The 203,935-nt window shown below is 56.5% G+C and overlaps 6 protein-coding genes and 2 non-coding genes across 10 annotated transcripts; 5 read left to right on the forward strand and 3 right to left on the reverse strand.

Moving 5' to 3' along the window:
• Positions 1–21,723: 21,723 nt before the first annotated feature.
• On the forward strand, positions 21,724–21,830 carry LOC111763290 (U6 spliceosomal RNA). The gene has a single exon (XR_002796179.1). It is a non-coding gene; the product is annotated as a U6 spliceosomal RNA (small nuclear RNA).
• Positions 21,831–36,363: 14,533 nt separating this feature from the next.
• ACOT7 (acyl-CoA thioesterase 7) lies at positions 36,364–140,597 on the forward strand. Its single transcript, XM_058304551.2, is given in 10 exon segments — positions 36,364–37,060; positions 67,623–67,740; positions 73,871–74,027; positions 78,315–78,406; positions 84,052–84,166; positions 92,331–92,417; positions 109,673–109,789; positions 121,950–122,134; positions 140,211–140,276; positions 140,278–140,597. Coding segments are annotated over 10 exon segments (1,203 nt in total). The 5' UTR covers positions 36,364–36,926; the 3' UTR covers positions 140,410–140,597.
• LOC111763291 (small nucleolar RNA U13) lies at positions 53,636–53,739 on the reverse strand. The gene has a single exon (XR_002796180.1). It is a non-coding gene; the product is annotated as a small nucleolar RNA U13 (small nucleolar RNA).
• A 2,638-nt stretch (positions 140,598–143,235) lies between the features above and the next one.
• GPR153 (G protein-coupled receptor 153) lies at positions 143,236–153,286 on the forward strand. 2 transcript variants are annotated; one of them, XM_058304552.2, is made up of 6 exons: positions 143,236–143,374; positions 147,070–147,510; positions 147,788–148,217; positions 149,553–149,745; positions 150,280–150,464; positions 150,851–153,286. In XM_058304552.2, exons 2-6 carry the CDS (start codon positions 147,155–147,157, stop codon positions 151,541–151,543), a joined length of 1,857 nt encoding a protein of 618 aa, XP_058160535.1. In that variant the 5' UTR covers positions 143,236–143,374; positions 147,070–147,154; the 3' UTR covers positions 151,544–153,286. The 2 variants fall into 2 exon arrangements, with proteins under 2 accessions (XP_058160535.1, XP_058160536.1); XM_058304553.2 differs by lacking the exon at positions 143,236–143,374 and having other exon boundaries at positions 146,992–147,510.
• Positions 153,287–155,187: 1,901 nt separating this feature from the next.
• On the reverse strand, positions 155,188–156,182 carry HES3 (hes family bHLH transcription factor 3). The gene is made up of 3 exons (XM_004454852.3): positions 156,093–156,182; positions 155,910–155,991; positions 155,188–155,573 (listed from the first exon to the last, which is right to left on the reverse strand). The coding sequence occupies exons 1-3, from the start codon at positions 156,171–156,173 to the stop codon at positions 155,188–155,190; spliced, it is 549 nt and encodes a 182-aa protein (XP_004454909.1). The 5' UTR covers positions 156,174–156,182.
• Positions 156,183–163,111: 6,929 nt separating this feature from the next.
• Positions 163,112–171,666, forward strand: ICMT (isoprenylcysteine carboxyl methyltransferase). Its single transcript, XM_058304554.1, has 5 exons — positions 163,112–163,410; positions 164,177–164,265; positions 165,154–165,323; positions 166,310–166,527; positions 168,321–171,666. Exons 1-5 carry the CDS (start codon positions 163,216–163,218, stop codon positions 168,501–168,503), a joined length of 855 nt encoding a protein of 284 aa, XP_058160537.1. The 5' UTR covers positions 163,112–163,215; the 3' UTR covers positions 168,504–171,666.
• Positions 171,667–172,142: 476 nt separating this feature from the next.
• RNF207 (ring finger protein 207) lies at positions 172,143–185,333 on the reverse strand. The gene is made up of 17 exons (XM_058304555.1): positions 184,874–185,333; positions 184,152–184,284; positions 182,597–182,741; positions 182,434–182,515; positions 182,281–182,356; positions 182,079–182,204; positions 181,700–181,746; positions 181,363–181,435; positions 181,214–181,282; positions 180,769–180,837; positions 180,581–180,684; positions 179,618–179,804; positions 179,349–179,534; positions 179,093–179,144; positions 178,736–178,853; positions 173,988–174,068; positions 172,143–173,140 (listed from the first exon to the last, which is right to left on the reverse strand). Exons 1-17 carry the CDS (start codon positions 185,062–185,064, stop codon positions 172,963–172,965), a joined length of 1,917 nt encoding a protein of 638 aa, XP_058160538.1. The 5' UTR covers positions 185,065–185,333; the 3' UTR covers positions 172,143–172,962.
• Positions 185,334–190,816: 5,483 nt separating this feature from the next.
• Positions 190,817–201,861, forward strand: RPL22 (ribosomal protein L22). 2 transcript variants are annotated; one of them, XM_058304556.2, is made up of 5 exons: positions 190,882–190,985; positions 192,717–192,821; positions 197,720–197,844; positions 200,825–200,875; positions 201,661–201,861. In XM_058304556.2, exons 1-5 carry the CDS (start codon positions 190,974–190,976, stop codon positions 201,803–201,805), a joined length of 438 nt encoding a protein of 145 aa, XP_058160539.1. In that variant the 5' UTR covers positions 190,882–190,973; the 3' UTR covers positions 201,806–201,861. The 2 variants fall into 2 exon arrangements, with proteins under 2 accessions (XP_004454912.1, XP_058160539.1); XM_004454855.5 differs by lacking the exon at positions 200,825–200,875 and having other exon boundaries at positions 190,817–190,985.
• Positions 201,862–203,935: the final 2,074 nt, after the last annotated feature.

The raw sequence follows: 203,935 nt of genomic DNA on the forward strand, positions 1-203,935 counted from the left end.
CTGCAGGAGCTGCCCGCGTCCCCCTGGCCCGCGCCCAGTGAGTGAGCCCGGCCGCCCCGCGCCGCGCCCCCCGGGTCCCCGCGCGCGACTCATGCCACTCCCCGCCCGCAGCGCCCTCCGACGGCTTCGGCGAGGGCCACGGCGCCTGCCTGGCGTGCGTGGCGCGTGCGTGCCCGAGCCCGCCGTGAGCGCGCCTGCGGGAGCACCTGCGGCGCGGGCAGCCTCGACTGAGGGCGCAACGCGTCCTCACCGGCCCCGCCGCCCGCACCTCCCCGCGGCCCCGGCCTCTGGCGGCCGTGGTAGCCCGCAGGCCTTGCTGACTGCGAGGGACCCAGAGCGCTGGACAGTCTAAGGACACGCTAGGGGTGACTCATGGTCCCCCATGACGGCCCAGCCCAGCACCCAACACCCAGGTCGGACTGTAGATGATTGTGACTCGCGTGGCAGGCTGAAGGCTGTGTGAGGACTCAGCTCCAAGGAAATAAGGGGGTGGGGGAGCCCTATCTGTGCCCCCCCACCTTGGGGGGTGTCTGGGCCTCAAGATAAGGGGTAGGGGCTACAGGTAGAGGTGATTCAGGACCTGGGCCAGCCACAGCTGTCCCCGCAGCCAACACACCTGGGCCAGGTGCAGCCACCTGCTCTACCTGGTCACTGCCTGCATCCTTGCCAGCTCAGCTTGGGACCATCTGGGCACACAGCAGCAATGGCCCCTAGGGCGTCTGTCTGCCCTCTGCCGGGGCAGTGCAAAAGGACTGGGGAGGGCCGGGAAGCCATCTTCCAGCACCCCCTCCACCCCTGGGCTCTCCTGCCCCACGCCCCCACTGACTGGGGCAGGGGCAGCCAGGGCTCTGTGCTGCTGGTGTGGGGAGGACTGCTGGGTGGAGGTGTTCCGTGGAAGGATTTAACTCCCCGAGCGTAAGTCAACCTCTCTGCATCACACACTGGGCCAGGTGGTCTTAGGGTGTGAGGAGGGGGTGGGACAAGAGCAAAGGAAGCTGGTGGCTGAGTCCAGAGACGGTGCCAGTGGGCAGCAGGGAGTCAGGGGCCGACAGCTGGTTAGAAACAGGAAACACCTTTCCTGGGTTTCCCTGCTACTCATCCGGGCAGGTTGCTGGAAACTGCTTGTCCTTGGGACTTCTCCACGGCAGCCAGGAGGGCTGGAAAGGGGCCTGCGGATCCCAGGAGAGGGTGCCCGAGAGAAGGCGGGAGCACCTGGGGCCATCTCCAACCCTGGCCATGCCATTCCGCGTGGGGGTTGGGTTGGGAGTTCTCCCTCTGTACCAGCTAACGGTCTGTGCTGGGGACAAGGACACTGTGGGCAAGGAGGTGGACCTGCCGGGAGGCGGGGCGGGTGGCGGCAGTAAGTCGGACTCTGCCACGCGGCCCGAGATGGCCTGGGTTTGCACTTGGGTGGTGGGTCTTATTGAGTTCGCACGAAGGAGCAAGGCTGTCCCAGCACCTCTCTGGGCCCCGCTGGCTAGACTGTAAGCTCTTGGAGGGCAGGGCTGGGCCTGAGCGAGGCATTCATGTGCAGTGGGTACTCAGTAAACCTTATAGACCAAATGAACGGGTGACAGGAGTGGACTGCCTGGGCATGCTGACCTGGTGTGGCCTGACTCCCACGCCCCGGCCCCCGGGGTCCGCTGTGACCATCTGCAGTGACTCCACAGGGGCTGTGCTCCCAGGAGGAGCCCTCTGAATGGGGAGGGGTCTCGTGTGCAGAAAGCAGGTGGCGGGGCGTCTCCTCTGACTTCCACCCAGACTTTCGCAGTCTACACCTGCTGGGGATTGCTTTCCTGAGCTGCTGGGAGCAAGTAAGAACGAGGACTAGGGAACCCCCAGGCTCACATCCACCTGGAGTTCACGGTTCCTCCTTGGGTCATGGGTTTGGCATCAGGCACACACCGGGCAGGCGGGGCCTGCTACTCCTTGGTTCTTGTGGCTCGTCTTAGCCCCAGTTCCCCGACTCATGTTGACCGGACCCCAGTCGTGCTGGGGTGCAAGCTACTGGGGAGGGGTGTGTGTGACGGCCAGCGACTCATAGGGTCAGGCACCCAGGGAACCGAGCGGGGCGGCCGAGGCGGGGAGCCGAGGCCAGCCCAGGAGGGTGAGGTCGTGGACCCAAGGCAAGAAGCCAGCGCTCCAGGGGGATGTGCCCACAGGTCTCAGCCGGGCTTGGGGCTGTGCTTGCAAAACAGGGACACCAGCCCCCTCCTCCTCCAGGCATGGCAGGCACCTCCTCCTGGACCCCCCCCTCCTTGGGTATTCCCAGAGCCCTGGCTGGTGGCCAGAGGAGAGCGACAGAGACACGGGCTTTTTTTTTTTGGCCTGGGGTGGGGCTGCCTGAACCGGAAGGGCATTTTCTGCTCCTAAACAAGTGCCACGGGCGCCCAGCTCTTGGGATGCCTTCTCCGAGACTGGCTCATGACAGCCTGAAGCGCTCTGTTGGAGAAAAATCTCGACCATGTCTCTGTAATCAAGCCAGTGAGTGAAAGGATTCAGTGGCCCGAAGGCAGCCACAGCGCCGAGCCGCCTGGGAGTGAGTCGGGCCCGGGACGGGTCTCCGCCTGTTCCCCGGCCCTGGCTAATGAGGACAGGCCCCATCGAGTGCCCGAGATGGACACACAGGAGAGCGAGGATGAAGACCAGGCTGCCGAGGGAGGCACCCCACAGAACCCTGCGCCCCCGAGGGTCCCAGGCTACACCAGCTTATCTGGAACAGGACTTGGGTGCACAAAGCCGTGGGGGGCGCGTCTGGGGGAACCTGCGACCCTGCAGAGGTGGCCCACCCACCCCCTGCTTTGGGGAGCCCCCCCTCTGGAGTTGGTGGCAGGATAGAGGGGCCACCTCCTGCCATGTACGTTCTCTGTTTCGGGGAACTGGGCGCTCCCGTCCAGCCACACACATACTCTCAATATCAAGGCCGTGTTTATTTGATTGTTTCTTTAATTAACTGGTTTATTAATCATGCCAGGATGGTAATCCCAGAGAAGAGCTAGCCCCGCCCCTGGGGTTATCTTCTCCGACTTCGGCTTTATTTCTTACTTTAAGTAGATGGTCTTGGGGCTCCCTTTGGCCGGGCTCCCCCCGCTTCTCCGCGCCTGCGGGCGGGGTACTGGCCTGGCCATGTCTCCAGGGGGCTCTGTGCGGCCGCGGCTGCCCTCCAGATGGGTGCCCCCCAGACGGCTGCCCCGGCATGTGGCGTGGGGGAGAGGCTTCCCAGGGAGTAACCAGTTTCGCTCAGAGGCCCTGGCGGAGCCCCGGGCGCCCAAAGCAGCTGTAATAAAACCTGGACTAATGGTTTCGGAGGCGTGAGAAAGCTGCCAGCGGCACCCTCCGCACGCACACGTGCTGTCTTGTCTTGTCAGCCGCCATCCACTGGGGGGCAGCAGGGAGCAGGGGCCCGGGCGGGAGTAAGGACCCCCTGCCCCTGGAATGAGCGGTTCCCTGGCCTGGGAGTGAGGGGCCAAGGAAGAAGTTTCCAGGCTGCGTTCCGGCCACTGGCTCTGCTGTGGACGGGGCGTTTGGTCTGTCCAAAACTCAGGGAGCCGAGGACGAAGTGCTTTAAAGAACAAAGAACAATTCTGGACCCCAGGTCAGGCAGACCCAGGTTTAGTGGGAACTGAATTTTGAGGTCCTCTTTAAGAAAAGTAACAAAGTCGTGAGCACAAACTTAAGTCTGGAAATGGATATTTATTTAGAGTGAAAAAGTAAGCGTCCTCTACCTACTGATGCCTGGCTTGGAGATTCTGCCTCTTCTTTTTGATCACTTCCTCCCTCCCTCCTTCCCTTTCTCCATCTTTTGCCCTTCAAAAATTATTTCATAATTGAGATTTTTTATCAATTGTTTTGAGGGTCAGCACACAAAGATGATGAACTATTTCTACACAATTCTTAATGCGTGCACCAAAATCCTGAAAAGCAACTTTCCAGCTTAAAATTTGGAGGCCCAGGGAAGTGGGTGTGGTGCAAGTGATTGAGCTCCCCCTTCCACAGGGGAGGTCCCTAGTTCAGTTCCTGGTACTTCCTAAAGAACTGGCATGAGGGGCAAGCATGGCAAGCTGTCGCAACAAGAGACACACGAGAAAAAAAAACAATGAGAGGCACAACAGCAGGAGTGGAGGCTCTGCCTCCTACAGAAGAGCAAGACAGTGAGCTGACTCAACAGGCAGTTGCGGCAGGCTGATGCCACAAGATAACACAACAAAAGACACAGAAAGAAAAACAATGAGAAACCCAATAAAACAGGTAGCAGGTGACTCAAGCGATTAGGTGCCTCCCTCCCTCTTTGGAGATCATGGATTCAGTTTCCCATGCCTCCTAAAGAAACAAGGAAGACAAAGAGATGTACCAAGTGTGAACAATGAGGGGGTGGGGAGAAATAAATAAAAATAAATTTTAAAAAAATTGAAGGTCTGTTTTCCTTAAGAGGATGTCAATCCCAGTATCTCTAAATGTCAAAGTGATACACGTAAGTCCCACCGGTTCACAATTTAATGTCACCCGCGGTACCTGCCCACATTTCTAACCTTTCACAGCACAGAACAAAGTGGGTAGGAACGGTGGACTGCCACTACCAAGGATGGTTCAGAGAGCGCTGTCCTGACGGGAGAGCCAAGGCCAGGGGTGGTTTTCTTTCCTTTCCTTTTTTCATTAGAGAAGTTGTAGGTCTACAGAAAAATCCTGCATAAAATACAGAGCTCCCATAGAGTACCTGTTGTTCATTCCTTGCATTAGTGTGTACATTTGTTAGAAATGATGAAAGGGGCGGCGGACTTGGGCCAGTGGTTAGGGCGTCCGTCTGCCACATGGGAGGTCCGTGGTTCGAACCCCGGGCCTCCTTGACCCGTGGGGAGCTGGCCCATGCGCAGTGCTGATGCACGCAAGGAGTACCCTGCCATGCAGGGGCATCCCCTGAGTAGGAGTAAGGAGTGCGCCCTGTAAGGAGAGCCACCCAGCGCGAAGAAGGGTTCAGCCTGCCCAGGAATCACACCGCACGCGGAGAGCTGACATAACAAGATGACGCAACAACAACAAAAAGAAACATAGATTCCCATGCCTCTGACAACAACAGAAGCGGACAAAGAGAGGACGACGCAGCGAGTGGACACAGAGAACAGATAACCGGGGTGGGGAGGGAAGGGGAGAGAAATAAATAAAGAAATAAATCTTAAAAAAAAAAGGAAATGATGAAAGGACGTTTTAATCATTGTACTAGTAACTATGGCCCATGGTTTAAACTAGGGGTCACTGTTTTTTATGGTAGCATATATGCAGCCTAGAACTTTCCCTTTTAGCCACATTCAAAAACATAAATCATTGCTTTTCATTATGTTCACAATGTTGTGCTACCATCACCACCATCCATTACTAAAACTTTTCAGTCACCCCAAACAGAAATTCTGTACAATTTAAGCATTAAATCCCCATGGGGACAGGAAGCAGATGTGGCTCAAGCACTTGGGCTCCTGTCTACCACATAAGAGGTCCAGGGTTCAATGCCCAGGGCCTCCTGGTGAGGGCAAGCTGGCCTGTGTGGTGAGCTGGCCCACGTGGAGTGCTGCCCCACACAGGAGTGCTGGCCCACATGGAGAGCTGGCGCAGCAAGATGACGCAACAAAAAGAGACACAGAGGAGAGATAATAAGAGACGCAGCAGATCAGGGAGCGGAGGTGGTGCAAGAGAATGATCACCTTTCTCCCACCCCAGAAGGTCCCAGGATCGGTTCTTGGAGCTGCCCAATGAGATGCAACCAGACACCCAAGAACGCAGTGAATGGACACAGAGAGCAGACAATGGAGGGAGGGGGGAGAAATGAATAAATAAAGTCTTAAAAAAAAAAAGCCCCATGGGGAGAGGTGAGGAAACAATTCTGCTAAAAAATAACATGTTGGGGGGAGGTGTGGATGTAGCTCAGCTGGTTGAACATCTGCTTTCCATGTTCGAGGTCCCAGGTTCATTCTGGCACCTCCTAAAAAAAACCCATGGTGACAGAAGTAATTGGAAATGTTTGACACATTAAATGAATGGCTATGACTCCAAATCTTCATTTAGTGTGTGTTGTTTTACAGCCTCTAAAAACTGCCTCCCCCACCCAGGGAATGTTAACTTGACATCCAAGACAAAGTCTCCCATAATTCAACATCCCACTATTTCCTGGTTGCACCAAAAAAATGAACAACCAGCAAATTATTTTACCTTAAAAAAAAAAGTTACACTTAATAAATGGGATGAGATGGGATTCCAGTCTCCTTCTTCAAAATGTTTTTTCTAGACCTTCTAAAAAAACGTGTGTTCGCAACATAGTTGATAAAAATATTCCTCTGGATTTTATGGAAGGGAGACCCAGGAAGCCCCGATACGACTGGGGTAGGATTTTCATCAGACTCGGCTGTTTCTCCCCTGCTTCACCTGAGCGGGGCCTCATTTTCAGCGTTTCCACTTTCTGCGGGTGACTCTTGGCTGGTCTTGCCTCTTGCCCTTTGCTGCCCTTTCCCCTTTGGCTGCACATTTTCGTCTAAAGATTAAGCCTTCCTGCTGCCTCTCTTGACTTGGTTTCCACTTTGGCAGCAGGTTTAGCCAACAACCTCGCCAATCTCCTCTGGACTTCCCTGACCCTTTGGCTGAGCTGACCGTCCTCTTGGCATCTTGGCAGCAGGGAAGACGCATGCTGGGCGCTGCACCGAGAGCCTTCACGAAGCTGGGCTGCTGGCCGTGACTGTACAGCTGTACAGATGCCTTTTTAAGCAATTTGCCAAACATGATTCCATAGAAATGCTCCTTAACGACAAACTTGGCCCCCCCTCTGCTTCTAGAATGTTCTATTACCCCAATACTCTCAGCATCCAGGCATGTGAACATCCCCGAAGTTTAAGCCTCATGAGCTTCACGGTAAACCCATCTCTCCCCAGAAGTGACCGTATCTGCACATGTGAGAATACCAAGGTAAATACCTTCCGTGTATAATCAGTTTATTTGCACAGACATCTATACCATTTTCACATATGCTTTTTCCTGTCCCCTTCACATCTGTCTGGAAAGCTCAGGAAATGCAGATTTCCAGGTCACGCTTCCTCCAGAATGCTGATTCCCAGAGCCCGAGTCCTTGGACCCCGACCAGGCACCTCACCTGCCATCAGGGCCATACTTGATTGAGTTTGCCGCAGTCCCCGGGACCCATTTGGTTTGCGAAGGAACCGGACTGGCCAATTAAATGAAGATATGATGTCCCACCCTTGATGTCTTTTAAAAATGGTGGTAATTTTTGCCACGCCCCTCCTGGGGTTCCTGATTGCTTTGATGTACCAGCTGGGGGGGCAGGCAGTTTAGTGGCTCCCATGTGCCCGCCCCCACTGTGATGACTCTCCCCCCACAGGCCCAAGAATGCAGCTGGGGCTGCGCCGAGTGCCAAGTAGGCCGTCTCCATATTCCAGGTATACCCTTGGGGAGCAGAGAGATGACCTTGGCAACCAGGGGCCCAGTGCCGCTGTGCGCTGGCCAGGGGCTCCGTCGTGCCCCACCTGAAGAGGGACACACGAGGCCATTTGGGCCGTCCAAGGACAAGGGAGCCCAGGCCCTGTGTCCAAGCATCCCCGAAATGTTCTCTCTGCCCATCTTCCCAGTCAACCCATAAATGCTGGAGGTTCCTCTGGGGAAGGCCTGGGGAAATCCCCACCCGACTCACTTCCGGGGACCCGGCTTTCCTTCCGCCAGTGGGTTCTGGATCTGAAAATGGTCTCAGGTGTGGAATCCAGGCAGAGTGTCGTGGCGTTTTGGGGGAACATGCTGCAGTCTCCTCATCCCCTGCGGCAGTTTGATATTATTTATAAATTCCAAAAAGAGATACTTGACTATGTTTGTAACTGGTCTGGGCATGATAGCCCTTTGATTGTATTAGATTCAGCTGAGATGCCTTTGATTAACTTATGTGACGATTAGGGCTTTGATTTGACCATGTCATTAGGCCAACTCAGTTTGAGTCCTTGTCCCCTTGGTGGGCTGTATAAGTGGACACTCGATCAAGAACAGGGAAGCAGGCGGTGGACTTGGCCCAGTGGTTAGGGCGTCCGTCTACCACATGGGAGGTCCACGGTTCAAACCCCGGGCCTCCTTGACCCGTGTGGAGCTGGCCCACGCACAGTGCTGATGAGCGCAAGGAGTGCCGTGCCACACAGGGGTGTCCCCCGCGTAGGGGAGCCCCATGAGCAAGGAGTGCGCCCCGTAAGGAGAGCGCCCAGCGTGAAAGAAAGTGCAGCCTGCCCAGAAATGGCACCACACACACGGAGGGGTGACACAACAAGATGACACAACAAAAAGAGACACAGATTCCGGTGCCTCTGACAACAACAGAAGCGGACAAAGAAGAAACAGCAAATAGACACAGAGAACAGACAACCGGGGTGGGGGGGAAGGGGAGAGAAATAAATAAATAAACAAAATCTTAAAAAAAAAAAAAAGAACAGGGAAGCAGATATGCAAGAAAAGAGACAGCGCCACGGCAGAGGTCATTTGCTTGGTAGCTTACAGCTGACCTTGTAAAGAGAGCAGAGCAGCTGAGCCCAGAAAGAAACAGACCGGGAAGAGGGACTAGCCCTATGCCAGCCCACAGCTAAGAGAAGGAGAAGCTGGACCCACGGAGTCTTAAGAGGGAGAGGAAGGCTGAGCCCTCGCAGACATCGCCCGCCATCTTGCTTCAGCACGTGGCAACAGTTTGGTGAGGAAGTAACCCTGAGGTGGACTCTAGGTTCTCGGACTCTATTTAGGTCCATAGAACCCGGGGGAAGCTGGGTCTGTTGACCGTCTCCCTCTCTCTCTGTGGGTCAGCCTCCCTGGCCGCCACGCCCACGCTGCCACTCATCACCCAGTGGTGACTGGCTTCTGGCATCGGGCAGGGCCATGGGCCCTCGACGGGGTTGGAGCCCATCGGCCCCGAAGACGGTGCTCCCGGCCCTTCTGAGGGAAGCTGGAGAGCCTCCCTGGTGCCTTCCTCTGTGCGCCGGGAAATGTGGCCCTGTGGGTCTCCCAAGGCCCAGAGCCAGTGGGTGGGGTTTCGGCCCGGCTCAGCCTCTCCAGCGGAGCACGCCCCCTTCTTGGAACCTTTTGTCCCCTCCGGCCCGTCGGCCTGGCTCAGTGTGGACCGTCCCGGAGCCCGGGCTTCCCGGAGCTGTCCTAGCGGCCTGTCTGTGCTACCTGCGTGCGAGGGTGTGGAATGCAGCATCGGGGAGGGTGCCCCCAAGACACGCGCCGCCCCCCAGCACCGTGACTTTCCAGCCTGGTTGGCTCAGCACCTCCGGCAGCCGCTCAACTGTCCCCCTGCCTTGGGGTTGGTCCCTGTCCTTCCTGACCAGCTCTAGCGTGTCCCTGACTGGGTTAGCCCTGATCTTGGCCTGGCGCCTGCGAGGGGAGGCGGGGCAGATGGTGGGGGGAGCACCTGCTGTCCTGCAGTGGGGGCGGCGGGCGCTAGTTTCTAATAAGGAGGTGAAGAAGGTTCAGGGAAATCGGGGGATTTAAGATGTGCCCACCTCCAGGTATCAGGGTCCAGCTCTTTCCCAACCAGGAGACTGGTCTTGGCGTGGCAGGCCTGGTTAGGCTGAAAGCTGAAGCACCTTTGGAACTCCGCTGTTCTTTTTTTATTCCTTCTTCTTCTCGGTCCCTGCTATTCTCAGGCTTAACTCCTAGGCTAGTTCTTCCGCTTTCTCTGCCTTCCTGTTAGAGGAGAGAAGCCCTCCTGATGTGCAAGTGCGCTAATGGCTTTTTTTTTTCAGGAGGTACTAGATACTAGGACTGAACCCAGGACCTATGAGGGCAAGCAGGGCTCAACCACTGAGCTACACCTGCTCCCGGTCCAGTGGCTCTTACACTTAGCTTTTAACTGCGGGTTAATCCCACTCAGCTTTTTTTGCTCTCTTTTTTCCCAAGCTGCAATTGTGTTGAGCAGCTACTACTCAATGCCACTCAATGCACAGTATCTATTTCTTAACTTCCTGTCATAACACGCTCCTCAGGGCATGCCTTTCCCCTCACATACCAGGTGTGGTCGCTTGGAACGATGTACCCCAGAGAAACATGTCCTTAAAGTTAACTCATTCCTGTGGGCGAGAACCCATTGTCAGGAGGTCTTTTTGATGAGGTTACTTCAGTTAAGGTGAGGGCCTAGAGGGTCTTAATCCTGTTACTGAAGGCCTTATAAAGAGTGGGGGGAAAAAACCTGCAGAGAACAGACAGACCTGGAAGTCAGTGATGCTGAGAAACCAGGAGAGGCCGCCATGTGCACTGACATGTGACGGAAAAGCCAAAGGACCAAGCATGCTGCAGCCAGCCCCAAAGCGCCACAGTCTTGTGGGAGAAAGCCCTGCCTTGATGACACCTTGGTTTGGGACTTTTAGCCTCAAAGCTGCGAGTCAACACATTCCCAGTGTTTAAGCCAATCCATTGCATAGTATTTGTTCTGGAAGCAGGAAAGTAAAGCACCAGGTAATCAGTACTGAAAAAGAGTTTAATCTACTTTATGTGGATTATAGCTGTTGGTATTTTGATATTTACTATTATGTTGGAAATTAAAACAGAAATTAACAAAAAAATATGTAATTATTAATTCACTAAAATTTAACAATGTGAGAGTTAACTTGTGCAGAATTGGTATAAAAGGATGTGTGTCAATCTTTGTAAATCAATAGAAAAGGTGAAAGCATAACGTAATTTTGTAACTAGCAGTACTGTTATATGGGTATGATAGTGGTTCAAAGGGAAAGCCTAAGGCAGTGATTCCCAACCTTTTTTGTTCCACGGACCCCTTTGCCAATCAGGTAAAAACCATGGACCCTTTATTAAGTCCACACTATACTGTGTATTATGTAATAAATTTATCTCACCCACAAAAAACAAACAAAATAAAAGCATTATATGTTAACATAAATCACCTATTTTTTTAAAAAAAATAACTATATTTTCCAAAGTAAAAATATTTGGTGGAAAGAGCAGCATTGTTTTACAGCTTTGCAAATCTCTTTATTGTCTACCTTAATGGAAACAGCTTTAATGGAAACAAAATTCTCGTATTTGTTTCTGCATTCAGTGTGTTGGAATATGTTGTTTTGGTTGTATATGAAGCCTTGAACTGACTGGATGGGACCTCTCTCACTGCTGAAGACACTCTCCTTTGCTGATTGACCTGTGTACTTTTTGTGTTCTGATGCATTAAGCTCCATGGATCCACCTTGCACTTTGAGTGGGTCTTTCACTTACACTGGGTTACGTAACATCTTGCATTGATCACCTGGAGAACACTGGTTCACCAAGTTTTGCAGATTCCCCACATGGGGACTCATTTCATCACAAAATATCATCAAATGTCACATGGCTTCTGGAAAACCACTGTGTACACTTATGAGAGGAGGAGAATGAAAAAGGCAAATAACATTTTAGTATAATTGAAACTGCTGATAGAAACATCTTTCTCAAAGCTCCATAAAAAAACAATTAAAGGGTCACAGTAACAGAGCGAGCACCAAATCAAGAAAAAGGCAACCTAAAAAAATGGTAGTGTTAGAAAAAAAGCTGCACCTGTAACAAAACAAAAGTGCACCCAATTGTGGAGGAGAGAATAATTTTATTAACGATCTTGCAAGAATGTGTGCTCGACCTGGACAAAAAGCCTGGCACTCCAAACAAGGAACAGTGATATTTATAACCTAAACCTAACACGCAGGTCCCTTCCCTGTTCCCCACTGATTGGGTACTTCAAAGGTTGCATGCTATCAGAGAGGTCTAACTAACTTGCCCCGTTCCCGCTCTGAATACCGCCTCCTGCGTTGCCTACACTCCCGCTGGCTCGGTGGGCTCAGCACCGCTCTCACCCCCGCCCCCCACAGGCTTCTCAAATTTGGTGCCGCTTCCACTACTGGCCCCGCCCCCAGCACTCCCCATTGGCCCTCTCGCTTTGGCCCCACCCCCAGCACTCACAGCTGGCCCTCTCGCTTTGGCCCCGCCCCCAGCACTCCCCATTGGCCCTCTCGCTTTGGCCCCGCCCCCAGCACTCACAGCTGGCCCTCCCTTGGTTGGGAGCCACTTTTCAAATTCTGGGCATAACTGGTAGAACCCCTACTCTTCCTGCTTGAACAGCAGAGCCGGCTCCGGCTGGCCCTTTTTTTTTTCAAGACTTTTTAAAAAATTTTTCTTTCTCTCCCCTTCCCCTCCCCCCAGTTGTCAACTGTGTTTCTAGTTATTGCGTCATCTTGCTGTGTCAGCTCTCCGTGTGTGCGGCGCCATTCCTGGGCAGGCTGCACTTTCTCTCGCGCTGGACAGCTCTCCTTACGGGGCGCACTCCTTGCGCGTGGGGCTCCCCTACGCGGGGGACACCCCTGTGTGGCACAGCACTCCTTGCGCGCCTCAGCACTGCGCATGGGCCAACTGCACACGGGTCAAGGAGGCCCGGGGTTTGAACTGCGGACCTCTCATGTGGTAGATGGACACCCTATCCATTGGGCCAAGTTCACTTCCCTCCGGCTGGCCCTTTGTGAAAATTAAACTCAACCCTTTCCCACAGAAGGGAGTGGATGTGGCTCAAGCAGTTGAGCGCCTGCTTCCCACATGGGAGGTCCCGGGTTTGTTCCCTGGTGCCTCCTAAAAAGACAAAAACAAAAACGACAAGCAAACAAATGGAAAAGCCAACTCAGGGGAGCTGATGTGGCTCAGTGATTGGGTGCCAGCTTCCCAAATACGGGGCCCCAGGTTCAATCCCTGGCCCCAGTAACTCAAGAAAAAAAATTGTAGGCTCTTGTGGCACCCTTGCTGGCCCCTCCCCCACCCCTCCGCAGCTGGTTGTGGAGCCCACCCAGGTTCTCAGAGCAGGTTCCCGTCCTGGTTGTGGAGAGAGCAGAGCAATCCTCGTGCACACACTGCTAACGTGTACATCTGTATCAATCTGTCCTATGGCAGCCCAAAGGACTGGAGCGGGGCATTCGTCACACGCTTGCCGTAGGAGACTTGCCCTGCGTGCAGAGGAAGCGCCCAGAGCTCTCCTCCAGGACGCTGCAGGAAGACAGTCGACCCGCAGCTGCCGGGGCAAAGGAGACCCAGCTGCAGAACATAGCGCAGTGCCTGGGACTGTGAGAAACCCCGTTTCCCAGGGGGATAAGGACTTTTGGAGGCAAGTAAAAGGGGGAATTCCTAGGACCACATGCCATAGCCCAGGAAAAGAAGCATGCATAGAAAAGAAAAGTCTGGAAAGTCCCTATGCTTTCACCTGGGCTATTTTCTAAACTCACTCTATGGTTAAGCTCTGCAGGAGAGAGCTTGCACAGGCCAATCTGCAAAGGAGGCTGCCTTTAGCAATGAGAGCAGTCATATCCAATCTGTTGAAGGCCTTAAATGGAGAACTAATGATTTTAGAAGTCAGAAAAAACAAAGAATTTCAATCTCTCCTTCAACCACCAGCTTCTCCTGGGGAATTCACTAATGCCACCATTGGAGTTCCCAACTTATGACCTGCCTTTGGAATTCAGACTTGACAATCCCCATTATTTAACCTCTATAATAAATTTCTTAGTTTTTACATATATGTGTATATCTTGTTGTTTCTGTTTCTATGCTGAGCCCTGAAAAACACAGACCCGCATCAAGTATACCGACATATGCATTGTGGAAATCCTAGAGGAAAAGATAGAAAGGGGCAGGGAGAATATTTGAAGAAATAATGGCTGAAGACTTCCCAAATTTAATGACATACATGGATATACATATCCAAGATGCTCAATGAACTCCAAACAAGATTAAACCCAAACAGAAACATACTGTCACATATTATAATCAAACTATCAAATGCCAAAGATAAAGAGAGAATTCCAAAAGCCACAAGAGAAGCAAAGGTTTACATACAAGGGAGCCTCAATATGATTAATTACCATTTCCTCATCTGGAACTATCAAAGTAAGAAGGCAGAGGGAGAACATATTAAAAGTTGATGCAGGGAAGCGGAGTTGGCCCAATGGATAGGGCATCTGCCTACCACATGGGAAGTCCAAGGTTCAAACCCAGGGTCTCCTGACCCGTGTGATGAGCTAGCCCACGCTCAGTGCTGATGTCAGGCAGGAGTGCTGTGTCAGGCAGGGGTGTCCCCTGCATAGGGGAACCCCACGCGCAAGGAATGTGCCCCATAAGGAGAGCCGCCCAGCACGAAAAAAGTGTAGCCTGCCCAGGAATGGCGCTGCACACACATGGAGAGCTGGCGCAGCAAGATGATGCAACAAAAACACAACAGATTTCCAGGTGCCTCTGATAAGAATACAGGTGAACACAGAAGAACACCCAGCAAATGGACACAGAGAACCAACAACTGGGGTGGGAAGGGAGGGGAAGGAGAGAGAAATTAAAAAAAAAAAAAAGTGATGCAGGGAACAGATGTGGCTTAAGCAGTTGGGTGCCCACCTCCCATATGGGAGGTTCCCAGTGCCACCTAAAAAAGACAAGCAGACACTGCAACAAGCAGGCACTGCAACCAACAGATGCCACAACCACCACAATGAGCAGATGCCACAACGAGATGTCACAAGGAGCAGATGCCACCAGCAGACGCTGCAACCATTGCAACAAGAAAAAGGTGCAACCAGCAGGTGCCACAACCAGAAGACACCGCAACCAGCAGGCCTTGGATGTGGCACTCACCTCCCACATGGGAGGTCCTGGGTTAGGTTCCCAGTGCCTCCTAAAGAAGACAAGCAGACAGATGAGGGAGCCATCCTGGGGCGGGGGGGGGGGGAGTGTATAAAAATAAAAACATGAAAAAAAAAGTGATGCAGGGGAGCAGATGTAGCTCAAGTGGTTGAGTGACTGCTTCCCAGGTACAAGGTCCTGGGTTTGCTCCCCAGTACATTCTAAAAACAAAACAGACAATGAAAAAACCAGCATTCATTGGGGAATGGATATAGCTCAAAGGATGAGCACCTGCTTCTCGTGTATGAGGTCCTGGGTTCAATCCCCAGTACCTCCTAAAAAAAAGTGATGTAAAAAACTGCCACCAAGAACTCTCTATTCAGAACTGTATCTCTCGTGAGAAAGGACGGCTCCCAGGGCATTAGATTGGCAGGCGTTGTGGGCCCTAAGGGGAGGGGAAAGTGGACGTGCAATGGATGGAACAAAGGTAAATAAGGGGGCAAAAGAGGAGTTATGTGAGAGTACACGAGGATGAATATAAAACAGCTAATATTACACCAAAAACATATAGGGGACGACAGACTAATAATGAAAACCATAAGACAAAACATAGGATAACTAAAAAATTTAGAAAACTGTACAACCTAAAGTATGGACCACATAGTAAGCACAAATGTTACCTTGTTTGAAAACTATAGTTTCGGAATCTGTACATCAGTTTCAGGAAATATGATATGAATAAGTTAAAAGATTATTGCTGTGGAAGGGAAAAGGTTTTATGGTGGATCTGGGGAAATACTGTATATTGTATATATGAATTTTGGTGATCTAAGACTCTTCTGAAGCTGACATTATGTTGGGATTCACTTTACGGGAAGTTTTGGATCACAGAGTGGTTCAACAATGGCAGCGGAGGAATACTGATATGGGATGTTATTGACAGGATATATATGGTTGACAGGGAGTTATACAGGGCATATGCCCAGGGTATATAGTAATGTCTATATATACTCATAGTGGAAACAATTAAAAACAACAGCTGGGGGGGTACTGGGCTCCTGGCCGGGGGGTCACTGTTGTGGGCCCTGGGAGAGCAGCGGCAATCCTCCAGGTGCAACGGCAAGAACCAGGAAGGAAGGAGGGCCCAACAGTGGGCTCTTGATACTAATGGCTACACTTTTGAGCCTATGCACCTGCAATAAGAACAAGGCCTAGAGTAGCATTGTGCCTGGGGGTTTCCTCCTGACAGCCTTCATGTTACTCAAATGTGACCACTCTCACAGCCAAACTCAGCGTGTAGATGTGATGCATTCCCCCCAGCGTGGGACACGACACCCGGGGATGAGCCTCCCTGGCACCGAGGGATCACTACCACATACCAGCTGAAGAAGCAACTAGAAAATGACCTTGAATTAAAGATTCAATGCGGAACAGCAGAATATACCTGTCTACATATAATAACATGACTTCGGGAAGCGGTTTGACCTAATGTAAGGGGGAAATGGAAAGGAGAAATGAGATTATAAGGCTGTGAGTCTCTAAAAAAGAGTCTGGAGGTTGTCAGAAGGAATACCCCTATGTACAACTGAACAGAGTCTAAGAGACAGATAAGGTAGATACAACCCCAGGTATTGGTTCTTTTGAGGGATAAAGAGAACCACGGGTTCTATGGTCATGGCAGAAGGGGTTCACTGCCATGACAGATGGCCCTTCTTTGGAGCTGGTGTTTCTGCATGATGGAAATGGACTCAGAGGGGATCTCTTTTCACAAGACTTGCATGCTACTTTATTGGAATTGTAGTTGGTGCTGGGTTTAAGATATATGTAGGGGATTTGAATCTCTGGACTGATAATATGACACCCAGGCCCAGAGCCTCAACAGACTTCAGCTCCTATACTTTGACTTATTGGACTTACTTCACTCAGCTAACATGGAGTTGAAGAAGGTCAACCACCACAACATGGAGCCTAGAGTGTCTACAACTAGAAGTGGGAAGAGTGCATCCAGTACCCATGTGCAATCTAAGCCCTCACTTGACATAGGTGTGCAATGGACACAACCAATCCAATGTCCACAGAGAAAATGTGGAATGGGTGTGGGAACGGTAGCCATGGGGGCTGCTGGGTGTGGGGAACGGGAGGAAGAGATGAGATGTGGAGGCGTTTTCGGGACGTGGAGTTGTCCTGGATAGTGCTTCACGGACAATTACGGGACACTGTAGATCCCCCCAGGGCCCACTGGATGGAACGTGAGAGAGTCTGGGCTATGATGTGGACCATTGACTATGGGGTGCAGTGATGCTCAGAGATGAACTTACCAGGTGCAATGGATGTATCACGATGATGGGAGAGAGTGTTGCTGTGGGGGGAGTGGGGGGCGGGGGTGGTGGGGTTGAATGGGACCTCATATATTTTTTTTAATGTAATTTAAAAAAATAAATAAATAAATATTAAAAAAAAAAATAAACATAATCCAAAACCTAAAAAAAAAAAAAAAAAGAACTCTCTATTCAGCAAGCTGTCTTTTAAAAATGAGAGAGAGATTAAGACATTCTTGGATTAAAAAAAAAGAAAAACTTGAGGCAGTTCACACAACTAGACCAGCCCTACAAGAAATTGCAATGGGATTTCCGCAGGTTTATAGAAGGGACACTAGACGATTGAAGTTGCATAAAGCATAAAGATCGCCAGTAAAGGTAGTGACATAGTACATATATATGGCAGCACTATTCTATATTTGGTTTCTAACACCACTTTTTACTTCCTGCAGGATCTGAAAGGCAAAGGCATAAAGAGTAATGATTAATCAATGGTTTTAGACTCAGGTATAAGTACGTCATTTATGATGTAACTACATAAAAGCCAGGGGAAAGAGGGGTATAGGAACATAGTGTATGTATGTTATTGAAGTTCAGTTGGCATCAAACCAAATGAGACTGACATATATTTAGGATGTAAAATTTAAGCCCAAAGGGGATTGAGTGAGGCTGGCAGAGTAGGAAGCCCCAGGAATCAGTCCCTCCCCCAAGTCGGCTATTGAACTGGGCAGAACTGTCGGACTCAACTATGGAAACCTGGTTGTCTAGGGGAAGAGCGGGCAGCACCCAGGAGGAGTGGAGGAAGGGGCTGGCAAACGCAGGGAACAGTGGTGGCGCAGCTACCATCCCCCACGCCCTCATCACGCGGCAGGCAGAGGAGGGGCTGAAGTCCAGGCTCCTGGAGGAGCTGACTTACGTCAGGGTGGGCTGAAAGGACCTAGCCCTCCGCAGTCCAGGGCTTGGTGGTCTGGGAGCTGACCACTGCTTTTGACCAGCTGCGTCAGGGGCTGGGGAGCTGTGTCTGAGGGAGGTATTGACCCCACCGCCTCAGGCAAAAGCAGCAGAGGAGTCTTGACCAGCAGTACCTTTTCTCCCGCTTTCTTTTCTCTTTCCATTTTCTGTTTGGGAGCAAAAAGAGTTTGGAAAAATCACAAAATGATGGCTCCAGTCCCCAACAACAACAGCAACAAGAAAAATAACTAGCAGTCCCAGAGAAGTGGGAGAGCCAGATGCCCAGCATCACGACACCATTGTAAGAAAATTCTCTGGGCCAGAGTCGGAATCAGGCTTTATTGGAGGAAACCCTGCCGGGCGGTACTCTCAGGTAAGGAGAGGAGCGCGCGCTTTTCAGGCAGTGGGGAGTTTTTTACAGGGCAGGTAGGCTTAGCTGGCGTGGCTTGATAAGGTTCATGTAAGCGGGCTTATGCAGAAGCAGAAGTTTGCGGTTATCATGCGAGCCAGGAGGCTTCCTTTTATCTGGCTTGGCAGGCCTGTGGTTGTGGGGGAGGAGGGGAGGGGGTAGGGTGAGAGTTATACAACCATGACATTCAGAACATCCAGATTCCTACAAAACAATTACGAAGCAAAGAAGGAACAGGAAAGTGGGGCTTATTCATCGAGGAAGCTCATATATCGGAACTATTAGTCAAGAACTTTAAATCAACCATCTTAAATATAGTCAATGTGCTAAGGAATGCATTTACACAGAACTCAAGGAAATTAGGAAAACATTGTCTGGACAGAATGAGATGGAAATTATGAAGAGGAATCAAACTGGTATTTTGGAACTTCTAAGTACAATAATTGAAATGAAAAAGAAAACCCAAAACATTATTTAGATTCAACAGCAGATTTGAACAGGCAGAATTAAGGATCCACAAACTTGAAGGCAAGGCAATTGAAATTACCAGTGTCAGGAGGGGAAAGAAAATATAATAAAAAAGAACAGAGCATGAAGGATAGTGGGACACTATCAAACGTGCCAACATATGATTCATTGGAATTCCAGAAGAACAAGAAAGAGAGAAGGGGGCAGAAAAAGTATTCAAAGAAATGATGATTGAAAACACACCCCATTTGATAAAAGGCATGAAGCTCAATGAACTCCAGGCAGTACAGACTCTTAAGAGATGTACACCAAGTCACCTTATAGAGAAATTGTCGAAATCCAAAAAACAAAGAGGAGGTGAAAGCAAATTGTCACATATAAGGGATCCCAATAAGTTTAACAGCAGATTTCTCATCACAAATCATGGGGAGCAGAAGGTGGGGGATGGCATATTTAAAGTCCTTAAAGAAAAAAACTGTCAACCAAGAATTCTGTATCTAGCAAAATTATTTTTCAAAAATAAGGAGAAATTAAGGCATTCACAAATAAACAAAAGCAGGAAGAGTTCTTTACCAGAAGACCTGCCCTTCAAGAAATGATAAAGGGATACCTTCAGACTGAATAAAAGGACATTAGAGAGTTACTTGAAGTCATAAGAAAAAGGAAGGAGCATTGGTCTCAGACTCTGAAATCTAATGAAGCACGCCTGCAGGTTTACCAAACTGTAGGGGACCAGTGACTCATGTTTCCCTCCCAATTTCTCCTTATGGTAATGCAAATGTTTATTCTTTGTCTCTCCCTTTGTGTTTTGGAAGCAGATAAATTGTAAGTTTCTAAGGTCTACAGCCAGACAGGACCTTACCTCAAGACAAGCTCTATTTCTATAAACTGATTGCGATGTGATTTTGAATTTAGCATTGTTACTGAAGTAAGGTTTTTTTTAATATTATAATGTCTTTTTGGAATTCAGACTGTGGAGTGTGGCAGTTTGATATTATTTATGAATTCCAAAAAGGATATTTGATTATGCTTGTAAACTGGCCTGTTTCTCTGGCATGATACCCTTTGATTGCATAAATTCAGAGATTTCACTTCTACTTGACTAAATTAAGATTAGGGTTTTAATTCAGTAGGACACTGAGTCCCCACCTCCTTGGTGGGCAGACACTCACACAGAACACGGCAGGCACAGCCGGCTGAGGAGAGAGCTGAGTTTTGATGCTGGAGCCCTGGGGACAGAGCCGAGCTGTTCACCTGCTAGATTACAGCTGGCCTTGTGGAGAGAGCAGAGCAGCTGAGCCCAGAAAGAGAGAAGCCCTGGGAAGAGAAAGGAGGCTTGCACCAACCTACAGCTGAGATTGGAAGAAGCTGGGACCGTGGAGCCTTGAGAGGAAGAGGAAGGCTGAGCCCTCACAGAGACCAGCAGCCATCTTGCTCCAACATGTGGCAACAGACTTTGGTGAAGGAAATAACTTACTCTTTAGGGCCTTGTGACTGTAAGCTTCTGCCCCAAATAAATACCCTTTATAAAAGCCAACAGGTTTCTGGTACTTAGCATCAGCACCCCTTTGACTGACTAATACTGGTAGTAATGGAGTAATTGATGAGTAAAAAACATGCAAGACATACATAAAACAAATAGCTGAATGGCAGCAGTAAATTCTTTCTTGTAAGTTATTAACCTAAATGTCAATGAATTAAACTTTCTGATTAGAATCTAGAGATTGGCAGATTGAATGCAAAAGCATGATCAATGTATATACTGTCTACAATAAATTCAATTTAGGTACAATGACACATAAGGTTGAATGGAAAAAGGTATTCCACACAAACAGTCATCAAAATAGAGCTGGAATGGCTATATAGTATTGTCAGACTAAAGACTTGAAGTCAAAAAAGATTACAAGAGACAAAGAAGGATATCATATATTGATAAAAGTTTCCATCCGGATAACGATTTTTAAACATAAGGGAGAAATTGTTCTACAGTAATAGTTGGAGACTTCAATACAACACTTTCAATAACTGCTGATATATCTGAACAGAAGATCAATAAGGAAGTAGAGAACTTAAACAACACTATTGATCAGTCACCTAATGGGAATATATAGAACACTCTGCTCAACAGCAGCATCATATACATTTTCCCCAAGTGCACATGGATCATTTTCCATGATAAACCACATATTAGGCTACAAATCAAATCTAAATACATTTAAAAATACTTAAATCATACAAAGTGTCTTCTCAGACCACAATGGAATAAAGCTAGAAATCAATAAAGGAAGGAAATCTGGAAAATTTACTAATATCTGGAAATATATAACACCATCAAACAAATCAATGGATGAAAGGAGAAATCACAAGGGAGATTAGGAAATATCTTGAGACAAATTAAAACAAAAGCACAACATATCAAACCTTATGGGATACAGCGAAGGCATGCTCAGAGGGAAGTTTACCACTTTAAATACTGACATTAAAAAAGAAGAAAGATCACCAATCTATAACCTAACATCACACAACAAACTACAACAAGAAGAGCGAACTAAACCCAAAGTAAGTAGAAGGAAGTAAACAGTAAAGATTAGAGCGGAGATAAATGAAGTAGAGAATAGAGAAACAATAGAGGGAATCAACAAAACCAAAAGATGTTTTTTGAAAAGATGAATAAAATCAACAAGCCTTTAGCCATACTGGCAAAGCAAGAGTAGATACAAATAACTAAATCAGGAATGAAAGTGGGGACATTACTACCGACTTTACAGAAATAAAAAGGATTATAAGAGGGTACTATGAACAGTTATACACCAACAAATTATATAACCGCGATGAAATGGTCAAATTCCTAAAAACATGCAAGTTACCTAATCTGACACAAGAAGAAATAGAAGATCTCAACAGACTGTTAAAAAAGTAAAAAGATTTGTGCTCGCTTCGGCAGCACATATACTAAAATTGGAACGATACAGAGAAGATTAGCATGGCCCCTGCGCAAGGATGACACGCAAATTCGTGTAGCGTTCCATATTTTTGAAAAAAAAAAAAAAAAAAGGTAAAGAGATTGAATCAGTAATAAAAAAACCATTCCAGAAAAGTCCAGGACCAGATAGTGTCATTGCTGAATTCACCAAACATTTAAAGGAAATTAACATCAATCCTCAAACTCTTCCAAAAATTGAAAAGGAGGGATTACTTCCTAAGCCATTCTATGAGCCCAGCATTACTCTGGTACTTAAATCAGCTACACAGAACAAGAGGAGTAAATAAAGAGTAAATATAGGTGCAAAAATCCTTAACAAATTACTGGCAAACCAAATCTAACAGTATATTAAAAGAATTATACGCTATGACCAAGGGGGTTTTATTCCAGGGATGCAGGGATAGTTCGACATAAGAAAATCAATCAATGCAATTCACACACTAATAGAATGAAGGGGGAAAAATGATCATCTCACTTGATATAGAAAAGGCATTGAAAAAAACCAACATCCTTTATCCACAACCATCTTAAAAAAGAAGAATAAAGTTGGAGGACTCTAACTTCCTGATTTCAAAACTCACTACCGAGCTACAGTAATTAGCACAGTATGGTACTGGCATAAGGATAAACATATAGACCAATGAAATAAAATTGAAAATCCAGAGATAAATCCACATATCTTTAGCCAGTTGATTTTTGACAAGAGTGCCAAATCCATTCAATGAAGCAAGAATAGTCTCTTTAACAAATGGTGCTGGGACAACTGGAAATCTACATACAAAAGAATGTATATGAATCCCTACCTCTCACCATAAACAAAAAGTAATTCAGGGAAGCGGATTTGGCTCAACTGATAGAGCATCTGCCTACCACATGGGAGGTCCTGGGTTCAAACCCAGGGCCTTCTGACCTGTGTGGTGAGCTGGCCCATGCGCAGTGCTGATGTGCACAAGGAATGCTGTGCCACACAGGGTGTGCCCCGTGTAGGGGAGCCCCATGCACGAGGAGTGCACCCCATAAGGAGAACCGTACCACATGAAAAAAGCCTAGCCTGCCCAGGAGTGGCACTGCACACACAGAGAGCTGACACAGAAAGATGATGCGACAAAAAGAGACACAGATTCCCAGTGCTGCTAACAAGAATGCAAGCAGACACAGAAGAACACAAGGCGGATGGACACAGAGAACAGACAACAGTGGGGGGGAAGGAGAGAGAAATTAAAAAATAAATAATTTTTAAAAAAAAGTAATTAAAAATGTATCAATGACTTAAATATATGAGATAAAGCCATAAAACTCTTAGAAGCATCAGGTCCTATAAAACTCTTACGAAAAAACTTAGAGAAATATCTTCAGGAGTTGGAGTAGGCAATGGATGTTTACACTTTACGCCAAAAGCACATGCAACAAAAGAAAAAAAAAGCAGGTAAAACAGACTTTGTCAAAATGAAAAACTTTTTTTTAAATGAAAAACTGTTTTACATCAAAGGACATTATAAAGAGAGTAAAAAGAAAACCTACAGAATGGGAGAAAATAATTGTGAGTCAGCTATCTGATAAGGGTTTAATATCCAGAACATGTAAAGAACTCCTACAACTCAATAACAAGAAGACACACGACCCAATTAAGAAATGTGTGTGCGGCGCTGTTCCTGGGCAGGCTGCACTTTCTTTCGTGTTGGGCGGCTCTCCTTACAGGGCGCACTCCTTGCACGTGGGGCTCCCCTACACAGGGGACACCCCTGCATGGCAGGGCACTCCTTGCGCGCATCAGCACTGCGCATAGGCCAGCTCCACACGGGTCAAGGAGGCCCGGGGTTTGAACCGCGGACCTCCCACGTGGTAGACGGACGCCCTAACCACTGGGCCAAGTCCGCTTGCCTGAACAAGCTTTCATATTGACTACCTCACTGGAGTTTTAGGTGTCTTGCAGCAGTTTCTGGGCTGGTCTTAAACACTACTGCTGATTCTCCCAGATGTGAACAGGTGGGGGCCATTTTCAAAACCATAGATTCCAAGAAGAGAGTACCATATTTCTCAAAAGAATGCCTTCCATGTCAGAAAACTGCCTGCTTGTTTTGTAGAGTCGGCACAGTATAGGTTATGTAGGCCTGTAATTCATCAAAATGTAAAAAAGTTCACAGGAAAAAGTTCTGTATTTTAGAATAAGATATGCAAGTGTGTTGTGAATGTTTACCGCAGCTGATGCCCTCATGGGTGAGTCGAGGACGGTGGTCTGGGGTTGGAGGTGGCTTGCATCTAGAGGAATTCTCTTCCTGACCCCAGTGACTTGAGCCCTGTAGGCCAATGATACTTGAGTTACCAGATGGTTTCATTTTTCAGTTGTGGTCCAAAGAGAGGGTTGAATTTGGGTCAGAATTGCCATCAGCCAAAGGAGATGGCAGGAAACTGAAGAGGTCACCCACATGGTGGAGATAACTCCGTGGGACGAACCAGGGCACCGAGAGGCCAGCGAAGCCCCAGAGCATGCGCGTCACAACGGGAGGTGCTGTGAGGCCACCGCTGCTGCCAGAGCTGTGGGCCCCTGCCCTGCCACCTCACTTTGGTCCCACCTAGAAGTCTAAAATGATTTTTATGTTATATACATTTTACCACAATTGAAAATAAATGAAAATTAAAAATTGGAATATAGACTAAACCTTTTATCAATGTTAAATTTCTTGAGTTTGGGCTGCACTTCAGATGGTTGCATAAGGGAATATCCTTGTTCTTAAGAAGTGCACCTGCTGCGATCCGTGGTGGGGGCGGCGGGGGGGCACCGTTTAATGTCTTCTCTGGTCCTGGACCAGCACAGAGACACTGAGAATAGATTTTAAGTGCAGACTCTTTTGACATCATTTTCGAGGCAAGGGACATTTGAAGAGGAAATGGGTATTGAATAACATCAAGAAATTATTATTAGGGAAGTAGACTTGGCCCAGTGGTTAGGGCGTCCGTCTACCATGTGGGAGGTCCGCGGTTCAAACCCCGGGCCTCCTTGACCCGTGTGGGAGCTGGCCCATGCGCAGTGCTGATGCGCGCAGGGAGTGCCTAGCCACGCAGGGGTGTCCCCCGCGTAGGGGAGCCCCACACGCAAGGAGTGCGCCCTGTAAGGAGAGCCGCCCAGCGTGAAAGAAAGTGCAGCCTGCCCAGGAATGGCGCCGCCCACACTTCCCATGCCGCTGACGACAACAGAAGCGGACAAAGAAATAAGACGCAGCAAATAGACACAGAGAACAGACAACGGGGGGGGGGGGGGGGGGGGTTTAAATAAATAAATAAATAAATTTTTTTTAAAAAAGAAGTATTATGCATTCAAGGAACATGATATATACAACCTACTCTCAAATATTCAGAAATAGTCAGATATAGATAAAGTGATAAATGAATAGATAGGTAGAATGATACAGCAAATGTGTCAAAATGTTAAAATTGGTGGCTCTGGATATCTGAGGGGGCAGAGGCATGTTGGTGTTCTCTGTACGGGGTTTATATTATTTTTGCAACTGTCATGTAAGTTTGAAATTATTTCAAAGCAAGAAATTTTAAAAATAGCAAATAATAGATTTAAAATCAAGCGCAATGATAATTTCATTAGATGTAAGTGTATACGTTTTCCAATTAAAAGGCAAAGATTGTCACACTGCATATAAAGGCCGGATTCTACTACTAAATGCAGTTATACAAGAAAAGAAAAGAAAAAAACACTTGAAATATAGACACAATTGGTTAAAAGTAAAAAAATGGAAAAAGATGTAACATATTGACATGAATCAAAAGGAAGCTGAAGGTGCCACATTAATAGCAGACAAAATAGGCTTCAGGACATGAAATATTTTCAGCAATCAAGTGGAACATTTCATAATGATAAAAGGGTAACTTCAAGAAGGTATAAAAATTCTAAATATGGCTGCACTTAATAAAGGGACTTCAAAAGACATGAAGCAGAAACTGACCACTGAAAGGAAACATAGTCAAATCCACAACTATGACTAGAGAGGTTATTTCTCTCAGAGTAACTGGTAAAACAAATAGACAGGAAATCAAAAAGAGCAGAGAATATTTGAACAACACTTCACAGCATAATTTTCAAGTGCACATAGAGCAGTCTCTAAAGTAGGCTATAAGCAGGGATATAAAACAAGTTCAGAACATTTAAAAGGTTTGAAATCATACAGAATATGTTCAAATACAATATCAACAGAAAGACATCTAGAAAATCTACCAATACTTGGAAATTAAGCAACACACTTCTAAAAAAGCCATGAGTCAAAGACAAAACCACAAGGAAATCTGGAAAATGTTTTAAACTCAATGGAAATGAAAATACAATACATCAAAATGTGTGGGATACATCTTAAATAGTGCTCAGAGGTAAATTTATACTGTTAAAGGAGCACATTAGAAAAGTAAGGTCTAAAGTCAATTATCCATACTTAAGGAGCTAGAAAAAGATGAACAAGTTAAACCCAAAGCATGTAAAAGGAAGGAAACAATAAAGGTAAGAATGGAAATCAAAAAAAGCCAGACATGAAAGAGTACATCACTATATGATTTGATTTATATGAAATTTTAGAACAGGCAAAACTATTCTATAGTGACAGAAGGTCAGTCGGCGTCACCTAGGCTGGCGGTGGTGGGTATTGACTGCAAAGGTCCACGGGGTAACTTTTTTTTTTTAAGATTTATTTATTTATTTCTCTCCCCTTCCCTGTCTTCTCCCCACCCCGTAGTCCGCTCTCTGTGTCCATTTGCTGTGTGTTCTTCTGTGTCTGCTTATATTCAGTGACACTGGGAATCTGTGTCTCTCTTTGTTGCGTCATCTTGCTGCATCAGCTCTCCGTGTGTGTGGTGCCACTCCTGGACAGCTGCACTTTCTTTTGCGCTGAGCAGCTCTCCTTACGGGGCACACTCCTTGTGTGTGGGGTTCCCCTATGCAGGGGACACCCCTGCGTGGCACAGCACTCCTTGAGTGCATCAGCACTGCACATGGGCCAGCTCCACACAGGTCAGGAGGCTCTGGGTTTGAACCCTGGACCTCCCATGTGGTAGGCGGGTGCTCTATTAGTTGAGTCAAATCCGCTTCCCAGGGTAACTTTTTTGAACGACAGAAATATTCTGTATCTTTGTTGGGGTGATGGTTACATGGGTGTATATGTTTGTCAAAATTCATTGAAATATATATGTAAAATAGGTTATTTTATTGTATGTAAATTACACCTCAAAAAAGTTGAAGTTTTTTTTAAAACATGAAAATGATGAATTAGACTAGATCAGAATTCTAGAACCTCTGTTCATCAAATGAACATCAAATATTCATCAAGAGGGTGAAAATGCAGGATGGGACAGGGAGAAGGCATTTGCAATGCACATACCTGATAAAGGACTAATTTCTAACGTGCATTAGTTTCATGCAGAATTTCAGCTCAATGAGAAAAAGGCAAACAACACAACCAAAACTGGGCATCTCGGCCTCTGTCCCCAGCACTCTCTCTCTCCCCTGCCTTCTACTTCTCTGTCCAAATTCCTTTTTTCCTAAGAACTTCAGCCACATTGGATGAAGACCCACCTCATTCTGCTTGGGTGCACCTTAACTAATAACATCTTCAAAATCCTCATTTCAAATGGGCTCACACCCACCGGACCGGGAGTTAGGGCTGGAACGTGCCCTTGTGGGGAACATGATCCAGTCCCCAGCAGGGATGACTGGAAAGATTGACTGTGGCCTCTGAGTGGGTGAAGAGGGAAGAGGAGGGAGAAAACGGCCAGTGGAGCAAAGGTGGGAGGAGCTGAAAGCTGGTTGGAGACGGGCAGTGGGAGAGGGGGTGGGAGGTGGACTTGGAGAGTGCAATGTTTGACAGTGAGAACTTGGAGGGAAGTGAATGACAGGGTCAAGGTGTGATCATGGAAATGAGCGGCTGAGCAGGGTAGAGGAGGGTTGGTTTTTGGAGGAGGGGAGGTCAAGGAGAGAAGCAGGGTAGTGAGAGGACCATCTGTGTGGAGCTTGAAATACCATGAAAGATGAGAGGAGAAGGATGAGAGTGACCGGGGCACGGCCCGTGGGTAGGAAGTGATTGCCCCGAGGAGGGATAACAGATGGTATGCTCCAGTGCCATGAGAGTCAAAGCTGGGGGCTTCTAGGGAGAAGGGAGGGAAAGTGGTCTAGAAACGTGAATGAGGGGCAGTAACACTACTTTTGAGAAACTCTGGGCCAGGGATTTAAGTGAGAATCCTTCCATTCACTCAATGGAATACTATACAGCAATAAAAATGAATGAATGATTGTTCGTGGCCCAGCAGTACTGGTGTGGGTACTTTGAAGTAGCCTGGGTTTCTCCATCTCCCTGGTGGTTTCAATGGGTGCCTTTATCTTTGGATTAGTGATTGGGCTGTACAATTCTCCTTTGTGCACTTCCCTGCAGCCAGGTTTTACTTACAGACATCAAGATGGTTCCTGTGTTGTGTGGTGTCATAGGTAAGAGCTGGTGCCCAGGGCCTGGCACATACAGGTGCTCAATAAATACTTGTTGAGTGAACGAAACGAGAATGACAACCATTCACCAGCTCTAGCACCAGCTCCATATATTACGCTCTTATCCGCACCAGACACTATTCTCAAGGATCCTAGCAGCCCTCTGAGGCGGGCACTATTATTATCCTCACTCCGTAGCTGAGAAAACTGAGGCACGGAGGTTTCAAATAACTTATCTAAGGTCGTGCACCCAGGAGGTGGCTGGACGTGGGTTCAGGCTGCAGGGCTCTCAATCCTCTGGTCTTCACCTTTTCACCAAACTAGTTAGTCTCCCACTACCAGTTAGGAACCCCTTTAGGGGTGGGTTCCGACTGTGCCACTGCACTGTTGAGGAAGAAAACGTAGTTCTGCTCTCCGAGTGATCCTGGGCGTGTAAACGCACATTTGGGGGTCCCTCACCCTGGGGGCGCTCTCTCCTGGGAGAGGGCGTTACCCTCTGAGCTCCGGCCTCTGCCCCGGGGGCCCTGGCAGTCTGGGAGAAGCTCCCGGGGCGTGGGGGTCCTTCCCGAACCCCACTCTCGTGCAGCGCTCGCTTTAGGTATCGCTTGCAAATAAGAGCCCTTTAGCTCTTCAGACGGTAATTATGTGATGCGCGAAACCAACATCATTTTTCTCCAGGGCCTTGAGAAGCGTATAATTATGTCCCGGCTTTTTATTATCCGATGCCATGTGTGGGAGAAAGAGACACCTTGGCTCCGTGTGGTTTTGTTGCAATCACGGGTTCCCAGGTATACGTTTGAGTCGGGGAGAGCTTATTTGGATTTGCAGCAGGACGTCGGGGCCGGAAGGGGGCTGGGCCGGCCCGGTGGGGAGGAGGGGGCGCGGCGCCCAAGCCACGCGGCCTCTAGGTGGCGCCCCGGCCCCTGCCCCGGCGACCGGGGGAAGGCAGCGGAGGTTCCCCGGGCCAGGGGCCGGGCGGATGCCCTCTCGCCAGCCCCGTTAATGTGCAGGCACCCGGGCAGGACTGTAACCCCAGGTTTAAAGTTTGACCTACCTCAAGTAGGAGAGGTGGCTTCTAAATGCTTCTGAGTTCTCTGTCCCTTCTAAACTCTTGGGTGTTTTTCTTCTCTGTTCAATGACCCATTTATTCTTGGCTTTCCCTCTTGGGTTAAGGGTCCTTCCTCCAAGTGGGGCATCTGTTAGGCTTAGGGTTTCTGTGGAATGGTTCAAGCACCAGGGCCTGACTTTCATCGTGGAGGAGCGGGGCATGGTCGGGTCTCTGGGCCATTCTGCCAGCAGCCTCCTCCTAGGCGTGTGCGTCGTACCTCGGCGAATGGAGGACTGTGCTTCAGTATTTACCTGCGTCTCCTGCTGCCAACACATCAGAGGCTCGTCCCCTCGATTCAGGGGGCATGGGGCAAAATCACGAAGGGCCCAGCATCTCTTGAGAGGAAAAACACAGCAGTTAAACGCTACGACAGTAAAACAGCCAGCTCTGAATGGTATACTTGACAGTGGTGAAAATGGGGAATTTTGTGTTGGATGTGTGTACCCCCATAAACATTTTTAAAAAGTAGCCGAGGTGGGAAGCAGCTGTGGCTCAATCAGCTGGGCTCCCGCCTACCATACGGGAGGCCCTGGGTTCGCGTCCTGGGGCCTCCTTGGGAAGGCAGGCTCGCCCACACGCAGCAGAGAGCCGCAGGCCCGCAAATGCGGTGGAGCGATGACTCAGCAAGGTGATGCAACAAAAAGGGAGACGAGTAAAAACACAGAAGAGCACACAGCAAACAGACACAGGGAGCAGACAGCAAGCAAGGCGCAAGGGGTGTGGGGGGGACTAAATAAAAACCAAAAAATACAGACACAGAAGAATGCATAGCGAGTGGGCACAGGAGCAGACAGCGCGCAAAAAGCCGCAAGGGGGCGGGATAAAATTTTAAAAAAGTAGCCAATGAGTGAGCCGAGGGTCTAGGTCTGCCTCTCTCCCGGCTGCACCCAGGGCCTGAGGCCCAGGAGGCCCCCGCCCCACAGCATCTTTCCCTGGGATGAGCCCCAGCTCGAGCCGCTGGAGTCTTCCTCCCCGCCGGGTGAGAGTGCTCCGGGCCAAGGCCACCAGGGCCCCAGCTGGTGGAACCCTTCGTGCAGCCCCCCCGGGGCCTCAGGCACCTTGGCCTGCAGTCGAGGTCACCCAGCGCCAAGCCCACACAGCAGGGCCCAGCCCTGTGCCGAGGGCTGTGCACATCAACTTGACCGCTCCGGGGAAGCGCCGTCCGCGGGAGGGACGGTGGTCGCCCGTGTTTCCGGATGCGGGAGCTGAAGCGCAGATGGCGGGAACTCCTCTGAGGTCACGCGCCCCGGAGTGGGTTCCTGCAGGAGGGCTTGCCCCGACCCTACACTGCGCCACCTCTCTGACTGGTGCCCCTCACCCGCCCACAGCCAGGCTCCGTCTCAGCCCCGGGATGGCCACCGACTCGGCCAGCGTGTCAAGGCTCCCCATGGCGGTGGCCCTCCTGGGACTTTTGGACACAGGCTGCTAACTCCAAGCCCTGCTCTCCCACAGGAAAGCCGGAGCAGGAAGCAAAAGCCACAAAACCTGGCGCTTTGAGCACCCTTCCCGGGAGCCCTTCTTTCCTGCCTCACGCCATGCCCAGCGCCCACCTACATGCCCAGGCAGGTCTGGTGATACAGTCCCAGTGTTCATTCATTAGATCTCTTCCTCCCCGCCTCCGAGATGGCTCCCTCATCTGTCGTTTCCGCTCGTTGTCTGCTCATCTTCTTTAGGAAGCACCAGGAACCAAACCCAGGACTTCCCATGTGGGAGGCGGGAGCCCACTTGCTTGAGCCATGTCCACTTCCCATCAGATGTCCTTTGATCACAGCTCTGAGTTACAAGTTCAAGCTTACACAAAAACCAACACTTCAATTAAACTTAAAAAAAAATGTTTAATAGTTACACACACTGAGTCAATATTTTAGCATGGTGAACTGCTTTTTGTCCCTTATTTAATGTTCCCACACTGTGATAACATTACTGACAACAGATGAAGATCAATTAGTCTCCCTGCCTGCCCAGGCTCATAGTGCCTCATAGTTGGGAAGCTCTGGCTTGAATCCAGGAGTCAAACTAGAGAGGCCAAGCCCTTAACCACTGGGTTTGCTTCTTCCCTAAAAACAAAGGAAAAGAAAAAAATGGCCTATAATCCCACTTCCCAGGTACACTGTTAATTCTTTAAAATGGTGATATAAAACAGAAGAGTGCATAAAACTTATATGTAGCATATAATAATTAATTATAAATCTGTACCTCATCGCCAGGTCAACAGAGTAACCCTCCCCCCAGCCCCCCACTCCAAATAAGCCCTCCCATGACAGTCTTCTCCCTCCCAGTGAGAGGCCCCCACTCTCCTGACTTTAGTGATAAACATTTCCTTGTTCTTCTTTATAGCTTTACCACTGACCGTTGTTTCCCCAACAAACAGACTCTGAGAACTTCGTGTGAGTGGCGTGATAATGCTTGTCTCTTTTATGATCCTTCTCTGTGGCATGTTCATTGGTTTCCATGGCCATTGGTGTAATCCACTGAGAAATATACTACAATTTACTGATCCGGTCTTCCGTTGATGGACACGTGGGTTGTTTCCAGTTTGGAGTTATTTTAAACAGTGCTGTTATGAACCCTCTTTTGTGCTTTTCTTTTTTATTGGACTGTTTGCAAGTTTACAAAAAGATCATGCAGAAAGTACATCGTTCCCATGTACACGCCCCCTCCACATGTTAATATAGTTTTCCCTATCATTAACATTTTGCATTAGTGTGGTAATTTTGTTACTATTGATAAACCAATATTATTGGAATTATATTAACTAAACTCGATAGTTTACCTTAGGGCTCACTCTGTGTTGACAGGTCTATGGATTTTTGTTTGTTGTTTTTATTTATTCTGGTAACATATATACATGAACCCTCTCTTAAGCATGTCCTGGTGCACTTATGCTTTAAATATAGGATCTATAGCTCCAGAGTGGGATTGCTGGGTTCAAGGGGATGGCTACTTTCAACTTTAGTAAATTACTTTTATCTGTTTCTCAGAGAGGTTTAAACCAATTTATATTTTCACCACTGGTGTATAAGAGTTTCTGTTGCCTCATATCCATTACCGCACGTTAACATGAAAAAAGATAAAATAGATTGGCAGTCAGAAGATGGGAACAGTATAAAAAAGAAAAATAAAACAAAGAGTAAAATCCGCACTCATTAGACCTTCTCCCCAAAGTTTACCACTATCAACAGTTACTTAATGGGAAGAGGACGTGCCTCAGGTGCTTAGGCTCCTGTCTACCACATAGAAGGTCCAGGGTTCGATTCGCTGGGCCTCCTGGTGAGGGCAAGCTGGCCCGCGCAGGAGCACTGGCCTGTGCGGAAAGCTGGTGGAGCAAGATGATGCAATAAAAAGAGACACAGAGGAAAGACAGTAAGAGACGCAGGAGACAGGGAGCTGAGGTGGCGCAAGAGATTGAGCGCCCCTCTTCCACTCTGGAAGGTCCCAGGATCAGTTCCCAGTGCTGCCTAAAGAGAAGACAAAGCAGACAGAGAAGAACACACAGTGAATGGACACAGACTCAGAGAATGAGCCCAAAACAATGGGGGGGGGGAGAGAAATAAATCTTTAAAATAAATTTAAATAGTATAAAGCTGTTTTTCCCTAAAATTGACAGTTTGTGGATCATATTTCTAATTCAGTGAAAAAGTATGCAAAGTATAATGAGTTAAATATCTGCTGTTGGTGATTCAATCACCTCTATTGATTGAGTCTTTCAAAAATATTTACTAACTACCTATTATATCTTAGACCCTCTTCTAGAAGTTTGGGCTCCAGCAGTGAACAAGACAGCCCCCAAATTCTGCCATCAGGGAACACATTCTAGTTGGGGGAGACAGACAACAAATGAATGAGTAAATGTAAGTCCAATGGTGGTAAGTGCTAAGGAGCAAAGCGAGGCAGGAGGTGGGGTGGGGGGGGGGGGGGTTGTGCGTGGAGGGGGGGGATGGTCTTGGTTTGCCAAAAGGCTGCTGATGCCAAGTACCAGAAATGGTTGGCTTTAACAAAGGGTGTATATTTGGGGTAAAAGCTCACAGTTCCCGGCCATGAAAAGCCCAACTCAAAGCCCCCTAAGAGGCGCTTCCTCACCCAAGTCAGCTAACGGTGACCCTGGACCTACTGCCACCTGGGGAGGCGAGATGGCCGCCCACCCCTGCGGAGGCCTCTGCCTTCCCCTCGCCACCCACCGTCCTTGGAGCCCAGCTGGGAGCAAGCAGGCCCAGGACGTGTCCCCTTCCGGGCCTCCTAGGTCAGTGTCGGCTGTTCCGCTCCCTTCCCAAGGTCAGCTGTGAGCTCTCAGGCATCCCACAGGGCCAGCCTCCTGAGCTGCTCCGTGGGCCCAGCCTCGGGGGCTTCGTGCTGCAGCGGCCCTCTCCCCCTCATGGCAGGATCAAAGACCCGGCCCCTTGCTCCTCTGAGTCTGTGTCTCCCTTTATGTCAGACCCAGCAAGAGGGCGGACCCAACCTGAATCTGCCCCCCTGATTAATCCAGTCAAATGGGTCTCAGCCCCCAGGAATGGGTTAGCTCAAAACATAGTACCTATCCTGCTTTAACCCACTGAATGGACTGGGGGAGAGTGCGAACTACAGGGTCAGCTATTATCCGTGTAGGCAGCAGTGCCCCAGAGTGTGTTTACCCACCCAGACCTGCCCGGGCATGAGTGTGCCACAATGATGCGGGAGGCTGTTCGGGTGGGAGGAGTGCCGTGTGGAGGGGTGCACGGTATACAGGAGCCTCTTATATTTTTTAATGTAACATTTTTTTGTGTGATGTATATATCTTCAAAAAAATACAGTTTACAAACATGATGTGGTAGGGGGTGGGGAGTGGGGTATATGGGAACCTCTTATGTTTCTTGTTTTTTTTATGTTTTTTAAGTAACATTCCTTGTGATCTATTAACTTTAATTAAAAACAAACAAAAAAACATATAATATTTCTCTTTTTGGGATTCATAAAACGATTTCAAACTCCCATAGTGAGGAAACAGATTTTAGCTAAGGTGGTCAGGGTGCTCTTTGAGTAAAGAGCTGAGGGAAGTGAGGGGATGCACCCTGCGGGTGCTGGGGGAGGAGCTGCCCCAGCCCAGGGGAGGAGCCCCAGCAAAGGCCCTGAGGCATGGCTAGCAAATTCAAGAACTCTCAGGGAGGCTAGAGCCGCTCCAGCTAAGGGAGAGAGGGAGAGAGTGATAGATGACATCAGGGGTGGCCAGGGCCCTGGCGGGCCGGAGTCTCGAAGGTCCTGGTGAGAAGCCATCAGCGTCTAGATTTAGGCTGATGGCTGGGATGAGGGGCGTGAGAGAAAGAGGGCAAGCCTGACTCCTAGGCTCCTAGCTTCAACAACCGGAAGGGAGACGGTTGTGGGGCAGGATGGGCCCAGGTGAGTGGGAGGCGCCCATTACATAAGCAGAGTGAGATTGTGAGATTGTAAGAGGCATAAATGTGGTGGTGCAGAGCCCGGCCAGCATGAGGCCTTGCCAGGCCAGTCGTTGCTCGGGGCTTCTTCAAAGACGGGAGGAGAAAGTGAGCTGGTGGCAGCAGAGCCAGCTGAGAGTGGCCAGCGAGGAGGCAGGGCTAGGTGCTTCAAGAGGGGACACAAATATGCCACATGCTGTTGAGAGGTCAAGTAAGATGACTTCTGACAACGGATTATCAGATTTAGCAACGTGGAAGGACCCTGACAAGTGGAGCGGTACAGACAAAACCCAGAATGGAATGGGCACCAAAGAGAACAGAAGGAAAGAGGAGAGGGTGAATGTAGAGATGGCCCTTTTGAGGTCCCATGAAATGGCCTAGAAGCTTGAGATAAAGTAGAAAAAAATAAAATAAAATGGGGAGGCGAGAGTCTGCAGATAGATCAGTATAAGCCCATCAGCACTACAGCAAACATAACTCATCATATTTCCGTCAAGGGTGTGCACCTCCCAGTGCTAGAGCTGAAAGCAGAGCAACATCATAAACAATCTGTGCTCTTGGGCGACTGATTACTCCCGAGCCAGCCCCGGGCATCACAATATTCCAGGGTGGGCTGTTATCCTCCCTGGGTCCCTCTGACACCTGTAGACGGGGATGTGGCCAACAGGTAGCCACATTCCTTTCCAAAGGTACAAGCGTTGTTCCAGCTCGCCTTATTTTTCCCTGGGTGGATTCTGGAACCCATTCCTCCAGTCTAGAATTTCTCCAGTCCCTGTGGGGTCTGAGCTGGGCTTTTTGTGACCCTGATCGATCGCCCAGTCAGATTTTGAGCTTTTTGGAGAATGAAATGTTTCCACTGCTCCTGGGGAGGCTGACACCTGTGCACACAGGGCCTTCGGCAAAGTTTGCTCCCTCGCTCTGGGAAGGGCTGTTCAGACAAATGCGTGGCTAGAGTAGGAAACTGAGGACAAGGAGGGAGGACCTCACTTACTAGCGAGGTAGCTCTGGACGTTTTTCTTGCCCTCACGGAATCCTCACAGAGGCCGGGGAGGAGGCTCATCCCCCTGTTTAACGGTGAGGAACTGTCCCACAGCCGGTCAGCAGAAACGCAACCCCGTCAGGGCCCAGACTGGGAAGAGACCCGTCAGATGGCCTGGGGCTCTTGGCTTCCCTGGTGTAATGACCTTGGACGCATGGAGAGCCCTGAAGGTCAGCGCTGCCCCAAGGTCCAGCAAGGCCGGAAGGGCCAGGATGGGCCCAGGGCCACAGCGCCTTCAGGGACACCTAGCTTAGTACAAACGGGGGTTCCAATTGCTCTAGAGAACCCGACATTTTTTTTTTCCTTTTAATCTGCGCACAAAAGCAATTAATGTTCACCGTAGACTATTCGGAAGGTGCCAAAGTGGACACGAAGGGAACAGCTCTCTGTCCTCCCGGCAGGCGGGGTGCCCGCCTTCCCCCTCTTTTTCTGGTGTTTTGGTGGATTTCGCGGCCGCGGGTGGCCGAGGCTCCGCTCCGGGGCACGCCTTGCGCAATGCCTGACACGCCTCTTCGGGCACCTCACGGCGGCCCTTTGACCCTGGCCAGCACAGGCCCTCCCAGGAAGTCTCCGCGGAGGCGCCTGGGCCGCCGCAGCGCCTTCCTCCTGCAAACCCGCCGCGCCCCGGGCTCCGCAGCACCCACGCTCCCGGGCACCGCCTTCCGTGCTCCAGGCCGACTGCCAGCGGGGGCTCATGCCCGCGGGCCGCGCGGCGCCCTCCCGGGGGGCTGGAAGCCTCGGGGCCACGCAGCGGCCTCCGGCGGGCCCCCTCCGAAGTCCTCCGCCCGCGCCGGGCGCCTGACGCGGCGGGTGACACCGCCCCCAGGCGAGGGGGCTCCCGGCGGCCCCCCGTGCCGCCGACCGCGCGCGTCCGGGCCGCCAGAGCTTCGGCCGCAGCCTCCAGGCCTGCCCCGCGCCGGCGCGCCAACCGCCGCCGAACCTTCTGGAAGCGGCGACCCGCCGCCGGAACGGACCGCCGCGCCCAGCGAGCCGCGGCCCTGGCGGGCCGGGGGGCGGGGCCCGCGCGGGGGCGGGGCCCACAAGGAGAGGACGCGTTCGATTCGCCCCCGGCGCGCAGGCCCCGCCTCGCCGGCGCCCTGGCCCCGCCCCCTCCCCCCCCCTCCATGGCGCCGCCCGGGCTCATTCATTCCGCTCCGGGCCTGCCAGCCACCTGCGCGCTCCTCCAGCCGCCCGCCGCCGCCGCCGCCAGCATGTCGGGCCCCGCCGCCGAGACCCCGGCCGCCATCCAGATCTGCCGGTAAGGGAGGCGGCCCGCGAGGCCCGGCGCGGCGGCGGGAGGGCGGACTCGCCGTCCCCGGCCTGCCCGCCCAGCGCTCCCGCCCCCTCCGGCCCGGCCCGGCCCTCGGGTCCCCCGGGCCCCCGCCCCGCCGAGCCCATCCGCGGCCCGGCCTCGAGTTGTTCCCCACTCACTGCGCTCTCCTCCCGGCGCCCGCCTCCAGCCCCAGGCGCAACGGGGGAGGGGGGCCGCGCTGCAGGGGCGAGGCCGGGCGGGGCCGCCCGCCCGCCCCCGCGCCCCCTCCCCTCCGGTCCCCGCGCGCCCGGGATGCGCCTCCGCCATCCGCTGCGCCCGTCGGCCCCCGGCTGTATCCCGAGCGCGGCGGGCCGGGCCGCCGTGGCCACGCAGGCCGCCTGGGCGAGGAATCGGAGCAGGGACCCCCGCCGGCAGCGCGGCCTGGCGCCGGCGCCCCAGCGGGGGATCGGAGACACCATCCCTCCCGCCCCTGCAAACCCCGCCCCGTCAGCCCTGAGCGCGTCCGACTTCATCTCAGGTGTCCCCTGTCCTCTTGAGTCGGGGTCGTTATGTCGGCGCTTAGGCAAAGCTAACCAAACCCAATGATTTGTGGAGGGCAGGTGCCGAGCGCTTAGGGCGGCGCCGCGGGAAACCGGGTGCCTCCTGGGTTCCCTTCGTGGGCACGCTGGGTACAAGGGGGCTGCAGACCTCCAGCCCCCTCTCGGTGCTCTGCCTCACTTTTTTTTTATTTTAGGAGAGCAGGATGTTTATTTTTTAAAAACTCTTTTAGGATTTTTATTGTATGTATTTTTCTTTGTTCCTTTTTCTTTTTTGTTTATTTCTTAGAGCAGGATGTTCAAAGGAAGAACAAATAATATTCTTCCCTCAGGCAGTCGATTGCCAAGGGGAGGGAACGGGCCATTTAGGCTTGGAAGCATCTTACACAATAGGGGCACAGGGTTGACCTTCCCAGCGCCCCCTTTCTCCTCCAGGTCAGTTGATCAAGGCCCCCAGAGGAAGACGGAGATCGGAGTTTGTTTTCGCAAAGCGGGTGGGGAGGGCAACCTCAAGGTTACCCCTCAGTTCTGGGGCCGAGTGGGAAGCAGAGGCAAGCCTGGCATTCGGGTTACTCGCCTTCTGGCCTCTGAGCGTGGGCAGCAGGGCCCCTCCCAGTGAGTGCTGTCCCTTGTTTTGACATCTGGAATCCCTGACCTTGGGCCCAAAGCAGCTGAGGCAAGTCAGTTACCTGGGGCTCTCAGCCTCTCCAAGGAAGAGTCCCCAGCAAAGGTGGCTCCTCGAGTAAATGCTTGATAACGAGGCTCCCTGCCTTGTCCCCTCTTCTGGCCTGGCCTGTGTCCTCTCCTGACCTCAAGGTCACTTTTGCCTCGAGAGATGGGGAATCTTTGGGGAAGCCCAGCTCTGTGCACTGGCTTGCAGACACTCCAGAGTCTCTGGGCAAAGATAATACATCACATTTGGGGACAGACAGGTCTGAAATCAGGTTCCAGTCAGGTTCTGCCTGACCTCATTTGCAAAGTGCTTCCGCATCTTTGTTCTCATTTCTACTTCCTTGGGAGGTAGGCACACCAGTTGTGCTGTGTGAGGAGGGGGAAACTGAGGTCCTGGAAGGCTGAGCCACGCTCAGCTCTTTCAGCTCCTAAGGGCTTGGAGGCTAAGTCTCCAGCCTCGGTCTGCTGACTCCAGATCCAGGGTTCTTTCCACCACTCTCGCCAAAGACATCAAATATTGATTTGAATCTACCCATGTAAGGCTGGGCTTTTACAAACTTCGTCAGGGCGAGTCTATTGTCTTTTGAAACCCGGCTCCTAAGATTTCTAGAACTTTGTGTAGCTTTAGATATTTCCACATATGCACGAGCGAGTTCTTATTCCATTGCCCAGACAGAGCTGTCCCAGCTTCACAATTGGATATTGACTCTAAGTGGCCACTTGGCCAGGGAACACATGAGGCAGGATGCCTGGGTGGAGAGAGCATCAGGTGCTAGCCAGCCTGCCAGAGGAGTCGAGGAGGGGAGGGTGAGGAGGCAGGGCTCAGCAGGTCTGGCCAGAGAAGCCCTAGGCCACTGGAGAGGGTTACAACAGGGCAGGAGCCCTTTAAGGCCATCTGAGCTGATACCCCGCACTGAAAGAGGAGCTGGCCTAGGGCAGCCAAACCCACAAATTTAACAAGGCTGCACTGGACATCTCCAAGGAGCAAAGCCCCTGAGAAGGAAACTGGCAGGACACCTTCAGTCCCTGCCTTGTGGGATCTGCAGTGTAGCAGGGAGAGGGTGCTACAACTGCCACCACCACCTACAGTTAAGAGTGACCACATGCTCTCTGCTGAGGAGTTGTTGAAGACTTAGGGGGTTTAAAGGCAGGGCAGGGTGGTGAGGATGGCACCTGGGTGTGAATTCTGCTCCGATGCTTGTTAGCTGTGTCACCTGAAGGGTGCTCTTTCACCTTTCTTTGCTTCCATTTTATCATGGATTGTTTGGAGGGTCCAATAAAAGAAGGTGTGCTTCCATTTTATCATGGGTCATTCGCAGGGTCCAATAAAATAAGGCATATATCATGCTCGGCATAAGGACTGGCACATTGCAAGTAAATGGTGGCTCTTTCGTCTGAGAAGTGGGATGTGGGTTCAGGGGTCCTACCATCAGGGCTCGAACCGCAGCTCTGCCTCTTGCAGGTGTGTGGCTCCCGGCAGGTTACTTACCTTCGTCCTGCTCATTTTCCTCACCTGCACCTTGTTGATGGTAACAGGGATATTGGCACAGTGGCAGGCTCTGTAAAGATGAGCTCTCTGGGGCAACTGTTTACCTCCAGGGCCTGGACTTGGAACAGCCAGGCCGCTGGGGGGCGCTGTCTGCTCCAGTTTGCTCCAGCTCAGGAGATGCAGGTTCTGGGACAGCACTCTGGTTTCTCTTGAGTAAAGCTAGTTCATGTTTCCTTAGTGGAGGGAGCTTTAGAGTCCCAGAGCCCAGCTCTGTCATTTTACAAATGGGGGAAATGAGGGTCTCTGAGGTGACCGCACTTGTCCGAGGTGGGCCTTGACCTTGACTGGCAGAGGTCGCGGAAGTCAACCTGCGACTCTCCCTGCCCTGTGCTCCCGTCATGGCCGTGGCTCCTTCCCCTGCTCACCCTAGCTTGGCGCTTTGTTGGGTCGTGGGGCTTCCAGATGGCGCTGGCGTGGGCCCTGGGGAGGCGCGCTGGGAACCCTCCATTTAAAGCTGGGCCTCCTGCGCAGGCGACTGTCGGGGAGGAGGTGACGTCGCAGAGCAGTCCTGCGTGTGGCAGCCACGGGGCCATTGGGTACTTGAAATGTGGCGGTGGAGGAACTGGGGTTTTGATTTCAGTGAAGTTTAATTTAACTGGAAATAGCCATGGGTGGCTCCTTTATGGGACAGTGCAGTACGTAGAGGGATTTAAAAATCAGAATTCACTGGCCGCCCTTTAACGGAGGAGCTATTTCCTACAAGAAGCTTGAGCTGCCTGGAGACAGCAGCCAGCTTTAACCTGCCATCCTAATGGAGGTGACACTGGCGTGGAGGTGACCCAGCAGATAACCTCACAATCCTTTATTTTTTGTGGGGACATGTGTGAGAGCTCCAAGTCTTTTTTTTTTTGTCCCATGATTGTAGATGCAAATCTGCTAGAAAATTCCATGCAGCCAGGCATTGCTTTGTTCATTGCTGTACTACAAAGGCCCAGGAAAGCAGCTGGCATCTAGGAAATATGCGTCAAACATTAGCTGAGTGGATGCGAATTTTAAACTGTCACAGGGTTGACATTTTCCCGCTTGTGGCTCTGTCTTCAGTTTTACACTGAAATCATTGAGCACATAGAATCTGATTTACAGGAATCACACCTGGAACTCATATTCCCAAACAATCCAGGAAAGTTTGGCCAGAGCTGGCTCCCTTCCTCTCGGTGTGGGCCCTGGGGACTGCACAACCTTGGCAGCCCAGAAGAGCCCACCCCACTGCCCCGTCTCTCCCTGTAAGTGGGACAGGCAGCCTGACATTGTCCTGACTTGGCAGCACACCTGGCCGGCTCCCCGGTCTCAGTCTCCTGGGTCCCATAGCCCCGTGGTTGGCTGAGTTCTTGGGGCGGGGCTTCTCTGGTGGGACCACACGTGTCTTCACCTCCTGGCCATTGGCATCTTCTTTCACTTTTGGAGGGGCATAAATTATGCAGCCACCCTGTGTATGGACCACCTGCATCTCAGTAACTGGGAAAGCTTGTCACAAAAAGTTACGTTTTCCTCATGTTTATTATACTTCAGTTGAAAGTTAAAAAAAAATTGAGATTTTAAAACATTTATGAGATAATTAGGGAAGCTTGAACGGTCACTTGATATTTAATGATATGAAGGAATTACTACTTTTTTTTCTGGGCTAATTGTGTAGTCGTTGTGCTTTTTAAAAACACCTTTACTGAGGTATCAGTACATACAATAAAATGCACCTATTTTAAGTGTGCAAACCAGTGAGTTTTGACCTATGTCATGACTGCCAGCATTGTGACATAGAATGTTTCCAGCACCCCGAAAGTCCCCTCCTGCCCTTTTGCAGTCAGACCCCTCTCCCACCCTCAGGCCCTGGCAAATAGGTCCGCTTTGTAGCACTACTGCCTTTCCTAGAATTTCATCTATTCTTGCTCACATACCTAGCACACTGCTTTTGAGCCTCACCCATGTCTTGTGTGTTTTAGTACTTTCCTCTGTATTGCCGGGGAATGTTCTGTTTTATGGACCTAGCACAGTTTGTCTGTTCACCGTTGTGGAACATTTGGGTTCTTTCCAGCTTTTGGCAATTTTTAATAAAATTCACACGTGCAGATTTCAAAACATTTCAGGCATAAGCGAGACAACTTGAACACTCACTTGATATTTAATGATATGAAGGAATTCTTATTATACTTTAGGTGGGATAATTGTTTAAAGAGTCTTTTTCTTTTTGGGAGACATGCTGAAATATTTACAGATGCCAAGCTGTTGTAGATGAGATTTGCTTCAAAATAATCTGGAGTGGGATGAGTGGGTAGGAGCAGAGATGAAACCAGATTAGCTCCGAGTTGATGGTTTTCAAGTTGCTTGATGGGGATTCTTTTCACCCTTCTGTCTACTTTTGTGTTTGGTATTTTCCACAATAAAGAATAAAAAAGAAAAATAGGCCTCATTGCTCCCACTGCGGACCTACTGCCTCTGAATCTCTTGGAAGGTGGGGTGATGCCTGTGAGAAAGAAAGCTGCACCTGTAAGAAAACAAAAGCTCACCCGCTTGTGGAGGAGAAAAGAATTCTCTTAATGATGTTGCGAGAACGGGCGCTCCACCTAGATAAAATGGCCCCTGTGCCAAATAACAAGAAACAGTGATATTTATTTCTTAAACCTAACACGCAAGTCCCGCCCCTCTTCCCCGCTGATTGAGTATCTCAGGGGTTACAGCCTATCCGAGAGGTCTAACTTTTGCAGTTCTGCTTTCCATTTCCGCTCCAGTGTTCCCTACATTCTAGCCGGTGGGGCGGGCTCGGCGCAGCTTTCACTCCTGGTGCTCTTTTCAAATTTGGCACTGCTTTCACTATTGGCCCCGCCCCCCACTCGCCATTGGCCCTCCTCGCTTTGGCCCCGCCCCCGCTTCTCGCCATTGGCCCTCCCTTGTTTCGGTGCCACTTTTCAGATTCTTGGCGCCAAAGCCACTAGACCCCCCCTTTCCCGCCCTCCTACAACAGCAGAGGCTCCAGCTGCCCCTTTGTGTGCAAATTAAACTTAACTCTTTCTTAAGGTGTCCAGAAAGCAGCTTTAAATTTTTAAACATTTTATTTTGAAATACCTCAATTTATAGGGCAGTTACAAAAATAATACAAATCTCATACAGAAAACTCCAGAATTTTCTTTAGATACCATGATCCACCAATAACCTTTTACCACATTTGGTGTATCATTTTATCTGTCTATCCATTTATCTATCCATCTGTCTGTCTATCAATGCTTTTTCTGCCCAGTTGAATGTAGGCTGTACACAGCATGCTCCTTGAACACCTAATACGGCCAGGTATATTTTCTATTACCAAGGATATTCACTTATATAACCACCTTAAGTACCGTTATTAAGAAATGTAACAATGATATAAAGTCCTCAGTCTATAATCCAATTTTTCAGAGGTCCGTGTAATGTCCCCTTGAGCCTTTTCTCTTCCCTTGTTATATCTCATCCAGGATCAGGTATTGCCTTTCATTGTCATTGTCTCTAGTTTTTGTTTTGTTTTGTTTTTTCCTTTATATTTTTGTTGTGGGAATATACAACGTCCACTGTCCCATCTCAGCCCCTCCCAAGCATACCGTTTGGTGGGATTCATCACCTCTGCCATGCTGCAGTTCCCTCCTCACTTCCGTTACTAAACCTTTCCCACCTCCCCAAACGGAAACCCTCTACCTCCCACAGCCCCTGGCAACCTGTGCTCGGCTTTCCGTCTGCCTGAGCTGGCATATTCGCCAATATTTTCTTTGTAGTTAAATATGGAGCGTAAATTTAACACCCTAAATCTCTTAACAGGCAGGTTTGCTTTGATGCCAACTTAACTTCAATAGTATTCACAAAATTTGCACCTAAACCAATCTGTCCCCCTCCTTTTTGTGGTTCTTGTCACATCTACATGTTTATACATTAGGAGTCCCAAACCATGATTTCTCATTGCACTTTATGCATTTGCATTTTAGATTCCAAAGGAAGCAAAAAGTGGAGTTACCAATACTACATTAGTCCTGGCATTTATTAACACCCATGTCATTACCTTTACCAGAGATCTGTATTTCTTCATGTGGCTTTGATTTATTGTTTATGGTCCTTTGCTTTCAACTTTTAGCATCTCTTGTAGGGCTGGTCTAGTGGTGACAAACTCCCTCTGCTTTTGTCTATCTTGGAATGTCTTAATCTCGCTCTCATTTTTGAAAGACATTTTTCCCAGATATAGATTTTTTTAGGTAGTGTGGCAGTTTGATATTATTGGTGAATTCCAAAAAGAAATATTGATTATGTTTGTAAACTGGTCTGTTCCTCTGGGCATGATACCCTTTGATTGTATTAAAGTCAGAGGTCTACTTCATTAAATTAAGATTAGGGCTTTGATTTGGCCACGTCAGTAGGATGTTGAGTCCCTGCCCCTTTGGTGGGTGGACACACACACAGAACGACATGGCAGGAGAGAGCTGAGTTTTGATGCTGGAGCCCTGGGGACAGAGCCAAGTTGTTCACCTGATAGGTTACCGCTGGCCTTGTGGAGAGACCAGAGCAGCTGAGCCCAGAAAAAGATGGGTCCAGGGAAGAGAGGAAAGCCTTATGCCAATCTCCAGCTGAGGTCAGAAGAAGCTGGGACCACGGAGCCCTAAGGGAACAGGAAGGCTGAGCCCTCACAGAGACTGGCAGCCATCTTGCTCCAACATGTGGCAACAGACTGGGGAGGGAAATAACTTACTCTTTCTTTAGGGCCTTGTGACCGTCAGCTTCTACCTGAAATAAATACCCTTCATAAAAGCCAACAGATTTCTGGAACTTTGCATCAGCACCCCTTTGGCTGACTAATATAATACAAGTGGTAATTGTTTGCTTTCATCCCACTGCCTCCTTGCCTCCGTGGTTTCTGGTGAGAAATCGGGACTTAATCTTACTGCGGTGCCCTTGTACTTGACATGTCACTTCTCTCTTGTGGCTTTCAGACTTCATTTTTTGTCTTTGGCATTCAACAGCTTGATTATAATATGCCACACTGTGGGTCTATTTGGGCTGATCGCATTTGGAGTTTGTTGTGCATCTTGGATGTGTATGTTCATGTCTTTTGATAAATTTGGGAAGTTTTCAGATATTATTATTTTTTTAAAGTTGCTCTGCCTCTTTTTCTCTTTCTTCTCCTTCTGGGGCTCCCACAACATGTATATGGTACCCTTGATGGTGGCACACAGGTTCCTCAGGCTCTGCTTACTTTTGTTTTTACTTTCTGCTCCTCAAACTGGATAATTTCAATAGTTCTATCTTCAAATTCACTGATTCTTTCTTTTGCCAGCTTCTATCTTCTGTTGAAGCCCTCTAAAGAGGATTTTTTTGGTTTGTTTGTTTTTTATTTCCTCCCCTGCCCCCTATTGTTTGCACTGTCTGCTCGCTGTGTGCTCTCTGTGTCTGCTCACCTTTTTTAGAGGCACCAGGAACTAAATTCAGGACTTCTCATGGGAGGGAGGTGCCCAATGGCTTGAGCCACCTCTGCTCCCTGCTTGTGTCCCTCATTGTGTTTCCTTGTGTCTCCTCATTGCATCAGCTCACCGTCTTCCTTAGGGGGCACTGGGAACTGAACCCAGGACCTCCCATGTGATAGGCAGGTGCCCAACTGCTTGAGCCACATCCACTTTCTTCTAGGGAGTTTTAAATTTCTGATACTGTGTTCTTCAGCTCTGTTTAGTTCCTTTTAATAATTTCCATCTCTTTATTGATATTCTCTTTGTGGTCATCTATTATTTTCCTGATTTACTTTAGTTCTTTGTCCACATTTTCCTTTTGCTCTTTGAGCATATTTAGGAACATTTTAAAAAGTCTTTGATATGTTCCAGGTATGATCTTCCTCATTGATGGTTTATTACTTTTTAATTTTTTATTCTTTTTTTTCTATTTGGTTGTTTTTCTCCCTTTTTTTGTTTTTGTTTTTGTTCATGTGTTGTTTTTTTTTAAGATTTATTTTTATTTATTTCTCTCCTCCTCCCCCCCAACCCCAGTTGTCTGTTCTCTGTGTCCATTCACTGTGTGTTCTTCTGCGTCTGTTTGTATTCTTGTCAGCGGCACCAGGAATCTGTATCTCTTTTTGTTGTGTCATCTTGCTGCGTCAGCTCTCCATGTGTGCTGCACCACTCCTGGCAGGGCTGAACTTTCTTTTGCTCTGGGCAGCTCTCTTTACGGGGTGCACTCCTTTGCGTGTGGGGCTCCCCTACGTAGGGGACACACTTGTATGGCATGGCACTCCCTGCGTGTATCAGCACTGCACGTGGGCCAGCTGCACACGGGTCAAGGAGGCCCTGGGTTTGAACCCTGGACCTCCCATGTGGTAGGCGGATGCTCTATCCCTTGAGCCAAGTCCGCTTCCCTTCATGATGTTTTTTTTTTTTTTTTTTTTTTTTTAAAAAGATTTATTTATTTATTTAATTTCCCCCCCTCCCCTGGTTGTCTGTTCTTGGTGTCTATTTGCTGCGTCTTGTTTCTTTGTCCGCTTCTGTTGTCGTCAGCGGCACGGGAAGTGTGGGCGGCGCCATTCCTGGGCAGGCTGCTCTTTCTTTTCACGCTGGGCGGCTTTCCTCACGGGCGCACTCCTTGCGCGTGGGACTCCCCCATGCGGGGGACACCCTTGCGTGGCACGGCACTCCTTGCGCGCATGAGCGCTGCGCATGGCCAGCTCCACACGGGTCAAGGAGGCCCGGGGCCTGAACCGCGGACCTCCCATATGGTAGACGGACGCCCTAACCACTGGGCCAAAGTCCGTTTCCCCTCCTTCATGATGTTTTAATCTCCTTTGCCTGGTCATGGCCTCCTGTTTTTTTGTATGTTTTCTAATCTTTTGTTGGAACCTGGACCTTTGGATAACTTAAGGATAAATTGGCTGGAATTTAGAGGTGTCTTTTCCTTAAGCTTGTATTCAGCTAGTGTTATGACTGAAGCTTTCCACGAATGCCAGGAGCTAAAAACAAACAAAAACACCTTTCCCAGTCTTTGCTGACTGCCCCGAGAGTGCCCTCCTTCAGGGCTGATACATACGATGAGTTAGGGAATGGCTCAAGGCAGGGGCCTCCCTGAGCCTTTCTGCCCATGGGGTTTGTCTTGGGCAGGCACTAGTGGCCCTAGGGGATACAAATATCCCCTTTTTCTAGGAAACAGTTTTCTTATGGCTCCAGGCACTGGATTGTCTGTCCTGCAGCCAGCGGTCCCTCGCCCCAGGTAGTGCACTTGACCGCTCTCCCACAGCCTTCTGCAGGAGAGCCCTGGGAGCTGCCTGCAGAGCAAATTCTAGGACAGTGAGCCTGAGTGCATGTTCCGTTTCAGTCCCTCACCAGACAGACTGGGCCTGAAATACATGCTCCCAGTATGTGCACAAGCGGGATTCCCTGTTCCTTCCAGAACAGGGACCGGAGACCACCACTAGAATAGCCTGGCCCCATGCCAAGCAAGAGAGAGACGGGGAGGGGCCAGCAAGGACCCACGAGACCCTCCAGTCCTCATGTTGTCTTCTCTTTACTTGGCGCTTTGCCCTGCTTCTGCCAGTCTGCTGCTTTCCAGAGCTTCCGAGTGGGGGTGGGGGCAGGCTCGGAGCCCTGAAGCTTCTCACTGTCATCTAGGTTTTGCTTTGTTTTGTTTTTTCTTTATTTTTATAGGAATTTTAGGGTACATAAATGTTACATTGAAAATATAGGGGCTTCTCATACGCCCCACCCCTTCCCCTCCCCCACTCTCTCTCTCTCTCTCTCTCACCGTCATCTTGTCATCTTGAATTCTTTCCGGGCCAGAATTCTGCATTTTCCTCTGCTCCCCACTGCAACTGGAGAGCCAGGATCTGCTGTAGGTTCCTGACCCGCAACTGGAGCTGGCCTCTCACCGTTCTGTGGCCTCCTGCCCTTGACCATCTGTGGCCTCTGTGCTGCAGTGAGATCCACTCACCCGCGGGCAGCCTGCCAGCCACTCCGGGCTCCCGGCACGTTCCGTGTGCCAGGGACATTTCAGCATGCTGGGATCCGTGCCCCGGCCCGCTGAGGTCCCCACGGGCACACCCTGCCCTCCTGTTCCTGCAGTCAGCCTGGTCCTGTCCTCGGCTCCCTCCCTTGTCTCCTGGGGCGCCTTCTGGCTGGCGAGTTCAGGCTGACTCGTGATTTCCTTGCGTCACGGGGCTGGCAGAGGCACCATAGGAGCTCCGGAAGCAGACAGCCAGCTTGCTGTGGCTGGCAGGAAGAGAGGCACACCCTGAGGAGCCCTGTGGGACACCGGTGGCCTGGGCCAGGCAGCCAGCCTTCCTTCCTGCAGGGCCTGGTGGGAGGAGGCTGCGCATCACGAAGCTCCCCTGGAGCTCGGCCTTGCCCCGGGGCCCGGGTGGGCAGCTAGGCAGAGGTGCCGCGCCATGGCGCTGCTTGCCAGGGCCCCCGGCCTCTGCAGTCTTGCCAGGCACATCACCTCCCACCTGCCGGTCACTGCCCTGGAGGGTTCGGGGCCTGGAGGAAGATGCTCGGCCTCCGTCCGGGCCGTTGGGACCACATCGGACCTGCAATCTCGGCGCTGTGTCGCCGCAAGGTAGGCCGATGCGGAACAGCTCTGTGCCCCGGCAGAAGCCGTTTCCACTCCCGGCGTCCGGCTCATCATGGGCCTCCGGGGCGAGTCATCGGGAATCATCTGGAGTGGACACTGGCTGCGGGATGTGCAGCCGGACTAAGCGGAAGCACTTTGGCGTGTTTCCCTGGGCACCGGTCTCGAGGGGCTGGGCACCCAGGCCTGGCCAGCGCCGGCGGGGAGCGCACATGCTCTTTGAGGGCACCAGACGGGCGTGGAGGTGAAAGCTCCCCCTCCTGCCAGCAGCCGTGTGGGCAGCGCGCCAGCCACACGCTGCCAAGCAGCCGGGGAGCCGTGTGCTCCCACGTGGGCCCTGGCCTCCCACCCCCAGGCTGGCACTGGCGCTGTGATTTTCACCCAAAAGGCTCGTCCTCAGCCCCTGCCATGGGCAGAGTGCCGTGCTGCTTAGGAAGGGCTGTTGTTTGTTTTACTTCTAAACTTTGCAGAAACTTTGTGGGTGGGCACACACGCCTGCCTTTTTTTTTTTTTAACAGTTGTATTGAGATGTAATTCACATACTCTACAATTTACCCATTTAAAGTGTACAAACCACAGTATAGTCACAGGGTTCTGCTGTCCTCACTACCAATATTAGAAACTTTTCATCACCCTGTAGCTGTCACTCCCCTTCCCCCCCAGTCCTAGCAACCACTTTTTTATTTTATTTTTATTTATTTCTCTCCCCTTCTCTGCCCCACCCCCCACTTGTCTGCTCTGTGTCCATTCACTGTGTGTTCTTGTGTCCGCTTGTATTCTTGTCAGCGGCATGGGGAATCCGTGTCTCTTTCTGTTGTGTCATCTTGCTGTGTCAGCTCTCCATGTGTGCAGCGCCACTCCTGGGCAGGCTGCAATTTTTTTGTGCTGGGCAGCTCTCCTTACGGGGCGCACTCCTTGCTCGTGGGGCTCCCCTACATGGGGGACACCCCTGCATGGCATGGCACTCCTTGCGTGCATCAGCGCCGCGCGTGGGCCAGCTCATCACACGGGTCAGGAGGCCCTGGGTTTGAACCCTGGACCTCCCATGTGGTAGTCAGATGCTCTATCCGTTGAGCCAAACCAGCTTCCCAGCAACCACTTTTGACTATATTTTTGCCTCTTCTGGACAAGTTATATGCCTCGGGTTCATAGACATGGAATCACACGATGTGGTCTTTTCTGTCTGGCCTCTTTAACGTAGCATGTTTTCAAGGTTCATCCAAGTGGTAACGTGTGTCAATTTGTCATTTTCTTTTTTTTTTTTTTTAAAGATTTATTTATTTATTTAATTTCCCCCCCTTCCCCTGGTTGTCTGTTCTTGGTGTCTGTTTGCTGCGTCTTGTTTCTTTGTCCGCTTCTGTTGTCGTCAGCGGCACGGGAAGTGTGGGCAGCGCCATTCCTGGGCAGGCTGCACTTTCTTTTCACGCTGGGCGGCTTTCCTCACGGGTGCACTCCTTGCCCCCACGCGGGGGACACCCCTGCGTGGCACGGCACTCCTTGCGCGCATCAGCACTGCGCATGGCCAGCTCCACACGGGTCAAGGAGGCCCGGGGTTTGAACCGCGGACCTCCCATATGGTAGACGGATGCCCTAACCACTGGGCCAAAGTCCGTTTCCCATGTCATTTTCTTTATGGCTGAATATTGCTCCATTGCAGGCATAAGCCACATTTTATCTGCCCATTCATCAGTTGATGAAATTTGTGTTTCCAGTTTTTGGAAACGCTGCAGTGAACATTCCTGCACAAGTATGGACTGTGTTTTTAGCTGTCTTGGGTATATATACTCAGGAGTGGAATTACCCAGTCACCTGATAACTCTGTGTTTAGCCCTTTGAGGATCCAGCAGACTGCCTTCCACAGTGATTGCGCTCCTTTTACCTCCCACCAGCAGTGCGTGAGCGTTCTGATTTCCCCACATCCTCGCCAACACTTGCTATTGTCTGTCTTTTAACTGAGCTGTTCTAATGTGTGTGAAGTGGGCTCTTACCGTGGTTTTGGTTTGCATTTCCCTGATGCCTCGTGATGTTGAACATCTTTTCATTTGCTTATTGGCTAATTGTATCCCTTCTTTGGGCACGTGGCTGTTCAGAGTCTTGCCCATATTCAAATTGGGTTATTTGTCATTTTAGCATTGGGTTGTCAGAGTTCCTTATGTATTCCAGATACAAGTTCTTATGAGGAATATGATTTGCAAATATTTTCTCCCGTTCATTGGGTTATCTTTTCACATTTTTCATGGTGTCCTTGAAGGAAAAAAGTTTTTAATTTTGATGAAGTTCAATTTGTCTTTTTGTTATTGTCTTTGCTTCTGCTTTTGGTGTCACCACTAAGAAAGGATTGCCAAATCCAAGGTCATGGAGGTTTACCCGAATGTTTTCTTCTAAGACAGGGGTTCTTAACTTTTTTTGTTCCACAGACCCCTTTGCCAGTCAGGTGAAAACCACAGACCCCTCACTAAGTCCACACTACACTGTGTATTATTTAATAAATATATCTACCCACACCAACACGTCCCCACAGGAGTAATGTTTTTTTTGAATTTCAGTTCAAGCTCACATACTCCTGTCAAGAGCCTCTGTTCTAAGAGTTTTATAGTTTTAGCTCCTATATTTAGGTCTTTGATCCTTTTTTTTTTGTTTAAGATTTTTTTTTCTTTCCCCTTCCCTCCCTGCCACCCTGTTGTCTGCTCATTGTGTCCATTCTCTGTGTGTTCTTCTGTGTCCACTTGCGTTCTTGTAGTGGCACTGGGAGTCTGTGTCTCTTTTTGTTGTATCACCTTCCTGCATCAGCTCTCTGTGTGGCCCCACTCCTGGGCAGGCTGCACTTTTCTCAAATGGGGCGGCTCTCCTTACAGGCACTCCTTGTGCATGGGGCTCCTCTACACAGGGGACACCCCTGCATGGCATGGCACTCCTTGCGTGCATCAGCGCTCCACGTGGGCCAGCTCATCACATGGGTCAGGAGGCCCTGAGTCTGAACCCTGGACCCTCCATATGGTAGGCAGATGCCTTATCCATTGAGCCAAACCAGCTTCCATGATCATTTTTGAGTTATTATTTACAGTGTGAGGTGGGGGTCCAATTTCATTCTTGTGCATACAGACATGTCCCTCTTTATAGACAAAGAAACCGAGACTCCAAGAGGCCAGGTCATTTGTTCCAGGTCACAGAGCTCCCAAGTGGAGCCATCAACTGCCTGTCCCTTCACTCATGGGGTTCTCCCCACTTGTCCCAGCCATGGCTCCACTCTCACTGACCTCTCCTTTCTGAGGGTCATTTGCCTCTGACCTGAGAACAGGCACCAAATCGGTCCATAAGGCATGAGAAGAACCATGCCTTACAGAACGCAGGTGCTTATCACACACATCAGTCTTTGTTTGAAGTCCAACAAACCGGAGAGAGAGTAGGTGTTGCAAGTCTACTGAGGCTCAGGGCCCAGCTGGCCCATGGACATTCCAGAGATTCAAGTCTCCTGAGCATACACCAACCCCAGTGCCAACCACAGGTTCAGTAAAAGTGACAGAAGAGGCATGTGTGGAGAGGTCACATCTGAGTCCAACTCCATCACACTCAGGAGCACAAATTCCCAAGTAGGGCCCACTGCTACACAGCATGGATTATAGTTTACATTGTAGTTTACACTCTCCCCAAGTATATTCAGTGGGTAATGGCAGGATATATAATGTCCAGCATCTGTCCCTGCAATATAATTCAGGACAACTCCATGTCCCGAAAATGCCCCCACATCACACCACTTTTTCCCTCTCCCTGCCTTCAGCAACTCCTGTGGCCGCTGTCTCCACATCAGGGATACAATTTCTTCCATTGCTAGAGTCAATTATATAGTAGAATACCAGTAAGTCCACTCTAATCCTTATTTCATTCCTCCATCCTGAGGACCCTGGGTTGGTGATGTCCACTCCACCTCTAAATCGAGAGGGGGCCACCCCTTGGCTGATGGATGGGATTCTCCTACTTGCAGCTGTAGACTCTCGGTTCCCTGGTGTGGTGGTTGACCATCCTCACCTCCCTTTTTGCTGACCTGTGGCCATGACAGATGGCTCTGGAGATCAGTGCCTTTTCCTTGTAGGAGCTTGCAGATACCAGGCTATAAAGCATGAGTTACTTCCCTCACCAGAGTCTATATGGAGTAAGATGGCTGCCAACGGCTGCGAGGGCTCAGGCTTCCTGGGTTCCTACGTTCCTGGGGCTTGCTTGTCTCTGGGCTCAAGGTTCCTCTCTTCCTGGGGCTGGCTTCTCTTGCCTCCCTGTGCTGACTTCCCAGGGCTACAGCTTAAGTCTTCAGCATCAAACTCCAACGTCAAAACTCCAACGTCAGAAACCTCTGTTCTTCGCCAAGCCCTCTATCTGTGAGTCCCCGCCCATCAAAGGGTGGGATTAGATGCAACGCCCTCATCATAACTCAGTCATGCCCAGGTACAAATCAGATTACAAGCATAATCCAATATTTCTTTTTGGAATTCATCGATTATATCAAACTGCTACACCGTCTAACGACGTCTAACGCCTCGGTGGCGGTAGGTTGGTGCCTGGCGGTCCTGCCCTGAGCTTGCCCCTCGGCCCCACAGGGATGGGCATGCGATTGGGTATCTGAAATGTTAGGCTGGATTTTAATCCAAATTGAGGAGAGGCTCTCAGGTTTGGAGTTGAATTATCTAGAGAACTAATTGGTTTTGTAAAACTAATCCCCCATTGATGAGTCGTCACATGTTTATATTACTTTTTTTTTTTTAGATTTATTTTTCTCCCCTTCCCACTTACCCTTGCCCCGATTGTTTGTTATCTGTGTCTATTTGCTGCGTCATCGTCTTTATCCACTTCTGTTGTTGTCAGCTGCACAGGAATCTGTGTTTCTTTTTGTTACGTCATCTTGTTGTGTCAGCTCTCCGTGTGCGGCGCCATTCCTGGGCAGGCTGCACTTTCTTTCGCGCTGGGTGGCTCTCCTTACAGGGCGCACTCCTTGCATGTGGGGCTCCCTTATGGGGGGGACACCCTTATGGGGGGGACACCCCTCTGTGGCAGGGCGCTCCTTGTGTGCATCAGCACTGTGCGTGGGCCAGCTCCACACAGGTCAAGGAGGCCCGGGGTTTGAACTGTGGACCTCCCATGTGGTAGACAGACGCCTTAACCACTGGGCCAAGTCCAACTCCTATATTACATTTTATATTACAAATTGCATGTTTATACATTATGAGTCCAAAAGTACGCACTGATTTATCATTACATTTTTTTTCATGTCAGATGGGTAATGTGCCAACGTCGTCACAGGGTTGGAGGGAGGCACACCTCACACAAGTGCGTGAACACACATTCATCATGCTTGTGAACCACAAAAGGAGCTATCATTACATTTTATGCATTTGCATTTTAGATCCTTTAGGAAGTAAAAAGTGGAGTTACAAACCAAACATACAACAGTACTAGATATTCAGCCATGTCGTTACCTTTACTGGAGATCTTTTTTTCTTCATGACTTTGATCTATTTCCAAGGTCCTTTGATTTCAATTTGCAGAAATCTCTTTAGCATCTCTAAGGGCCAGTCTAAGGGTGACAAACTCCCTTAGCTTTTATTTATCTGGAATGGTTTTAGTCTCTTTGTCATATTTGAAAGACAGGTTTGCTGAATATAGAATTCTTGGGTAGTAGCCTTTTGCTTTTAGCACTTTATTATTTTTATTTATTTATAAAGATTTATTATATTTATTTCTCTCCCCTTCCCCTCCGTTGTATGCCCTCTGTGTCCATTTGCTGTGTGTTCTGCATCCGCTTGCATTAGCCAGCAGCACTGGGAAGCTGTGTCTCTTTTTTGTTATGTCATCTTGCTGCGTCAGCTCTCTGTGTGTGCGGCGCCACTCCTGGGCAGGCTGTGCTTTTTTCACACAGGGTGGCTCTCCTTACGGTGCACACTCCTTGCACTTGGGGCACCCCTAAATGGAGGCACCCCTGCGTGGCACGGCACTCTTTGCGTGCAGCAGCACTGCACATGGGCCAACTTACCACACGGGTCAGGAGGTCCTGGGGTTCAAACCCTGTACCCTCCACATGGTAGTCAGACGCTCTTATCATTGAGCCATGTCCGCTTCCCATCAGAGCTTTAAATACATCATCCCACCGCCTTCTGGCCTCCATGGTTTCTGATGAGAAATCAGTGGTTAGTCCCTGGTATGTGACATATTTCTTCTCTCTTGCAGCGTTCAGAATTCTCCTTTTTTTTTTTTTTTTTTTTTTGAGGTATTGGGGCTGTGGATTTAACCTGGGACCTCATATGTGGGAAGCCGGTGTTCAACCACTGAGCCACATTGACTCCCCAGAATTCTCTCCTTATCTTTGGCATTTGGCTGTGTGATTACTGTTTAAAACGGGTCATTTGTTTTCTCATTGTTGAGCTTTGAGAGTGCATTGTATCTCCTACCATAAATCTGTGCCGCTTCCAGCTTCTTCTGGCATGATGGGGTGCCCTTCTGTGGGAGGAAAGCAGCCTCCCACAGGGCTCCCCTCACTGGCTCTCTGCTGAGCCCCCCTGAGCAGTTAGGGTGATGGTTCTTGGGAGTCCTAGGTGCCGGTCCTTCTCACTTCCTCCCTTCTTTCTACTTGGCTTAAGTCCTTGGCTACTCGCAAGTGGCCCCCAATCATGGGAGGGATGTGAGAAGAGAAGCTGCCAACCTTTTTCAGCTTCCAGATGCCTTTGAAAGTTGAAGAAAGTGGTGGTCCATATCCCTAGAAAAATGTGCACCAACTCGACCTGGTGTGTTTTTAGGGTGTTCCCAGCCCCCTGAAGCTTTCTCTTTGGCCACCATGGTTGTGTAGGTCTCTGGCTGCTGGGTTGGGAGACAGCCAAATCTCTCTGCCTGAATTGCTTCATCTTTAAAATAGGGTACCTCATCTCCTGGGGCAGTTGGGCGAAATTAAGTGGGGCAGGGTGGGCAGAGAGACTCAGCACTCAGCAAATGCCTGGCACAGGGTGTGCTCAATAAAAGACATCCATCGTCATCCCCATCGTCCCAGCCATCACCACCATCGTTGTCACTATCACCACCACCACCGTTATCCCCATCATCACCATCATCATCTCCATCATCACCGTCATCTCACCACCATCGTCATCCCCATCATCCCCATCACCCTGGTCTTCACCGTCTCATCACCATCATCAACACCAGTGTCCTCATCATCATCACCATCACCTCACCACCATCCTGTCCCTACTCCTCGGGGATTCAGGATATGGCAGGGCAGCTATAGGGAAAGTAACACTTGTACTTCTGCCAAGAAAAGCTTATGATGGTAGGCCACCATGTTCCTATATTTTATAAACAGTGCTTTTAAAAAAAGCAGATTAAATGTAGATTCAACTTTATAGAAGAATACAGAAAAAAACCTTTGCTTAATACAGTAGCCTTTTATATCTGAAGTGCACACAGGGTGTTTACATAGTTGTAACCAATATACATGGACAATTTTTTCACTGAAATTTTCTACAAGACCTTCATTTATTTTGCTGTGTCAATAGTACTCTTGTTGCTCTGCATCTGAGCCACTTCTAGTTTATCTGTTTGTGAAGAATTAAAAATATGCCTGCCCTAGGGCTCCATATCTGGATATGTTTTTATTTGTTTATTTTTTTTTTACTTTTTTTTTTCCCTTGGGAAAAAACCCCCAGGGATTGAACCTTGGACGTTGTACACAAGAAGCTGGTGCTCAACCACTGAGCCACATCGGCTCCCCTGAGTTGGTTTTTTCATTCGTTTTGCTTGTTATTTGTTTTAGATTTTTTAGGAGGCACTGGGAACTGAACCCGGGTCCTCCCATGTGAGCGGCAGGTGCTCAATGTTGAGCTACATCAGCTCCCTACGTTTTTCTTTAGGCCAAATTTTGGGTGTGCTTTCCTGGGGGTAAGGGTGAGAGTGTTTTGAGGGGCTCCCTTTGGGTGTTGGCCTGTACCTGTTTTCCCAACAGCTTCCAGACATCTAGTTGTTTTTGTTTTTAATAACTTTATTGAGATATAGTTCACATACCATAAAGTTCATCTTTTTAGAGCAAACAATTCAGATTTTTAGTATTTTTCACAAGGTTGTGCAGCCATCAGTGGTGCTTAATTTCAGAACATTTTCATCACCCCCCAAAGAAGCCCAGCCCTCATTAGCATTCACACATGCCCCCTTTCTCCCCTCTGCCCCTGACAACCATGATCTCTGTGCCTCATCGAGCTACCTATTGTGGGCATCTCACCTGCTTGGATCATGCAGTGTGTGTCTGTCTGTGTCTGGCTCCTTTCGCTTAGTAGGATGTGCTCGAGGCTCCTCCACGTTGTAGCATCCTCCAGAGCGTCATTCCTTTTCAGGGCTGAGTGATATTCCGCTGTGTGCATAGACCACATCTACTTTACCCATTCTTCCATTAACAGGTATTTGGGTTGTTTACATTTTTTGGCTAGTGTGGATAATGCGGTGGATATTTCCAGGAATCTAGTTATACCATATAAAATGTGTTTTGTTTTGTTTTTTTAGTTTTAGTAAATATGAAATAGCACTTCATGATTGTCTAAATTTGAACTTATTTACTCATCAGGCTCAACTCTGACACACATTTTCCTACTTGTGGCTTGAGGCAACATTGCTGCAGAGGCTTGCTATGTGCTTTGGGATTTGATTGAGCTCTGAGTAGAGCATCGGATATTTAACATAACTGTCATTTGTTGAAGATTCCCCCATTCAGGGTCTTTGATTTTTTAACTTAGTTTCACTGTTTTGGAGTGTATATTTTTCTCCCAGTTTTAAATAACTTGCCCAGCCTATCATTTAATGTATAATTCTAAATCTAAGGAAGTCTTCCTGCTAATGGTCAAGACAAGAAGATAACTTTTATTTTGATCTTAACTTTTATAGTTTTTTTTAAAAACTTTTCTCTAGATTAGTATTTTGTCAGTCCTGGATTTCATTGCCAAGTTGCTATTCATTGTAGTTTATTTTTCTGCATATTAATACCTGTATCAGCATCATAGAGATGATGGTTGATTTCTCATTTAAAAAATTCTTATCCATTTGAGGTAAGTTTCTGGATTCTCCATTTTGCCCCAGTGAGAACTGTTTAAACTTTAAGCCTGTCTGTACTATTTCAGTGATCTTTTAATAACTTAAAAAAACAAAACAAAACTTGCAGTGTAAATGGTCCTTTGGTTTTCTTTGATATTTTTGTTTGAATGCGAGTCATTTTAATCAGGTTTGGTGCCCCCTGGTGGTTGGCATTTTGATTGCCATGACAGGAAGTCCTCAGAGCCTGCAGGAGGGCCCTGTCTGTCCATGTGGCCTTCCTTCCTGGGACACACTGACCTGCTGTGGCTGCCTGCCTTTCTGGCTAACCGATGTGGGCCTGGGTAGGCTTCCGTGCCTGGCTTCCTCGTGGGGAGAGAGGGGCTTGGGCCAGGTAGTTTCCAAAACCTCCTCCAACTCTAGTTTCGTGCTCTCTTAGGGGTTTTAAAAAGGCCACGGGAAAAGCCACTTTGGAGAGTCCCTGCCTCTGGGTGGTGATGCACCCAGCACTCGCAGGGTGCGAGAGGAGGAGAAACCAGGTTTTGCTGAGGGAGGAGGCAGTGCCTGCCTGGAAAGATGGAGCCAGGTCCAAAGGGCCCCGTTCCCCAAGTCCCACTTGGCTGCAGCTTTTGGGGGGGAGCTGGCAAGACCTGGGGAGGCCATGCTCCTGCTTCGTCAAGGCCGGGCCCTGCAAGCTCTAAGGAAGTGGATGAGCCTGGCCTAGGGAGAGGGCCAAGCAGTGAGGTGAAGTGCACGGGGGCTGCAGGGTGGCTGGCGGGGCGTGGGGGTGACACTGGTCCTGTGCGCCTGGGCAGGAGGCGCTGTGGCTTCCAGCGCTCTTGGCTCTTGGGTGCTGCTATGGCGGGAACAGTGGGCCCATGGCTCTGGGGCCCCTTTCTCTGACCTGAAGTTCAGAGGTGGCATTGAGAGCCTCTTGGGGGACCAGCGTCCACTGCGGTGGCCCCTGTCTGGGCTGGCCTCTGGGAGCAGCCCTTTGGCCTCTTGGCCCAGGGGAGGGGACCCGGGGAATTGGTTCCTCCCAGGAATGAGGGAAGGAGGGGCCAGCTGCTGCCCCAAGGCAGGAGGATACCCGGCCCCAAGCCCACCTGACGGGAGCCCGACCTCGGCTGGGACCCTAGGCACAGCGTTTGGCAGTGGGCACAGGAGCCTGTGGGAGCTGGGATTGGGCATTCGCGGCAGGTAGGGGTGTGGGGGTGGGAGGGGTGATGGGGGCTGGAAGGGGGCACTGGGGCTGGGAGGAGGCAGGAGGGGCAGGTGGGGTGTGGGGGTGGGCGAGGGCCAGCGGGGGTGAGTGAGGCAAGTGGGGCTCTTTGCCCGCTCGGCCTCCACGCATTCCCTAACTCCCTCACCTTTTTTGGGTGCTTTCCTTGCTTTCCCTCGCAGGAACGGCCCTGTGGGGCTGCCCAGCAAAACCGAGGTGTGGGGGCCACAGCCGTCGTGGGCGAGGACCGTGAGCTGCGCAGGGGGAAGGCCCCGTGGAACCTCTGAGCAGCCTTGGCTCCGGTCAGGTCAGCCCTGGCCTGGCGCCTTCCCCCGCTGCGGCTGGGTGGTCTGAGCAGCCATTCTGCGTGGGGTGGAGGCGCCCTGGGGACACCTTGCCCTCCCGGGCACCCAGCGCCTCGGGGCTGGCCGGCCGCTGCCTGCTCTGGATGGGCAGAGCTGGGCTTTGGGTTGGCAGCCACACCTCCCTGTGGTCCAGTGGTCTAGAAGCTTCTCTCTCTCTCTCCTTAAGGTGAGAGAACTTGCGGCAGGGGCGCTGTGTCTTCAGTAATAATTTACTTAAATTACTTTTGCCAGAATTGCTCTTCGAGTTAAAAGGAAGGCCTCAGGACCGCAGGGAGTTGGCGTGGCGGAAGCTGCTGGGCTTCGGAAGGGAAGAGGCGCGGTCTGCGTGGGCAGGAGGGGCTGGGCTCGCCTAAGCCTAATCAGTGCTTCCTGTCCTTTTCTTTCACTTTGGACAACAAAGCACGTGAAAGGTGCCCAAGGAGCAGGCACGGAAGGAAGCTTCCAGAAGGCTGCCCTGGGTGGGTTCGTCCTGAGCGCTCACTGGGGCTCTGGTTTCAGCGGCCTGCAGGGCTCCCAGGAGAGCAGCCTACATGGGGGGCAGCGGGGATCCCCCTCCACGCCCCTCCAAGGTGCTTATACCCGGTTGAAGAGGAGGCTGAGGGAGCCCCTGCTGGGGGCAGCTGGAGGGGCACCCAGATGGCGGGGGCAGAGGAAGGGCAGTGGGATTGCTCAGCCCGAGCCCAGCAGACCGTCCCCCAAGGCCGGGTCAGCGTGACGCCGTGGTCCCCTCCCCGCGGCCCCCGCGCGGTGGCCGGGCCCCCGAGCCGGCGGCAGGCAGCCTGGCTGCTTCGGCTCCTTTCCATGCCCTGCAGGCCCCTGGGGGCCCGACCCTCCTCCCGCCTGGGCTCAGGAGGCTCCGCGGGGGGCTGGCCCCGGGCCCACAGGCTCGCAGACCCTCAGCTGAGACCCCTGGGAAGGCTGAGGAAATGCAGAACCTCCCGGAGGGGCCGGGGCGGGCGATGGCCCACAGGCCTCCAGAAAAGGCCCCTCTGATTTGATCTCACATCCGGCAGTTGGGACGGGCGCACAGAGTTATTTCTCTTTTTGCTGTAATTATTTATAAAACGAGGTTTCTATGACAACTGGCTTTTGGTAGACTCTTTGGATTGGCCGGTGGCCTCCTCATGGTTAGACAGGAAGCCAGGATGCCCCCCCCCCCGCCCCAAGACCCTGCGTGCCTGGGTCCTGGGGCCTCTTTGCCTCCCGCTGACCTCGTGGGCTGGGGACGGATGACCGACTCGGCGGAGCTGGCCGCCGCGCAGCCCATCCCTGCGCTCTGATGCCGGCTGGTCCCAGCAGCCATGGCTTCCCAGCTGAGCAGGCAGGTACCGCTGCCCCGGCGCCCCGCCCGGCGGCATGGGGGCTGCTGCGGGCAGGCTGTCTGTCTGGGGGGCACGTTCACGGTGGCTGGCTCGGTGGGCCCAGCTCGAACACCTGAGCCTGTCCGGACCGGCCTCCCCGCGAGCGCCTCTGGCCCCGGCTCGGTGGCCAAGGACAGTAGATGGTTAACTGGAGCCAGGAAGTAAGTCCTGCTGCGGGGGGCCTGCGTGGGCTGGCAGGAGCCGGCTTTGTGGGTGCTGGGAGGAGGCAGCCAGGCCCCCCGGGGTGGTAGCATCTGTTCTTTTCCATCTCGTACCTCCTCATGCATCCCCTTCCTCGTGCCAGCTGGGGCTGTCTGAGGGTCCCGCCTGCCCCAGCCCCCACGCCCCTGTGCCCTGGGTCCCTGGGCTGAGCAGGGGCTGGTCAATGGGCTGCTTGCAGGCCCTTCTGGTTCACGCCCTGCTCCCCACCAGAGAGCAAGGCGGGAGTCCAGGGTGACAGCAGCCTTCGAGGTCCTGCATCGGCCTGGCACCTGCTCATCCCCTGCCCAGTGGCCCCTTCCCCTCCCCTGGTTCTCTGGGCCTGGCCCCTGGTAGCTCTTGGTGGCTCTTGGGCCTCCCCTGGCCTGTTTTCTGGCTGCTCTCCCTCTGACCCGCCCCCTTGGCTGAGCTCCTAAGGCCTCTCGGACCCCTCTGCTGCCCCCAGACCGCCATGCTGCAGCTCCTGGGGGGCGGCTGTCCCAGCACTCACTCTGTCTGCTCCACTGTGGTGGGGTCGGAACACGAGTATCTGGGCGGGTGCCCGCGGGGCCTGACACTGGTGCTCTGGCTTGAGGCCGTGCTCGGAAGGGAGCATTCAGGGAGCTGTAGACCTGACAGCCGGCAGGTGGGCTCTGTCTCCCATCTGTGTTGGGCACAGGTGGGCACCTCGAGAGGACGTCACCTGTACCTGCTGCTGCCACCTTCTGCTTGTGTTATTTCGCTTTCACTGTGGTGTAGAGGAGGTGAGCCCAGGCCGAGTTTTAATTTTTGCACTGACGTTTCCCTGTCACAGTCGGAGATCCTGGCTGCACTCCTGGCTGGCCGCGGGCCGCAGGGCCGTGGCGGGTGCCCAGGGGGGTCTGGCCGCCACTGCCTCCCCAGCCCGGCCCTCGGGCCTTGCTGCACCAGGGCCACCCCTGCCTTGGGAGGCTGAGGCTCGGGCCGGGCGGCGGCTGACACTCATCTAGGCCAGGCCAGCAGGTGCTGCCGCCTGTGTGTGGGGCCCGCCCCGGGCTCAGCCTCGACCTCGGGGGCCCGAGGAGCAAGAGGACATGGCCGGCCCCCACGCTGGCCACTGGGCCCCCAGCCTTGAGGCCCTCCCGGCCTGTGCGGCGCCCTCGCCCTTGGCATCGTACCCTGCCCCGCTGGCTCGGGGCTGCCCCTCCAGTAATGGATCGTAGCCTTCCCAGACCCAGAGAGCAGGGTCAGCTCTGGTGACAAGTGCTGACCCGTTCCAGGGACAGGGCCGTGATTTGACGAGGCCGTCTCGGAGGCTGCGCTGAAGAGCGGTGCCCCAAGAGGAACATTGGAGGACTTTCAAGTGAGCTTTAGAGGAGTTGTCGGTTTTTAGAAAAATTGCAGGAAGTACAGAGTTCTAATAGGTACCTCCATAGAGTTTGCCCTGTCAATATTATTTTGTATTAGTGTAGTGCATTAATTGATGAGCCAATATATTTATTGTTATGCTAACTAAAGTCCGTAGCTTACATTAGGATTCACTCTTTGTGTTATATGGTACTACGGGATTGAAAATATTTTTTATAGTGGTCACATATATACAACATAAAATTTCCCAATTGAACCATGTTCAAATATATGATCCAGTGACATTATATTTACAATGCTGTGCTACTGTCACCACCGTCCATTTCCAAAGCCTCGGAGGATTTTGTGTTTAACTTTATATTTTGAAATACTTCCAAACTTATAGGACAGTTAAAAAATAATACAGACCCATACAGAGAATGCCATCATACCTCTCTCCCCCAGATACTCAACTCCATCAATTTAAATAGCATCTTGCCACATTTGCTGCATCATTCATTTATCCATCTATCTACTCATCTCTCTATCCATCTATCCATCCATCTATCCGTCTGTTTGGCAATCCCCTTTCTGACCCCTCGAGGGTAGGTTGTACACGTGCTCCTTGAGCACTTCTGCCAGGTATACTCCCTGAGAACAAGGATATTCCCTTATAACCACCCCAGGTGCAGTTACCAAGTTCAAGAACTTGAACATTGACCTGGAGCTTACAGTCCATTCTAGAGTCTTTTCATGTGTCACAATAAGGTCCCTCTGCGCATTTCTCCTCCCTTGTTGTAACAGGGTATTACTGATACATTTGACTGTCATTGTCCTTATAGTTGCTCTTTTTTGTTGTTGTTGTGGGAACACATGTACAACATAAACTTTTCATCTCTGCCCCTCTCCCAGGCACAGCATGCAGTGGGATTCGTCGCCTTCCCAGTACCTTCCATTATGAAACCTTTCCGATCTCCCAAACAGAAAACCCTACACTCGTTTTGCATTAACTCCCGGTTGCCCAGGCCCCTACCAGCCTGTCCTTCAGTTTCTGTCTCCGTGAGCTGGCGTGTTCTGATATTTTCTTTGTAGTTGCCATGGGGCTTAAATTTAACATCCTGACTATCCAGACCCCTTTGCTTTGATACCAACATAACTTCAATAGCATGCACACACCAGTTCCCACACCCTTCCATCCCCCGCCTTGTGTAGTTCTTACCCCAGATTACGTTTCTGCATGGGGAGTACAAAACCACTGATTTCTCAGTACATTTCAAGTGCTTTTAGACCCTGTAGGAAGTAAAAGTAGAGTTATAAACCAAAACTACGATGGAACTGGTGTTTATATTTACCCACGTCATTACCTCTTGCAGGATTTTTAGAGATATTATATTTACTTAAGCACATCGACATACTTCAAAGGCCGAAAGGCCCACAACACTTTAGAGGAAACTTTCCCTTCTCAATTTCTTGCCCTAGTCCTTTCTCCAGGGTGGAAGGAAACTTCTAGTTTCCTGCTTCCTGGAGGTCCACAGCAGGCCCCCTGCCGTTCCATGCCTTGTTTGTTTTCACCCAGCAGTGTACCACGGCGAGTGTTTCACCTTGGGAAGAGCTTCCTCCTCCTTAAAGGCTGCGCCGTCTTCCTTCGTGTTGATAGATCTTCCCTTAACTGGTCCCCAACGGTGGGCGTTTAGGAGACGCCCAGGCCCTGGCGTTAGAAGCCGCGTGGCGGTGAATGACTGTACGTCCTCCCTTTAAGCATGGCTAGAAACATCTGTGGAATCGACCCCCACACGTGCAGCTGCTGGTCAGACCACACACGTGCACCTGGAAGTGTGATGGACAATGCCACCCCTTAGAAGCGTGTATCGCTTTATGCCCCCCTTAGACGAATCCCTTTGTCTTCACCAAGTACAGTAAGATATTGCTGGAACGACCTGAAGCTGGGGGGCCTGGGAACAGCAGTGGTCAGGGCACCTGCAGCCTGGAGCTCCCACAGCTGCCATGGTAGCTGAGGCAGGGAAGATTCCGGATCGAGGAGAATTTCCAGGGCTTCCCTAGGGGTCGAGTCTTTCTCCTGGAGGCTGTAAGCGAGGGGCACGACTGGACTCTTCTAAGAGGACCTCCTGAGGCAGTGAGGGAAGCAGCGGGTTTGGGGTCAAGGAGGCCCCCAGGACCGGGCGGCTCCCTGCATGCAGCTCTCCCAGGCTCCCACCCTCCCAGGATGGGCTCCCACGCCTTCCCCAGCTGGGCGAGACCTTGTTGGACAAGCTCCTGACAAGCTCGGCCTGACCCTCCAGCCCGTCCCTCGCGTCACCCCCTACGGGCCGTGGACCAGCTTGCTTCCTGTTTCCAGAGCTCCCCGAGCTTCTCCTGGTCCACGGGCCTTCTTTGGAACACACCCCAGCCGTGGCTTAGCCTCAGGACTTGGCCGGGTACCTTCTTCCTCTGGGAGCGCCCCCGGGTCCACGTGGGGGTGGCACTTGCTCCGTGTCATTAGAGCCCCAGGGGACACTGGTTCAGGATGGTAGGAGCCCGGTGACGCTGGCTCCCAGCAGCTGGGAGAGCAAAGGGCCCGGGCTGTGGGGGACACACTGACATTCCAGACACGGAGCCAGGAGGCTGTGGCCACTGCATGGGCACGAGGGTAGGGAAGGCCGAGGGTGGGAGGCGGTGCCGCGTGGCTCTTGGGCCTGGCAGGAAAGGTGGCCGAGCAGCCGGCCGAGAATGCTGGGGGCCGTGCAGGGGAGTGTCATCAGTGGCCGACTTTTGCCTTTTCCTGAAGTTTCTGGGATGGGAGGGGGATGGGAAGAAGCACAGGGTTGGCGTGGGCAGAGGGTGGAGGGAGGCGGGAGGTCCCACAGGTCAGACTGAGGCTGCAGACAGAGCCCCCAATGGGGCTTGGGCCCAGGGCTGGTCCTGGCCACCCCAGCCAGCCTGCGTGGCGTTGACCACATTTCATTTAGTGTCTGCTGTTCACATACTGGGAGGTTTCACCTTAAAATCTGGATCCCCAGCTGCGGCCCACTAGCCGGCACATGTGTCCAGCCTCCCGGGCCTGACCAGGACACTGGCGGCTGGTGCCAGTTGGCATCGTGCTTGCTCTGCTGCGTTTCCTTTCCTTTTTCTCAAAAGCGAAACACGTCTTGTGCCCCTGTCTATAAAAAATGGGAAAATATGGGCTTGGATGAGGGGCCCCGCGCTCTTCTGGCTCCCTCCGGCCCCACCCGCCTGCCGCCCGGAAGAGGCCGGCGCTTTCCGGCCCTGGCCTGGGTCAGGATGCTGAGGCTTGACCCGGCCGTGGGGGAGGGGTGCTGTGCTGGGGAATGAGCTGATGAGGGGGCCGAGGGGCTGCGGGTGGGCCCCGGGGAGGGAAGGGGGGAGGATGATGGCAGCTTGGCAGGGGTGAGGGGAAGGAAGGAATGCAAGGCAGGGCCCCCGTGACTCCGCTGGCCCGGGGGGGTGGGGGCCTGACCTGGGGGCAGAGGGAGGGGGCGAGCGAGTGGGGCTTTGGCCCCCGTGCCTTTGAGGCGCCAGCAGGGCACTTGGCCGCAATCAGCTCCTTTGGGGAGAGGCCCGTGCGGGACCAGGGGCCAGGGGGATGGTCCTCGGTGCCGGTGCCGGCCCGGGTGCGGAGGGTGGGTGACCAGGCCGGGTGGGGTCGGCCAGCCCTCCAGGCAGCGGCAGGGCGGGAGGGCAGGCAGTCTGCGCCTGCTCTTCACTCCTACCTGAGTGGCGCCACGTGCCGGGGTCCCGGGGGCAGCGGGGTGTCGATGGTGCCGGGTCTCCAGGGTGGGCACCAGCCCCTCACTTTAACCCCCCTTGCCTGGTCCCACACTGCCCCTCCCCCGCCTTGGTGGCCCTGGTGGGCATGGCCCCACCCCCCAGGTGGGCAGAGTGAGCCTCGTGGGGGGGTGTCTCCGGGCCACCCCACGGCAGGCTCAGGTGCTCCCAGAAAGGCTGGCACCGACCGGGAATCCTCGGGTCGGTGCCCACGATGCCAGCCCTGTGCAGGGCGGGTGGGTGCGGGGAGATGTATGCAGGGGGAGCCCCTCATCAAGCTCAAGGCCAAAGTGAGGAAACCACCGGAAAGGGGGGCAGGACGTTGGTCCAGAGCTTTGCTCTTTGAATTGGCCTCTTCTTAACTCCAGCTTTAAAAAAAGGTAATTGTGTAAGCTCTCCCTTGCAAAACAGTCAGCGTGTCCACACTGCCCACTGCCCGTAAAGCACCAGATGAAGCTTCCGCTGTAATGGTCCTCCTGCCCCGAGGCTGCCACCCAGCTCCTAGCCAGGCCGGTCCGCAGGGTGAGAGGCAGCTCGGCCGGTTGGGCTGTCGAGGGGAGGGGCAGCGTGTGGGCAAGTGAGGCAGATGCAGGTGGTGGCCAGGCGCCCGAGAATCCGAGAATCCGGGCTTCTGGCTCCTTCCGAGAACCTGCTGCCTTCTTGCAGGAGTTGGCTGAATTCCAGCTGCAGGGGGAAGCACTCCTGTCACACTGCTGCGGCCAGGCAGGATCTCCTGGCAGGTCACCCAGACCTTCCCAGTGTCACATGACCCGGCTTTGTAGGAGAAACGAGGAGATAGCTGGTCTGACTTGCTCACCTCCGAGCTGTTATGAGGAGAGGCTGGTGTGGAACACAGCAATCCAATCACGTCTAAAACAGATCCTTGCAGAAAATGCTAGAAGGAAGTGTGCGAAAATACTAGCAGTAGTAGGTTGGGGGGGTGGGGAGGGTGGGTTCATAGGTGACATTTTCTTATTTTCTAAAGTTTCCAACAGTCTATTACATATATAATAAAAAAATGATTTAACAGGGAAAAAAATAAAGGAGAGGTTAGGAAATGCCAGCTCTGGCAGCTGCGGGGCTCAGCAGCCCCACGGGTGGGTGCCCACGGGGTGGTCCCTCCCGGTCGGCGAGCGCAGGGGCTGCTGGGCAGGCAGAACCGTGGGCAGGTGCCTGTTGTGGTGGCCTGCTCTCCAGCCTGGGGCCGGTGGAGGCAGGCGCTGTTGTCTGCCTTCTGGAAAAGCACCAGGCGGGCTGGGGCGCCCACCAGCGGAGGGCGAGGCTGACTGCCTGGGATTCCACGCATTCCACTGCGCTCCCACCTGCTAGCAGCCGGGAGGAGGACAAGCCTCTCCTCTTTGTTCCCCCTGACCTCTCTGGAGGGCTCCCCGTGCCAGGGACTGGCTGGCGGAGAGCATGTCCACCCCCGCCGGCCAAGGGACCCCCGGGTCCTGACGCTGCCACCATGCTCCCACTTCTCAGAACAGCCATGTGGCACGTGCCCGACTCCCGGGGACCCCTGTGGGAGGAGTGGTCCTGGAGTTCACTCGTACGCCCTCTCGGGGTCGCAGTCTGGGTCCTTGTGCCCATCGGTCCGGCAGGTAGATGGTGCACCTGGCAGGTGCTGGTCTGGGAGGTGGAACCGTCCTGCTCGGCTTTGCTGAAGGCCCTCACTGTCACCTCTTCCCAGCCAGGGATGCGCCTCGTCTCAGGCCAGGCCGGGCGCCTGAGCTCCAGCAGGGGAGGGCGAACCCCAGGGCCCCTGCCCTGGCCGGTCACCGTAGCTCCTGCCCCGGCGGACTCACCACTGGGGAAGCGCCTGAGCATGCGGGGAGTTCTTCCCCGTTCCAGGGGCCGCCACGCCCTCGGGAGGAGCCTCCACTTTCCCAGGGTTGCCCCTACTCACCGAGGCCGCTTCCCCTCTCTCCCCTGCCCAGGATCATGCGGCCGGATGACGCCAACGTGGCCGGCAACGTCCATGGAGGAACCATCCTGAAGATGATCGAGGAGGCGGGGGCCATCATCAGCACCCGGCACTGTAACAGCCAGAACGGGGTGAGTGTCGGGGTCGGGCCCCGAGCTGGGATCATGGAAGATTCCGGATGCCCGAGGCCTGGAGCCTCCCCTTCCCTTGCTGCTGGGCCTTGGGGCTCCAGACAGACGCCCTTGAACTGGCTCTTGGTTTTGGCCGCAGCGGGGAGGGGTAGGGAGCCCTGTCCCCCTCAGGGCCGTGGCTTGAGGCCTCAGTGGCCTTGGCTCTGGTCAGATGTGCCCCACACCGGTGTGGGCTGGCCGCTTCTCAGGATGCATTGGGCAGACACGTGGGTGTCGCCTGGCCCTGGGCCTCCTCCCGCCTCGGCCTGGACCCAGGGGTGGCCACAGGAAGTGTGCTCTCCTTCTGCGGCTTCCTTGGCTGTGGCGGCCTCCAGGCTCCCAGCATGACCGTGACCTCTGTCCGCCTGCCGTGGAGTCCGGTGGGAGGTGGCCCTGTGGCCTTGCCGCGAGCACTTGGCCTGTCCCCTGCTGGCCTCTAGCCTGTGGGTTTAGGTTCTCCAGGGGCACTGCTGGTGAGAGGGAAGCCAGCCCTGGGGCTGGGAAGGCCGCCGTGATGCTGCCGCAGCCGCTGCCACCCTGTGGCCCCCGCAGCGCCGGACCCTTCCGGGCCCGGGTTCCCTTGCCAGCCGAGCTGCCTGCTGGGCAGGGAGAAAGAGGCTCGGGCCCCGCTTGAGTGCCGTGTGCATGTGTGTGCTTGCGTGGGGGGCCCCTAGTCAGGTAGGCGTGGTCCTGTGCTCAGGGACCTCGCTGTGGGGGCACGGCCAGAGGGACCCCAGACGAGGACCCCGGGGAGTGGCCATTAATTCTGACCACACCATGCCAGCGGGATGGAGGGCAGGCATTTGTGCCCAGCCGTGAGTGGAGAGCAGCGTTTCTTCCAGGGAGAAGCAGCAGGCTGTGTGTGTGCGCGTGCACCTGCCATGGCAAGAGTGTGTGCGGGCGGGCGTGGGCGGGACCGCCCGCCCCAGGGTGCAAACCCTGCCGCACTCGGTGCACCCTCTGGTGGCCGGGGGAGGGAGGGCTGGCGAGCAGGTGTCCAGGGAGGCTGCCTGAGAGCTGCGAAGGAAAGGCTGGGCCTGGGGAGGGGGACTCGGGGCCGAGCAGGTGAGGGTGCCCTCCACGGCCCTGCAAGTGCCCACTGCCATCCTGCGGTCCCTGGGTGGGCTTCTCGCCCCAGCCCTAAGAGGCTGGAGTGACTGAGGCCAGCTTCCTGCCCAAGGCCCCGAGGCAGGCAAGAGGCAGGCACGTGGCCCGCTGGGCCCTGACTCCAGGCCTGGGGACAGCCGTCCAGGCCCAGGGAGGCCGGCAGGCACCCCACCTGTGGCTTTAGTACCACGATGGCGCCACGGTCCAACCTCCTGCCAGCGCCTCTTGGCCAACTCCGCCCGACGCTCCATTGGCCTCCTGCATATGAGGTGCCCAGAAAGAAGCCTCGATCTCATCCCCAGACCCGCTTCTCTCGCCCCCTGCATGCTCTGGCAGCAAACCCCGTTGGATCCACCTTCCCTTCTTACCCAGATCTGACTCCTGTTCCCCAGCCCCCATGGCCCGCACCCTGGGGACCCCGCTGGCCCTTGCCCCCTTGCTCTGATCTCCAGCAGTGGCCCCAGAGACCCTTTAAAGACAGAGTTGGATCCCCCCTCCACTGCTGACCCCCCAGGGGCTGCTGCCTCAACACACAGCCCCGCCCACCTTGCCGTACCCCCAGCTCTCGGCCTTCACCTCTGACCTCTCCTCTGACCTCTGACTCTCCTCACCCTCTGGCCACACTGACCTCCTTGCTGCTTTTTGAACTTGCCAGCGCACCCCTGCCTCAGGGCCTTTGCACTGGCCGTTCTCGTGGCCTGGGAAGCTGTTCCCCCCGATAGCGGCCGCTCCTGCCTCTCCTCCTTCAAGTCCCTGCTCTACGGGACCCCCGATGCCCAGCCCCCCGTTGCCCTACAGCATGGACACGTACAGGCGCTTCTTTGTGGTCTGCTTCCCCCTCTAGAGGGGAGCGCCACGAGGGCAGGGCGCTTCGGCCCGTTTCGGCCGCTCTGGGTGCCCAGCGTCTGGGTGGACGCTGCCCGTCAGCATAGGTCGAGCTCCTGGAGTGTGGATGTGGGGGCCCCGCCCCTCCCAGCGCCCTTCCTCCTCTAGTTGCGTCTTTCCGCGTCTTTGGGGAGAGCTGCTGTTCTTAGCTCACTTGATGGGGACGCCAGGCCCCGGAGAGCTACACGGCTTTCCACAGGTCACCCCAGCTGGACCCTCCAAGCTGCTGTCAGCAGCAGGGGCGTGGGGAGGGCGTGGGGGTGGGGCAGGCGAGGCGCTGCCTGGGCGCTCCCCGCGTGCCCGCCGCTGCCCCCACGCCTCCGGCTCGTCAGCTCCTCCAGTCCCCGCGTGGCTGTGAGAGGGGCAGCTGCCGTCCCACTCGGGGCACTTCTGAGCGCCTGACACGCATTGCCCCTTGGCCTCACAGCCATCTGTGGGCGCCACCCGTTATCTGTATTTTACAGACAGAGAAACTGAGGCTCAGGGAGGTTAACCCCATCTGGTGTCCCAGAGCTCCTGAGTGGCCCAGCTGGGAATTGAACCCGGGGCCCAGACTGCTCCTTAGGGACGGCTTTGAGCTGCCGTCCCGGCTCGAAGCCCCGTGGCCGCTCAGAGTCCAATCCCACGCCACGGTCCAGTCCCCACCACTCCACCCTGTGGAGTGCAGGAGAGGGCGCTTCCAGGGCAGGTGCTAAGAAGCTGTGCTACCCGCCAGCCGGGGGGCCGCGCCTGCCTCCACAGGCCCCAGAAGCAGGAGGCCAGGGCCCCCAGGCCAGAGGAGCCGAGCGCCTCTCCCCGAATACAGGTAGCATTCGCGCCATGCCCTGAGTCTCCAGGCCCCATCAGGCCTTCTGGGGTGGCTGCGCCGGGCCAGCTCTCTGCTGGGTCCTGGGGAGCAGTGGGGTGCTGGTCGCTTTGGGCTAGGGCCTGGGGCCGGCGTGTGCCGTGAGCACCAGCCAGGCGGGCAAGGGCCCCGCCTCGGGCTCCTCTCCTGTGGAGAGGACGGAACTTCCCTCCCAGGTTGTGTGGTAGCGAGCGAGACGCACCCAGCGGGTCTCCAAGTTGCTGCCCAGTGGCTGGTAGTTCCCGCCCGGGCTTCAGGGGACCAAGCGTGAGGTTCGCGGTCAGCCAGGGCGAGGGCCGCCGGCCTGGGCAGAGCAGCCCTGAGCCGTCCTGCAGCGTCCCTGGGCCAGGCTGGCGTCTCAGCGCTGTGCTCCAGGCTTCTGGACAGTCCTGGGGGAGCACCCCACAGGGACAGCACAGAGAAGAGCTCTGTCACCCCGTTAGTGCTCTGGATTGTGGTAGGAGACCCAAGTGGCCAGCAGCACCGAGTGTGTGGACCGGACAGCGAGAGGGTTCGGCTCGGCCCTGCTGACCTCCGCCACGTCTCCCGCCAACCCCCACCACGTCTCCCACTGACCCCCCACTGCGTCTCCCACTGACCCCCGCCACGTCTCCCGCTGACCCCCGCCGCGTCTCCCGCCAACCCCCACCGCGTCTCCCGCCAACCTCCCCCCCGCGTTTCCTGCCGACTCCCACGGTGTCTCTTGCTGACCGCCCCTGTGTCTCCTGCCATCCAGCGCAGCTGCTCCCCTGCAGGTCCTCAGCCCGCCCTCGCCTCTGCCCGGCTGCTGCACGGACCTCTTCCCGATGACCCTTCTTCTCACTTGTGTCTCTGCTGCACTGTCACATCGTTGGCGAGCTGTCCCTCCAGCCCTGCCCACCCCTCCTCACCTTCTTCCTCCAGAGCACGTGACACGGTGCAGCTTGCCCCGCAGCCCCGGAACCTGCGCCTCTGAGGGCAGGTGCTCCCTCAGTCTCCCCAGAATCTGCAGCTCAGAGAGTGTGGGCGAAGGGGTTCCTCTGTAGCCCAGCAAAGGCTCAGCACAGGTGAAGAAGGCTCAGGTGTGTGGGCAGGTGTAAAGGGAGTTGCCAAGCCGTGGGTCTTGTGCCACTGCCATTAAGAATAGAAAGCAGGGCTGTGTCTGTGGTCCGCGTGCGGCAGATCCGCCCCAGCATTTGTCACCCGCCTGGTGCTCCTCTTCACTGCCCTTGGGTAATTGCAGGCAGCGCGGGTAGACGCAGGGCCTGCCTCGCCGTTGCTGTTCCAGCTTCCTGCCAGCGGGTGGCGCCAGAGGCCTGTGCATTCACTCGGGGATGGAAAACACCCTGAGCGGCTGGAGCGCCCGCGGGACGCACCGTGTATGTGTGTGTTGTGTACGTGCATGTGTGAGTTAATGTGTAGCAAGCCCATGCTTGTGTGGTTTCCAGAGCTGGAAACCACGCATGTCTGGAAACCACACGTGGCCTTTGCCCACTTGTTCCGGATCTCTACCCAGTCCCGCCGCCTGCCTTGCTGAGACCAGCCTCTGGGACTTTTCTAGCAGCTGACATGGTCACGTGCCCCCCGAGCCTGTGCGCTCAGTACTCCCTGGGAGCTGGGGCAAGGGCAGGTTCCCCGGCGGAACTCAGAGCCAGGTCTGTGGATTTGGGGTGGACCCAGGAATTTGCCTGACACGTGCCAGGTGAGCTCTCACACGGGTGGGAGAGCCGTGGGTTGATGCCACAGGTGGCAGCAGGTGGAAGGAGCGCAGGTGCTCCAGGGCTTGGGTGGACGTTACCTCTTAGCTGTGTGGCTTGGGCAATGTGGCTAATATCGCTAAACATCAGTTTCCCCTTTTATAAAAAGGGAGAGTGGATTCCAGAGCTGGCCTGGGGCCAGACGAGCAGGTTGTGAATGTGAGCCCCCTCGCCCCACGCTGCCATTGTCGCTCTTCACCCCCACCCCAGGGGCAGCCAGGGGTGCCTCGGCCCCTTGATGCACAATTTCCTTAAATACACGATTGACATCTGGTAAAAATCCTAAAAGAGCTGCCTGCTGTTTGGAAAATGTAGTGCCACATTCCCACTGCTCAAACACAAGGCCCCGTTTTTTGGTCATTGAAGCAGCAAGATTACAAATAAATGGATTCTTTGTGCCGCGGCGGATCCTTCTGGAAGGTGCCAGAGGCCGTGCCCATCACTGTTCCCTCCTGAAAAGTGCTTTGGTGATGCTCCTCCAAGTACCTGCCCTGACTCCTGCAGCAGCCCCAGTACAGACAGTGACAGCGCGCGAGGGGCCGTCGCAGAGTCCTCCCTAACAGACACAACTGGGGTTGGCCCAGATCTCTAAGAACCATCACGGAGTCATTTATAACAAGAATAACTGGGTTGACTCAAATCTCTGACAACAGAAGAACATTCCATTCTTTTAGGCCATTAAAAATATTTGTGCAATGTGGTGTCCTGAACAAGAAATCTTGAAAAGTATCATGGAAAAGAATAAGGATGGCCTGCATGTACTGATAGAGGAGGTCAAAGAGAAAAACAAGGTGTGTCGCCCCTGGAGACCCCCTGTGGGGTTTCCGCTTGGTGGGCACCGTCTCACGTTGCTGATGACGCCTGTTACCGGGGGTCCCGGGTGGCCGGGGAGGAGGTGAGAGGCCCGCCTCCACCACCCTTTCGTTCCTTTGTAATTATGAATCGTGAAAACAGGTTGCCTATTTGGAGGTGAAATAAAATTTAGATAAAAATAAAAATAGTGATTGCATGGAGCTCATCATAACATGGGCAGATTCTCTTTCCTCATATTGGATGAAAAAAGCAGAATGTGAAAGTAATTAGTTTTTGCATGACTATAAAAGTCTCAAACAGCAAAGCCAGGAGCCAGGCAAAAAAGCAAGCAAACCAACCCTCAAAACCCCTATTTTTAGGGGAAAAGCCTGGAAAAGAAGGTCCCCAAATAGAAACAGTGGTTAACTTTGGATGAGAGCAGTGATTTTTCCTCTTCTTTCTACTTTTCTGTTTTTCTCGAATTTTCCATAATGAGCATTCCGAACCCCACCCCCCCATTTTATTGTGCAACTAATGTGTGTTCATGGTCGGAAAGTCAGAAAACAGCCTCTGGTAATCCCACCACCGGAGAAGCACCGCGAGCTTCTGTGTGCAATGTCCTGTCTTGGCGTGTCAGTAAACTGTGTTGCTTTCACTCCGCGAGGAGCGTGTCCGGGGCGGGGCGGTGGGCTGGGGGCAGCGGCCTGACCCACCTCTGTGTCGGCAGGAGCGCTGCGTGGCTGCCCTGGCCCGGGTCGAGCGCACCGACTTCCTGTCGCCCATGTGCATCGGCGAGGTGGCGCACGTCAGCGCGGTCATCACCTACACCTCCAAGCACTCCGTGGAAGTCCAGGTCAACGTCATGTCCGAGAACATCCTCACAGGTGAGCCCCGGGCTTTGCGCCAAGGCCCCGGGGTGGGGTGGGGGCGCCCCGGGGCTGCGCCCGCGCTGCCAGTCCAGGCCCTCGCCACGCGCCAGCTCCTTGCGTTCCACCCGGCGGGGCGCCCCTTCGTCCTGGCCGTGCAGCCCACGCCGCGCCCATGGCCGAGCCGCCTCAGACCCTGGCGTCCAGCCCCGCCCTGAGTGCAGGGGTCTGGGATGGGTGGGGGGCCCATGGCCAGCTCGGCCCTTGGCAGGGCGTAGGGGTGGGGGCAGGGAGCACATAACAGCCCCGTGGGCCCTCTGCTGTGCCCCCCGCTCTGCTGGCCCTTTCTGTGCCCAGCGGAGGGGCCGTCCCTGTGGGCGCTGCCCTGTCCCCTAGGGCCTGCCCCGGGCCCTCTGCCCTGCTTCCCGGGCCTGGTGAGCCAGGCTGAGATCTGAGTTGTCTGGGCGAACCTTTGACTCCAATTTGATCTGAATATTCCCTTTCTTGGCTTGGTAACCATGGCAACCCCTTTTTTTTCCCTCGTCTTCCCACTCCTGCGGCAGGAGAGCGCGGCGACAGCTCCAGCCCGCACGCAGGCTTCTTTTTATAACCAGGCTGAAGGGCGGGAGGAGGCCTGGTCCTCGGCCCGGCCCCCCTGCCGCCCGAGCCCCGGCCCTCGCCGCCCTCCCACGCCGGGCTGGGCCGCTTCTGGAGGCGAGGTGCTGGCCGGCCGCCTTGTCTCTGTTCCCCTGTTCCTGAGCACATGGCTGCCCTGCCAAGGTGGCGCTGGCTCCTGAGTGTTGACGGGCTCGCATCCCCTTCCCCATCGGTCCATCTGGATCGTTCCGATGGCTTCCACAGGGGTGAGGACCAGAACTGGGCACGTCAGCCCAGCTCCGGGACCTACGGGACGGGACACTCGAGGACGCAGCACACCTGCCTCGCTCAGGACCTGAAGCTCTGCGCGTGCAGGCGGCTGGGGACCCCTGGCCCGCCGTGGGGGCGATGGCCCACGGCTGGGAAAGGGCTTGGTGCAGCAGGGGTCCCAGGGCAGGCCCAGCCCCCTCTCTCCTGGGCCATGCTGGGGGCCGAGCCTCAGCCCGGGAGAAGAGGTGGCGTGGGGCAGCACTGGTACCACACGGCACTTCCCCTCCAGCCAGCGGCCCTGCTTACGTCCTCGCAGTGCTCCCCTTACCGGAGCTCTCCCCTCACCCGCACTCCAGCTCTTCCTTGTTGTTGTCCAGGTCAGGGTGTCACTGACTGCGAGGACGGGGCGGCGGGCCTGCTCACAGAGGCCTGTGTGGGAGCCCCCTTTCCGATGTGTGAGAAGCCACGGCCCGAGGAGGAGCCCCGGGAGCCGACGCCTGTGCCGTCTGGGAATGGGGGTGAAAGGCCAAGGAGAGAGCGTCAACGTGAAATCGCACATCGCTCTCTGTCCTGGCCGACGTGGACTCGTGGCCTGCGCGTCTGTCAGGCGCTTGAGGAAATGGGAGGGAGAGGAGGCAGCTGGGTCCAATGCCGATTTGGGGTGCCTGCTTCTCGGGGCAAAGGGGCGGCAGGTGGTTGCCTCCTCAGCCAGTCACGGGGCCTGGGCTGCCCTTGGGGAGTGCGCGCTCTCAGGCTGTTGTGCTCCCCGCCCTGCAGGGACGCCACCCCCTAACCCAGGGCCTCCCTCCGTCGGCTTCCGGAAGCTTTCGGGCCCCTTCCCACCCGAGTTTTCTCCTTGGAGGCACCGCAGCAGCCCCCGGCATCTCCGAGCTTGTGGGCTCTTTCGTCTAGGCTCTGGCGCACCCCCTTGGCTGGGACCCTCCAGTCTGCCCCAACCTGCCCAGGGCCCAGCAATCCCCGTTCCACCCCTGACCTCTCCCCCTCGCCACCTCCTCTGGGAAGCCTTCCTGGGCTTGACCGTGCTCTGCCCTTGGCGTGCCCGACTCGGATGTGTGGGTTCCCGTCTGCCCAAGAACAGCGGGCTCCACCAGGGGCTTTCGGGTGTCACTGCTGGGGCAGTGCTTCTGGCACCAAGTGGCTGGAGGCCAGGGGTGCTGCTGACCCCTGCCGTGCCTGGATGGCCCCACCCCAGAGGCCCGCCCAGGACGACGGGCCCGAGGGACAGGGTGGTGTCTCCCTGTTCCTGGCAGGGTCTCTGGCTCGCGGTAGCCCGGGGACGGGTGACTGGGGAGGGGGGTGAATGGTGACGGCGTGGAGGCGTGCTGAGGAGGGCGCCGGGGGGCTGTGGGCTTCTCTCAGGGTTTGGGCCGAGTGATGGGGTCCGGCTCGTGTTTGTCACTTGAAGGCTGAGGACAGGCAGCGGGCACAGGCCTCGTCAGGCGAAGTGCGCGAGGGGGTGCGGGCAGGGTGCCTCCCCACCCCCTGGAGGACACCCACTGGGGCCGGAGCATCCCTGGAAGGAGACAACGGGGCAGGCTCGGAGAGCGCTCGCGGCAGGCCCAGCACCCCCAGATCCCGGGACCCCGGGACCCCAGCCCCAGGCCTATCACGGGCAGCGAGCGGCTCACCAGAGGGGTCTCCGCGGCCCAGCGAGCCTGGGAGCCCCGGGCTGCTCTCCACCAGCTCCAGAGCCCCTGCCCAGGGCCCCGGTGCACGCACATCTGCTGTTCCCGTCCCTCCATCTGTCCTGCCGCCCCCTGCTCCCTCACTGGCCCTCTTGGCACGTTCGGATCTGCGCGAGCGCCTCTCTGAGCCTCGCGTCTCTTGTCCCTGCTCTCGCCCTCCCCGCTGCCTGCCCTCTTACTCCATGACGCTGGCCTGTCCGCCCCTGTGTGGTCACTGGGAGAGCCCTCCCGGGCAGGCCTGGCCCCAAGGAGGGAGCTGGTGCCCCGCGGGCCCTTGGGGAAGCGCGGACGGAGAGGGAGGCCCCGGGAGACGGGAGACGAGGACCGACAGGGCGGGCGACACCCAGGGCCTGCGTGCGGCATGCCTGCGTGCGGCTGGTGGCAAGGGGCTTCCCGCGGGGGATGGGAGGCAGCAGCGAGCGCGCACCCGGGCAGGCTCCCAGCCCGTGTTTGCCTCAGCGACAGCGCATTCGTCTCCTGCAGCTGTCAAAATATTAGCTAACTGGGACGGATCGCTGTGAATCGCTCCAGAAAATAGCTGGTAGCGTTTAAGATTTTAAAATAGATGTTTTTAAGGCTGCACTTGTCTTTTGATGGTTTTATTAAGTGATGGAGGAAGCACAATTAGCGTGTTTTGCCTCATCTGCTCCATGTTGTTCATCTGGGCCTAGGAGAGGGCCACTCGGGGTTGCCATGGAAACCAGTGTGTCAGGATGTGGCAAACAGGAACTCTTTATTCCCTGAAGCAGGTTGTCAGATCCACTCTCAGCCGAGACACAGTGAAAATCCTTTTCTGTCCGAAGTGCTTATCGCCCCCAAGCTCAGAGAACCCGCTGTCCTGCCGGCGCGGTGGGCGAGCGCTGCTCAGAGAGGCCTGTGGCCGTGGACTTCGCGCCTCCTGCCCCTTTCTTACTGACTGTGGATGGCGGCTTGGTGCTCGGGTCTCTACGTAGCAGAGAAAGCCGGCACCCCATGTCCGTCTCGGGAAGGCAGGTTAGAGTAGCGCCTGGGACGGGAGCCCCTCGAACAGCTTGAGAGGGCTGCGTCCCGCCCTTCCCGCTTCCTCTCTGTGGTTTCCACGTTAGAGAAGCTACTTTTTAAAGGGTCTTTGCGATGACTACCCTGTAAGTACTAGAACCCAGGAGGCCGGGGCTGATGCACAGAATGGCACTGTGTTGCTGTGTGTCCTTGGGCAGACGCCTTGACCTCTCTGGGCTGTGGGCTCTTCCTGAGCAGGTGGGGAGTGTGGCCCCTCGCAGCCTCGCTCTGCCCTCTGGCCAGGCCCACAGCCCCGGGGAAGCTTCTCTTTCCTGTCCCCAGGCCCAGAGGGGAAGTCAGCGGCCACAGCCCATCTCTCAGCCCTCTGAAGCTTCTGGACTGGAGGAGAGAGAGGGGCGGGGGACAAACACGGGGCTTTGGTGAGCTGGGCCCCACAGCCCTGGGGCCGGCCTGACCTGTGGCCCCTTCCTTGGGGGTCTCCTCAGCGCGGGCTCTGCCTCCTGATCAGCCGAGCGCCGGGGGCTGGAAGGCGCACAGCGAGGGTGGCGCAGCGGTCTGCGGGGCACAGGGTCCGATGAAGGGCGTTCCCCCTCGGGCGCTACGGCCTCGGGCCCCTCAACGGGGCGTTCCCAAGTGTGGCGGTAAAAGCCAGCCGTGAGCGAGGTGGGGGGACGCGGCGGGGGGACGCGGCCGGCGCCCACAGCCCCTCACCCTGCTCTCTCCTTCTCTTAAGGTACCAAAAAGCTCACCAACAAGGCCACGCTGTGGTACGTGCCCCTGTCGCTGAAGAACGTGGACAGGGTCCTGGAGGTGCCTCCCGTCGTGGTAAGACGCCCCCCCCCGTCCCCCCATCCCCCCGTCCCCTCCCGTCCCCTCGGGAGCACCGCTTGAGGGGTCACCAGGCAGTGGCCTGGGGCCCAGGAGGGCTGTCCCTGCCACCAGGAGACGCCACGGGGCGGCGTTGCTGATTCCCCGCAAGTGCCCGTGTAGGGCGGCCCCCAGCGTCTCCCCCTGACTGAGAGGAAAGGTGGGGCGACTGGGCCGCGGGGGTGACGCCTCGGGCCGGCCCCCTCTCCACTGCCGAGGAGGCGACGCCGGGACGGGGCTCGCCTCCGGCTGTCCCGGGGGTCGGGCCGCTGCGCATGGGGCCGGCTGCGTGGTGGGCTCCGGGGACCCCGTTCAGGTGGGCGCTGGCCCGCAGGCCCTGGGGGCAGCTGCCCGGGGACCAGGCAGGGTCGTTCATCCCCTCGAGGCCGCCCTCCCGGAACCCCAGCCCACCCGAGCCTCTGAGGAGGTCCGCGGGCCCGAGGGCCTGCCTTCCGCTCCCGCGCCAGGGAAGGGCTTCCTGGAGGAGGCAGGGCCCGGGGCCGCAGCCGGCCAGGCGCGGCCTCACAGGCTTGACCTGTGAGCAGACTTTTTAAGATGGTCAAACTGAGAACCAGCCTGCGGGGTTTGGGGCCTGCTCTTCTGCCCCTAGGCTCAGGCGAGGGACCGTGTCCTCCCGACACCCCCAGCCCCTTCCTCCTCCTCGGTGCGTGCCCGCCTTGGGCGGGGCCTGGCTCCCAGCCTTCCCTCCCAGGCATGCCCACGGGCCCTGGAGCCGGCGTAAGGGACTCACTCCCTGTCCCTCTGCGAACGGGAGATGCCGGGGCCACCCCTCCCCAGCTCGCCGCCCCGGAAGCTCTGAGTTGAGTCAGTGGGCACATCCTCCGCTGCCACGAGGTCCGGTGGGCCCGTGGGGAGAGCGGGTGCTCGCAGCGAGTGTGGGGAGCTGGGCGGGTCTCGCTTGTCCGTCCCCCCCCCGTGCGGTACCCCCCTACACACACGTTACACGTACACCTGCTCAGGCACCGCCGTACCTACCTGCGCACACTCACCCCTTGGACGGGGCTGCTCGCCGCGCCCCCTCCTGGAGGCAGGAGGCAGGAGGAGGGCGGGGCGCCGGGGCCTCCTTGGGAATTACAGCTGTTCCTTCTAGCCCTCTCATCTTTCCCACGGAATACTCTGTGTTAAATTAGCCACATCACTTGTAAATACCTAAACCCGATTACTTAATTGACTTAATATCAAAATGCTACATAATTCAGAACTTTCCAACAAGTGTGTGTCTGGCTTCAGCATCAGAGAGCACATCTTTTTTTGGCCTTTATAAAGGGTGTATATTTGGGGTAAAAGCTCACAGTTCCAAGGCCATGAAAAGCCCAACTCAAAGCCCCCTAAGAGGCGCTTCCTCACCCAAGTCAGCTAACAGCGACCCTGGACCTGATGCCACCTGGGGAGGCGAGATGGCCGCCCACCCCTGCGGAGGCCTCTGCCTTCCCCTCGCCACCCACCGTCCTTGGAGCCCAGCTGGGAGCAAGCAGGCCCAGGACGTGTCCCCTTCCAGGCCTCCTAGGTCAGTGTCGGCTGTTCCACTCCCTTCCCAAGGTCAGCTGTGAGTCTCAGGCGTCCCGCAGGGCCGGCCTCCTGAGCTGCTCCGTGGGCCCAGCCTTGGGGGCTTCGTGCTGCAGCGGCCCTCTTCCCCTCATGGCAGGATCAAAGACCCGGCCCCTTGCTCCTCTGAGTCTGTGTCTCCCTTTATGTCAGACCCAGCAAGAGGGCGGACCCAACCTGAATCTGCCCCCCTGATTAATCCAGTCAAATTAATCCAGTCTCAGCCCCCAAGAATGGATTAGCTCAAAACATAGTATTTCTCTTTTTGGGATTCATAGAATAATTTCAAACTACCACGTAACTATATACCCAAAGGAATTGAAAACAGGGACTCAAATTGGTATTTGTACACCAGTCTTCATTGCAGAGTCATTCACAGTGGCTAAAAGCTGGGAACATCCAAGTGCTCATCAGCAAATGGATGAGTAAGCAAAATGTGGCCTATGCATGCAGCAGACTGTCATTCAGCCATAAACACAAGTGAGGCTCTGATGTGCGCGACAACATGGATGGACCTTGACATTCTGCTAAGTCAGAAGGACACATGTTGTATGGTTCTGCTTACATCGGGAATAAGCAAATCCACAGAGGCAGAAGGAAGAATCGGTATTCCCAGGGGCAATGGGCAGAAGGAAGTGGGGAGTTACTGTTTCATGGGTACAGAGTTTCTGTTTGGGATGATGGAAAAGTTCTGGAAATTGTGATGGTTGCACATCTTGTGAATGTACTTAATGCCACTGAATTGTACACTTAAATATGGTTAAAGTGGGGGAGTGGATGTGGCTTAAGTGGTTGAGCACCTCCTTCCCACGTGGGAGGTCTGGGGTTCCGTTCCTGGTGCCTCCTGAAAAAATCAAACAAACAAACAAAATAAACAAGGAAAACAAACTAAAAAAAATCTAACTGAGGGCAACTAATGTGGCTCAGTGGTTGAGTACCGGCTTCCCACATACGAGGTCCCAGGTTCAATCCCTGGCCCCCAGCCTCAAAAAAAAAGTTAAAATGTTAAGTTTAAAATTATGTTTATTTTGCCACAATAGGAAGGAAAAGGAAATAAGTAAATAACCAAAGGCATTCATAAAATTAGACACCAATTTCTGCTTGATTTTGAAGTCTTTTTAAAACAAGTAATAGTAAGGGCATGTTCTTAAAATTAACAATGTCTTTCACAAACAACTGCTGTCATACAAACTGAACTATTTGGGGGCGTGTCTAATTACTATTATTCCTTATAGTCTGGATGTTTTATTCAATATAGTAAGATACAAGCAGAAAATAAAAATATATCGCCTAGAAAGAAGGAGATAAAATTATGAGTACTTGCAGAAGATGTGATTATGCATCTAGATAATCCAAGACAATCAATTAAAAAATATTCAGAAGTAATGAGAACTTAGTAGAGTGGCTGGATACAAGACAAATATTCAAAAATCAACAGGTTTCCTATATAACACTAATAGCTATTTAGAAATATTATGGGGTGATCTCATTTGCAATAGTCTCAAAAACAAAAGTGCTAGAAATTGGGAGTAATAATAATATGCATATATATATGTACTTGTATATATGTATTATTTGGAAAAATTCAAGAGATTTGCATAAACAGGAAAGACGATATTCCTTCATGGGGCAATCTGAAGAATAAAATGCTCGTTTCTTTTACGTTTATATATATATATTCTTAAAATCCCAGTGGAATCCTTCGCAGCTTTGGAGGGCACGTCTTAAGGAAGTGAAGCTGGAGAGAGATTCCTGGATTGAACAGTGCCTTCGCTTTGCTCTTCAGGGCGGCTGTGCGGGGGCTGTTGGGTGTTTGGCCAGAGGGGAGGGAAGGGGGGGCCTCTGACTCCAGGGGTGCAGGCTGGGCTGGGCTGCGAGCTCGGCAACCCCCACCCCTCCACTTGCTCCCAGTAATTAGCGCTCTCCCTCCCACATCCTGGAGGAGGACCCGGTTGCTTTTTCATGCCCTTTGTTCAGCTGGCTTTGATACGACTTAAGTATCAACGTTCTCCTTGTCGAGGGGCGTAGAGACCCCGTTCCACTGAGCCGGAGCCGAGAAAGCTCCAGATGCAAGATGCCGCACCACTCCCAGCTGCAGCTGTTCTGATATTTCTTTGGGTTCTCTCTTCCCCACTTGCCAGGCCCACACGTAAACCTTCAGCTGGGTTGAAACACGGGCCTGCCGTCCGCACTGGAGCCCTGCTGGGGCCGTCCTGGACCGCTCCGCGGCTGTCTCGGGGGCTGATGGCCGCTCTCGCTTGTCTGCCGGCATCTCCCGGTCAAGAACATGTCTCTCTCCACTGATGTACAGATAGCTGTGCGTCATGTGTGCATGTCTGTAAACCTGTCACACTCGTATCTCCGTACACACGTGTATAGACACGTAAAGACACACAGCTGCACATCTATAGCTATCGATGTAGCTGTCGTAGTAGGTATCTTTTTATTAAACGTCGAAATGAACGCCTTAGTTACGAGGTCTGCACTGACTTGCCTGAGACATCTGGGCCCAGCTGTCTTTTGCTTCAAAGCCGCTGGGTTTGCTGCTCCTTGGGGGTAGGGCCGTGTGCCAGCCCCATAATTAAAATGTTTTTTTCTAGTGATTTTCTTGCCGGATTTAAAACCAGCAGGGAAGCCCTGGTGAGGAGGCTGCGTTTTCCGTGGCCAGGGCTGGCGCCTCCATCAGTCTCCACGGGTGACCGTAGAGGCTCTGACGGGTGCACAGGACAAAAAAGAGGATTTATGAGACGAGGGAGGTTCGCTTCTTTCCCAAAAAACCCTCTTGACAAGACCCCCTCTGAGGCCTCCATGCTCTCCATCAGTCCCCCTGCACAGGCACGGCACAGACTTTCCTCGTGCAGGCTTTGCTTTGGGTGGCGGAGCCTTGGGAAATGGTTTATTTTTGGAGGAAAAGGTTAAGCCAACCACTGCCACTTAAAACACGCAGTGCACTTGCTTCTTCTGAACAAAGCACTCCTTTCTTAAGCCGCAGATCACGGGTCATTAAGCCACAGGACGCTGGGCAGACCCTGTCCGATTTTGGACTTGAGCCACTGCAGGAACATGAAGACATTGAAAAATAGCTTTTTGAAGGGTCTAAAATGGCTGTCTGAGATGACTTTCCTTAGGTCAGAGGGGCTGCGGGCAGAGGAGCTGGCGGGGCCGGCGCAGGTGGCGCCTGAGTCGAGGGGCTGCCCAGCCCGCGCCGGGAGCTGTTGTTGGGGAGGGAGAGGCCAGGGGCAGTGGGCCTGGGGCCAGCACCGGGGCCCGGCGGGGCCTCTCCTAGGGGCCTCCTGGGAAGGTGGCTGCATTCCCCGTGCCGGGTTGGGCGAGGGCGGCGCGGGACAGCCGTGCTGGGTCACAGACCCCAAACACCCCCCACTCGCGCCCAAAGGTGGCAGCCTCAGCATCACGCTGCTTGAACTTGGTGGCCCCAAAACCCCGTGGCCCATCAGAGCTTCTGGGGGGCTGTGCTGGCTGCGGCCACCAGTGTTCCCGGCGGGCTGGCCGTTCCTCCCTCCCCGGCCCCCAGAGCCTCTGTGCTCCTCCCTGTCCCAGGGGATTTGTTTATTCTGGAGATTTCCTGCGATGGGCTCCCACACGCTTCGTCCTTTTGTGTCTGGCTGCTCTCCCTCAGCACCACGTGCATCAGGGCTTTCTCCTTTTCGTGGCTAAGTCAGATTCTGTGGCACGGGGGAACCCCATTTTGTTCACCTCTTTGTCGATGGGCACGGCTTGGGTCCGCCTCTTGGCGATTGTGAACAATGCTGCAGTGAACACGGAGGGCCTCTCTATATCTCCGTTGGCATGGGATTAATTCCAGGAGGGGTATAAACCAAGCCGCTGACCAGCCTGTCCCGGGGGCAAGGGTGGGGGCGGGGCTCCAGGAGCTTCCACTTCCCCTGGGTTTTATTTTTTATACTGGTCGTGTATCATGTGGAGAAGAACAGACACTTCCAGTAACGCAGGGTGGCCCCGAGGAGCCCGGGGAGGGGAGGACGCCCGCCGGGCCTGACGCTGCCCTCTGCTCTCCGCAGTACTCGCGGCAGGGGCAGGAGGAGGAGGGCCGGAAGCGGTACGAGGCCCAGAAGCTGGAGCGCATGGACACCAAGTGGAGGAACGGGGACATCGTGCAGCCTGTCCTGAACCCAGGTACGTCACCCGGGGCCCTGGGGCCTGTACCGCCGGCGTCCTCCCCCCACAACCAGCGCTGCCCCGGGTGTCTGCGAGTGCTCCTGGGCCCGCGGTCCCGGAGGAGGCCCCCCTCCCGAGACATGCACCCCCCGCCCAGCACTGTAGCTGGCGGCTGGGGGGGCGCGTCCGCCGTCGGGTGGGAAATGGCCTGTGTGGTCTCTCTGCTGCGTCCTCTCTCGGGAGCTCGTTTCTGGTCTTTCTGGCTCATCCGTTTTGGTTTGCTGGGCTGCCGGAACGCAGTACACCAGAAACGGGTTGGCTGCCACCCCGGGGATTTATCAGGGTGCAAGCTTGTCGTTCGAGGCTCAGAACAGTGACCAGATCAAGGGCTCGTCGGGTGACGCCTTCTCCCCAAAGACCGGCTGCCGGCGATCTGGGCTCCCCCGTCACACGGGAAGGCGCCCGGTGGTGTTGGCTGCCCTCTCCCTTCTTTTCTGAGATTTGTTACCGTCCCCTTCTGGCTCCCCTTGCTTCTTCTCTCCGCTTCTGGGGTCTCTCTGTCTCCCTCACATCCCTTTATAAAGGACTCCAGTAAGAGGATTAAGACTCACCCTGGTCACACCCTACGGAAGTGACCTCATCTGAAGGTCCCCCAGGAGTGGACTGGCTCAAAGGACGTGATCCATCGTGGTCCATCGAAGCCTCCAAGCTGCATCATCCTAAAGAAAAATTGTACAGTGGCATAGACAGCAGCAGCTTTTTGGTACCGTTTTCTTCCTTGGCTCGCGTGTTAAGACACCTGATGGGGCAGAAAGGCTCAGTGGGCATGGGCGAGAAAGCCGGGGGTGGGGGCGGCTCCCCTGGGGTCCCTTACGCCCGGTCTCCGTCCTTGTCCCTCGCAGCCAGGGCAGCCTGGCTCTAACAGAATGTCCAGGCACAGTGGAAACAAAGGGCCGAGGACACAAGCGGCCTCGAGCGAGAGCCCCGCTGGTGCCAGGACTAGTTCCGGCCAGGGGTCTCTGGGTACGGCATTGTTAGGGGGCAGCATCCTGAGTCCCTTCAGTCCCCGGGAATCTTGGAGTCAGCTTTTCAGCTGATGCAAAGCCGCCAGCGGGGGCTCCGCAGGGACTGCCCCGAATCTGCTCATCAGCCTTTTTAACAGTCCCCGAACGTGGGCTGTTTCCATTGATTTAGATCTTTAATTTCTTTTGACAGTGGCTTATAGTTTTCAGAGGATAGGTTGGCACTTCTTTTGTTAAATTTATTCCTAAGTATTTTATTCTTTTTTTTTTTTTTTTAAAGATTTATGTATTTATTTAATTCCTTCCCCCCCCCCCCCCCCGTTTGTCTGTTCTTGGTGTCTGTTTGCTGCGTCTTGTTTCTTTGTCCGCTTCTGTTGTCGTCAGCGGCACGGGAAGTGTGGGCGGCGCCATTCCTGGGCAGGCTGCTCTTTCTTTTCACGCTGGGCGGCTCTCCTCACGGGGTGCACTCCTTGCACGTGGGGCTCCCCCACGCGGGGGACACCCTTGCGTGGCACGGCACTCCTTGCGCGCATCAGCACTGCGCGTGGCCAGCTCCACACGGGTCAAGGAGGCCGGGGTTTGAACCGCCGACCTCCCATATGGTAGACAGACGCCCTAACCACTGGGCCAAGTCCGTTTCCCATAAGTATTTTATTCTTATTTGATGCTACCTTTCATGAAATTGCACCCTTAATTTTGCTTTTAGATTCTTCATTGCGAGTGTATAGAAGTTTGACTTGTGTGTTGATCTTGGATCCTGCAACCTTGCTTGCCTCATTTATTAGTGCTAATAGTTTTCTGGTGATTCCTTAGGATTTCCTACATGCAAGATCGCCTCATCCTTCCTTTCCAATCTGGGCGCCTTTTATTTCTTTTTCTCTCCCATTGCCCGAGCCACCGTCCTCATTTGACAGTGGTTGGGTCATCTGGGAACATCGGCTCAGGGAGAAGGTGAACAGGAAGCACTCCAGCCTCGGCCTTTCCCACGGGGCAGAGACCCTCCCCGCCTGCCCTCCCCACGGCAGTTCGGCCTTTGCAAGGTCCACCCTTGACCTGCCTCCTTCCCAGCCCTTCCCATAGCTGCAGCTCCTCAGCTTTGAAACAAGATCTCAGACCCTCGTGTCTATCGCCTGGTGGCCTCCACGAGAGGCGTCCTTTCAGAGTCCCTAGCACCCAGGAGCTCCAGCTGTCCTGAACCTTCAGCTCCACGGGGTCACCTGCCCAGCCTTCGCCGTGGAGGGGCTGTTTGGCCATTTGACAGAACCAGTCCTGCTTCACCCTGGCCCTTGGGTTTAACACGTCCACTTTGGAGTCCAGCCACCCCGCCAGTGTGGCTGTGGCTGCGGTTGGGGTCAGTCACCCCAGCCCCCTGCTGCCAGGCAGACAGTGGGGTCTGCGTCCAGGGGTCAGGGCTCCGGCCAAGCCCTGAGTCCAAAGAGCCTTCCTGCCAGCATCCCTGGCTGTGCTTCTTGAGCATCCTCGTGGGTCAGGGTCTCCTCTCTGGCCAGGCCCCGGGATCCTGGCCCCATTAGAGCTGGTTTGGGGCAAGGGGGCCGAGGAGGAAAATGGGCCCCAGAGTCAGCTGCCCACGCTTGCATCCCAGCTGTGCTTCCGTGGATACGTGACTCTCCGTGAGTCAGTTCCCTCGGCCAGAAACAGATGATGAGACCGCCACAGCCGTGGGCTTGCCGCCATGTCCTGGCATGGCGCGTGGAAAGCGCTGGAAACGGCCTCCGTCGCGTGGGATGGGCCACAGAGGAGAGCCGCGTGTCGTCATGGCCATGCCCAGCGCCCCTTGGCTTCCCCAGGCTCCTAATTCAGCTTCCCCACGTCGTCGTGAGACCGCAGCTTCCTTCAGAGTCGGGCGCTGCTAAGTCAAGGGCCTCGTGGCTGCCGTAGCAGGTCGACCCGAAAATCCCAGTGTGCGGCGCAGCGGAGGCTGATTTCTGGTTTGTGTAAAGCCCAGAACGGGTTCCCAGTCAGGAGTGGCTCGCCTCCAAATGGCGGTGGCCAGGGGCTCCGGCCCCTCGGCCCGTGGCTCGGCCCCTCTGGTAGGTGGCTTTCGCAGTTCCCTTGGCAGAGGACGAGTGGGGGGCACGTACACCTGGGGTCTTGGGGTGAGGCCTGGGAGCGGCCCAGAGCTCCTCTGCTCACCCTTCTTTGGCGGGGACCCCACGGTCACCCCCTCTGCATGGAGGCTCGGGAAGCGGGGGCAGCAACGGCAACCGGGCCTCCTCTGCCTGGTTCACTCTTGGTAGGTGTAGGGCTGCCCGCTGAAAAGCCCAGGTCCTGTCGGGCCGTTGCCTCAGCCTTAGCGCGGCTGCTCCTCGGGCCATGCGCAGTCCCCATCGTGTCCAGATGCGAGAGCTCATGGCCCCGCACCCTCTAAGAGGAAAACGTGCTCTTTGCGCCTGCACCTGCCACGCAGTGCTGGGACCGTGGGGGGACAACAGGGCACACTCATTTGGAAAAGGGAAGGAAGGGCTGCCCGGGGGTCCGAGCTGGTGGGATCCCACCAGGCCCCTGTGCGGGCAGCTGGGGGGTCCTCCAGAGGCCTGGAGGGGCCCACGGCCCCTGGCGCTGCCATCTGGGAGGTGCTTCCTGTCCCTCAACCTCCATGGTGCCGAGTAAATGGCACTGGCAAGGGGGGCTCACAGCCCACATCCAGCATCTGGGGCCCAGAGGCTGTTTTAAGGCCTGAACAGTCCGCAGCGTTTAAGCCCCGGCAGATTCCGCGTCGTCGTGGGCTCGGCAGGTGTCTGTTTCCTTCTGTAACTTCCCCCAGCTCCTTCTAGGCAAGCGTCTCGAGCCTGGCTCCTTTCTTCACATGCTGGCGGCAGGCCACACTCTGCTTAAAGGCGCCCCCCTCGAGGCCCTCTAAGACAACGCGTGTGGTGGGGGCCCTCGCGCCTAAGCTGGCGTTTGACACAGGCTGGGTCTTCCTTTGTTTTTTTAGGAGGTACCAGGGATTGAACCCGGGACCTCATACTGCAAAGCCGGCGCTCAACCACTGAGCTACAGCTGCTCCCAGGCCTCATCCTAATGGGCTTTAGACCCCGCAGCCTCCTGCACTCCCACCCTAGAAACCAGCGGCTGTCTAATCCTTTTTTTTTTTTTAAGATTTTTATTTTATTTATTTCTCCCCCACCATTGTCTGTTCTCTGTGTCCATTCGCTGTGTGTTCTGTGTCCACTTGTATTCTTGTCAACAGCACTGGGAATCTGTGTCTCTTTTTGTTGCGTCATCTTGTTGTGTCAGCTCTCCGTGTGGGCGGCGCCATTCCTGGGCAGGCTGCACTTTCTTTCGCGCTGGGCGGCTCTCCTTACGGGCGCACTCCTTGCACGTGGGGCTCCCCTATGCGGGGGACACCCCTGCGTGGCAGGGCACTCCTTGCGCGCATCAGCACTGCGCATGGGCCAGCTCCACACGGTCAGGAGGCCCTGGGTTTGAACCCTGGACCTCCCATGTGATAGGTGGATGCTCTATCTGTTGAGCCACATCCGCTTCCCTGTTCTAATCCTTTAATGCCCCAGATTTCTGGGCTCTGATTACTGTCGCTTCAGCTTTAAAAGTGACCATTCTTGACGGACCTTACTAAAAGCAAAAAGTAAAAGTCACCGTGTTATTCTGGTTCTCTTCAACCACTTCTCCTAGAGTGGTGGCTCAGCAGGCAGGCCTTTGGGTTGGCCCTGTGTTCCTCTGTCCCAGTGCATGTCCTTTAAGCCAGGGCAGTGTCCCCATGGGCTCTCAAGAGCCAGGCTTTCCTTGGGCGGCCCCGCCTGATGTGGTCCTGAAGACACTGCTGGCAGCTGCAGCAGATAAACCCCAAATCTCAGTGACCCAACCTGGATTCAGCAGAGCTTTCTCACAACTTCCATCGGTTCACCTAAGAAACAGAATGTGAGCAAATGCAGGGGAGGCCGCCGGGGTTGGCCAAGCAGGGTGCCCGGGGCTCTGAACTCAGCACGACGCACAGACGGGCACCACTGCCCTGACCTCTGACCTCCAGAGCCCTGTGGCGCTTATGGTTCATGGCCGAGAGAAGGGCTGTCGCTGTATTTGCTCCCCGTGAGAATGTCGGCGCCTCTGCTACGGAAGAGCTCGTAGTGCAAGTTCAAAGAACATTCAGTTACTAGGCACGTCTTCACTGGGGTATTTAAAAAGTTACTACACAACTTCCCTTTGCCGGGGGAGGATAGTTATTTTAAATCACTTATCATTTGAATAAGAAGATATTTGGGGGTGGCCTTGGCCCAGTGGTTAGGGCGTCCGTCTACCACATGGGAGGTCCACGATTCAAACCCCAGGCCTCCTTGACCCGTGTGGAGCTGGCCCATGCACAGTGCTGATGTGCAAGAAGTGCCCTGCCTTGCAGGGGTGTCCCCCGCATAGGGGAGCCCCACGCGCAAGGAGCACACCCCGTAAGGAGAGCCGCCCAGCGCAAAGAAAGTGCAGCCTGCCCAGGAATGGTGCCGCACACATGGAGAGCTGACACAGCAAGATGACGCAACAAAAAGAAACACAGATTCCTGTACCACTGACAACAACAGAAGCGGACAAAGAATGTGCAGCAAATAGACACAGAGAATAGACAACTGGGGTGGGGGGTGGGGGGGGAGAGAAATAAATAAATAAATAAATCTTTTTTTTAAAAAAAGAAGATATTTGACGTGACAAGGAATTTTTATGCCATTTTCAATTAAGTTTGAAATTTAAAAAAAAATTTTCATCACTGTCCACATGTACCTCTCTTAGCTGGGCAAAGCAGTTCCTGAGATTTGGGCCAGATTTGAGGGTTCTGGTTTCCGTTCACCCTCTTATAGGGTTATTCCCATGTCTTCGTGAGTGGAGCACAAAGCAAGCGGAAGCCCCTTTGGCGTAAAGGCCTGCTTATGCCCTGCCTGTCTGCGGGGACAGGCCACGGGCGACTGCTCGAGGCCGTGGCCACTGTGGGCGTCGGGGGCCTCGTCTCTGGCTGTGGCTGGCATCCTTCGTGCTCCTCGGCTGGGCCCTGCTGCCTGGTCTCCCCATGCGGCGTGTGGGGCACCCCCGCCCCGAGGCAGGCTGTGGCCACGGCCCCAGCTGCGAGCGCCGTCCAGCAGAGCTGCCACGGGTTCCGGATATCGGCCTTGCCGCTGCTCTTGAAGTGGGGAGGGCGGGAGGCCCGGGACCGTGGGGGCCTGCACCCCCGCTGGGCCTCCCTTCCCTCCTATGGAGCACTCCAGGCCGTGCCGGGGCAGCGTGGCTATCCCCCGCTCCTCCAGGATGTGTGGGCCTGGGACGTGTGGGTGCTGGGAGCACTCGCCTCCTCTCGGGTCCGAGCACAGGGCGTCTGCACTGACCACTATCTCCATTTGCACGCCTACTGTGACAGATGCCACATGACTGGCTCATGGTTTCCGGGTTAGAAGTCCAATGTCACGGTGGCATGGCTGCCCCCTCAGTCTCGGTGGCACGTGGTGGTGGCCGGGGCTGTCCCTGGCCTCCTCTGGTGGCTTCCTCTGCCTGTGGCGTCTGACCGCATCCAAGTCTCCTCTTTGCAAGCCTTCCGGCCTCGCAGGGTAGGACCCATCCTGAGTGCCCTGGGCCAATGGTTCACACCCACAGGGCCGCACTGAGATGACCAGCTCATCCTGCCGGGGCCCGTGATTCGTGCCCAACAACCGCAGCCTCCGCCGGCCCGAGGCTCCCCCAGAGCGCCTTTCCCAGGAGCCCCTGGAGCGCCTGTGCGGCCCTCACCCCGTGCGGCCCTGCCAGGGCTGTCTGCCAGGCAACTCTAAGGGGGGCCCGCGTCTGGTAAACGCCCCAGATGGGGGTGGAGGGAAGCCTGTCTTTCCAGAGGGGACCCCCCGTCTGCCGGACCGGCAGCTCCCGACTCTCAGGCTGCTTCCTTCTAAGTGCCCAGAGCCAGGGTCTGCCTGGCAGGGCCCATGGCAGGGGGCCGGGACAAATGCCTGCCCCAGGGGCCGGCCGGCAGGTGAGAACCGGGCCTCCCTTCCACGCCGGAGCCCCTGGGCCTTCATCTGTAGGTGCTCAGGGGTCCGGGACTCGGGTAGAACAGGAGGCTCCGCACGCTCGATTCCAAACCGGAGTCTCCCACAAGTCGGAACCGTGAGGCTTGAAAACAGATGGTGCACGACGCGAGTTGAGAATATTGTGGCCCCAGCTCACCTGGGTGCCACTGGTTCTGCCCAGTGACCACTGCAGGCCAGCCGCCCTGCTAGAAATTTCCTTGGGAGGAAGATCGGAGAGTCTTACGGATTGTCCGAGGCCCTTGGGAGACCTCAGGGTCTGCCCGCTGCCTCTGGCTCACCCTTCCTCCCCGTCCTTTTTGCCGCTGGGAACCACGGCTTCTTGTTTAGGCTTCTCTGCTGGAGGCCAGGGACAGAAGTGGCCGGTGGGCTGCCTTCGGCTGGCGGGGGCTCCCCGAGCCAGCGCGGAGCTGCCTTCCCCGAGGGGCTCCTCCCTGCCCGGGCCTCCCTGGCGGTGGGGTGTGCCCAGGCCGCCCCACCTGCCCAGGAAACCCCACAGGGCCAACCCACACCTGTGAGGAGGGGCTCGCGTCCAGGTGCCACGTTCGCCACCTGGAGACAGGGCTTCAGCTCCCTTCCTCTCTTTCTTCCTGTTTCTCTCCCTTTTCTCTCTCCCTCCAGCCTCTTATAGCCCCTTCAGGAGCAGCACCAAGCACCTGAAGCTGCCCCAAACATCTTGCCTTTCTTAGAAGGTTTGGAGCAGTGGAGCGGGGGCGCAGGGAGGACGAGAAGGCTGGCCTGGGCGAGGGAAAGCTGGAGCTCCTCTGGGCACTGGGCCTTCCTGGACCTGGCCAGGGACTGAGGGCAGCAGAGCCCCTTCCCAGGGAGGGCTCTGGGACCCCGAGGCCCTGGCCGTGTGTCGGCTCCCGAGCCCCCACCTGCCCCGGCAAAGGCCACTTCAGGTGTGCCGCCCCAGAGAGCAGAAGCAGCCTCCTGGAATTCCCAGCACGAGAGGCCGGGAGCCAACCTTCCCCTTCGCCAGCTCTCCTCTTCCTTTGGGGACTCCCGTCTCAGTTGCCGGCCATCAGCCCCCCGAGACCCCACACACGCCAGCAGCAGCGTCGGCGTGCTAGCACCATGGCGGGGCTGACGGGGCCTTCGGCCTAACCTCTCTCCTTTCCATTCCAGAGCCGAACACCGTCAGCTACAGCCAGTCCAGCCTGATCCACCTGGTGGGCCCTTCCGACTGCACCCTGCACGGCTTCGTGCACGGAGGTGAGGAGACGCGTGGCTCTCGCGCCCGGTCCTACCCCGCAGGGAGCCGTGCTGCCGCCTGACCCAGTTTAGGCTCGTGCTTGAAGAAGTATAAATTTAAACTTCCAAGAGGTTGCGTAACAAATGACTGAAGCTCTGTGGGCCCTGTTTTTAAAATTGGAAACAAAAGTCTAACGTAGGGTCACCCTCCCCCTCGGTCCCTGGGGTTGCCGGAGGTTTTGTGGCTGCCCGTGGGGCAGGGCAGGCCCGAGGGGGAGGCTGGCACCCCTCGGCCCACTAGAGAGTGGTGATGGAGCGTGGTTTTGCTTCTCAAGTTTGCAGCTGTTTGTTCCTTTGGTCAGATCCCGGCTCAGGCAGCACAGGGCCTGAAGCTCCCAGCTCGGGCTTTCCCAGAGTTTGGGAAACACAGCTGGTGCCAGGCCCACTTTAGGAGCTCCAGGACCACGGAGGAAAGCTTTTTATGTAATAGCGGCGTAATTATTTTTTTGTGGTTTAGAACAAATAAGTCATACATCAAACCCACAATTTCATGGATATAAGCATTTTGGATGAGACAAAAGTAAATTTTTTTTTAACTCACCCCCCTTGTGGCTTGCTTGCTGTCTGCTCTCTGTGTCCGTTCGCTGCCTGCTTTTCTGTGTTTTTGCTCGTCTCCTCCCTTTCTGTCGTGTCACCTTGCTGCGTCGTTGCTCCGCGGCACTTGCAGACCAATGGCTCTCCACGGCGTGCGGGCAAGCCTGCCTTCACACGGAGGCCCCAGGGTGCGAACCCAGAGCTTCCTGTATGGTAGGTGGGAGCCCAACTGAGCGAGCCACTGGCACTTTGTGACAAAAGTAAATTTTTAAAAACTAGTCAAAAAAGTAGTGAAGTGGTACAGGCTGGGGAAGTTGGGAGGGTGATGTGTGGACGACGGAGGTTTGGTCCCTGCCATTCTGGGGCTACTGGCCAGTTAGTGTCCCCAGGAGTGACAAACACGGCCACAGCACACGCATTTCATTCAGGCTAAATTCTCCTTTCCTCTCCCCTCAGAAAACTCATATTCATCCTTCAAAACGCAGCTCAAATGGCTCTACTCTGCAGGTTCGTGTCGGTAGTTTGAGAAGCTTGGGATAACGGGCCGTGGGCCTGTCAGAATCAGGATGTGCTCTGATTTAAGATAGATTTTGAAAGTTTTTGTTGCTGCTGTTTTTAGTGAGTCCTTTTGTGTATTTCCTTCCATTTCATGACTGTTTTCCTGTTCAACTAAAGACTGCTGGCACTGCCCTAAATCTGATTCCCCTGGGACCCGCCCGAGGGAAGGTTTTCTCTGACAGACGGCCTCTGCCGGCAGCTGCTGAGGGTGGGGCGCTGCTGCGTCTTTCTGCCCTGAGAACGGCCGAGCCTCCGCTGCGGGGGCTTCTGACGCCTTCCCTGGTTGCCCCTCTTCCCAGCCCCTCCTTGCACTTCAGGGTGACAGTGGCCCTCCTGGAGACAAGGGACAGCCCCCTCCCCGAGTGCCCCGCCCTGGAGGGCCTGGTTCTGAAACCGCGGGGAGCCGCCTGTCAGCCCCCCAGCTCCATTCTCCCTGAAGCCTGAGAAACTTCTAGGCTAGAAGTTTTGCTTTGTTTGCCTCCGTGTTGGAAGGTTTTCACGCGATGTGGCCCTCCCATCCTAACGGTTCCTGGAGGAAAGCCCACGCTCTTGAGTCTAGCCTTCTCCCTTCAAGCTGTAAAAGGCATCCGTGAAACGCCAGCAGCCGGGGAGTCTCCTTAGAAACCTGCCGCGTTCCATGTCGCCCGTTACGGAGACGAGGCTGCGCTGCTTCGCTGGCACGGGCACGTCTTTTCACGGGTGTTTGGGAAGTGTTTCCAGGGGCTTTCCAATCCCCAGTGCCTGCATTGGTAGGTGTTTTGTGCCCACAACTTAGGAAAACATGCCTGATAGTTGTACCCAGCCTCATCATCTCCTGGAGCCCTAATACCTCCCCAGGAGCAAATCAAATATTGGAAATAGCTGAACACTGTACTTTTATTGTATTTTCCTAGAAAGTCCTGTTGACAAGAATAATATCTAAAATAATTTGAAACAAAGTCTTCACTAAACTGTAATTCAGTGGATGCCAGTTGCAGAAGAAAATGGAGAACTGAAATAGATGCTAATTTGGCCTTTATTCAGTAATTCTATCTTGTGTTTGCGTCTTTGAAAAAATACTCCCCCTCATTTTCTGTGGATTATACACATTGGGTAGCCTGGATTTTCAGGACTAGCTCCTACCCACCGATTTTTTTTTTTTTTTAAATAACAGATCTTGGTAATGATAAACTTATCCAAGGTTATTGGAAAGAGATGAAACTTTTTGGTTGAAATTCACAGCTATGCTCCAGTGGGCTTTCATCCAGGAGTTGCCAGGCTAGTCCCTGCCGAGCCAAGTTGACTCCGTGATTTCATTTCTTGTGTAGCTTTGTGACCACAGAAGCTAGGTATTGCTCTATTCACAGACAGAATCCAGACTCTAGGTTATTTCTCCTTTCTTGGGTTCATGGACAGAATTTTCTATAATTATAATTGCAGGCCTAGAAATAATTTAAAAATTCAGTAATGTAACCACATATAAAATGAATAAATTTTTCTTAACCTGAAATAGAATAGCTGCTTTTAATTGTTTTTGTTTGTTTTAGTTTCCGAAGGCGGCTTTTATGTGTTGGTAATTCTTAACCACATGCCAGAACATTTAGCTGTTTAATAACTTGGCAGAACTTGGGGATTGGGCTTTGTGTCTGTTCCTTTGACTCATCTCCTTGATGGTCTCGCCCTGCGCTTTCTGTTGGTCACCTGAAGATACTCTGTGCTCTGGTTTATCTTCCTTTGGGAACCTCTTTGAGCTGGCAGGGAACATGGGGCCCTCCTGCCGGGGCTTTCCGCGTGGGTCTCCCGGCCTGAGAGCCTGCCGCCCACGACCAGCCGGATGTGGAATTGGAAACGCGGCACCCAAATCGGAGCCCCCCGTGGCCAGCCTGGGGCGAGGGGGGCTTCTTGGGCGAGCCCAGGGTCCCGCTAGGGGCAGACCCGGTGAGTCTTCGACGTGCATTCTTCATGCCTGACCTTTCAGAGGCCGTGGGCTTTTCTTTTGCACTTTGTGTTTGATTTTTAAATTATTTTAAATCAGAGTCTGACCAAATCTCAAAGTATTATCAATCCAAGGTCGCTTTTGACAAAACACAGCTACCCACGGCATCCCGCACTGCACTGTCGGGGAACCGCTATCCACAGGGTGCTCCACCACTGAGTTGCGCTGCCCAGGGGAACGCTGCCAGCAATTTTAGCTGCTGCTCCTGGCCCTGGACGCGATATCCCCACGTTAGGCTCCCCTGCTGTCTCCTGAATCTTCACTTTCAGGCATGTGGCTCTGTAAACGCCATTCCCTGCCGAGCCAAGCTGACTACGTGATTTCATTTCTTGTGTAACTTTGTGACCACAGAAGCTAGGTATTGCCTTGTTTCTCCATTTGCTTTGATTATCCAGCTTGGTTCCTCCACCCTCCAGCTGCTGTCAAATGCTTCTCAGTACCGTTCTACCTGTCAGATTTTCCTGGGCTCTTTTCTCCCGGGAGGGATCTCCTCTCCACACTGGGCTGCTCGTTCCTGGGGCTGCTCGTTCCTGAGCTTGCTCTAAACCGCAGTCCTGGGCTGTGCTCTGCTCTTGCCAGCGGGTACCCCGATTCATGGCTCTGCCATTTCCTCTGCCAGTATGGCATCCTCCGGTGGCTTCCAGGAAAGGCGCTACATTAACTAGGTAGAGAGACCCCAAATGAACTAGTGGCTTCAACAAGAGACAGCTATTCTTTCTTATGTCACAACAGTGGCGTGTGCGGTCTCAGGTGGCCAGGGCAGCTCTGAGTCATGGGGAGCCGGGGCTCCCTCTGCCAGTGGCTCTGCTGTCCCCAAGGCAGCCCTCTCTGGCCGTGGCTCCTCAGGGCCTCAGCGTCCCACGTAAAGAGGCCGCAGAGGGTGCGCCCGGGACACTGCGGCCGCCCCTTGTGCTCTCAGCCCGTTGGCCGGAGCCCGGTCAGGTGACCACCTCTGCGGTCCAGCTGCGCAGACGCGTGTCCCTGAAGAACTGGAGTTATGGAGGGGGAAGGGAGAGAGAACTTTGGGGACCATCTCTGGCATGAGAATCGAAGGTCGTTTTTCTGAACTTGGTCTGCAAACATTTCCAGCCAGGTCTGGAATTCTCCAGAGACTCGTTTTCCCCTTAGGACTTAGGAGGTGCAGCTGTTGTCCCCTGGCTCCGGGATTTCTGAATATGCTCTAAACTGAGGAATCCGGGGACGGCGGTTTTTCCCCCCACTTTCTGGCTGCAACCTCTGCCCGTCTCCCTGACCTGGTCTCGCCTCTGGCCCCTTGGCCCCTCCCTGATTTTATAGCCATCGGCACTTTTCGGTACCTACTATGATTTTCCCGAGAACAAATCCCATGGCTTGCAGTTCCTGGGAGTTTCTTGCCTGGAAAGGGAAACCCTTTTCCGGCGGGGCCCTCCACCTGCTGCTGCTTCGTGCTGCCCTGAAGAAGCCCAGCAGGGGGTTCTGTGCTCGGGATGTTTGAGAAGCTCTGCCCCAGCGTTACCGATTCAGCAGTCCTGGAGGAGCCCGAGAATCTGCATTTCTGCCAAGTTCCCCTGCACCGCTGGTGTGGGGCCACGCTTGGAGAAGCCCTGCTCTGTGAACAGCCCCCGCTGCAGCCCGCTTCCCCGGCTCGAGGCCCCCCCCCTCCAGGCCGGGCCCGGGGCCTCACCAACTACGTCTTTAAAAACCTCAAGGCCGGGCCGTGCTCGGCTTCCCGCGACTCCCCTCCCAATCTCGGGGTTCTTGGCTCTGCTGCTGGCCCCGCTAAGGGGGAAGCGGTCCTCCTTTTTCTTGGGCCGCCCCATCCTCTGGGCCCCAGGCTCTCCTCTCCCTGTCTGGTTCTGGCCCCATTGGCCAGCTCCTCTCTCGGGTTGAGTTAGTATTTCTTCCTCTGCCGGCACACCTGCAGGTCAGTATACTCATCTTTTCTCTTTCCCGAGACGTGCTAGGTCCACGGCTGCACCCTGAAAGCCCGCTGGGACTCAAATACACGGACACCCATGCCCCGCCCTAGACCAGCCAGGCCAGGCTGCTGGGGAGGTGGGGGCGATGGTATTTGTCCCGTTCCAGCAGCCCTGGGTGACTGATGGACAGCCTGGGTTAGGAACTACTGCTGTAAACAATGATGCTAGATTGGAAGCAGTCTTGGTCCAATGGATAGGGCGCCCGCCTACCACATGGGAGATCCACGGTTCAAACCCTGGGCCTCCTTGACCCATGTGGAGCTGGCCCATGCACGGTGCTGATGAGTGCCCTGCCACGCAGGGGTGTCCCCCACATAGGGGAGCCCCACGCGCAAGGAGTGCGACCCGTAAGGAGAGCCGCCCAGTGTGAAAGTGCAGCTTGCCCAGGAATGGTGCCGCATACACAGAGAGCTGACACAACAAGATGCTGCAACAGAAAGAGACACAGATTCCTGTGCCGCTGATAAGGATAGAAGCAGTCACAGAAGAACAGGCAGCAAATGGACCCAGAGAAGAGACAACTGGGGGGGAGAGGGGAGAGAAATAAATAAAAAATAAATCTTTAAAAAATAAAACAAAACAAAAACAACGATGTTAGAAAAGGGGAAACAGCTGGGGAGCCATTAACTGGCCTCAAATCCAGGCAGCCAATTTCCCCCTCAAAATACTTCAAATTCCAAAATCTTTCTTGCATTCTTCCTAGGTATCTTTAGTGCCTAGTTCACGCTAACTGTAAACAAAAGCTGAAGAAAAAGAGACCTCGTTGCTATAGTTACCCTCTCTTTTTTTTTTTTAAGATTTTTTAAAAATTTCTCTCCCCTTCCCCGCCCCCCACCCCAGTTGTCTGCTCTCTGTGTCCATTCGCTGTGTGTTCTTCTGTGTCCATTTGTATTCTTGTCAGCGGCACCGGGAATCTTTCTCTTTTTGTTGCATCATCTTGCTGCGTCAGCTCTCAGTGTGTGCCGTTCTACTCCTGGGCAGGCTGCAGTTTTTTCGCGCTGGGCGGCTCTCCTTGCACATGGGGCTCCCCTACTGGGAGACACCCCTGCATGGCATGGCACTCCTTGCGCGCATCAGCACCGCGCATGGGCCAGCTCCACACGGGTCAAGGAGGCCTGGGGTTTGAACCATGGACCTCCCATGTGGTAGGCGGACTCCCTATCCATTGGGTCAAGTCTGCTTCCCTAGTTACCCTCTTTTAATTACACCATGAAAGACCCTAAAAACTGGGGAAGGAAGGTGGCTTGGCAGCTTCTAGTCAAGGGCTGGATCTCGGCAAGAGCACGGCTCTGTTCCGGATGGTCAGGGGACCCGGGCCTGGCCGGCCTCTCCAACGCCGTGTGCTCCTTTGGGGAGTTGAAGTTGGTCTCTCTTCTTTCCAGCCTGGAAATGCACCTGGACGAGGCAGCCATTTAGAGGGTTCCTCGGGCTCAGCCATCAGGAAAGGACAGGCCCAAGCTGGGCCCACCCCGGGGGCTGGCCTGCGCTATTCTGGTGGCTTCTCCAGTGTCCGTGCTGGGTCTTCAGCGTGTGGCCAGGCTGGAAGGAGGGCTTCTCTGCTCTAGAAATGAGCCTCAGTGTTACTGAAGACACTTGGCTGTGAGTGACACCTGCCTCTGCCGGGAGGTGGGGGTGAAGGCAGGGGGTGTGCTCAGCTCGTCAGCACACCAGGAGGGGGCGGGCTGAGGCCGTGAACTGGGGCTAAAACCGAGTTTTTTCTGACCCTCAAAAGTCACCTTGGCTCGTGTTCAGAACAGATTCTGGGCCCTTCCCCTGCAGGGTTGGGTGCAGCAGGGCTGGGCTGGGGCCCGGGGATCTGTATTTTCAACAAGCGCCCCGGTGGCCCTGCTGAGGCAGGTGCCTTGGAATGCCACGGCCAGGGTGGGCGTTTGTCCTGACACGTCCAGCCGCTCGTCCTCACGTCTCATTTCCCTGGCCTCTCGAGCGCTGGACACGCTGACCCTGCCCACGACTCCGCCCTCCACGTCGTGGCACCACGCTGTCTGATTCAGCAGTTCTCACCCTTTGGTGAACACCGAAGTGTCTCGGGGAAGACACAGATGCCGCCCCCTGCCCCCCGGAGAAGCCAGTTCAGCGATTGGGGGAGAGCCCCCAACCTCTGTATTTTGGCGCGCTTCCCCGGGGATTCTGCCACCTGGGCGGCCCCTGAACCCCTGATTCGCTCCCTGGCCTGTGAGTGCGGCCGGCTCCCGGGTCAGTCCCTGGCCGACTTCACTCCGTCCGTCTTTTCTCTCCAGGGGCACTCGCTGCCCCACAGCCTCTGTTCCGACCTCCATGAGCCAACTGGCCCCTTTACACCCAGCCCAAATGTCTCCTTGAGCTCTGGCGGGCAGCCCGCGGGCGTTTTTAGCGGGCGATGGCCCCAGGACCTGCTCTCCCACTCGAGTTACCCGTTTCCGTCTTCTCGTACTTTCTGAAGCTTGTGAAGCCCCCAGGACTGTGTACAATGGCAGCCCCAAACTTACCCTCCCTGAGCCCCAGTTTCCTTTTCTGTAAACGGGGTTCTGTGGAGGAGGAGATTACAGGAAAGAATGCAGGGAAAGCACTTAGGGGCTGTATTAGTCAGCCAAAGGGGCGCTGATGCAAAATACCAGACATCTGCTGGGCGTTATAAAGGGTGTTTATTTGGGGCAGGAGCTTGCAGATTCCAGGCCATAAAGCATAAGTCGCTTCCCTCACCAAAGTCTGTGTGGAGCAAGATGGCTGCCGGCGTCTGCGGGCTCAGGCTTCCCGGGTTCCTACGCTCCTGGGCTGGCTTTTCTCTGGTTCAAGGTTCCTTCCCTCCTGGGGCTGGCTTCTCTTTCCTCTGCGTGCTGACTTCCCGGGTTTTCAGCATCAAACTCTAACATTAGAAATTCCCAATAAAAGCTCCCAACTCTGTCCTCTGCGGTGCCTTTTATCTGTGAGTCCCACCCACCAAGGGGCGGGAGTCAACGCCCTAGTGGCACAATTAGTCAAGTAAACCTCTGAATCCAGTATAATCTCATATGCCCAGAGGAAAAGATCAGTTTACAAACATAATCCAATATTTCTTTTTGGAATTCATCAATAATACCAAACTGCTACAGGAGGTACTTAGTTATTTTTTATAATCTTTACTTTATCTACCTGATTACTTCTATTATTATAGACATAGAGAAAGCGAGAACGTCCTGCTTCGTGGAGAACACGTGCTTTCTTATATTCAATGGCTCTTAGGTAAAATGTGATCATACCCCTGACACAAAGATTTTAACTGTGAGTTCCCCCAAGTGGGGCGCATGAAGCTGGTTGTCCACAGCAGGGACTTGGCTAGCTGGAAGTTAAACACTCTTCTAATAGCTCCTGAGCAGAGAGGCCGTGAAGCCTGGCCTTCCACGTGATCTCAAACACCAGGGAAGCAGAAGGCTTTGTATCAAGATCAGGGCGTGTGGCTAGAGATGTTCTCAGGGGGAGGGTGTGTAGCTTTAACTTGTGTTCCTTAAAAAGGAAAGGTCAGCGTGCCTACGTGTGGGGACTGGACAAAGACTGGACAAAGTACACCCTCAAGGACGGGGTCTCAGTGGGCCCGGCTCTGCGTCCCTTTTGTCTGACTCCTAGCCGCCCACTCTCCCCGTGGGCCCCCTGCTCTCCCCGCAGCGCCCCCCCCCCCGCTCTCCCCACGGCCCTCTGCTCTCCGCGGCCTCCCGCTCTCCCCAAGGCCTCCCGCTCTCCCCACGGCCCCCTGCTCTCCCCGTGGCTCCCCGCTCTCCCCACGGCCCCCTGCTCTCCCCTCTGCCCCCTGCTCTCCGCGGCCCCCCGCTCCCCCTACGGCCCCCTGCTCTCCCTGTGGCTCCCCGCTCTCCCCGCGGCCCCCTGCTCTCCCCATGGGCCCCCTGCTTTCCCCGTGGCTCCCTCCTCTCCCTACGGCCCCCCCCCATGCCCTCCCCACAACCCCCGCCCTAGCCAGGCCCAGGTCCAGCCCCTCGGTGAGGTCGCAGCCCCCAGGGCCTTGCCTCCCTTCCCGCCCCACCCCTCCCCATCCCAGGGGCCCCCTCTCCCTCCCCTGCCCTCCTCTGCAGTCTCTGCTGGGGGGTGGTCTCTCCGCTGTTGGGGCCCTCCCACCTGACCTGCCCCAGACCACCCGCTCAGTCTGCAGGGCGTCGCTCTGCCTGTGGCCCCTGCCCTGAGGCCTCCAGGTGCAGCAGCCTCACGACTCGGCGCCCCTCCTCTCAGCCCGGCTCCCTCTTCTGCCTCGGACCCTGGACTCCTGTTCTCCGCTCCACTCTGCTTGCCCAGCCCCAATTCCCCTCCCCTGGCAGAGGTGGCTCTCCTTTTCTCACTACCTGAACCACTGTCCAGTACCTGGGCTACTGTGCCCCTACCTGGGCCATTGACCCCCCACCTGGACTGCTGTCCCCCTACCTGGGCTGCTGTCCCCCCACCTGGCCCACTCTCCCCCCTTCCTGGGCTGCTGTCCTCCCACCCGGCCCACTCTCCCCCCTTCCTGGGCCGCTGTCCCCCACGTGGCCCGCTGTTCCCCAGGCCCCATCTCGGCTGCTGTCTGCAGAGGAGAGCCCCTCTCTGTAACAGCCTGCCGCACCCCTCCCTGCTCACGCTGTCCCCGAGCACCTGCCTCTACTTGGGTAGTTTTCCCGTCAGCCCTGCGCCCCCGCTAGGATGGACGCTCTGGAGGATGGGACATTTGTCTCTCCTGTTCCCTGCCCATCCGCAGTGTCCAGAGCAGGGCCTGGTGTGGCCAGCATCCCATCTGCTGAACGAATGATCCGGCGCGGCTGAGGGAGGCCCAGGAGGGGGAGGCCTGGCCACGCGCCTCCGATAGGGCGCGCGGGGGTCGCTCCTTGAGAGACGGTCACCGAGGGCTCCGGGCACCGGCCCCACGCCAGGCCCCGGGATGGGGCGCCAGCACAGACGTCCCTGCCCGCAGGCCTGGGGCCGAGCGAGAGCCAGGCTGAGTGCGTTGTCAGGCTGACCAGTGCCCAGCCTGAAGGAGGAGGCTGAGGGAAGGGCCCAGGGCCCGGGGCAGGTGGGGGGGAAGCCCAGCAGGCACAGGCCCCCCGGGGCCGAGGAGCCGGGGAGGGCCCAGGCCTTGTTCAACCTGAGGGCCCCAGTGGGAGGTGGGCGCCCTGCCCCTGGCCGGGGGAGAAGGAGCCGCGGGGAGCTGGCATCCTGCACCGAGGAGCCTGTGCTCTGGCGGGCCCGGGAGGCGCCAGCAAACGCTGCATCCGGGCATCAGCTGAGCCCTCCCGGAGCTCGCTTTCTAAGGATTGTCGACTTCGGGGGTTTGGTCCTGAGAGCAGCTTCTCCACCCGATGCTCCGAGGGGCAGGTGGGACGCGGGAGGCATGGACTCCAGCCTGTGACACCGACCTGCCGGGAATGGGCCCAGTTGGGAGCAGGATGCAGGGGCCCCCTGGTCAAGGTCACTATCTAGCTCTGGGCCCTGCCCACCTGGGGCCTCCTCTCAGCAGCTCCGTCCAGCAGGGACGAGTGGTCGTGGGTCCCTCTGGCTGGCAGTGGTGTCCCCCTGGAGCCTGGCAGCCCAGGACCAGCTCCAGCTTGTGGCACCTGGCTGGCCAGCCGGCGGGTGCTTGCCCTCCGCCGAGCGTTTGGGATCCTCTCGGCGGTGTCCTGTTGATCGGCTTTGCCTCTGCTTGAGCCACGTTTCTCCAGGTCAGCGTGGGGACTGTGCGACTTGAGTCACTTCTGCCGGAATGAAACCGACGCCCTCCCGGGGTGGAGCACAGCCTCGCTCCCCCTGGCCCGTCCCCCCCAGAGCGGGGGGCAGGTCTGGGCGCCTCCACAGCAGCTCTGGCGGGAGCGCACCTGTGCTGTGTGTTCAACACATGGGAAGTGCTTAAGCTAAAACAGTGGTGAGCACAGCCAGCTGCAGCCTGTCCAGGTTCCCTGCCCGGAGACGGGAGCGGTGGCTCATCCCAGGCCGCCCGCGCAGCCCTGCCTCGGGCCCGCAGCGTTCCCGGCCACGCTGCCAGCTGTATTTATTTATTTATTTTAAAAGATTTCTTTCTTTCTCTCCCCTTCCGCCCCCCCTTGTCTGCTCTCTCTGTCCATTCTCTGTGTGTTTTTCTGTGTCCGCTTTCATTATCAGGGGGGCCTGGGAAACTGTGTGTCTTTATGTTGCATCATCTTGCTGCGTCAGTTCTCCATGTGCACGGCACCCCTCCTGGGTGGGCTGCGCTTTTTTCGTGTGGGGCGGCTCTCCTTGCAAGGTGCACTCCTTGCACATGGCACAGCACTCCGTGCGCGCACCAGCACTGCGCGTGGGCCAGCTGCACACGGGCCAGGAGGCCCTGGGTTTGAGCCCTGGACCTCCCATGTGGTAGGCGGACGCCCTATCTGTTGAGCCACATCCGCCTCCCCACTGTCACCGTTAGACACCCGCCGTCTCCACTGCTCTGAGCTTCCTTGCCTCCCGGCTCACCTTGATTTCTGTCGGGTGGCCGCCCCAGTTCACGGAGGTGCCTGCGGCGACACCTCAGGGCCTCGGTGGGAGCGGGGGGCCTGTCTCGGAGGCGCGCGTGTTTAAAATAAGACGCAGATACTATCGTTTTCTGAATATAGTAGACTGTCACCCACACTCGTCAGCTGGGAATAAATATAGAAATGGGCCACCTCGAATCACCACCCACGATGAGTCAAGCCTCGGGGCTGTTCACGGCTGCTTTGGGTTTGTAGGGAAACGTGACCCAGTCCGCCAGCCGGGCCTTTGAAAAATAAAACTAAGCGTCTATTTTTAAGCCAGTCAACGTGTTGTCGATACTTTAAAAAACCACAGCAACCTGTGAGCGGTTAAATGTTACGTTCAAAAATAATCTTTGTTTCCCAGTGTTTATCTATACATTAGCGGCCAAGGCGGTCTGGCGCTCTTCCCTTCCCATAATTCCTGAAACGCATGCAATATCCAAGGACAGCAAATCCTGCAATTTTGTTGTCATCTTTTAAATTGTGAATCTTGGATAATAAGAACGGCACAGGAAAGACTGTAATTTACCAAAGTTATTTTCCTGTGCTTGGCAGCACCTATTGTACCTAAATGGGGAGAAGATGATGAGGCTTTTCAGTAGAAACCTGGAAAGAGACTTTTTTTTTAGAACACTCACTTTATTTTTAATTAAAGTATAAGAACGTGAAGGGGAGACGGCAACTTCCAGTGCCAAGGAGGGCTGATGGCTCCCGCTGGCGAGGCAGAGGGCCCAGCTGCGCAAAGCTAGCAGGAAAAGCAGTCCCGAATCACGCAGTCGTTCGCCTTTTGTGTTTGTTTTAACAAAATTCAGTTTTCTCTGGAAAACACGTTTGTGGTAAAACATTGAATCTGCGGTCGTAGGTAAGGGTGTTTGGTGGGGCCAGTCTTTACAAACACGGCACAATGGGCTGACTGCACAACCTCCTCAGGCTTTTTTGCACATGGCCCGCCTGCCCTCATCGTTCTCTCGGCAGCAGCTCGCAGGCCGGTCTCGGTGCCCGACGCCCTCCTGTGCCTCCTTGCCGGGGACGAGGAAGGCACGCCGCAGCCCTGTTTTATTACGTCTGCCAAGCCCCTCCCTCTGAGTAGCCACTGGGACTCAGTTTGCTCCCAGGGTCACGTACACACGCCCTGTTTTCCTCCCAGTCCCCTGCGGCAATGCTAGAAAATATCACTGTGGAAAACGCAGACTCTCGGGTTGGAGCTGGAGGCCGAGGTCTAACAAGGTCCAGCTTCCCAGGCTTGTGAAGTCTTGCAAGGCGGTGGGGAAGAGGGTGCCGTGGGCAGAGTCCATGGAGCGGTGTGGCTGTCCGGGGCAGGGGGCTCCGTTGGCACCCTGATCACACACGGCTGCTGCGCCGACACTCACCTAGGCAGGGGCCCGCTCCTCCACGGGGCCGCCCTCGCCGCCGCAGGCAGGCCTTGCTTGTTTTCCCCAGCAGCCTTTTCCATCTGGTGAGCCCAAAGTCTGCTGCCTGACACTGCTCCCCAAAGGCACGGGACAGCTGCAGCGGGCAGAGGCGGGTCCACAGAGAGCCTTTTGAGGATGGGTGGTCCCACCCGCTGCCCAGGCCTTCCCCCGGGACAGCCCCCATTCCTTCAAGACCTGCTCGTCCAGTGGAGTGTTGGGTTTCGTCACCGTCCGGGAGCCCCACTACCTGTATGTGTCACTGTTCCTGGTACCCATGTTATCATCTGGTCATGTGATCTGTCCACTGCCTGTTGGATTCAAAGGGATCTGTCCCCTTACATGTCACCTCCAGCATGCACAGCAAGGTAATTTTGAGCACTGGTTTTGTTACTGGACAGGTCTGGCTGGCCTCACCCATGACAAACTGTTGCTCCAAATTATTGCCCAGATATGGGGGCACAGCACTTGCTACTGGAGGTGCTTCCATGGGTTGCCTTGGCCCTGTTAGCTGGCATTCATTCATTCATTCCTTCATTCCTTCAGCAGCCGCGTCCTGAGCACCGTGCAGGGCCAGGGACTTGGGGGCTACGAGGTGTGTCCCCACCCGGGGTGGCTTCCATGTCACATACTGCGCGGCATGGCCTGGGGATGCCGTGTGGAGGCTGCACGCAGGGCAGCGGGGCCCCTTGCCGTGGGTGGACCGCGCCCGGCGCCACGCCTTCCTGCTCAGAGCCCACCCTGGCTGGCCCGGGCTTTGGTGTTTAGTGGCCGGAGCCCCTTGTGGACGCGATCCCGGCGCACCCGCCCTCAGGTGAATGGGCAACACTGCAGCTTGAAGGAGCTGGTTACAGCAGCTTCCATCCTGACAAGCCCTGCTCTTTAGGACAAACAAGGGGCTAATCGGAGCTCCTTCCTAAGCTCTAATGGGACTTCCAGCGCCAACCCCGTCTCCCTCCGCCAGCCTCGCCTGCTTCCCCCACCCTAGCTAAGCACCGGAGTTGATGGCACCACCTGGTGGCCAGCACCGCGGGCTCTGGCTCCCTGACCCTCTATGCCCCTCCCTTTTTACTGCCACCCCGCCCCGACCCTTCCGCTGATCGGAACTCGCTGTTCCACTGTCACTGTTAGTTGAGAATTCCACTCGGGAGGCTCGGCCTCGCAGGACCTGGTTTGAGAGGCGGTGTCCACGGCGAGCCCATGCCCGTGGCAAGGCGGGTCCCCATCCCGGCACGAGCTGTGGGACTCGCCACCAGGCCATGAGTACCTGATTGAGCAGTGGACGCCATCGTGTACCTCCCAGCGAGGCTCGGCATTCATTCCTTCATTCACTCACTCGCTCATTCGCCGTTCATCGAGGCCCGCACGGGTCGGGTACGTTCCTGGCACGCGGGGCATCTCAGCGAACAGTACAGACAAACCCCTGCTGTGGCGCCAGCCCTGCAGCCTGAGAAGAAGGCCTGGAGCTGGGCGCTCAGTGAGCCTGGCTCTCCACAGTCTCCAGTTTACGGCTCCAGCAGCGTCTTCGTTTTTCCGCATGTGAGAAATGTGTTCTTCTATCTCCTGTTGCCGGACTTTTGTCCTTCCTTTCATTTTTCCCTTGAAAGATCCTGCTTGTCTCTCTCGTTTGTTCTCAGAAGGCCCCTGACCAGCTGCCTTTGCGGCTGTCACGTCTCTACTTAAAAGAAGGAAAGCCACACACGGTGCAGATTCTGACAGAAATGTCTCGAGTGCCGCAGTTAAAACTACTGTCGGAGCAGATATAGCTCAAGTGGCTGAGCGCCTGCTTCCCATGTACGCGGTTTAGTCCCTGACACCTCGAAAAACAAATTAAAAAACTACCCTCAAAACCCGCTCCGCAGTTTCTTCTAGAATTCCATCTGGCTCTTCCTCATCCTTGCGTTCAGCTGTTTTTCCATGAATGCCAGAATTCTGCATTCTGAATGGGTGTTATCTCACTATAAATGATCACCATTCCAGCAGTTTCCATGGCAAATGTAGCCTATTTCAACACTCCATCATGGAATAAGGGAGCTTTTGTTGGCCTCTTGTGGACTTTAGCTTATCGTATTTGGAGTAAACCCATGGGAAGATGCACTCTGAGTCCAAACCCCCAACGTTCAGTGACTTGGTTTGCTGCAGAGCTGGCCTGTCCGGCTCTCGTGAGGCAAATGAGCTTTGAAAGCCGGGTCCGAGGGCATGCTCTCACCAACTCTGCTGAGCTCCCTGCACACACACACACGCATGCTCAAGCTCACGCACACACTGGGGCCGTGAACCTGCCAGAAACTCATCTTGCCTGTCTCAGGACCTGCTCCGGGGCCTCTCGTGCCCAGCACTGGGTGGGGGTGAAACTGGGCTGCCCTTGGGTCCCTCTTGGAGAGACACCTGGGTTGTTTCCAACTTTTGGCAAGTGAATAGCTCCACTATGAACATCTAGAATATCAAGTTTTAAAAAAACTCTTTATTATGGAAACATCCAAATACACACAGAAGTTGAGAGAGAGTGACTTGGACCCCCAAGTACCCATGGCCCAGCACCCATGATTGCCAACACATGGCCCATGTCCTTTCCCCAGTTGTCCCCTGGATTATTTTGAAGCCAATCCCCTATGTTGTTTCCTTTTGCCCGTAACAACTTCAGGGTGTAGCTCTAAAAGGTCATGACGTTGTTTTTTAGACATCACAATACATTATCACACCCTCCCCGCAGAAGTTGTAATCCCTTCATCTCATCAAATATCCGTTGTTCATGTTCCCCAGTTGCCACACCGTTTTTCAGTTGGGTAGAATCCAGGTTCAAACCAGACTCGCACAGGACATTGGGGTGATGTCTTTCCCCAGGGGGTCCTGGCTGGGGAGGTCCCCGCCACTCTCTGGTGCTCCTTTTAGGTAGCGGCTTCTGTTTGTGTGAGGTCGATCAGGGAAAGGGCTTCTGGTTTGTCTGTTTTGGTCATCACCCCGGTGAATGCTCTTTTTTTAAATTGAGATGAAGTTCACAACAGCAGCAGCCACATCAGTAGCATTTAGCACATTCACATTGTCGTGCACCCACCACCTCTAACTAGTTCCCACCCAAAAGGAAGCCCCACACCCATGGGCAGTGCCCCCAGCTCCTCCCCCGCCCGTGCCCCTGGCTGCCCCGTCTGCTTTCTGCCTCTGTGGATTCACTTCTGGACGTTTCGTGTAAGTGGGATCATGCAATATGGCCCCTCGTGACGGGCTTCTTTCATTCGGCGTCACGTGTGCCGGGTTCATCGCCGTGGCGTGAATCAGTCCTTCCTTCCTGTTTATGGTCGAGTAGTACTCCGTGCACGGACAGGCCGTGTGTTGTTTCGCGGTTCACTTGCTGACGGGACCTGGGTTGTTTCCTCTCCTTGGCTTTCATGAATAAGCCCGCCGTGAACCTTGGTGAACAAGTCTCCGTGTGGATGTATGTTTCATTTCTCCTCGCAGATACCCAGGAGTGGAATTGTTTGTAACCTTTTGAGAAACTTCCAAGCTGTTTTCCAAAGTGGGCGCACCATTTTCCAAGCCTACCTGCCATGTGCGAGGGTTTCAATTTCTCCACATCCTTGTCAACACTTATTACTGTCTGTCTTTTTGATTGTGGCCATCCTAGTGGAAGAGCCTGCTTTTTTTTTTTTAAAGATTTTTAAAAAAATTTCTGTCCCCCCACCCTGTTGTCTGCTCTATGTGTCCATTTACTGTGTGTTCTCCCTTGTCTGCTTGGATTCTTGTCAGCAGCACCAGGAACCTGTGTCTTTTTTTGTTGCATCATCTTGCTGCGTCAGCTCTACCTGGACACAGCGCCACTACTGGGCAGGCTGCGCTTTCTTTGAGTAGGGTGGCTCTCCTTACAGGGTGCACTCCTTGTGTGTGGGGCTCCCCTATGCGGGGGACACCCCTGCATGGCAGGGCACTCCTTGTGCGCATCAGCACTGCGCATGGGCCAGCTCCACACGGGTCAGGGAGGCCCAGGGTTTGAACCCTGGACCTCCCATGTGGTAGGCGGACGCTCTATCTTTTGAGTCAAATCCGCTTCAGAGCCTGCTTTTTTGGCAAAACTTTCCTGGCATGATAAGGGTCTAAAGGATAGAGAAGGGGCTGTTTTGTTATCAGCTAGAACCTCAGCCCTGAGTGTTTTCAGAAACGTGTAAAAGACGTGCTGCGCTGCGTCCCAGCAGCGCATCCCCAGGTCCTGCCACAGGCTGCAGGCCTCGCGGCTGGTTAACGGGAGGGAATTGTCCTTCCCGCCTCGCTCCCTGTCTAACCTGCCCCACGCCCCTTCTCCACGCAGGTGTCACCATGAAGCTCATGGACGAAGTGGCCGGGATCGTGGCCGCGCGCCACTGCAAGACCAACATCGTCACGGCCTCCGTGGACGCCATTAATTTCCACGACAAGATCAGAAAAGGTAAGGGCGCCCTTCTGAGCAGAAATAAGGCCGGGCGCGGCTGCTCGGGCTCCCTCGCGCCCGCTCGCCCTTTCCTCCCACCCGGAGCCCCTTGTGTCCCGGGGTCCGTCCGTCCCCCACGAGACGTGGAAGTGGAGTTTGTGCCTTGAACTTGCTGGTGTGTCTGTGAGGCTAGTGCCTGTTGATGTGTCTTTTCAACCTGGGAGAGCCCATGGCTCAGAGATGACGGGGCCTTTGAGGGTAAGACCCCCTGAGGGCCCACCGCTCCGCCCCCATGACCGCGTCGGCCACACCTCCGGCCCTTGCATTTCACCCTGACGCAGGCCCCTGGTCCGCCTGCGTTTCTGGCGCATTAGCTGTGGTGTTCGTTCTGGTGACGGAACTCCAGCCCCAGGCCGTGGCCCCTGCCATGGGACCAGGCAGGAGGCGGGCGCTGCGGTTTGTGCGAAGGTGGGCAGCCGCGGCCCCGCCAGCCTGGGGTTCCATCTGTTTCCTCCCCCGAGGTACGGCTGTGGCCCCGAGAAGTGCCCGTCACGGCGGGGGCCCGGGGTGCTTTAGCGTGGAGAGAGCTGATGTTGACTCGGAGAAGCCGCCCCCTAAAGCCACTCCCATCAGGCGCCCCTGTCATGGGGCTGGTGAAGCGAAAGCACTGCCAGCTCCCTCCCACCGCCCCCTTCCACCATGAGCCGGTGAGAGGCGCCCCCAGGCCTCCCAAGCCGCGTTCTGGGTGGGCCTGAGCCACGTCGAGGCCCACGAAACCTCCAGACACTGGAAGCCTGCTCCAGCCGCTCTGGGTTCTCTTCTGAGGCTGCACCTCCAGGCACACGGGACAACTGCACGCCCTGAGGTCTCTGGGTTTTGCCTCCCTGCCCTGCGCAACCGAGAACAATTGGGTGTACGTCAGAACTGGCGGGCTCTTAGGGTGAGGAAAGCTGCGGCGGCGGCATTGCCACACGCCGGCACTAATGCCATTTTAGAATTTTCCCCACACGAGTGGGTCTCGGTGGGCTCTGGCGCATCCTCCATTGGCCTGCTCTGAGCATTGACCCTTCCGGAAAGCATCCCATTGGATTCCCCCCAGCCCTGACCATCCCCCGGCTCCCTCCCTCTCCCCAAGACACCCCCTTGTCTCCCTCATACCCCTAGGGCCCCCAATCTCCTGCCCCCCGCATCCCCCAGTCTCCCTCCCCCAGCCAGAATTCCCCTAATCTCTCTGCCTCCCCCCAGAACCCCTCAGAATCCCACCCAGTGTCCCAGGGCCTGCACGGGGAGACATCTGGGAGCAGAGAAGGCTTGTCCCCTGGAATGACGAGCTTTTCCATCCGTTAGGAATTTGGCCCACGCTGAGATGACAGCTGTGGAGTCTGGCCCGTTTCTGTGGCGGGTCCCCCAGGGGCCTTTCGAGCTGTCACCCTCGTCTGTGGTTTTCCCGAGCATTGTGCTGTGTGACGGCACTTTCTGTGCCCGTGTTCTGCCCTGGGGCTGCCGGGCCACGTCCACGGAGCCGCGCCCGCGGGTGGCGGTCCCAGGCCCCTTCAGCTCTTGGAGCCCACAGGCCAGCTGGGGCCAGCTGCAGCATGATCAGGTCGTGCCTCCGGTTCCGCCGGCGGGAAGGGGCTGTCCCCGCAGCTCCCTTCGCTCCTTTGCAGGGAGGTGCAGGTGGGGCAGCCGCCCAGGGTCTGGGGGCTCTCCTGGCCACGGGCCCTCGAAGGGTCCCTACACCGCAAGGATGGCCAGGCGGCGGGCAACCGTTCTGATCCGGTTCCCTGCTGGGATGCGGTGAGGCCTCCGCACGCCCTGGGGACGGTTTCTCTGAGGCTCGCGGTGGACTGGCCAGAGCGGCCACTGCCCCAGGCTGGCTGTCCTTCCTGCACAGCTCGCCCAGGGCTTTAATGGGCAGGGGTGCCGAGCTGGGAGGGGGCCAGACCCTCTACCCTCAGAGGGGGGTGCAGCCATCCCGGGCAGGGTGCGGCTCTCCAGAGCACCAGGGAGCTCCAGGGCGGGTTTCGGTCCCCTAAAGCCCGCCTTCCCTCCCCAGGGCTTCTGCCTGCAGGCGCCAGCTCGTTCTCACGTAGCAAAACCCTTCTGAGCTCCACACACACCTTTCCCGTCCAACGTGTGTCCTTCCCTTATGACGCCGGGGGGTAAGGCCGGCATCCAGCCTCGGGGGGGCGGCTCTGGGGTGCAGGAGGGGAAGGTGCACCGGGAGCCCAAAACCGCCCCCGCTTTCTAGAGGGTGACAGCGCAGGAAGCTGGCCACGAGCCCCGCCCCGGGGACAGCCCACGAGAGCAAATGAGAGGCTCGCGCCGGCCAGGCGTGGGGGGCCTGGGGGAGGGGACAGGGCTGGCCCGGAAGGGGGACAAGCGCGACGCCTTCCCTCCAGCCCCAGGATGCAGACTTTTAGCCAATGACAAGAGGACGTATTGCTTAGACACGGAGTTGTCATTCATTTTGGTGGAGCATAATTTTAAATTGCTTTTAAGCAGGGTGTAAAATTTTATCGGCCAAAGGACTATTTTTTAATTCTTTTTATTTGTGGCAAAATACACATAACATAAAAATCATTTTAACCATTTTTAGTGGACGATTCTTTGATATTAAGTATATTTATAATATCTGTAGCTTTCACCACTATTTCCAGACTATTTTCATCAGTCCACACCAAAACTCACACTCATGTAGCAGTAACTCCCTCGTCCACCCCTGGCACCTGCTCTTCTCTGCTTTCTAGCTCTATGATTTTCCTTAGTCTAAGGAGTTAAGTAATAGAAGCCACACGATCTTTGTTCTTCTGTGTCTGGCTGATTTCCCTCACCGCAGTGTCTTCAAGGTTCATCCTTGCTGCAGCATGGGCCGGCGCCTCACTGCTCTTTAGGGCTGAGTTACACACCAGTGTGCGGAGCGTGGCACCTTGCTCATCTGTCATCTGCTGATGGACCCTTGGGTTGCTTCCACCTTTTGGCTTTTGTGGAAAGTGCTGCGAAGAGCATTGGGGGACAACCATCTATCTGAGCTCCTGCTCTTGATTCTTTTGGCTGTATACCTACGACCAGAATTGCCAGGTTGTATGGTAATTTCCTGTTAGACTTTCCGAGGAACCGCCAAACTGTCTTTCACATCAGCTGCACCATATCTTCTTTGAGAAATGTCTCTCAAAACCTTGGCCCATTTTTTATTTGCGTGGTTTGTCTTTTCTAAGTTGTAGGAGTACTTCACATATTCTGGATATTAAATGTTTATCAGATACATGGTTTGCAATTATTTTCTCCTGCTCTCTAGTAAGCTTCCTTCTCACTTTCTTGATAATGTCCTTTTATGCACAAAATTTTTCATTTTGATGAAGTCCATTTTTCCTATTTTTTCTTTCATTGCTTGTATTTTTGGTGTAAAATCTGAAAATCCATCTCCTACTTCAGGGTCTTGAGGATACCTCCCTGTTTTCTCATAAGCGTTTTATATGATTAGCTCTCATGTCTACTTTTGCGTTACTTTTTGTATGCGGTGAGAGGGAGGGCTCCACACTCACTCTTTTGGTCCCAGCACATTAGTTGAAGAGACTTTTCTTTCCCCGTTGAATGGACTTGGCCCCCTGGTTGAAGATTACTTGGTCCTAGATGTGTGCGTTAGGTCTGGACTCTGAGCTCTAGTCTACCTTCTCTATGTCTACCCCATGCCAGGGCCACACACGAGCAATGTCAAGGGCCCCTGATTCTCCTGGAAGAGGGACCCACCCCCCCCCAAGGCTGCTTAACCACGTGGGGCCGTGTGTACCCACGTCCTGTCACTGCTGTAACAGGTGCTCACAAGCCCCATGGCTACAAGACAACCTATCCTCTCATGGTCCTGGGGTTCAGGGCTTTAAAACAGACCTGCATAAAAAGAAAAATCAACAATAACAACAACAAAACAGACCTGCCGGGCTGATTCCCTCTGGAGGCTCCAGGGGCGGATCCCTCCCTCGCCTTTTCCAGCTCCCAGAGCCCGTCTGCACTCCTTGGCTCATGGTCCCTCATCCAACCCCTGTGTCTGTCGCCCTGCCTCTGTCGCTGGCTCTGATTCCCCGGCTCCCTCTTAAAGGACCCTCGCTGTTGCTGCCCCCCCAGTAGTCCAGGAAAACCCCGTCAAGATCCTCAGCATAATGGCATCTGCAGAGTCCTTTTGCCACATACAGCAGCACGTCCCACAGGTGTGGAACGGCTTTGGGGCCTGACTCTGTCCATCACAGGTGGTTCTGGGCAGCTGTCCGCAGGCTTCCAGCCTTAGCCATTTCAAGAAAGTCGCTAGAGAAACTGACCGGCTCGCTCAGCCTCTCGTGGAACCACCTGTCAGTAGAGGGATTGTTTTGGCAGTCTTGGCCCAGCGCCTGGCCTTTGGCCATGGCCTTGCCAGTTGCTCGGGTGGGGCGTCCACCGTGCGGTTACGCCTGCGGCTTTGCATCACTGAAGCCATCGCTCCAGAAGGTCAGCGAGAGCCGTAGTTTCCGCTTAGAGGGGCGTGTGCCGAGACGGAGGGCTCAGCCCGCCCACGCCTGTCAATTCCAGGGGCCAAACGTATTTCATGAATCCCTGCCAAAGAGCCCACGTCCTTGGGTGGACCCTGACCTGGTGGGGAGTGACAGCGTTCCCGTCAGGTCCTTTAAATGTCTGGGGTCTGAAAACGTCTCTGCTCACAGGCCTTGGTGGCTGCCCAGGCCACTGGGATAGGCTGCCCCTCGTGGTGGTGCAGCCCCATTCCTGGCAGGTGTGTACCAGTCACATGTAGGCTTTTGAGCATAACAGTAGAGTGCTTCACCCACAAGGGGACCACGGCTGACCCGGTGTCACTGCCCTGTGCCTTGCCTCCTTCCTCGGGGCGTTGCCTCATGGAAAGTGCCTTGGGACCTCTGGTCCCTGCAATTTTTCCCCTAACAATGGTGAATTGTGCCAGCCATTGGCACTAGTGCACGGCACAGTGAGGCCCATGATGGGTCCGTGCCCGCGCTTCTGGAACTTGCTCATGCCTGGGTGGTGTGGACTCCACGAGTTCACGGGAGAGCACGTCAAACCCAGAGGCACGCATGTGACCACAGCGCCGGCCTCGTTCTGAGCAAGCAGCCAAGGCTAGAAATACAAACTTGCTTCTTACAACTCAACTTGCTCAAGCACTGATTTTATTTTTTAGTTAAAATGTCAACTGCTGGGTGTGATGGTTAGGCTATTGTGTCAACTCGGCCAGGTAATTGTGCCCAGGTATTTGGTCCAGCAAGCACTGGGCTAACTGTTATACAAGGGCATTTATGGACTTGAGTCCCCATTGACTTTACTGCAGCAGTAGATTGCCATCAGCAATGAGTGAAGCTTTATCCAATCAGTTGAATGCCTTAAAGGGGAAGTGATTCCAGCATTGAAGGAGACTTTCCCAGCTCGTCTGGACAGCCAACGTCTCCCAGAACTCCTCAAGGACCTTCACTGGACTTTCACTGGAGCCCCTGGCTGCAGCCTGCCTGCGGAACCTGGACTTGTGCATTTCCAAGGTCACGTGAGAGGCTGATAAAATCTCTTACTATTGACAGATAAACTCTTCTTGATTCTCTTTTCCTAGAGAACCCTGCCTAATCCCCCGGGTAACTAAAGAAAAGCTAAAGAGGAAAACTCATTCCCTCTGTCCTGATGGTTTTGGAAGCCTTCAGTAGGAAACCTAAAGTTGACGTTTTCTCGTGAACTGATCTTCCCAGGCTAGGGGCTCTGATGATGGAAAATGAGGCATATGTCTAGAAGAGGTTTTGGGGTGTGTTATGTAAGAAATACCAAAGTTAGTTCACTGTTTCCATGCTTTCCTTAAGAGAGTTCCCTGCCACGGTTTTTTTTTTTTTTGGAGCGCAAGCACTCAACTGTTCTCAAACTTGCAAACACTTGGCAAGCTCCCCGGCTTGGTCACAGCTATTTTTTATGACTCTGTTTTCTTTTCCAAATCCCTGGCACGTTGCTGAAATCTGGCTGCTGCTGCCCCTCGAGGGAGATGCCCGCCTGCAGGGGGCCGGGCAGGGGGACCTGGCAGCCCTCTCCCTCCTCTCCACGCAGCCTCCACCAGTGTAAACAAAACAAAGCGAGTAAGCCGAACCCGCCTGCCGCGGGCACTCACGGTGCGTGACCTTCACCGAGGTTTATCACGCACTTTCGAGCGGCCAGCCTCAGGCTCAGCGCTCTGTCCCACGACCCCAAGGCCAGCCCGTCATTCTGCCCACTTTTCCAATCTGGAAACTGCAGTTCCGAGAAGCTGAGGAAGCTGCCTGTGGCCGCAGAGCTGGTGCGTGGGGGTGCTGCAGGAGCGGCAGCCCCTGCGGGGGAGGAAGCGCCACAGCCGCGGTCCACGTGCGGCGCAGCCCATCTTTGATGCTTGCCTGGCTCTGGCCAGGCTCTGGGATGTCCCTCATTTAGTCCTGGATAAAACCTCTGGCTTCCTAAAAAGCAGCCTGAAAACACGCCGAGGACCCCCAAGTTAGTGGAGTCGAGCCCCCGGGAGGACGGCGCCCGTTCTGCCTCCCTCTCCCATCAGCCTCAGCAGACGGGACCTTGTCGTGCTGAATGCAGAGACAGCCCGCCGGCGCAGCCCCCTCCAGCAGCACCACACCTTCTGAGTTAAGCCAGCTCTGCCGGCGAAGCTGCAGGCGTCCACCCAAGCTGCCTGGTACAACGGTCACTGGCCACGTGGGCTGCTTTAATGTAAACCCTGTCCCCTGGCTGCACCAACCACTTTAAATGCTCAGTGGCCACATGTGGCCAGTGGCTTCTGCACTGGACAGTGCAGACACAGAACACGCCCATATTGCTGAACGCACCCCTGGCGGCGCTGGGCTCTGGGTGGTCTCTCGAGGGCTCGGCCCCCAAGCGTCCAACTTTGGGCTGATCGGCCCAGCTGCTGCATGCTGGGCCCAGCGCATGCTCGGGGTGGGGTTGCCTGGACGCCTGAGCCCTTCTCCACCAGGCCACTCCCTGTGGCCAGGCACTGGGACCCAGCGCCTTGGAGGACGCAAGGTGGCGTGCAGAATCGGGGCCGGGACCTCCTGAAAAAACAGCCTCTTCTGCCGGAGCCTGGTACGTGCAGGCTGCTGTCTGCAGGGGCAGCACCTCAGGCTTTTGTGGCCAGGCTGGAAATCACCAAGCAGGTGGCCTCTGAGCGCCTGGGGTGGCAACATCCACGCAAGCACAAATCAAGGAAAGAGCCACGTGGGTTGACGCTGTCTGCTTTAAAAATGTGGAGGAGGCCACCCCTAAAATGCCAGCGGGACCTGCGGAGCCCTCGATGAAGACGTCTTGAGACCAGGCGTCCTGTGGGGCGTCCCCAGGGTCACCTCCGTCCTCTGTGCTTGCTGAACCTTGAGCACGTCCGGAGCCTGGACATTGTACATACAGCCTCACCCGTCCATTTGCAAACGAGGCAACTGAGGCACGGTGTGCTTTGCCAGCTTGCCGCCTGCTCAGCAGCCACAGCGAGATTTACGCTCAGCCCTGTCCGACTCCAGAGCCCGTGGATCTCAGGCCTCTCCCGCGTGGCACAGGCCACACCCCGGGCCTCCGTGACGAGACCCTTTCCAGGGAACACCCAGTTCAGCAGGGCTTTCATCCAGCCGTTCCCGCTGCAGACCCTCCAGGAGGGCCAGGTGCTCCTCACCCAGCTTTCCCCAAGCACGGGAGAGGGAACCCCACCCTGTGCCTGTCCCAGGACACGCTGCTGCTGGCCTCGTGGGGGCCGTGGCGCCCAGTGCCAGCGGGCAACTCCGCGCCCAGCTAACCTCTTTTCCCTCCTGAGCTGGTCACGCTAACGCTCAGGCAAAGCAGCCGCCCTCCTGGTGGGTTTCGACAAGACTCAGGGTTCCTCTCCCCTTCTCCCACGAGGCCCCCCAGCTCGCTTGGTGCCAGGTTTGTGGAGTGAGGCGGACACTCAGGGGAGCAAGAGCTGGTGCGTGGACCGCCGTTGAGGCCGGCCCAGTGCCCAGGGGCTGAGTAGCCTGCGCCTGCCTGTCGTGAGGCCCTTTGTGCCGGAAGGGGAGGGAGTAGAATGAGCTGGACCTCGTGGGACAGAGGCCTGATGTCCGTCGCTGTCCGCTCTGCGCAGGATGGCCTGGCTCCTGAGCAGCATGCGTCAGGCCAGGCCCCGGTGTTGCAGTTGTGCCCCTAGGACCTGGCCACTCTCTGGCTTGTGGCCGCCTCACCTGGCCTCCCAAGTTTACAGCCACCCTGGAGAAGGGGCCTCGGGCACGCGACGACGACGCTGGCAGCTTGGCCATCCCCTGCTCTGATCTGGCTGGAAGCTTTCGGAGCTATGGAGGCCACCGAGGCGGGGAGTGAAGAGTGAGGGGCAGCTTGGGAGGAGGTCTTCAGAGCCCGAGTGTTCGTTCCCATGAAATGGGGACCCATCGCTGGTAACCGGACTCACCCCACCTGGTGGGGAAGCGGCTGCCCCTTGCCCTCGGGTCCTGAGGCGGCCATGACCGACGGGAACTGGAGGAAGCCAGAGGGAAGGATTTCTCTTGGAACCAACAAGCAGGGCCACGGCCCTTGAGCGAGGCAGGACTTCCCCAAGGTGCTTCCGGGAGCCCCTGCCTGGACGGCGGCGTGTGGAGTCAAACCCATGCTGCAGGGAACGGGCAGGGTGTCCGCCTACCACATGGGAGGTTCAGGGTTCAAACCCAGGACCCCTGACCTGTGTGATGAGCTGGCCCATGAGCAGTGCTGATGTGAGCAAGGAGTGCCGTGCCACGCAGGGGTGTCCCCGCATAGGGGAGCCCCATGTGCAAGGAGTGCGCCCCGTAAGGAGAGCCGCCCAGCATGAAAATAATGCAGCCTGTCCAGGAGGGGGCCACACACACAGAGAGCTGACACAGCAAGATGATGTAACTCAACGAGACACAGATTCCGGGTGCCGCTGACAAGAATACAAGCGGACACAAGAACACGCAGTGAATGGACACAGAGAGCAGACAACTGGGGCGTGGGGAGGGAGGGCAGGGAAGGGGAGAGAAATAAATAATCTTTAGAAGAACAAAACAAACAAAGAAAAAAAACAACCCATGCTGCTGGCTGCGGGGGATTTGCTGCCCACGGGACCCCCAGGACCGCCACAGCGTGTGCCTTCTGGGGAAAGGGCCTGGGAGAGGGGGTGGCCCTCGGCGGGTGTCCTCATGGGCTGTCAGCCACATGGGGACTTTGGCAGCTCCGTGCCCTGTCCACGGCACTGACGAGCCGTCTTTGAACCATCCAGGCGCTGCATTCTTCTGGTTTTCTCCTTACAGTTCCAGCAAGTCAATTTCCGAGCCAAAGTTCCAGCTTTAAGATATTCTCCTGCAGCCGCCAGCCAAAGTTAGAACATGTGGCTTGTTTTAGGACAGTGGTGTTGCTGTCTGCAAAGCAGGAAGAGGCTCAAGTTTGGTGTCGCTGAACACTTCCCGACCGCTCGGAAGCAGCGACTGTATTAGGATTTCTAAGGGGCACTCCCCTCAGCCTTGTCTTTTCATTGTTTTGTCTCATACTCAGAGCAAGAATCAACCCTGAATTGCCTGAAATCACTTATTTTTTTCAGTGTTTAAGTTGTTTATTCTCCAAACGGAATTCAATTCTTCAGTTGGAACAGGAATCATGAGATAAAATGGTTCTGAAAAGTACAATAGAAAATTATTGTTCACTGGTTTATTTTTCCAAATGGGCAAAAGACTATTTACAAAGGAGCAGACCTCCCATGGCGGCTATTGAAATGTTTGATTGAAATCACTTTTGAATGATGTTAGAACTTTCTTTAGGCTCTTAACCCAGCAATTCAACTATAGCCAGGTGTTTCTTTTGTTTTTGTTTTTTTTTTAAGATTTATTTATTTATTTAATCTCCCCCTCCCCTGGTTATCTGTTCTCTGTGTCTATTTGCTGCGTCTTGTTTCTTTGTCCGCTTCTGTTGTCGTCAGCGGCACCAGAAGTGTGGGCGGCGCCATTCCTGGGCAGGCTGCACTTTCTTTCACGCTGGGCGGCTCTCCTTACGGGGTGCACTCCCTGCGCGTGGGGCTCCCCTACGCGGGGGACACCCCTGCATGGCGCGGCACTCCTTGCGCGCATCAGCACTGCGCATGGGCCAGCTCCACACGGGTCAAGGAGGCCCGGGATTTGAACCGTGGACCTCCCATGTGGTAGACGGACGCCCTGACCACTGGGCCAAGTCTGTTTCCCTATAGCCAGGTGTTGACAGCAGTGGCAGGTGGGCAGGGCCCGGGTGGCGTCCCCGGGCCTCACGGAAGGGCCCGTGTCTGGAGGCCCCTGGGTTCAGAGCAGCCGCTCCTGGCACGCTGGCCCTGCCGGTCCTTGCGCATTTCCTCCCTGAGAGGCTCCTTCCTGCTTCTGGCCCAGTGGCCCCGGAGGCTTTGCGGCCGCCTGTGGGCGGGGAGGGGCTGGGCCTTGGGGAAGGAGGCTCATGGGGCCACTGTGCGGCTCCTGGCTGGCCCCTCGGGGCGTGGCGTCCGCTGGCTGCTCCCTGGATGTCTGAACGAGGCCCCGCTGCCCCTTCAGGCTCCCACAGGCCGCCGGCCGCTGACCTCGTGGCTCCTTCTGCCCCACCCAGAAATGGCTGTCGCCAGCACGACGCCCCCTTCCCCGTAAGCATGAGGTCGGCTACGGCATGGAGAATTCCAGAGTCTTCCGGCGCGTCCTAGCCGCCCCCTCTGCCGGCTGCTCGCACACTCACCCCCAGCGGTCCCCCTGCCACCCCCACTTGCGTCCCTTCCTGGTTCTCTGTGTCTCGCGGGGCCGGCCTGGCCGGGTCTCGGGTGTCGGGGTCCTGGGGGTCTGCGTTAAGGTCGTCGCAGCGAGAACCGCTTCCCCCGGAGCTGGCCCCCGTGGCCTGGCTCGCAGAGGGTCTGCGACCTGCTGGCAGAGGGACAGCAGCAGCCAGGAGCCGGCCCCTCCCTGGCCCCCGTCGGGGGCCTTGCCGTCGATGACATGGTGGAGAACCGTGACGGCTGTGCGCCGAGGGCCCCCGCCTGGCGCCAGGCCCAGCACTTTGCCTGGCTGGGCCCGGGAGACTCGGGGTCGCCCTGGAGCAGGCGCTCTTGACCTCTTGTTCCACGGTCCCCTTTGCCGGTCAGGTGAAAACCCTGGGCCGCTTGCTGCGCCCACGCTGCCCTGTGCGCTATTGAATAAATGCAGCACCCCCGCACCTGCACGTCCCCACAAGAAGAGTGTTTTTTGAATTTCAGTTCAAGCTCATGGACCCCGTGTTAAGAAACCCCGCTCTAGAGCAGGGGGCCCAGGCGCGGGAGGTGTGACGGGGCGGAAGACAAGCTCTGGCTGAGCAGCGGCTCCCAGGCTGGCTCCCCGGGCCCACAGACGCGCATAGGGCAGCGAGGGGAGTGAGGGCTGGGACACGCGAGGAACCCAGGGACAGGCACGGCCTGGACGTGTGGCTTTGTGCGTCTGCGTAACCACTAAGAAAACGCGCGCGTGCGCCAGGCGAGGTGGGCGGCTCTGGTCAGGATGGAGGATGGGCTGATCCTGGCCACCTGGGGCGGGACCCCCACCCCATCGCACCTCTCCTGGGGAGATGTCTGGAGGGTGACAGGAGTGGACTCTGGCGCCATCTGGCCCAGGATAAAGGGGGGTGCTGAGGTCCCCAGGTGTCATCTGATGGGCACAGACCAAGAGGGGTGAGCTCCCACGCCTGGCCAGGGGGCAAGTGACCTCAGCGTGATGCCTTGGCCGGTGAGTCTTCGGTGAAACTCAGAGCTGCCCGGGCTGCCGCAGGGAAGGCAGACTCGGGGGCCAGGGCAGGCTGGGGCTACCTCCGGGGGGGTTCCAGCCACGCTGCTCCTCGGGGGTCAGAGGGAGACCCCTGCTTGCGGGGAAGGGCAGCTCCAGCCGCCATCGAGAGCCTTTCCAGCTCGGAGCTTATTGTGGGTGGTCGAGACATGTCAGCCTGCGAGAAAGCTACAAGTTCGTGGGCTGCTAAAGAAGCAGAAACACATTTTGTCGTTCGCGTTTCATCGTAGTTGTTAAATTTCTCTGCCCTAACTGTGCCTCTGTTCGTTGCACTGAATTACCCGTTTTCTCGCTCTCCGTGCCCCCGGCCTCTCCCGCGACAGCCCCGCCCCCGCCTGGCCCCGGTGTGGCACCCCCGTGATGCCTGCTCACCCCTCGCCCCGCAGGGTACGTGATCACCATCTCCGGGCGCATGACCTTCACGAGCAACAAGTCCATGGAGATCGAGGTCCTGGTGGACGCTGACCCCGTGGTGGACGACGTGCAGAAGCGGTACCGGGCCGCCAGTGCCTTCTTCACCTACGTGTCCCTGAGCCAGGAGGGCAAGCCGCAGCCTGTGCCGCAGCTCGTGGTGAGTGGCCGCCGCCGCCGGGTCCCGGGGCGCCGTCTCGACCTGGGCACTCTGCGGTGCGCCCCGGGCCCCCGGGAGCAGCGCGCTCCTGCCGGCCCCTCCCGCACAGTGGCACCCACTCGGCTCTGAGGGGCCGGAGCTGTCGACCATTGGCCTCTGTGCACTGTGCATTGGCCTCAGAGGGGGTCGCGCAAAGGGGCTGCCTTGGGGACCGCACGGCAGCCTTGTTGGTCCCTCCCCTGTGCACTTTGGGCGTGAGACTTTGGGGGGACTGTGGGATCGGGGTGACAGGACAAGAGGGGCCCCGAGACCTCTAGGGGAACAAGGTCTGGTCCCCAGGGCCAGCGGATCAGGGCTGGGACCTGTCCCTGCCGTCCCCTGGGGAGGTCCTGGCCTTCCTGTCCTGCTTGATGCCAACCCAGGCAGACCCCCAGGCTGCGGGGCCCACCGGGATCCTGGGATCTGGCTGGGTCCTGGCGTGCAGAGGCGGGGCGGGTGGGGAGCTGCGTCCTCACACCCCATTTCTAGAGCTGGCGGGCTCTGGAGTGGCCACAGACCCCCGGCAGGGCTTGCGCCCCCAGGCCTGCTTGGATGTCCCCTCCCCAGGGAGGCAGGGCTGCGGCCACCGGGGCCTCCTGTCCTAGCAGCGCCTGGGCACTCGCCACCCGGGATATAAATTCCAGTTTTGGGGGCTGCTGTCGGGGCGGCTTCGATGAGCGTCTGCCGGCCGCCTGCTCACGCCATCCAGGTTGCAGGGACTCTGGGACGGCACAGGACGAGGCCTCTCTCGGCTTTGCCCCCCAATCCCTCCCTCTGCTTTCCCACCCCTTCTCAGTCCAGGACACAGCCGTCCCCCAGCTGCTCCAAGACCCCGCCCCGGATCCCACCAGCTCCCTGCCTGGTCCTGATGCTTCCCTCAAACGGGGGTCTTGGACCCGCCTCACTGCGTCTCACCTGGATCAGGGCCCTGGTCCCACCAGGACGGCCCCCGCCTCCTCCCCGGTTCCCCGCACCACACGTGTGCACACGGTGACTACCCCGCGACACAGGTGCTCACACGGTGACACAGATGCTCACACGGTGACACAGGTGCTCACATAGTGACAGGCTCACACGGTGACGGGCTCACACGGTGATGTGCTCACACAGTGGCATGGGCTCACATGGTGATGTGCTCACACGGTGACACAGGTGCTTACACGGTGACACGCTCACATGGTGACATGGGCTCACATGGTGACATGGGCTCACATGGTGACATGGGCTCACATGGTGACTGCTCACACACGGTGACATGTTCACACATGGTGACGGGCTAACACGATGACACAGGTGCTCACGCACGGTGACGTACTTACACAGTGACACAGGTGCTCACACATGGTGACACGGGTGCTCACACGCAGCCCATCCTGTGACACGCACACTCAGAGCCATCTCCTTTTCAGCAACCCAGACGTGGCCCCTCCCTGTGAAAGCCCCCCCAGTGCGCTCTGCCCTATCCCCCACCCATGCCCTGCCCTTGTGCAGCGCCCCCGCTGCTCCCGCACCACCCAGGCGCCCTGAGCCCCCCTGCCCCAGGCCTGCCTCATGGGCCCGCCCCGACCACCTGCCCGAAGTGCCCCTGGCCCCTGCCCCTGGCCGCCCCCGCCGCCCCCGGCCTCCTGCCCGCCCTGCGTTCCTCCAGGTGCCGTCGCCCTGGCACAGGCTTGCCGCCATATGCTGCTTGTCCTCCCCCACGAGGCTGTGAGCGCCACGAGGGAAGGGACGGGTGGCTCCTCACGGGCCATGGAACACCGCTTGGTGGGTGCCCTGTAAACCCACGGGGGGTGTGGCCTTGGTGGGTGCCCTGTAAACCCACGGGGGTGCATCTAGGGAGCAGGGCCCGCCCTCGAGCGGGAGCCCAAGGGAGAGACGAGCTGGGTGGCCGTCACCACGTGAGACTGACACGTGATCTCCAGGAAATGGGCCCTTGGGGCTGGAGGGGCAGGTCTTGGGGAAGCAGTGGCACTGGACCCTGGCGAGGATTTGCGAGGGGACACGGCGCCGCCCAGGGCTCTGAGCCGGGCCAAGGGGCACGGGGGCCGTGAAGGTTCTCTAATTGGAAAAAGGCTGGGACGGGGCTGGGGCGGCGTGCCAGGGCGGGTGTGACCCCGAGGTGGGGGTCCTCGGGGTGCTGGGAGCCGGACCCCCACAGCGTCTACCTGCTGGCCACGCCCGGGGGGACAGGCTAGGCCCTTGGACAGGAGGTTCAGGTGACAGTGTACCCAGCGGGTGAGTGAATGGGCACTGCTGCCTGGTACCCCGAGGCCAAGGCAGCTCTTAGGAAGCTTCCCAGATTCCATCGCAGTGATGACCCCGCACGCCGTCCAGGGCGTGCCCGGTGCCCTCCGAGGGGTCAGCTCCAGCGGGCCCATGAGGAAACCACTGTGGGCCCGGGCCCGCCGCCCTCTGGGGGGTGGGAGATCAACAACCCCTATGACAGCGACAGGCCAGGCTGAAACCCGCAGAGACCTGGGGCTGCTGAGGGCGACCACCGCCCCCGCCAGGCCTGCCACCGCGCGTCCATCTCCCGGGGTGCCTCCTGGGAGCCTGCAGGGACCTTCAGGCCCCGCCTGGGCCACGGAGGCCCCTGAACCGGGCTCGTGGAGGGGAGGAGCCCCCGTTCCCTTCCGCCGCTGGCGCTCGCTTGAAACACTGTTGGGTGCTGCCCGACACTGCAGCTGGCCCCTGTGGATGGCCAATGTGGCCTCTACAGGGGTGGGGCAGCATGGGTGCTGGGCGGGTGCCACGGAGGAGGTGGTGTCTGCTCTGTGAGGCCAGGAGGGTTGCTCCCGACTGCATCACGAAGGCTTACGCAGAGTGGAGCTTGTCCTGTCCCCACTCCAGAGGCACAAGTCCCAGCTCGGTGGGCGAGACTCCTTCCCCTGCCCCTGGCTTCTGCAGTTTCCAGGCAGCCCCTGGCCTTTCACTTCTGCCTCAGTTGCACACGGCGCTCTCCTCTGCGGCCTCCTATCCCCCGCAGCCTCCTGCACCCCCAGCCTCCTGCACCCCCAGCCTCCTGCACCCCGCAGCCTCCTGCACCCCCAGCCTCCTGTCCCCCGCAGCCTCCTGCACCCCCGGCCTCCTGCCCCCCGGCCTCCTGCACCCCCAGTCTCCTGCCCCCCAGCCTCCTGCTTCCCCCCAGCCTCCTGCACCCCGCAGCCTCCTGCACCCCCAGCCTCCTGCCCCCCGCAGCCTCCTGCCCCCCGGACTCCTGCACCCCCAGTCTCCTGCCCTCCAGCCTCCTGCCCCCGCAGCCTCCTGCACCCCCAGCCTCCTGGCCTCCTGCACCCCCAGTCTCCTGCCCCCCAGCCTCCTGCTTCCCCCAGCCTCCTGCCCCCCCGGCCTCCTTCCCCCCACGGCCTCCTGCCCCTCAGCTCTCCCCCAGGGCTTCTCTCTGCAGGGTGGCCAGACCCAAGGACACTGACTCAGCCCTGCTCGACCCCCCTGACCTGGCCCTGACGGAGTCCGTCCCCCCGCAGCATGGGACTCCCCCAGCCCCCAAACGGGAGGCCCCGGCAGGTCCCGGCCTGCAGCCCCCTCCCCAGCCGGGTGGCCCTCGCTCGCTCTCGGCCCCAAGTCGACCTCGCTGGCTCTGCAGTTCCACACGGATCCCTGTGGGCGCCCCAAATGCTGGTCCACACACAGACCCCGCAGCGAGGGCTGGAACTGGTGGCTCCAGCTGCTCAGGCCCCACGCCCCACAGCCACCCAGCCTCGGCCTGGCAACACGCCCTCCCAAAAGCCCTGGCTTCCCGTCCTCCTCGCTGCATCCCCACATAGCACCCTCCTCCTGGATCTAGCCTTGGCACCCCCCGCCCGTCTACACTGGCCCGTGGCTCCTCTGTACCCTGGGTCTGGAGTCCAGCCCAGCTGTCTGCTCAGCCCTCAGACGCCCACACTCACTCCCACCCCAGGGCCTTTGCACCTGCTCCCACTGCCTGGAGCCCTCCCTCGGCTGGCCACCGCGCTGCCCCCTTCCACCGTTCTCACACACGCGCACTTTAGGAGGACTGTCCCCCGCCCTGGGAGTGGCAGCCGCAGGTCCTTGGAGACCCCAAAGCTACCTACCCTTCTCCCTCACCACGCAGAAGCTGCAGATGCAGTTGGGGGCTCCTACGTGGGGGGCAGGCGCCTGCTCACTAGCTGGGTGAGCTTAGGCGTGCACTGCTGTGGGCCTCGGTTTCCTCTGGGTGACGGTGACGGCGCATGCCCCGCAGGGTGGGTGGGGACTCAGTGCGCTGCGTGACAAACGTGCTCCGGGACCTGCGACTGCCGTTTACCTGTTCTCTCTGGCCCCTCCTCTTGGGGCGGGCACTGTGGTCAGAGGACAGCGGCGGTGCTGGGTGGGAGAAAATAGCAGGGAGAGGACCGAGTGTTCAGGAAGGCCCCCCGGCACGACGCAGCAGGAGGCCTGCATTTGAGTCTGGGCAGAGGCTGGGGGGCACCTCCTAGAGCCCCCTCCTGCGGAGGACCAGGGCAGACCCAGCCGCCTGCGGCAGGAGGCGGGGTGGGGCCGGTGACGCCGCGGAGGCCGCCAGCCGTGGAGAGCGGCGGGTGCGTGCACCTGGCCTCCCGCACCTGCCGGGCCAAGGGGGCTGCGGGACTCACCCACCAGGGCTTGAGGCCCAGGGTAGTAGAACGAGCACGAGCCTCACGGGAAAGGCTTCCACGGAAAGGTTCCTGCCTAGCAAGGTGTCCGGGAGTTTCCGCAGTTTCGGCCATCTCTCAGGCAGAAGGCGCACAGCCAGGGGCCGGCAGCTGCTGGGCTGTCCACTGGGCAGCGAGTCCTCCCGGCCCAGTAGGGGAGACCCCAGGCCTCAGCCAGCGCAGGGAGGCCAGCCTCGGGGGCTCTGGGAGAAGGAGGCCTGGGCTCTGGGCTTGCCTGGATGGCGGCTGACGCCAAGTAGTGCTTTGGGCGCACCCTCCTCCGTGGGCCTGGGAGGCTGCCCGTTCTCCTTCCAGAACCCTCGACCAAGGCCAGGTGTTGCGGGCAAGTGGCCCCCGGGCCCGGCGGGGGCTGCGGTGCGGCAGCGTGGAACGGGCAGCCCACGTGGGTGGAGCCCCTGGGGTGGGGGACCTCGGTGTCTGTGCCCGCCGCCTCTGCCCGCCGGCCGGTTTCCACCGGGGCTGTCGTTCCTCGCTAATTAAAGATGGTCTTTGATTCTGCACCGAGGTGCCCCAGAGCCACTGCTGGTGATAAAAATAGCCAGAGAGGGTTCCAGCCCCAGCCAGCCTTCACGGCCCCCCTCAGGGACCGCCGGCAAGAGGCGACTTCCACGCGGTTTCGGTGCAGGGAGCACACATGTCCTCCATGAGGCGTCCAGGCAGGTGCACGGCAGCCCAGGTGGGGGCACACCTGTGCCTCCACGCATGCCCTCCCACTGCCTGCAGCCTCCCCTCCCCCTCCCCGCGCTCCTCCAGCCTCTGCTCTATTTTTAGCTGCCGTCCCCAGGGCCCCTGGCTCGAGTGCAGCCTTGTGGAGCTGCTTCGTGATGAATGGTGCATGCGGGGGGTCGGGGGGGCGCCGCACGGCCCCGGCAGCCGTCAGCCCTTTGCAGGCTAATTACTAGAGGGCGCGGACCCTGGCCTGGCCTGGGGGGACGCATGCCAGGCGTGGCCTGCCCAGAGCCTCAGACCGCAGACCAGAGTGGCCCGGCGGCCTGTGCAGGGCAGCGACGAGGAGATCCCGGGCTGGGCCTGGAGCTGCAGCTCCCTGGGGACTGCCACTGCCTGGGCCCCAGCGTGTCCCATCAGGGATTTTTTTCCCAGCCAGGGAGGGGGGAGGCTTTTCTGTCTTCAGATAAGAGAAGCGAGCGGTGCATGTCGAAGCCCCGGCTCCTGGGGCAGGCACAGCTCTGGCCACGTCACAGTCGTGGGAGCCAGTGTCCAGGGGACCAGGCAGGGCGCCAAGGCGTGGGTGAGGGGCTGCAGGGCCTGGCTTAGGTCCCAGGGAGGGAGGGTGTCGTCAGGGTGGCAGGGGAACGGGGGTCCAGCTGGTACCAGGAGAGCCCCCAGTCTTCCGAGCACGTCGCTGCCGTCGGTTTAAAGAGTGTGGCTCCTACAACGGCTGCTTTGGATCGCTGGGAAAATTCGTGGCTTCCCACACGTGCGGCTGTGACTGCTTGGCCCCGTCCTGAGGGAGCAGTGGAATCCAAAGGAGATCTGAGCCTAGGGCGGGGCTGCCCCGTCGTGGAGGGTCTCGGCCGGTGCTGTAGGCCCCCCACCACCACCCTGCGCAGCTCATGAGTTGGGGGCAGGCGCTGCAGGGGTTAGGGGGGCCGAGCCCTGGAGTCCTGGTCGCAAGGCAGTGGCAATGGCGAGGGAACGTTTCCTGGATTAGGACAGGAGGCCACAAGGGAGCTGGGGTGTCTCCCCTCTTAGAGGGAGGCCCACTCGGGGCAAGGGGCTGGCACCGAGAAAACAGTCAAAATGTACGCTGACGTGCTTTGCCGGCTGCCCAGTGCCCCGCCCAGCACATTTGGTCTCCGTGGCGGCTCCGGTGTTTTCTGAGCACACCCCACAGGCCGCGGGGAGGTGAGATGGCAGGTGGGCGCCCCCCAGGTCAGGGCCAGTGGGGCTGGAGGGCTGAGGTGGCAGGTGGGGGGTCATGGCTGTGCCCCCGAGAGGGGCGTGGCCCGCCCGGGTCCTACCGCCAGGTGTGCGGGCCCAGGAGGGAGGCGCTCACTGCTGCTCCCGGACACCCGCCCCTCCCGCGGCCTCCCCAGCGGCCAGCAGAGAGGAGACCTGCATGGGCACTGCGCCTGCCAGCTCACGCGGGTTCTGTCGCCGCCGGGCTGTGCTGCTTGAGACTCAGGGGGTCTTCCCTTCATCCTCGGGTCACCTGTTAGGGAGCCGGCTGCTCGTGGGTCCACCCCGGGGCCTCCGGGCAGTGCGGAGGGAGCCTTAGCCCGGTACTGAACTATCTCCAGGTTAGCCCTTGTGTCCCCCCGGGGCCCTGCCTGGTGTGGGACCTGAGGACAGGCACCCTGAGCTTCGGGACTGGCCTCCTCGGGCCCCTGCAGACTCGACACCGTGCCCAGCCTCTGTCGTGGCCTCTGTGCCCTGGCCTGACGGCTTTGCCTCTGTGCTCCGCCAATGCACCTGCAGACAGCGCGGTGGCGCCGGCCGACCCACCTTCCTCCTGGGTGGAGGAGCGGCATCTGGACGAGGGGCAGGGTTAGACCTGCCACCCCACCTGGAGAGGCAGACTGGGTCCCCGGGCCTGAGGTCAGCCGCCGTTTGCGTGCGGTCTAGATGCTGTCTGTGACCGTCGCGTTTAGAGGACAGATGTTGCTGGCTGGCCCTCAGAGCTGCAGCCTTATGACGCATTGGCATGGGGACTGGGAGGGACGGGGAAGCCTCTGGCCGTGGCCAGCCTTATCCCCTCTTGGAGCCTCTGTCGCCGGCTGGACCAGGAGCTCTGGGGCCCCTTGTGGCCCCATTTCACCCTTGGTCCTTTGACAGATGCACCAGGCGAGGCGCTTGGCAGAGGTCGGCTCCATTTCCCAAGGCCCGAACCTGCCCCCCAGGCACACCACGCAGGGGTCTGCGTCGTCCTGCCCCATTCCTCACCAAGAGGCCTGCAACAGAGGTGGCCGTCCCCTCGCCACAGCCAGGCCCAGCTAGGATGGGGGCTGCTCCATGCGGCTCCCAGCCCGACATGGCAGGAGCAATGCACGTCCTGCCCTCCAGGTCTGGGAAAGAGACGCGCCCCCCTCCACCCCCCACCCAGCGCTTGTCCTGGGCCCGGGTGCAGGGGCTCCGGGGCCTTTGGAGGTGTCTCCACACCCCGAGAGGCTGCTGCGGTGTCTGGGGCCTCGCCTAAACAGCCAAGGCCCTCTCCATACCAAAGGGCTCCTGGGAGCACGTCTTGGTTTGCCGGGGCGACTGTGACAGATGCTTGAGAGGTGGCTGGAGCACAGCGTGGTGTCGTCCAGGGTTCCGGAGGCGGGAAGCTGGACGTCCAGGTGCTTCCTCCCAGAGGTGGCGCACTCTGGCCGCCCTCGCCGTCCGCCCCTCTGGTCCCCGCGGCCGGCTGGCTCCTACTCCCTCTGCTGACCAGGCCTCCAGCCTCTGGAGAAGTCCACCGATGCAACTGGGCCTCCTTGGAAGAGCACCTTCAAGGCCTATCCAGAGGGGCTCACATGCCCAGGACAGGTGGCGGGACATGATTCAGCCCCAGCTGCCCCGCGGCCTAGGCTCGCACACAGCAGACGCCAGCGGCGGGCTCTGCTACACTTGTTTAGCCAAAGTGAAACTTCTGGAATTTCTTAACTGCCAACTAATTTCAGAAATTCAGACGTGACGAGTGCTTGATGGGTTTGTTCCTGGAAGGGTTTGCAGGTTCTCTGCCTCCTTGGGCCACTGGCAGGGAAGCGCTGTGTCCCGGTCACGCCCACCCTGACCTCGCTGCCAGCCCACAGGAGTGAGCCACGGACCAGAACCTTCAGGGCGTCTTGATCCCGTGGCATGCTCTTCCCCTTCATTCTGTCTGTTATTTGGCAGGGAACCTGACTGTATATGTGTCGTAGCTTGCCACAGAGCTGCCAATGCAAAGTGCCAGAAATGGGCTGGCTTTTGTAGCAGGGATTTATTTAAGGTAAAAGCTTCCACCTCCAGAGCCACGAAATGCCCAAATCAAGGCACCATCAGAGACGCTTTCTCACCAAAGTCAGCTGCTGGTGGCCCCGGGGTCCTGCCACGCAGTGAAGACAGCGACCGCTCTCCACCCAGGCCCCTGCCTTCCCCTCCAGAACCCACCGCCTCCCGGGGCTCGGCCGTGGGCACCAGCACAGGGCTTGTGTCTGCCCAGGCCTCCTCCCTCCGTCTCAGCTGCTCTGCTTCCTTCCTGAGTTCAGCTGTGGCAGCTGGCGCGCCTCAGGTCCTCCCATGTGGCACGATGAAAACACGGTGCCTTCTTTTCTCTGCGTCTCTGTTTATGTAAAGCTCCACTAAGAGAATGGAGACCCGGCTCAGTCCTCCTCACTGACCTCCTCCAATCCAAGGGCCCCACCAGGGAAGCGGATGTGGCTCAAGTGATCGAGCTCCCACCTGCCTACATGGGGGGTCCCAGGTTCAGTTCCCGGTGCCTCCTAAAAACAAGAAGACCAGCACACAACAAACAGACAGCAAATGCAAACAAAGAGGGGGGCGGAGGGGAATAAATAAATAAAACAATACTTTAAATAAAGGGGAGTGGGAAGCGGACTTGGCCCAATGGATAGGGCATCCGCCTACCACATGGGAGGTCTGTGGTTCAAACCCCAGGCCTCCTTGACCCGTGTGGAGCTGGCCCGTGCGCAGTGCTGATGCGCGCAAGGAGTGCCCTGCCATGCAGGGGTGTCCCCCACGTAGGGGAGCCCCACGCGCAAGGAGTGCGCCCCGTAAGGAGACCACCCAGCGCAAAAGAAAGTGCAGCCTGTCCAGGAATGGTGCCTCACACACGGAGAGCTGACACAGCAAGATGATGCAACAAAAAAAAAACAGATTCCCGGTGCTGCTGATAAGGATAGAAGCGGTCACAGAAGAACACAGCAAATGGACACAGAATAGACAAGTGTGGCGGGGAGATGGGGGGAAGGAGAGAGAAATAAATAGAAAATAAATCAAAAAAAAAAAAAAAAGGGCCCCACACCCGCAGGAATGGATTAGTTCAAGAACATGTCCTTTTTCTTTTGGGGATTGATAAAGTAACTTCAGACTCACAGGGAGGGAATTTGCCCAAATCCCGAAGCTGCTCCTCCACGTGGATGGATCCTCAGGAACCCCTAGTGGCCCTTGACCCGGGGACATGGGGACCACGAGGTGGACGAGAGGCTGCGACCCCTGCCCCCAGCCGGGGCTCTCTCCTTTGCTCTGCCGTGAGCCCTGACTCAGCCCGACAGTCCTTCCTTCATCCGTTCTGCAAACGTCTTTGGAAGATTTCCTGCTCCCCAGAAAGCGACGTACCTGCCTCTGCTTTGCTTGACCAGTGCCAGGGCTTTGGAGACCCCCCCACCACAGTCTGCACGTTCCATGGCCACCTCTCCAAAAGAGCGCTCGTTTCACCAACAGTAGCACACGCTCTCCTTGCAATGCTGGTAGGTTCTATGCATGGCTTATTGGTGGCTTATTGCCCTGTTATTTTTTCCCAAGTTAAGATGACTTCTTGCTATTTTGTTTTTTATGTAGCATGAGAATGGCGAGGGGTCTCAATTCCCAGGGGGCACTAACCACCCAGATTCCTCCTGATCCCCTAAAGCCTCCTTCTGTCCCCGTCTCAGCCTTTGCCAGGGACCGGCCGGTGCAGGTGACAAGGACGGGGTTGTTTGCAAGCGCAGCTCTGGGGTGCCGACCCCGCTAAGGAAGCATTGGCCGTGGGGAGGGCGTGCAAGCCCCCCTGCTCTTCTCCTGCCCCAAGATTGGCCCAGGGGGCACACGGCCCTGTGTAGGGTGGAGGCCTGAGGTCGCCGCTCCCCTCTGCTCTCTTGAGCAGGTGCCCCGTGGGAGCGGGCACAGCGGGCCAGGGCGGCGGCCGCTCCAGGAGAGGACTGTGGGCAGGACTCCCGCCGGCTGCAGGGAGAGCTGGGACCCCAGGCACCGGGGGAGAGGATTCAGGGTTAGGCCAGGAAAGGTTACTTGGTCCAGTGAGGGCCAGGGCTGCAGGACCAGTTAGCACTGTAGGTCGTGTGTGCGCCTGCCTGGCATGTCCTTGGCAGAAGAGACCACCCTCGGGCATGTGAGCCAGGGCTGCATCTCAGCGGCCGGTGCTTTCTCCACCAGGTGGGTGGGGCACCTGGCAAGAGCCCCCTGAGGCCGAAGACACCTCAGACCCCGTGTGTAAGGGCGCAGGGAGAAACTGACCTGCTGCCTCACAGGGGAGGAAGGACGCAGGAGGGCTCCCTGGGCACAGGTGCGTGCCCATGTGTACACACATACCCACACAGACCCGCATACGTGTACACATACCCACACGCCCATGTGCGCACACATACCCACACACGCCCGCATACATGTACACATACCCACATGCGCCCGCGTGCACACATATACCCACACGCTCCCACTTGCACGCACATACCCAGACACGCCCACATACACACACGCACACATGCCTGCATGTATACATACCACACATGTGCACACATCCATGGCACCCGTATACACACACATGCCTCCCACTCACCCCCACCTGCACATACCACATGGCACCCATGTGCACACACAACCACGCCTGCTCATGTGCACACACACCCACGCCTGCCTGCGTGCACCCATAACCACACATGCCCGCGTGCACACACCACCTGCCTGCATGCACACATAATCACACGCCCGCGTGCATACACACCCATGCGCACAGTCACTTGGAATCTGAATGAAGTGTGCGCCGCAGCCAGCAGGAGAGGAGAAGCTTCCAGCTCCCTGTGTGGGACCCAGCCCAGCCTGGGTGGGCTGGACCCTCTGGCCATGCCTTTGTCACCGTCGCCGGCCCCCGGGACTGGCTGGGGACAGACGAAGCCTGAGTGTGTCACTGAGCATAACGACATTTCAAGTCTTTTGCATACAGACCCGCCAACTTGGATCACTCATCCCTTCCACGGACGCGTCCTGGCTCCCACTGTGTCCCAGGCCAGGGGCTGGCCTCACGAGGGCACAGCGAGCGTGGGTTCCATGTCCCCACACCCAGAGGCTGTGAGGCGCCCACCATGCAGCTTCCGGCCGTGGGGAGCCCTTGGCAGACGGCAACTCCGGCTCTTCCATCAATCCCTGGTGCAGGACAGTGTCTGAGCAGAACGGGCAGCGGCCGGCAGCCGTGGACGGAGGCTGCCAAGAGGCCCCGTGGTGGGACCACAGCCAGCTCTCCCTCTTGGGGAAGGAGACGCTCCCTCCGCTGCCTTGTCCCCTGAGCGGTGCTCGGGATCCCGCCCCTCCCCACAGCCCCCTGGCTGCATCGGCGCAGGGCACTTGCCCGGCCACACACGGGGCAGCCATTTGGGGGATTGGCGCCACTGGGTGTGGACGGTTTATGGCCCTCCACCCAGTTCTGGCTGCTTCCCCAGAGGCTACCATGGTGAGACCTGCGTCCGTGGGCACAGAGGGGTCCTTTAGGGCAGGTGTGCAGCCTCTGGGAGCAGCCGAGGCGGCGGGAGGTCTCTGCCACCCACCTGGCCTGGCTTGGCCCCGGCCCGCTGAGTGTGGCCTCCCTGGGGCCCTGGCCCAGCCCTGATGACATCAGGCCCTTGGGCCGAGTGGGGCTTGGGGTCCCCATTGCCTGGGAGGCCAGCATCGTCATTGCTGGGCCAATGGCCTTGTGTCCACGTTGCTGGCCCCACCAGGCCACGCACAGCTGCCCTGGTAATTAGGGGACAGTCACCTCCTACGACACCTTCCCAGACCCTCCCGGTTTCCCATTACGAGCCCTGGAGAGGGTATGCCGCGCGGGCTTCCCACATTAGGAAGGCTGAGGCCCTGGGCTCACAGGAAGTTGTTGTTTTGCACTAGAGTCATTAACTCCAGGAAGGACCAGCTATTGATTTTACCAAGTGGACCTTAGTCACTTGCCCACCGTGCCAAGTTCCAAATGTGTGTTCTCCAAGTGCAGAAACTGGGAGATGGAAAGCATTTGATCTGCAGCGCTGGGCTCTGGAAGCCACAGGCTTCCCCTGCGGTGGCAGCGAGCCCAGAGGTCGGCGGCTGGCAGGGAGAGGAACAAGGAGGGCGGACAGCAGCCCCCCGAGCAGAGGGGAGCGCTGTGCCCCCGGGAGGTGGAGGGCAGCCCATAGGCGCGTCCTCGGCTCGGCGACCAACACCCCGGGCTGCGCTGGGTCTCCAAGGCCATTGGTGACTAGGATGGGGTTGCCCCCCAGATGTGCACGCACACACGGGGCGTCTCTGCTGGGCATGGCAGGGCACACTTTGCCGTTCCACCTCATCGAGTCCTCGTTTTACAGGGGTGAGAACCAGGCCCCAGGAGGTACACAGCACACCTGAGGCTGCACAGCCAGGCCCGTGTCACTGCAGCGTCATGTCTGCCCCCATCCCTCCCCTCACTGTCCCTTCCGCCAGACAGGCCCTGTGTGTGCTCCTTGTCCGTCACTTTACCCCCGTGTGTGCCTGGGGAGACCCAGATACCCAGGGCCTGAGCCTCCTTAGAAGAGCTTGCCCGGGCCGCAGGGGGGCTCCGGGCACAGGGAGCCACTTGGGGGCCTGAGGCACACAAGCCCTTCTCCCCACCCACAACTTCAGGCACTGGTACAAAACCTTTGATTTCCCACGGAGGAGCTGCTTCTCCCCCCACCCCGACCCTCCACTGAAAACAGCAGCCGTCAACACTTCTGTGTTTATTTACTTTGCCGGATGGAGGGAGACAGGCCTGGAAGGAGGCGGCAGCCGGGGCGTGGGTGGGGGCAGCGTGCCGGGGTGCCATCTGTCTCGTCCGTTAGCTCCGCTCCCGCCACCCGCACGGCGGAGTTGCCTGTCGGAGCGCCGGGCCAGGGGGCCGCTCCCTGCCCGCCTCTGCGCCCTTCCGTTTCCCCCTGGGACTTGAGGGAGGGGCTTGGCTGCCTGGGACGGCCCTGGCAGGGCGCCTCCAGGTGAGGGTGGCCGTCGGCGCCTGGCATGGTAGCACCCAGGGGCAGGTGCTCGATGCCCTGGGGTGGAGGCTCCTGTGCCCGACCCGGCTGCAGAACGTTACGCACTCGCCACGGCTCCTTCCTGCCAGCCTCTCGCCAACCTCCCAGCCCAGTCCCCCGGCTGGCCTCGGGCAGCCCTGGCCGATGAGTTAGCCACACACAGTAATCGCCAGGCGTGCCGGAGCAGCCCCGAGGCCCGGTGCCAGCCTCCGCTCCCCGCCGACCTGGCCACTGGCGGTTACTGGCTCTGCAGGAAGCACAGCCGCAAATGACCTGCCCTTCGGCCTGCGTCCCCTTGGGACTGTCCCTCTGCAGGTCACACGTACGCGATTAGAGCAGGATCCAGAGCCTTGGTACCTGCATTCTGGAATGGCAAGTGGCCTGTTGGCTGCGTCATTTGAGCAGAATGGGGGCTTCAGGAATGGTTGCTCCCAAAGTGCTGCTGAAATGAGCCGCCAGAGCTGCAGGCCAGGGCCAGGCTTCCGGGGGCTCCCCAGGGCCCACCCAGCTTTCACGGCCCTGAGAGTCGCCCTGCCATTACCCCAGCAGCTCCGCACATCTCTCTGAAGACGCCCCCGCCCCCGCCACTGGCCTGCCCAGAGCCTTCGCTCATGGGCGTAGTGCCCCTCGTGCTGTGCTGCAGGGTCCTGGTCCCCTGGAGCCCTGGAAGGCCACCCGTGGGAGGCCAAGATGGCCAGCTCACGGCAGCCACGTGCGCGGAGGGCTGCCTGGCGGGGGAGGCTGGCAGCCCTGGCCATTTGCAGACGCCCGGGTTCCTGCCGAGGGCCGGGAGGGCCCAGGCCAGTCTTCAGCCGCCAAGGCCGGGCATCTCCCTGGACGAGCTGGACCCCTCCACCCCCCGGCCCCTCGCTCCGCTCCTCCTTCTCTTTTTGCCACTGCAGTTGTCGCTTTCCTACGTTCTATGTCGTATACGCCCTTCTCGGTGGGTGCTATTTGCTGTCTCCCGGCGAGAACGTCCGCTCCCGGGCACAGAGCCGGGCACCCGGGAGGGGCTCTGTGGCATTTGTGGGGTGAGGGAATGCGGCTTCGTGCTGTCATGGAGAGCGTTTCGTCCCTGGCCAGCGCCTGCTGGCTTTGGTCTCGTCTCCCACCTGCGGTGGCTCCGGGCCCCAGCACCCACAGACGCGCGGCCACGACCCTGCCTGTGGCCCCAGCGCCCAGTCGGGCATCTGCTCTGCCTCTGGGCCTGGCTCGCTGCATTTCTGGCACCGGGGAGGGCCCTGCTGCAGCCTCCTCAGCCCTGGGGTGGGGGCCACCCACCTCACCGAACCTTGGCCTTCACCCCTTGTAAAGCCCGAGGAGGGACGCACCCCTGGGGTCTTTTTGAACGGCCTGTTGAGCTGTAACTCAAATGCCGTGTGATCCACCCGTCAGAGGCCACAGGCGCGTCAGAGTCGTGCACGCATCACCACGATCACAAAGAAACCCTGCACAAGTGGGGTCATACGCCGCGTGGCCATTTGGCTTGTCACCCCCTCTGCTGCTATGTACTGCTGTTGAACGGGGCAGTTGGGATTTAGGTGGACACTGGCCCGTTTTTCAGAAGGGGACACGGGTGTGTCATGCCCGGCCACACGGCCAGGACTCACACCAGCTGGCCCTATCTCCTCACCACTCCTGCCTGGGCCCCCGAGAGCAGAATGAAATGGCAAGAGAGGGCCCGTGGGCCAGCGGGCCTGGGGAGGGCAAGGGGGCCTGGCCGTGCCCGCTGGCCTGTGCCGGGAGCAGCCCACCCAGGGGCCAGATGGAGATTTGGGCCAGTGCCCCGTCCGGCACCTCCTGCTCAGCAAACCCCGAGATGGAGCCGTTGTAAGGGGTCCCTGCCCAAACCAGGTGCAAAAGCCTGCGGTAAAGAGCCGGAAAGGCTTCTCCTGGTGATTGCCAGAACCCCTGTCCCAGTGCGACCTCATCGTCAGGCCATTGGGCGTGCACTTTCCCAGCCCTGTTTGCCCACAGATCCTTAGAGAGGAAGGGTCCCTCCCAGGCTGGGGAAGCCGGCCCCCAGCCCGCTCCCGGCCGCCTGTGGAGGCCAGAAGGTGGCAGCGGTGATGGCGCAGATGGCACGGTGGGCACCATCCTCGGGGAGGAACCAGGGGCCGCCCTGAGCCGGGGCAGGGTCCAGGCTGCGCAGGGAGGGCGGCCTGAGGGACCTTGACGGACGGCCGCTCCCCACGCAGGGACGCCTGGCCTGCCCTCTGCCGTCGACAGCTCCTGGGCCACGGCAACGGCCCCACAGAGCCACTGCCACCTGCCTTGGCTTGCTCGTGGCGCCCCGTGGGTGCCCTTCTCCAGACACGCAGTGGGGGAGAAGCAGGAAGTGGCCACACATGTCAGGCAGAAACCAGCGCCCTGGGCCAGGTGGAGGGCGGGGGGCCGCTGGCGTCCTTGCAGGCTGGCCCCCCTCCCCAGGCGCGGCTTCTTCCCACCCAAGTTTGAGAAGTCCTAGTGCTTACTGGCCTCTCGCCCTTCCTGCCCTAGGAGGCGGGTGCTCCACCAGCCAGAGGGAGGGTCCCAGGCACGGGCCGGTTCTAGCCCCTCCCCTCCTCCACAGGCTGCCCCCACTGCTCCAGAACCAGCAAATCCCAGCACACAGCCCCACCCATCCCTGGACCCCGCCTGCACCCCACAGGGCTCCCCTGGGAGCGAGACCGTCCCCCAAGGCCGGGCAGCAGCTGCTGCTCTGCGGAGACGCCCAGCAGGGTGGCCTGGAGCCACCCAAGCACGTTCCAAAGAGGGACAGGAGAGGAGAAGCCCTCGCTGTCCTCCCCGGTGGCCTTGACCTTGCGTGCTTGGCCCCCTCCGACGTCTGTCTGAGAACAGGATGGGTGGGAAGGGCTAGGGCCCGACGGGCAGAACCGATCCCTGGGGGCTGGTTGGAAATGCCGAATCCCAGCCCCACCCACCCCAGGCTCGGAATCTGTATTTGCAAGAGCCCCAGCTGGTCTGGAGCGTGGATCCCAGGCCTGGGTGCCACCCGGGTGCGCACAGAGGTCCACAGACAGCCGAGGTGGCCCTCCCAGCCCTTCAGCACGAGGGTTGGGACTGGGGGGCCTGGGCTCTGAGGGAGGGCCCCTCGCTCCCCAAGGCCTGCCTCCCCGAACTGAGATCAGCCATTTCACTTTCCACGGGCCGTTTCAGGTCATTGCATTTAGCCTCGGAAATGTTATTAGAATAGCCAGCAGGAGCTGCCACCAGAGCCCCCCGAGGGACCCTTCAAGGAAGTGGGGGAAGGTGTTTTCCTGCGCGCACCAAGGACTCTTCAGTGGGGGCCAGCACCGCCGCGAGGGCCCAAGCCCGGTCTTCAAATACCCATAAGTTCCCGGGGCTCTGGGCCGGTGACACGTGACCACTTACACCTGGTGACATTCAGAGACCAAGCTCAGGAAGGGGAGCCTGGCTCCCGCCCCCTGCCGATCGTCCCACTTTCCCCGCGCACCCCTTGGCTGTAAGACCCTCGGGCCTGGAAACAGCTGCTGGGCTTGGCGTTGTCGGGACGGAGGGCACCTGGCACCTGCCCCACATCCTTGGCTCTGAGGCCTCCTCGAAATGTCACTGCAAAAGGTCCCCGAGGAGTTAGCTCAGCTCATTAGACTTGAGGGCCCGGCCGGGGCAAGGCGAGGGAGGACTTGGCCGGAGGCCCGAGTAGGCCTCGGGGAGCACCACCGTGGCATCGGTGCCCAGGCCGTGCCCGCATGCCAAAGGGGGTGCTGGTTGCGGCCTGCCAGGTCAGTGGGCATAACCCGGGCTCCCTGGACAAAGTCAGCGGCCAGGCAAACTGGGGCTGGTCTGTGGGCTCCTCACCGTGAACTGGGGGCCCATCACATGGCCCTGCCCCCACCCCACACAGGAGCCATCGTCCCCAGGACAGTGGAGCGAGGCCACCCCTCAAAGCCGCACAGCCGTCCTGGGGTTCCCCTGGACCTGCCACATCACCGGGAACGACTTAGGCCCCCGTTTCCCTTTGGGGAAAGATGGCGAGCACCCGGCCTTCCCCGCGGGTGGCGCGTAGGCAGGGCCCCTGACGCAGAGCCGGGCCTGCTCCTTCCTTTCCCTCTGCTCACAGCTTCAGCTCAAGTCCCGTCTCTCCTGAGAGAGACTCTGGGCTTGAAATTCTGCCTGCTGCCAGGGGGACGGCGGCAGGCCCCCAGGCCGCGGCCACCAGCAGGGCCTCTGTCCTCCGGCTCCCCCGAGTGCGCTGGGCCAGCGCACAGGCCTGTCGGGAAGGGCAGTGCCCCTGGCGGCTGGCAGAGCTGGGGCGGGGGCCTCCGAGCTCTCCTGGGGGTGCAGGCAGGCGAGACCCGTGGGGGAACGGCGGCCCAAGGGCAGGGTGCCAGGCCAGGTCACAGCCCACGGGGACGGTTCTGCCCGCGCTCTGACCCGCCTCTCTCTGGTCCGCAGCCCGAGACGGAGGACGAGAAGAAGCGCTTCGAGGAGGGCAAAGGGCGGTACCTGCAGATGAAGGCCAAGCGGCAGGGCCAGGCGGAGCCGCAGCCCTAGACGCGCCCCTCCTGCCGCCGGGGGCTCGAGCAGCCTGCGGCACTGGGAGTTACCCCCCTGGTCCAGACCCCAACCCCCCGTGAGAGCCGGTGGTGTGTGAAGTGTCCTGTAACGCAGTGTCGCCCCCGCGCTACCCTGAGAACCTGTACACCAAAGCTTATTTATGTCATTCCAGTGTAAATGCTACACGGCATCGCCCCTGAGGCCGAGCCCCGAACCCCAGGGAATGCTCCCGCCCCCCTAAGGTATGTAAGGAGCCCCGGCCAAAAATAAAGCTGTTCAGCTGGACCCACGGATCCCGGCTGCTCTTTCTCTCCAGCGCTGCTCGTGCACTGGGGTGGGATGTGGGATGTGGGCGGCCAGTGGCCCCACTCAGGGCCCCCCCACCCTCCAGCGCACCCCTCTGGGGTACAACACCCAGTTGTACCCCAGGCCCCCTGCATGGCTGATGTCCTGCTGGCTGGAACAACTCCCACCACCCACCCCTGGGGCCCCTGTGAGGCCCCCCCAAGGGAAGCTGTGGACCGGGGGCCAGCTGTCTGGTGGGCACCCCACCCTGTGGCCCACTTTCTGTGGGATGCTGGCCCGAGCCTGGTGTGGCCTCCTTTAAACGGGGTGTGAGGGTATAAGAGGCCGAGCCCCCAGCCCACCCAGGGCACACGCTTAGCTGTGGGACACTCCCAGTCCTTGGGGCGCAGCAGCCGGGGAATCTTCTGGAAGGAGTGCGCAGAGGCCCTGTGCAGTGGGGGGTGCTCCCCCAGCCACTGCTGTCTCCCACCCAGCCCGCTGTCAGCAGGGGGTTGTTGGGATGGCTTGTGGGGTGGCAGCCAGGGGTCCAGTGCGTGTCTGTGTCTGACTGTGTGTGTGAGGCTGTCAGCATCTGCATGTGTGTGAGGAGGGGGCTGCGTGGGCCACTGCGCTGGGTTCACCCGGTCCAGCAGCTTCGGGGGGCAGGTAAGTGGACAAGGCTGTTGCGGGGGCCAGGACTGAACCCCCATCCTGACTCAGAAAGGGCCTCCACCAAGCTCCCCGGGGGCGGCAGCTGGAAGAACATTCCACGCAGTCCGACATCTGTCCCTCGGCCTGGAGGAGCCTGGCAGCCGACAGCTGCAGCCTCGAGAACACAGCTCCAGATGTGCAGAAACAACCCGCCAAGAGCCTTGGAATCTGCCCTGGGCCCCATCCCGGCTGACGTGGTTATTTCCCGCCTGGGAGCGCTGGGGAGGGGACGGGGGCTCTGCCACAGGCAGCCGCGGCCACCCCACCCTGCCCCTCGGCCCCCCGGGCTGGCTGCGGGCTGCCTGGCCTTTCCAGCTCCACCCCTGCTGGAGCCGACCTCCTACAGGCCTTGGTCGGGTGGACCGAGGCGTGGGAAGCCAGAGCCAGCCCTGCTGCCCCTGTCCCCAGAGCACCTGAGCACAAAGGCCCTGGCAAGGAGCACGGGTCCCTGGGACAGGCGACAGCAAGGTGGGCCCTTGGCCTTCCCCGGTCAGTCCCAGCTGGCTATGCAGCCACGTGGCACCACAGAGTGGCTGGGAGGATTTGCAGCGCCCGGCAGTGTGGCGCTAATCAGGCCTGCGGGGCCACGGTCAAAGGCCCGCTGGCCCCACCTCACCCCTTGGAGTCAGCTGAGGCCAGGGCCGGGGCACCGGCGCAGGAGCAGTGTGCGAGCCCGGCTGGCGGAGGGGAGCCTGGGGGCCCGTCCCCTCTGACTCACAGGGAGGGGCCGCCTGCCTTAGAAGCGCTCACTTGCCTGGCACCGAGGCAGGGCTAGCCTGCACAGGGGCCCACGGCCAATGGCACTCTGCCACGTGTTTTTGTGGCACCTTTTTATATGCCTTTACTTTTGTCTCGTTTGACCACTGCAGCGCACCCCAGGGTCCCTGACCAGCTGCCTCCTGATTGTACCACTGTGTGGGGGCCTGGTTTGGGGACAGCTTGCTCAGGCTTGTGGGCTAGACCCCGGGGGCTGGGGGCGGCCTTTGCCAGCCCAGGCAAGCACCCTGCGGCTCTTTGCTGCTGGTTTGGGTCCTGTCCTGGGCAGGTGCCCGCCACCGTCTGGATGCAGAGCCACCCATTCATGGATGCATCTCCTCCCCCACACAGACTGGAGGACTGTGCTGTGCTGTTCGGCCCAGAGTGTCTCAGAGGCCTGGCACCTGGGGAGGGGGGCATGGCCCAAGGGCATCCTAGAACGAAGGCACCATCTTGGGCAAGATGCCCAAGACCAGTCCATGCACTGGTGGCAGGCTGGGTGGCCCCAGGTCTAGTGGGGCGCGCTCCTGGCTGGCTGCACACCTAGACTTTCCCAGCTGCGCGGTCCAGCTTCAGGGAGGTTTCTGGGCCTGGGGGGAAAGGGGGCAATGGGGGGCAGCCCCTGGACCATGCACCTTTCCCTGGGCAGCCCCCCCCAAGGCCTGAGGATGAGTCGAAATCACTAGCCGGGCCGCCGGGGCACCCCATCAGGCTCCCATCACTAGCCTGGCCCCCAGGGCACCCCATCAGGCTCCCATCCTGAGGCCCTGCGTGCTCTCTGCACACGCCCACCCGATGGCTCGCCCCCTCCGGGAAGACCTTCCTGAACCCCCCCCCACTCCCAGCCCCGGGCTCTGATCGTCCATTCCTGAACGAGGCCCCCCAGGCGGCGGCGGCGGTGGGGGCGGGGGCGGGCCTGGGGCCGCGCCCTCCGCAGCGGCGGGAGGAGCCCCCCGACCCCGCGAGCCCCCGGCCGGCGGGCGGGGCGGGGCGGCGCGGAGGCCGCCGCTGAGGCATGCGCCCTGCGCCGCCCCCCGCCCCCGGCCGCCGGGGAGCGCCGGCAGCCCGCGCAGCCGAGCCGAGCGGCGGGCGCGGAGCGCGGCGGCGGCGGGAGGGGCCGAGGCGGCGGGAGCGGGAGCGCAGCGCGCCGGCCGCCGGCGCCGCCCGAGGATGCCCCGGCCCGCGGGCCGCTCCGCCGCCAGCCAGCCCCGCGGCCCCCGGCGGCCCGCGCTCGGCCCGGGGGCGCGGGAGCCGCAGCCGGAGCCGGAGGCGGGAGCCGCGCGCAGGAGCCCCGCGCGCCCGACTGCACGGTGAGCGCCGCCGCCCTGCGCAGGGGCGGCCGGGCGGGGGCCCCGGCTCCGGGGGCCGCGGGGGGGCCCGGGGGCGCCGCCCGCCCCGCGACCCCCGACTTGAGACCTTCGGGGTAACTTCCCCCGGGGCCGGCGCCTGCCTCCACCCTTCCCGCCCTCGGGCCCGGCAGCGCCGCCTCGGGGCGCGGGGGGCGGAGGTGGCAGCATCGGGGCCCCTCCGAGGCCCCCTGCCCAGCGCGGCGCTCGGGGGCGGCGGTGGGCGGTTCCCGGCACCATCGCCCGGACGCGCCCCCGGGGCTGAGCAGGACCGCGGGGGACCCTGGGGACGGCAGCGGGGGCGCGCCGGGGAGGCCCGCGGGGGCGGCGCGAGCTTGGGGCGGGGGTCGTAGCCGGGGCGCGGGCGGGCCAGGGGTGCCCCGGGAGGCGGGCGGAGGGCAGCCTGGCGGCGGGCGCTGCCCCAGCCCGGGGAATCCTTTCAAGTTCTGGGTTCTCTTTGTTGCGCAATAGAGCCCCGAGGCCGCGCGGCCTCATTGGCCCTGGGCCGTGACGTCACGGCCCGGCCCCGCCCGTGGACCCTGCGGCGGGCTGCTTCCCACCCGGGTGGGTCCCGCACCTCCTGTCCGCCGCAGCCAGCCCTGTGCCGCGTGGAAGGGCTCGGGGGGGCCGGGCGGGGAGGCTTCGAAGGCGGTCCCCAGGGCTGCGGGGCATCTTCGGGGGTGATGAGGGGGAAACTTCCCAGCAGGGGACAGTGACACCTGGGCAGCTGGTGGGAGCCTGGCCTGGGGTCCTTCGTGAGTGGCCGCTGCCCCCGTGGGCGCCGACCTGGAGGCTGTGACCCCGCCAGCCAGCCCCCTTTCGCCCTGCAGTTGGAGAACTGCCTGCTACTCCCCAGTGACAGTCCCTCTCTTCCCAGGACCCCCGGCCCCCAGCCCCCCACCCTGCCACCGCCTCGCTGTGCTCCCCGTGCAAGTCCCTGGGCTTCCTCTTCCCGTCTGCAGTGTGGGGGCTGCAGGGCTCACCCCCAAGGAGAGGAGGCACGGAAAGAACAAAAGGCGTTGTTCCCAAGCGTCACTTAGGGTTGGGGAGCCGCGGACGTCGGTCTAAGGCCAGCCGAGGCTCAGCTCCCGGCTCGGCCACGCGAGGGCTGCATGACCTTGGACAAGTTGCTTTACCTGCCTCTGCTCTGTTGGTCATCTTCAAAGGGACCTGACGGCCCCATCACGCAGGAGCGTGCTACCTCCCTCTGCCCACGGGCCACACTGCCCAACAGCATTTTCTTACAGTGAGGCATCCTTAGGCTAGACAGGGCGAAGAACTGGCCCTCCCGTCCCCCTCTCCCAGTGATCAGCAGGTGGGCAGGGCAAGCAGGGGCCAGCCCAGGGCCAGGGCTGAGGGGTCAGCTAACACTTGAGGGAAGGCCTCCCCATGATTGGCAGAGGGGGCCCCACAGGTAGAACTAGGCATCTGGCTGCCAGGATGCACCCCTCGGTTTCCCAGTCGGTGTGTCTGCAGTCCATTCCCCCCACACCCTGCCTCTCTGAACCGCTAGCCCCCTGCCAGGCACCCTACTGGGAACGGGGGCCTGGGCAGGCTTCTCTCAGGCCCCTCGGCCTCCTCCCTCTGCAACTGGGCCGTCCCAGGCTCCGCTCGGGGTGAACATGGATGGACACACCCGCGGGTCTGAGGCCCCCCCCCACAGTCTCCAGGCCCTTAACAGGCAGCAGAGCCCAGTGAGCCGGGAGGGATTTAGGAGAGCCATTGATACGGCAAGTGTTTATTGAGCATGTACTGCGTGCCAGCTCCCCTCTCAACACTTTCCTTGGACTCCCTCGTTGAATCTCACAGCGCTTTGCAAGGTGGATACTCTTCTCACTGAGGAGCTGGGTGCTGCCAGGCAGCCCCTGCCCCCCGCGGTCTCTGAGGGCCACACTTTGGGCCCTACAGGAAGGGCTGGGGGAGGGACAGCCCCGCCTCCCACACCAGGTCTGGGACCAGGACAGGGGGCCGCTCTGCAAGCGAAACCTAATAAAGGTTGGGGGAGCACCCCCTCCCTGCAGAGGCTGCTAAAGGATTGCTGGTGTTGTCCAGACTAGAACCCTCCCCGCGGCAGGGGCCTGGGGTCGGTGGGGGAGTGGGAGGGCGGGAGGGGAGATGATGAGACACCTCTCTCAGGGATCCCCTGGGGCTCTGGGGAGGGCAAACAGGGTGCCCTCTGGCCAGCCAGGATGGCCTTGGCTTCCCTGTCCTGAGTGCTGGGAGCTTAGGTAGGGCAGCGGGGGGCTCTCTGTCCCACGCCTGGAAGTGCCAAGTCCCTGGGGCACATGGCCATGCCCGGGGCATCAGGAGCCCGTAAGTGTGGGGTGATGAGAAATGCAGCACATGGACCTCAGCAGGCTGTCGGGGAGAAGGGCCAGCACAGCACGCAGGCGGGCTGGGTTGGTGCCGGGCTTCTGCCCCTGCTGCCTGCTCTGGGTTATGGCCAGAGGGGCTGGAGTCCAACCCCAGGCCAGGGCTCTGCCCAGGGAGGCAGCTGAGGGCAGCCAAGCTGGGAAGAGGGATGGGGGGCTCACCACCTGGCCCTCAGGCAGGATGGGGGCCTCCCCCACGTGGGCCTCTTCTCTGCATCCTAAATACCGGGCTTACATCCAGAGGCTGTGGGCAGTTCCTCATTGGGATCCAGGTCTGGTCTCTGGGCTGTCTCCAAGCAGTCAGTGCATAATACATACCACTCACCCAGAGCACCCACTGTGTGTAAGACCCAGGCTCAGTACATAACGCTGACCCCAGAGTACCCACTGTGTGTGAGACCCAGGCTCAGTAGGTGACACAGACCTGAGTACCCACTGTGTGTGAGACCCAGGCTCAGTACATGTGTATGAGCACTCGCTGAGACCTGGGCTCAGTATGTGACACTGACCTCAAATTACCTGCTATATGTGAGACCCAGGCTCAGTACGTAACACTGACTGCTTCCCCAGAGTACCCGCTGAGACCCAGGCTCAGTATGTGACACTGACCACTCCCCCAGAGCACCTGCTGTGTGAGACCTGGGTCCAGGGCTTTAGGGTCATGGCTTCTGACTGTCCCAGCTCAACTGGAGGAAGTACTGAAGTCCCCCGTTGTGGAGGACACTAGCTCACCGGAACCAAGCTGTGCAGCTAGAGGGTGTGCGCTGGAGCTGAATTTGAACCCCAGGCTGCAGGGGTGCCAGGGGCCACCTGCAGTGCCCAGCTGTGGAAGGCAGGCTGCCGCCCTCCCCTACAGGGTAGTCTGGAGGGGGATGGGAGGTTGAGGGGTGTCCTCCCACCAGGCACGTCCTCGTCTGGCCAGAGGCAGTGGGACGCCCACTAGGGAAGCCCACTTTGGGCCGTGTGAGATTCCGGGGCATTCGAAGGCCAGGGTGGTTCTGGGGCAGGAGGCCCAGCCAGGCCAGCGGGGCTGCTGCCTCGCCCGCTCCCTTCCCTGCAGGGAAGCCAGGAGTGGGCAGGAAGGAGGCGTTGCCCCTGGGTGCCAGGAACAGGGACGGGAGCCCCAGGGGTAGAGAGGAGGGCCAAGCAGCACGGCCTGAGCCAGGGCCGGCCAAGTATTGACACATCAGGGGACCCTCACCACCCCCCACCCCGGGGCCCCGAGAGCGTCCACGCTGTGGCCAGGGGGAGGGCCGCCGAGCACCCATTGGCCTCTGCCCTCTGCAGATGGTCCCCAGTGCCCCGGAGCCGCCGCGTGTGAGCCGAGGCCTGGCTGCGAGGAGGATGCCCCCCGCCGGCCCCGGCCTGCACCATGAGTGAGGAGCGGCGGCTGGCCGGCAGCGCGGCGGGCTGGCTGGCGTGCGGGGGCCTGTCCCTGCTGGCCAACGCCTGGGGCATCCTCAGCGTCGGCGCCAAGCAGAAGAAGTGGAAGCCGCTGGAGTTCCTGCTGTGCACACTCGCGGCCACCCACATGCTCCACGTGGCGGTGCCCATCGCCACCTACGCCGTGGTGCAGCTGCGGCGGCAGCACCCAGACTACGAGTGGAACGAGGGCCTCTGCAAGGTCTTCGTGTCCACCTTCTACACCCTGGCCCTGGCCACCTGCTTCTCCGTCACCTCCCTCTCCTACCACCGCATGTGGATGGTCCTCTGGCCCGTCAACTACCGGTGAGCCCTGGGGCCGGGGGCCGGGCAGCAGGCACGCATGCCGGCTGCTCCTGGGCAGGGGGCTCACGGGCAAGGACCCCCAAGTGGGTGCGCTGAGGCTGCCAGGGAGGCTCCACCGGGGCGCGCTGGGCCCCAGGGCACGCACGTGGGGGTGTGCAAGGGTCCAGCACAGAAGTGCCCGCTGAGGGGGAGGCATGACGACACGCATGAGTCTCCCCCAGGTAGGACAAGTATCCCCTGGGAGTGACGCCCGGTCCCCCATCCCGCCCCGGGCCAGGCTGAGCAACGCCAAGAAGCAGGCGGTGCACACGGTCGTGGGCATCTGGATGGTGTCCTTCACCCTGTCGGCCCTGCCCGCCGTCGGCTGGCACGACACCCACGAGCGCTTCTACGCCCACGGCTGCCACTTCATCGTGGCCGAGATCGGCCTCGGCTTCGGCGTCTGCTTCCTGCTGCTGGTGGGCGGCAGCGTAGCCATGGGCGTGGGCTGCACGGCCATCGCCCTGCTCCGGACGCTGGCCGCGCGGGCAGGGCGCCAGGCGGACGGCCACGCCTTCACCGTGCCCACCATCGTGGTGGAAGACGCGCAGGGCAAGCGCCGCTCCTCCATCGACGGCTCCGAGCCGGCCAAAACCTCGCTGCAGATCACCGGCCTCGTGGCCACAATCGTGGTCATCTACGACTGCCTCGTGGGCCTCCCCATGCTGGTGCGTGAGTGCAGGGGGTGCACAAGGGGGCTCCGGGACAGCCCGGGGTGGGTGCCCGCTGCAGGACCCTGCAAACCCAGGCCTTGGAGGTGGGCGTTGTCATCATCCCCATTTTACAGATTGGGAAACTGAGGTTCTGAGAGGCAAAATGACGTGCCGAAAGTCAAGGCGGCCATGGTGGGATTTGGACCCACGCCAGGTGGCCGCATGCCCGGATCTTTCTGCCCCGCCATAGCTCTTCTGTGGAGGCCCGTTCAGTGCAGAGAGGGTCTGGCAGGTGGGGTCACATGCCCGTGGGGTTTCTGGAGTGAACAGACGGGACTTCGGTGCAGCAGGCAGGGGGCCAGGGGCAGGAGGCGGGGCCAGGCCAGGGCAGGGCTAGGGGGGAGTTGGGCTTGATCCCAAGGACTGGGGGGACCCGGGGTGGGGGCCGGTCTAGGGTGTGCAGGGGTCGAGGTCCCCAGCCGCACCAGCTGTGCTGTTGGAGGGAAGGAGCGTGTGCGCAGGGGCTCACCGCAGCGCCCCTGCAGGACAGGAAAGGGGTGCAGTTTACGGGGCCTGCTCCGTGTCTCAGACACGTTATAGATGGGTGCAGTCTCCACCTCGTCCTCTACAGCATGGCGTAGTCTGACCTGTTGGCCCGATGAAGAAACCGAGCCTCAGAGAGGTTTAGTGGCTTTTGGAAGGTCACACAGCTCACCCCAGGATGTCTGCACCCTGCCCACCTCCACCCTATCGGAGCAATAACCAAATGTCACTTTCTAGGGCAGGACGCAACAAGGACCCTCCTGGGAGGCGGGATGAGGGCACCCTGGCAGGGACCCAAGTTGCCTGAGCTGGACCCTGTTATGAGAGTGGGCCTCGTGAGTCGGAGGCCAGACCCCCTAGAGCAGGGACAGGCCAAGGAGGCCACTAGACACCGGAGGGCAGGGCGATGGTAGAAGGGGCCCTAAGCCTCGAGACAGCAGAGGGGATGGTAATCCCTGCTCCCCATCTCCAGGGCAGTCGTGGGGGCGGGGCCGGGGGCAGGAAGCGGGGCGGGCCCAGCGGGCCTGGAACCCCCTGCTGGGAGCTGCACTTGATGCCAAGGGCTGGGGGAGGCGAGGGCCGGGCGAGCCGAGTTCCGCCCGGTGCACCGTGAGGGGCTGTGCACACGCGGGTTTCCCGCGGGCGGCCTTGGCCGCTGAGCAGCCCCGGGGGCCCGGGCTCCCACCGTCCACCTGCTGGCTCTTCCCTGCCCAGCAGCCCGCAGTTCCCACCGTCGCCACCTCCTTCCCCGACGGCCGGGGCGGGGGGCGGAGGGCCTGCAGTGCCAGGCGCGTCGTGTGCCCACAGGTGGTGAGCTTCAGCAGCCTGCGGGCCGGCGCCTCGGCGCCCTGGATGGCGCTGAGCGTGCTGTGGTGCTCCGTCACCCAGACGCTGCTGCTGCCCGTCTTCCTCTGCGCCTGCGACCGCTACCGCGCCGACCTCAAGGCCGTCTGGGAGAAGTGTGTGGCCCTCATGGCCAATGACGAGGACTCGGAGGACGGTGAGGGTGGCCCCCGGGAGAGGCCCCGCCGGCAGGAAAACCGCTGTCAGGGGACCTCCTGTAGCCCTTAGGTGACCCCCTTCTCGACCACCAGGCACCCCCTGTATCGTCCCGGGATGTACCCCAACTCCTAAGGGATGGGTGTCCCCCAGGGCTCTCTCCACCCCGCTTGGCTGCCCTGGGGCTCCAGTTAATGGCTCTGTGTGCCACTGAACGTCTTCCCCCAGACTTAACCTGCAACCTTCAGGGTCCCCAGGTGAACGGTCCTGGGGCCTCCTGTAGACAGACCAAGGTCCTTTTCCCTAGGCTGAGTGCCCCCAGGAGCCCCCCAGGTTAACTCAGGTCCCACCCACGTTCTAAATGAAGATGTGACTTGCTAAAAGATGGCAGAGCTGGAATTCGAACCCAGGACCCAGCTCCCCCCTTTCCAGCTGGCCAAGCCTCCTGCCCTGTGTGTGTTTGTGGGGTGGCCCCAGGACCCACTCCCAAATGCTCGGAAGATTCCCCGGCCTGAGCATCTGCCTCCCGCTGCAGAGACCAGCCTAGACGGCGGCGTCCCCCCCGACCTGGTGTTGGAGCGCTCCCTCGACTACAGCTACCCAGGCGACTTCGTGGCGCTGGACAGGATGGGCAAATACGAGCTCCCTGCCCTGGAGGGGGGCCTCCCACAGCTCTGCCCGCTGCGGCCCCTGCAGGAGGACAAAATGCAGTACCTGCAGGTAGGGACCACCAGCCCAGGGCCTTTCCCCTCCCCCACTCCAAGAGGCAGCCGCAGCCCTCGGAGGACCAGCGGTAAGGGGCCTCCGTCTGTGTGGATGGGCTCAGGCGGACCCTGGCCGCTGCTCTGACAGTCCCCTGTGCTCTGGAGAGTGGCGGACCTGGGCCTGTCATTTTCCTGGGACTCAGCACCCCCGTCAGGGGATCCTCTCTCCAACTGGCCCATGCTCCATGCCGCAAAACTGAGGCTTGGAGAAGTCATTTGCCCCAAACCTGGGACTCTGAGCCAGGCTGCGGGGGCCCAAAGCCTGGTCCCCGAGGCACAAGCCGCCCCGTGGGGAGGGGCCCCGAGGCTCCCGGTGAGAGCCGCGCTGTCCTGTCCCGACAGGTGCCGCCCACGCGGCGCTTCTCGCACGACGACGCGGACGTGTGGGCGGCCGTCCCGCTGCCCGCCTTCCTGCCCCGCTGGGGCTCCGGCGAGGACCTGGCCGCCCTGGCGCAGCTCGTGCTGCCCGCCGGGCCCGACCGGCGCCGCGGGAGCCTGCTGGCCTTCGCCGAGGACGCGCCCCCGTTCCGCCCGCGCCGCCGCTCGGCCGAGAGCCTGCTGTCGCTGCGCCCCCCGGGCCTGGACGGCGGCCCGCGCCGCGCGCCCGACGCGCCCCTCGGCAGCCCGGGCAGCCCGCGCCGCCACCCCGGGCCCGGCGCCCGCTCCGCCTCGGCCTCGCTGCTGCCCGACGCCTTCGCCCTCACCGCCTTCGAGCGCGAGCCGCAGGCCCTGCGCCGCCCGCCCGCGCCGCCCGCGCCCTTCCCGCGCGCCGGCCCCCGCACCCCCGACGGCGCGGAGCGCGGCGGGCCACGGGCGGCCCCTGGCGGCGGCGGCGCGCTGCGGAGCCCCGGGCCGCGGAGGGCCACGTTGGCGCCCGGTGGGCCCCTGCGCCGGGGCCTGAGCGCGTCGTGGGGCGAGCCCGGGGGCCTGCGCGCGGCGGGCGGCGGCGGCAGCACCAGCAGCTTCCTGAGCTCGCCGTCCGAGTCCTCGGGCTACGTCACGCTGCACTCCGACTCGCTGGGCTCGGCGTCCTAGGCCGCCCCGGGGCACAGCACCAAAGATTCCACCGCCGCCAGGGAAGAGGGACGACCGGGCTGCCCCGGAGGACGGCGCTGGGCGGGGACCAGCCACCGGGCACCCCGGCGGGACAGAGCCTGGGGTCGAGCTTGGGGAAAATGGGCCCTGGGCACACTGCTGCACCCTCCCAGTCCCGGCGCTGGAGCTGGGAGCCCTGGGGCGCCGCGGCCATCAGTGGAACGAAGCCTGGCCTTGGAGGAGCCAGAGGTGGTGGCCGCTGGACAACAGCCAGCTGTCCTTTCTGCGTGGTAACTGCCACACCCCAGGGTGGGGATGTGTGTGCACAGAGGGTCTCTAAGCACAGGGGTCATCAAAGCCCAAAAAGCTCTCTGAGCAGGCCTCCCTGCTTCCACCCTGTTCTGCCTCAGTTTCCCCATCTGCTATGAGCAGGTGATCCTTGTAAACTCTCAGGGCTGTTGGGATAAGTCTCCTGGTCCACATGTCCTGTCCACTGAGGGGATAGGGGCATGAAGTCTCCCACTTCGGGTGCCCCTGGCCCCTGGGGGCTCCCACCCCACCCTGGCTAAGCACAACACTGCTGCACCCCACCACAGGCACCATGGCCGCCTTGACCATCAGCATCCCGTCCTCATCACTGCCATCGTCTCCTGTCCCCAGGCCCAGTGGCCATTTCTGTGACTCCACTACGAAGGGGGTGGGTAGATGGGTGGGAAGGACTAAAGCTTGGGGTGGGGGGTGTGGCAGGCTGCTACCTTAGCTGGCACCCTCCCAGCCTCAGCCCCCACCCGTGCAGGCCTGGCCAGGAAGGGGGCCTGGCTTCGAGTTCCTGAGCTCTGGGTTCATGGCCTGGTCCCAGGTAGGCGCGGTCCCCACCCTGGAGCAGAGCTTTACCTTGCTCTCTCTCCTGGGCAGCCCCTGGCCCTTTGCAGGCCTGGGCTGGGCCCTTGGCCCTGGGCAGGGAGCTGCTGGAGCCAGATGGGAGATGCTAGACCCGGGCCAAGTGGCGGCCCAGAAAGAGGTATGACCATGAGGTGGAGGGGCAGGGCCCCTGCAGGGGCTGTCACCTCCCTGCCCCTGTCTCAACGCAAGACATAGAGCGGGTTCCAAGGCCAGCAGAGCCAGCCTGCACCCTGTTCCCTCAGATCTGGAATTGCAGCGTCACCTTGGTCCCCTTAGATGGCCGAGACTGTCTCTCACCCTGTGGGGAGGGTTCCAGCCCAGGAGGGGGCCGCTGGGGGTGGGAGGGTGGGACTGAGCAGCTCTCAGGTCCCAGGTGAGCAAGGCAGGCGACTACAGCCCAGCCCAGGCCACGGGAGGGGCTACCTCGGGCCAGTGCTGCTGTGCCTTCAAGGACTGACCTGGGACGTGGGGGCAAAGTCCACTGACCAGCCACTGCCCCCCCTTCAGGCTGATCCATTTGTCACCTTGGGTTTTCATTTTGCTTGTATCATATCCAAATGGCAATACTTGCAGGGGGATGTCATCCCCCAAAGTCCCTCTAGGTTTTTACAACAAAAGAGAAAAACGGAATTCCCTGGCACCTGGGGCTGGCATCCACACCCCACCCGGCCTCCAGGCCTGTTTGCTGCATCTCTCAGGAGCCTGGCCCTGGGCCCACCAGGGAGGGGCTCTGTTCTGCTCCCACCACCCAGCCCAAGCCAGGGATCCGTTTGTAGTTTTTTGACAACCGAGCGTTTCTCTTCTGTACAGAACCCAATAAAAACTTCCTTACGATTTGCACCTGGCACTCCCAGGCTGGTTTGGTGGAAACACCTTTCGAGAACCCAAAGCACCCCTGGCCAACTGCCCCCCCAATCTCTTTCCCTCCAGAACGTGCAATTCCTTCTGTGCCATTCCTTTGGGTGGGGCCTGCCCGGTGGCTTTCGTGCATGAGAGGGATCCGTTCACCTCGGTGCCTCAGTTCCTGCAACTGCAGGCAGGGACGGGCGTGTCCCCCGCTCCCCCCTCGTAGGTAGCCCGGCCAGGAGGATCTGTGTGTTTTAAGTACAGTATTCGCCGGGCACGTGCTCTGTCCCCACCCAGCGAGAGGTAACTGGGGCCACGACCGGGTGGAGTGGTGGGTGGCGCCAAAGCCCCAGCAGCCTAAGAAGGGGCTCTCTCCGCCAAGGTGGTGGCAGCCCGGTCCTGGGACGGGCTCAGGAGCCACCATCCCCTGTGGGCTTGATCGAGGAGGGTGAGCGGGGCGAGGCAATAGAGTCGGGAGCTGGGGCGCTCGGGGCCTGGTTTGTCCGGGAACCCTTCCGCCGGCCCGGGACGGAACGTCGAGGTCGCCGCTGGGGTCCGCAATGCAAGGCCGCCACCTGGTGGCCGGAGGAGGGACTCGTCCCGGCCTCCCAACCTGGCGCAGCGGGGAGTCGAGGTCCGCGGGGGGTCGGCCCCCGCCTGCCCCGCGCTCCGGAGAGCCTCCCGGGTAGGACGGCGGGGCCGAGGCGCCGCGGGACCCTCTCCCCGCGGTCGGGCCAGGCCAGCTCTAGCGCCAGGCGGGGGCGGCCCACGAAGAGAAGCTCTTTCTATGGGGAGTTGATTTGTGATTCAAAAAGCATTGACGCAGGCGTCGTGGGAGAAGTCAGAACCTTCTCGGCCTCTTTCCACCCGTTTTACAAGCTCAGGCTGTCTTTATTCTGAGTTGCAGAGAAGAGAGCCGGGAGCCCCTCCTGGGCTCGGCGCGCGACCCCCGCCGGGGCTGCCCCTCCAGGGCGCGAGCGCCCGGCCGGAGGCGCCGACGGGGACCCACCACCCAAGTCCGGACACATGGACGATCGACGGAGGCGCCGAGCGCTCCGGAGGCCGCTGAGTCGTGGGCTCCCCGGCGGGCGCCCGGGGCACGCACCCAGGCGCTCTGCGGGGCCGAGCGGCCCGCGGCCGGGGCTGCGAGTCGGGGGTCTTGGTCGAACGGGATGAGGCCGCCCCTTCCACGAGAGGCGCCCCGCTCGGCGCCGGCTGCCCTGGGCCCGGCGTGGCCGAGCTCCACGTCCCGCCCCCCCCGGCAGCCGCGCGGGTCCGGGCGCCGGGGGCGGAGCATCGTCGGGGGCGGCGCTGGCGCTGCGGGGCCCGGGCCGCGCCGGGCGCCCTTCCGCGGGGGCGGGTCTGGGCCCTCGCGTCCCTCGGCCGGCCCAGTCCGCGCGCTGAGGGAAGCCGAGGGGGTGCCCGGTGGGGGTGGGATGGGGGCCTCGCCGGGGGGCGGGGCCCGGCGCGCTTTGTGGCGGTGGGAACCGGGCGCCCGCGGCCGGCTGAATGGGCCGGGGCGGGGCGGCGATTCTCCTCGCTGCGAGGGGTCCGCTCTGCGCCGCTCCGGACCGCGACCTTCCCACCGCGGCGCCGCCTCGGGGCGGGGCCGGGGGCGGGCGGCCCGCCGGGGGCCCCTGGGAAAGGGGCACAGCCCGGGACCCCCCTTCCGATCCCCCAGAGGGTGGGAGGGGAGAGTGGGGGGTCGGCGGGAGAGGGAGGATGAGTTACGCTCTGCCGCCCGCCCCGGCCCGCGCGTGCCTCCGTGTATTTTCGGCGCTCGCGGGGGCGAGCCCACGGGTGAGCTCACGGCGGCCTCTGGGCTCCCACGCCCCGCGGGACGCGCCCTTCAGTCCGGGCCGCGCGGCCTCCCCGGCGCTGCGCCCGCCTGGGCCTCACCAGGGCCGCCACACGCGCTGGCCCGGCCCCGGGCCCTCGGCGCGGCAGCGCGAAGCGGGTTGCGGCGGCGGGACACTGGTGGTCGGGCGAGGGGGACCGCCGGGGAGGAGCAGCCGAGGCGGCGGGGACCGCGGGCCTCCAGCGGCCGGAGCCGGAGCCGCAGCCCAGACGGCGGGGCCGCAGGAGCCGCGCCGCGCAGGCTTCTCGGAACCGGGCCCGGCGCTGTCCGTGGTGCTGCCAGCCGCGCGCTCCGGCACCAGGGGGCAGCGCAGGCCGCCGCCGCCGCCGCCCTCCTCGCCGCGCCGCAGGAGCTGGCTCCGGCCCGGCAAGCAGCCGCGGAAACCCGACGGGTACTCGGCGCCGCTGGGGACCGGCCAGAGCCCTGGGGGTGGAGGGGGATGCACAGGAGCAGTGGGTGGAGAGATGGGGAGGGGAGGGGAAGAGAGGGTGGCGCCGAGGGGGATGCAGGGGAAGAGGGAAAGGGAGGGGAAAAAAAGAGGAAGAAGGAAGGAGTCGACCCAACGCCTCCCCTGGGGTCCACGTGTCTGCCCACAGGCTTGTGTTCGCTGCCCCATCCGCCCCTCCTCATCCCGCTGCCCACCTGCCCCGGGCCCCGCCCCCCATCCCTCCTTTATCTAGCCTCCTCCTGTGGCTCAGACCCCACACACACACCCACTAGCTCCCGGGGCCGCACCCCTCCCGACCGGCCCCCTCCTACCTTGCACCGAGTTCTGAAGGCTTCGCATGTACTTGACGCTCAGCTCCAGGATGTCCGCCTTCTCCAGCTTGCGTTTCCGGATCTGTAGTCCGAAGAAAAGGCTCTTGGCCGGGCAGTCGGGGTGGAGGGAATGAGGCTGGGGTTCAGGCCTCCCTCCTCCCGACCTGCACCCCCAGGCCTCACCTGGTGCGAGTAGTGCTTCTCCAGGAGTGACTTGAGCTGCTCCAGGGACACGTTGATGCGCGCGCGGCGCTTCTTCTCCATTAGTGGCTTGGAGATCTGCGGGTAAGCAGAAGCTTAGTGGGGGCTTCTGCCCGCCTGCCCCCCCCAGCCCCATGCCGCCAGGCCCTAGCAGGCTCGCCATGTCCCTAGGGCACCCCAGACCTTGCGGAAGCTGCCAGCGGCCCCTCCGGGGCTGCCTCCGGTGGCAGGCTCGGGGCCCATGTCTTCAGCTCTGGGCCAGGGGTACAGGCCGCCGCCTTTATAAGGGCCCCTCGTTTACATGTCAATGAGGCACTCCCGACTCGAGGAACCCCGAGGGGGAGGGTGGAGGAGGGATCGCACCCGCAGGTTCCCCACCCCACTCCTTCCCACCCCTTCCCCCACCCAGGCCTCACCTCCACGACCCCTCTTCCCTTCCACTGGCCCCCTGCCCCCCTTTCTTTGTCTCTTCTTCCTCTCTCAACTTAGCCACCACTTTACGAGTCTGGGGTCCCCTCTCCTGTCCCTCCCCACATGCCATGTCCGGCCCCAGTCCCCCTTGAATCCCTCCCAGAGGCCGGTCAGGGTCGCCTCCTAGGGGAGGTCCTCGGGCCGGTGGCCTGGGCTGCGCTAAAGGCTGCGGCAGAGCTTAGGGCCTCCGCGGGCCCGAGGAAGGAGCCGGGGCGGGCCCGCGCCGCCCTCGAGGCCTCTCTGCGGGCTTCACGCTCCGGCCGCGCCCGCGACGCCGCATTAGTCGCCCTAACATCGAGACAATGAAGCAATTTTCTGCCTGTGGCCGCTCAAAGCCGGGCGTAGACTGGGCCCGCGGGGGCCACGCAGCGACATGTGTCTCATTAAAGCGTGCAGCCCGCCCACGGGGCCACATCCAGGCCCCTTACCAGGAGCCTCCAATTTCAGGCCTGGGAGTGCTCCCCAAACGGGGTGCCGCTGGAGCGCTGGCGCCTTCCGGCTATGTTAGGGCTCAGCCCAGGACTCTTCTCTCAAGGGGGAAGGGAGTTAATGTTGCTGGTAGCCGCAGGCTGGGGACTAGCCGGAGGCGCTGTACTCTGTCCCCTGCCCCGGCCTGGGGGGCTCCCTCCCAGAGGCCTGGGGCCCACTTCCAGGAGCCCCCTCCGGTCCCCGAGCAGGGTGGCGTGGGGTGGAAGAACCCACTGGACATCTGGGGAGACTTCTGGGGAGAGCCTGCGCTTTGGGAAGCCCAGTGCCCCGTGGAGACGCAGCACCCCTTTCCATGGTTCAGGGCCAGCATGGAGACCTGAGAGTGCAGTGCCAGAGGCCCCTGGGATGGATGGGGCTTGGCCCTAGGAGCAGGTGGGTCCAGCCCTCCCCAGTCAATCCCCAGGAGGCTAGACCCCAGTAGCTGATGCCCAGGAAGCCCTGGCTGGAGCCTAGACACCTCCCTTTACAGGGCTCTGGCAGGCTTAGTTTCGGGGTTGATAAAATGCAGTTAGAACCACGCAGGCCCCAAGGCTGCTGGCCAGGGCGCTAGCAAGGCCGCATGGGCGCCAAGCTCTGTGGGACCGCTCTGCGGCTGAAGCGTAAACTAAGTGCCTTCCGCAGGGCCTCGGAAGGGGGCTGGGCCGGGCACCGCACTGCCCACCACGCCGCGACGTGGGGCCTTGGCTCGCCCTGCGCCTGCCGCGGCCTTCCCAGGCCCCGCGCAGCGTGGAGAATCGTGCCCCGCCTTCCCCCTCTGAGGCCGGGGCACGGGCTGCCGGGCGCTCCCCTGCCACCGCCGCAGGGCCAGATCCGGATCGGGCCGGGACCAGGCGGCGCGGCTCAGGCCCCGCCAGGCGCCCCGGCACGCGCCCGGCCTCTTTGAAGTGCGGGGGCCGGCGGGGCCGAGTGGCCTCGGCGCGGCTGGCTCCGGGCTCGGGGCGGAGGCGGCGGCGCGGTACAAAGGCCCCGCGGGGCGGGCGGGCGGCCACAAAGAGAGCAGCCAAGTGTTGCGGCCTTTGTGCTGGCCCCTCCGAGCCGCGGCCGCGCCCGCCCCCTCCAGCCCAAGCCCCCAGCGCCCCGCGGCGCGCGGGCTTCCAGCTGCCGCACATCTGCACGGGGCCCCGGCTCGCGCCTCGCCTCGCCGGGGTCCCTGGCCCCCGCCCCTCGAGCCGTGCGGGCTGTGGGGCAATTTGTCCCCTAATTACGCTTCCCTCCCGGTAAACCGCCGCCTGCGCCTTTCAACTCGCGCGCATTAGCGACCCAACGGCCCTCGGGCGCTCTCGCGGCCACAGCGGGGGTGCGGGCCCGCCCCCTCTCCAGAGTTAGGGCCGCCATAAAGGGGCCCGCGGGCCGCCCCCGCCCCGGCACCCGCCGCTCCCGCGGCCACCACCCTCCCGAACGCCCGCCCGCGAGCCTTGCCGCCCGGGGTGGGGCCGCTCACGTGGGTGGCGCGGCGTCTCTTAAGCAGTGGAAAATTGACCGCAAAATGCGCTAATTCGCAATGTTCTGCTTTGGCTGCGGGAGGCGAGGCGGGCCCGCGGTGGCCCGGCCCACTTAATGGGTTTCGTCTCCGTTACTTCCCGGCGCTCCAACCCCAGCTCCAACGGCCCGCTGCGCCCCCTGCCCTAGGTTGGGTCCTCAGGCAGGGGTCTCCCCCACCGGGGCTGACCTTCCCCACGTTTCCAGCCTCCCGGCCTTTTGCACCTGGCTCCCCCTCCACAAACAGTGCCCCTGGGTCCCCTCCTCCCTCGAGCTGGCCACCGGCCTCGCCGCACTCCAGGCGGGAAGGGAAGGGCTGGCAAGTTCCACGCCCTCCCTTTCTGCAGCTGGGATAGCGCTCGCAGCCCACCCCACCCCTCCCTGTCTCCAGCTCCCGCCTTGAGCAGCCACTTCCCCTACAGAGCTCAAGTCAGATCTCTGCAGTGAGCAAGGTCATTGGAAAAGTCAGTCTCCACCAAGACCCGGACGGGGGGTGTCCCTGCCTCTGCTCACCTGTCCTGCCGTGGGGCCTCCTAACACTTCCTAACGCTCTGGCTGGCGGTGACTCCCAGGGCGCGCACAGCAGCAGGGAGCTGCCTCTAGAGGCGGGGGAGAGCCTCGGAGCGCCCACCGAGAAAGTGCTCTGCCGACCAACCTGGGGCAGGCCTTGACGCGCTGACGCCAGCCTGCTGGAGGCGCCGCGCCTGTGCCATCTTTAGCATCCGGGGCCCCCGGGGTGGCCTGGAAAGGAGCACACGTCCAGGCGGGGCGCTGCCAGGGAGGCTCACGCCGTCCTCTGCTCATTCAGAAAAGTTTCCTTTCCTAACCCCTGGGCGCCCTTGGCCCTCCAGGGCCACTCAGGGCGCCTCAGTTTTCACTTGGGGGATTTAAGGCAAAAAGTGACTCCCGTGTTCCCCCTCCCCCCCCCCAGTTCTTGCAGAAAAAATACCTGGAAGGGAGGTAGGGAGGGGGTTTGCACTGCCCATCCCAGGTGACAAGCTGCCCTGGCCCCCTAGGCACTCTGCCCTGAAGGGTCCTTCCTGCAGGCTTCCCCCTAACCGCCCCCCCCACCCCCACCCCCACACACCCCACCCCACCCCAGTGCTGACTGGTCTGCGCTGCGGGTGCCTGGGCTGGAGGGCACAGTGTGCTCCCACCCCCTCATCCCTGCCAGATGCATTTCAAAGTGGAATGAAGTGATTGCTCCGTGTAATTAACTATTGGGACACAGCAAAAGCGCTGAAATGACTCCGCCAATTGTCTCCAGATGGAGTTGGAGAGGCTGCGATTGTTTAACTCTCTTTAGCTGCGTTGGGGCGACGAATGGCCCGGCAGCCGAGGGCCCTTCAGGGGACAAAGGCCGGGGCTCTGGTGAGTGCATCAACGCTGAACCCGGCTGGCCCAGCTCGAGGGGAGTGAATTCAGAGAGACCCCCATTGTCCGGGCCTTTTGTGCCTCTCCCCAGCTGGCTCTAATCTTTAAATATTTACCCGGCCCCTTTGTGCACCTATGGCTTATGCACTTTGGGCTGATGTGCTCCTAAATCATGCATCATTTCTCCGCTTCCAGATGAGGGGGCAGGGGTGCTTTCTTTTACACCTCCAGCCTGGAATGGCCAGAGGGGAAGAAACCCTTCTCTCCAGGGAGGTGTGGCCGCACCGGATAGGAGCCTTCCCGATGCCCTCCCACGTGGAACCTGGAGGGGACCGAGCCTAGTGAGGAGCTGCAGGAGGTCATTTATCCAAGAAAGACTGGCTTGGGATCCACCCAGAGGTGAGGAGGGAGGGACCAGTTTCCTACTCTTCTCGACTTGGTTTCAAGCTTGGACAACACTGGCCAGGAGTCAGCTTCTCATGGGAAGCTGGTATGGCTTGGGGTGCTGAGAGGAGAGAAAGCTTCACCTTGCACCTGCCTCCCGGTTGCTCTGGGGCTCCCTGGCCCTCCCCATTCTTGCTTGCCCGAGGGAAGGCAACCCCATTTCAAAAAAGGCAGGCTCCTTTTACCTCAACCTGCAGTTTAATTTGGAAATGTCAAAGGGGTTGTAGGGCTTTTTAAAACAGGAGGGATGCCCAGGAAAAAAAGCCACTCCAGCCAGTGGGTGGGAGGCAGGATGGGGCAGGAGACCTGCCAGGGACCTTCCTGCATGAGAATGGGCTCCTTTTGTGCTGTGCCTTGGAGCTCCTAGAACAAAACACATTCAAATGCTTATTTACGAGAAAAGGCAACCCAGGCATCCCCCGGGCTGGGTCATTTTCCTTTAGTTCCTTATATTTCTGTAGTTTGTCAGCCTCTTGAAGGCTGGGGAGGGGGCGCCCCCAAGCCTTGCATTCTTCACTCTGGAGAACTGGGTGCATATTGCATTTGTTTGATGAGACTGTGAAAGCAGTGGGGGCCTCGGTGTGAGTGTGTGTGAGAGAGATTGGGTTGCTCTGGGTACACGTCTGTGTGCAGAGATGAAAGGAGCGAGCCCTGGACCCTTGCAGAATCAGCAACTCCAGCAACTCCGCCAAATTCCACTTCCTTAGAGTCTGGCCCCTCCCAGGAGGAAACCAGCCCCTCTTTCTTCCTCGTCCAAGACCAGGCTGATGACCTGTGGGTAAGACGAGGCAGTGGGCAGAGGAGAGAGGATTGCTCAGGCTCTAGTTTTCCGGCTGTTACACATGACTCCAAGCCTCTGGAACCGCGGGGGTCCCTCTGGCAACATCCCACCCAGGCTAGTGCTCACTCCCAGGAGGCAGGTGTGATGCGCGCCCTCTAGCGGCCCTGAGGTTTCCTGGTGCAGGGGGAGAAACGGAGGCCGGAGGTTCCATTCTCAGCCCCCCCGCAAAGTTCAGGCGTCCTTTCCCAGTGGCACTTCAGCTGGGCGACTTTGGACTTTAAAACATTAAACCTCCTTTCAACTCCACCAACCCAGTTTAGCAAGCTGGGCACCTTTTAGACTCGGTATTGGGCTTTATAGGAAGTCTATGAACGATGCGTGCGAAACCTGCACCTGCATTTCACAGGAAACCCAGGCTCATAGAATGGTTTGCCAAGTGTCTTAGCTTACTGGGGCTGCTGAAACAAAGTGCCATAAACTGGGGACCTTAAAGCAACAGGAATTTATGCTCTCACTTCTGGAGGCTGGAAGTCAAACTCAGATGTGGACAGGGCCAAGTCCTCTTGGGAAGAATCTGTCCCAAGCCTCTCTCCTGGCTTCTGGTCATTTGCCAGGAAACCCTGGCACCTTCTGTCTCTGTAGCTGGGTTTCTTACTCTTCTAAGGACACCAGTCATATTGGATTATGGCCTAATCCAGTTTAGTCTCTAACTAATCACCTCCTCAAGGAGCCAGTTTCCAAAAAAGGTCACATCTGCAGGGCAAGAGGTCAGCCTATCACCAAGGTCACAAAGCTTGTGACCGCATCTGTTCTGGACCTGGGTTCCAACCGGGCTCTCCATCCTTCCCTATCCCAGCTGCCCGGAAGCCCGGCCTCCTGCCAGGTCCTGCTGGGACACAAGTGGGGGGGCCCTCCTTGACCTGCCAGCCAGGGCTCCCACTCCCCGGGGGCCTGTCCCCTCCGCCGCCCCAGGCGGGCTCCCGCCTCGCCTCTATCTTTGCTAACCCTCCCTCAGGGCGGACGGCCTTGCTCTCATTTCCAGCAGCAGGCGGCTGCCGTCCCGCGGGCCCCAAGGCCCGGTTTCCAAGAGCCTCCTCCCTCGGTCTGTCCTCTCCTCCCCCGGTCTGTCCTCTCCTCCCCCCTCTGCCTCCCCTGCTTCCCTCCCACCCGAGTCTTTCTCCTCCACCACCCTTCGGAGAGCTCCCCAGGTGGGAAATTTACCCTTCAGGAAAAGTTAAGAACAATTGATGATGATAAAAAGCACTGACGTTCATTGTAGGCCAAATGGGAAAAAAATATAAAGACAATAGAGGACAACAACAGAAGAAAAAAAAAAAGAAATAAAGACAATAGAAACCATCCAGCGTTTGGCTTATCTATTTCAATCTTTTTTTCTGGCTCACATATCTGCTTTTTTCTTTCTTTCTTTCTTTCCCCAAGCCTAGGCGGGGCCGCACCTTAAGTGTTTGCAGTCTGGGCTTTTTAAAAAACTCCCATCACCAGTCAACATCGTTCCACAACACGACATAAATATCGGGTCGCTTCCCAGGACCGTGTCCCCAGCACCCCACGGAGTCCTGGGCGCTCAGGAGGCTTGCAGGGAGCCCCGCTGAGGGACGGCGGGACCAGAGGTCCCAGGTCACGGACCCCGAACGGGGTGAGGGGCGGACGCAGGGCGCCTGGCTTCGCTGAGGGGCCACGCGGGGCCGGGCCGGGGGTGGGCGGTGGGGTCGGCTCAACTTCCAAATGACTTCTCCAGATGGGGACAGTCTGGGATGGGGGGTAAACTCCGGCCGACGCCAGCGGCGCCCCCGGGTCCCCTCCCCGCCGCGGGTCTGCGCGGCCCTGGCGCTCCCCGAGGACCCCCGCGGGGCGGGGCGGGGCGGGGCGCTCCCGCCAAATGCCGCGCGCCCGCCCCGCGGGGCGGTGTTCTCGCGAGAACTGGCGGCGGGCGCGCGGCTCCGGGCAGGCTGCCCTTCCCGGCCGGCCTCGGCGACGCAGCGCGCAGGCGCGGCCGGCGGGTTTCCCCGGGCTACAGCCGCCGCCCGCTGCTCGGCCGCCGGCGCCATGGCGGGCAGCGCGGCGCGGGCTCCGCCGGGCTCCGAGGCGCGCCTCAGCCTCGCCGCCTTCCTGCTGGGCGCCTCGGTGCTCGCGCTGCCGCTGCTCACGCGCGCCGGCCTGCAGGCCCGCGCGGGGCTGGCGCTCTACGTGGCGGGGCTCAACGCGCTGCTGCTGCTGCTCTACCGGCCGCCGCGCTACCAGGTCGAGGCCCGGGGCCGGGCTGGGGCCCGCCGGCGCGGGGGGCGCGGGGGCGCGGGGGACGCGGGCGACGCGGGCGCCTTCCTCCCCCGGGCTCAGGCTCGGCGGCGCGTGGGATCCGCGGACCCGGGCCGCCGCCCGCGGGCGTGGGGTGCGGTCACGAGTGGAGGGCGCGCGGGGGCCCCGCCGGGCCCGGGGCGTGGGGCCCTCCACCCGGAGGAGTGGCCGTGAACTTGCCGTTCGCGCCGCCCAGCAGCTGCGGCCGACGCGCGGGCGCCCCCGAGTTCTTTAGGTAATTCAAGGTGTGCAGACCTACCTGCGAGGTCGGGGGCCGCGCGGCCAGGTGGAGGGGCCCGGGTGCCGAGTCGGGGAGTCCCGGCCGGATTGCTGCCTGAACTTGGCAAAGGCCTGCCCCCGGCCGGCTTCAGGCGATGTCCCCCCAGCGGTCCTAACAGTGGCAGCTACAACTTCGGTAGTGCTTTCGGCGCTTTCGCTAAGTGCACGGCAGTCCCAAGAGGTCGATATTCTTTTTATCCCCACTTGGGGGATGGGAAACTGAGACCCACAGGGGTGAAGTAACTTGCCCAAGGCCACACAGCCAGGGCGGGTGGGGGCGCCGGCTGTAGGAAGCTCCGGCAGCCTGGCCTCACCCCCTTGACCGCCGGGCTCGGCGGCTCCCAGGGTTTGCACGGCAGGTCCATCCTGGGTGGCTGGGCAGCCTGGCTCTGCTCCCGAAGGCGAGCGCTGAGCTCCCCTCGCTGCATTTCAGATAGCCATTCGCGCCTGTTTCCTGGGCTTCGTCTTCGGCTGTGGTGTGCTGCTAAGTCTTAGCCAGTCTTCTTGGAGTCACTTTGGCTGGTAAGAAGCACTGGGCTTCGTGGTTTGAGGCTCGGGGGGAGCCCCAGGGGGGAGTCGCCTTGGCTTCTAGGGAAAGATCCCCAGTCTCCACCTAGATCCCTGCCTCTGGGTCTTGTGGTGTCCTACTCAGGGCTCCCCACCGGCCACTGCCAGGAGCACGACAGGCCCTTCTCCAAGAGGGGCCGAGGTCCTCGGGGACCTTTGTAGGCCTTTTCCATCTTTAATTTCTGTGAGGTCACAGCTAGGGCCGCCCCCACGGCCAGTGTAAAATTTTTCCCCGCATTATGATTTCAGTCCCTTGAGCCTTCTGGTCCCTGACCTGGAAATGGAGTCGTGGCTTGGAGGGGAAAAGCCTTATCTCCTCTTACCAGTACTCTGAGCCATCTAATCCTATGCTGGGATTATTTCCATTTTGTTGAACTTCTGTGTCTAACGTATATCGTTACTTCGCTGTTTCTTTTTCATGTTTTGCCATGTGTGGGTCATTTTAAACCAGCTGAAGGGTCCATAATGCCTTCCTATGTTTTTTTGGGATTTTTCTTGGGTACATGACATTCAAAAATGTAGTCTTATATATTTTTTTATGATTTGTTTGTTTTGTTTTAGGAGGTACGGGGGATTGAACCCTGGGCCTTGAATATGTGAAAAAGCGCTCAACCACTGAGCTGGACCTGCTTCCCTGTAGTCCCTCTAAAACCTCACTCTCCGCAGACCTGAGGGAGGACTGCTACGCCTGGGTGTCCCATGTGTACCCACGGGCAGGTGACAGCAGTTACTTCATGGTCGAATGCAGGGACAGTTCCACAGGCCTGGCTCCGTGCTTTCTCTGATGGCCATCTGATTCTCCCTTGTGCTGATTTACTGCTCTTGCTTTTTGTTTTTCAATAGGTACATGTGCTCCCTGTCATTATTCCACTATTCTGAATACTTAGTGACAGCAGTCAATAACCCCAAGAGTCTGTCCTTGGATTCCTTTCTCTTGAATCACAGTCTGGAGTACACTGTAGCTGCCCTATCTTCTTGGATCGAGTTTACACTTGAAAATATCTTCTGGCCAGGTTAGTGTGCCCTGTCCTTTCCTTTTGGGGGGGAGGAGGGGGGCTTCCACTGGGCCAAGGGCAGTGCCGCCACTCTCGGCACTCAGGTCTCACCCCCTCTGAGGGACTTTCCCCAGACCTCTAGCCTCGTAAGCTAGTTATAAAAGGTGAGCTCTGCTTGTGAATTCTGCTTACAGATTTTAGTCTGAGGGAGCTAAACTTGCATAATGTAGTACACGAGCTAATATGAATTCCGAGTAGACTCTTAGTTTTATGGTTAGAGCAGGGGTTCTTAACAAGGGGTCCATGAGATTGAATTGAAATTCCAAAAAACACTATTCTTGTGGGGACGTGTTGGTGCGGGTGTGATGTGTTTATTAAATAATACACACTGTAGTGTGGACTTAGTGAGGGGTCCGTAGTTTTCACCTCACTGGCACAGGGGTCTGTGGAACAAAAAAGGTTAAGAACCCCTGAGTTAGAGGAAGTCGGGATATGTTTGTTTTCTGTGACTCAAAAAACTTCATGTGAAGAATTTAGCAGCAAAACCTCTGCATCTGCAGCTTACCCTGTAATTGAGCTTCCTGCAATAAATGAAATAAACGTGTGTGGCTCCCAGGATTCAGTAAAGGGTCGGACCTGAAAACCCTGCCCCCTCTCTCCTTAGCTGTACCTGTTCACCTGAGTTTGGCGGGGGGGGGGGGGGGGCACGACACGCACAAACCAGCATCAGCTCCCGAGGAGGGGGCTTCTTTATTGCGACGCTCTAATTCGGTTGTTGGAACTTTAAAGCAAGTGGACAAACAGCACGACTTTGGGGCAGTGGTTTTTGCTTATAAATAAACATTAATGGGGTAATAATAAATGCTGCTCTGCTGCCCTCCCGCAAGCATGCCTTCTAAAGTTTCTGTCTTTGGAAAAACAGGTTAACTCTACGGAGCGAGAGGGGGGACCCACGGGTCCAGTGTTGTCCCTCTCTGATTGCCACCGACGTGTCTCTCCTGCAGAGCTGAAGCAGATCACCTGGCTCAGCGCCGCCGGCCTGCTGATGGTGGTCTTCGGGGAGTGCCTGAGGAAGGCCGCCATGTTTACCGCCGGTTCCAACTTCAACCACGTGGTGCAGAATGAAAAGTCGGACACTCACACCCTGGTGACGAGCGGAGTGTATGCTTGGTTCCGGCACCCTTCCTACGTCGGGTGGTTTTACTGGAGTATCGGAACCCAGGTATAAGAGCAAGTAGAAGATTGGTTGCCTTTAGTTTTTTTCTCTCTTTCTTAAACACTTTATAAATCGAGGTGTAATTCACGTACCACAAAGTTCACTTTAAAGTCTTCAGTTTGTTTTTTTCCGTTGTTTTTTTAACAAAGTTGTCAGTCCCCTTTAATTTTAACACAGTACATTTGAAATGGTAATTAAGTGCAATCAAGAATTTAGACGACAGGCTTAGCTCTAAATGTTTTTTACTGTGCACCTAAACTCTGGGTGTCCTGAACCTATAACCTCTTGACGACACCAGGTGGTGTTAACCCCCTCTACCGTACCCCTTCTCTACCTCCAGCGTAGACCTGGACTCTGCAGGGGCTGAGGGCAGAGACTGGCTTTGGGAGGGAGTACCCACTGCCAGTCACGGGGTGGCTCAGCCCATTTGCGCTGGACCTCGGCGTTACCGCAGCCCGGTCACACGCGAGGTTTAAAGTGAGCCGCTGGCTCTGCTGCCTTGGGCTGCACACTGGACCCTCCCTCTCAAGCGTTGTCTCTTGAATCTGTCCTCTTGGTTCTAGAAGGACTTGGCCAGAGACTGTGGACAGAATATGGGCAGCCTGTCACCTCTTTGGGGAAATCAAGTCAGGGCCCCCAGGCCTACCATCGATGACGCATAGTCCTCAGGGTCCCTGGGGTAGCCAGGGGCAGGTTACCGCTTGGGCTTTATTTGAATACCTGAGTTTCTGAAACGAGTGGGACTGCCATGTTCACAGGCACCTTCCCTGGGAACAGAGTGATGCCAGGTGAATAGTATGATTTGTTGGAAACACGTAACCACACACCGCAAGGCTTGAGGCCGACAGAGCTTTTCATATGTTTTGCCTAGCACCCCGGTGCACGGAAACCAACCGAGCCTTCCATGGAGCAGCGCTTGCCCCTGCTGCATTGAGAGCGCGCACGTGCCACGCTGCCCGTGAGGCACTGGCTAGCCTCGGGCTCGGGAGCGGGGAACCCTGTTGTCAGGCCGGGCCTGGCTCTGACTCGCATTGCCTGGCCTCCCTTTGCTCACACTGAGTAAAGGGAGTAGCAGCACTCCCTCAGAGGTCTGCTGTGGGGTGCTGTGGCTGGTGCTGAGAACCCATAGTGCTTGGTGAGTGGGGTCAAAGAGAAGCACCCGAAGGTGCACAGCTGGTTCTGTAGGTGCAGATCGCCTCCTGGGGGAGTGAAACCCCTCTGCACAGAAGGCAGTGGGTTCCTTGAGCAGATGGGTGCTTCCTTGAGCAGCTGGGGGACACTTTGGGCCTGGAAGGACCGTTGGGCTACGTGGGGAGGGCTGGCTCAAAAAGCAGAGAAAGTGCTTGAGTGAGGGCGAGAAGTGAGCCGAGTGGCTCTTTCCGGGGCATTGTTCTGGCTGAGGAGGGGGAGCTCTGTGTTGGGGAATTCACCCGTGGAGGGTGGGGGAGGAGCCACCGTCACCCTGACCTGAATGATGAACTCCGAGGGGACAATCTTCCCTTTTAATTTTTAGCTCTTAGTGCTAAAAATGTGAAAGCAGCCACTGGGGGGGCGGGTGGGAAGGATAGGAAAAAAGTGCCAGTGATGAGTTTTCAGTTCTAATGGGAAGCGGCCGATCCGGCTCCGGTCCCCTGCGGCAGTGGCCTAGTGGCGCCCCAGCTCGCAAAGGCTCTAATAGAATTTCCAGCGTGTCCTGGGCCTTGGCACGGAAGTCCTCTGGGCGTCGGGGAGAAACAGTGTACAGCACAGGCGCCGCGTCCACACTGACTCGGTGGCGTCTCTGCTCTTTCCTCCGGCAGGTGATGCTTTGCAACCCCGTCTGTGGCGTCGGCTACGCCCTGACCGTCTGGCGATTCTTCCGCGACCGAACAGAAGAGGAAGAAATCTCGCTCATTCACTTTTTCGGAGAGGAGTACCTGGAGTATAAAAAGCGGGTGCCCACGGGGCTGCCCTTCATAAAGGGGGTCAAGGTGGAGCTCTGATGGGCGGGACCTGGGAAGACACTGCCTCCCATTGGCCACTCCGGGAAGGATTTTCTCCGCCATTTTATGTTACCGATTGCTCCTCTGGAACGTCACGCAGGACTGAGCGGTCTGCAGGCCTGTGCTGCGTCAAGGTAGGGCGTGGTTAAAGGTGCACCAGGAGCACGCAAGAGCAATAGTCAGCAGAGCCCCTCCCGAACCGACCTGGCGCCAAAGCAGGCAGCCCCCGTCTCCCCAAGGAGAGGAGCGCGCTTCCGTTAGAACGGGCGTCCTCGGGATAGCCAGACTCGCTGCTTCCCACATATGTCCAGGGCAGTGCCGGTGTGTGGGCACCAGTGCTTATTAGTGTTAGAATGCACTTAAAACCTTTATGTGACCAGAAGAGAAGCAGTGGCACAGCTCTGACCTCTTATTTCTGTCCTTATATGCATGACCATCTAAACAACTTTAAAGATGCTTCCTTCTATGATGCTTTAGCTCTTCACATATTTAATCACATTTATGTATCTTTTTTATATCAGCAGTGTCAATTCAGAGGGAGCCATTGGGTGATTAGAGCTCCGGCTCTTATTTGGCAGCGAGTAAGTACAGAGCACCTCTAGGTGATGTGCTGACATGGCCTGTTACACGCCTTCACCATTCCTGCCATACTCCCTGGCACCCCAGGTCAGGGAGACTGGAGCCGCTCTTTGGGCTTGCCCAGGATCTTTGCTCCTGCTCTTTTCCCAAGAGGGGGACGTTCCCATACAGGTGTGCTGGCCATTGCCATACAGGTGTGTCAAAGATGTATCATTTCCCCTTTACTGAAAAGTGCTTGCTGACCACCTGCTCTGCACCAGGCGTTGTTAAAAGCTGAGAAGCACTACTCTGTTTCTTTGGGATTTTCTTCTCATTTTGCCATAGCTCATATTTTTGCATTTCAGTTTCTATCAGTCAACTATGTTTTTATGCTCTGTTCTCAAAATTCCATCATCCTTCCTGTTCTTTCAAACTGTCTTTGCCAAAGGGGTTACGGCGTATACAACTACAAATTCAAGCAGATCAACTCATAAAAATCATCTTATGTAGAGGAAATAATCCCAGCTGAGATTCAGTCAGTATTTTGTTTCAAGCTTGGGGAGAGTGTTGGCTTTCTGAGCCACGCAGACAAGCTGTAAGAGGTGAGATGCTTGCTGCACCTGGAACTTGGTCTCGGTGTGAAATCCTTAGGTTCGGTCTTGCGGTGGCGCTAACGAAGCATGAATGTGAAGTGGCCTGGTCTCGTGGCCGGAGCGCTGCCCTGCCACCACATCCTGCCACGAGGCTTGAGAGGAGCCACTTAAACCTTTCTGTGCCTAGATCTCCCCATCTGTAAAATGGGGCTGATACCACCTACCTCACAGGGGTGTTGTGAGGATTTAGAAGAACAATGTCAACCGTTTTTAACACTTAGATGAAAGAGACAACATAAAAACGCAACTTCTACTATATAGCAATTACATGAAAATGGGGAGACACTTGGTTAACTGTACCAGATCCCTAAGGCGTATGTTCAAAAGAGCATTTTACCAACTCAGAAATAGCACTTATTTCTAGATTTCATTGCTTAAATTAATTTTTTCATGATTATATATACCAAAGCGGTTTACGGGTTCCCTTGGATACTGGTGTGAACTGGCGGACATGTGAACTGGACAGACTCGCCCGGCTGCTGGACTCAGGACCGGGCTGGAGCCAGCAGCGGCGCAGCAGGTGGACCCTCAGAGTGAGCCCGCCCTGGTGGGACAGTCACACATGCACTTAACTTTTGGGAACTCCAGCCGAATCAGCCCTAAACCTGTGTCCTAGACCATGCTTAGCAGAATGCCGCTCAGTAGGATGGCAAACGGTGTGGCTGGGATTTCAGCGGTGGTCCCAGCTCTTCCCGGGGAGTTGGCTCTTGCTGCTTCAAGCAAGATTGGACCCGCCTTCATTCCCACTGAGGGCCAGGAGGGGTCTTTGTGATGGCTGCAGAGGAGCTAAGAAGGGCCCCTTGCTTTGTGGCGGTAACTTGGGGGGGCTTGGGGGCTGATGAGCTGTACCTCCCCGCCAGCCCAAGCCCAGAAAACACACCTTCAGGCCGCGTGTGTCCGGTGGTGGGTCTGGGTGGTGGGTCTGCGAGGCCTGGTGGGCTGCAGCCCCACCCCCTGGACCTTGACATTGTATTCTGCTTTCCTTTAGTGAGTAATTAATTCCACGGGGGGGGGGGGGGGGGGGGCGTGCCAACCCTAATTTGTAATCTCAGGGCAGAAGTCAGCAATTATTTGGGGGATAAAAGATGAAATATTTAAGGGCCTGGATTCAGCAAGCAATTGACTTTCATCTCCTACTGTGATCTTGAAGATTATTTTTAACTTTATAAATTTAGCAGAGACCGCTCACGGCTGAGAATCAGGTTAATGAGGTAATGGCTTGTCAGGTAGTCACTGTAAAGGCTTTGCAACAGTTTCCTCAAATTAAGGAACGTCAAGAGCTTGCTTTTCTCCATTGCAGGTTTTAAAGTAGAGATTCTTAAACGGGAAATGGGTACTGCACAGAACAAAGCTGCTCTGAAACACCATTGGGCAGCCTGCAGAGCAGGAGCGGGGGCCCCTTAGGGCAGAGGGCAAAAGGTGGCGTACCACCCACCCGCCTCGGAGTCGCAGGAGTCGCCGCTTAAGATGGGAAAGGAGCTTTTCCCACTCACTTAATAACCTGGCTGGCTGGCGTGACAGTAAAGGCATTCCTCAACCACCAAGCTGACGGGTGTCTCAGGCTCGGCAAGGTCTTGGCCAGCACTGTTTTGGCAGGAGTCCCTCTTCACAGGCACCGCAAGCCACTGTCCCTCCTCTGCACTCCCTTCCTGCCGCGACAGTCGTGCTGCCCCACCGTCCTTGGCATTTGTGGAGGTTTGGCAAAATCAGACGCCCTCGGTGTCGCTCTCACGGTGGGAAACACTTCCTCTCTGTGCCCGCCGCCTTGGCCGGGGTGGGAAGACCCAAGCATCCCAAGCCCTGGTTCTCAACGGTCCCTGAGCAAGGAGAGAAATTTAATGGAGTAATTACACTATCCTTTTTACATACAGAAGTGTTTAAGTATTTTAAATTGGATTCTTTCACAGATACTGATTATCCTTCCCCATTAAATAAAATTGTACCTGATTTCACTATGAATGATAGTGTGATTGTGTGGGGGTATAGAAGCTCTTAGGATCATGGCTTCGGGATAAGAAACTTCCAGAACCTGTAGCATAAAACCAGGTTTATTATGCTGCTCGAATCTTTTGCCCAGTCCTGAATTCCTCCCTCTAGCCGGTGTGATCATTTCCCTTTACCCATTATGTTACCGTGGAAGCTGCCAGTGCTTCGGAATGTGACCTTCAGAGCTTCTGGAACAGGCACAGGGGCGTTGGATATTGCCAGAGACGCTCCAGGCTCTACCCAGCTCCTAGAAGCCATTTGCTGTGCGAACTACTCAATGAAGCTGGATTTCTGCTTAGAATGTGACTATCTGGGCATCATTTTACTTCCACAACTTAAAATTTTAGCTTGTGCAGGTTGCTTTTCTCTTTTAAGGATATATTGAGCTCCTCAATAAATGGTACCATGTAGGAGTAAAGAACAGGAAAAACTAGGAAAAGGATTTCTGCTGGATTGTGCTTTAATATTATCAGTGGAAGGTGAACATAGAGTAACTAGCTTGGGGAAAGCAGCAGAGAAGCCGTAACGGTGGCCATCCTCTGCTGAGTTGCCTTCCCTTTGCGTTACAGGGAGAGAAGCTGGAGTAAAGGTTCTTTGCCCTTTTGCTGAGTCAGTGCCCCCATTACTGAGCCTAATTTTGCAGCAGCACTGGTTAACAGCAGGCTACAATTCACAAGAAACTGGAATCCTTTGGGGCAGGGCAGGTGTCATGTAGCATTGGACTCTTGTGACCTCAAACTTGGACCAGAACCCAACAGGACCACACAAGACGCAGCACAGGGCCTGACACACAGACTTGGTCAGTGGACCCTGAGTGCACGGGCGGTTTTAGGAAACATCCCGTTTATATGTTCACTCATCTGGCATCTTCCATCTGGGGGGGGAGGGGTTGTGCCCTGCCCTCTGTGTGGAAGTAGAGGCTGAATCAAGCCAGATCATCTGAAACTCGTCTGCTGTAGAGTTTCTGAGTTTTACTGTTGACAGACCATTGCCCTTTAAAGCAGGGGTTCTTAGCCAGGGTTCCACGAGCTTGAACTGAAAAAAATCATCTGTTTTCTCTGACCTCTAACGGAAATCTAGCATTTCCTTCAGTTATGAGATAAGCAATAAATAAATTACAGTAGCATTCATTTCACCTGACTGGCAAAGGGGTCCGTAGAACAAAAAAGGTTAAGAGCCCCAGCTTTAAAGAAATAACCACAATTAGAACAAAACCTTTCTCAAATGCCCTGGTCTTGATGTGCGTGTCGAAAAATGCCCGGCTACTCAGGGCTAAAGGGGTGCTCTTTCCGCGTGGGGACGGCGCCCCCATTTTTCTGTTTGGGTCTGGGATCCCTGTTTTTCGGCAGAGGCTCCTCCGCAAGACTGCTCAGAGTCCAGCTGCCTCCTTTCAGCTCTGACGTCTTCTCTCTCTTTTCTGGGACCCCTCCTGGATCACTCCTGCAGGGAGAGTTCGAATCAAGCTCTTACCTGTTTCACTGGTGCTCGGAGCCACAGGGGCTGAGGCTCAGGGAGTGGAGAGCCTGCCACGTCTCCTGGAGGCTTCTTACGTCTGACATTGGAGTCATTCCCCAGGAGACAGTTTTTAGGTCTCCTAAAACTTGCCAGAGTGTGGGCAAGTTGAGGCTCTCCACGGCTCACAGCGGTAGTGAGCTTTGAATTAATGTATTCATGCCGCATGCTAGGGAGGGCATAACTGGTTTCTGCTCTGTCCCCAACTGCTCTGTGACCCCAGACAGGGAAGCAGCTGTCCCCACGCCCTCTAGGTGTTTGCAGCTCAGACCTCCAGCTCCGTTCTCAGCCCCACGACTAACACGCTTTACTGAGTGGGATACTAAAAGATCAGCCTGTGACAGCCAGGTGTCTACTTCTACAAATTTTTTTCTCCCTCTGGCAAGAATTTTGGCAAACACTGTGGTTCCAATGAATAGTAATCTCACACCAAGACAGGACCGGCGGGCACTTTTTCTCATGTAAGGGGATTTGAGACACTTGCTGGAAGCGGCTAAGACCCGGTCTGCAGTGTCTGGCCGGCAGTGTGAGTCTGTTTTATAAGGTGTTGGCCATGTCTAATGAAGTCACCACCCCCCTCTACTTGCTCTGAGTCCCTCGTCCAGGTTAAGAACTCTCCAACCCTTTTATAAACAAAGGCCCGGCCGAGGCCATGGAGCTGATCGGCTGCAACTGGGACCAAAGAGCAAAATAAAATCCTTGGTCTGTCTTGGTTGTACATGTGTCTCTGAAGTTAAGTGTGTGTCACTCTGGGGTTGGAAAAGTCCTGACTTACCTGGCCTGGGTCTCGCCATTCACGCCATCATCATACATGTTTTGTAGGTTTTCTGACTGTTCATCAACAAGAGCTTGAAACCTGTGCGAGAAAAAGCCAGTTGCTGGGAATCCTGCAGGCGGCTGAGCCAGCCTACTGCGTACCCATCAGCTCTTTGCACAGAAAACAAACTGAAGCACTCAAAGGCCTACCCAGCACTGCCTTCACTTAGTCCCCATTTACTGAGGTCCACCAAGACGCTGGGGACGGGGCCCTGCTGCCATACAGTTGACCCTGGGCAGGGCACGGTGATGAGAGAGATCGTGAGTGGACACCTGTTTAGCCGGCGCTAGGGACTGGGGCCGTGAACCGAGATCTGCCTGATGAGGCCCCACAGGCAGTCTGGAGCCCCAAAGTGGGAGCCCGTCTCACTTCTGGGGAACTGAAAAGCCAGCGTGATTGGGGTGTCACAAGGACAGATGTGGCCTGAGAGACAGGAGGCTCCAGAAAGGGCTGGTAGGCTACAGCATGCAGGAAGATCACTGACTGCGTCACACACCGGAGCAGCCAGTGAGGACCAACAGTGGTGGCAGGGACTTGGGTGCCGAGGGAGCAGTGGAGCCAAAGGGGATGGCCTGGGATGGCGGAGTGGAGTCTCCAGGCCTTTGGGATGGACTGGAAATGGGACAAGGAAAGGAAAGGAACCTAGGGTGGCTCCCAGGCCTGCCTTCTTTTTCTTTAAACTTTCTGTTTTAAAATAACCTCAAACTCATGGGACAGTTAGAATACTAACTATAACCCCATCTCCCCAGTCACCCATATCCACCAACATCAACACTTTGCCACATTCGTTGCATCACTCCATCTAGCCTTCTGTCCATTCATCTGTCCATCTATCCCATCTGTCCATCAGTCCATTCTCTGAGACACGAGTGTCGGCTGCACACAGCGCATGCCCCACACAGCGCTGCCGGCACATCCCCTGGCGATGAGCTCACCCACCTGCGCAGCTGCGCCCCGTGCAGCCACCCCGCCCAGGCTCTTTCCCTTGAGCAACTGGATGAAGAGCAGTGCCAATTACAGAGCTGGGGGAGTGCATGTTTGGGGCAGGAAACAGAGGTTTGAAGCTTGAATTTGAGATGCCCGTTGATGTCCAAGAAGACACCCAGGAGTTAGAAAGGGTTCTGAGCCCAGGAGGGCTCTGTGCTAGAGAGGAGAGTCTGGGTGTTGTCTGCGTCTAGTTGGGGTTCTAAAGCCCGGGGTGGGGGTGCAATCATTTAAAGAGAGTGTAGGATGAGAAGGGCACCGAGAGCTGGGCCCTGAGCCGAGGAGGCAGAGCCAGCCAGAGGGACAAGGAGGACGGAAACTCCTGGGGCCTCCCAGCGGCAAGAGGAGCCTGGCCAGGAACGGGGGCGTGGTCAGCACTCGCTGCCACTGAGAGGCCACGTGACACGGCTTGGGTTTAGCTGAGTGGTTGCTGATGATCTGAACGAGGGGTCAGGGGCTGGGGTCAGAGAGGGTTGAGGGGGCAGTGGGAGGTGAGGAAGCAGTCAGAACCTACAAACCAGGAAGCAGAGATCTCCCTTGTCCTTGCTCTGACCTCCAGGAGCTGCACCTCCAGCCTGAGCAGATGTTACTTCGCAGCCGAGATAACGGCTCTGCAAGAGGGCTGCCCTTGTTGGCACGAGGAGGACTGCGACTAAAGGAAACTTCCCGCAGGAGCAGAGTGCACAGGAGGGCGAGGGCACTTCCCTGGCTTAGGAGCCTTGGAGAGGAGAAAACATTGCCACCAGCCCTGGGTAGGCAGAGATTTCGGCCAAATTCAAAAAGTCTGACGAGTTTAACCTCGCAGAGTGACCTGGCAGTTTGGGGGTGAGGTGGCTGGCAGTGCACACGCTTTACCTTGCCTTCTTCAAACTCACTAAAACTCTACAAAGGGACTGTAGTGGTTTGATATGGTATGAATTCCAAAAAGAGATACTGGATTATGTTTGTAATCTGGTCTATTACTGGGTGTGATTGAGTTATGATTAGGGCTTTGACTGGGCCATGTCTTTAGGGCGTTGATTTCCCACCCCTTGGTGGGTGGGGACTCACAGATAAAAGGCATGGCAAAGGACAGAGTTGGAGCTTTTCATGCAAGAGTTCTTAATGTTGGAGTTTGATGCTGAAGCTGGAGCCCCAGGAAGAGAAAGACAGAGCTGTTCGCCTGATAGTCTCCAGCTGACCTTGTGGAGCGAGGCAAAGCCTAGAGAGCCTCATAGTCTACAGCTGATTTTGTGGAGAAAACAGAGGAGCTGAGCCCAGAGGAACCCAGGAAGCCTGAACCCTCGCAGACGTCAGCAGTCATCTTAACTCCAATATGTGAAAATAGACTTTGGTGAGGAAAGTAACTTAGGCTTATAGCCTGGTATCTGTAAGCTCTTACCCCAAATAAATACCCTTTACAAAAACCAACCAATTTCTGGTGTTTTGCATCCGCACCCCTTTGGCTGACTAACACAGAGACCAAAACAACAAGGACTGAAACTCTCCAGGTTGAGAGCAGGAGAGGCGATGGGGACACCAAAACTTTGGAGGCTGGACAGCTAAGGGACGAGTGGTAACAGATTAACAGACCTGAGAAACCTGAGTTTCAAACCGGCAGGAGAAACTGAGGACCACCCCAGTTCACACCACAGACTCCTTGGGAAGCTCGGGAACTGGCAGCACCAGTGCCTCTGCAAGAGGGTGGGGTGGGACTGAAATGTAGGGTCAAAGTCAAGATCACCTCTACCTTGGGACAGCTGCCCAGCAGAGGCCTGAAGGCTTAGTCTCTGGAAAGGGTAAAACACAGGTAAGAATTGTACTGTAAACGAGAAAATTAAGAATGCATGTGGGGAGCCATTACAGCTCAGTAACTGAGCACCTGCTTCCCATGTACGAGGTCCTGGGTGACCGTCCAGGAAGAAAGCTGGGAAAGAACCTAAAATTGACATTGAAGCTTTCAAAAGAACACCTGCTGGGAAGCAGCTGTGGCTCAATTAGTTGGGCTCCTGGGTTCACGTCCCAGGGCCTCCTTGTGACGGCAAGCTGGCCGGTGCACAGTGGAGAGCTGACAGCCCATGCGCCGCGGAGAGCTGGCACAGCAAGATGACCTAGCAAAGGGAGACAAGCAGATACAGAAAAAACGTGCAGTGAATGGACACAGAGAGGAGACAGCAAAGAATGGAACAACCCTCAAGGGGGGAATAAATAAATACATCTTAAAACAAAGCAAAACACCTGCCCACCCAGATCCCCTACAATGAAGAAATGCCCATGTGCTCTGAGCTTCTGTCCCTACCACCTCCTCCTCTCAATACAGTCCTGGTATGAGCAAACTACCAAGTGTTACCGGACATCAGAGAAGCGCCTTTACCACAGAAGATAGAGACCTAAACAAACAAGCAAATAAAGAAGTAACTTAGAGGTAATGGAGACTTCAGGTATTTGGAGGTAATGTTCTCCAAAAGAGAACAAAAACATCTAATGATAGCCTCGGAGAGATAAAATATTGTGTCAATGGAATAAGTACAGGATGCTATGAAAAAAGGACAGGATATGAAAGAAAACTCTTGGAAATTAAAAACAAGATACTAAAAATTAACAACTCAGTAGAACTGGAAGATAAAAGTGAGGAACAATCACAGAAAGTACAACCATACACACACACACAAGGAAATGGAAAATGGAGCAGAAAAGATAAGGTAAATTAGAGGGCCAGCTCAGAAGGGCCAATATCCAATAATGGGAATTCCACAAAGAGAAAGAGTGAAGAATTCAACTTACTAGTTCAAAATCTATATGTCAAAACTGAAGGATAAGAATTTCCAGACAGAAAGGTCTATCAGAACCCCACATAATAGATGGAGGTCGCTCCCCAGTATGAAACTTCAGAACTGGGAGCAAAGAAAAGAGTCTACTGACTTCTGATGAGAATAAGGGGGAGTGGAGGTGGCTCAGTGGTTGAGCACCTGCTTCCCATGTACAAGATCCTGGGTTCAATCCCTGGTACCTTCTAAAAAAAAAAGAGAGAAAAAGGTGACATTACAAGAATTAGGGATCACAATGACTTCAGGCTTCTCGGCAACTATGAAAGCTAGAAGATGGCGGAGCAACGCCACCAAAATTCTGAAGGAAAATTACTTCCAGTCCAGGATGGGACACCCAGCAACTGATAAACCACCGGTCAAGTGTGAAGATAGAATAAAGACATTTTCACACCTGCACTGTTCAAGATAATGCACCTCCCATGTACACTTCCTCAAGAAACTCCTGGGGATGGGCTCCTCCAACACGAGACAGGAAACTGGGGTGTGGGGAACGGGGCTTTCGTGCTGGAGTGAGGGGTGAGAGGAGAGCCCGGGCTCCCAGCTGTGCCCCAACGGACTTGCCCCCACGTACCTTTGCCATGGTAACACCTGATGTACGACACAGTGCTAGGAGGGCCCCGTCTAGAATCTCATCTAGACTCAGCTTTACCAGGTGCTGGCATCAGTTGGGGACCCTCATTACATGCCAAGTGACTTCTGCTTGGCCCTACCTGAGGGCTGGAGAGAGGCCAGAGTGTGCCTGTGGTGGGAATCCCAAGCAGCTGCTCACTGACCGCACTTTTGCCAGACACCCAGGACCTGGTGGGCCCCAAAACCCTACCCAACGCCCTGACCGACACCACTGACTTCCCTGACGGGTTCTTCTGAATGTGACACCTTCTGTGCACCCTCGCTTGGAAGGGTCTCGGCTCCCACCTGGGCTCCAGCCGCTCCTTCACCTTGGCAATGGAGCGGATGTAGGGCGTGATCTGCCTGGCGATGGTGGTCAGGTAGGCGTTCTCCTGCCTCAGCTGGAGAAGGTCATGGAGCTGGGCTGGGGGGCCAAGGCCAGGGAGTTAGGTCTTGTTGGCTGCAGGGTCTTACTCCTAAGCCCGGCACCATCTAAGTATCCCACCTGTTCCAGCCACAACCTATTCAATGTCAGAGCAAGCCCTTGGTGAAGGTACTTGGGTCCAGCCCTCGGATGCAGTGTTTGGGGGCAGTTAGAGAAGGGGAGGAGTAAGGTTGGAACCGAGCTGCCATGGGGTTCCCTTGCAGCCAGCTGCCTGGCACCTTCATAAATCTCCTGCTCGTGAGCCACTCGCTGGTAGGATTCCTCCCAAATCTGAAAAAAAAGAAGTCGGATATGGCCTTGAGTTGGAATTTCCATCTGTGACTTTTCTGTCCTTGCAGCCACCCAAAGCCAATCAGCATCCCCAAGCCAGGTCCAAGGAGCAGACTCCAGGTGCCACCACCTGCCACACCTGGGCTTCGTGGGGCACCAGGCGAGGGTCCCCTCTCTCCCCCTTCCTTTTCCGGGTGGAGCTACCTCCTGGAAGCCGGCTCTCCTGCCCTCCACCGAGGCGTACTCGGAGGCGATCTGCGCGTCCACCTGCAGAGACGCGTGGAGGATGTCGCCCATGACCTCAGCCCTGATGAGCGAGTGGTGCTTGGTGAGGTCGCGGTGCAAGTCCTGCACCTGGTCCTTCAGGCTCTGGACCTCCGCCTGCAGGCTCTGGCGGGGACCGGCAGGGGCAGCTGGTTACGGGAGACGCCCCCCTTGGGGGCTCCCAACCCCGCAGGCCCCGGGCCCCTCACCCGGTAGGAGTCCTCGTAGCGGCGGCAGTGCTGGGAGAAGGGCGAGTCCTTGCCCTCGGCCAGCAGCGCCTTGGTGCCGCTGCACCGGTGCAACGTGGGCTTTTGGACCGGCGACCCCGACATCGTCCCCCCTGAGGAGGGGCAGCTGGGAGCCATCAGCACCTTGGGGCCTGTGCCCCCCGCCAGCCTGGAGAGAGCCAGTGTGGCTGCAGATGGGGGCCTCCCCGCCCCCAGCCCCCTGGGCCACTCAGCCCTGTCACAGCCTTCTCCACCCGACTCCATCTCAGTACCACCTGGAATCTCTGAAAAGTCCCCGTGCCCCCCTGCACCCAAGACTGATTTTATTTTAAACCTCTCCAGGTGATGACAATGTGCTGCCTAGGGCAAGCCCAGCCCTGATGTCACCAGGGCTCCTCCGGGGCAGGTGATGTGTTCACCACCAGGTCTACAGACTCTGGAAGTTTCCCTGGCACCCAGGTTCCTATGACTTGGTCTCTTAGGCCCTAACTAGGCACGGAAAGGCTGGTTGGGGCCTGGCTCCTAACTCCTCCCGGGCCTGGGAGGACCAGGAGTCAGCCCCCAGGCCCCTCAGTGCCCCACCCCCAGCCGTCCCTGCCCTCCAGACCCCCAGAACCCCCAGCTCCAGCTGGGCTGGGGGGGAGGGGCCGAGAGGTAGGGGCGGCCCCCATGTCCTCGGCCAAGCACCACGGACTTCTGGTGCCGGGCTTCCCCGCAGCCGCTTCCCGGCTCAGCCCCCGCTCCCCGCACACCGACGTGCCCTGGGCATGGAGCAGTGGAGTGGCAGGTGCCGCGCCGGGACCTGGGCGGCGGGAAGGTCCGAGCTCGGCTCCCACCGGCGCCTTCCCACAGCCCTCGGGGTGCCCCAGCAGGACAGGGACCGTCTGCCACTCGGCAGGGCAGGGCAGGGCAGGGCAGCCCAGCACCCCCACCCCCCGTGCTCACGTGCCGGCGCCACCCCCGACGGCCGCCGCCCGGCGCGGCCCCGGCCCCAGCCCCAGCAGCGGCTCCAGGCAGCGCGCGAACTCCGCGCGGTGGTCGCTGGCGATCTGGCGGCGGGACAGGGTGCTGAGGCGGCTCCGGCGCCGCGGCCCCCCCGCCCCCCCCCCCCACGCCCGGCTCCCCGCGCGCACCTTGCTGCTCTGCGCGGGCCTCAGGCGGTGCGGCCGCGTGGCGACGCCCTGCAGCCTCCCCAGCAGCTCCTGCGGGGGCGGCGCACGCTCAGGCCTGGGCAGGGGGACCCGCGAGGACGAGCCGCCTTTCCGCACTTGACCGTGTGCGCACAGGCTGCCCCAGGACTGGTCACTGCCAGCAGACCCACAGGAAAGGAGTGGGCGCGCGGCTCTAGCGGACCCTCGGCTCTTCCGGAGGAGCAGGGGCTCTTTGGGGGAGGAGAGGCTGACCTTTTAAGAGCGGCTCACCTGGCCCCTAAAGGTGTGGGGGAGGGGAAGGGCGGCCCAGAAGTCCCTGGCCAGGCCTCCAGGTGCCCGGCAGCCACGCCCTGCGGCGCCCCCGGGGCTGTGCAGGGTGGGCTCCTGGGGGGAGGGGAGGCCCCCCAGCAGCTGGGGAGGCACTCACGTAGCCCAGGTCCAGGAACTCCGCCTTGTTGGCCAAGCTGAGGAAGGAAGAGCAGATGACCAGATGGACCTGCGGGAGGGGACACTGCTCAAGGCTCCACCAGTGGGAGCAGGGGAGCCCGGCCGCGCCCCCTGCTCCCTCCCCCTCACCTGCAGGGTGGGCAGGAGGGTGGCCAAGTGGGAGAGCTGCTCCTTGAAGGCCTTGTCCTTCTCTTCATACTGGCTGGGGGAGGGGCAGCAGCCGGGTCTCCAAGTGAAGGGCTGGCCGGCAGCCCCGAGTGGGACCTCAGGACTGGGCATCCCCCTACCAGCGGGGACACCTGCTCTGTCACCCCTTCCCTGCACCCTGAGCCACCCTGTCTTTCTCAGCCCGGTGGACATGGGGATGTCTTGCCCCTTGGAGCTGGGCAGGGCTTGCCTGGGCCCAGGCCGTGAGCTGGGTGTCAGGATGCCAAGGGGCCAGGCAGGAGACCCCGCTACCACTCACCTCTGCACAGCCTGCAGCAGCAGTGCTTTCCTGTCTTCCAGTTTCTCCTAGGAGAAAGGGGGCCTGCAGCTCAGGGCAGACCTGCCCAGTCAGGCTCATCATCGCTCCTAACGCCGGTCCCTTCGTTCCTGCCCCTGCCTGAGAGCCCCCTGCCCCGATCCTGACAGTTTTCCAGGAGCTTCCAGCCCCCACCAGCCCAGCAGGCCCTGGCTTCTGCAGCAACACTCCCAGCACCTGGAAGGAAGTAACTCCTACCATGTTGTTGCATGCCTGCTGCTCTCTATACTGCAAGCGCCGACAGGGGGCACGGCCTGCCCTGAGCGTCTGGGACACCCAGTCGTGGCCAGCGAGGATGCCCGGCCCCAGTCTCCCACGTCACCTGCATGCTGCTGAAGAGGGCGTGGATGGCGGCCTCCTCGTCCGCCGCGCTGCGCCGCACCTCCTCCACCATGGCCTGCAGCAGCGCGATGGCCTCCCGCGTGGCTGTCTGCAGGGCCTTCACGGCCTGAGGACAGGGTGGCCTCAGCCCTGCGGCATCCCCGCGCAGCCCCACCCCCCCGGCCCGGGCGCCCCGCGCTCACCAGCACCGCCTGCTCCAGCCTCTCGCAGCCCTGCACGTAGGCAGACTCGAGGTCCACGCAGTGCGCCCGGCTCTCCCTGAGGGGTACCGCGGGTGAACCCCACTCCCAGTCGCCCCCCTCCCAGCCCCCTTGGCTCCCGCCCTTGCTACCCACCCCTGCATGTCCCGGAAGCAGCGGATGCACAACAGCGACTTCTTGTCAGTGGAGAACATGATATAGGGCTCCGCGTGCAGTGCTGCGGGGACAGGGGACAGCGGTGAGGCCTCCCACCCCCCGGCGCCAGCCCGGCTCCCCGAGCCCCGCACGCCGCACTCACCGCACTTCTGGAGCACGTCGCGACTGCGCTGTCCCAGGGCCACGATGTCGTGGCGCGCGAACATGCGTGCGCGGTGCGTCTCGTCGCGGCAGCGCGCGCACAGAGGCTGCCCGCACGTGTTGCAAAAGTACGTGGTCTCCGCGTCCTGCGGGCGGAGCGCAGGCTCAGCGCCACCGCAGCCACCACCGCCGCGAGTCACTGCGGAGCGCTGTCCTTCCCGCTCCTACTCCCAGTGCACAGCCGGGGACTCCGAGACTGAGCTGAGGTCTAGCAGGCGGCAAGCACCTCATGGGACTGGGGGCGCCTCCGGGGGCGGGAGGTGGCAGCGAGGCAGAACGTGCATTGTGTGTTTTACTCACAAGGACAGCCAAAAAACAACTTAAGCCCCCCCACCCCCACCCCCGCTCAGGAGTGGGGTACTGGGCCTGGCTTGGGGAGTGTGATGGTTAGGCTATTGTGTCAACTCGGCCAGGTAATCGTGCCCAGGTGTTTGGTCAAGCAAGCACTGGGCTAACTGTAGTACAAGGGCTTTTACCGGCTTTAGTCGCCACAGACTTTACGCAGCGGGAAATCATAGATAGCTGATTACAATTACACCAGTCAGGGAGATTGCCATCAGCAGTGAGTGACACTTAACCCAATCAATTGAATCCCTTCAAAGGGGAAGTGATTCCAGCATTGAGAGAGAATTTCCCAGCTTGTCTTTGGACAGCCAGCGTCTCCCAGAACTCATCAAGAACCTTCATTAGACTTCTACTGGAGCTCCTGGTTGCAGCCTGCCTGCATTACCTGGACTTGTGCCTCCCCACGGTTGCGTGAGAGACTCTGATAAATCTCTTACTATCGACAGATGTCCCTTGTTGATTCTGTTTCCCTAGAGAACCCAGACTTAATACAGGGGTTGAGGGCCTAGAAAGTTCCCTTCTCTAGGCCAGTCCCAGGGCTGAGAGACCAGGGCTGGGGTTGCCTCCTGGCACTGCCCCAGCGGTGGTGATGACAAATCCCAGCCTTCAAGGCCATATTTCCTTAAGGGACTCCTGGGCCTCTGCCCCCGCCTCCTGCTGACGGCTCTGCACTTCCAGGTGCCTTGCGCAGCACGTGCCCAGCTCTCCAGAGTGCCTGCCCTTCAGTGTCCAGCCTGAAGCCCCGCCTCGGGCCCTGGGCTCTTCCCTGGGCTCAGATACCAGAACGCCCCCCTTGAGACACACTGTCCTTACTCCCTGCCTAGGCAGCAGGGGTCCCCGCCAGTTCACAACTCCACTTGAAATTGAGGACCAGTAAGCTTTCCCCAGATTGAATGGTCTTAAATGCTGCCAGGATTTGGCTATTGATCAAATGGCTTGAGTCGGCCGCTCAGCGTTCCCACCTTAGAATGGGGCCCATGCTGGGCCCACGTGCCTTAGGACCCTGGGAGGTGTTGGTGGAGCTCGGGATGGGTAATCCGATGGGCACGCCAGGCCTAGCTGGGCACCTGGACAGCCCACTCCTCTCCCCACACTGTGCCTACCCCTCCACCTCTGCAGCCCCTCGACCCCCTCCCACCCCCGGCCCCTGCCTGCTTGCTGCACTCGAGGTCGCAGTTGGCACAGTGCACTGCCTCCGCGCTGTCCGCCGAGCTGTCCACCAGGAACTGCAGCAGCCGGTCCAGGGGCGGGAGGCCACTGGGGCCCTTCACCACCGTCTGGTGTCTGCGGAGAGGCGGGGGCCAGGTCAGGGCGCCCCTTCCCCGCGGTTCCCCATGCCCAGCCCCACCCTACATTCCAGGCTGGGGCTAAAAATAGCTGCAGGAGGTGAGAGTCGCTATAAATATCTCAGCGCGCTGTCACCGGGACCCAGTCCCCACCTCCGCTCTGTCCCGGCTAACCCCGCGAGGCCTGGGGTGCGGAAACCCTGGTGTCAAAGGCAAAAGCTCCCCCCCACACCCTGTCACTTCTGTGCGCAAACGTAGGACCCGCCCCGGCCCCCCGTAACGTGGACCGGCGGGTTGTGTTGAATCGAGACGATCGCCATTCAGGCGTGCCATGGCGCTGAGACCGCGTGCTGCGGCTGCACGGATGGGGGACACCGGCTCTAGCCCCGCGTCTGCGCGGCCCCCTGGGAGGGGGGCGCTCCCTGCAAGCCTCGGTCAACCCGCTGCGGGAAGGGGGCTGGAGGCGGCGAATTCCGGCGGGGAGAACTGGGGCTGGCTGCAGCCGGGGCTGGGCGGGCGTCCCTGCCCCAGGTCAGAGCCAAGGCCTGCTCCCGCGGGGTGGCCTGTGGGGACCGCGGGGCACTCACTGGCACAGCGGGCAGGCGAGGCGGCCGTCGCTGGCGCGGCCGCGCAGGCAGCCGGCGCAGAAGTCGTGGAAGCAGTCCAGCAGGCACGGGCGCTCGTACTGGGCGTGGCACAGCGGGCACACCAGCGGGTGGCCGCTCGTGGCGTCCAGGGCGCCCGGGCCCTCCGGGGGCGCGAAGATCGCCCCTGACATCTGCGGGACAGCGCAGGGAGGCGGCTGGGGACGCCCCGGGTGGCCCCTGCCCGGACACCGGCCCCCTCCTACCTCTCTGGTCTGGCCCGCGGCGCGCGCCCTGCCCGGCAGGGACCCGACGGGGCGTCGGGCGGCTTTGGAGCGGAAAGGAGCCGGGCCTCTCCGGCACCCCCGCTGTGACGCTACCCGGGTACCCTGGCTCCCCGCCGGCCGGACGCCTCCTCCTCAACGCCCAGCCTCCCCCTGTCCTGACTCTGCCACCTCCCCTCGCTCCCGCCGCAGGAATGCCCAGCCCGGTGTCCTCTGCGTGACCCGCAGGCAACGCCCCTTCCGCGCCAGGCCACTTCCCCGGCGCCAGCCGCTGCGCCCGCGCCCGAGGCGCCCGCGGTGGCCGGACCGGAGCGCGGCGCCCGCCCGGGTCTCTGCGGGGACCTCGGCGCCCGAGGGCTGCGGCGCTACGACCGTCCGCAGCCCCGCAGCAGAAACTGGGCGCGGGCCCGAGGCCTGGACTGCGTCCCTCCGGCGCCGGCAGAGTCCGCAGGAGCGCCTCGGAAAGCGGAGCTCCAGGGCCCCGGCGGCGGGGTCCCTCGGGAGGCCCCATTTCCTCGATGGCCAGTTGGGGGCGCCAGAGAGCAGGCCTCCTGGTGTTGGGCTTCAGAGAGGTGTTCGAATCTCAGCCCGGCTTTGGGCAGGTTGTGCGCTCTCAGAAAACTACCGAACCTCTCAGAGCCGCAGAGCTGGGGTTCAACAGAGACTGCCCCTCGATCCTGGGGCGAGACGTCAATGGAGTAACGCCTGTGGAGTGCACGGCACCTACTAGGCTTCCGCTTAACTAAGGCCCAGCCCCACCGGCCGCTGAGTTCCCATGGGAGATGGAGAGAGGGGAGGGAAGGCACCGAGCCTTCCCCGGAGGACCCCGGCCCCTCGCCGTTCTTAACCTGGCCAACGCTTGTTTATCCCAGAATTATTTTTTTCCACAGAGACTTCCTTCCCAGTTCCTATCTCCATTCAAGTGGTTTTTCTCTGGTGTAGACAATTACCGTGGGATCCTGAACTCTGGGAAAGCAGCCCCTGTCTCTGCCCTTGTAATTACAGAGTCAAGCCCAGAGCGAGATAACGGTTTACTAATCCATTAGGAAGAACCTAGGAGATAATATTCAAGCTGGGTTTCAAAGGATGAGTAGGAGTTGCCAGGAGCAGAAGGAATTCTAAGCAGAACTATCTGTCCTTGTAAAGCGCTCTCTAACCCTGGCTCCATTTGCACTCCAAATAATAAGAGCAGTAATATCAATGGCTAATGCTTATGGGCCAAAGTACTACGCAAAGAGCCTTTACTTGTGTTAACTCATTTAATTCTGACAAGGGCCTTAGGAAGAGGAGAGTGTTAGCCCTAGTAAGTGCCAGAGCTGGTATACAAAACTGGGTGTGTGCTTTGTGAATGAGTGATGCATTCGTTTTCTCTGGAAGGGCATAGGAGAGGCACGTTGTTTGTGATACTTGGGTTTCTTTAATCCACCCACTCATATCTTCCTCCATTTGACTAGTATTTATTGGTCTCCACCATGGGTCAGATGTTGTACTGGGCCCTGGGACACAGAAGGGGACACACCAGCCAAGGGTAGCCAAGTACACAAATAGATAAATACAGAAATGACAGAATGTGATCAATGCTCCGAAGAAAATAATGATGACGCCGTGGAGGGCAGCTGGGTGGGCGTGGAGCTGAAGGCCGTACTAGGGTGACCATGGGCAGGGAGGGACATGGAAACTGAGGCACGAGAAAGGCCAGGGGAAGTTCAAAGCAGAGGGAAGGGCAGGTGCCAAATCCCAGAGGTTAGAGAAAAGAAAATTCCAGTGTGGATGGACGTGAGGGAAACCAGGGTGGGAGTGGGAGAGGGGTGCAAGTGGGGATGGAGTTGCGGGTAGGGTAAGGATGCGGAGGTGAAGTCGGAGTCATGGGAGTGAGGGTGGGAGCTGAGGGTGAGAGGGGGCTCGCGGGGGTGAGGGGCGCCTACCAGACATTTAAGGGGAGCTGTCAGGTAGGCCTCTGGCCACACAAGTCTGGAGTTCACTGAGAGGTTGGGCTGCACACGTACACTTGGGAGTCATATGTCAAGGCGTGAGCCTGGGTGAGAGCCCCCCAAGAACCAGTGGAATTAAAGGCGAGGGGAGCTCTGTGTCCTGGGACCCTTAAGTGCGGGCCCGGGGAGGAAGTGGTGAGGAGGAGTTGGGAGAACCACAAGAGCGTGCGCTCCTGCTAGGAAGGTGTTGCAAGCAGGAGGGGTGGTTGAGGGAAGCAAGTCCTGCTAAGAGAGCCAGCAAGAGGGGAGGTGGGCGGCGGCCCTGAGGAGGGCTGTCCAGGTGGAGGGGCGAAAGCCTGAGAGGAGTGGGTTCCACAGAAAATGGGAAGAGCCTGGAGACAGGCAACAGAGGCGCCTCTTTCGAGAGGTTTCCTGTGAAGAAATGGAGGGAAAGGGGTGGTGGTAACTGAGGGAGAGTATCAGGGGTCAAGAGGTCGCTTTTGTTGTTTTTAAAGATAGCAGTGGTAAGAATGGTTAATTGCTGGTGTTCCTTGTGACCTATTAACTTTAAAAAAACATTTTTAAAAAATTGCCAGTGGAAATGAGTCAGAAGAAAGGATAAATTGATGATTTCACGAGAAGGGCAAGAATTGTTTGAGCAGGCAAGTATCTGAGGTCGGAATGTAAAATGCTTCAGTTGCCATGGAAAACTGTCAGTTTCTCAAAAAATTACACATAGAATTACCATATGGCCCAGAAACTCCACTCATAGGTATTTACAAAATTGAAAGACAGGGACTCAGGCCCATAAACACATGTTTATAGCAGCACTATTCACAATAGCCAAAAGGTGGCCACAACACAACTGCCATTAACGGATGAATGGATTAACAAAATGTGGTCCATTTATACAATGGAATCTTATTCAGCTGAAGAAAGGAATGAAATTCTGCTCATGCTACAGCATGGAGGAGACTTGGCGTCTTCATGTTGAGTGAATAAGTCAGGTCCACCACTGTTTCGAAAGGGAAAAAAAAGTACAGAAATGTACTTGGGGAAGGCAGAGTCCTTGTATAGATGGTGCTGGATGGTTAGACATAGAGGTGAGGTGTAGGAAAGTTCTTTTTGGGTTACTTCTGTGTTTTCAGTGAAAGAGGAATGGAAGCCATCAGCTGAGAGAGAGGTGTGAGGAAGAGGAGCTGGCTGTCTGGCCAGGAATTTCAAGTCGTCCCTTAGGAGAGGATTTTAGGATTATCAGGCAGTCCTGAGGAGGGCCTGTTTGAATCCGGAGTTTTCTCAGTCAAGGTCCAGTCAGGTCACCCGGGGATGAGCCTCCCTGGCACCGAGGGATCACTACCACATACCAGCTGAAGAAGCAACTAGAAAATGACCTTGAATTAAAGATTCAATGCGGAACAGCAGAATATACCTATCTACATATAATAACATGACTTCGGGAAGCGGTTTGACCTAATGTAAGGGGGAAATGGAAAGGAGAAATGAGATTATAAGGCTGTGAGTCTCTAAAAAAGAGTCTGGAGGTTGTCAGAAGGAATAGCCCTACGTACAACTGAACAGAGTCTAAGAGACAGATAAGGTAGATACAACCCCAGGTATTGGTTCTTTTGAGGGATAAAGAGACCCACGGGTTCTATGGTCATGGCAGAAGGGGTTCACTGCCATGACAGATGGCCCTTCTTTGGAGCTGGTGTTTCTGCGTGATGGAAATGGACTCAGAGGGGATCTCTTTTCACAAGACTTGCATGCTACTTTATTGGAATTGTAGTTGGTGCTGGGTTTAAGATATATGTAGGGGATTTGAATCTCTGGACTGATAATATGACACCCAGGCCCAGAGCCTCAACAGACTTCAGCTCCTACACTTTGACTTATTGGACTTACTCCAGTCAGCTAACATGGAGTTGAAGAAGGTCAACCACCACAACATGGAGCCTAGAGTGTCTACAACTAGAAGCGGGAAGAGTGCATCCAGTACCCATGTGGAATCTAAGCCCTCACTTGACATAGGTGTGCAGTGGACACAACCAATCCAATGTCCACAGAGAAAATGTGGAATGGGTGTGGGAACGGTAGCCATGGGGGCTGCTGGGTGTGGGGAACGGGAGGAAGAGATGAGATGTGGAGGCGTTTTCGGGACGTGGAGTTGTCCTGGATAGTGCTTCACGGACAATTACGGGACACTGTAGATCCCCCCAGGGCCCACTGGATGGAACGTGAGAGAGTCTGGGCTATGATGTGGACCATTGACTATGGGGTGCAGTGATGCTCAGAGATGAACTTACCAGGTGCAATGGATGTATCACGATGATGGGAGAGAGTGTTGCTGTGGGGGGAGTGGGGGGCGGGGGCGGTGGGGTTGAATGGGACCTCATATATATTTTTTTAATGTAATTAAAAAATAATAATAATAAATAAATATTTAAAAAAAAAAAAAGGTCCAGTCAGGAGATGCCACTAGATTTTGAACAGAGAGAATTTAATAAAATGAATTATTAACTCTGTGACTGAAGGGGTGTGGGATAAGAGCAACTGCAGGAAGCAGCTACTACCTCTAGGGATAGAAGCTTGAAGGAAGGACCCTGATAGCTGAAGCTCAGACATCTGAAGACTGGGGTGTCTGTGAGGAGAGGAACGATGGGGCTGGTTCTGCAAGAGTTGGAATAACTGTAAACTGGATTTTCCTGCTGTTCCTATAAGGTTCCAACTGCCACTGTCAGGATGAAGAGCCAAGAGAGGGTGACACAGACATGGTCAAGGACTCCTCTTCCTTCTCCAGCCTTGCAGCTTCCCCTCTAGCTCCATTTGTCAGTAGACCTACCTGGTAGTACCTGGTCAAGTAGAAACCTGGTTTGCAGAGGCCCAGCCCCAGCGTTGCCAAGTCAAAGATAGCAGGTGGGTTTGGAGCTTGGTGAACAACTGGCACGGTTTAAACCTAGAAGAGTCAGTGTGGTGCATTTCTTCCCTTCTAAGCTCGTGCTGGGCTATTTGCTAGGTGAGCACTTTCAAAGAACTCACTCTGGAATGTAATTCTGCAAACACATGAGGGGATAGGTGGGAAGTGGCCAGTCAAAGGATTGTAGGGTGTGAAGACACTTGCCCCTCAAAGAAAGGCAGTGGGGACTTGGGAGACATGCAGAATCATAGGCCACTGAAAATGCTGAATTGGAACCTGCCTTTTAATTAGATCCCTAGGTAATTTATTTCTAAGTGCAAGTTTGAGAAGCACTGGTATAGAAGAATTTTGGGAAGTGGGAAGCTAGAAGCTGGAAAGCTAGGAGGCGGTGATCATAGGGTGGGCTGCTTGAATCTGAGATTCTGGAGGGATCCAATCTGGCAGTGCGCCTGACTGCAGCCAGGACGGGTAGTACTGGAAGACCTGACCCACCGCCTGAACTTCCAAGCTGGGCGGTTTTTGAAGAAGAGATAGAGGTTGGGGCATGGGGATTTATAATCTCCTAACTTTCTCCATGGCCAGAAGGGCCTCACCTTACTAAGTTGGCATCCCATCCCACTAGTTTATAATTTGTGGTTTGGTCAATTTCCCTTTTTTTTTTTTCCCTTTCCAAAGACTTTTCAAAGTAGAGTCAACCCCCCTATTTCACTTTGGACTCGTCCTTCCCCTCTGATCGTTCGCAGTGGAACAGGCCATCTGGCCTCCTTCCGGCCCCCCGCCCCCTAGCTGGTTGGGACGGGCTTCGCATTCAGGGAACACGAATCGCTGGCTATCTCACAGAACACACGACGCTGCGGTGATCGATGGGGCGTGGCCGAGCGATTAGCGCCCCCTGAACAGTGCGTGCCCTGCGCGCTGCGGGCTCTTTGCGTCTGCGTAGTTCGCCAAACCCTCTTTCTGCCTCCGCTGCCGCCATGGCGCCCGTGGTTAGTATGGCTCCGCGTGAGGCCTCTGCTCGCGGGAGGCACGTGGGCTTGGCCGGCCCGGCCGGTGCCCAGACTCGCGAGGGACGTCGTTCGGCAGCGCCTGGATGGGGCCAGGCTTCTGCTGGGCACGGCACGTTGTGGGCGGAGGAGGCCGCGGCCTGACGCCGGGAGGGAGGTCCGGGCGCTCTCGGAGGCCGTGGCTCGGCCTCGCGCCCTGCCTGGGGTCGGCAGGAAGCCGAGCGTGGAGGCTCCGGCCTGGGCCGGTCACTGGGCGTTGGAGCCCGGCGTGGGGCATTCGGGGTCTGGGCTTGGTTACCCTCGCGGGGGGCGGGCAGGAAGGGAACCTGCCGTCCTTGGGGGCTGCGCATTCGGGAAACCTATGGCCAAGCTCAGGGACCAGTGGAAATGGTCCCCGAAAGGCTGGCCTCTTGAGGGACAAAGCCTGCGTTCAAGGAGCTCTTTGGCGTCCCCGGAGGAAATTAGTTTCTCAGGGCGCAGCTGTACACATCCTTTTTGGTGTAGAGCAAAGACCCCTAATTCCATTCTCTCTTACTAAGACTGGGAATGGGCTGTACGGCGCCCTCATGCGAAAATGCCCTTGTTTTTCGGTGTTTCCACGGAATAGCCTAACTTTCCCTCAGTTGGGACTCCGTGGTTAACAATTTCATTTGCCTTATTCTTTGTGCCTGGAGGAGCTTTTAGACACTTCTCTGCATATGTGTGCCTTTGGTGTAAAGCTGTCCCGGGAGGCTAAAGCCCGTGGTGGGCAGGAACTTTTCCTTGCTGATTTTATATTTACGGGACTGGTAACACAGTCTCTTGATTGTTATTGGGAAGAGATGTGAAGGGAAAAAAATTTGCAGTAGCTAAATGTTTAAAAAGTTAATCCAAGTTACTAAAAGTTTAAGATGAGGTTCTTTTAAAAACGAAGGGAAGTAAAACGTGTTTTTCAAAAGGCATATTTAGACTAAGCAAAACTTTGAAGTGGAAGTAAGGTAAGTTGTACAGGTGCATTTTCAGTGGTGTTGGAGTTTGTAAAAGATGTAAATATGTAGATGAAGATAGTTTCCTGAGAGTAAAGAAACTGAACTCTTAGAGTATGTGCTGTCACTGGGTGGTTTGGAAGTCCTGGTTCATAGAATCAACCAAAAGGCCTGAAATTGTTGACAGCGTTGTTGTAATTCGAACCCCGTCCAACCTGAATAGTTGTGTGGCTAAAATCCTGTTCTGTGGCCCTATCTGCTGCTCCTGAAGAGGAGGGTGAGGTGAGGCAGGATTAAGGGAGAGGCGCTAAAGTAGATCGGGACTGGACTCCAGAGAGTTAGGGACAGGGCCTGATTTTAGACTAAAATTGTTTTAGGTGTTCAAGGCCTTCTGTGCCTGTGTCTTAATCCTAGAATAAAACAACTAAACAGCATTTAAAAAAACTGTATTTGGAATTGTTAGGATAAATAAACTTTTAAAAAAATTGGTCTTTCATAAGCAAATAGGTTTATATACCTTCAGAGGTTGGGGAGCCTGGGAGATGTAACTGAGTCAAGACTGGTGGAATGATTTCCCCATCAAAATTGTTTGACACGGGCTCCTGAATTTCCTAGTACGGCATCTTTGGTGTCATCCTAATGCTACATTGGGCAGAGCGTGGCCTGTGCAAGGGAACACAACTCCATGGGTTTTGCATTTGTATGTTTTTACACCTCTGGCATTTTTTTTGGTTTTGTATCTTCTTAGAAAAAGCTTGTGGTGAAGGGGGGCAAAAAAAAGAAGCAGGTTCTGAAGTTCACTCTTGACTGCACCCACCCAGTAGAAGATGGAATCATGGATGCTGCCAATTTTGTAAGTTATGTTTTGATGGCCACTCTTTACAGAACTTTCTGAGATTGTTGAAAACTTCTAGGAATGCATTTCGGTTTCGGGCTTCTAGATGGCACCACAGTGGCTCCACTGGTTTAACTGAAAGTTTGGTCAACTTTCCCTCCTCCTCCTCCCTCCCCCACACCTTGCTCTTGTGTGTGCCACAGGGTTGTGAGGGAGAAATGAAACAGGATAGGCTTATAAATTTGTAAAGCCTTTAGCACATTGCCTGGCTTATAGATACTAGAGAACTATCTTATTTTTTCTGTGTTCCTCTCCACTTTTGAAAAAAGATTTTATTTAAAAGCTACCAGGAAACAGGCAAAGTGTTCATTGGATCCCAAATCCCCTTGAACTCCAGTGTGGGCTCACAGTGGAGGCCACTTGGTTCTGGGTCTCCCTGCTGGTCTGGAGCCCCATCTCCCAAGGCTTCTGTTTTATTATGCTACAGTGTTTGCTTTCACAGTTACTGTTGCACACTTGTGATTGGCACTTGGTTCTTTCAGCCCCAGCTCTGCTAATTTTTTGCCCCAGTATTTGGCCCATTCCTGAACCCCTTTACTGCCATTATTTGACTCTGCATGTTTGGCATTTTACTCTCTCCTTCTAATAGCCCTGCTAGGTGAATTCAGACTTACTATTTGTGTGCAGAAATCTCCTTGATTTCCACTTCCTCTTCAGTCTTTAGAAGGTCAGCTATTGCTAAAGCCAATATTACAGCAAAAATATTTTTAATTTTTTTAAAGAAGTCGTGAGCATATAAAACAATCCTATGTAATGTACAGAATTCCCATACATTTCTCTTCCACCAACACCTTACATTGTCATGGAACATTTGTTACAGGTTATTAAAACCAAAAAACAAAACACGATCAGACTGTTACCACTAACTGATCCATAGTGTATACTTGGTATATTTTTTCCATACTCCCCCATTATTAACACACTTTTAGTATTGTACATTTCCTGTAGTTCATGAGAGAACATTCATATTTTATACTGTTAATCATCGTCCATCTTCTACCTCATGGTTCACTGTGTTATACAGTCCCAGGCCTTGTACGTGCTATCCAGAGTGTACACTCAGTGGCTCTCACTTTTGTCAGAGCTGTGCAGTCATCACCCCAGTAAACCATTGAACATTTTCCTTGTTCCAGAAGAAAAAATCGCATATCACTCTATTATTGATATAATACCTTTTTTTTTTTTGGCACTGATGCAAGAATATTACAATTTTCCTGTTAAGTATAGTCCATAAGTTACATTAATTGTATTTTCCTCATGTATATATATATTTTTTGGCAACTCTGCTGGGACCTGAATCATGTATATATTCTTAGCATCTTTTAATAGTGATGTACGTTCTAGCTCATAGAAGAACATTCTTTTATTTGTATTAACTACAATCCTCATCTACCTCTGGTTTATTATTCAGTTCCTAGATTATTCTCTAGCTTTCTTTGAACTGATATTTATGTCCCTAGACTACCCGTTTAGGCAACAATCTGGTTTATAAACCAGCTGTGTTATACCATCAACTCTGCATTTCCACACTTTTATAGTCAAACTAATTGAAAATTCTACATATGTTAAGCATCAGTACTCCTTCTCAGCCTTCCTCTTATCCCCCAGTAACCTATATTCTAGGTTTTAACTCTGTGTGTTTGTTCTTCATATTCTTAGTTCATATTGTGAGACCATGTAATATTTGTCCTTTTGTGTCGACTTGACTCAGCATAATGCCCTCAAGGTTCCTGCATGTTCTCATATGTGTCCCATTTTCATTTCTTCTTAGAGCAGCGTAGTATTCTATTTTATATATATACCACTGGTTGATGGACACTTGGGTTGTTTCCATCTTTTGGCAATTGTGAATAATGCTGCTATGAGCATCCGTGTGCAAATGTTTGTTTGCATCAGTGTTTTCAGTTTTTCTGGATATATTCTTACTAGAGGTATTGCCAGATCATTCAGCAGTTCTATATTTAGCTTCTTGAGGAACCACCAAACTAGGCTGCACCATTCTCCATTCCCACCGACAGTGAAGTAGTGTTCCTATTTCTCCACGTTCTTTCCAGCACTTGTGGGTTTCTGTTTTTTTAAGAATGTCCATTCTATGAGGCGTGAGATGATACCTCATTGTAGGTTTGATTTGCATTTCCCTAATAGATAGTGATGGTGAACTTTTTTTTTTTTAAATTCCCACCCCTCTGGCTTGCTTCCTGTCTGCTTTCTGTGTCCATTCACTGTGTGTTCTTCTGTGTGTCTGCATTTTATTTTTTTATTTTTTTATTTTTTTTAAGACTTATTTATTTATTTGTTTCTCACCCCTCCGCCCTGCCCCAGCCCCAGTTGTCTGTTCTGTGTCTATTTGCTGCGTATTTTTCTTTGTCTGCTTCTGTTGTTGTCAGTGGCACGGGAATCTGTTTCTTTTTTTTGTTGTTGCGTCATCTTGTGGTGTCAGCTTTCCTTGTATGCGGTACCATACTTGGGCAGGCTGCACTTTCATGCTGGGCAGCTCTCCTTACGGGGTGTACTCCTTGCTGGGACACCCTTGCGTGGCACGGCACTCTTTGCGCACATCAGCACTGTGCATGGGCCAGCTCCACATGGGTCAAGGAGGCCCGGGGTTTGAACCGCGGACCTCCCATGTGGTAGAGGAATGCCCTAACCACTGGGCCAAGTCCGCTTTCTGCATTTTATTTTTATTTGTCTTCCCCCTACCCTGTGGCTGGTTTGTTGTTTACTCTCTGTGTCCATTCCCTGCGTGCTTTTCTGTGTTTTTACTTGTCTCCCTTTTTGTTGCGTCACCTTGCTGAGTCGGCTATCTGTGGCGCTTGCGGGCCGGGTGGCTCTCAGCGGCATGCAGGCAAGCCTGCCTTCACAAGGAGGCCCCGGGACATGAACTCAGGGTCTCCCTTACGGTAGATGGGAGATCTCATTTATTCCTTCTTTTGTTGCTCATGCTTTCGGTATAAGGTTAAAGAAACCCCCACCTACCTCCAGGTCTTTTTTTTTTTTTAAAGATTTATTTATTTATTTCTCCCCCCCCCCCCCCCCCCCGCCCCGTTGTCTGTTCTCTGAGTCCATTTGCTGCGTCGTCTTTGTCTGCTTCTGTTGTTGTCAGTGGCACGGGAATCTGTGTTTCTCTTTATTGCGTCATCTTGTTGTGTCAGTTCTCCTTGTGTGTGGCATCATTCCTGGGCAGGCTGCACTTCCTTTCGCGCTGGGGCGGCTCTCCTTGAGGGGTGCATTCCTTGCGCGTGGGGCTCCCCTACACGGGGAACACCCCTGCATGGCACGGCACTCCTTGCGCACATCAGCACTGCACGTGGGCCAGCTCCATACGGGTGGAGGCCCAGGGTTTGAACCGCGGACCTCCCATGTGGTAGACGGACGCCCTAACCACTGGGCCAAGTCCGCTGCCCCCCCCCCTTTTTTTTTTTTTTTTAAGACATTGTATTCACTTGCTTTGACAACCATACCTTTTTATTTTTTAAGATTTGTTTTATTTATTCATTTCTCCCATCCCCTTGTTTGCACTTGCTGTGTCTGTTCATCTTCCTCATTTCTTTCGGAGGCAGCTGGGACTGAACCCAGGACTTCTGATGTGGGAGAGAGGTGCCTAATTGCTTGAGCCACCTACATTCCCTTACCTCCAGATCTTGAAGCTGCTTCCCTACGTTTTCTTCTAGGACTTTTATGGTTCTAGCTTTTATATTTAGGTCTTTGATCCATTTCAAGTTAATTTTTGTATAAGGTGTGAGGTAGGGTCTTCTTTCTTTCTTTTGGGTATGGATATTGGATATAGCACTATTACAACAAAAGTAATTTTAAAGTAAGAAAAATTAAAGGCTCAACCCATAGTCCCTGACTCACTGGATGGAAATTAGGTGACCTCTTAGAGTGTGCTAGCACTGTTCTTTAGCTGCCTTTGCATCCCATTCTTAAGAGTCCCTCAGTGGCTCCTTTCTCATCAGGCTGTCCAATGACTTCATGCTTTTCTCTTTGTCCTCTTTTCCCTCTTAACTTCAGAGACTTCCCATTTGTATTCTCTATCCTTTCTCTGCATCACTTATCTGTGGGTATGTTTTTTCTTCCACATGCCTCTTTAGGAAAGAAAACTTGAATAATTCGAATAATTTACTGATCTCAGATTCAGTGGTCAAGATTTCTGACCGAATCACACTTTACCCCCTTAGCAGTTAATGTGGTGCAAATTGAATTGCTAAAGCAAGGCTCTTTGGAGTTACGGAGTGAGTGGAATCTCGTGTCATTATAACAAAACCACCACCATGAAGACGTCTTCCTTTTTGGACAAAAACCCTGGAAATCCATGGAGACAGACTTGCATAGACGCCCCGCCAAGGCGTTTACAGAGGGTCCACCTCTGGGCTCCTGGGTTCCTGTCCCCTAGTGTTTGCGCAGCTCCTGAGCAGTTGATGCCGTCTGGTTTTTTTCCTTCTAGGTTGAAGATGTTACTTTCTCTGACGGTACTGAGACCAGTGCTTTACACTCTGTAGATTCAGAAGTCACTTGTAGTTTGGGTTGCCCTTATCCATAAAGCTTGGGCCCTGGGTCTCCTGTCTGCTCTTTATTTACTCTTTGACCTGTGGGTACTTGGCCTGCTGAACCTTCCATTTGGGGGCATATTTGACCTTATGTGGAAGCAGTTAAGTATGTTGGTGCTAGAATATGGTGTTATTATATAATCTATATAAAGTTGTATAGTACCACTTTCTATCTTTTTCTAGAGCTCAGAACTATTAGCAGCTAAAGATTTGCTGCCATTTTTTTAAAAAGGTGGAACATTTATAAAAAAATGTTGGTGAGATGGGTGAACCTGTTAATTCATTAATTGGTAAAATTAATTTCCACAGGAGCAGTTTCTGCAAGAAAGAATCAAAGTTAATGGAAAAGCTGGTAATCTTGGTGGAGGGGTCGTAACCATTGAAAGGAGCAAGAGCAAGATTACCGTAACCTCAGAGGTGCCCTTTTCCAAAAGGTAAGGGAGAGCAGCAGGTGGCTCTCAGATCCCTGTCCTCACCCTTGAACAGGAGGAGTTGGTTTTGTAGCTGGATCTGGTAATTGCTGGAACAGTACCTCTAGAACAAAGGAGGAAAGGAATGAATGGATATTGTGATGATAGTTTAAAGACATCAACTTCTGGTAGATTTTTCTTTAATTTTGTCTTTCCCAGGCTAAAGTTTTTCCAGCAGTAAGGTTGTTTAGACTTGTTTAGACAATACTCTTTTTTTTTATTTTTTGAGGTACTGGGGCTAGGAATTGAACCCAGGACCTCATATGTAGGAAGCCAGCGTTCAACCACTGAGCCACATCAGCTTCCTTGAGTTGTTTTTTTTTATCTGTTTTGCATGTTTTTTTTTGTTTTCAGGAGGTACTGGGAACCGAACCCGGGACATGCAGGCGCTCAGTTGCTTGAATAACATCCACTCCCTGGACAGTATTTTTAAAAATAAAGATGATGTTTCCTTTGTCTCTAGATCTTAACAGAGAACTTATATTTTTAATTCCGCACAACTTTTTTCCCCCTGTGAGTGCTATTGTGGCATTGGGCAAGAGTTTGAATATCCCAGTTTCAGACTTAAGCCATTCCATGTCATTCCTGCCAGCCTGTGGTCCTTTTCAAGATGGACACAGTATTCACTTTACCTGCATGCTATAGGGGAGTTGTTTTGACAATGAAGTTGAGACATTTTTTAAGTTGCTAGAAATACCTAGGTGCTTAGCTCATTTTTAGGAACATTTGTTCATACTGAATTAGGTAGTAGGACACTTCAAGGTGTTTTTGAGACAAAACGGTTTTATACTTAAGACTTTGATTTTAATTTTAGCTATTAGTCAGGAGGTGATGTATTAGTCATTTGATTTCCTATCAGGGAAATAGACGTGATCAGGTATATTTACATAACATGTATATATGTAAATACTATCAGATTTATTATAGGAATTATCTCATGTGACTGTTAGGATTGGCATGTCCAAATTCCATAGGACAAAGTCACATACTGGGAACTCTTTAAGTTTTTGATGAATTACCCCAGCGAAGCAGACTGGAGTAGGGATGGAAATTCTTCTTCCTTTAGTGCTGAAATCATCAGTTTTCCATTTAAGGCTGTAAACTAATTGGATGAGAATTCTCTCATTGATTAGAGGCAGCCTCTTTTTTTTTTTTTCCTTATTTTTTTATTTTTTATTTTTTTTGTCTTTATTCATTTTTTTAATATTACATTAAAAAAATATGAGGTCCCCATATACTCTCCACCCCCCTCACCCCACTCCTCCGCCCATAGCAACATTCTCCTCCATCATCATGAGACATTCATTGCATTTGGTGAATACATCTCTGAGCATCATTGCTCCTCATGGTCAGTGGTCCACATCATAGCCCACACTCTCCCACATTCCACCCAGTGGGCCATGAGAAGACATCCAATGTCTGGTAATTGTCCCTGCAGCACCACCCAGGACAGCTCCAAGTCCCAAAAATGGGAGGCATCCTCTTTTGTCGATTGTAGTCGTAACCAGCCTTAAGGGCCACTGAGTGACTAAAGGTTTAAATCTACTAAATATCTTGACAATAACAGGCCAGTGTTTGCCTGACCAAACAATTGGGCACAATAGCCTAGCTACTCTTTTTCAAAATGTTAAATATATATATTTTAAATTAGAGAAGTTGTGGGTCTGTGGAACAATCATACATAAAATACAGGGTTCTCCTATACCACCCTATTATTAGCACCTTGCATTGGTGTGGTACCTTTGTTCCAATAGATGAAAGCACATTTTTATAATTGTACTGTTAAGTATAGCCCGTGGTTTAATTTAGGGTTCACTGTTGGCATTTTGCAGTCCCTGAATTAAAAAAAAAAAAATTCACTCTAGTAACATATATAAGACTTAAAATTCCTCTTTTTAACAACATTCAATTATATAATTCACTGCTGTTATTTAAGTTCACAGTGTTGTGCTACCATCACCAAAGGTTAAATTTTGTAAAAGAAGCACTAGCAGCGGTCTGGAGCCAGACCTTTGCATTCGTCTGTGTGAAGGGCTTTGGCTTTGCATTGTGCTGCAGTAAAGACGGATGTGAAGAGCTGGTGAGCCCAGCCCTGTGACCTAGCCACTCTTGACCCGTGAGTTTAACTATCACAGTTGAGGATCAAGCTGAAGAAATAGTCAGAATGGCTGCATTGTTTTTATTTGCATAGAACGATTTGATAGATGAGATATGGGAGGGACCAAGGTATGTAAAACATCCAACTTGTTGGGTTTTAGCAGAGCCTGTGGAGAAGATTCCATAACCTTTTTGTGACCTGTGTCCAAATTTTTCAACTTAGTGGGAGAATGTCTTCCTAACACATCTTTAGTTTACACACATTTTCTGTTCTTTACCCAAGGGAGAGGGGAAGGAGCCCTAATCTTCTATTATGTCTTTCCTTTCTTAATGACGATAATTAGGTTTTTCTTGTCTTTGAACTTCTGCAGGTTTTTACCTAATTGTTTCCCTCAATATTTTCTTCTCCTTTTTCAAGGGAGGTGTGGGGGATTGAACCCAGGACCTTGTACATGGGAAACAGGTGCTTAGCCACTGAGCCACATCTGCACCCTAATGAGAATTGGCTTTGTTTGCCTGCTTGCTTGTTTTCAGGAGGTACTGAGGATTGAACCTGAGGCCTCATACGTGGGAAATAGGTGTTCCCCCTCAACATTCTGTTATGAAAATTGTCAAACTACCTAAACTTCAGAATTAAAAGAATAGAGTATGATAGAAAAAATAATGGTAGAAAAGAGTGTTTTTTAAATGGGAGGATAGGATGAATTTATTTCTGTGTAGGGAAAGTGGGTAGAAGTGAACTGAGACCTTCACTTCTTTGTGGAGGTGACTGTTGACGTAAGCTTTAAATGGTCTTTAGTTCTTGGGGGCGGGTGGATTTGCTTTAACATTTGGCACTTGTTGATAGGCCTGGGGTTGGCATGTTCATCTCATTTACTCCCTGGGATAACCTGGAAAGGTGAGTATCACTGGTCTCATTTTATAGTGGGAAAAGCTGAGGTTTGGGTGGCATCATATTCCCTCCTCTTATGGTTTTTGGAAAATGCCATAACTTCAGGGCCTTGGAGGCAAGCAGGTGAGCGAGGAAAGAAGATTGCAGGCTCTTTCTAGTTAGGCTGTTGGGCACCAGAAGCCAGTGGCTGCCTTTACATAAAGAGCTAGGTTCCTGATAGGCAGTTTGCAGTGGTGACTATGGAGCTCTTACCCATGTGAAGGCAGCGGTTAGGCAAATGGATGAAGACATGTCTGTCCTCTTGCTGCCAGAAGCCAAATGAGCACGTTGGCAGGGTGAGTGCCTCATCACCAAAGGGAGAAGCCAGTTGAATACCCAAACGTGCTCACAGGGAGCTTTGGAATCAGCGACCTCTGTGAGGGACGTAGCTCCTTGGAAACCTGATTCCCTGGGAAGGTTGTGAAGGCCGTGTGCTTAGCTGTCTGTCAGTACCTACAGCGGGAGCCTTTTCCAGGTTTGTAGGTATTTCCTGGTGGTAATTGTCTAATGGTCAACAGTTAGGTCTACTTACCTGTCCTTGTTTTTATTGCCAGTTCAGATGAAATGTGGCTGCTACCTTTGTGTCTTAAAGCACTGGCTAGGTGTAGTGCCATATCTGCCATTTTTGAAGGGTGGGAAAATATATTGAATTTTAGTAACCTCAGGTGGTGGGTTTTATAAAAGTTAAAACGTTTCAGAATGCAGAAAGTCCCAACTGTCTAGTGTAGTCCTCAAGTGTCCTCTCTCTGCAGGTATTTGAAATATCTCACCAAAAAATATTTGAAGAAGAATAATCTACGTGATTGGTTGCGTGTAGTTGCCAACAGCAAGGAAAGCTATGAATTACGCTACTTCCAGATTAACCAGGATGAAGAAGAGGAGGAAGATGAGGATTAAAACTCACTTATCCTGGATTTTTGTATGAGTCATTTAATAAAACTTGGGAACCCAAATGGTGGTGATCCTTGTATCTCTGCGCTGTGGATCAAACAGAAAACTGGAAATCATAGTAAAAGGGCTTTACATGGGCTGCCACTCACTGAATTGTAATAAGATTGCTTTCTCCTGCCTGAAAATTTCGGTTCTTTTTGTATTATCAAAATAGAAAGTCTACTTTAAGGGACCTGGTAATGGCCTGCCCTGGGGTGGTTGGTTAAGAGGGTGGGGGTAGGAGCTTCAGGTGGTTACTTTTCTAAAAGTGTGACAGTTCATCTGGTGCTTTTCTCGAAGAGCAAGACTCAGGAATACAAATAGTCAGATTCCTAATTAAACAAGTGACTTCTGCGGTTCTTGTCTGCTGAGAAAATGGCAGTGTCAAAGAAGAATGCAGGTTTCTGGGCATTTGGCTTTTTCTGAATTACAAATTACTCTTGATACTATTAATGTATGTTAATCCTTTTCCTTCCTTTAGAAATAAAATGCCCCTCAGAATTGCTACATATTCTATTCTTGAGAAGAAGGTTTCGAGAGTGAATGTAAAAGTCCCAGGTTTTTAATTAAGTGAATCTCAACTGTACAAAAATGAATTTTTAAAAATCATCGTTTCTGCAAGTCTTGCTTTGCAACAAGCGGTCACTTTGGCCTCCAGCAGAGGGAGCTGGAGCTGAGCACTAGCTGACCTCCAGGAGTGGACGCCTGTGTGTTGCAAATGGCTGTGGATTTTTTTGATGCTGAGAACTGGGTAGTCTTCTCGTTGAGGGTGGGGCACGAAGAACAAGTGCTGAGGATGTTCGAAAGAAATTTCAGGATCCCAGGAAGTAGTAGTTTCCATACCATTTAGGCTGTGATTGGTTCAGATATAAACAATGATGCTTCAAATTAACATAAATAACCAAACCGAAAAAGTTCCTGCAAGGTAATGGGGGAGAAGCCAGGTCTCCTCTCGGGATTTTGTTGCCATGTGCAGAGGCTGGAGAACTGAACGATTATTAATGAGGCTGTAAAGATGTAATTGTTGCCGAGCAAAAAGAAAGTATTTGAGGGGGGCTCTGTAAAGAGACCCTGATGCCTTGTACCCATCTACAATCTAAACAATTCTGCCAAAATACCTTGTTTTATAATTACGGTGTATAAAATTCATGTTTCTAGAGAGCTCACCTGCTAATTTCCGTACCTGAGCGCCTTGTGATCTGGTTGCAGAGCTGGAAATTGTGTGCAGTTCCAGCGGGTGAGCTCAATTTAACATTCGGTGCTCCTTGGATTGAATTGAACATGTTGAGGCTTTGCAATTTCATTTGTAGTAAAGGCCCTCGTATTTCCTATTTCTATGCAAATTTCTTGAAGCAGAATTGTTTGCACATTTCTCCTCTGCCCTGGCAGAAGGCAGGATTTTGAAACTTCATTGAGGCATCAGTTGGTCTTGACATTGTCCTGACTGCCCTTGCGGTGACTATTAACTTGATGAGTAAATCTGTGACATGAATTTGCAAATTTTGTTCGATTTATGTTCCCGTGTAGCAATTCTTAGTTTGGTTGTAAAAATTAGCCCTGGGCTGAAATTAGCATGTAAGGTTATTATTTTTAAACTAAACTTGCCCCAGATTTAAGAACTTGTAATAAAATTGAAGCACATTGGTTTTTCTATGCCTTTTTGAACTCTTGTAATTGAGGATTTTAATTACATTTTATATTAAAGTGGCTGATGTGGCTACTATTATTGTGCAAGGCTTTTTTTTTTTTTAATTTTTAAAGAGTTGGCATGTTAATCTGTTCGGCAACACAATATATGTCTTCATGGGTGAACTGCTGTACCAACAGTAACTTTGGTTTTCCTTAGGTTTGAGAAGAAGTGCTCACTTCCGTTTCCTTCACCTTGGTCGTGCTGATTTGCCTCAACGTAGTGATTCTGGAGTTGGCTGTAACCAGCTCTCCATGTAGCCTTTCTTCAGCTCCAGAGCCTGGAGAATAATTTTGCAAACACATGACTTTCTGATGGGGAGTCTTGTGAACTTGAAGCGCATTGCACCCGTTTCTCCCTCTGCCCCAGCCACGTTCTGGGCCAGTTCCCTCGTGCCTGCGCTGCGTGGG

Source organism: Dasypus novemcinctus, chromosome 9, assembly GCF_030445035.2.
Source record: "Dasypus novemcinctus isolate mDasNov1 chromosome 9, mDasNov1.1.hap2, whole genome shotgun sequence".
Classification (NCBI taxonomy): Eukaryota; Metazoa; Chordata; class Mammalia; order Cingulata; family Dasypodidae; genus Dasypus; species Dasypus novemcinctus.

Coding starts and splice junctions, on each gene's coding strand:
- GPR153 (XM_058304552.2), top strand. CDS start 147,155: ATGAGTGAGGAGCGGCGGCTGGCCGGCAGCGCGGCGGGCTGGCTGGCG. Junction 149,746..150,279: donor TGACGAGGACTCGGAGGACG/GTGAGGGTGGCC, acceptor CTCCCGCTGCAG/AGACCAGCCTAGACGGCGGC. Junction 150,465..150,850: donor ACAAAATGCAGTACCTGCAG/GTAGGGACCACC, acceptor CTGTCCCGACAG/GTGCCGCCCACGCGGCGCTT.
- HES3 (XM_004454852.3), bottom strand. CDS start 156,173: ATGGAGAAGAAGCGCCGCGCGCGCATCAACGTGTCCCTGGAGCAGCTC. Junction 155,992..156,092: donor AGAAGCACTACTCGCACCAG/GTGAGGCCTGGG, acceptor TTCGGACTACAG/ATCCGGAAACGCAAGCTGGA. Junction 155,574..155,909: donor CCTTCAGAACTCGGTGCAAG/GTAGGAGGGGGC, acceptor CTCCACCCCCAG/GGCTCTGGCCGGTCCCCAGC.
- ICMT (XM_058304554.1), top strand. CDS start 163,216: ATGGCGGGCAGCGCGGCGCGGGCTCCGCCGGGCTCCGAGGCGCGCCTC. Junction 164,266..165,153: donor TCTTGGAGTCACTTTGGCTG/GTAAGAAGCACT, acceptor GTTTTTCAATAG/GTACATGTGCTCCCTGTCAT. Junction 165,324..166,309: donor TGAAAATATCTTCTGGCCAG/GTTAGTGTGCCC, acceptor TCTCTCCTGCAG/AGCTGAAGCAGATCACCTGG.
- RNF207 (XM_058304555.1), bottom strand. CDS start 185,064: ATGTCAGGGGCGATCTTCGCGCCCCCGGAGGGCCCGGGCGCCCTGGAC. Junction 179,535..179,617: donor GCTACGAGGACTCCTACCGG/GTGAGGGGCCCG, acceptor GGTCCCCGCCAG/AGCCTGCAGGCGGAGGTCCA. Junction 178,854..179,092: donor CGAGCAGGAGATTTATGAAG/GTGCCAGGCAGC, acceptor TTGGCCCCCCAG/CCCAGCTCCATGACCTTCTC.
- RPL22 (XM_058304556.2), top strand. Junction 192,822..197,719: donor TCATGGATGCTGCCAATTTT/GTAAGTTATGTT, acceptor TAATTTCCACAG/GAGCAGTTTCTGCAAGAAAG. Junction 197,845..200,824: donor GAGGTGCCCTTTTCCAAAAG/GTAAGGGAGAGC, acceptor ACTTGTTGATAG/GCCTGGGGTTGGCATGTTCA.